At 40.8% G+C, this 288,358-nt stretch overlaps 5 protein-coding genes and 1 long non-coding RNA gene across 9 annotated transcripts; 3 read left to right on the top strand and 3 right to left on the bottom strand.

The window, feature by feature from the left end:
• Positions 1–2,897: 2,897 nt before the first annotated feature.
• On the top strand, positions 2,898–11,015 carry TMEM128 (transmembrane protein 128). Of its 2 annotated transcripts, none has more exons than XM_065837343.2 (5): positions 2,898–3,055; positions 4,287–4,428; positions 6,335–6,496; positions 7,648–7,756; positions 8,181–11,015. In XM_065837343.2, the coding sequence occupies exons 1-4, from the start codon at positions 2,935–2,937 to the stop codon at positions 7,745–7,747; spliced, it is 525 nt and encodes a 174-aa protein (XP_065693415.1). In that variant the 5' UTR covers positions 2,898–2,934; the 3' UTR covers positions 7,748–7,756; positions 8,181–11,015. The 2 variants fall into 2 exon arrangements, with proteins under 2 accessions (XP_065693415.1, XP_065693414.1); XM_065837342.2 differs by having other exon boundaries at positions 9,315–11,015.
• Positions 11,016–13,499: 2,484 nt separating this feature from the next.
• On the top strand, positions 13,500–28,915 carry OTOP1 (otopetrin 1). Its single transcript, XM_065837799.2, has 6 exons — positions 13,500–13,822; positions 20,146–20,282; positions 23,204–23,262; positions 24,379–24,509; positions 26,764–27,710; positions 28,099–28,915. The coding sequence occupies exons 1-6, from the start codon at positions 13,537–13,539 to the stop codon at positions 28,267–28,269; spliced, it is 1,731 nt and encodes a 576-aa protein (XP_065693871.1). The 5' UTR covers positions 13,500–13,536; the 3' UTR covers positions 28,270–28,915.
• Positions 28,916–36,293: 7,378 nt separating this feature from the next.
• Positions 36,294–182,879, bottom strand: SLC2A9 (solute carrier family 2 member 9). 3 transcript variants are annotated; one of them, XM_071808575.1, is made up of 14 exons: positions 182,807–182,879; positions 182,429–182,499; positions 177,684–177,769; positions 171,214–171,312; positions 165,778–165,938; positions 163,261–163,385; positions 161,795–161,940; positions 148,329–148,461; positions 139,155–139,342; positions 133,525–133,635; positions 122,120–122,221; positions 120,206–120,281; positions 102,352–102,479; positions 79,653–83,023 (listed from the first exon to the last, which is right to left on the bottom strand). In XM_071808575.1, the coding sequence occupies exons 3-14, from the start codon at positions 177,744–177,746 to the stop codon at positions 82,766–82,768; spliced, it is 1,590 nt and encodes a 529-aa protein (XP_071664676.1). In that variant the 5' UTR covers positions 177,747–177,769; positions 182,429–182,499; positions 182,807–182,879; the 3' UTR covers positions 79,653–82,765. The 3 variants fall into 3 exon arrangements, with proteins under 3 accessions (XP_071664677.1, XP_071664676.1, XP_065693865.1); XM_071808576.1 differs by lacking the exons at positions 79,653–83,023; positions 177,684–177,769; positions 182,429–182,499; positions 182,807–182,879 and adding exons at positions 36,294–36,580; positions 175,761–175,916; XM_065837793.2 differs by lacking the exons at positions 177,684–177,769; positions 182,429–182,499; positions 182,807–182,879 and adding an exon at positions 175,761–175,916.
• DRD5 (dopamine receptor D5) lies at positions 40,918–43,669 on the top strand. The gene has a single exon (XM_065837219.2). It carries the CDS (start codon positions 41,604–41,606, stop codon positions 43,059–43,061), a length of 1,458 nt encoding a protein of 485 aa, XP_065693291.1. The 5' UTR covers positions 40,918–41,603; the 3' UTR covers positions 43,062–43,669.
• A 42,779-nt stretch (positions 182,880–225,658) lies between the features above and the next one.
• LOC139827974 (uncharacterized) lies at positions 225,659–227,001 on the bottom strand. Its single transcript, XR_011739122.1, has 2 exons — positions 226,872–227,001; positions 225,659–225,838 (listed from the first exon to the last, which is right to left on the bottom strand). It is a non-coding gene; the product is annotated as an uncharacterized lncRNA (long non-coding RNA).
• A 13,174-nt stretch (positions 227,002–240,175) lies between these two features.
• On the bottom strand, positions 240,176–259,152 carry WDR1 (WD repeat domain 1). The gene is made up of 15 exons (XM_065837116.2): positions 258,855–259,152; positions 258,505–258,626; positions 254,504–254,594; positions 251,370–251,517; positions 249,760–249,940; positions 247,747–247,824; positions 246,930–247,010; positions 246,579–246,812; positions 245,653–245,742; positions 244,624–244,778; positions 243,871–243,958; positions 242,696–242,806; positions 242,052–242,225; positions 241,122–241,266; positions 240,176–240,825 (listed from the first exon to the last, which is right to left on the bottom strand). Exons 1-15 carry the CDS (start codon positions 258,868–258,870, stop codon positions 240,716–240,718), a joined length of 1,824 nt encoding a protein of 607 aa, XP_065693188.1. The 5' UTR covers positions 258,871–259,152; the 3' UTR covers positions 240,176–240,715.
• Positions 259,153–288,358: the final 29,206 nt, after the last annotated feature.

Genomic DNA, 288,358 nt, shown 5'->3' on the forward strand with positions numbered 1-288,358 from the left:
TTCACAGACTTAAATAAATTTATCAGATCAAGCACCACATTTTAAAATACTTCCTAACATTTCTGCAGGGATTCTTAAATTTTTACTTGCAAGAATTAATTATTCATAATGGACCTGTTGTTTAGATGCTTGTTAATCATGTTGTTCATTTTGTAACAGCCTCAGCTCAGGTCCTGATTGCTATCTACTCTTTAACAGATTAATAATTTCTGAATCAGAGAAGCTCTGTGAAAAGATCACAGAAAACATCTGAGCTCTACAAACACTGAACATCAGAGGTCCAGGTTAAGGTCAATAGTGAGTCAGGGAAGGGAGGCTCTTATTTCAGCTCTTTGCACAATACCTACTCTGTAGGTAAACAGGAGTCTTCAGTTTAACAACACTAAGAGATCTTAACCTTTTCAAGCATACATATTTATTTAATTGCTATGTTTAAATAAAAAATATGCCCTATGAATAGCTTTTGCAACGCAAGTACATGAAGATTTCATTTGTTTCTTATTTGAATCACTAGCATGACAGTGAAGGCTGAGGTAATTATTTCACTCAAAGGAAATAAAACAAAGAAACCTCTATTTCGTTGCTAAGAAAGCAGAGCTCAGAGGCTCCCACGAGCTGTTAACTTCAAAATATTCAACTGGACTAAATAAAAAATAGTCACTGCAGTCACTAAGGACTATGATGTGGTTTACCTTACGTGAGACATGTTGTAAGGCTTGAAAAACAATTTCTGCTCACCATGACACGGCTCACATGAAATTCAGATGTAAATGAAGGTCCAGGTTTCTGTGGGAAAATAAATGAATAATTAAAAAAATGTACCATCCTTTTTTTCTTTCAGGCTGAATTTACTCAAAACTCAACGCACAGTAACACAGAATAACCAGCACCCTTGCTTTCCTTGTCCCTAGAACCTCTCTCTTCTATACGCTATTTAGGAAAATATAGTAATTTTTTTCCTGATAAGTTACTGTTAGCAGCCCCTTTGCAGAAAAAATAACATCTCCAGGTAGACTATACAAGTCAGTGTACATATGCATCAGGTTACATGACAAATGAAAAGCCAGTGCTGTTTTTCTAACTGCAGAATGCAGAGGCTAAGTCAAATTCTCCATTACTTCAGCACCTGCAATTCAAACCAAATGTAAGAATAAGTTGTGATAGTGTGTTGAAAAAACGTAGTTCTTACATACTTGTAGGGTTCATCCCTACACTAACTAAACTGACGTAAGTCTACTGAGTTAAACCTGCTATAACACTGTATGAACACTGCATAACATGGCTGGCTATATATGCAGAAGATCTATTATTTTATTAATACTTACTCAAGTTTTTTTCCATCCAGTTCAAAGGGCATTTGATAAGGTCATTAGCTACCAAACAGGCTTAGAACTGCTTAAAAACAGTGCAGGTCAGAGGAACTTCAGCTTGCACCATGATTAGCTTCTACCAGTTACTTTCTACGTTTAGGACAGCCTGACATTTTTTAAGGTTCTCTGACAAAATATTTATCCACAGCCTATATTCCACTCTTTCGGCTTTTCTTGTTTTCTCAACATGAAAGTACAGAGGAAGTATCTTCAAGGCTTTTACATTTATAAATGCCACACAATATGCAAAGATTGCACATGGTAAGTGAAAATTTAACATATTACTCATAGTCACTGTTTTCATGCAAAGTATGCTATTTGCCTTCTAAAAATCAAATCAGGTAACTAAACATCTGTATTTTGAACTTCATATATAGCTAGGACTATAAATTCGACTTTGGTAAGTAAATCACAGAGACTGATTTATTTTTTCTTCAATCTACCTTATAATAATCAAAGCTTTTATTAAATATTTTTACATTTCATGACACTGTAAAGAAAAGCTATCCAGAACAGGTGCCATACCAGACCGGTAATTCCATTCTGCAGTCAGAGGGACTCCTGCCTTAGTTTGAACTTTATGCCACATGATTTTGTCTAAGAAAGCAGAGAGTTTGTATGTACCACATATGTAATCAAATTAGCCTAATAAATCATTATTGTTAGAAACAAATTTCAATTTTAAAAGCTACGTTATTTATTCAATGAACACATCCCAAAAGACATAATACGCCTATTTACAGCATTCTTATAAAACAGGAAAAATTACACCAGACCTGATCTAATCTGTCAATACAATTTATGTTTCAAGTTCGTCCATGGGAATAAGCAATAAAGCAACACTAATAAGCCTCAAGGTTTTGTTTGCAGAAACACTTTAGTGTGACTCCCCACCTAGTTATGCAGAATTCAGCTACAGCTGAAACAAAAGCAATGTATTTTACCATCTTAATAGTTTAACTTTCACCTAGTTTGTCTCCTAAATATGGTGATTATTTTCAATTGCTCTCACAGTGTTACAGTATTCCTACAGTTCTTGCAACCTTACAGAGCTTTGTATTTGACTTCTAGTTAAACCACTGCTCTGTGTCACAAGTGAAACGTACTTGAAAGCACCTGTTTTGCAAAATGTGATGAGGAAAATACTTACATGCACCTGTTTTTTTCGTATTTGTGAGGATTTTGAAAAAATAAAAAATTCTCAGTCTGGCACGTGGAGTTACAGCACAGAGTTTAGTGTTTTCAACAGGGACTAGTGCGATTTATGGTAGTTTATTTGTAACACATTCCTGGGCCACTAAGAGAGTCATCACTAGCTACAGCGGTGCTACCGAGCGGCCCGGCGCCCTCCGCGGGGATCAGCCCCTCACACTCGCGTTCTGACCGACCGTGGGCTCAGCCAGGCCATGACCACACAGCAGCCCTGACTGCAGCAGCTCTAACACCGTCGACTCTGACAGCGGCCGCCCCAACGGCCTCTGCCCTACACGGGGCCACCGCCCCTCACGCCAGCGGCCGCCGCACTCCCCGCCCCGCCCTGGCGTCACTGCCGGAGCGGCCCAAGATGGAGACGGGCGGCAGTGCCCGGGCGCCGCTCCCGAGGCTCAGGCGCCCTTTGCGGCGAGGGCCGGAGCTCCGTGACCCGCTGCTGCCGCAGCCGCCTTCGGGGGGCGGTGGCACGGCCGGTGGGTGGTGTCGGGGGCGCGGGCTGAGGCCGCGGAAACGCTGCAGGGCGGGGAGCCCCGGTCTGCTTGGTGGGCGGTGTGACAGGAGCGGTGCTGGGTGCCTGGCGGTGGCGGCTGCCTGGCGGTGGCTGCCGCAGCGCTGCCCCCGGCGGGACCGGGGGAAGGGACGGGCCCTGCCCGCGGCAGGAGGGAGGGGTTCGCGGTGACTGGACGCTGTCCCGCCGCTGGGCGCTACCTGCCGGCAGCCCCACGCTCCCCTCGGCCTGTGGTCCTAACAGCGAGTTGGGTGGGAAAAGGGAGATGTGGCTCGCGCAGAAGACTTGCAGCCGGGGATTTCTTCATGGGGACGAAGTGCTTAAATGCTCCAGATCCAAGGTTTAGTAGATGGGGAAGAACCTAGGAAACAAAAAATAAAAATGCCTTTAAATTCCAGCAGAACTGCTAGTACACTCAGCTGGTGATAATGCATGTGGAGGAGCCAGCACTGCTGGAGGCACACAGCCACCCATAACTTGTAGTGGTAACGTTCGAAGTACAAAACATCAAAGGCACCTGTGACACCTTTTTTGACAGTGTGTATAAGTATTGAGTGAGTTAGTTGGTCAGTGTCAAGAACAAAAAATATTCTTTCAAATCCTCTTGCTCTGTTGTCTTGCTTTCTCTAAAGCAATATATGGTGATGAGGGGGAAAAAAGAAAAACATACATTTCTGCATAACAATAGTTTTAGTCTACCTGCTGAAGGTATACAGTGTGAGTCAGGCCTGCTCTTGAAAGTGAAGTTGAAAATCTCTTGTGCAATAACTGAAGTTTTGTACAAGAAAATTATTTATGCCTGAGATTGGTTTGCAAATATTAAAATTAGCAAGGATACAAATTAATTAGTAATTGGAAATACCGACCTGTCTTTTTATATGCTGGATTAATAAAAATGCTTTCATAACACGGGGAGGTTTTTATTTAGTTAAATAACCCTTTCATAATCTAGTCAGCTGTTAATTTGTTACTGCTTTGTCTTTTTATCAAAGGGTACTTCGCTTAGTCTGTTTTATTTCAGGAAATGTGCAGAGCTTTTTAGAATACTTCCTCTATAATACAAAGTGTATTATACTGAGTATAATAATCTCCAAAGATAAATGAATTAAAAGGATAAAGCATCATGTTTTACGTAAGTATAACCATACTTAATTTAATAACTGGCTTTACTGCTGTAATTATGTTCTTATTTACAGAAGAGTCTACAGCCGTAGAGAAGAAAAGGAAACCTCTTACCAGACTGAACGCTCATTCTGCATTCTGGATATTGGCATCAATTGCTGTCACGTACTACTTTGATTTTTTTAAAACTATTAAAGAAACTATTCAAGCAGACAGGTAAGGCACCTTTTCTTACAAAGCAAATAGTGTTTTCATCTTACAATCATATTCAGTTTGTTAGATCTGAACACTGTGTTTTAAATCTTGGATCAAGAAGATCTATAACAGAAATAGCAGGAGCTGAGACTGTTCAGCCTGGAGAAGGCTCAGGGGGATCTCGTCAATGTATATAAATACCTGGTGGGAGGGTGTAAAGAATACAGAGCCAGGCTGTTTTCAGTGGTGCCCAGTGACAGGACCAGAGGCAGTGGGCACAGACTGAAACACGGGAGGTTCCCTCTGAACATCAGGAAACAGTTGTTCACTGTGAGGGTGACCAAGCACTGGCACAAGTTGCTTAAGGGGGTCGTGGAGTCTCCATCCTTGGAGGTACTCAAACCTGTCTGGACATGGTCCTAGGCACCCAGCTATAGCTGACCCTGCTGGAACAGAGGGATTGGGCCAGATGACCACTTAAGTCATTATTATTAAACTAATTTTTAAGTAAATACAATACTTAAAATTTTGCTATAATTATTTTTTCTTCAGGCTCTACTGAGCCATTTGTCTACATGCAAAATTTGTTCTAATAGCAAGTCATTTTAATACTGTAACTTCTAGCTTACACCTAAGTGCAAGCAATTGCTGCCTGTTTGTGGAAACTGTTGGTGTTTTATTGTAATCAGAAAAAGTTGAAATTAATCTTTAAATGTCAAAATGAAGTTATTTTCTCTAGAAGTTCTCTAGAATTTTTTGTGCAGACCAGTGCAAGTTTAGTGAAATAATTTCTATTAAATAATTTCTATTTCTTCTCTATTAAATTATTTTCAATGGGATTGATGGATGTTAAATATTTTTAGATAGTTTTAAAAGCACTTCTAGGTGAAGCTATCTCATTGTCGTATCAGCACATGGAAGCTGAACAGGGCCTTGCTCTGTGCTGTGAGGTTCTCCAGAGCTGCTGTTCCAGGTTGGTGTAGATACACCTACATCCACTTGGCTGTGGATCCAAATGAGTGACTCCAGGATGTGATCAAGGTTTTAGGTGGCCCCATCTGTGCCCTGCAGGAACTTGTCTTCCTGCATTACTTGTTTAGCTAGACTATGGCAACTGCTCTCTTAAAGCAGATTTCTTAATTGGTAATACTGAGGTACAAAATAGCATATGATATTTGCTGTACCGTACCAGAGCAAATGTTACCTGAGTAGTTGATTACTCTTTGTAATTTAGTAATCAAACTATGGTAATAAGAATTTCCTTTTTAATTTTTTTTTGCTAAATATACATTCAGATAAGATTTTACTGAAGTGTACCTGCCTCCCAAGTTGTCTCTTGTATCTTTTACTCCTGAAGTATGTCCTCAAAGAGACTCAAAAGTACATCTTCCTAAATAATCACATACCCTGTATTTTCTTGATTTTGAGTTTGAAATCCTGGATTTCCCCATGCTTTTTTTCAGCTGCAATAATAAATATCTTCATACTTGTTTTCTGTTAAATTTCAGAGTTAATAAACTTTAAACCTTATTAAAGCTTTCTGCAAGATTTCTGTTGCACAAAAATCAGTAGTCTAATTTATAGTGAGAAGCTAAAGTGCAGTGAAGCCTTTTACCTCATTACTGACAAGGTATTTTTTGTGTGGTGTTGTAGTAGATCTGACAAGGTCTGTTGCATTGCATTTTCAAAATATTTGAGGGAAAAGATAAATGACAGGAATGATGCATTGCAAAATTAAACTCAGTCATATATATTAGACAGCTTTGGAAGGGCAAAAATATTTTGTAAAAGTAACTGAAGAAAAAAACAACAGGACCTCTAGGCCCATCTGTATAATTATAATATTGTCTGTTCTGTCTCTAGACTAGAATGAAGATTAATGTGCTAACTGCAATTTGACTGTGCGTAACGTGCTTTCCCCCCCCAGCTGGTGGTTTGTATCTGGCAGCTGTTTATTAGCTGCATGTTTATCTGTTGCCTTTTACTGCATACTATATCTTGAGTGCTATCGTGGAATTCAGGACTATGATGCACAGTATCCAGCACTGGTACCTATCACAACAGCTACTTTTATTGCAGCAGCCATTTGGTAAGTAGGAACACTGTACAGACTTCTGCTAAACCTGTGCAAGTCTAACTGTTTTAAAGCGCCTATTTTATAAAAAGTATAGTTTCTCTAATTCTGTTAAGTGTGTTGGTGACAATATCAGTTCTATGTAGTGTAATTTCTTCCACTTTCAACATTCACCCACAAAGCAGGAGTTACAGCTGTCAAAACTGTATATTAAGTGTACTTGTAGACGTAGCCGATCTTTTCTATCTTGAAAATTTGTGGGGCAACTGAAGTCCTTAGCTTTGTTAGAATAAACTGCTCACCTCTGACAGCTGTTTATGAGGGTTACAAATGAAGACAAAGGTATATTCTCTAGCTGAGAAAAATATCAAACAATCTATAATAGCAAACATATATTGAAATTTATACTTCTGTTTAGGTTGTATGAGCTTTAAGGGTTTATATTTTGTCAGATAATGGTACTTTTAGTAAGGGCTACTTTATTTATGAGATTATAGAAGCCAGAACTGAGCAAATGTGCATGTGAATGAAAAAATTACATATGTGTGTGCAAGTATATTTATTTGCTCTCTCTGTGAAAGCTGGTTCTCCCTTAAGTTTAGATGTTCTATCTGAGTAATGTCAGTCAGTATTTGTTGCAATGCTGGGAAAAAAAGAAGACTGAATAAGATAAAGGTTCCCTATTGTTTAGAATTAGTCAAATCTATAATTCTTGTAAGTCAGTTGTAGAATAAATTGTTTGCCCCCTCTCTCTGCAGTTAATTCAATCTGCTTGGTTCGAAGTAAAAATTAAGCGTTTCCTCAGTTGCCATGTATGCCCGTGGAAAAATCCAGAGTAGTTAATTTTCAGGCACTTGATATACAGAGATCTTGAAAGGAAAAGGTATTTTTACCCTTGATGGGACTGAGTGTAAGTGCTCAGCGTAAAATCTGCAAGAGCTACAGAAGTTCTGGGATGAGTTGTCAGTAAATAAACGGTAAACTAAACTATCAATAAGTAGGTGTTGGGGTGTCTCTGTTTTCTCACAAGTTGTAAAGAAATAAGTATTTTTCCAGATTAAGTAATTTAAATCTCTTTTCCTCTTGTGCCATGTTTTCTTTGTGTGGCTGGTATTTCCATAATATGACAATTGAACTTACCAAAAACTTCCTGCTTTTATTCCCAGTTTCAACATTGCCTTGTGGCCTGTCTGGTCATTTATGACACCTTTGCTGCTTTTCATTCAGTTTATGGGTGTTGTGATGCTTGTGTCACTCTTGGGATAAGTCCTTCAGGTAAATAATCAAATTGTTTAAGTATGTGAAATTATTGATCTTGTTGCATGAACTGCTTTTTTGACATTTAAGGTTTGTAAGACCACTTAAGGATTCCCTCTCAATGCATTGTATATGCTTTTAGAACATTGACATTTTGTGACATATAGATTAACTGGAGAATGTGCAAGTGTCCTAAGGGGAAAAATATCCTTTTTCTTTTCTTTAAGATTCCGTTCTAGACAGTGAAAACAAGCAATTAGTGAGTGGATGGGTTTTGGGAGTGCAGGCCAAATACCTGCAGCTTTTGTACAAACTGGGAAAATTTTAGTGAAGTTGCTTGACATGACAGTAAAGGGGAGAAGCTATTAACATCCATATGCAACTGTCTTATCTATTTTTACTTTTTTAAAATTTGAATTATTTGTCTTATATTTGTCTTTAGGTATGCTGTTTTCATTTTCTGTGATGAACAGTCCAGATCAACCTCCTGGAAGGCTGCCTAATATTAGAAGTTCTTTGTTCTTCCTAAAAAACAACCTTTCACAGGCAAAACCAGATGTTTTGTTGACTTGAAAAATTTATTCTCAGTAACTGTCATGCTGAAAAGGAGTTCTTGCATCCTTTGTTAGGTTATACTATTCAAATGAATCCTGTGAAATTGAAAAAGCTTAAGGAAGACATCAAAGACTGCTCAGTAAATAGGGTTAGGGATGTCCCCTCCATCCCAAGTGTCTACATCATCCAGTGAAGTGTCTCCTTCAGCAGATCTTGCGCTGTACTTCTCAAGGGAATCTGGGGAAGCCTGTTTGGTTTTGCTGCCATCATAAATCCTTTCTGGTGAGGAAGTCCCCCAGCATTTTTATGAGTGTATCAAGAATAATGAGACAATACTGGATTTTGAGTGTAGCCTCTTGTAGTGCTGGAGTTGTAGGCAAAAAATACTTAATGGCTGGGAGAGTGAAACACAGCTTTTGTTTGCATCAACAAACTGAAACTGGTGTTGGATTTTTTCCCTATTTTCTAGATTTCTGATTTTTTTTAAGGAGGTAATTAAATTAGGTCATAATCTGACAACACCTATAGACTTCTGAAAAATACATTATTTACTTCATAACCTTTTAACTGTTTATAGGAGCTTTAGTCACAGTTGATAATGCAAAATTCTTCAAATCGTGTTTGTTCATTCTGTCCTTAGTTATGTTCTGCCTGAGCACTGGAAGAATGTGGGGAAAGCACATACTTCAGAGCTGATTGTATAGCAGATTAAACCAACAATTCTGCATTAATTTGTACTTAGAAAGTAAGAAGTACAAGTGAATTACAGATATCCTGAACAGCTGAACCTTATAAAAAAGTTCTGGTTTTCTATATGAACAGCCAGGTAAATTCTATTCTACAGAATTTATTAATTTTGCATTAGGCCAGATAATTATTGGCGTAATATTTAGGGCCAGATTATTATTTGGTGATGCAAAATCATTAACTGATCAATATCAAGTTAGTACAAGATACAACTTGTGCAATATACGCGACCTTACAGCATTTTTATTAAAGCTGGATTTGGTTTTTCTTTCAGCTTCGTGTGAAGGACTCTCAAGTAATTGTTATCCTGCAAAATGGATGTTACTTTTGTTACATTCCAGTGCTTCTGTTATTTCTAATGCTGCTTGTTTGCTCTGACACTGTAATTCTTAGAGTACCTGATTTATAAATCTCCTGGGCATAACCATAGGTCAGCCAGTGGCTGGGAAAAAGCAACTCAATAGTGAATAATTGAAAGATAGGTAGGTTTTACCTCTCTTAGTAACATAAAGCATTTCATCCCTGCTTTCTAAAGCTTTTATTTATTAATATATTTCAATATTAACCAGACAGGCAATAAGTCAGTTGCATAGTCCTAAATCCTATTTGAGGACTCCAGAGGTCACCTAGTCAAATTTCCTGCTCAAAGCAGGTTGATTGGTTTAGGATTAATTGGTACTTTGTAAGTGGTGTGGTAGAATACCTTTCTTAATACTATATTCATTCCATTTGAATTGACAGCTAAAGTACTGTTATCTGGAATCTGTGTTTGTACTTGTAAACTTACTCATAGATGACACAGGAGACATTTATTGATCTGCTAAATTTCTTATGTGTGTTATCATGTAGGAAATATTTTATTACCTAATCTCTTGACTTTGGATCTGCTAGTATTTGAAAAAAGATAGGGATCAGGGTAAGGGCCTATAAAGCTGGTTGACATGTACATCTTTGTTAATTTGATAGTACCATCAGTGAGATAAATAAATTCTACTTGTGCTGATATAGTTTGACCACAGCCAAAGATAGATGATCAAGCCATGAATAACAATGGTATGAACAATATTAACACTACACAAGCAATTATGAGCACAAAAAAAAGTCTTTTTTTTTCATTCTCAGCAGTGCCTGTTAATGAAGTTGCCATTTTTCTTCCTCAGAAGAGGCTGATATTAACTTCAATGCCATTAGTCATACACAGCTGGGCAAATAAAATAACTTTGTCTGCTCACTTTGGCTGAGATATCTAAGTATCTGGAAACCTGTGTGCCATTCAGCTGCTGGACCATTTCATATAGATCCTTGTGTTAAATACCTTGACACCCAGACCTTTTGGAAAATAGGAGAATGTAGAAACTAAGTATGGAAGCTTCTTAAAATTTACTCCTCGTGACTGTTGCTTGAAGTCTTGACTGCTAGAGGAGATGGTGTTCTTCATTCTGACTTTCAAACTCACACCATTGCTGAATACACAATCCATGAAATGTTTAGTGATGAAAAATACAGACATTGTCTTAAGCTGCTACAGTTTCAGTAAGGAAAAATGTTGTTGTCGGTATGCAACACAAAGGGTCAGTGAAACCAAAATAAAGTATGTTTAGCACTACCATTAAGTAGCTTGTAGAGTAAATTAACAGTTCAATTTGTTTAAATGTAATACTTAAGTTTTCCAAAACCAGTTGTATTTGACATCTTTAAAGGGCGAATTGCTTATCTTCAGATCTGCATCTAACAAATTTTAACAATTTTAAGTCTGCTTACAGAAGTACATTTGAGTAACTTTGTTTATTACGGTATTTAAATGCACTGTTGCTCAGGGATGGCAATTATCACTGTATTTTTATTTGTCAACTATATAAATGCTCTAGGTGTTTTCAGTTGCTTTGTACTCTTGACTTAAGATTACTATTTGCTACATGTTTTTTTCAGATTTATTTTTCTGGACATCTTAATAAACTTTGTACAAAATGATCAATTATTGTTCAGTACTTAATTGTTTAACCATCCAGTGCCACTGTTCTTGGTGACTGCCAGCCCATCATTTTGCCTTTAAAATAGATATTCATGTAGATTTTAAATACTGTACTTGACTTGGAGCATGTCTTTCATGACCTCTCAGCTGGGTTTATTGAAGGTGTAATACCATTCTGTTCACCTTTAGAGAACTAAAATCCCAGGCAGAGATGCACATTGTATGAAGTCCTGCACAGCCTTTCAGCACGTTATGAGTATGCAGTGCAATACTTAGCCACTTACTTGCTCAGAAGGCAGGAGTGGCCAATCTAGAAAGAATTTAAAACAATGTTTGCTGTAATTAGCAAATGTTGCTGCCGCTTCCAGTTCTGTGAACTCCTTGCCTTTGTTATTTTGCTTCCCACCAAATAAGCATTTAGGGCAAGAGATTAGAAAGAGGTCTCTTAATAGTTTCTTGAAAATAATTGTTAGATGGTCAAAATCCCTACCTCTACCAAAGCTGGAATACAATAGCTGGCTACAGGCCACTGTAGGTATTTTCTGTATCCATTTACATTAATTTCATTTGAGGGTAAGTATGTATGCCAGCACCAAAGAGCTTTTCTTCACAAGTGACAAGAGATGCTCTAGAATAATCTTAAAATAACATACAAATAGTCTAGACAGCGAAAGTTATTTGTCAGTTACCCATAGAAGCCCTGTAAAGGAAAAGCATCGTCCTTCGTTGTTCTTCAAAGGTTACATTATGTAAGGTGAAAGTAGGACTTGGCATTTTCATAAGCTTCACATAATGATGGATGTAGCTTTGAGCTAGATGTGCTTGAAGCCTTAAATTTCTCTAGTTACCCTTTTAATTTGTACTGCTGATATGGAGCAAACAGAAACACAGGGCTAGCTATCAAGTGCATTTAGGGGAAATTTGTAGGTGACTTAAAATACCTGTTTCTTGAGAAGAGGCCAAAATGAGTAAAGGACATCAGCTGCTACTCCTTGTGCTTACCTACATAGGGGACTGAGCAGAATTCACTCTTTCTACCCTTCTGCCATTTTGTTCTCCTTCCCTGTTCAGGAAGAATGTGAACCTCAAATTTACATACAAGTTCAGAAATGTCCTTTGTTAGTCAAAAAAACCCATCCTCCTTACTCATTTCTGGCTTCAGAAGAGAAAAAGCTTCAAACCTCTCTAAGTTTTGGCAGTGGAAGTGAAGTAGATGCTGTGTTTTAATTTCTGTCTCTTTTTTTTTTCTTTTTGGATGTAGCTGAATTAGTGGTTTAATTTCATGTGAGACACAGGTCACTCAATGTAAAAAACAATGCTTTGGATATTTGATATGCTACCAACAGATAGAGGGTAAAATGTAAGACTTGCCTGGCCAGAACAAGGACCGGTCCATCTTGGTATTTGGCCTCCAAGCTATGGCTAGGTACATAAATACCTAGAATTAAGAGAATTTGTATTGGATGCAAACAAAATGCCATTTAAAATATGTAATGTTTTACCCTGGGCTAAATTCCTGTCAGCCCCTATAGACAACTAACTGGTGCTCTGAATCTTGAGGTTTGAATGCATTAATATCTTATGAGCACAGGTCACAGCTACAACTAAGCAGTTTAAATGAGAAAAGGTCAATACTTAAAACGTGCATAAAAATCAGGAAAATTCATAAGTGAGAAGTGGACTAAATCCTGCAGAAGTCTTTGCTACTTTGAGCTCAGTTGTTGCTACTCCAGCTAGCAATCGTTACCATACTCTGTTGTCAGAACAGGACTTACTAAAAAACGAGATAAATTGCTAATTTTGAAAGGTATAGAAAATTCCTGAAGGGGAAGGTGTTTTATTACCAATGGAAGTGTCAATTGCCAAAAAAGACAGTGGACTGCAGGGCCGAGAGCATGGAAGCGTGGCAAGGTGATCCCGTTGCCACCCCCGTGTGAAGGAGCCGCATCACAGGGCAGGGTCTATGGGCCTGTCCTTGCTTTGCCTCAACACCTCCCGCACGCTGGCCATCCCTCGGCTTTTCAGCCAGCCATTAATGCTCAGGGGTGTTCTGTTCACCGCTTGCTATCTTTCCCATCTCCATATCTAGGGAACATGTTACACCGCACACGTCTCTGTCAACACTGACCTCAGCTCCGCGTCCCTGACCGCAACCAGCCGCCCAGGGCTCACCTGCTCCTCTGCAGGGGACATGAGACATGACCGCCCCCGGGCAACCTGCCGCTGAATAATCCCTCCCTTTCCCTCATCTCGACCCAAGCTGTTGGCTGGGCCTCAGGCATGACCCCCTGCCCCGCAAAACCTCGGCAGCCTTTCCCCCTGCCAGCCTACCCTGCCCCTGGCAGCGGGCACCGCAGCCCCCGCGGGTCCCCTCCCGGCGGGCAGGGCTGCGGGGGGGCACGGCGGGAGCGGCGGCCCCGCTCCGCCCCCCGCTGCCGATGGGGGACGGACCAGCCGACGGCCTCGGGTCTTCCCGGGGGACGCGGGGCCACCTGCTCGCAGCGCCTGGCTGGCGGCGTGGGAGATGGAGAAAGCCGCCGGTTCCCCCTCCGTGGGGGGCAGCTACCCGCAGAAAAACGCCGAGATCCTCAGCAGCCAGTACGGCATCAATCTCTTCCTGGCCGGGCTGCTGCTCACCTTCGCCTGGGCTGTGCACGCCGTGGGCATCAGCAAGAGCCACCTGCTCTCCTACCTCATCACGCTGATGCTAATCCAGCTGCTGTGGATGCTGTGGTACCTCTGCAGGAGCTGTACGCAGAGGAGGCTGATCAGGGACAAGGACACCCATGCTGGAGCCCGCTGGCTGAAGTGTAAGTACTGGCCGGTGGTGGTAGGTAGTTGAGGGTGGTACCGTGACATTGCCCACCTCTGCTACCAGTTCGTTACCCTCTCCATCCCTACCAGGAGCCATCCTGGTATTCATGAACTTAATGCACATGCGTAAAGTCAATATATGCATAAGCTGAACATACTAGGAGATTGTATGGAAAAGCTGTTTGCTAAACATCCTCACTTTGTAACCTACCGTTTACAGTGCTGAAAGCTCCGGCACTTTTTTTCCCTGACCAGGCTGGTTTGGCGACACTTGAAAAATAAAATATAGCTAATGGAAGAGGCAGTTTTGTTGATGTCACGCAGCTCTTCTGGAGGAATTATCACCTTTTCCAGACAATATAATACTTCATGCTAGTACCAGTCAGAAAGGTCCTCAAGTGCTCTCTATACCAATGTATATCAGAGATTCCCATTTATATGTGTACGATGATGCCTTAGAAACATGCGGATTTAGACAGAAGGCGGCAAAGTCCCTGGCCAGATCAGTTTGTCAATTAGTACATAAAAATCCAAGCGAGGAATCTAAACATAGCATTAGGTAGCAAGAGAAGTATACAAGTTTGCAAGGGTAGTGGTGGGATGTGATGGTCATTTTCTGAAGAGTCAGGTGCATACTGGAGTGAGGATATAGAATTACAGAATGTCCTGAGTTGGAAGGGACCCACAAGGATCATCAAGTCCAACTCCTGTCCCTGCACAGGACAACCCCACAGTTCACACCATGTGTCTGAGGACGTTGTCCAGTCTCTTCTTGAACACTGTCAGGCTTGGGGCTGTGATACCTCCCTGGGGAGCCTGTTCCAGTGCTCCAGCACCTTATGGGTGAAGAACCTTAAAGGTATATCAAGAGAAGGTAGCTAGGGAGAACATCACAGAGCCATAGTGACAGGAATGCTGTGTTTCAGGATCCCAAGAAAGAGCCTGTATCAACACTGTGTAGAGTAATAGGCAAGCCCAGTTATACTGACCTCTTTTCCAGTCTCAGCACTGAAAATGATAGGTTGGAAATGAAGCATTTTAAGTGAATTGCTGTAAGACAGCTTTTCCATAAATATTTCCTACCTACTAGCAATGAGGTAACAGTTAACTGAAAATCCCAAGAACACCTAAAACCTGATTATTTTGAAAAGTAAGATTGTTTTGGGGAAACTTAGTTTGTTCTCCGTCCCAGTGCTTATGTTCTTTTACTTTCTTTGCAACCGTTAACAATTGTGCTGTATGAATGGCTCAGGGACTTTTTTTTCTTTTACTACTTCTTCTTTTTTCTTTTTTTTTTTTTTTACATCTAACATACAGTCATAGACTCTTTCTTGAAATGTGTGCAGTTCATGTACCTACTGTTGAATTGTTCTCTTGATTATTCACTGCTCTCCAAACCAATATTCAGCTCTCAGACGTTTTTCATTTATTAGCTTATGTGGTTTACAACCTCCTGAAATTCATTAATGCAAGGCTTAATTTGATCCTGTTCTGGACCAAGCTATGCTTTTGTTACTCAGAGGGTAGCTTTCCCCTCCTAAGTATGAAATAAATACTGCTTAACATGGGTAAGCACAGGGGGACCCCCTGCCCTTTTTCTTTTGGCACACCATTCACAGCATTTCATTTGTCCTACAGGATATAAGGAGTCACAGAAACTTAGAAATAAGATACTGGATTGAACTACTAGGTTACCTTATCCATTTCATTTACCGGCACAGGATGGCTCTTTGTCCTGGCTTCTGAAGTGGTGTGGCTTCCACGGCTACTCTTGGATGTCTAGGCTGCAATTCAACACATTCGCCCTTAGGGAAAGACATGCACTTTCCTATTCTTAGGAGCTTCTTGTAGTTACAACAAGCCTGTACAACTCTTTTATCTCCTCTTAGTAAAAGAAAAGTTTGAGCTAAGGAAACATTCAGCTGGCAGTTCCTCTGCCAAGATCCCCCTTGCTCTCCTCTTTATCAAAGATTTTGTCATGGAAATTTATCTGAAAGACTAAAAGTTCAAAAATGAGGAGGAGGAGGGGACAAATTTTCATTATTTCTTTCCACAGAAAGTTCTCTGCGATGTTTTACTAACCCTATCAGCTGCTTTTGAAGAATATCTCCTCGCTCTTATTGTGAGAGCAAATGTCCTTGTATTAAGCAGTACAAAATTAGTATGTTTTCATGATTCCTTTCAAACCGTGAACATCATTTTAGTAGAAGTGATGGGAGCTTGCTACTTAGAGCATTTTGCTCTGACAAATGTTGAAAAACAATGATTTCACAAAAACCTCCTATAACTGCATCCTTGTACATGGTTAACACCACTGGAAGGACAAATGGTCATTTTACAATAAATGCTCACAGAAAGGTTTCTTTGGGCCTTTTTGTACCTAGATGTCAATGGTGTGAACCCTAGAGCACAGTTGTCTTCCTGCTTGCATGGTAGACCAAGAACCACTCCTGTGGTCTGAATGTGGGAAAAGTTTCAGGGAGAGCTTTGCCTTTAGTAAGATACAGTTATCCTGAAGCAAATAATCACTGGGAAGCTTACAAAGATCTTTCCTTGACTTATTCCAGATGTTATTACCCTGAGGACACTCTCCTGTTAGGAAAAGCTCTCTGAGGATTATTTGAAAGTTCAGCCAAGTGAGCCAGAGAACTCAAAATGATAATCAATTTGCTTCACAAATGGCTTTATTTTATCATGTTCTCCAGCAGCACAACCTCTGTTTAAAAGCATAGACAGCTGGTCAATTCACAAAGCTATTAGCAGATTTCAACTTGTACCTTTTTTACTACTTGCATTGAATTGTTTATTATTGGAACAATATTTTAAGTTTAGAGTGGTATTTTTACAACTGCATCATTGTGGCTTTTTTTCTTCATGATGGTTAATAGAAAGAATTAAGGCAGCACATAGCAATACCAAAAATCCTGTTCTTGATCCCCTAAAATATACAAGTTTCAACAAACAATTGAAAAAAAATCCCATTTTTAAAAGTAATACAGTGCTCAATAACAAGCCTTTCATGTTTCTTTAACTTTCAAATAGAAAAAGCAAAACAGTGGAATTATCTTTGTTATTTATAATTACTAATACTTATATCATATTTAGTATTATTACATAATACTGAAGTTTCCATCAGGAAAATTTAACATTGAAACCATCAGCATACCATATTTATGGCCATTATAATCGCTCTTTAATTTTTGACTAAGCAAATTGGTAAAATCATTCTCTTCTGAAGGCCCTTGAAAATGTATGTTGAACACTTTGCATATCTTACAGTGTGGCCACCTGAGTGATTGACAGAAACATCTAGATATCATTTGAATAAATGAAATAATCAAACACTAAAATAAATTAGTCATATAAAGTCTTCTAATCCCTGGAGGACAAGGCCAAAACTATTTATTTCAATGGTAACAGATTGAAGCCCATCCAATTTCTGATGGATGTAAAGGAAACATGAAGAGACATATGAAGGCATAAACCAAAATACTCAATGTGAAAGACATTTTGTGTTTGTTTGTCTGTTTTGTTGGGGTTTTTTGCCTGTTTTCTTCTGTTTTGTTTCCTCCCTTCCAATGGTCTGCTGGACATTGATGTAAAACTGTAAAACTATACAACTGATATAGTGACCTTGTGAAATGGACGCAAAACAGAGTGGAACCACAGTACAGGTCATCCTTGTAAAGACGAGATGGGTGTAGGGTGCAGAAGACAGATCACTAATCTAAGACATGTTTGCTCTTTATTTCTGTGAATTTCAGCCTGAGCCCCTTGCCCTGCCTTCCTTCTTCCAGTTTTTTCTAGTTAACAAGTCCCTTGTGATCCTGTTCTGCTGAGCCACTCTCATGAGTAATGGAAGCAAGGATGCAGAACTTTTACATTATAAACCACATTTTCCACCTGTTTTGCTCTAACATTGCAGCTTCACTCAAACGGTTCCTCAGGGCTTGATCCTGCACCATGAATTCACTGGGAAATTACCTTACTAGTGTCATGACTGGGGAATTGAATACCTTTCTAAAATACTCTGTTAAGCCAACATAGGCATAACAATTCACTGTGGAGCAATTGTGGAAGATTTTAATAATCTTTTTGCTTCAGAAGACATAATTTTTCTTCTTATTGAAACAGTTATAATACACATTAAGTGCCTCAGATTGATATCTTTCAGGCAAATAGTGACACAGGCTATTTCCTGCATACTTTCTAAATAAACCATGAATCACAGAATAAATTGTAGAATAATTTAGGTAGGAAGGGATATCTGAAGGTCATCTAGTCCAACACCTTGCTTAGAGCAGGTCCAATTACCTCAGGTAAAGTTATTTCATAAGAATTAACTGTTTTCCTTTATTTTAGAATTATTTAAATCTTTAAATAGGGAAGGAAACATATCATTTGATCTCAAGAGTAGCCTAGAATTTTGCATTTTGTTATGCCATTTATTTTTATAGATAGTGAATACAGCACATCTATTGAAATGTGGACTCCAGATGTGTTACATGTGTTAGAAATAATACAAATTAACTGATATAATAAGAATACATTTTAAAAGTAACAAAACTTTCTAACAAATATTTACATTCTAGAAAGAAAAGGAAAGGGAAGGGAAGGGAAGGGAAGGGAAGGGAAGGGAAGGGAAGGGAAGGGAAGGGAAGGGAAGGGAAGGGAAGGGAAGGGAAGGGAAGGGAAGGGCAAGGGAAATGGAAAGGGAAGGGCAAGGGAAAGGGAAGGGCAAGGGAAATGGAAAGGGCAGGGCAGGGCAGGGCAGGGCAAGGAAGGGCAAGGAAGGGCAAGGAAGGGCAAAGGAAGGGCAAAGGGAAGGGCAGGGAAGGGCAGGGGAAGGGCAGGGAAGGGCAGGGAAGGCAGGGGAAGGGCAGGGAAGGGCAGGGAAGGGAAGGGAAGGGAAGGGAAGGGAAGGGAAGGGAAGGGAAGGGAAGGGAAGGGAAGGGAAGGGAAGGGAAGGGAAGGGAAGGGAAGGGAAGGGAAGGGAAGGGGAGGGGAGGGGAGGGGAGGCGAGGGGAAGGCAAGGGGAAGGGAAGGGAAGGGAAGGGAAGGGAAGGGAAGGGAAGGGAAGGGAAGGGAAGGGAAGGGAAGGGAAGGGAAGGGAAGGGAAGGGAAGGGGAAAGGGAAGGGGGAAGGCAAGGGGAAGGCAAGGGGAAGGCAAGGGGAGGCAAGGGGAGGCAAGGGGAGGCAAGGCGAGGCAAGGGGAGGCAAGGGGAGGCAAGGCAAGGCAAGGAAAGGGAAGGGGAAAGGGAAGGGGAAAGGGGAGGGAAGGGAAGGGAAGGGAAGGGAAGGGAAGGGAAGGGAAGGGAAGGGGAGGGAAGGGGAGGGAAGGGCAGGGCAGGGCAGGGCAGGGCAGGGCAGGGCAGGGCAGGGAAGGGAAGGGAAGGGAAGGGAAGGGAAGGGAAGGGAAGGGAAGGGAAGGGAAGGGAAGGGAAGGGAAGGGAAGGGAAGGGAAAGGGAAGGGAAAGGGAAGGGAAAGGGAAGGGAAAGGGAAGGGAAAGGGAAGGGAAGGGGAAAGGGAAGGGGAGGGGAGGGAAGGGGAGGGAAGGGAAGGGAAGGGAAGGGAAGGGAAGGGAAGGGAAGGGAAGGGGAAGGGGAAAGGGAAGGGGAGGAAAGGAAAGGGGAGGGAAGGGAAGAGGAAAGGAAAGGAAAGGAAAGGAAAGGAAAGGAAAGGAAAGGAAAGGAAAGGAAAGGAAAGGAAAGGAAAGGAAAAAGGAAACTACAATAGGAAACATATTTTGAAAGTTCTTAAGGATACAAAACACATATTTAGAGAAACATATTAGGTGTGGGGGTTGGCTTGGGAGGAGGTGGGGGAGAAAGAATGGATACTGAAATGAAATGTTTGGTTCCTTTCTCAAAGAACAAACCATGCCAAGCGTAACCTCCCAAAGCAGGGGAAGGAACACCAGGTGATTGTGTTACTTCCACTGCTGAGCTTCTGGGTCAGGAGACTGTAACATGATTGTTCAGCTCCTGGGAACTGCATATGTGTGTGGCTGTATAGAGCATTAATGGATGTGCTGTATGGCTGCCTCAGCGTGGCGGTCACTGGAGAGGTGCTGGGCGGCTCCACGTCCTGGTCATTGCTGGACTGGTTCCTCTGCACTGGCCGTGTGAGGTGTGTACAGTGATGTGCTTTCGTCATATATTAGGCAGACATTTTCACAAGTTAGAGAGGCTTATTACATTGAGTCAATTATCTTCATGAACATCAATCTACTTTTATTTCCCTAAACAGATTTTAACATATTGTCTCTAGACACTGTAACTGTACATTGATATTTTCTAATATCCTTTTCATTTGCAGGTGGGATTACATTATTTGCAGTGATTACTTTAATTCTGGATTCTTTTAAAATTGGATATTATATTGATTTTTCAAACTGTTTATCACCAACTGAAGGCATTTTTCCTATTACACATGCCGTGCACACCATCTTACAGGTAAAAGTCTCTGGTTGCAACTTTGTATTCTATCTGAATTTCTTAGCAAAAAATTTTATCTTCTCATTATCAGTGGATTTTACAGTAATTTCTAAGCATATCGCAGAATACTTTTGAAAGCTAAGTTCTTGTGCATATGTATCCTTTCTATGTGTAAATGCAGGCTTTGCAACTTGAAATTGCTCAGCCATAAAATTCAAAAAAATGCTCTCCTATAGTTCCTATAGTTGAAGTTGCTTTTTTTTTTTGTTAAGTTACATTTATAACTTTCAGAATTTTCAGTCTGATATGAGCATCTTGGCTAAAGACAATTCACTTGTTTCTGTTTGTAGGACTTGCCACACAGGTTCAGTTCAATCTGTCAATCCTGATGTCCCATTGTGGTTAGGGGTGGAAGCCTGATAGTTCAAAACCCTTCCTAGGTGGTTATAAAATACTTGCACAGCTTTCCTATAACACATGAACATGGATTTTCCTTCTGGAAGCATTTTATTATGCTTATCAGTGACTGCACAGTAGCAACCGTAATCAGTGATTCCCGGTAAAATATTCCAGCTGCTTGTTTGTCGTAAGGCTTTGGGTCTATATTGGATGGTGACAGCCAACTGTTTATTACATTAATTCCTCTGAGCCTGTCAGCAGATTTGTGGGAAAGAAGGAAACAAAAAGCCACTCAACTAAGATGCTCTGTTATAGCCAGGTCATCTAAAGCACTTTACAAGATGATTAAGTCGTTCAGAAGGAAAAGAAAGATTTTCCTATCAGTTGTGGTTGCATGTAAATGAGCCTTTAACAACCTACAGTTTTCTGCTTTCTGTAACAAAAAAAAAGCATTGACATTTAAGCAATAACTGACCTTTTCTATCTTTTTTTACCTGAGGGTGTAATTCTGATTTGGTTGAAGTAATCTTAATTTCACATTCTTCTAATATCGACTCTTCATGTCTTGCAACTTCTTTGCTTTACCTCTGAAAAAGAAACCAAAGAAATTAAAGCTTTTTTGCCTGCTGATCTGCATACAACATTCTTCATTGCACCCAGTCACCTTGAGCTGACAAGGTTTCCAGCTACCATGAACTGATTTGTGGAAGAAATTGTGTATAACAATGCTGAACAAAGGGAACAAGAATTCTAATTTATATTTTACATCATGTAATGTTGCTGAATTTATAATCTACTTAGCTTAAAATAATGAAAGCTTGAATGTTAGCCTCAGCAATAAAAAAAACCAGTTAAAAGGTAATTTACCAGATACCTCTTACCTAAGGCAAATCTTCTCATGTCTTTGAAACACAGGATGAAATTACAGCAGAGAACATCTCTAATTATGTGTCATCTAAAAACCGAAGGATTTGTTTTCTACAGAATGTGTCAGATTCTGTTGTATTTTACTCTAGATGAGACATGCCCATGTGCCATTAAATTACTAAATATATACATACTGCATGTGTGCAAGCAATAAAGTGACATATACCTGCCCTTCCAAGACAGGCTGTGCAATATGTTCTTTCACAGACAAAAGTTTCTTTGAGGCAATGAGTATTTTGTGAGCAAAAATGAGGTTTTATGCTGTTTCCTTACTGACTTCTCATATTTCCCTCCACTTTCTTGACTCCAATGTCTGAAAAGGTCTTCAAAATGTAACTTTTTAAGTTTTGAAGAATGCTTTCACATCTGCTGTTAGATTTTACTCCATCTATCCCAGAATGGGAAATTTAACTTGGAATTAGATGAGACAAAAGTGCTAATTTCAATGTATTTGATTTCAGTTGAAATTTCTATGATATCTTGCAGTCTTCACATCTCTGATTTCACAATCGTCACACCTCTTTTTTGATAAACACTTAATTAGAAGAATAAATGAACATGTTATTCCTGGGTAGCATATGTAAGCCTCAGAGAAGTGCATTTTCCTAGCTTTTGAAAAATTGGGTATTGAATGTCTCAGACAAGACCAGCTGTGGAGGTACCCTACATTAATGGGCACAACGGTAAAATGGACTTCCAGTTACTGTAATTGTTGAAGAGGAACTCAAAGTTCTTTGCACTTTTCAGACCGTATCTGGAACACCAAACCAGGCAGGTTTCTAAGAGAAACCTTTTGGACTATTTCTCTCCTGATATTTCACCTCCTGTCAAGTTCAGTAGCCTAGGAGCTATTCTGAGTAAATGGAACTCCCAGTTTCACCCTAACATTCCTTAGGAATATTGGTATCATTCTTCTTGCACTTATCAGCACTTGGAACAAGTATGTTGTTGTATTAACAAAAATCTCCGTCCTCAGGTCTCCATTATGCTCGCAGAGAGATTCCCGATTTTATGCTTCTTTCTCCTTTACTTGCTAACTCTCACTCTTATTCTTCAGTTGAGCTTTCTGCACTACCCTTGAGTGCAACTGCCACATTACTAATGTGATTGTCTCTCAGACTAATAGTACAAACTTTTCTCCTGCTTCCTGGGTGTCCATTATTGGTTTTATTAATCAAGTCTGGCATCCTTTCACTTATCTCACTCTATCCATAGAATATAATATATTTAATAAATTATTCAAACTTAGACTCACCGTACCCTGCAGTAATCATAGTGCTGTCCACAGCTGGTAGCTTTATTTCCTTTGTCACTGAAATAAAAACCTCTCCAGATAGAGAAGCAAAACCTGTTCTCATGAGTCATACTGAGACCTTCTGCTGTTGAGCCTCTGACGTTGCATAAAAGAAGTCTCAGATTCTTCATGCCAGAGAGGTCCTGGGTGAACATCACAGGAAATTATGAGTGATTTGACATGTGGAGATAGAGCTACCTCAGTTTAAGTCATCAGAGGATTTAAACCTCAGTTTTTCTGTCTACAGGTGCACTTTCCTTTTTGAGTGTCACACATGCTCATTAGTGTAGTGACATTTCTCCATATTCTTTTCCTTTAGGTGTACTTTCTGTGGTGCCATGCAAAGGATATTATCCAGTCTTACAAAACGCTTGAGAGGTAAGTGGATCTGATCCTTATCTGGAATGCTAATAGCTGCAGGTCTGCACAGTGCTTTAATACTCAGGGTTTTACTGTATGTTGGACAGTGAAAATTTAGAGAGATTGATTCTCTTCTTGATTGTGTAAAGTAGAAAGAAATAGTTAAAAATTAGAAATAAATAGAATAGTTAAATAGAAAGCAACTCCGTTTACCCTTATTTAAACTGTGCTTATATTTTATAATATACAACAGTCACAGAATACATATATTTTTCTCATGAGACAGGGAAATGGGCAATGTATGATACCAGTGTCACTTGCGTTGTTTTGAAGGAAGAAAGCACCATGTATGTGTCTTAGGACTGTGCACTGTTCTATGTTTTATTTATTTGACTACTGAAAGGGGATCTGCATCAGCAAACCACAGCCAGTGCAATGTATCTGAGGTATTTTATATTGATTTTTATGGAAAGTACATTTTGAAGCTAGATCACAGAATCATAGAATGGTTTGCGTTTGAAGGGACCTTTAAAGGTTGTCTGGTCCACACCCCTGCAATGAGCAGGGACCTCTTCAACTAGATCAGGTTGCTCAGAGCCCCATCCAGCCTGGCCTTGAATGTTTTAAGCAGTGGGGCATCTATGCCCTCCCTGGGCCCTTTCCCAGCTTCAGCTCTCTCCAGGAGACAAAAATGCATGGACTAGAAGTTAGAGAAGGTGGTGGTACCTGGGAAAAAAGACCAGCCAGTGAGTATGAAGGAGCACTGCAGACAGCTGTGAAATACAGCCTGAAAAACAATTAACCCTGTTATTTCAGTCACTGTCACTAACATGAAATTTGTCCATGCAAAAGAATAAAATCCATCACATAAGAGAGCATAACAAATAATAACAGCATCTTATTAATGGTTTAATACATTAAACTATTGTGTTTCTGTAAAATTTTGAAAGTCTAACACTCATTGTGCTCCACTTAGGAACATCTTTAAAGAGATCAGTTCTGATATTCTTTTCCCCTGCACTCACAAATAAATAGTGCCATGAAGCTTGTCTACAGGAAGTTAATCCATTTTATTTAACATATAAGGACATCATACACTCTGCAGATTCCTTCAATAATTACCTTATTTTGTAGGTTTGGGGTTATCCATTCGGTGTTTACAAATTTACTTCTGTGGACAAATGGAGTACTAACAGAGTCAAAACATCAGCTGAATGAACATAAGGAAAGACTAATCACACTTGGTTTTGGGAACATAACAATAGGTAAGTGAAAGTCTTGGTACATTTTGGAATTCCTGCTCTTACACACTCTCATACAAAATACCGCATCACTGTAGTATGGAGCCGGGTCATTTATGACTATGTCAGTATAGTCATTCCTGGGCAAATGGTAGTGAGCTGATACACAGTTCAGGTCATAACTAAAATGTTATATGATCATTACCATATATGTGATCCAGGCTGCGGTTTTACTCTAAGTTCCAAACAAACAGATTTTTCAAAACATTTATTTTAAGGAATAACATACATGAAGAACCCTTTTATTATCAAATCATAGAAGTAAATTTCACATAGCAGTTTTAAAAACAGAGTTTACTATGTACTAAGTTACTTGTAGAAAAACAAGCATGGATAATCCCGCAAATTCTTCCCAGGAGAGTAGTTACATATGTTGTGTGGTCCTACAGAATTCAGTGGGATGGCTCAGAGGGATAGGAGTTGCCCATTAGTGCTGCTTTACAAAACAAGGATTTTGCTTTGGGTGGTTCTTGTTTCATGACGAATGATTTTCTCCATTGGTAAGAGGATGCAAGTTGTAGTCAACAAACATTGAGTATGACTGCTGGGGATGCCTTTCACTTTCAAACATCACTGATGATGGTGAAATTAGTAGCGCTTAACTTTAAAGAGGAAATAAACCTTCTCAGCAACTATAAGTAATTTTGTTCCCATGAAAATTTATCAGTACAGCTGATAAATTTTGATTGTGTTCACAAAGGAAAAGACAGCTTTTGAAGGGGAAAATGTATGCTTTCCCACCCAGTGAATTCAATAGTGCCTGTACCCTAAAAATCCTTCATTTTGCCTCCACAAAGCCAAATCCTGAACGAATTTATTTTTTTTTATTATTTATATAGTCTGTAGACATTGACAAATTTTAGGAATTTTAAAAAATTACTGCCAAAGTCCACACATAAGTGAAAACTTAATTTTAAAAGCTGGAAAACAGTATTTTCAGTATAACTGCATCTAAAATGATGCCCACAATTTTACATTTGCAATTGTTACCCTTTATGTGTATCTATGGAAACTATCCAGTTTCCGTTAATAATCAAATAGCTGAATTCATAGTTCAGAGATTTTGTAACCTTGGAGCATTAGTAGGGAGCAGGCGAATCACCAGTTAGTGGCTCTACTTGATATTTCTGCTTGTTAAATAGAAGCAGTTTCCTTATATTATTTCATATTATTCAGGGGCCAGAATTGTTATGCAATTATGAACAGTCAGACATAGCATCTGAAACAAGGGAGAGTGAAGTAGTGATTCACAGGACACGTTTGGTATTAACATACAATCTGCTATAAAAGTGATTTTTTTTTCATCTCTTAACGGTGTGTGCTTGAGACAAAACACCACCAGGTTTCTCCTCTCCTCTTATCTTCTAAAATTATAGAAAACAAAAGAAAAGCTTCTAGGCATGAATCTAAGAATACTGCCTAAAAATGTGCTCTGCAGCATGTATGTTTATATATTTATAAATAAATAGATTGTGAAAATAAGTAACTTTTTTCCTTGCTACTGTGAAAATTTCTGATTTATTGACATTATTTGATTAGGTTATAAATGCACATTAAATACATTTATTTTACAAATAGAAGCAATTGTTCGTTGAGATGTCTAAGTGGTTTACAGTGCAAGCAACTGCACAGCAGAGAGAGAATGATTTCATAGGTTCCTCTCAAAAGGAGGCAGATTTGTTTTTTAACCTTAAAACTATATTGGGACATTGAATGAAAGTATCTGTGATTTACTTCACCTCCTTCCTAGACATAAACAACTTTTTAATGAAGTGGGTTTGCTATTAGAAACCATGCTGTTGTAAATAGCTGATGAAAATGAGAGTAGAACTGAGGCCTTTCTTGTTAAGCTATTTTTCGATCAATTCAACAGATCCTTGGGCCTTCTAAGCTGAAGGACTGAGGACTCAAAGCCCTTGTGATCTGGATTTTCATCTTATGAAGTATTTTTACCAAGACCCTGCTGACGTTTGGTGCAGCATTTGTTCATGATGTGATTATTGCTCAGTGGGTGAGCAATAAAGTCAGAGATCATACTTCAGTGAACACACAAAAGCTTTGTTATGTTAATAACTTCAATGGAGAGACCTCTTCTTAGGTAGCTAACATGGTGGCATGATGTGTTGTTTATGTTTTTTTACTTTATTTGTGTTTTATTTATTCACTTTAAATGAGAAATCTTTATAATGCACATAACTAACATCTCCCTCTCCTTTAGTTTTAGATGATCATGCACCTCAATGCAATTGCACAACAACAACTATCTGTTCAATATTTTCTCAAGGAATATACTACCTATATCCCTTTAATATAGAGTACCACATCCTAGCATCCACGATGCTCTATGTCCTGTGGAAGAACATTGGCCGCAAAGTCGAGCACCACCAGCAACACAAAACTCCATTCAAATTCCATGGCATAACTGTTGGAATGATTTTTGGACTAATGGTGTTAACTAGCACAATAGCCATAGTTGTTGTATATTTAATTCAGATTGGAGGTTCAAAAATCAAAAGCGAATTAGCGCTCACTATGTTTTACTTGCATGCTATCTTTGTGTTGGCTCTCATGTGTACAGCTGGAATCGTCGCCCTTCTCATCTACAGACTGGAAGATAGATCGCTGGATAATTCAAAAAATCCTGCTCGAAAACTTGATGCAGAGCTGCTGGTGGGCACGGCTGCGGGGTCCTGGCTCCTCTCCTGGGGCTCGATCCTTGCCATTATCTGTGCCCAGGCCCATCCAAAATACACCTGGTATAACCTGCCCTACTCTGTCCTGGTTATTATTGAGAAATATATCCAGAACCTCTTTATCATTGAATCCATACATCGTGAGCAGGAAAAGGTGAATGACGATATTAAAACTCTTCGAATAGTGACTGTATCTCGGGGGAGCACTTTGTCACTTACCCCCTCGTACAAAGAGATTTACAACGGCAGAGCTGCTCATGACAGCAGAGAGGTTCCCTGCCTGCTTAAGGGCAGCATCTGCAGGAGAGAAAACGGTGGTGGTGCTGCTGCCAAAGAAGAAAAGAGTCAGGAAAATAGTTCGGTCATGCATTCAGCCTCAGATTTCTCCATTTACAGTAGCAACTCGTGTACTAACAACAAGAGGAGAATTCTGAAGAATATTGCTGCATTTTTATTCCTATGCAACCTTTCGGTAAGACATTTTGAACATAATTCACAAGTTAATACCCAATAGCTTCCCAACCTTTCAACCCTGATAAGTATATTAAAATTACATGGTTCTGTAGTTTGTAGCAAGTAAATTTTACTTCTTCTGGAAGACTAAGTGAATGTGCCTTTGGGGAACAAAGTTTATTTAAACATGGAATTGGGAAGCCTAGGCTTTTTTAGTCACAGTACAAAACCTGTAGCAGCAGCAGCAGAAGCTGAAACCCTGTTCCATCAGTGTGCCCAAGTAGCAACAGGGAGGGTTCCTTAGAGATTTCTGAGACCAAATTGCAGTTTGGTGGGGTCACAGTCATTAAGGGCTAGTGACTCGTATCACTGGTGATTAATATTGGCCTTGCGTTCTTTCCTTGCAGCTGTGGATACCACCGGCCTTCGGGTGCCGTCCGGAATATGACAATGGACTAGAAGAAATAGTTTTTGGCTTTGAACCCTGGATAATTGTTGTGAACCTTGCAATGCCTTTTTCTATTTTCTATCGGATGCATTCAGCTGCCTCACTCTTTGAGGTCAATTGTAAAACATAGATCATAGACGGTCCCTCAGTGAACAATTGATTGAATAATTAATTAAATAAATAACAGTTGAATGGGTGGATGAATGAATGAGTGAACATAGCAACAGCTGCTCAATAAATAGAAGATTCTTTTAAGAAGGGACCATAGCTAATAGCATATAATTTTTGGTTTTTTCTCCTACATATTTTGTTATATATGTGGCATTATTGTATAAGTAGACTTTTCAGAATCATGTTCGTTTTAATATAATTAACACTACATAGTAAAGTTATTTCAATCATTAATCTTTGTTTCAGTCATCTGGGATTTGTCCTCTGTGTAATTTGCATTGCTTTGTTTTCAGTCACTGGGGTCTATGAAAGGGGTTAAAAACAATATCTGTATGACTTAGAAGGGAAAAATCCCAGGGACAGCTAAACTGAGTGCTGCTCCTGAACCAATGAGACACTCTGAAAACTCCAACTCTTTCTTAATTCCTAGCTGTGTTTTTCCAGTCAAACCTGAAAACATTTCCTTTTTAGTTGGGATGTGGGAATTATATTAAACTTCCTGAATACTGATTAAAAAATCAATATATAATAATTATTTTCCTAACTACATAGCAAGAAATCCAAGAAAATAACATGTATGGTTAGATATCACACTGTATATAACTTCTCCTGATAAAATATATTTCTATTAATGCATGCCCCTTGACTTGTATTTACTGTATGACAGAACTGAGAAATAAAGTTGATCCTTTTACCTAATTATTTACTCACACATCCTTGAAATGTTTTAAGAGATAAAACTAATTTTATAGGTTTAAGTATATACGTTCCATTGCCAGAATGATATATATTTCCTGTACTCTTTTTTTTTTGTGAGTTCCTAATTTCTTTGTTCCTTTGTTCCAGTTCAGTCTCCTGGCTGAAAAATAATGATAAGTATTCATTCAGGGATGCTGTGAAGCATAGCTGATGCCTCTAGAAATCTGGAGGGCCCTTGGCTGAGGATTTTAGAAGTGTGGTTTACAAGCTTTTAGAAAATAATCTCACATCCCTAGGATATTTATTATAGTTGCCTGAATTCTCACAGAAAGCTCTGAAAAGTGGGGTGCCTGATTACTCTTGGAATCCGAACCTGTAAGATCGAAGGACTGGAGCACTGACCAGAATACTAGAAGGGAGCGACAGATGGGTTATTGGATAACCCTTGCTAACTCACTAAGCATCTAGTCCTAAATCTGGTGGGTCAGGGGCTGCAAACTCTCTGCTCCGTCTTCCTCAAAGGCCAGTTATACTTTTAACCATAGTTGTCACCTGCCTGGAAGCAGTCGTGTTTCTGCATGGGACAGGCCTGCTTCTGAGACACAACATTTCACCTGTCTTGCCTGCTCTCACACATCAGAACAAAAATTTTGGCTTTGTACCACTAGATGGCAAACATAGACCATTCGATAAATTACCTGATTCCTTCTGGGAGTTGCTTCACATCATAATTAATCTTCAGTTCTATTTTGCAGTACACACAGCCATTACCTACTTTACCTGTTGCAAAACCCAGATCAGGTAAAGCAACTTTCATCTGAAGTCTCGGGTGAAGTCTGAATTAGATGAACCATCAGCAAGGCTGAGCAAACAATTCCAGTTGTTTCATTTTGAGTGTTTTTTAATTTTCACCACCCAATCTCACAACTGTAATCTCTGCCTGTCTCTAAGGCTGTTTGTCATGCTCTTTTATCCCATCTTTATTAGTTCTTACATTCATTGTAGAGAGCAGCCTTTTCTACCTTTCCCCTTGAGCAGAGTAGCTACTTCCATGCAAATACCAGCTCTAACATCACTTGGGTGTCTCTGACTGGTTTCATTTTAAGAGAAGTGAATAGGGCCATCCAGATAATCAAATAAAACCTTAATCATCCTTCCAAATCAACTCTTAGGCCAAGTCTCCAGGTAATTCTGGAATCAGAAAAAATTCATTTCACCAGGCAAGCCCACAGATTCCACTTCATCTTTTAAGTGCTCATAAAGATGGCTGGAGGGTCCCATATCATTTTTCAGCTAGAACTGGTGCTCTTTAGCTGATTCCCAGCATTTGTGTTCAACCAAAGCAGAGCTAGCTAAGAAGGGGCCATATGCTCTATTACAAATAGCACATATTTGGAAGTTTAAAAAATAAATAGCATCCTTTTTTAGTTACATTCTATCTACAATTACTTAGCCCTTTCGGTTTCTTAATGTTATTACTGAAGTGATTTCATTTGTCTACAATATTAAATTGATTTTGAGTGCTGAAATTGAAGTTAATTCAGAGAAGTGAATTAAGGCAGCACTCTGGCAGTGAGCAAATGCTTTAAACATGCTAATGGGAAAATTCTATTCTGAGTTGCACTGATGAAACCCTGCTGAATTAAATTGTTCTGTTTCAGACCAGATTTTGGTCTGAGAGGCTGAAGAGGTTTTCACAACAGGACTTACCTCAAAAAATATTTTTTCATCCAAATGCAGAATATTTTATGGAAGTAGGTCTTAATTTAACTGCTCTTGAAGCAATGGTGAGTCATGACATTCTGAACATTTCAGAAATGTAGATTTTTGAGAAACATAAATTTTCGAGAAACACAGATTTTTGGACCAGGAACAATGATCAGATTGTTTAATGTAGTGACATCTAGCTCTTTGATCAAAGCTAAACCTGGACTTTCTCAAACAACTGCTTTCAACTTTATATTTTTTTTTTCACTAGCATATATCTACAATACTAATTTACCACAGAGTTTAAAATAAAAGAAATAGCACAAAGTTTCCCTGTTTCTGCCTACCTATCTGCTCAAGCATGCAACAAGAAGCAAGAGGGCTGGCTCACTCAGGAGAGAGGTCCAACAGCTGCTCATTGTTTTGTTCCTGAGATGCCTCCAGGGGACAGTTTGCCTACTTTGAGATCTCTAGGGAATGTCTTTGAGACTGATTTAACATTATTTTAAAAGAGGGTTTTTTTTTTTGTTTTTTGGTTTGGTTTGTTTTGTTTTAAGGGAATTTCTTTAGTCAATTCCAAAATGCCCTTGATATGTAAAGCATTCTGAAATTTTGTTGCACAGGTTAACAGTTGGACTTAAAGGTCTTCTCCAACCAAAATGATTCTATGATTCTATGTTCATTATATCCTTCTGTTAGACCCTTTCACTCCCTCCCTCCCTCTCTAGATAATTTTATTAATTCAATAATATATGCTTGGGTAGCATTTAAAGTCATATATGTAGAGGAATAAATGCTGCTTCGGTGCAAAAAGATCCCTACAATACTCAAGCATTTGTCTGAATAGTCAAACTTGAACAACCATAGATTTTTCTAAGTGTTTTTCAGCATCAGTAACAATAACTCTGAGATAAAAGAAGGTGGAGGAGTCATGGTTGAGTCTAAAATAACTGAATTCCCTTTACTAGTATGTCTCAATACTCTGAATTTCCTCTTTTAATCACACTTATTTTTTTTTTCCAGTGACCATTTCAATCATTTTGGAAATATTCCTGTGTTGTATGGCCCATTTGTGGTCCATAGACTTCGAGTGAACTATATCAGTGCAGAGCAGTAAATTGCTCCAGAGAACAGCAGAGAAGGAAATTATCCACGTAGTTTAAGTACACGCTTCTTTCAACTGGCCAGGGAATTCAAGGTCCTTATGCGGATAATTAGTTCATTAAAAAACAACAACAAAACAACAAACAAAATAAACAAACAAAACACCCCAAACCAAAACCGACCAAACAAAAAAAAACCACACACAAAAAACCAAAACTAAAAATCACCTGACTGTCTTTTCCATTGAGCAGCATGTAATAAATCCTTCAAGATCTAACCGGCTCTTTCCTAAGTTGGGGTACATAGTATACCCTGCTTGTGTTATTCTCCCTTTTTCTGCAACAGCTCTGAACAAAGCAGGATTTTATTAAATAGGAAATTAAAGATCTAGTAGTTTTGCTGTTTGCTGGAGTTGTTTCTAGCTGAAAATAAAGGGTACATTTCAATCATCATAATAATGCGACCAGGGTAACTTACTTGTAAACTTGATGACAATGTTTTGTGTAGCCAGTATGAATTTTAATTTAATTAAGAAATGCTTAGAAATCACATTTGAGAGAATAAAGAGAAAAAGATTTTTTAAAAGTGTAGTTCTTCAGAACTTTCTCTAAGGTCAGGTTTCTGGACACTTCTAGGCAGTGGATTTAGAGCTGATGCTTTCATTTTAACAGTTAACACCACTTCTTTACTTGTATCTGACTAGGCCTGTGATGGCCCTTTTGAAGTTTGAGCAAGGCAGATCAGAAAGCAGCCTGGCAAAACCAATGAGTGCTATGTGAATGTTATTTATTCTCTGTGTGACCTGACAGCACATACAACGCAAGGTGATTGGAAATAGGAGTATCTGCACATCGTGATATATAAATACCCTTAAATGAATCATTTCTGGATCCTGAAAAAAGACTATACGGATACCATTGACCATATCTTACATGAAGTATTATCAAAACCAAACATGCACTCTATAAATTGCACCTAAAATTGATGAAATAAAAAAGATCCCTGAACTTCAAGATTTTAATACAAACATCCATTTTTGAATCTTCCTACCTTGCTCTGTCAGATTAGAGATGATGTAGGTACGGCTGGTTCAGTGGATCACTTATTCCCCAGGACTCCTTGTCCCCAAGGATTTGGCCTCATTCTGTGCATGCATGAATAGAATTAGATCTGGATTTAAACAGAATTGAAGCAGCTGCAATTGTTAATAGGAACCTTAAAAAGCAGGGTTATCTCTATTAGCTTAAAAGCATTAATTTGATCTTGAAGTTGATGATAGTGTCAAATCTGACTTTAAGGTTAACAGTCAATAGTTAGAGTCCTTTTTTTTTTTCTCTTCATTAGGAGGTGTGTTATTCCCCATAATATTAATTTGGCTGAGATTTAAAGCAAAACTTGCAGTTTTCTATGGCATGTCTCCTGTCTTCTGCTGCTATATTTCGGCTAAGAAAGAACTGACTTTGATTTCTATAAATACATCTTTTGATAAAACCTGTACCAACACATTTTCAAATTCTTACAGAAACAAATGGACCACAATTCAGGTCTAAGAATGTGTTTCAAAGAAAGACAGATGTTAGAGGCAGAAATTGTGAAGGAACAGGGATGGCAGGAAAACCAGTTGCCATCTCCTTCACTTGCAACAAAATCGATTTATTATCTTTACACATCTTTTTCTATGAAACCTTGCACAAGCAGTGGGTGCTTCATGTTTATTTTCCAATAAAACTTTGCTTGAATATCACTGAAAAATACCTGAAAAAAGCCAGTTTGTGAAAAGTACACAGATCCATTAATTCCAGGGAACCGCATCAGCATTTTAATCAAAGCAGAGTGAGGAACAGCTCCTGTCCACACAGCCAGGATTATCAAGGATACCGTAACTTCTTTATTCTAGTTTATTCTGCAATCAAATATTTCCCAGGCTTAACTGAAGATTAGAATGCTTTTAAAAATGCATGGAAACAATTCATGACGTATCTAGGGCTAAATCTACACTTGGTGTTTGGTTCATACTTGAGTCCATCATCTTCTGAATTTAGTAATTTTGCCTCTAACAGGCAATGACCTTTGTAGGAAAGCAGCCTCTAACAGCTACAAGGTAGTAAGCAATAGCTTTGTAACGAGATCTTAATGGTAGCTGGCTACATGAACTCCCTTCCTTGTCGCTCCTGTTGCTCCGCTCCCAGGTACGAGGAGCACTTCTGCAGTGCTCCCCCGGTGGGATTTTCTACCACTGCCCACTTGAATCAAATAGCTCCATTACCAAGAAATATTTTAATAAGACAACACACCGGTCAAACATATTTTGAAAACATTTTTGAGTGCTTTTCCAGGCATCAGCATGACTTTCTTCTCTCCGGACCTTTAATTTTCTTTTCTTTGCCCACCATTTTGGAAAATCTTTCCAGTACAATATGAACAAAGAACACAAACTTCACTATATCAAGCAGAGATGACTGTGCCTGCATTCAACATCATCTCTGCACACAGGTGCAGCACCGACACTGAACCTGTGAGATGTGGCCACCATGTACAGGTGGGACTTGACACAGCCCAGCCAGGCCACACGCTGCAAGGTGGGGACCAGACACCGCAACAATAAAAATTAGTGGGGCATAATGAAAATGCTTAACAATCCGAGGAAGGAAACCACCTCATATTCCGTCAAAGTAGAAGTGAAAGTTAAACTTTTGTTCAACTATAACTCTCATTTTTATCTTTTATGTTCAGGTACAGCTAAAATAAAACAGCCTGTCCCACTGTGGGCCACAAATATTGGTCAACAGTACTAGAAAGAACTGCATTGGCTACTTATTTTTAACTAGAAAGGCCACGACAGCAAAAGTAAGTAGTTGCAAATTATTCTAAAATGGAAATCCAGATCTATAGCCAAGTATCATTATTACAGGCAATTAGTGCCATCAGTACAGCCTATGTGCAACAAACAATTCACAAATACCAGATAATTTGATCTGCAATATTTTCTCGGATGAAAGCCGCTAAACAATATTGCAGTTGATAGTTTCTGTCCTTGGTTTTGTTTTCTGATCTGACATTTGGGAACCCACTGCTCTCTACAACAACTCTTTTTGTTTTGGATCAATACACATTTTATGTTTATGAAGCCTGGCCTGTGTACAGGTACCTCTGCTGAATCCTCAAGGCAAAAATTGTCTTTTAACATACCTTGAAAGTTAGTATATATAAGAGTCTTCTGATCGACCAACCCTGGTAAAATAATATACAGAAAATCTTGCTGAGTTCAGTTTCAGGAGAAAACAATAGGATGGCAAACCTGGACACACCAAAGGATGAAATGCTGCTGCTCAGCATGCAGAAGGCTACTTACAGTTCGGAATAAATTGCTACTGGTCACTCATGGATGGACAGAACAACACACTTTAGTTTTTTCTTTGCCAGCCCCAGTACAACTTTTTTTTTACATTGGCTGACTGATGTCTTCATCAGCACTTCCTCTGTGTTCTGTAACAGAACTAATAGTCCTAAGGATTATTGCATTAAGTAGTTAATGAAGAACTTTCTCATCCCTGTCGCTGATATTCTGCTATGGAGATGAATGAGACCTGTTTATTCTAAAGGAGTATTTTTTTTTAGGTCTTACTTAAGGAAAAAGGCAGAACTAAGTAAAAGCAGTAATTCACTGCTGTTTGTCTCAAAGTGACAAAGTTGCTCATTCTTACCGCTAGTGCTTAAAAATTTGAAACTGGAATTCTTCCTCCAAATAAATCCTGAGCTACAAAATCTAGCCCTGGTCCTACATGACTCTTAAAAATATAGATCAAAATCCCTATCAGGTCTAACCACTGACAACGCTTGTAAAATTACCTTGCATTGTAGTTTTCTGTTTAGCACTTGCAAGAGGCTCTCCTGTGAGGATACAGCTGTCCCACAGCACCAGCGAAGCAGCTGAGGTTCGGGGGTCCTGCTTCCCAACCCCATTCCCATCCATCCAGCAGCCATTTGGGAGGAGGGATGCCCAGCAATGAGTTACTGTCCGACCTTATGAGACATCACCTGTTTTGCTTGAGAGGCTGAGGTGCATCTCCTGACTTCTGTCTTCTGAGTCCCCTTTTTCTATCAGAGTTAAAAGTTTTCAAAATAGAGTCTGTTTTCATTACGGAAATTACTGTTTGTTTGATTCCATAGGGATTTGCTTTTCCTACTCAGTCTGTGGAAGACAGTCTCACACTAAGCTAAAGGACAGGGTAAAATCCTAAGATAAAAGATGCTGCTTGCAAGTGTTCCAATAAAAATTATTAACTAAAAAAGTCTGTCATTTACACATTCAACATGAAATTCATAGGTTATGTTAATATACAGTGGGTTAGAGAAACAGAGAAACTGGAACACTGAAAAGAAATTTGTTTTTAAATTACTCCATAGGGCAAATTGTTTTACTATTTAAGCCAGAGACAAAATTACAGTGACTTCTTTGGGAATTAAGCCACCTGATTTTTATTTGAAGTTTGGTAATATAGTTGACAAAAGACAAAATAAAATCTTGAAATGTTCAGTATTAGAAAATTACAATCGCTTTTTTATCTTGGTAGTTTCCTCCGGATAGATGTTCACCTGGGATGTAGCCATGCATGACCAGAGAATATGAATAACATACCCAAATTGTATCACTGTATAAATCAGTTTCTTTTTTCTTTATCTTGCTTCAGATGTCACTGATCTTTGGTAGTTGCTCATCACATGAGCTTTTGCTGTATTAGCTGCACCTTCTGTAGCCCCTGAAAAATAATCACACTAATTTTTAGTATATAGTTATGAATATCCAAAAATACAAGATAATATTTTATAAGACGAAATGAACTAAGATGGTCCACCAGGAAATCATATTTACAGTCCTATTCCCTTTGCTTTCGATCTTGGCTGGCACACGCCTCATCTTTTACTATCGGTTTAAATGACGTCAGGCTCAGCATGAATAATAATAAAAAAAAAATTTGGAAATCTTCTGGTAGCTTCAATTACTTCATGATTTCACCCTGAGAGTGATGAACAGCTTATGCAGGAACCGTATCACACTCATTACAGAAAAAAAGCAGCAACAGAGATACTGGGAGGACAGTTCATTCTGTTATATATGGTTAATTAATACTATCCATCACAGTCCCAAGTCAACAAAACCTTAAACAGGTTTTAAGGCCAGCTGGGACAACTGCAACAGTCTAAAATGATTTTTCCCACAAAGCAAACTACAGAATGCAGTTGGGTACCATCTGAACCAAGACAGAGCTGGGGGGTGAGCTGAGGCACAGTCTCGAAGAATTGCATTCAGCCTTGGCTTTCAGACTGCAAATGACAGAAAATCCATTACAACCTGAAATCAACTGCATCAGCCATTAACCATCCTGTTAAAAATCTGCATCTTATCTGTACCCTGATTTCTCATAGATTCACTTTCTAGTCACTGCAGTCTTTATAATCTTACCTGAAAGACTGTCATCCATTATCAGAAAACTTTTCCCTCTGTAAGAAATCGCCAGCTGTTTCTAACCCTTCTGGTGCCCTCTGCTCGCTAAGGAAGTTTCCCAGACATAATTCCTGAAACACTTTTCTCATTCTTTTCCAGTTGCTCATATTTATTTTTATTTGAAAGACGAACAGCAGAACCTGACCTAGCCTGCAAGGAATTTTCTGTGCTGAATAAATTGATTGCACTAGTTCTCTCCCTTCTTTCCTCAATATATTCACATGGCTCTATATACAGCTGCACCTTTGTCCATCCCTGTGCAGTAAAGCATTTCAGCTTCAGCGACTAAAACCGATGCTCCTTAAGCATACATTCAACTGTGCTCCTAAATATAGCTCCACTTGAGCATACTTCTACAGTTAAGAACACATCCAGTTACTTCACTAAGTTGGCCTAATGTACAGTGACTTCCAGCCTTCTCCATCCCTACCACTACCTCTTCTTGGCTGGTTTAGAGCCTAACCGTAATGGGAGGTTTTTGCTGGGATGCTTTTATAGCCTAATCCTCAGCAGTACATCTGCACCTTTATATTTTTATTTCCTTTTGGCATTATTTTTTATCTCTTCGTGCTGACTACCTCTTACATGAGAGACTGTGTGCATTTTTGAGTGTTGTCTGTTTTTAAATAAATAACATTCAGCAGAACAGTGTATCTGTGTATTTTGAAATGGAAATAGAATATGTGGCAACGAAGGGAAAGAGCTAGTAAAACATATATTTCTAAAATCAGGAACTGCAAAGATTTTTTTTTTTCACTCAGAACCACTGCAATAGCAGTTAAATTCCATTACTACCGATCTGCCAGCTGTGAGAGAGAAGTGCAATTTTAACAGGTGAATAAAAAAGGAAAAATGAGAAAAAGCTCTGAAGGAGGAGCACAAAAGCCATTACAAAGATGATTTCAGGATGAAAAAAGCCACCCCAAACCTCTCAGCAAGTGACAGCTGTGGTTTTAATGGACTATTCTTAAAATGAGATTTATATGCAAACTGCCTACAGAAAGTTAAAAAAGGATGTTAATAACCTATAAATATTAAAGGTTTTTATCTCTGGCTCAAAAATATTGATGGCAATGGACGGAATATTATAACACACCATAAATGTCCCCATTTCACGATCACTGCTCTGGTCTATTGCTGCAATGAATGATCTGGTACAAGCGCTGCAGCAAGGCAGTTGTGCTGTTGCCTGCTCCTTCTCCACCTCTTCCCAACTCACTGGAGCCTATTAGTGGGGAGGGTGGTGGTGTTAGTCTCATGTGTCACCTTATCACAAACCAATATTATTTTCCACTACCATTGAAAATATTTCTGATCTCCCAGAGAATTCCTGTGACTTGAAAGTTTTGAGTATGCATGATGTGTTGGATCAACATTGAAGACTATCACTAAGTGCACCTACAGGTACAGGTGTGTCTTTGGCTGATGAAACTTCCCGCAGCTCAATAAGAGGTCTTTTTCCATAGGTGTTTGTGGTGAGCAACTTCAGTTCCCATCAGCTGAAATTCAAGAACATTTGCTAAAGACAAAATAGGTGAGAGAGGATATTTTATCCTCTACATTCTGAGCTACACAGGAGCAGGACAGACAAATGCAATCATAGAATCACAGAATGTCCTGTGTTGGAAGGAACCCACAAGGATCGAGTCCAATTCCTGTCCCTGCAGAGGATAACCCCAAAGTTCACACCTTGTGTCTGAGGACATTGTTCAATTGCTTCTTGAATACTGCCAGGTTTGGAGTTGTGATGAGACACTTTGGACACTCCTCTATACTTCTGGTCTGCCTATTGCAGACAGTACTGTAGAAAGCATAGTAAAATTTCATTCTTTAGATGTCTGACAAGTGAGCTCTGACAGTTTTTGTTTCAACGGGTTAAGGGGTCTCTCTCAGCTGCTTTCACCTCCTCTCTGCCTGACTCCACCACCCGCGGGAGATAACACACGCCCGCACCGCCGCTGCTCCCAGCCACAGCCCCAGCATCTTTGCTTCCAATGCTAGTGCTGAACTGGTGGTTCCAAGCCACCAGTGTGTGCATGTTGCTGCTGCGCTAGTTGTGGGCAGGCTATGTTGTTATTGGGCTCCTATTACTATTAAGTAGACAGATGATAGAATGTAAATGCATACACGCATATAGATACTGTATTATACATATAATTTGTGTTGCTGGATTTGCATGTTAACGCCCACACCTCTACAGTGGTGAAGCCATGAATAAAAGCTAAATAAGCAAATCAGAGCATTCGTTTTTTACAGAAAATATCCACATTTCTGGACTAGCAGTTTCAACAGGCACCTGCACAAGTACCTGTCCAAATCTGTCTTTATACAACTTGTATGAGGCATTGCTTAGGAAGGCAGAGTTTGTGCAAGCAACACATTGCCTCAGCATCACAGCTTTAGTCATGCTGTTTAGAATTCAGTGATGGCAAAAGCTAAATTCTCCCTCCAATATTAAATATAACTCTGCTTAAATGTGGAAAAGCAGTGCCAATTTCTTAAGTGAGAGCTAAAATGAAGCTCCAGTTTTTCTTGTGACGATTTTAGAAAATTGTTTAGAAGGTTGCAGAGTTTATTTCTTTATTTTTACTCTTTATTTAGTAACTAACACTTAATCTTCCTTCATGTCACTCTAGATCCAGCAAGGTATAGTGAGTTTTGTGGGCCTTGTCCTTCCCCATCTGCGTGCAGAAGCAGCTGGAAAGCTCTGAAGAGCGGCATTCTCAGCCCTTCTAGAGCCAAACCAGGCTGTTGATTCAGTAACGGGTTTGATCTCTATAAATGGTTTTTAAAAAAGGATTAGGTTTTGGAGAAACTAAATACGTAATATTTTGAATAAAAATCACTAAAGCATGTTCTCTGAAACACAAGTGTGACATGAGTGCATGGCAAGTCCAACTGCACAGCATTCACACCTGTACTGCTTAGGGTCATAGCTCTGTTCGTTCTCTCTTTGCACTGGAGCTTTACCGAGGGGGGAGACTGATCCCATTGAAGAGCTGAAAGGAGTGAGAATTGGATTTCGTTTGCCTGGTTTCTTACCTGTAATGCATCTCAGCCGTCCAGCAGAACCTTTTGAAACAATGACCGACCAGGCTACACTTCCCATCCCTATAGGAGAAAGTGAGACCCTCCCGCTCCGCTTGCCCCGTAACTTTCTGCCCCGCTCGCTCTCAGCGAAAGGCCAAGCGAGCTGTGGCTGTGGCCGCCCCCGACCGCGCCGCTTCCTCTGGGATACTGTCCAGGGGGTTTCTCACCATTTCCGAGGTGGGCACCGCACTCTTCCCTCCAGCTGCGGGAATTCACTGCACAAAGCCGGTGACGGCTGCAGAAAACCGCGAGGATGTTTCGGTTTCGGGAGGGAAGGAGGAAAGGAGCGCCCCATGACAGCCGCCTCCGCGGCGCCGTCCCGTTCTTCACAAGCGCCCCTACCCCCCGGCCCGGACGGCGCGTCCCTGGCGGCGGAGCATGCTCAGAGGGCGACGGGGGGGTGGAGGGAGGACCGGCTTGGGGAGCGGGGAGGTGGCAGCGGGGGCGTCGCTTCGCAGCTCTGGGAGCCCCGGCGGGCGCGGGGCGGGCGGAGCCGCCAGCCCGGACCGGAGCCACCGGGAGCCGTGGCGGCGCGGAGCGGCCCCCTCGAGGAGCGGGTACCCTGAGCACGGTGCACGCCGAGCCGCGGAGCGGTGAGCCCGCGGCGGAGAGGAGCGCGCTGAGCGGTGGAAACCCCAAGCGGGAGGACGCGCTGAGCCGCGGAGCGGGGAGCGCAAGCGGCGGGACGCGGCGCGGTACCTCAACCGGTGCCGCGGAACAGAGACCCCACGCAGGGGGACGCACTGAGCCGCCGAGCGGGCGCCTCAACCGGGAGCCGCGGGCCAGAGACTCCGCGCAGGGGAGCGCGCTAAACTGCGCAGCACGGACCCCAAGCGGGAGCCGCGGTGGCGGAACACAGACCCCACGCAGCCGAGCGGGCGCTCCAACCGAGAGCGGCGGGGCAGAGACCCCGAGCAGGGAGAAGTACTGAGCCGCGGGGCGGGGACCCCAAGCGGGAGCCGAGGGAGGCGGGACAGGAATCCCGAGCAGGGGGCGCGATGTGCGGCGGGACGCGGAGTCCGCAGCCCGATACGCGCTGAACGGCGGAGCGGGACCGGGTGCATCCGGCAGGGGTGGCGGGGGGGCAGCGGCCCCATGGGGCCGGGCGGCAGAGCGGCGCTGGCTGCTCGGCGCGTCCCGGCCGCCGCCGCCCCGCCGCCGGGAGCCGCCAGCGGGAACCGCCAGCCATGCTGCGGGGCGGCCGGAGCCCTCTGCCGCCGGCGACGGGACCCCTCGGCGGGGCGCAGGGACCGGCGGGCGCCCCCGGGGTGGCGCAGGTGGCGGCGGGCAGCCTGCTGGCTCTGCTCATCCTCTGGACGCTCTTTGGGAACGTGCTGGTGTGTGCGGCCATCGTCCGCTACCGGCACCTGAGGAGCAAGGTCACCAACATCTTCATCGTGTCCTTGGCTGTCTCGGACCTGCTGGTGGCTCTGCTAGTCATGCCCTGGAAAGCGGTGGCTGAGGTGGCTGGGTACTGGCCCTTTGGGGCTTTCTGCAACATCTGGGTGGCCTTTGATATCATGTGTTCCACGGCCTCCATCCTGAACCTATGTGTGATCAGCGTGGACAGGTACTGGGCTATTTCCAGCCCTTTCCGCTATGAGAGGAAGATGACCCAGCGGTTGGCTTTGGTGATGATCAGTGTGGCATGGGCTTTATCTGTGCTCATCTCCTTCATCCCTGTCCAGCTCAACTGGCACAAAGGTGGGGATGTTGTTGCTGCTGGTGATACTGGAGATGGATTTGGCACTGGCTGGGCAGCAGCAGGTGCTGTCACCACCTGGGCAGAAGATATGAGCACCACATGGGTGGCATTAGCAGCAATGAGACCCTCTGATGGGACCTCTGGCAGCAATGATACTCTCACTGGACCATCAGAGAGCTGTGACTCCAGCCTCAACAGGACGTATGCTATTTCATCCTCCTTGATCAGTTTTTATATCCCAGTAGCTATCATGATAGTTACCTACACTCGAATCTACCGTATTGCCCAGGTGCAGATTCGTCGTATCTCTTCCCTGGAGAGGGCAGCCGAGCATGCGCAGAGCTGCCGGAGCAGCCATGTTGACTGCCACCATCACACAAGCCTCAAGTCCTCTATCAGGAAAGAGACCAAGGTCTTGAAGACTCTGTCCGTCATCATGGGCGTCTTTGTCTGCTGCTGGTTGCCGTTCTTCATCTTGAACTGCATGGTTCCCTTCTGTGAGAGCCCACCCAGTGACCCCCACGCTGGCCTTCCCTGTGTTAGTGAGACCACCTTTAATATCTTTGTCTGGTTTGGTTGGGCCAACTCCTCTCTCAACCCCATCATCTATGCCTTCAATGCTGACTTCAGAAAGGTCTTCTCCAACCTCCTGGGATGCGGTCATTTTTGCTCTAGTACTCCAGTGGAGACTGTTAATATAAGCAACGAGCTAATCTCTTACAACCAGGACACCCTTTTTCATAAGGAGATAGTGACTGCTTATGTTAACATGATCCCAAATGTGGTTGACTGTGAGGAAAATCGCGAAGACCCTTTTGATAGAATGTCCCAGATCTCCCCTGACCACGAGATTGCCACTGACTCTGTCTGTGAGCTGGACTGTGAGGGAGAGATTTCACTAGGCAAAATAACTCCTTTCACTCCAAATGGTTTACACTAAATTGCATCCTGTCCTGGTCAGTTGTTCTTGGATTTTACAAAAAAAAAATATTAGCACTGAGTGGAAAAACCTGCTTGATTTTATGCTGTAGTTTGGTCAGTCACTTCATGCTAAACTCACTTCTATGTGTAGCACTTTGCAGGATGTAGACACTGTCATACAGGGAGCTGGCAGCACAAACTTAATTCAGCACTTCCTCAGGCTGGGAGAGGACCAGGCAGTCGCATTGATTAGCTGTGGTGAGGTGTTGTGGTATAATTACAGTCAGTTCATTTGTATAATGTGTTTGCAAATGAAAGGTGCCATTGTCAGTGCTAAGTATTACAACTTCTAAAATCAGGGACAGATGTGGCTGGCATAGACGTCAAATAGAAAAAAATTCTTGGCTGTTTGTTCAGATGCTATGTTTCTTTTTCTCTGTTGGTTTTTTGTTTTGCTTTTTTTTTTTTTCTTCCTGAGATAGAAATAGCAAGGTGGTGATTTGGATGATTATTTAAATGCGTGTTTCTGCCAAAACAGTTTATGTGAAATCCGTGTTCTTCTAGGCAGCAGTGTTGCCTATGATATCCTTGCCATGTTCCCAGATAAATAAATAAAAGTTACATTGATCAAGGGGTTATCATCTTTCATTTATCATCCTGAAAGGTTTACAAGTATTCCAACTTTTAACATTTCTGTTTGAATGGTTAGAATGACTAACAGATAAACCTTATTATTTTAAGAGCAAAATAGTCTGTATAGAAAATACAATTTTTGAATGAATGGAAGGCTAATAGGAATAATTGACTTAAATGAACTCTTTTATATGGCTCTACTAACAGCTACATTTATGCCTATTTTTCTTTAGTATTATAACCGATGCTATCCCTCTGCAGCTAAGAATATAAAGTCTACGTACCTACAACCTATTAAAACTTTCCACATAATTCTGTACTTGAACTTACTTTTTAAAGATACTGTTAAGGAGAAGAGTTTCATGATAGAATTAGGAACTGGATGTGCCTGAAAACAGTAATTATGTTTGAAAATGCTGTTTGTAATCAGCATTTCCTAGTGTAGACATTAGAGAACTCATTCAAACCAAGAGAAGAAAAAAATGGTGTTGATGTATTTCTTTAGTTATTTACTTATGAAATAGAATTTAAATATACTTCAAGTGCTTTGAGTCTACAAAACATTTTACAGCAGTCTTTAAAAATAATAAAAGAGTATTTTAAGCTATCAAAACATTTCTATCAATTGTTTTAGAAACGTTTGTAAGTGTTCAGCTCAGAAATAAGAAGTGATCTTATTTTCGAGACAAATGATCAAAAGCAGGAAAAACAAAACCAATAGTTGTTTCAAGTTTTAGCTCCCAAAATGAACAACACTGAAATTCATTTATCCTATAAAAATACCCATGCCCTGAGCTGAGCGGATTTAAATTAAATTGCAGGTGAGGACTCACTAGCACTCCTCCTCCTCATGGTCCTGACCAGCCTCACCTGGGGCCTCCCCATCATCCCAGACTGGGAACTGAAGGTCCCTATATGATGTGTGGGGAAAAGGTAGGATGTCAGCTAGTCAACGTGGCTCAGGGGAAGCCATTTAAGCAGATGCTGGGATTTGTGGCTGTTTTTCATTTAGGATTGGGCTTCTTTGGAAGTCAAGCCCCTAATACTGGTTAGAGGTTTGGTTTACATTACCTTTGGGATATGGGGTGGAAGAAGTGCAGAAGGTATGTGATCAAAATCCCTTTGTGGCTGCATCTGCTGCAATCTGGTTTTGTCTGCAAGCGACATTGTGTATCTTTGATATTAATTGTTGATATTGTCACTTTGGATTATCTTTTCAACTGCTTGTCACTGAAGACTGATATCTACCTGAGTGTTTTCTTTGCTGTTGATATGAAATCTCAGTGGAATGTTGCTTTACAGCTGTCCTCAGAAAAGGGTATTGTGACACTGGCTCAGGGAAGCTTGTAAAAAAAGAAGTCTCATGCCAGATGCAACCTACTAATGGCTTGACGTCAAAGGTGAGTACGTTATTGTTCCTGTACTAAATCAATCGTATGTTGCCGTGAATTAACCATAGTTTTACCAAGTTAGATAAACTTATGCAGAATAAAATAATTTCCCAAATAAAAATGTGGGAAACTGCTTCTGGTGGTGCGGTGATGAATTATCTCAACCAGAATTTAGATTTTTGCGTTTTCTAGTTACTACTCAAATTTTTAGGCTAGTACAGCATGTTGAACTTTCTGGATCTGTGCAAAAAGCCTATGATATCCAGATGCAAGAGGTGCAGCCACCTTGCGATGATTCCAGCTCACAGGGCAATATATTTTACCTAATTTTGTCCATATTAAATCAGAAACAGCCCAGGGAAGTGTGGAAGAGAGAACATGATCTCCTCCTGAGTATCTGCATGCCACCAGGCTGTGCAGCCTGATGCTGTGTGTTACACCTGCTCCAGCAGCAGTATGGAGCAGCGGAGCAGTTTCAGTAGTAACAGTGGGGAGGGCATCCCCTCACTTCCACAAGCAGCTTTTCCTCTTCAAAATAGTCCCTGTGCTGGTGGTGTGACAGTTCCCTTGGATCCAGTTACCTGCAGGTGTGGTGGAAGGGTAGATGTGTACAAGAAGATGCTGGTGCATCACCCTGATAGGTGCCTTTTTCCTTGTTGAGGCTTTACCTGCCTGGGTTTCTGGAATAAGTGAGTGGGCTACCACTGGGAGTGCAAGAAGATGACATCTCCATCAGTGGGTTTATACAGCAGCTTTGTGCAGAATATTAGAAACAGTCTTATTTCAGGTCTGAAGGAAGGCAAATTTTTAGCCTGCCCCCAGAACTTGGGAGCATGATTAGGATAATACAGAAAAACGGCCAAACTGCCACTTTCCATTACTAATTTATCTTATGACTTCAGCTGGTAAATGATTTCTGATGGTGGCTCTATGATGTAATTTCTCTCCTTGGACTATGTACCTGTCAGGGGCCTTCATCCTTCAGAGCCCAGGAGCATCAGAAAGGGAACATTTCTGCTTCAAAAGACAGAGAGAAGGTACTTTTTTGCTGGAAGCACAGATTGACCTTACGGATATGAAGGGAAACCTTTTTCTTGCGTTGTAATATAGGGACAATTTGTTGCTTTTTAATGTGTCTTAATTACTTATCACTGACAAAACTAGCGTAATCATAATTAGTAAGATAGATAAACATTTTAAAGAAATGTGTATTTTGCCTTGAACTATAAAAAGGGGCAGGCTGTTTTAATTAACACATTCCCCAAAAAAAGATTGTTTTAACTGGATTTTTTTTTTTTTAAGCTTGGATGAAAGTGCTGCCCTACTTTTTTAATGGTTTCCCTCTTAAGGACTAATGCATCTGCCTAGCCATAGACCAGAGTTCACTGGAGGTGCATGTAGGTTTTTATAATCCTCATATCCTTGTGGTGTCACTCCGGAACTCATGTGTGTCACTGGCTTTGTGCCTCCTGTCAACATGTTTTCTTCCGTGAAAGTTGCCTTTCTCCTGTTATGCGTTTTACTTCCTAATTAAGCCTGATCACTTATTGCTAGTGCAGTTTTTTGGGGTTCTTCTTTTTTTTTGTCCTTTGTACTTTAATGATCTGAATGTATGGTGCAGTTTGGCTTTGAGTCATCATTACTTAGTCTAGTCCTGAGTGATGGCTGACCTTCAAGATCCCTGATTATTTTCGGCTTCTATTTTGTGTTAATGTCTAATTATCTTACCTTGCAATATGTGTCACTGTTAAATTACCTGAGCCAGCCAAATCTTTGTTATGGCTCATTCTGTTAGTTCTGGATAACTCCATACCAAAAGAGGGCCAATATATTAGTCTCTTATGTTCTCTGTTTGGATTCAGTAGTGACAGAGGAGTTAATTTTAGTGAAAGAACAGAACAGGGAAAGGTATTTTAGTTCATTTTTAAGAATTTGGGACATGGAGAACATGAAAGTACACTGTTCTATACTACAGACACCGTGAAGACTCTTTCACTATTCAAATCTTCAAAGAGCTTTTAACAACACTGTCTTTAACAATGAGTGGTGGGTTGCATACTGTGCGTTTGTGTTTTTTTTTACCCACGCCCCCCGATCTAAAGACATGTAGATGACTTTCTCAGAGGTGAACACAAACAAAACACTTCTCAAAGGGAGAAAAATTACTGCAATAAATCTGGTGAGTTTGGTGTTTTATCCCTTTGCTTTCATTGTGTTTTTTACTTTTACCAGCCACATCTGATGTGCCTCTGCAGGGAGGCTCCCTACTGAGTACTCTGATGTTTTGTAACATATAGCAAAAAAAAAGGCTTCAAAATTAGGAGGGCTTCTTATAGAAATAACACTAAGCACAATCTTACACCATTTAGGAGTCAATAATGTATAAATTCAGCATTCAAGAGACTGACAAGACTGGAGGCAGTGTTCAGAGCGTGCATCAGACTGGAGGTCTGAGAGGTCACAAGTCCCTCAGCTGTTTGTATGTGCCAAAATTGCCACTCTTGACAAGAAGAGCATTTTTGTCACTGTCACACAGAAGGCAGGGTATACACCTATGCCAGCGTTAATGATTACGCACGGATTTTTCTTTCCTCTGAGGCCGTCTTTGTTACTGTTTAATTGGATTCATCAGATTGTTAAAATTATTCAGTGACTATTTAAATCAGTAGAAGACCTCAGTGATGGATGTGGGCTTGGGTCACAGAGCAATGAAATTATTTCTCCTGGTTTCTTATGAATATTACTACTGGTAGTTTCTGCTAGTGGATGACAATGTGTTAAACTCGGCGTGCTGAACAAAAACATTTCACCAGAAGATACGCAGAAGTAATTGTTTTATTCAGATTTACTTCCATGTTTTCAAACTTTGGAAGGCTTTTTGAACTTTGCAGGAGCTTCACAAAGTCCACACAGAGCATCTCCACTTTGATCGTATGATCATGACACTCACCCTTTATATATAAACATTAATAAGGTCACCCCTTAGTCTCTTCCAAACTAAAGAGACCCAGCTCCCTCAGCCTTTCCTCATAAGGGAGGTGCTCCACTCCCTTCATCATCTTTGTTGCCCTGCACTGGACTCTCTCCAGCAGTTCCCTGTCCTTCTGGAACTGAGGGGCCCAGAACTGGACACAATATTCCAGGTGTGGTCTCACCAGGGTGGAGTAGAGGGGAAGGAGAACCTCTCTCAACCTATTAACCACCCGCTTCTAATACACCCCAGGATGCCATTGGCCTTGGCCACAAGGGCACAGTGCTGGCTTATGGTCACCATTATTAATGGTGCACCGAAGAAGTGCCTGTTTCTTTAGCCTTTTGTTTATTGTAGCAGTGGTAAAATTGAAGTGAGCAATAATGGGATTAATGGTGTAAAGAGTGAAAATACAAGTAATATTATAATCTGAAGCAGGTGATGGATTGTTTCTTTCAGGAAGTCTGCTGGCTTGCCCAGGATGGTTTAGTTTAATAGAAATTTACAAGATGATTTTATCTTGTTACAGTCTAAATTCATTCTCATTTGTGACTGGAAATAATCTTCAGTAAGATTTATAGCAGACAGCTGTTTAAGGAGGCTAAACATTTTTATGGACTTACTTATATCACAGTCACATTTGTGAGGTTTGTGAAGTACAATGCAGTAATCATAAAAGAAAAAAAATTAAAACTCCAGTCCATGAAAAAGAGTTGTCCCATTAATTACTCCCCAGTTCTAACAACAAATATTTGTTTGTATCTTGTACTGCGCTCTCATTGCTACCAGAAGAAGCTGGAATGCTCTGAACCTGCTACTAATAATCTGCTGATCCACATTAGGAGGAAGGTCTGAAAAATAAGAGGAGAAACGGCAGCAATGTGTACAGATAAATGCAGTTTGCATGAAATCAGTCTAGCGCCAGCCAGCCCTTGCAGGGGACTGCATGGCACCAAGCCGTTCCTGGTGCACAAGCACCTCAGCCTTGGCCACAAACACCACCCCCCTGGACCGAGGCTGCATGGTAGACCCCTTACTCCCAAGGGGATGCTCAAAATCTGCATGTAGTGCTTAGGAAGCCTGAGGTTTTTAATGACTTACTGCATTAAAGTGAGACCACACTTTTCTCTGAAGTGGTCGCAAATGACATCTCGTTGGTGCAGACTCTCTGGTTTAGCTGCCGCCTGGCTAGCACTTGAACGGATGTGGCTATGACAGCTGCTTGGGGTTTAGATATCTGAACTGCGTGTATGTCATAGTTGAGGGGCCTAATGTTGAATGGAAGAAATCCTGAATTCATATAGTTTTTCCAGAGCCCCAGAGAAGCACTGCAAATCACAGTCTGGTGGTTGCAGAGCAGAGATGAACCTCGACCACAGCTTGGTTGCTTCCAAGGACATCGGAGAAATCCAGTCTAAACTTTACCTGCTGTAGTTTTGAAAATGTCCCATGAGTAAAATATGAACAGGGAAGCCGAGTGTGCCCCCTTTTACCCTTTGACCTAATTTTTCCAATCTGAAAGGTTTTTAGCAAAATTAAAAATCTACATTTCCAGCCTTTGGCCTTGACCTTTTGCTTTCTCTGTTAATTTCATATAATTAGTCTCATTTGGTGAACAGAAGCTCCTGGCATGGAGTTAACTGCTTGGGTACTTCATCGTCACCAAATACAGAACGACCTCAAGCTACACTTAAATTACATTAAGTCTCCAGCCAAAAGGGAATCTTTTACTTTTTTTTTTTCTTTCCCAAATGACAACATTTCTCTCCTCAACGCATGATTGTTCACCAGAGACATAATTTAGAGGACAAGTGTAAATAGACTTTTTTTAAAGCTCTTAGGGATTTTACTTGATTATACAAAATGAGAATGGATCAACATTAGGCACAGAGATAAACAGAGTTTTTTTCTACAAGAGGTTTAATTTTTAGCCTCTTATAGAAATAAAGGCTGGATGTTTTCATTGTGAAGAGTATATATGCATTTCATTTTAAACACATGCGTACAGGTGTTATTTTATATGCACACACTCAGATATATTTAATCATATTTACATGCATTTTTCTCTCTCACAAAATTTGCAAATTCATCCAGAAGGAAGTGATTCAGATCTTAAAGCTTTACTATTATTCTTTCATCACAACAATCAAATACAAGTACATAGTCTCCCCAGATGCTCAAAAGGTGTTTTGGATGTTTAGAGTTGAGAATCTTTGAAAATCCAAACTTAAATTATGCACTGAGAGGGAGCATACAAAATGTTTTCAACTATTTTATTTCAAAGAATTTTTATAATAATTTACTAATTGATGTTTTAGTTATTAGTACAAGCATTTTGAGACATATCAAAAGGAGGCAATGATTTACAAGTAGCTCTTGGATATCTCTCAACAACATATATTCAATAATGCTTCTGTCTACCCCATTTGGTGAAACGAAGGTGCAAACTTCTTGACAGTGTGCAAAGAGTTTCTTCTTCATCAGAAGATAAAAATGTATTGTATAACCTTTCAAAACATCTAATTTAGGTAACACAGTGTTCAAAATTTAAATGGCATCTTAGGTAGAAGCATTTTCTATATTAAACAACTACTTGGATGATTCAAATGATGCTCTTCTCTTAAAAATAATGCTTACAAAGGGTCAGGGTTTCATAGGTCAAATGGGTTCGAGAAGTGCAAATTTGAGGACCAGCTCAGCAGCACTGAACAAAGTAGGCAAGATTGAATGTCCTGGCAATAACAGCTGTGTCTGGGGACAGGGAAGAAAATACCTGGTTAGGAGGCAGGGAGAGAATTTTAGGGCAAGAATGAGATAAACCAGTAGAGGGTCCTACAAGCCAGAAATCTGGTGGCAGCTGATAGAAGGCAAGGGAAGAATGGATACGGTCCCAGGTAGCTGAGTCAGGGGTGATAACAGAGGTCAGTAGGTTTTGGAGCAAGTGGGTGAAGGGGTCTGGATAGTGTCTGGGCAGTGAGCATCCCTAGGGGCTCATGGGCCTCTGAAAGGCTATAGATGGATGAGATTTCTGTGAGCAAGCTGAGAGTGGACAACTCGCCCACCCCTTCTGCTCCCAGGATCCACAGACTGTCCTGCTTTGTGTAATCCTTGCCTACTGCTTCTGATTTACTTCGATATTGCCTCTTCGTTTTATCGTTGAACAGGTAAAACGCAACTGTCAATCTACTGAGCAGCAGATGATCCACTATCATATTTATGCCATTGTGTTAAATCTTGGAAAATAACTTCCACAGCAACACTCTGTATCATTCTGGAAGGTGTAATTAGTCAAGGAGTGGTGAGCAAAGAGGGCTTTGAGATCATCTTCCCACTGTGCTGGATACGGCTGTTTTTGCTGTGGGATGGTAGGGCATTTTAGAGGTTTGTCCTAGTTCTTCTGGATTGCCAGAAGTAAGTCTGTCTTGCAGAAACTTTCTGGAGGTGCCTAGTCCCACTTGAAATCTCTGGTAGAATGGCCCTCAGTTTCTCAGTACTGTGATTTCTTTAATCTGTGCAAATAAGGTATTGAACATAGTCAAAATTAGCTACTATATATTGAATGCATGTATTCATTGTGAAAATCTGATCTCCTGTGGTAACTTGTAACATGACGTTATGGAGTTGACTTTTAGTGACTCAAGCCCAAATCTGCCAGTATGCAAGTACGAAAGATGTGGGAGTGCTGCTTTCTGTTAGATACAGGTATTAACAATATGTTTTTCAAACACAAAAATACCAACTTCTACTATCGCTTTGCCTATTGAGTACAGATATTTGTACAGTGATCAGACAGTTGGAAATGAGCTTAAGAGGCAGAAGGTTTAACTTCATAAATAAATAGCTATTTATAATGGAAGATCTAATAGGAAATACTCAGTTCTATACAAGGCTTGTGCTGGTTTACACCTTTGCAGAATGCTTCTCTTTTTTCCCTGTTTCCTTTCACCTTTTAGTGGTTTCTGTCAGGATACCCAGGTGATGGTAACAGCCTGCAGAAATCTGCAGAGTAACTCCAAAATATAAATGTGTTCCTTATGTACTGTTTGGATGAAAAGTGACAATACATCTGCTTGAATGTATTCACCATGTTAGCACAAAGACCCGCATCAGGTAAAAGTGAACATCTCTTAACTGCGCTCCCTCTGGATCTGTGCACAGCACAGTCTTGGCCCCATTGTGCCCCAGGTTTGGGAAGGAGAGACAGTGCCCATGCTGCAGCTCAGCAGCTCTTCTTGAAGAAGCTTAATCTCTGTTTTCAGCAGGGTCACTAAATACCAGACTGTGATACATGTTGCAAATATTGTCCTTCCTGGCTGTGTTTGAGTCAAGCTAAATGGTAGGCTCTCAGTGTGCTTGGTAAATCAAGTGTCAACAAAGCAGTAATACCTAATGTCCAGGTGCCAACTCTCCATAGCTGGTGGGAAGGTGTCAGCAAAAATGAAGGCACATGGGGTGTATGTGATGGCACAGTTTTAGGCACTTGCAGAAAATACTGCCTTGTAAAGCAGCTGGCTGGGGAAGCAGGATTTTTTTTCAAGACTGTTGTCCTAAATTTAGGCACCTAAATTCCACTTAAATGTAAGCATTTTAATACCTTATAGGTTACAGATGTATTCACTCAAGTATGCCTGTACATGTTGCAAATGAATCTGGATCCCAGCTAGACGGGATTTGAAATGCCACATGAGAGTGTATAAACTGAATTACTTTGCAAGCACAGATTAAGCAGGATCGCCCCTTCTCACTTGTGAGCATCACCTGGTTCAGCATTCACTTTATATTCTTTCACTGTGAGCTGAAGCAAAGCAATGGCCCCCACATACTACTGCATCCATTCATGTACACAGACTATTACAACACCCTGGAGTGGGGTTTTGCAGCACTGGGGCCAATGGATGTAAAATGAGGACCATCCTACGTGATGTGCCCACCAGCTCGGTCTGGCCAGAGAATGGCTTCTGCTGTATCTGTGCCTCTTTGCATGTTCATGAAGCCTCAGAGAGGCTAAAAGATGCCCTTAATTTCACGTTGCTGGGCTGAGAGCTTTATTTGGTGACTCGGAGAGGCACACTTGACTTTCAGTTGCTTTTTAAAAAGATGGTATGCTTCAGTGCCCTGTGTGTGAAAACAAATGCAATGAATTCAGTGATGGCAGCAGTACAAACTTTATAACCTTAATATACTAGGACAGATCATTCAGTGGTGAAGATGATTTAAAAGAGATGACTTTGCCATTCTAAAATTGTCTTTTTTGTTGTCTCTGCTCTACTTCTTAATTTCCTAGCATATTAGCTGGACCACTAGGGAAAATTGTTTGGTACGAGAAGAAAAGTTGTTTTCTGTTTGGTTAGATATAATAAATAGTCCTAAAAGTGTCTCATAGTTTCCTTAGGGAGCTGCTAATCAATAGCTGGAGGAAACTTACTTTCCATATCTTTCTTGTAGCCAAGATCCCAGCTTTCTTCTTTCCAAGCTCCCTTCTTCCCAAGATGACTACTTCATTTCAGGAACCCTACTTTTCTGCACTGCCTCTGCTTTCCAGGACCCCAAGCACCACACAGTCCATGTGCAGAGGCACAATGCATAATCGAACACCTAACTGGTGACTGTCTCACACCTCTTTTTTACTGGAGGATGCAGGATGCACCACTTCAGTCCAGGTTTTATAAAAAATTACCTGTCTGTATTGGTTGTGGTAGCAGGCTTCTGCATGAGGGTTCAAAAGTTTGATTTCAGATACTGACCCCTGTTCCTCCATACCAGTTATCTGCAGCCTGTTAAACATTTACAATTTAAGTTCTTTCTTTCACTTACAATAGCTAGGAAGATTATATATATATGCTAGAAATTGTCCTCTACAACCTCTTTTCATTTTCCCATGAAAGAGCTCCAGATTCAGAAGAGACTCATTCCTGCATGTCTCATTCTGTGTTCAAGTTGGTGTCTTTCAGGTCACATGAAAGTACCTCTGTGTATTCTTCCTAGTTAGCAAGCTGTGATGGTCTGAGGCCAGACTGCAACTCAGCTTCTGGCTTATCTGCAACTGATCTCTGACTGAAGTGAGGATGGACCACTCAAGGTCCATCAGGGTGGTGGACTGACTGTAGTTTTATTCCAATTTTGCAGCCAGGCTACCTCCCTATAATAATGTATTATCCTTGGAGAAGAGAGATGTCCATTTTCCTATGGCCTTGGATTGCTCTTGGAGGTCTCATTTGTTCTTTGTGTCAGGTTTCTGCTACTCTTAACTATTCAGTTAAGCCTCTGACTCAGTTGAAGGTGATGGGATCTGCACCAGCCTCGGCTGCCAGCAGTTTGGGATGCCATAATAGCTATTGAGGCTTTAAACAGTGGGAATGTAGTCCTCTCATGCTCCTTCTGTTTGCCTTCTCTACAGGATGAGCTACATATTATGACCAGTCTCCATTTTGTGAGTTAGAATATCTATACTCAAGAAGATAATATAGGAAAGAGGGAGAAGGATGAAGTACAAGAAAAAGTGGATACCTACATTAAGATTTACAATTTATGGCCCCAGCATCCCATGCTATGCTAGCTGTTTATGAGCTGCCTACGCCTGTATATTTCCTTCCTCCGGTAAGGACAGACTTGGAGGCCCAGGCTCACATTGGCAGCATTTCTCAATCCAGTTCTCCTCTCCCAGTGGCAGAGCTCAGAAGGTCTGATCCTGGTGTAAATAATGGACCTTGAAAACTTAGCCCAGATATGGTTCCCATCTGTTTGAAAACCCAGTCCAGGTCAAAAGTCCTTGATAAAATTAATTGACTGGTATTCCCATCCCATAGCTTTCACTCATTTTGGACTGAGAGCTAACAGGAAGTCAGAAATGCTTTTCTACCCTCTTGGCTTTTATGCTGTGTATCCCTTGTTTTGCCACACCACTGGCTTGATTTGCTCCCCAGTGGTAAAACACTGAATTTGATCAGAAGGAAAGATAAGATGTCTGGGCTGACAAACCTACACTTTAAAAGTTATAGAAAAAAAAGCATAAAAATACCATCTAGGGTTAGCAAGAAGTAATTGGATTGCTTTCTGGCTTCATTTCAGTCTCAGTTTCTTCCTCCCACTTCCACCTCTTAGCAAATATTGAACACAGCAGCAGAAGGTACACAGAAGATGGATTATACAAAGTATCTCTGTATTTGGCCTCTGGTTGGAATCCAGACCTGGTTAGTAATTATAGGGTCTATGAAGTCCATTGAGCGACCTATGCAAGATAAACTGTCACTATTGAGCAACCTGTGCAAAATAAACTATCATTCTCCCACAGAATGAAGTTCTTCCCATAGGAAGAAGTGAAGGAAGAGTACCGAAAAGTGCCTTAAATGTCTCTTGTCAAACTTTTAATAAGCCCTACTGTGGGTATGGCAAAATGTTAGATCTAACTTCTTCCACACCTAAGAAAGTTTATGTCCTCTTTACCAGTCTGGCATTGAAGGTATTTGAAAATGAACCAATATAACTTTTCTGGAGTGGGAAGGGAGGTTGCTGAGGTCTTCAGGGAGACCTTGCACTGAAGTCCCAGAAGAAAGGACCTGTTGCACCTCTTAAGATGTGTGCACAGTTTGTCTAACCTTTTCAAACACTGCAGCTCAAAATGAAGACATTTCTGTAGCTGTTCCTTGTTATATTGTGCTTAAAATACTGGTGTCTGAGTCATGATGTTTTGTACTCTGTTGCTGATTTTTGTTGTCATTGACTATTATAAATCCCGAGAAAGTTATAATATCTTGTATTTAACTGATACAATAGGCAGTCAGACTTCTTGGAACAAGAGCCCTTCTTCAGATCTGAAGCCTCTATATCTGATGAAGCAAAGTGCGTGTGCTTGAAAGTCTCTTTGTCATAGAGGATAATAAAAGATGGTACTACTTGCTACAAATAGTACTGCCCTTGTAGCTTTGATGAGCCGTTATTCGTCTATGTTTTTAACTAACTTTAGATATTGCTGAAGATTGTGTAAATATTCAACTTGGTCTTAGAAATTCACTGTAGTTTCATTTTCAAATTGGAGAATGTCAAACAGTTTTTGAAAAATTGCTTCCTGTGATCAGCTTTTGATTTGCTGCTCCTCTGTTTCATCTAATGCCTCCTTATTTCTTGTGTCACATGGCAAAGGGAAGAAAAATTCCCAGTCTGGTTTATTTGTGAGTTTTTATACTTTTAAGATAAACAGTTCCAAACTTTTCAGTTTTACTTTACAGGGGAGTTGTTTATGACCCTTGTAGTTCTTATGCAAAACCCCTGCCCTAACACAGTTCTGCCTCCCTAGTTTATGTAAAGTATCTTGTAACCACTGTAGGCCTGATTCAGAACTGAATTATGGGACTTTTACACCATCTTAATGCATTGTCTCAGTAAGAGCATGGGTATAACTTTGCAATAGATTGGTAGGAGGTTTTTTTTTTGCAAAGCAGGGAGTGTGGTTCAGATGATGAGTTTGATTCACTGACATAACTCAAAGAGGCATTTGACAGCAAATAGTCTTTTTCTTTCCATATATTTTCAATCTTATGGAAAAGTTTTGAGAGTAACTGTCTTGCCTTATGCACACTTGGGAAAAGATTAAAATTATTTTTTTAAATTATACATCTAAAGAGTGTCAGACTTGATAAAAGAAAGTTATTCAAGTTTTATTTAACATTCCCATACATCATTAACCATTTGAGTCAGCACTGTGCAGATGACATGGCATTGAAAAAGATCTTCTTAGCCAGTGTTCCTTCCTTGCCTGGAGGATTATAGCTATTTTCATATGCAGGATTTAGTAGGAAAAAAAAAAAAAAAAGAAAAAAATTAGGCTGAGGAAGCAAATCAAAGATTTTAAGTGACAGAATGTGCTGTAGACAGTGTCATATGGGGGCTCCATTCCTGCATTTGTGGGTGTGTGAGTGGCAGCCACAGCAGGAGCCGTATGTGTATGGCAGGAGTGAAGGAGTGGGGTTGCATGCAATTTTCTTTCCCCAATTAAAATGTGGAAGCCTATTTCAGTGTTAAAATTTGGAGGTAACTACAACAACAGAAGAATAACTGCAGCATCCTGCACCAGTAGGAGTAGCTGAGTGGTTTTGTAACTGAGTGGATTTATCATTTTTATATCCTTCTTAGGACGAATCCCATTTTACAGCTGTTGACATATAACAATGTGTTGAACATCAACAGCTTTTGAGGTGCAGCTGACAGTGCAAGATCTTATGAGTCTAGCAGTTCACTCAGATTGATTCTCCCCCTTCCCTATGTAAAACACAATAACTCAGACTCCAAACACAAAATTGAAATGTGTGGATTCAAGTCAAAATATTTCACTCAGATGCATTTAAAGTAATTTGTATTTCCCCAACTGATTGCCAAATTGTTAGAAAATTCCATGAGCCATATTTTATTTGCCCTAGCTCTTTTCCTCCCCCACAAAAAAAAAGTAAGTTAAAGACAAGGCTGCTAGGTGCAATTTAAATGAAGTATCATTATGTTCTCTGTAGAAAGCACACAAACATCTGTATTAAAACACTGCAACTTGTGCTACATAAACAATTCTAACATCAAATTTAGTATTTTATTCATAAGATTTTCAGTGGCCAGATCACCCAACTACATTAAATCTGCCTTTGAAAATGCAGAGAGAATTTTGATAAATACAGCAGAAATATTATTAGCTCCTGGCTATTAAATCTGCCATGTTAATGTAGCTGTTTACAACCAGACGTGCACATTTCAGCTGAAAATCAGCTCTCTTGTACTGGCTCTGGCTGGGACAGAGTTAATTTTCATCATCGCAGCCCATATGGTGCTGTGTTGTAGGTTTGTGACCAGAATAATACTGGTAGCACACCAGTGCTTTAGCTTTTGCTGAAGAGTGTTGGCATAGCATCAAGGTCTTCTCTGCTTCTTACTCTGCCCGCCCCTGCAGTGAATAGGTTGGGAGGAGATGCGGCTATGCAGATGACCTGAACTAACCAAAGAGATACTCCATACCACGTAATGTTATGCTCAGAAGTAAAACATGGAGGAGTGCGGTTAGGTCAGTTAGTCATCTTTTGGCCAGGAGCATCAATCTACATTGAGGAAGTGGTGAATGATTTCTTTCGCACCACTTGTTTTGTTTTTTCTTCCTTCCATCCTTTGCTTATTAGACTATTTTAATCTTGACCTACAAGTTTTCTCAGAGTTACTCTTCCTTTTCTCTTTCCCCGTCCCACTGGGGGGCAGTTTTCTTTCTGCTTCTCCATCATTGTGTGATGTATTAGTGTAAAATGATCCCGGTGCCTCATCCACTTCAGTGTAAGTTCAACTAGAGCAACACCATGTTCACGGACCTTGTTATTTCACTGCACTGGCCAGCATAGCCTTTGTATTGTGGCTGCTTTTAAATACAAGGGAATAATTACCCCAGCAGAGGAAAATATTAAGTTATTGCTTTCAAAACTGAGAAAGTTATAATGAAAGCAACAGCACTAGAAGGCAGTTAGTTGGAGCATGCCTTTGTTGACAGACCATCTGTTATAAGTCAAAGAAGAAAGCTGAAAGAAAATCCATTGGGCCTGGATTAGAGCTGCAATGAGAGTCATAGAATCATTTTAGTTGGAAGAAACCCTCAGGATCATTGAGTCCAACCATAATCTAACCTAACTCTAGCACTAAACCATGTCCCTAAGAATCTTGTCTAAATTGCATCTGGGTGGGAAGATCTCAACCCCAGGGAGCTCTGTGAGATCTGTAGGGCTTGCAGGACCCCACATGGTCCCTGGGCGTTGGCAGTTGGAGCAGGGGCAGGCACAAGGGCTCTTACCACAAGCTGTTGGGACTTGTTCTCTGCTGGTTCTTTATGGGCAATAATGGCCCCCTGCCCCCTTCCTCCTCCCCACCTTCCTGCTTATACCACAGCACTGCTAACATTAGCCCAGGGGCCTGCCAAACCTGGAAACTTGCCTTAAAAAGAGAGGAAAAATGAGACGGTGAAGAGCTGATGGTAGGTGGAAGATAAAGGCAGACTGATTTGAAGAATTTGCTGTTTGCATAGATGATCTGATGAAATTCAATTTTTGAATATGTCTCAAATTTATGGGTGATTATTATGTCTCTAATGATGCAGACATTTTTCTGTTTGAGTATTACCTTCAATCATGCACTGAGAGATACTTATGGCAGTGGAATTATCATTACTGCTATACAAAGAAATTTCTTCTATTTTTCTTCCAACAATTTGACTCACTACTCCATTAAGATACATTTGTTCTTACTTGGAAGCTATTTTTCAGACAGCCATTTGCAATCCAAGCCAAAAGTTCTTTCCACAGTTTTCCTTTCAATTCAACCAAAAATGACAGAAGCTGACAAAAGCAGATAAATTTCCAGGTAATGTTTATCTTTCTCTTTTTACTGGTCCCCTGATGATACCTTTGTTGTTCCCTTCCTGTTGGTCACTCTGTAGCCATCACTGTGGGTGGGTTTACAGGACAAAAGATGAGGTAAAGCTCATGTGTTTTACTGTAGTGCCAGGGGCAGAGGTGACCTGGTGTGAGCAAGGTTGGCCACCCTGGGCAGTCATGCAGTGTCGCAGTGAAATGCAACAGGAGGTGGATTAGATACATTTTATGTGTATCTGGTAAATCCCACCCCAGTTCTCAATAAAGCACTGAGAAGCAGCAGCCAGGATAGAAAAACTCATTCTACAGAAAAAGAAAAAAAAGAAATGGTCTTGTTCCATGGTGGGAACTTCTGAAAAATGGAAATGATTGCAGGATGTTGCCCTAAAGTTGAGGTTTGCAAACACTCCTGAACATTGGTCAGTGCAATTCTTCTTCCCTAATGTATCTTCAAGGTAGATTAGTGATGTACCTGTAGACAGGGAGGGTTGGGAGCAGGAGGGAGAAGTGGGAGAGGGGCAGAGCATGGCCCTCAGCTGAAGGACTCACCGGTAGATTGGCACCGAGAGGGGGCTGAGCTGCAGGCAAGGAGGAGTATAGAGGAAGAAGGGGGGGTATCTGGAGAGGATGTTTACAAACTGGAGGCAAGAAACTAATCAAGTGAGCAATCCAAAATTAGTATTATTTTCTTTGGAAGAGAATAAAAGTGAGCTCTTCCTCTGTGCAACTGTCAAGGGAATATGTTAACAGTTATTGCAGCTATGTGGGAAAGGGAGGCGAAGTATTAATATTATAGAAAGCTACAAAGACTTGTGATGAAATTTGATTTTTTTTTTTTTTCCCCTCCCAGTTCCCCCTAGACCAAAAGGTGATTTCTCTGTCTCATGATTGTCAGGTTTGAGTCATGATCTGAACTGCAGAGCTGGCAACACACCAATTCCTAGTTAGGGCTAGAAAGACAGTTTTTCCTTTAATTTGAAGATGAAAAGATCACAAAGACACTGGGGAGATGTCCCCAGAAGCCTAAGCAACGTTGTAGAAAGGCTTAGCTCCTTTGGCTAAATCTGTTCTGGGAAGCTAGAGTTTGAACGTGCCACCCCAGACAGAAATAAAACAATAAATCCAGGTCTGTTGCTTGCTGTGCTTTAACCACCAGGCTACTCTATGTCAGGTGAGCAATAAAGAAAGGAACAAGCTCAAAGAAGCATTTTGAAACCTTCCCAGCAGATCTCAGTCTCTGGACCCAAGGGTTGAAAGCTCATCCAACTATTTCATAGCCCTGAGTTGTGGCCCAAGCTTCACTCCAAGACCTGGTGTTTGACACCAGCTCTAGACAGTTCTCCACAGTGTGCTGGGGATTTTTGTGTAACCCTTTTGAGGAGTCCTCACACAATATGAAAGTTGGACACCTGCCTGTGCTTTTGTACCCTAGGCTGGAGGCCAGGCTGTGCCTCCTCACCTGTGAGCACTGAGGTCCTTCAGTCTCCTTAGACCACAGCATCTCAGATGTGGCGCTCCTGCCTGGGTGCTCACTTCTAGCAAGCCTGGGTAGTTTATACTCAGGTGCTGGCCATTAAGACAATCTTTTCATTGAAGACATTTTTAGAGGGAATATTGGCTATACGATGTAAAGTTTTTGAGCTGTCTTTGGGATGTCTGATCCTCAGAATGAAGGAAACCACGGCTGAGAGGTGCGGGATATGCTGCTGAGGTGCAGTCCGGCATTGCTTGGAAAGGGCACAGAGGCTGAAAGAAGCCTCCTGCCTGTATGCTCCTGAGTGCCCTTGGTCAAATCTCCCATGTTGTCTTGCAGACCAGGATGGTCACTTGCTAGTGTCCCTGCAGTTGCAGGCTGCTTTACCAAGGCTGGGGAAAACATAGGTCCATGAATTACCTTACCAGCTCCATAACAGGCCATCAGCTGGAACCATGTGCTACATATACTCTGGGAGGATACTAGGCCTCCTTTTTCCACCCTGTTTTGCAGAAGACCACTTGGCTGTGTACAACTGCATGAACTCCCAGCTCAGGACTGTGATAGAAGCTAAAAGGAGGGCTGTCGAGGGTTAAGATTGCGGGGTGACAATCAAACCCTGGCAGATGTATTGTTAACCTCCTCTCCCCGCCACTTCCCCCTTTTGCCCCTCCCTCTCCTCCCTTCCCACTCAGGGCAGGCGATCGGGAGGGAAAGAAGGACAGAGAGAAGAGAGTTGGAAAAATTAAAGATGTTTTACTAATGCTACTAATAAGAATAGAGAAAATAATACAGAATATACAAAACCAATCTTGTAAGTCTCAGCAACTGCAGAGACAGCACCCAAAGTCCTGGATTGGACTCTGTAGCCAACCAGAGCTGGATTCAGTCTCTCACTAGGCCTCAGTTCACAGGGACAACCAGCAAGGTCCTCTCCTAATGTCAGCCATGAGGAAAAAAGGAAAAAGGGCAAAAAAGGGTGAGATTCTCGTGATCTCCCACTTTTATATGAAGTATTCACGTGAATGGAATGTTATACACCATTGGTCAGTTTCTTGGTCACCAGTTTCTCGTTGCCCCTCTCGCGAGATGTCCATCTGTGCTTATCAATAAGTTTGCATTCCATTGCTATGTTTACCAAAACATGTGTCTGGTTCTCCAGGAAAATGCAGCTGATATGAAGGCTTTAGCTGACAGGCAAAATTCACTAAAAGAGGAACTTGTTTTTTAACAAAACCAGGACAAGGGTTTGTGCATTCCTGTTGTTGCTGGTCTTCCCTATATCACAGAGGTTTGATGGTATCTGGGAAAAAATACATCTGTGTATCTTGTTGTCATTACGCCATTCATTCATTTGCTCTGAAGCTGTTTTCTTTAATGCAAAACCTTCATTAGCTTTAATGAAGCTATCTGCAGATTATCTGGCCATGGTCCCTTATTCACTGCCATGGCTTCAGCAGGAAGGGAAGTCCCTCAGGTTGACTTTGCTGGCCTGGACAGCCATCCTTAATCTACAGTAAGCCTTCCCGAGATGGTTCTAATTTAAAAGAAAAAAAAGTACACTAGTTCAAAATGCCTCCACCTTATCAGCATGAAGCATGAACTACTGCAATATCAGTACATTACTAATGACCTTTGGGGAAGAAATAATTTTTTGAGGCTACTCACTTTGAAAGACATGAAGGTTCTTTGAAAGCTGCAGATATATTTGAAATATTAGTAATGATCCTATTAGGAGATAGATTAGTAAGTGAAGATGAAAATGCCCAGAGAGCAAGTAAGCTATATTTGTTACATAATTCTAGTTACAGCTTTTTGCCTGCATGCTGTTAGCTCCTTTTAAGATATTACAGATACCTCTCTAAATTCTTCCACATCTTGTTCTGTGGTACAGACAGTGCACACCTGCTGTACGCAGCTAAGCTGAATGCTGCTGTGTTGCATTTCTGTTCTAAAGGTGAGGTTGCTTCTGCCCAAAATGTGGCTGTTTTTTTGGTCACTGCACCCCAATAGTATTGCAACCCCCTCCCCCACCTCAAACAGTTCAAACTGGCTGACCTTTCTAGAAAAGTTGCTTTTTCTTTACCAGGTCTTAGAATTAAATTGGCAAAAGTACTGAGAAGTGTGATGCGTCCACATCATGGCTTTCAGAAATAAATGAATGTAATAACTTGCTTAAGGGCTTGAGCATAAACTGGATCTTACAAACTGTGGTAAACCTTACTATCACAAGGCAGTATCTTTAGCTGGTGATAGGTTATGTAGAAATCTGCTTCCTCTCATCACCTTCTCTAGGGCTTTAATTGGTTACTCTGTGTTGTTCTCGTCAAGATGCATGCCTGTCTGAGAGGTGAATCATCTCTTTTGCTTTTAGGCTTTTGATTTATGCCCCGTTGGAGATTCTCTGGAGAATGGCAACAGCTTTATTCCTGCAATCTGAATTGTATACTTGCGAAACCCCCAGGGAACTTCTCTGATAATATTTAGTGTTTTGTGTTTCCATGTACAGGTTCTCCAAGAGTCTTCCAGGTTCCTCATGGGGATCTGCACACTTTTTTTTTTTTTTAAATAATTACACGCCCCTGTCTTTTATTATGGTTAAGAACAAAGTGCTCATCAGGCTTTTTAGATTTATGTCAGAATGGTTCCTCTCCTTTTCTTCTGGGAAGGCAAATGCCATGTCAGTATTCTCTGTTTCGCTCTCCACTGCGTATCTCAGTGCCCTGACCTGCGCTTTGCAGCTCCTGAGCTAAGCAGAGCTGCAGTTCAGAGTCTGGTGAAGAGCTCTTTCCACTCATGCTTGTCAAATTGAAAGTCATTTGTGGAGTGCTGAACTTGGAAACTCTGGCATTTTCTTTCTCTCTTGGATTTTTGCTAGTTCAAAATGAGTCACCTCCTGCCAGTGGTGATCACAAAGAATTAAGGCAGCCGTTTGCTTTTAAGGAGCTCTAGTACAGTATGAAAAACATGTTGAGCTGAAGGGTGACTCTCCTCACCCCAAAAGTGCATCAGTGTGCATGGACAAATGGCTGTGGCCTGTGGCTGATCCAAGGGGCATTAGCTGTTACTTCAGAAGGTACATGGAAGTGTCTAAGAAAAGTAGTTCTTTGTCAATAAGCTTTGCCTCATACAAGAATCTGTGTAGGTGGCAGAAATTGTTTAGGGGCCAGCAAAAAGAAAAAAATTGACATGTGTCAACCTGGAAACTTTTATTTCTGTTTCCTACTCCATATTTGAAAACAAACAAACAACAAACAAACAAACCACCCACCCCCCCAACAAAAAAACAAAACAACAAAAAAGCACAAACCAAAAAACCCAAAACATAACCAGAAGGTTTTGCATAACATTTTACTGAGAGATAGTGATGCTATGCACAAGCACTGTCTCCAAAACATAGGGAAAAATGGCTTATTACCACGATGCATGAACTCATGACAGTGCACTGTAGTAAGAATTAACAGAGAAATGAGAAATTGCTGATCAGGAATGGTCCTGGTCTTGTCCCAACTCCCAGACTCTGCCTGGGAAGTTTTGGGAGACTGCCAGTCAGCATGGGCCAAAACTGAATCAGGGACCTCTTTAGTGATTTAATGCTACAGACAACTGTAAGCTGAGAGTGCCCAGGCAAATTTCCTTCTGATTTACAGGCTCAGACTTAACCATCAGAGATCATAAGGAATATTATTAGGTTTCAGACCATGTGGTCTCACCAAGATGGGTGTTGTTTCTCTGTGAACCTCTGTTGCCCCCTCTGGCCCCTGACCTGTGTGTGATTTGCAGGGGGAGCATCTCTGCCAGTGGCCCATGGCTGTTGCCTCAGGATGTATGCTTGGGGCTTGTGCTGCCTGGAGGCTTCCCCACCATGGACCAGGAGCACAGGCAGAGAGAGCAGCTCTGGTCGCTCTCTTGGTCCCACCAACAGATATGCTGTGAAACCAGGTAGAGGAGCAGCCAGTTTTCTGTGATGTATGTCAGGAGATTTCCACTAGAGACCAGGCAGCTGGTGTGAATATCACCCATAGAATTTCAACTGAGACACAAATTCTGGCTCTTCGGTAAGGGTAAAAAAATAGACAGAGTGTCATACGGGACTTGCATGCAGTTCATGAATGAACATTTGGATCTTTGGATGAAAGCCTAATAAATACTGACTTGTTTAAGAATAAATTTAGTGGCTAAAGTCTTTACAAATGAGAGGGGCAAGGTGATGGTGTCCTTTAGAGTTTACATATAACCTGCTACTCTGCTGGAGTGCAAAGAGACATACACAGTAAGAGAGACATTTATCACCTTTGCTAGTACAACAGACTCATATCCTCTCCAGGGTGCTCTGAAAGGTAGTTTCCAATACACAATAAATTTTGCTTTGGTTTATTATGTAATAGTGGTCTTGGGTCAAACTGCAGCATTCATCATCATTTACACAGTTTTTGTTTTGAAGCGTGTGAGGAATGTAGTAACGTTGAGTTTAATCCCAAAGGACAGGAAAGTTATTCCAGAAATTACTTTTGCCACAGTATGTATAACAGGGTGTGCTTTGGGAGTTGAATTCAGGTCTTTGTAGGTATGAAATTGTGAAACTTAATGCACATTGATTAGATGCTATAAAATGTCTTATGAACTGATAGAAAAGTATGTTTTCCTCTGACAGCTGTAATATTACAATTAAATAAGTTCCAGATATCTGGCTGTTGTATCTGAAGTAGCTTGGCAGTGGAGGGATGTCAGTTTATTCCAAGTGGTCCAGAGACTTTGTGTACATTAAGCCAGTGCATACCTCAATTTTTAAAAAGGCTCTAGCCCTGAAATACTTGAATGACTGCTTTCCAGGAACATGGGACTAGCGTTCAGGAGCAGGGTCTCAGCATTTGATGTGGTGCTGTGGGAACATAAATAGGGGTGAGGACTTAGGCTGACTTATTTCCAGGAATGCCAATAAAATAAATAGCTTCTGTTGTTCCTTCTATTCTCAGATGAAATATTTACAAATAGTGCATCCCCTCCTTTGCAGCTGGAGCCCAAGACAATCGCTGAAAGCACTTGAAAATAAGAGTGTTCTGCAATGACTAAGTTAATCTTCTGCAACAAAGTGCCAACTTTTCTTCTGAGCTTATAATCTAAAAATAGATTAAAGATATTTGGTTTCTGTAACTTTTAAGAGATTATTAGAAAAAAATTACAAGTAATTTTCTGCAGAGATAGAAGAGGGAAGAAAAAGGAATTGAGCAAATGCAGGCTTACAGCGCCTGATCCCACAAATTTCAACTCTTAGCTAGACATGCCCACATATTCTAACCTACAACACTCCAATATTTTACTTGGTTTTTAGTGCTTACTGAAAAGTGCAGTGATAGTAGAAAATGGATTTTGCTAGTTGTGAAAACAATACTAATTATTCCTTATCCAAATTGTTTTAAAATCACATTTAGATAAATGTCATAAGTAGGAGTGATGATTTATTTTTTCTAAAATGCACAAAACCTGTGCACTGCATAGTCTGTTCATCTATGTTTGTAATGGAAATAATTAACAACACACTTTAGCACCTGCCTTTGATAGAATCATCAGAGATTGATTACGATTAAGAATCAACAGAAAGATCTGGGAAGGCAAAAAAAATGGAGTCTAGATGGAGTCTATTTTTATTTGCAGAAAACAGCACATGGAAACACTAATTTATATTTATACCATCTTTTCTGACTGAACAGGTCTGCAAACATTGTACAAATTAAGTGACTTTCAAAAAATGAGACATGCTATTTGTACATTACCGTCAGAAGAAACCATATATGTGGTTTTATTGTATGCTGTGAATAGCAGTAATAACATTTACATAGCATCTCCAGCCATAAAACAAGTACTAATCAAAGCAAATTGCAAAGAGGGAAAAATGCAGTAGTGGCCTTGTTTTCTTCATCGTAGCCTTTCACACTACTAGCTATGCTTGAAAATAAAACTTTGGCTAGCTGCCCTGAGTAGCATTAGGCAATGCGCTAAAGGGACAGTATCTTGACTCTTCATGTATGTAATATAAAACAATACAGAAATATTTATGCAAGGCATTTCTGGTAATCTGCACTGCAGACAGTTTGTGACAGCTAAAATCGTTTGCTGTGCCCTGTGCAGCGCTTGTGCCTCCACCTCCATCCCCTGCTCACACCTGCCTGGGGCTGGGCCAGTCAGCCCCTCTCTGTGTCTGCGCTGGACCTGGCAGATCACGGAGAAAGTGAGAAGGACATGGATTGGGATCGCACGGGAGCTCCTACAGGACCTGTTCAAGCATGGCAATCAATTGCTGCCGCTTATGCAAGATCTAGTATGCAATAATCGGTTGGTCTGCGTAGGTTTGATCTTTTGACACCAATATGCATTTCAATAGAAATCCCTGGAAAAGAACTCTGCGTTTTCAGTTGTGTGGCTGCCTATACTTAATACAAAATGAGTATCACCATCTTGGCTGCCCCTTAGTCAAAGGACACCGCAGGGCACACTTTGAGAATCAGACAGCAGGCAGGCAGCCCCAGGGCTAAGGACAGCCTCTGTGGATGTCCCTCAGTGCCTTGGTAAGCCTGTAAGTCTCCCACATTTACACAGTCCTAAAATTACATTTGGCCCTTTGAAATCAACTGCGAGTCTGATGTGGCCCCTGGTGAAATTGAGTTTGACACCCCTGCTGTGAGTCTTTCCTTCCTATAAGCATCCTCTATCATCAGGAGAGTTTCAATAGTTCACATCTCATCTTAGCATAAAGTTCACATTTCTTCTTGGGAGGGTAAAGGACTAGGATTTTATCACCATTATAGTGACATAAACCCAAGGCCGATGTATGCAAAGTTACATAGGCACAATAGCAGTCAGAGTCTCACCAGGATTTAGAGGATTATTTTTACTTTAGGAAAATACTATTTTTTTAGCTTATTGATCTAAAATTTAATTATTTGACTGTGGAAACAAAGCCCTGCATCCAGCCCTGATTCCAGCTGGGGCAATACTTTCAGTGGAAAGTAATGTAATGCTATCATTCACTTATCCCCATGCTATGCAGGTATTACTTATTTTTCTCAGTCTTCCTGCAAACTGCACACATTTTTCAGCTATGCAGCCTCATATTCCTGGCACAAAGTGATTAAAAGTGTGACTCCAGCAACCCTTCTGTTTCTGACAAAATAGGCAATGTCAAGATGGACAGAGAAAGAATAATTTAGATAATCTATAGGTTCATTTCTCCCTCTATCACTTCTTTCTATTTAAAACTAATTTGTGTAACCTGTAAAATAGGAAGGTGATCATTAAATTATTTAGAAGATGACAAGCAGAGGTGACAGTAGCTCCTTGGGAGTCCTGCTGCTCTGCTCCCAGAGGAGGACAAGCAGGGTCTGCAGATGGTCCTTGACTTCTCCACAGTGACAACTGAGATGCTGAAAGAGGTCAGGGGCCATAACTTGTCCCTGATATATGCATTATAACTATTACTGAGTTGATGTAAGCACGCTGTTGAAAGGTGATCTTTAAAACATACTTAACAGTGTGTGTCTCTTCCAAAAGATAGGTATTTAAGGTAAAGCTCTATGTAACTGGCAAAGCAGTGGATGTGGTCTATCTTGATTTCAGTAAAGCATTTGACGCAGTCTCCCACAGCATCCTTGCTGCTAAATTGAGAAAGTGTGGTCTGGATGATCATGTAGTGAGGTGGACTGTAAATTGGCTGAAGGAAAGAAGCCAGAGAGTTGCAGTAAATGGGGCAGAGTCCAGTTGGAGGCCTGTATCTAGTGGGGTGCCTCAAGGGCCAGTACTGGGGCCAGTATTTTTCAATATATTCAGCAATGATTTGGATGAGGGAATAGAGTGTTCTATCAGCAAGTTTGCTGATGACACCAAGCTGGGAGGAGTGGCTGACACGCCAGAAGGCTGTGCTGCCATCCAGCGAGACCTGGACAGGCTGGAGAGTTGGGTAGGGAAAAATTTAATGAAATATAACAAGGGTAAGTGTAGAGTCTTGCATCTGGGCAGGAACAACCCCAGGTACCAGTATAAATTGGGGAATGACCTGTTACAGAGCAGTGTAGGGGAAAGCGACCTGGGGGTCCTGGTGGACAGCAGGATGACCATGAGCCAGCACTGTGCCCTTGTGGCCAGGAAGGCCAATGGCATCCTGGGGTGGATTAGAAGGGGGGTGGTTAGTAGGTCGAGATTCTCCTTCTCCTCTACTCCGCCCTGGTGAGACCACACCTGGAATATTGTGTCCAGTTCTGGGCCCCTCAGTTCCAGAAGGACAGGGAACTGCTGGAGAGAGCCCAGCGCAGGGCAACAAAGATGATTAAGGGCGTGGAGCATCTCCCTTATGAGGAAAGGCTGAGGGACCTGGGTCTCTTTAGTTTGGAGAAGAGGAAGCTGAGGGGTGACCTTATTAATGTTTACAAATATATAAAGGGTGAGTGTCATGAGGATGGAGCCAGGCTCTTCTCGATGACAACCAATAGTAGGACAAAGGGTAATGGGTTCAAACTGGAACATAGGAGGTTCCACTTAAATTTGAGAAGAAACTTCTTCACAGTGAGGGTGACAGACACTGGAACAGGCTGCCCAGGGAGGTTGTGGAGGCTCCTTCTCTGGAGGCATTCAAAACCCGCCTGGACACATTCCTCTGTAACCTCATCTAGGTGTTTCTGCTCTGGCAGGGGGATTGGACTGAATGATCTTTTGAGGTCCCTTCCAATCCCCAATGTTCTGTGATTGTGTAACTACTGGAAGTAGATAGTCAGCTATTCCAAGCTGATTACTAATGAAAGGACTACTATTCTGCAACTGTGCAGAGTATGTTTATTGTGGAGTAGATGTTGGGATTTGGAATATATATTGAAGAGACTCCATTTTCTGTTTATTTTCAGCATGGTATTTGTTGCTTGAGTCTATATTACTGTGACTCATTTGGGAAGATTCAACTTGCAACTTCTGGATTCCTAGTGCACAGCAAGGTGCCTTGAAAGTTCTCGATGGTTGATGGTAAAGCTTACTCCTTCATTTAACCCCACTGCCTTAATGAAGAGTTCATTTACAGCGCTCACTCATCCCATTCAAATGACACAAATTGCTGTCTCCCACTGCAGAATATCAACACAACTCGCTGCTGTCACTAAAACTGAGCCAAGAGAATAAAATTAATTATTAATAATTATAACATTTTTTCTATATAATTTATAATAATTATAAAATTATTTAGCATATTTTTTTTTCCACATGGTTGTAAACCACAGTGTAGTTGAGTGTTGTGGCATTATTTTGTTGTAAGGTTCGGCTGTAATTATTAGAAACTTTCCAGGTCGATATGTTCAGCATTTTAAATTTTAGATGCTAATTAAAACGCTTTTCCTATTCCATTGATTTCCTTTTTTTTTTTTTTTAACTTTTTCCATCACAGCCAAGAGGAACGCTGTTAAACCCTGTCTCTGTGCATAATGTAGAGATGAGAGCAGCTGGTCGTGTTTGAAGCAGTGTTAGCTAGAAGTGATAGAATCAGTATGGCTATGGCTACCTTTTCCTTTGATGCACTGTAAAACAATTTCAGGGTAAAATAAGTTCTGAGCAAGTAAAAAATAATGATTCCTACAGCCTGCTCCCGCTGGAGACAGAAATATATAGATTAACAGAAGAGAGGCTTTTCTGGGTGAAGTCACTCAAAAATTCAACAATTATCTCTTGTGTCCCACCAGTTAAGAAAATGGAGCTGAAAGGCTTCAATTATGATATGGAAAAAAAGAGAAAAAGATGAAAGATTAAAGGAGCTGAACACATGTTATCCCATATGGAGTCAGAAACATCTGTGTCTGATCTGTGGCTTGAGCATTGCCCATTTGCAGCTCTCTCCTGGCCAGGGCCGTGGGGATTCTAGGGCGCTTCAAATAAATAAGAGAAATTGTTATTATGTTTCTGTTTACTATGCGGATTCTGGCTGTTCGTAGTCACATTGTGATACTATTGGCTTTATTCTGTGTTGTACCACGTTGTCGATGATTTACGCTAGAAGTTTGAACCTGAGAGCCCCAGAACAGTGTTGCGTGTAGCCGTGGGAGACCCATGGCAGCCATCTAGTGCCTTGTCGGAGAGGGATTAGTTGCATCTAAACCACTTTTGTACAATTTGTTCCATAGACTAACCCAGAGAGGAACCTTCCCCCAGCTCCCACAGCCATCTACTCTAGTGTCATGCTATCTTTACTGCTAGAAAAAATTTCAAATTGCCATCATACCCCCATGAGCTCTTGTTGCATCGAGCAAGAGCACAGCTAATGGCCTCCCTTTCTGCAGCAGCCTCATATATGTAATGGGTTTTCTCAGTGTGGTAGTTTTTTTAATGCTAAGCCCCAGTTCTTTCATTCTTTCCTCAGAGGCTGATGTCTATCAGCACCACAAAACCTTGTTTCTCAAAACCTTCATACTGGGTTTGTTCCATGTCAGCGCATTGTTTCGTGGTTCGCTGTGACAACTGAACTTACCTCCTTGTGAGCTCTGAGTAGTGGCTCAAACAAGTGTGATTGGCTTGAAGTGTGAGTGAAAAATGTGTAAATCACAATTATTTTTAAAAGCGTACAAGACCATGGTCCTGAAAAAACATTGTCTACTCCAATGTTGCACAGGCTGACAGCAGCAAACAATGTAATAGATGGGTAGTATGAGGAGAGAGCTGGAACTGTGTGAGGAGTGAAGATTTCATAGGAATCGTGCTTAAAATAAGATGCTGAAACTAAGGAAATGGATGGTCTCAAGGGGTTGGTGGTGTTTTGAAATGGAGTCAACAGGTAGGCTGAATAATGTGATTTCCCCTTCCAAATCCTCAGTGGTTCTCCTATAAACATCCATCAGAAGCAGGGATTTTGACCTGGTCAGGTGTAAACCTAGGCTTTAGCTGTCAAACCTCAAACACTCTGAAGCTATGTTATCACACACATTTTTTTTCTATAAACATTGTGCTAGAGTATATAAAAAGATGCAGGCATCAATTGATTAGTATGACTCCCCATTCTACTGCTAGTATAAACTAAGCAATACAGAAAGAACTTCACTATTTCAGTATTAACAAGATCATAAAAATACATGAGGCATTCAAAGTTGCTAGTTAAGCTGAGAATTTCTGAATATGCTTTATGTAGGACTAGGCTGAAAATAGCTCATGAAAACTTTTTTCAATGGCTTTTTTTTTTCAGCAGGAGTTATGATTTGCAACCTATTATTATTTGGCCCTGGATTTGCATAGACAGCTCACATGGAAGTACACTGATATTTATTACAAACTTTGCATCAGTAACTGGGAATGAATGTAGACAAATCCAAGCTCTCAGAGTACTGCAATCTCTCTTTCCTAGTAGTGCACAGTTGCATTTATATTTCAAGGACTAGAATTGTTCCAGTGATGATTTATAGAACTTCTTTCTAACTAAAGAAAGCAAATCACTAACCTCTTCACAGACTCATAAATATTGTAATTTAAAAAATTGGTGAACTGTTGTGGAGAAGTGCTTCAGTTTGTGCAATTTAATGAAGTCATATTTAATCCAACACATGCAAGGAGATACAGTTTACTGTATTTATGGATTACTGATATTAGAATATGGAAATTTATTTTTTTTAATCTTGTAAGGCACAAAAAGTCATACTTTACATCTTCATATATTTTAAAATAAACATATATACATAAAGAACTCTGGACATGAAAATACATAGATAATTATTCCGTTAGTGTGCATATGATTTCCATTATTCTGGGAATGGATCTGGTAACAGAATTCAATTATTGCAGTGACAAGCCATTTTTGTACATATACTCTGCTTTGAATAAAATCTCTCTGCACTTGTAATTTTGGAAATCAATCAAATAGCTGCACTACAATCCCAAGAGCAAGACCCCTCTTAGGTGCACATTTCCCTGTGTGCGACTATTACTTGAGCACATTGCAGAAGACACACCTGAAAAAAAGCAGTTATCTGAAAATGTCTATTAAAAAACCAAAAAACCCAAACCAAACCCTTTTCACTACCGACATAACAACAGAAGGCATTTAAAATTCATGAGCATTCTTGATAGTATCCTGAATGTTATAAGGAATAACTGACTAGTATCTTGCTGTCTAATGTATGTTTTGCCTTCTATTTTTCATTGGGATACATCTGATGCAGAGCCATTAGTCACTATGGTGACAGAACTGTATTTGATCCACCAAATAGAAGTGAAGTCTACCCAAACTGGTATATGATCGCAGTGTCATTGTCAGTGGACTGCCACACCTGAAGGTAAGCAAACTTTTGACCTTATCCTTTTTTTTTTTTTTCCAAATATTGATTCGTCCTTAAGCTGGACGTGTTTGTGGATGTGTATGATATGTGTTAAATCTAATGTGCTGAGGATGCACCTTAGGTCAGAGGGTCAGCTGGCAGAGCCTGGCTGGTCAGAGCTTGGCATTTAGCTGTGATTTCTGCTTCTCACATCCACTTCACAGATTGAGAAGCTGTTGGAAACATCAGCAAAGTGCAGTGAGGTAGAGCAGTGCTGCTGATCCGTGGTAGAAGCTTCGTGTCCCCTAAAGCTGTCCTGCAGGTGAGAGGGGAGCTGGCTCCTTCCAGGGCAGAGGCAGCTGGAGGAAAAGGGACTCTTCCAGCCTCAACACCTTCACAGACCTTTATAACAATTGTTCTTGTGCTGCTTCCTCCTTGTTCTTCTATAGCCCTCAGGTAAATCCAGCTGACAATAACATAGACTATGAAAGGAGTTGTGATGATGTTATTTGATGAGGGTATTAAACAAATAAAATTCAAGGTTATATTTTGGTTTTATAACAGAAGAGAATCTGATATCCCATGTGTCTGAAGCTTAGAGAGAGGCAAGGGCTGGAGTTCTTTTGCTATAAAAGACATAGGTACAAATGAAGAGACCATTAAAAATACAGTATGAATCAACTCTTGAAATTCATAAATATGAAGCACAAATGGTCATAGAGCAGATTATACCTTTTATGATGTGTCTTCTCAGTATGTTGTAAGGTTTTTGTCCTTTAAGTAACTTTCTTCTCAGTAAATAGCAAGGTTTTGTCCTGTAAGTAACCGTTAAAGGACTAAACCAAGCACTTCTGCCAGGCAGAGGGGCTGGATCTCAGATCTGCTGCCAGCAGTGACCATGCATAGGAACTTGGTCCAACCCAATCAGTTGTAAGGAGAGCAGATCGTGTATGTATGTAGGTCAGATGAAATATTACGTATAAAAGCCTAGGGCAAATCTGTTTATTGTATTAATTCCTATAGAGCAGTTTCTCAAAGTACAAAGCAAATTGTAGAGGTGGTTTTAATTTTACTCTTTTTAGGTAGTAGTAGTATTCTGGTCAGCTCCATAATAAATCTACAGGACCACAGAGTTAATATCTGCTGTTTGAGGAACAAGGACCCAGTCCTGCAAGTTTTTCACCTTCTGACTAGCCCTCATTTACCTTGGTAATCAATCACTTTCCCAGTGCTGCAAGCACTTATATGAATATTCAATGCAGTGTTAAAGTTTTGGGTTAAATCCTGACCTGAGGTGGAAGGGAAAAGTAAAATGTCAATTAGCTGCCTTCAGGATAATGCCCACCATTACCTACATCAGATTCCATCTACAATATTTAATGGTAGAACCTCTCCAGGAACTGTAGCCTGGAACTGCAGAGCTGTATGGCTTTTAGAATTGGCTATTTTGTCAGTTTTGTTTCGATCATGAAGTAGGTGCAACCTAAAAGACGTTTTCATCTGGGGCTGGAAAGAATTTTCTACCGTTGGCCTGGTGGGGCTGTTCATAGTATAATTGATCAAAAGTGGACATCAAATAGGCATCCATGATCTAATATTGTGTATTGAAGAAAGTATTGTCAACATCTTTTATTTAAAAGAAAATGTCTTTGCCTTCAAAATGATATTTTTGAAGTAGTCTTGAGTAGCTTAATGACATTGAAAGCATGTATGACATGTTACAATTTTCTGTCACTTCTAAATTTAAAAAATAAAATGTCTTAGAGCTGTGAATGATTTTGCATTCCAGAACGATCATCTCTTCAGCACCATCTACATCACGCGTGCCAACATCACCCACTCCATTTGAACTGCATTTCTTCAAACCATTTGTTTGGACCACGAGGCTGACCCCATTTAGCAATATAGTTTGAGAATATATAAAAACCCCTATTTATTAGGATTTTAAAATTTTAAATAATCCAAGCCAGGTGTCCTAGTTCATAGAAAATACAGAAGCTTGCCAGACATGCTTATTCTCCTCCTACTATTGCTGAATTGTTACCATTTTTTCCTGTCTTAATAAAACTCATTTCTAATGCTTGTTAGCCAAGGCTGTGAGCAATCAGAAAAGGCTGAAACTTGTACCATATAATAGCTTTGCAAAATGGAGTTAACAAAACATACATAGCAAAGCTCTTAAAAGAGCAAAGAAAGCTCAGCACATGATTTCCCAATGATTATCACGAGGTATAATGTTCCAATTTCCATCTGAAATGCTCCCTTGTATGGAGAAAACTTTTTTTCCCCACCAATTGTGAGACTTAGAGTCTGATTTATTTATTGATTGGGTAGTACTGGAATTTCCCCACTTCTGTTTTATTCTGGGTCAGCTCACAGTACTCACTGACACCTGTAAAAATTATGACAGTGTGTCTGAGCAATAATCCACATAGAGTGTCATCTTGTCTCCATAAATTACCTGTACATCTCAGAAGAAGGTGAAATAATGATCTAATGACCAGTTATAGGCTACTCAGCTCCTCAGAGAAATTTCTTATCTCCTATTGGCTGTAGCTTTTCCCTTTTTTATTTCTCTTGCCTAATTTAAATTTTAATATCATAAATTTAAATATCTTATCCTATAAAAAATTCATTAATTCTTATTTTTTGCCAACGAATTCTGCAGCTTTAGTTATGCATTTTAAAATTTTTCTATTAGTTTTAGATTTATTTTTAATTGCTCATTGACTAGGTCCTGAGTCATGTACTGTAAAAACAGGCACCCCTTTGTCTTGCATTCTGTTTTCCTCAGACATATTTCTTCTGAACATTTTTTAACTCTTATTTTCCATTGGAAAACTTCAAATAATTATCACCTGCATCCTTCTATGACCCTTTTAAGAGAGGGGGACTAGATTGTAATGTTACATTTTTATTGTAATGGCCTTAGCGATCCCTTTGGCCCTTAGCTTTCTTTGATTACAGTTGCAAAGCGAGTGGTGCTTTCATCATTATCTCAGAGTGATGCCTGAGAAACCTTCCTATATGTTTTATACTCATTAAATCAACCGCAGCAGTGTCTGAACCACTTGGATGATTTCTCAAACACAGATTTCATCTGTCGGTAGCTGCTCGGTCACAAACTCAGAGTCTCTTCTACCTTCCTTGAGGTTGCAGTGTTCATGCCCTCTCTAAATTCTACAAAAAGAAAAAAGTTTAATAGTGAATAATGTCTGTCTGCAAGAGGGCCGTAGGTTGCACAGTGTCATCCTTTCATCTGTCTTAGACCTGACCTCCCTTTCTGCCTTTTAATACCCTTCCACTTCTCAGTTGATGAAAATGTTGTTTCTAAGGACATGCTGGCAGGTCTCATCCTGGAGCCTGGGAGGCAAAGCACAGCCCGTGGTGGTGAAAAGTGGGGATCAAGGAGGGAAAGGAAGGGAGGGGGTGGCAATGAGGCCTCCCTACCAAAAAGCTGAGAGCTTCTGGTGTGCAAAATACATCTGAGTTTCACTAGAAACTGGGAGAGTATATTTGGCTTAGTCCTGATGAGATGTTGATGCATCTGCTTCTTGGGGGACTTCAATACAGATTGGTTCTCTAGTTGGATAAAGAGAGTTTTTATGTTTTCCTCTTATGCCTCAAAAGAAAACCCAAAAGTTACAATTAAGGATAATGTTTCTATTAATAAATTCTGCTTGAAGGCTATTTGACAAAAGAAAATTGGTTCTCTTACTACATGTTGGCAACTATTTTAGCATCAATGTCCAGAACTGGAGCTATCTCGAGAAGGATTTCCTTCAGCTTTGGGTCAAGGTGATTCCTGTGCTGTGTAACAAGCACGTGAAAAGCTCTTGTTGACTGTTAGTTATCCAGATCACCAGTCTATAACAGCTCAGGGAGTGAATCAATTAGGAAGATAAAGCTTCAGTCAGTCAGTCAGTGACAGAATATAAATTGTCTAACCGTGGTTTATTCCTGTGTTGTGTTAAAGCAGTATATAATTTCTTGTATTAGCTATTTACCTCACATTTGTTTAACAAAATATAGTTCCACAGAATTTAGAAAACCTGCATTCTTCTTCATTGAAGAAAGTAAATTATAGATATACTATCTATATTAAAAGTTATGTATTTTAATATATAATACATGCACACACATAAATATATATTTTATTTATATACAAACATATATTAACATAGTAGTCTCCACCTAGGAATTTAGAAAATCGGAAGAAGAAAAATCTAAGGCGGGCCAAAAGGAGACAGCCTTTCTAGACTGCTTTCCCAAGCCAAAGATCACACAAGCTTTAGCTAAGTTTGTTAATACAAGTATCTGAGCACCACCATAGTCTAGTTTACAACTTGGTGTAATGTCCAAATGGCCCAATTTCTTTTATGACCAACAATTAATGTAGCTGATCTTTTTCCATGGGATATCATAGAAGTCTCTCTATATATACACATGCATATATATATAGTCTGTAGAGTTTAATTCAAAGGGATGAAACCATTTGAAATTTGGATTTGATTGCCTCTTGAACTCATCTTTGACAATGTCAGCCTCTAGAGAAAATGGTATTTATCATTTTTATAAACTTTGGCATGTTTGTTTCTCTTAAGTAACTATTGTTTTCCTGTTTTCAAATCTGAACTGTAAAAATATTTATATAATTGGGTGGAATAAGTCAGAAACAAAAGGTGGAACAAATGTAAAGAGGTGAGCATTGCGTTTAGCTTGACTGATTTTTTTAACTGAGAGAAACAACAGAAAATGAAAGAAAAATCAATGTCTCTGCGTAGGCAGCCTACATAGCAGCAGACAAGTTATTTGCTACCCTTAGAAGATCATGCTCTTAATGTATTGTGTTTCAGGGGTCTGACAGATTTATAATTTGCTTTTTACCTTTTGGGAATTATATTAAGACAATCAGCAACTCCAGCAGTCTCATGCTTGGTACTCTGGCATATGAACCAGAATAACAGTGCTCCCACTTAAATTAAAAAACCCAACAGACCACCAACTGACCCACCTCTTGCCCCCAAACTCAGAAGGAAAGCATCAGGTCAGTGCTTCTGCAGCATCTGAATAATTATATTGTTTTCCCAGACTGAGAAATCAAGTAATTAGTTTAGTGCCTAAAGAAGATAAAAATATGCAGGGTTTCCTAAGCTCAGAACTCCTTTATACTTACCATGCCTTCCTTGGGTACCTTTGGATATTTGAAACCATTGGAGGAAACTTCTGTTGACTTCACTAATCACTGGATGAAAGTCTCCTGGAAGCTTTTCTTCTATGCTTTTTTAAAATCTAAACCCGAGGTTTAAAATAATATAACTGTAGTGCAGCTTTAGCAGGAACATCTCAAGAAGCAGCCTGATCACCCACTGCCTTTGTTTCTCCCAGGTCACAGCACAAGCGAGATTAATGCAGTTTAGTTTACAAGGAAAAGGGTGGTAGTGACTCGGGTTATCCATGATTGTTTACTGAGCCGTGATAACTTGATTAGGAACCCAAGCACCAAGTTTTTGCCATGAAATTCACCTTTTCGCAGGGCTCACTCACAAATAATATCACTCACAGAGAGAATTAAGTATGCACCCAAACCTGATGTTTTTCACAGATTGAATATTTGCATTAACAAACCTGCTTCATAATTTGAGTCTATATAGTTCAGGTTTTTAGACTGTATTTGAACTCTGTTTTCTGGAGTCCGGTTGAAAGGAAAAGACCGCAGGCATCTCCTAAGGATGCTTTACACACGTTTGTTCTTCATGCTGTTTGAGATGATGGGAGCTTTAATAGTTTATATCATGATTTCTGTATAGAAAAGCATATAAAAATAGTCAAAGGGAAAAAAGCAAATTTCAGAGACTGTTTTTCCCTTCATTTTACTCTGAAGGTGAAAATTGTCCCATATGGCTGAACTACTCATCTCTTCCCCCACTAGAAAGTGGATTTTTGTGGAATGAAAATTGGCTTCAGAACCTGAAGTATGAAATTCAATTTTTTAATACATATTTCAGATCTTGGGTTTTGCATATATTTGTAGCAGAAATAGTCATTTGACTGAATTTCTCATCAGAAAGTGGAGCTTTAGCAACTCAAGTCATCCATTACAAATGACAACTTTCTAAAAAAAAGCCTCACCAGATTCAATAATTCTTGTACACAGTGATTACTACTACTAGTTTGGCTGTCACCGATGTCTGTATTTTTAATTCTAAAGCCCAATATGAAACAATAAAGCCCAATATGAAACAATGAAGTTTGGAATCTGATTTGAGAAGCAAAATGTAAATAATGCTCAAAAAATATACAGTTTCAGGGATTATTTTTTTCCTCATAAATCTCAACCACCCAACTGTAGAGTCCAAAATGACTCAGATCATCCAGACATGGGACTGCACAATCTTGTACTGGGACATACAAAAACCCAGGGAATTGTACAATGAAACTTGCGCAGATGTAGAGATTCAGATTTACTCAGAACAAAACCTACATAATTTTAGTTTAATTCCAAAGGTTTATTTTGCCATCACTGTGCACAGACATAACTTATCACACACACACAACCCACTTGCAGTACTCGTACAAACACTGTCTAGCACTACCTCATCCCCGTGTCACAGACAGGTAAAGAGAATGTGGTACCACACAATACTCACTGACAAACACATGGGCTGCAGACAATTTGATATGTTCAACATGAAAAGAACCACAAATGATAAATTGCTGATATTTTCCATTTTGTCCTCTCATTGCTGGAGAAGCAATAGCAGCATAACAATGGAAAAAAAAATACAGGACAACTTCACAATAACGCAAAACTCTCATTGGGGTCAGAGATGAGAAAGCCAATGCAGTACCGGCACATGTGAAGTTTCCTCAGAAACTTCCACGACCCAAAGCAGAGGAGGCTGCAGCCACCTTCCCCGGCCAGCGAGCAGCGCACCTGCACACACATACACATCTGGAGACTGGAACTGCTTTTAACCTGAACCATGAGCAAACTGCTGGTGGGACGAGCAGCCGCTGTCCCATGGTGTACCCGCTCTGCAGCAGCATTTTGCAGCCGCACCGAGAGCGCGTATGTGGAGTGTGCCTGGCTCAGGTACGGCAAGGGATGGGCAAATGGGACTGTGGAAGAGAAAAACACAACCCCCTGCTGTTAAATCTGTACAAGCCCCTGAGCTGTGACAAGAAACTCTATTGAACCATCTCTGTACCAACACATGCAGAGCTGAGCTCCAAATGCAATTGTAAGTAACTAAGATGATTTCTATCTTGTTGCACAAGTCCAATACAACTGCTGTGTCTGGCCAACATAATGTTTTATTGAAGTTACCTAATGGCAACGTTATCAACTTGTAATGCCTGTAATGTACATTAATGAACAGCACTAAGTGCTAAATAATAGTAACAGTAATAATAATAATGGATTACAATCTTGTGACCTTGACTCAAATCAGATCATACCGTACCATGTTAGTAGCCCTAACTGCAAGGTAAAGTAATTCTCAGTCTGAACAAGGGAATCTGAACTTGCCAGTCTTGGCCTGCAGGCAGAATAGGAAGAATTTCTTCCTGAAACTGCCTGGAGGGGTGGCATTCAAGATAATTTTTTACATAGCCATTCACTTAACAAGCCTCATGTAACACATGGAATAGGCAACTAAGGCCACTGAAAGATGACATATTCATTTGCTATATATATAATTTTGTAAGCGCTTATTAGAAAACATTTTTCAGTTTGCTCTGTAGTATTTGATTGACTTCTATATACAATTATTAGTTGGTATAATCCTGATTCACTCTACTTCTTAACATTAGCACCAATATTGTAAATCTGATTGTGCATTCTTAACTTTCTTGTTCAAATTTATTTTCATTTTCTTACTTGCTGCTGTACCTCTATCCCAGTAAAATAGCATAAATTCTGGCATAAAGGCTCAGATTAAGATTTATTGTATTATCCAGTAGTGAAATTGCCCTGTTAGGTCAGCTTAAAATGTGTGCAGTAAATAGGCCACATATAAATAAATCACAGTATAAAACCATATACATCATTTAGTAGTACTATTTGAACATTAAGATTTTTTACTTCAATCTACAGTGTAAAACAAAACAATAAATAGCTTGTCACTTGGGGGAAGCTGAAAAAAAACCCCAAGTATTGGAAAGCAATTCTCCATTGTGTATATGGATGTACATATTCATATATATTTCGATATTTGGAACATATATATGAACACATATATATGTGTGTATATATATATATATAATTTTTTCCAAAATAGCCCCAAATTTTTGAACCTCTGGATTAGTAAATATAACTTGTGGAAGCAGCTGACTATAACTAAATGCTTCACTTGCTTCTTGTGCCTTACTCCTAACTGAGAGTAGCTCTAAGACTCAAGTGACTTTTCATGTAAAACAGCTGACAATTTAATTTAAAAGTGCTCATTAGCCCTCCAGCATCCAGGTAATTAGAAGAGTCAAGACGAGCTACTATCAAAATCACAAACTAGAAAGATGATATTTTTAAAAAAATCCCAAATGGAAGGGAATGGATCATCTAACCCCCGACAGCCTGCTGAGTCTTGCCATCACAAAAAGAAGTGGACTCTGAAGACAGTTCTACAAAGCATTAAATAGATTAGAAACTTACTAACGTGACCTAGGTCTGGAGCTTCAGAATCTAATGCCCAAATGAAAATTAGCGTTTAAATAAGAAGTAGGCACCCAAATTCCTTTGGAGAGAGCCGAGCATTAAGAAATGGCACTTACTGGCTCTCAAGGAAATTTTGACTCCTAAGACTTGTTTTCAAAGGAGCTTGAAAAGAAAAAACAAAACACTAAAACCAAGAAAACCCCTCCAAAATCCCAACCCTTGGGAAATTTGGTGCTTGATTATTTTTTTTAATGCTACATCCTGCACATACCATCAGAATTTTTTCACTTCACCATGATGTTTAGTTTCCTCTTCATATTAAAGCTTCTATAGCTATTAAAAAAAAAAAAAAATTATATCCACAAAAATGCACTGCCTGCAAACGCAGAAACTAGAGGCAACTCTATTACTAGTTGGTCAGGATTTCCAAGAAAGACCCATCAGGACCCAGAGCTCCCCATTTGTGGGAAGGTGGGAGACGTTCAGACAAAGGAACTGAAAGTCAAAATAGCAGGAAAAGGAATGGGAGGCCAGGGGAGTGTGACAAGTCTTCTTTCAAGTCCTCAGTTCTCACATGCAACTTGAATGACACACTGGGAAATGTAGAGTCATGAGCCAGTATCATTTCAGGTTCACCTACATCAATTCTTAGCAGACCAGGATCTCTTCCTTTTCCCTGCCACCACCTCTTCTTCTTCCTCTTCCTCACACCTATTTCACAGGTGCTGAAGAAAATTCCGGCTCTTATTAATTTAATCAGCTGCTGCTACTCATTTCCTCAACCATCACCCCAGCTGCTAACAAATTCACCTGTACTCACTTAAAACATATTTCAGGGGGAGGCAGTTCATGCAGTCACATAAAAACCACAACTTGCGCATTGCTACAAACATACCAAATGAAAAGAGCATGTGTTCCCCCGTCCCCCAGAAGAGCATCCTGCGTTTACACAACCCCTTTTTTGGTTTCCCCATTGTCCACTGAAGAAGTGAAGTTTGATTCTTGTTCTGCACTCGACTTCCTCTCTCCTGGGTAGTGGTTAATTTCTTGCATCTCTAAAGATACTTTATTCCTTTTGGCAAATGCCTGGCTGATCTCATTAAATGTCTTATTTTTTGTTTCAGGAAGGACAAAAAACAGGTAGGTAGCTCCTGCAAAGCAGATGGCAGCAAACACTAGGAAGCAGTAGGTCTGTAAACCACCCTGCAAATAGAAAACAAGGGAGAAGGTCATTATAAAAGGGACAAAAGTCAGAATGAAAGCAACATCAGGAATGATTTGAAAGAAAAAATGGTTTGAAAGAAATGGAACATTTTTTAACTAAGTACAGTAAGTACTGGCATACATTGCTTAGAAGTTCATAAAAATGCATGCATCTTTCGTTCTTTCAACACTGCCTGTGGTCCTCCGATGGAAAAGCAGGTTGCTGGCAGAGATGCGCAGATCTGCAATCCGGGCCACGCTGGGAGACACCAGACTGAGCCCAGGCACCGCGGGTGTGCGGGGCAGGCAGGAGCACATAGCAACGGGCACAGCTCAGCCGAGCCCTGCGCAGCCACGGTATTTCTGGAGATGAGGCAGATGTTTCTCTGGTTCATTCTGCACACTGCCTCCTAATTTCTTGGTACAAAACATGAGGCACGCTTTTGCAGTACTGTGCACGTGTACACAACACATGGGAAACCTGCCATAGCCAGGGGGATCTGCATCATGGTAGATGCAAGCCTTGAGATTTGCAAAGTAAACAAGGAAAAAAAAAAACCCAAATGGCAGACATATCATTTCTAAGGTTATGGGAGCTTACAGCAGGAAAAGAATCCATAAAATACACTGCTTACATGCTAGAGGCTAGTGTTGACTGAAAATGAAGTACAGGCCACATCTGAATGTTTTGGATTTTGCTTTACTGCAAAAATATAGACACTAATTGAAGCTAAATTAACCCAAAAGTGGCATCTCCATCTTCAAAAATAAGGCAATCTTGCTGTGGTGCCTTGTGTGAGGTGATGAGCAGCGAATACGAGGAGAACCAGACCTCTCGCATGTCATCCCAGGTGTTGCTATATGCAGAAGTTACCCCAGGGAAAATCACTCAGGACAAAAGCAGCAGATGTGGCTTCCTATATATACATATTATAATTGCCATTAAATTTATGTATCTGAAACAATTAAGACAGTACTAGACAATGGTGTAACCCTGACTTTCCACATTTTTCTAAGACCCTCCCATCGTTGTTAGTTATAACAGTCTGACACTGCAGGCTGCTAAGCTCCCTTCTTCGGGGTCGCAGGGTGTACAATATTCCTAGGAATATTTTTGTTTCACTTGCTCAGGATACATCATATATGTCACAGAAGAAGAACATAAACTCATGTGGAATAAGGAAAAAAAAAAAAAAAAAGGGAGAAAAAAAAAAACCTCTTTTTTTTTTTTTCTGCAGCTGTTTTTTAATACCATGTCTGATTGCCAGCCTCCCTAGTCACAATGTTTTCCGTGGATAATTCACTACCTAGTTCAGCCCTTCAACTCCTGTCTGTAACTCGAAAAGCCAGAAAGTGCATCCTCTGAAATATTGACTATGGACTCGAGATCATCAGTTCTTTTTTTCTTAAATAAATCCCAGAAACATGAACTCCTGAGCAACCTGACAATCACAACCAAAAAGCACAAGTGATGAGGGGGAAAAATATTCCGGCAGGGAAACAGATATGACTTTCAAGCTTAAACAGAGGCAGAAGCAAATGGATTTAGTAGAAGGGAAAAATAACTTCACGGTACTTCATAAATCATCCTGTCATGTTAAGAATTCAAATTTTGAATCTGGATCTTCTGCGTTTGGATTTTTTTTCAGCCGAATGGTAAAGCTCCAATCTCGAACAATTTTTTCCCTTTTCAAAATCTTCATTTAACTAGATCTTCTCTGAGATGAAAACAAGCCATTAATGCCTAGTAGGAATAAGCCTGGCAATCAGATGCCGCAAGGTACCTGTGTGTCATGGTGATGCAGCCACAAGTTTGTCCACCTTTCTCATTCCTGCTCATTTCTTTGTTGGCCATGACCTAAATTAGTGCTTATTATCTTCTTTGATTGTCTCCTTAAACCTTGTCTTATTAAATTGAACACTCTCATGAGTGCATATTTTATTTGCAATTATTTTACTTAATATATTTACATTTCTTGGTAATAAACTTGCTCTCCTTAATTTCTGCAGATCCCTTTAGAGGTGGCCCCCAAGGAACTCCAACTCAAGTTCCACAGAGAATGAGCTAAAAACTAAATTTTGTTATAAATCTTACAAATTAGGTCTGTGGGAAGAGATCAAGACTTCGCACTCCTTGTGTTCAGCAGGATTGGCACAACAGGGCCCTAATTCCCCGACAGCAACGCTGCAGGGCGATCACAAAATGCCCTTTCCTCAGCAGCTACTCTTCAGTCATAATATTTCCTTAAAGCTGGTTATTATTTTACACACACAGGAAAGACAAACACTCATATCCTTAAGTCTTTTGTAACTTATTCAGAGTCCATCTCATATCACCCAAACCTGGTTTTGGCATGAAAGAATGTCATGTGTGAATTGATTTACTTGCTACAAGCATGAAACCTTCTACCTCCACCACACATCAATAAAAGATTTAGGACAGTAGTACAGGATAAAGCAGAAGGAAAATGTTAAATCCCAAATCCTAACTCAATAGAAACCTTTAGTGGGACACGGGTGAGATACAGTTCAGCATAGATTTTTAATTCATTTTTATAACTTTATGATGTATTCTGAACTGCCTGGTGTCAGAAGGAAGATGTGAGGGGTGGAACAATTAATAGATTGACCGCAGCATATCTGATGAGCCCATCAAGGGATTCAGAAGGTAGGATAACATGTTGGGAAAAGGGTAAATGCTGACTTACAGAATGATAACTACTACAGAAAAGGTATTGACAGACAGTTTTGACAGGAAAATGGATCTGTTTCTTTGTTCCATGAAATTATTATACTTTATTTCATTTATACTAGATTATATATTATTTATATTATGCCTATGCATCCTGTTATCTCTCATTTACTCCTTGACATCTCCAAATTCATAGTCTCTCTGTTGTTTTACTCTTTTCAACTTGCTAGAGGCAAGACATCTATAGAGACTGTGCAGTTGCCACTCTAGAACTACAATTACCAGAGTTTTGCTTATCTTGGGGCTGTGGTGAGAGTAAAAAACTGAGGAGGAACTTAATTTAAAGTCTTTGTTGGCAAAACATAGAAAATCTGCAACTCTGTGTATTTGGTCCAATGGACATGGTCTCAAGATCCTTTACTTACATGTGCATCCTCAATGATATGAGAATAATGACAACATGCATGATAAAATTTGAAAAGGTAAACATTTTTCTATACTTTGTGACATTATTTCACTAAATACATGGGCTAGAAGCCTCAGCGTTCATAAACTGAATACTTGTATCCACCTGAAGAGTATTTTGACTCAATAAAAAATACCATAATCAAACAGCTGGAGGAGAGAGTTAAAAGAGGAAAGGAAAGGCGACGGAAGAAGAAAAAGAGAGCCAATTCTGAATTGAAATTCTAACTAAATACAGAATAAATGCAAGGAAAAGTATGCAGTTTCTGTTACTTCTCATCTTTCCCACGTAAGGACGGGTTACTTCCTCACACTCAGCTCATAGCAGCAGCAGCAACTCTGGCTATGCAGGAGGCACCGAGCCAGCCCCATCCATATACTCCTGCCACATCCATACTGCCCTGCCACACCCATATACCCCTGCCACATCCATACTGCCCTGCCACATCCATGCCCCCCTGCCACATCCATGCCCCCCTGCCACATTCACTCAGGCAAGTCTCTTCAGATTGTCTCCATGTATTGTTTGGGTTCATAACAAGCTGTCACCTTCACCAGGGTGCTGCTTCTCCTCTAACACTAGACAGGCTTGCCAGAGCTAGGAACACTTCAGCAATACTTGAAGCCAGGCTTTTACATACAAGGTTAGAAACCAAAAGGTTAGAATGAAGACAGAACAAAGCACTTCCCCTAACTTTTCTTCTGTGTGCCCTCCCGCCTGCACATCCAAGTTTCAAAGTTGCCCAAAGTTTCAGGTGGTTTCCTCTGTCTCTTAATAGGCTCATAAATATTAATTCAGAGTCTAGGTCAGATACACACTTTGATGCAATCTCCCAAGGAAAGCACCTTGGGTATTGTGTCCAGTTCTGGGCCCCTCAGTTCCAGAAGGACAGGGAACTGCTGGAGAGAGTCCAGTGCAGGGCAACAAAGATGATGAAGGGAGTGGAGCATCTCCCTTATGAGGAAAGGCTGAGGGACCTGGGGCTCTTTAGTTTGGAGAAGAGGAGACTGACGGGTGACCTTGTTGATGTTTATATAAAGGGTGAGTGTCACGAGGATGGAGCCAGGCTCTTCTCGGTGACAACCAATGGTAGGATAAGGGGTAATGGGTATAAACTGGAACACAAGAGGTTCCACTTAAATTTGAGAAGAAACTTCTTCATGGTAAGGGACACTGGACACTGGAACAGGCTGCCCAGGGGGGTTGTGGAGTCTCCTACTCTGGAGACATTCAAAACCCACCTGGACACACTCCTGTGTAACCACATCTGGGTGTTCCTGCTCCGGCAGGGGGACTGGACTGGATGATCTTTTGAGGTCCCTTCCAATCCCTAACATTCTGTGATTCTGTGATACCTAGAACCTTTTCCTAGTTAGTCAGCAGGCTAATAAAGCCTCTCCAAAGCAGGATTCACACTGGACTTTTCAAGGCTAGTAGGGGCTATTGCTGTACAAGACATTTAGAAGTATAAACTTTTGAACTCATCACCTTCTATTTTCATACCAGCTTTCTAAGGAGGCTATTTAAAACACAGCATTTCTGAAAATGTCCTGCCAACTGATTCTTGAATTACTCATTTTTATGTTCTCTTCATTTTTCCGCAGCTGATCAAGGCTCTTTATTTGTTAAAGAAAAAAGAGAACCAGGAAATGAATCACCTAAGCCACACACACAGTTATCAAAAAAAAAAAAAAAAAAAAAAATCAAAGTTGAAGGACTCAGCAGTTCCCCCAAATCAGATCCCAGGTGTGGCAAGCAATCAAACCTGACTTTGATGATGAGATGTAGCTGCATAAGTGAGGTGTATGAATAACTATGTGCAGCTCAGACATATTTTCTTCAGCAAAGAGGCTAACAAACACATTCCCAGCTTGTGCTGGGCTGCTGTAGTCATAAGAATGTACAAGCATTTCCTCCATCTACCTTTAAATAAAATGGTAAAGAATATTTAATTTTTACCGTTATGAACAGACTTAAATTTCCCAGAATTAATGAGCAAAATAGCTCATTTTTTCAGGCTAAAAGGTAAACTGAAACAAATGAAACCCCTGGAACTGAAATGATCAGATCTCTGGGTTTGATTAATAAAAAAATTAACAATTTGCCACTTTCAAAGTCTGCTAGCTGAGAACAGTCTTCCTGCTAATAGCTTACATGCTGTGAACACTGAAGTCTGGAAAAATATAAAAGTATTTGAGCAAAACATCATCATGTGCTGTTTCTCGATGGCTGCTTACTGACTTAACTCATTCTGTAGCAAGATTAAATTCTAAGAAGAACTGTGATACTGAAAACAGGAAAATAGACATTCTAGGGTAGATACAGCAAAAATAAATGAGCAAATGAACAAATTCTGAAACTGATTTAACAAGCTTAACAAATTAATATTTTTTAAAAAGAACTTTTATCTCTTCCCAGAAAATGACAAAATGTGACTGAATTCTCAATTTGCAATGTCACAGCCCTTTCGGCACTGGCAATGGGGCGCTTGGATTTGGAAGTTGCCATAAAGATTAGAGTTGTGAGATGGAGGTCAAACTGGATTTTGAAGTGACGAGGTCAAATGATAATGGTTAAATGTCTTACTAAAGGGATCGACAGCAAAACAGTTTTTCATGTAGACATCTGACTTTAGTTACTTTGCTTCAAATTAATATAACCCACTGAAACAAATGGATAAAAGAGTTTGTGTCCTTTACCCCTTGTCCTTCTTCAGTTTCAGACATAATTTAAGGTTCTACTGAATGTGCAGGACAATGAAGAAGGACAGAGCACTAAAATATAATGTATGAAACATATTTCTTAATTTAAAAATAGGGATATTTTCAGACATAAATTGCAATTTCAACCTCAACCCTCACACATTCACTACCTCCTCATAAAAAAGTTAACAGATCCTTGTATTCCATACTTCAAGTGTGTTGCTTCTAACTGAGAGCATTTTTTTCGTATCTAACCTTCTGACAGCCTACATTTCATTTTCTCATCTTTAAGGGGAACTTCAGCCTTTTCCCTTAATACAGGTACATTGTAGTTACCTTAAGTATCAGATGTGTTTGTAACAGCTTAAAATAGCTTGGCTGAGGGAATCTATGTATAGGCTTCTGTGCACACCTCTGCTATTGAAATTTTTGTACTACATAACAGAAAAAGTCAAGGGGCATTATTACACTGTAAGGAAAAAAAAAAAAAAGGAAAACCAAAAGACAATCTTGTTCAATAAATGAATCCTGATGCATGAGATGGAAAATCTCGAGTGTAAAAATAAGGAAGGAACAGGGCAGAAATGCAGGAGAACCTCCAGTAACAAGTATAATGGTTCAACATATTACTTCACAGGCAGAAATAAATTAGTTTCTGAAAGAGAGAAAATAAACACACATCTAGGTCTTGGCATCATACTAGTAAGCAACCTGAACTAAGACTACAGGCCTTGTAGCACCTGTATCCCATGTGATACTGAGCTCCATCTGGATCACAGATCCAAGCAGGTTATTTTTCAAGACATTTTACTCTAAAAATAAAAGAAAACCAAAGTTTACCCAATTTCTAGCTAGTAACAATTTGTACTTTACTTCTTTCAGATGCCTTCTGCCCTAATGTACGTAAAACACTTATATGAAGAAGACACATGAAAATTCAAAGAGTACCGTCTTTGAGTTCCTCACTTCAAAAGCCAGCTACTAAAAACACAATGTCCACCCAGCTACTTGTTCTCCTTTCCTGTCATCTCAGCATTTGCCTCTGTCTCTAAGCATCAGTGAGAATTAGACCTTCACCCACCAGCTCAGAAACTGGGCACAAGTTATGATGGGCTGCAATGAGCTGAACATCCACAGCTGTGTCCTCATTTTATTGCCCTTACGCAGAAAGGTTAGGCAAACATCAACACTCAACACCAAGGTTCTATTCACTGAAAAGGTGTTTCCCAGCCACAATTACAGAGGATGTAGGCAGCTCTTCATAATAAATATTTAGAAGTGATCTTTTATCATACATTTTTCTATTTATGATACAATCTCCTTCACAACCTGCTTTGTTCATGCTCTTGCACTGTTAATGGTTTAAATTTTTGAGAACAAAGATATTAAATGTATTTTTTAGTTATTAGAGGTTTTCCTAATGTCTGCTATGGCTTATAATAAACTCTCACACTGTTGGCTGAACCTTCCTGTGAAAACACACACTGTTATAGGAGGGACACTGACAGGGTGCGACAGCACAGCCCCAAAACCTTCCATCAATTTCTCAGATATTCCTGAAGCCTGCCCCAAATCTAGTGACTTGTTTGTTGATTGTGAAAACCACATAATTTTCCATTGCCAGAGCTCATTTCTGTGAGTCACCAGGTTCCCCAGCCTGAAGAGCCAGGTACCTATCAATAACTTACGTTTTTCATACAAGTCCTCACTAAGGTCTGAGTGTTCTTTTCTGGAACTTATAGCACAATATACATCTCTGTACCCCAATTTCCAATTACAGGGCAACAATGCAGAAAAAATAGATGATGGAGGAATAGATTTAAGTATTAAGACTTCATAAAATCAATCCTTTTTTTACAACTGGACAAAACATTCAGACTACATAGGGACATTTATTAGCCCTTGCAAAAATGAGATATTCCATGTTATTGCTCTGCCAGAGAGCTGCAAAACATCTTGCAGTTTATTACTATCTTTGCCTCAGTCTTGCTGCAAAAATGCTGTGAGAGAATGATGTCTTTGTATCCCATCTTGGGATAAGAAAAGTTTGTCCTGTGGCAGAAGTAAAAGATGGGAAATATCCCTGCAGCCCTCAGAGAATGTGTGTAGGACTGGCAAGATGAAAAAGAGGTTCCTCCCATTTCTAAATGAACCTCATTTAAGTCCCTTCTTTTTCCTAGCAAACCATAGCAGCAAGTCAGTCCTCTGTCATTTTGATAGGGAGCTACATAATTTTGTAGTACAGTCATGCAGAGAGCTCTGAAGACCTCCATCAATCATTTCCCCAACACTTCTAATTATTTCAAAACTTTCTCTTTCCCATGGTGCCAAAAGTCAAACCCCAGCTGAGAATAAATTGAGCTTTCCACTTAGTGGACCTGTAATCATAACTGGGTATTCTTTGCGATCCCTGGTTATTGGAAACATTTGTATTAGGAGGAGAGCCCAAACATGATTTGTTCTGGAAAATTACTGATGGGATAGAGAGGGAACCAGAGGAGCAGTAAAGATGCAGCTGGTCTCTGGAGAAGGAGGGTTCTGGGCAGTCAGTTTTGGTTGCTGAAATGGAGCAGCCAGGCAGAGGTCTCCCCTGCGAAAGCACCCTCACCAGACTGAAGGCCAGCTGGATGAGGATGGCACAGGAGGTAGCAGAGAAGGGCACCAACCAGAAGCAAACACAAGCTCAGCTGCCATCACCATAACCCAGAGAGAGAGGGGATGCACAAGGGGCAATGGGGTGAGCAGCAGGTAAAGGCAATGCAGGAGATGTTCACAGAACCACATATCAATCCTCGAGAATATTCATGACGGGAAAAAAATGACTAACTTCCTTATGTCCTTCCTGGCTTATATCTGCTTCCAGTTTGCTACTGGGAAGGGAAAGCAGATTATTCTACAATGTAGTTTAGTATATCCACGCCAAGATTCCAATTTCAATAAAATGCAGAGTAATTCAAGCATTTCTTTAATATGCACTGAATATACACTGTGACTTTGACACCAAAAAAATAGTCTGCAGTCTTCTAGAAAAAGAAATTATTGTGACAGAAAACTTCTGGAGAAGTTACATTGTCCGGCAGTATAATACTAATTTACTACATAGTCTGTAAGTCTCTTGTAACAACCTAGTGGAATAAAGTGAAATATGAAATAAGAATGTATCAGCATGTAATGAAAATAATGTCACAAAATTAACTGCTAGTTATTAATGCTTAGTAATTTTTTGTATTTAGAGAATGCATTACAAAAAATAAACAGTATATTTTTTCTAGATAACACATACTTTAACGTCCTGCTACACCATCAGATTACAGAAGCCTGTCCCTGCAAACTTGCTGTTACTGAAGAGTAACAGCTTAACACACCTCTGTTCTATTGCACCAAAGGTTTTCAAGCCTTTTAGATTGTGCTTTTCCTCTCCTCTAAGTTTGTCGTTCCCTCTGGTTGCTTCAGCTTGTTGCACATATTTCCACATATACATACACACTAATTTCTGATTTAGCAAGTGTCCCTGTTCTCCACCCTCCAGCGTACCAATTTCTACCAGCTATCACTCACTCTTTAAAACAGATTTTTGAACAGCAAGCTCCAGCAAAGTCAGGGGAGGCCTCAGATTTTGTTTCCAGCAACATGAAACAGAAAATCAAGGGAGGTGATGCCAAACAATATCAGCAAGTAACAATTTTGAGTCTGGCTAAATTAACAAGGGTGTGTCTGTATCCATTTGTGTATGTACACAGTTACAAGATTTGGGCTTTGCTCATCTAAGTACTTTGGAAATGGTTTCTGTTTATTCATGTGCCATTGAGAACGAGAAAGCAGAAGGCTTATGGACAAGCAAGTATATTTGTTTTATATGTTATTTAGCCATTCATTATTCTTCTGTTTAAGAAGTTCTTCATTAAATCAAGGACTGGAATAAATGGTCTGTGGGATAATGAACTCCTTATGGTTTGTGAGTGACTTCCAGAAACTCCACTGCTTGAAATACATTCACACGAACTCTTCAGCCAACAATTTAAAACATATCAACCCCCCCAGTCTGTTCTGTTCAGCAGAAGATGAAATAAATAAAAACTTGCAAGAAATAAAGTATCTGATGGCTGAAGGGTGAAGTTAAATTCAAAAGATGTGATTTAGAATTCATCACTGAATACCCTATTGAGAAGTATGAAATCCACTGAAAACTTTCAGTGGTAACTGAGAACTGTACATTGAGACACGTTCTATTCCAATTAGCAAACACTAAAGCAGAATTAAGTTATATTTGATGGCTTGTACCTTAAACTAGACAAAAATACATAGGTTCTTCTAGTCCTTTTTTTTTTTTTTTTTTTTGGTAATGAGTCACTACCGCCAAAGGGAAAATGATCTGCTTCCTCTTATTATCCATAAAAGAAGGAATATATGAAATAGTAATAAGCTTACAGAAGGATGACTAATATAACCTTGAAGGCCTTCAGGTTACAGATTCCTCAAATTTCCATGGATGCTTGATTCTTGCCCAAGTTGTTCTGAAATTCACAAGGTTTGCTCTGATGTGTCAGAGAAGTTTAACACTTTCTGATCCTTTTGAACAGAAGAAAACAAATGATCTTTTCTCCCTCCCCAGTTGTTCAGTTAGCCTTTCTTTTCTCTAATTTTTTCTCCAGATGGAACATTTTTAGGTTTGTCTTCTTTCACACCAAGTTCATTGCAATTTTTGACATTTCTTCTTAATTTTTCTGCATTTGTCAACAATATTTAGCCCAAAGCATCATTGCAGTATTCCTATTAAGCCATCATCACTTCCAAGGAGAGGAGTAATTGCAGTTGTCTTATAGTTTTAGTTTTTGAGTTTGGATTCTCCTGCCACCACAGCCTGCAGCAGCCCTTCTTGCAGTGGCACTGATGTATGGCAGTAACACCACATGCTGTGTGTACACTTCATGAGACACTCCCTGCTCTGAAGGCTTCAAAATGTCAATAAACTCATAGAAAACCAGGAACGCAGATGCCAGCCAGTCCATTCCCATTACTAAGGCAGTTTCAGTTCTTGACAAACATCGTCTGCCTGTCTTCTGTAGATCTCCAGTAATGGACAAGCTATGATTTCTCCACACATCATTACACAGTTAGACTACTCTCATGAGTAAAAGGTTTCCTAGTTTCCTTCTTGATGCCGTTATCTGAAAATATAACACACATTCTCTCTGCTTCGTCACCCTCATTGCTGGTGAAATCATTGAACAGGACAGGCCTGGACCAAAGATAAACACAGAATGGAGAAGCAAGTGCAAGTGGGTCTAGCGTGCCTGGGAACTGTCTAAACTAAGTTGCGTACCAAAGCACCTCCCTGCCAAAGCTGTTGGCTGAAATAACTCCTCTGCGATATTCAGTTAGTGCAGGAGATCTTGTACTGGATCTCATTAAATGCAATCAGTTAATTCCAATGGAATTTGATAAAAAGGTTTTATTATGCTTCCTAAGGGTTGCACAAGCCTGAAAAGCAAGGCTCTGCTCGTATCTGACAGGCAGCAAAGCTACCTGGGACAAAGTCACATGCAGCTGAGGCGCTGGAACCTCTGACTGCTACCACTATTCAGCCCGACCAAGCAGGCAGGCTGCTGGACATTGTGCAGAGAGCAAGAAAAGAGCATCCTCTTTTTAAAAAATACATATTACCATCTCTTAAGGGCTTTGCTCTTTCTGTATAACCACAACTAAAAGGCGTATCCCACCACTACTGCCATCACCTGAGTTTTTGAGTGTGGTGGTCTACTTTACCACTGAACAATTTGTGCTCCATCTTGCAGATTAAGGCATGACCTCGGCATCTGGCAGCTCTGCCCTTGTTTACATTAACAGGATTCCTAAGGACATGATACTGAACCAGTAAACACTACTACCTGTGAAGTTGGGTCCAAGTGCCCTGTTGGAAGTAAAACATGCTGTTTCCAGATGAGCAGGGATGCAAATCTAAGTGTCCCACATTTCAAGACCCTCTTCAGAGAAGAGGTTTAGGTGCAAATGCAACCCCAGTCTGGTTTGGAATGTGGATAAGTAGGGAGAGATAAAGCATAACTGCTGGAGATTGTACAGTGCAAATATAAAAAGGGAACAACAGGCACTAATATTGTCCCTAATGTACCCATATTTATTAATCAAGCAGCTCTGTGCATGAAAATAGCTCTGCATATTTTCCAGACAACACCCTTCCCACTGACAGTGATGAAGATGCTCCTACCTGACTTTGACCTTGAAGAATACTTATTCTCATGTCTACTATACAAACATTCACGCTTTCATACCGTGGAGTCACTTTCCAGGAAACAATGTTAAGATTTGATATGTGACAGGCTCTACCTGTTGGAGCAACAGTCAGCACACTTAAAACCACATAATCTATTACCTTGGGAAAAACAGAAGCCACATAACCACATCTTTAATTAGTCTAATTTTAAAAGGTCTCCAAGTGCAAGTCTAGATTAAAAACACACACTGCTAGGAAGAAAGCACATAGAACACAAAAAAGAGACCTTCAAAATTCTCCTTTATGCTGTCTACAAACAAGTATGCTTTTTCTGCCTGTGTAAAAAGCTCGCTTCCTTTTTTAAATCTCTTCATGAATTCTAGTCAAAGACTAATTGATGTCATGTATTAAGCTTCTTAGCAACATGGAGGGTTTATAAAATACCTACAATGTAATTACTGAAAAGAATGCTTCAGTTTAACCACACAGATAAATGTGTTACACTTATTAAAATACCTGGAATTACTCACTAAAACTTACACTCTTACCAAAACAACAAAAATTTAAAAATATATATGTTCTTCTTCCCTCTAGAAGTTCCATTGGCTAAAATAAATTATGAAACTAAGTACTAATTATTCTGCCAGTGCTACCAATTCTAGTCAGTGGATTTAACCTGAAAATCAGACATACTCAGGTTTGTTGTCCAGAGCTGTGATTTAGTTATTTATCACTGTTCATGACATTAGAACAGAGGCATTTAGAGAGGAAACCCCCAGGGATGAGAAGGATCTCCATATAAAGTACATTGTGGTGAAGGTGGGCTTCATGCCCATTTGGGGACAGTGCTAGTTTTACCCACAGCATGAAAAGACCTTCACAATGGCTTACTTCTATGGGATAGAACAGTAGCGTCATTGACACTCGTGTTCTTATAAAAAGAGCATTAGTATTTTTCTCAAGAAGAAACTAAAGAAACTGGTCGCTTCACATTGATTTCTGCAGACCAGGAATTTCACTGATCCATAAAGAGTAAGGTGAGAAATGTCCCACATACACCTGCAGATCTGTGTATCCTGAAAAGCCATTGGGTTACTGCTCGGTTGTACTGAAACGTGAGAGAGCTGGAAGGCAAACTTCTCTCCTTCACTGTCACAAATATTTTACACTCTATCTCACATGTGCACAAAGTTCACAAAATTCACATGATACAGGAACTGAAAATGGTCCTATTTTGAGTCTGTCTTTCTTCTAAAGACAAAAATCTATATCTCCCTTTTCTCTCAAGATGAACAGATACCCTCTGTCCCACAGACTCTTTCTGATTTTATAAATACAGTTTCACAAAGGGATAATAGGCACCTGTTAACATCCAGAAAGCATCAATTTATTAAGACAGGATGAAACATTTGTCATAATTTACCCTAAAAAGACATTGAGGAGCAGCAGGAAGTCTCAATGTCTGTTCCAGAATTTTTAGTGAGTTTTATTTCAACTCAGGATTGATAGTGAATAATATTCAATTTTTAAAACTGAGATTAAAATTATTCTCAGAAATGGCAAAACTCTGGCTGCATTTTAGCTACCAGCAGTTTTGATTCCTGAGTCTTCTGAATTTATAAGCTAGCTTACATGGAAGTACCAAATCTTGGTCATTTTTAAGACACAACTGGACAAGGTCCTAAGAAACTTGGTCTGATTTCAAAGCTGATTTTCTCTGAGAAAGAGCCTGGACCAGAGACCCCCTGGTGTCCCTTCCAGCCGGAATGACTCTATAATTACACCCACAATTGCTTCCACTCCAAAAACTTTGTTGGTTTGTTACGTCTGCTCATTTGAGACATAATATATCATGCCCATTCCCAGGGGATAATATGAATAAATGATGGAATTATTTGTTGTGGATAACCAGAGAAGCTCATTTTCAATACGCTTTCTGCACACACACAAAAAATAAAGCTAAGTACTCACAGGTTTGCATACTGAGCATAAACTCTTAAAGTATGATTAAATAGTTACAGTCTGTTTTATGACACTCAATTTGCTCCAGGTGTTACAGCTAGCCTAGAATTTACTCAGAAATAAACTATAAAGAGAATCTGTGTCTTATACTCTCATAAACTAAACCATTAGGAAACAGAAGCTACACCAGGAACACACAGAGAAGATGACTAATCCTCTGTGCTTGCCATGTGACATTCATACATTGAGATACTCTTCATATCACAAAGCAACCAGAAGCCCATTCCCATCAATGTATACTATTTTAAAATGAGTAAATGAATTTTCTCAATAGGGACAACACCTAGGATGTTTAGTCAAGAAGAAAGACAACGAATTGTCTATGAGGGAGTTTCAAACCAAATTCACGCTCCCACTGCAGAACTCAACTGTGACACAGCTGATGGCCCACATGAGGATTAAATGCTTGGGTGATCTGTACACAAGATGTCCATGATGGAAATGCTTATTTTGGATCTCTTAACTTGCATGATTTGGAGGTATCAGGAGAATTGCTAGCCTTTGGAACGCGTGGTTTCATCTCCTTTTCATTTTCTAAAACCATTTCATATATTTGAGAGTTATATTTTCAAAGACTGATTTGTTATGAGCACATCAAAAATGCAATATAGGGCTGAAGCAAGAATCAATATTATTTATTATGATTGCAAGACAAGCCCTGTTTCTGCCCTGGATTATCTATAGCAACTGAGTTATCAAAAAGAGCAAACAAGGGAGAACAATTTGGTGTTTGAGGGGGCTTAGCTGAGCCGGGTCTTCAACCAGCCAGCTATTGAATGCTTACTGTGAGATGCTGACCCCAGAACATTTCTGCTGAAATTTCAGCGATACAGCTGAAAATCAGACAGATTCAGTAATTTGGATTAAGAAGTTACAAGAATCTATCTTTAAGAATTTTGGCCAGAGAGTGTGCTGTCTAGTGCACCAATTTCATTTATGTGGAAGAACAGATGGCACAACTGCATATATTTTTTTTATTTTCTTCTTTTTCTTTCTTTTTAAAAAAAATCTTAGTAATTTACGTATTTTTTTTTTTTAATAAAAAAGATTTCTAAAACTTTTAGGAAAGTGAAAAAATTAGACATGCCTAAGGAAAAATGGTATTATTTTCAGCCCTACATATTGAACCAATGAAAAATATAACAAACACCAGAAAACAGACATTAATTGAATAATCAATACAGGATATTTTAGATTCAGATCTTTCAAAGGCATATGAATGCATATCAATAGTCCTGTGAATGCAAGCCACCTTTAAAGCAAATGCTGGAATTAAGTGTTTGCATAAGTCCCTAAGAACAAGGACACAACATACTTATTTAGATATGACAATATATTCAATAAGTTTTTCACCAGCTCACACAAATGTTGAACCTTTTTAAATGCCTATTTTGGGTAGCTCACAAAAAGTTGAGATTCAGATGCAATTACAACACATTAAAAGTCTAAAAGGATAGTATATAAGGTTAAAGGTAAAATGAAAAGCATTGAAAGTTGTAATTATTTCAGATAAAGCATTTTAATTCCTTCAGGCTTACACAAGCATTCTTACATAATAACTTCAAGTATTCTTCCCCAAGTGGCCAAATAACTTCTTTAATATTACAAATACTCACTGGAGGTAATTTTGCGAGAATGAAAATTCGGAGATTTGGCATCTAAATAACAGAGCCTTAGGACCCAGTTCTAGCACCTGCAGGAGCACTGAAATGCTTTGAAAAGAGGGGTCACCGTGTCTTTATGAACCATGTCATGTGTCTCTGGTCTACTGGCTGACCAAAGCTGCCTGTGCCTCTTCACAGTTCATTGTTCAGGAAAGCCTCATGCCTTTGTTCTCAAGTAACAGCAATGGGAAAGATTCTGCTGAGTGTCTATCAAGGTGACTTGTTTGATATTTCACAAGGTCAAGCTCTATGTTAAACACAAGTCTGAAATGCCTTCAGACCTAAAACCAGATCTTCTACAATTTCTCTATGTTCCAAGAACCCATGCAGTAATGCTTCTTCAATTGTTATATTTTGCAGTAAAAGATTTTAAAAAATGCACATTTTTGACACCTGTCATACACCTCCTAGTAATCACAAAATATCAAATGCACTTGTGAATTCAATATAGTATCAGTTGTCATTTTAACCTCAGTTCTGACCCTTCACACAAACGAATTTCTCAAACACACAGTGGAGAGGGCTGGAAGAGTAGCTACAGTTTAATTGTTTTTACATTTGTCAAAAACTGATTTGTGTATTAGCTTCTCAGCCTTGTCCATACATTTTAATGTATGACTCAAGCCAGTGTTTTATTCTATTATATGTATCTACAGATGGTTGAGGGGAGAAAATCTAGGCATTCGAACTAGTTAATTGGTGACATTTGGAGAACTAACTACTGGTTCATTTTTTGAGTAACTCTAAAGTTAACATATTTGTTTCCTGAACATTTGGATAATTTCGTAGAAGCGCACCCCAACAATCAAAAAAGTAACTGTTGTTTCTCAAAAAACCAGGTCGGTATTTAAATACGCAGAAGGGATTATGTATTTGTTGTGTGAAGGCATATTAAAGATTTTTTTTCCTGTTTTAGACTACAAAAATGAGCTAAGAAGAGGCTATTGCCTTTTGGTAAAGTGACTCACAAGCTGAATGTTGAGAATAAGGTTGACAGAAATAGGAAAGAAATGAAAGTCAGAGAATAAGGAGACACTATCGTTTGATCGTGTGAAAAACCTTTAAAAATCAAAGTCTGAGTAACACTGTTTTCATCTTTAGGTGCAAACTCTAAGCTTTTTTTCTCTATTACTTTTTAAAGAAAAGAAAACTGAAAACCCTGCAAGCTGGAAATATGATTTATCTCTGTTTAAACTGGTAATTTTGTAATCACACAATGGGAAATTTTTATGACATAAACCGACAAATTCCCCATAGCTACAGCAAACTTCATATGGATGCATACTAAATCACTCGAAAGGCTTTAGTATGCACAGGAAAAGTTAGAGCATGTAGTTTACCTTTTATGTGAATTTACTGAGGGCCTTTTTTAACAGTTCCCACCAGGTGATCTGTCAAGGTGGATTAGCAGGACACAGAGGGAGAGCCCTGAGTTGCATTAATTCAGATGTGACTGACAGCCAAAGCTCAGGTAACTCCTTGGTTTTATGCAGGAGGCAAAACTGCAATTTTGGAGAAACATGATTATTTCTGAAATGTCTCTGGATAGTTTAAAAACATCACAAATAAAAGTATTCTGATTATACGCCCCTAGATGCGAGACCTCTTTCCCTACCACCTGCCAGGCTGCCATGGAGGAGGTGACGAGGCCACCAGTGCGGGGCCAGCCGGGATGGAAGGCGATCCCCAGCACTGCTTAAGTTTAGTCAGTCCTTGTCTGCCTGCAGAAACCGCTGGTAAACCACACAGAAGCATAGAGTTGGCTGGATGAGCTGCCTACTGGATCACACTGACGCTGATGGCCAAGGTCGGGTTTTCAAAAACACAAGGGAATTGACTAATTCGTTCTCTGCTGTGTTTGGTAGATTTTCTAATGACCTCAGTGAGAAAATAATTATGTCTCCAGCTGCTTTTGAAAATCTCACCTTAAATGTCTAAGATGGCAAGTCTTATTCTGTGCTGTGAAACTGATGAAAAACACTCACTGATTTCAGCAAGCATTAAAACAAGCTCTTACGACTTACAGTTCTGAGCAGTCTAATTGAAGTCAATGTCAGTAGGAACTCAGCCTTTATACTCATGTTGACTTTTGAAGGTGATCCAGGTAATTGAAACACCTAGAGACTTTCTCTTTTAGAAAAATTTTAAATTGTGTCAAACTTGGATCAAGGGTCAGACTAAGACTTCTAAGTTCTCCCATAAACTCATACAGATAATCTTACACAGTACTACTTAGTAAAAGCAGTTTTACTTGTCAAATGAAAATGAATTATAGTCTTACAGTGTGAGATAATTTCACAGTATCTGCAAACACTGTTACACAGTACTGCATATGATAAAGTATTATATAATTTTCAGTTTTAAGAAGGTACAAACAGCAGTAACACCTCCTTGCCTGTTATTCAACTCTCTTACTAGAAGATGATTCAAAGGGTAATCCAAAATCTCTCTCTAAAATGTGCAGACCTGCAAGTAGCCTGGAGGGCTTGCTCCTCTCTGCACCATTCTCCTGCCCCTATTACTTTCCTCTCTGCATTTAAAAAAAACCAAACAACTAGGACTTGTTGTAAGCTTCACTCTTAAACTGTTATCTGTGGAGCAGGATGGCTCTTCAAAGAGTTTGGACACGGTTGGTCAGGGGACTGATCACCTGTTCTTCAGCTCCTGAGACAGAGAATCAGCTCCCTTGTGAGCTCCAGAGTCTGTGGATGGTCACTGGGAGAGGTTCATGATCAGGAAAATGCCCTCAGTGTAGTTTTGAATGAGAAGCTGCTTGAAGCCTCCTTTGCCAGACAACGACACATCAACAATGATGAAGTGTCCTTAGGAATCAGAGGGGAAAAATACCATTTTATGTCCAACCTTGAATTTTATTTTTTCATTTAAAAAAATTAGAAAGTAAAGTTATCCTGTTAGAATACCAACATCAGTTGTCAGATAGCTCTAGATGACTGGCCTCCGTCCTCTATGCGACTAGTCCAGCCAAAGAAATAAAGCAGTTAACTAAAAGTGAAGCTTATGCGAGCCTGGGGAAGCTGGGACAGGAACAAATTCATTCATGCAGCAACTAGGCTACAGCAAGAAGGAACCAGCTAATGAAGATAAAAGCCTGACAGAAGAGATTTAAAAATACCGAGAGCTTAAATGGAGAGGAGATTCCTTAATGAGACTAAAAAAGATTCTCAAAGCCTAGGGTAAACCAGAAGATGGGTGGCCTAAAAGCTGAAGAAAAAGACAGTGAAAATCACCATCAGTGACCATGAACTCTGACATAGCCATCAGACTGCTTTGATAGAGAACTTCTGTGGCAATCTCTCATAAAGGGTTGTCCACGGTTACAAAAATTTTTCCTTTGCAGGACAGTTTTCTCCACAACATTCAAACAAGGATGTGCAGGTAGCACAACTGAACTGTATCAGAAACATTGTGGCAATTTCATCCACTTCAATAAAAAGACATTTATTATTACCTGAAAATTACTATTCAAACATCATACGCTACACTACACCAGCTGTGTCATAGTATATCAAATATCAAGGCTGCTGAGTACCTGAATGAAAGGGAAGAGCAGTCCGACTGCGAAGTTGGAGAGCCAGTTGACTGTCCCAGCTATCATGAACGCGGCCGGCCTCTGCGACTGCTGGAAAAACTCTCCAGTGAGGACAAATGGAATCCCACCTGAAATGGAGTCCAACAAGTCAATGGTTTTAGTAAACTTCCTCTGCCAACAGCTGTTTCACTTACAGAGATGAACACGTTCCACGTCAGACTCCCCACTGACCAGCACTGCTCTACAGCTCCCTGCTCAGGTGTACACAGGGGCTGCTGAGCCAGTAAAATGGGATTTGTCAAAATCGCACTTCAGAGAATTGTGACACTTCCTTCTTTCACACCACTGCATCTCCTGTTTTACATTCTTCCCGTGATAGCAAGCAAGTAACAGAGCACTGAATCCACACATCATCTTCCTGAGTACTGTGTAACAAGCCGTTTACTAAACACAAGAATGATTGTTTCTACTAAAATGCTTGTAGACCTTAAAAGTTGGAAAGATGGCTCCAAAGAGATTAAGCAGTGGTTTTGGATAATTATTATCCACTTAATTTTAGCAATAACTAAGGCAAAACATTTGCGTCTCTACAAGCATACCGTTCTTTGATGCTTATTTAATACATTTCCTTACTACATATACTGTTGGCACTTTTGGCACTTCTGGCAAGGTCTATTTAATTCCACCAGTCAAGGACTCTGACCTCTGTAATAACAAGTTTAGTTGAATATCACATTTGTCACTCATGTTTCTTTCTACTTACACAGTGGACTATTTTGTACAGCACTGGCATATTGCTGGCCTGACAATACCCTTGGGGAAGAGCTGTCTAGTAGCTGAAAGTCTCAATTTATGATCTTCAGCTTCTTTCATTCCAATAGGATATTTCAATACAAGTATTTCTATTTTTATAGAATAGAACATAGATTGCATTTGCTGATGGGCTACATACTTCAGTTAAAGTTGCACATTAGACATGCATCTACTTGCAGAATTATTTCACTATAGCCTGGATAACAGTAAACCTAGTAATACCAGACAGGTTTTCAGTATTGTGGTACTACCCATTTCTACTTCTAGGTCCTCATGTCTTGCCAGTATTATCTGCCTCATCACTTAGCTTTGCAGGTTAGATGCATGTACACACATACTATGCAAGTTCTTCCTCTGTTTTAAGCATTTTAACAAGTTACTGTAGACAATCAAAAACACATTAATAGACACATTCCCTCTCAAAAACCTCTATAACAATCCCAACTTCCAATATATATATATATTAAGATTAAAAAAAAAAAAACACATCAAAAATTTATCCATCCACTGGATCTTCTCCTTGCATGTTTTTCCTTGATCTATGTGCTTATCTTTTGCACTATCCTTACTGTTGGACAATTGTGAAAAAATCTCCAAGTCCTTTATAGCAATGCATTGTCGTGTAGCACCTAGTACTCAATGGCACTGCACTTCAACACAAGTCCCAGAAGCTGTCCTGTGAGCAGTATGAGATAGGAACTTGTAAATGTCTAAAGGGACATGCAGATGATACATGGCATCTGATATTCCTTCACTCCAGAGCTTTCAGATGCAGAGATGATGAATATATGCAAAAAAGAAAGAAACATGATGCAGCAAAAGGCTACACACATTAGCAGACATCACCCTCTGTCAACAGCTGATGTGACTTTCTGGGAGAACCTATCTGCAATGGCAGCAAAGGCTTCAACTGAACTTTCTGTCCCACAGACTGCCAGTGTAAAATACACACACAAAAGCACAGAGCAAATACATTTATTTACTCCTACTTTATATATAGGAGACTGAGATAAGGAGACTTCAGGTCATCCAAGCCCTAGTTTAGTGTTAATCTACAACTCATATGTAGTATCTGAATTCTGTGACTAAAAAAAAGTGACCTCTCAAAAGGGCACTTTGAACATGTAGAATAAGCAGCTGAACTGGCATAATTTATTGAAATTGAAGCAACACGTGGTCTATCAATCCTTAGTGGATTAGTGGTTATCACACACTTGGGATTTGGGTTCAAATCCTAAGATGGCAGGCAAAACAACAACCACATCTGTTCTGTCGCCATATGTTTTAGGTCTCAAATGCCATGCAAGGCAGTGGTTTGGTAGGGCACTTGCCCCTTGGAGAGAGGAACTAAAGGACTGGAAACACAGAAACCATGTAAGATCATCTATTTATTATCATTTATTCTGTCATGCCTTTGCTGTAGGACAATCTACAGAGGTGTTGCTGTTCTTGTCAGTATAATAAAAAATGCTGTTCGAGACCCATTTGGGAAAATACACATTGTACAACAGAAGAAAAAAGCCAGAGGCAAAAAAGGACAAAAAAAATACAAAAGGACAGAAATGTATCAGAAAGCATAAATGTTACAGCAATAAAAATGCATCAGCACTATCTTGGAAAAAGGTTCCTTGAAATTCAAATGTACTTTCTACATACATATTAATCATCACTAAAACTTATGATTAGTCACACTTGCATAAAACTCTTCAATGTAATTTGAAAATTAATCGATTAATCTAGTGATGGTAAAAATAGCATTTTCCAAGGTCTGGAAAAAAATAAAAGAAATTAGCAGCTGCTCTGAGTTCTTTCAAATGTTCTTTAGAGGAATGGGAAAGGTGGCACAGACAGACCTCCAGACTTTCTTGAGGCATAGGCAACCATCTCCATAGCATGACGAAACAGAGAAAGTAATTTCTGTAGAGGGATGACTTAAGAGATATTATATGGAGGAACCACGGAGCCTGAAAATCAATAGGTGAGTTACATGAAAGGCCAGGTCTAGAAACATGAGAAACTGAATGAAGGTAGGTCATTGCTGTATATCACTATATGACTGCAAGAGCAGAGACTTATCTCACTAGGATGCAGAGCAGGGGATGCAAATGCCTGCCGAGCGCCACACCACTGTGAAGAACACACTCCCCAACTAAGTGAAGTCAAAAAGAGATTAGGGCAACCTGAAGGAAAAATGTGAAGCCTTAAGACATCAACAGTGAACATACCTGAGATCAGCTGAACTGAAAAGTCCAGGACTCTATCCCCAGCCATTTTAAAGTGTCAGAGGGGTGTTCAAGGACTCCTTTTCTCCTGGAACTTAGTTTATTTGAGAAAGAAATCTAGGTGCATGAGACTGAAGGAAGCAGTAGCGTGCTTTGAGTAGGCCAGTTTGGATCCAGGCTGCAGTGTGCCACTACCCAGTCTGTGCATGCAACCTTGCTCTCTTTACAAAATCCCAGGATTTTCCACTTTACTTTTTCGATAGTTGAGCCATAATGACAATACAGCATCTCACCAGCCATTCCTTACAGAGTCAGTCTCATTGCAAGGTTCTCTACATAATCACTGGGCTAGATGGGCCCATACTGGCCTGTGTTCAAATACAGACACTGGGAAACCACAGCCAGAGGCAATCCAACCAAGCCACTGTATTTTTTGAAACAGTCTTTTTGTCATGGGTTTTGCAACTTTAATATGTATTTGAACGTGGGTGAAATTTCACAAAAAAGCTAACTTATGTTCTTTCTTATGGAGGATGAACCTGGCATTAGCATTTCCCCTGGAAGGCTTTCCACACAATTTTCAGTGAAACAGCATTATTTTAGCTCTGATCATAAAACCAAAAATATATATTACGATTTCCTGTAGGAGTTTTTCAGCAAGGTAGCTTTTGAACATGAATTTAAAGAACTAATGCATTGACCACAATAATTATAGTTATTCATTTCTGATACATCATTCTTTTCAGCATTGCAGTGAAACTAATGGAAGAAACTCTTCACATATTGTAGTGAAGTTAAAGAAAGATTGTTAGACCTGTTAGCATGCTACATCTACTGGAAATTACAAATTTCCTATTGCAGGACTTGCATATCAACGAGCTGTTTAAAGAAACTAGATTAAGCTCACCTGACACAATTAGACATGCAACAATACTTCTACATCTGTGTATTTTATTCATTTCACAGGATCACAGAATATTAGCGATTGGAAGGGACCTTGAAAGATCATCCAGTCCAATCCTCCTGCCGGAACAGGAACACCCAGATGAGGTTACACAGGAAGGTGTCCAGGTGGGTTTTGAATGTCTCCAGAGAAGGAGACTCCACAACCTCCCTGGGCAGCCTGTTCCAGTGTCTGTCACCCTCACCGTGAAGAAGTTTCTTCTCAAATTGAAGTGGAACCTCCTATGTTCCAGTTTGCAGTCATTGCCCCTTGCCCTATCATTGTTTGTCACCAAGAAGAGCCTGGCTCCATCCTCGTGACACCCTTTTACATATTTATTAACATTAACGAGGTCACCCCTCAGTCTCCTCTCCTCCAAGCTAAAGAGACTCATCTCCTTCAGCCTTTCCTCATAAGGGAGATGCTCCACTCCCTTGATCGTCTTCGTTGCCCTGCACTGGACTCTCTCCAGCAGTTCCCTGTCCTTCTGGAACTGAGGGGCCCAGAACTGGACACAATATTCCAGATGCCTTCCTACATCCTCTGACAACAGCCTTATATTCTTCCAAGTGGCAAGCCCCCGCTTCCATGATCTGTAGACTCTCCTCTTCCATTTGAGTTTACCCAGCAGCTCCCTGCTTAACCAAGCAGGTCTCCTGGCTTCCCTCCTCAACTTCCTACATGTTGTGATGCTCTGATCTTGAGCCTGAAAGAAGCAGTTTCTGAATGCTAACCACTCATCTTGGGCCCTTTACCTTCAAGTATCCTGTCCCATGGGATTTCCCCTAGCAATTGCTTGAAAAGGCTGAAGTTGGCCTTACTGAAGTCCAAGGTTGTGATTCTGCTTGGTATTCTGTTCCTGTCACATGAGATCCTGAACTCAGTAATTTCCCTCAGTAATTAGTCCAGTTACACTTTGAATCAATGTCATTTGCTGATAAACATCCAGAATCAAAACCCAGTAGTCCTTTATGCATGCACAGAAACAATACTCTTTGTATACATTCTACGGATTTTCAAATATATATTTCAATTTGCACGACTATCAACATGTTTTCTTACGAAAAATTAAGTACACATACTTATTGTTCTGTTCAGTGAGCACTTACAAATAAACATTGCTTAGCAGATGTTACTCAATTCAGTGCAAAAATCTGAATACAGAAAACATGAAAGAGTAAGGAAAGTACTTAGACCCTCACTCTGTTTTTATCCAGTACCTAACTTGGAGTTGAAGTCATGGCTATATAAATGATTTATGAAATGTAACTGTTAAAAGAAGAAATGCCTAACACAAATCAGGGAGATTTATTACATATGGAAATCACCTCTAAAGGCAATGGAAACTTTGTGCCCTAAGAACCAGCAAAGAGAAAGGAACTCCCTGGGACAGCAGTTCATCTTTCAATGGACACTCAAGACAAAACTGTGCTCAGGCCATGGCTCCAGGGCCAGCTGTGGGGTTTCCAGCCCCACCAGGAGGACCACCCGTGGCCATGCAGCCTAGCGGCCTCCTGCTCAACTCAGCACTCCCAATTCTGCCCGTAGGGGAGGGAATCTGGAAATCCTGAGAGCCCGGATTAAGACAGGAGCTCCCAGACTTCCCAATCCCGCACACTGAGAGATGGAGTCTTCCAAGCGAGATGTTTTGAGAAAACTGGCAAGTACTCTGCAACAATGTTCCGTTTTGGAAAAACAGAAGCCTGAGTAATATCTTCAATTTTCACTAGCTTTTACTTTTTGCCCCAATTTGGTTTTTTTTTTTCGGTAATAAAAACCAGCAGTCCAGACACAGGCAATTCTGCCAACTTCTGTACAAATCCAACACATCTTTTTTGGTGGTTTGTGACACTTTCAATCTGGTGGGGTATTTTTTTTTCCGGTTATTGTTGCTTGATTATTACATGGTTGGGTTTTTTTTTTCTTTTGTAAACACTGAAACATCAAGATTCAATTTCTACTGTGGTACTTAGCAATATTTCTTTTCACTTCACCATTATAATTCTACATCTCTACTGAAGAATAAAATACAATTGAAAAATACATTTGACTTTTAAGTGCACATAGTGTTTTAACCATTTCTGCTGTATTTTCAGACTCACTTTATCATATCAGAATCATAATTATAGCCTGAATTTCTGTTCTCCTATTTGAATGTTAAAAAAAATTCTTCAGTGAGCTACGACTGAGTCTTTATGATATAATTAATTGTATAATTATTCTCAGCAACAATGATCACACACTGATTAACATCACTTCTCTTAATATTACGCAATTAAAAACAATAATCACAATGACAAGATCAATGATGAGAGAGTTTTTACTGTAATAAAAGCACACAAGTGTCCTTTACATTTTCATCCACTATACAGATGGCAGTATTGTGGAAATACCTGAATTAAAGGCTCACAAGCATCATCTGTCCTAGGTAAGTGAAATATTCATACAGTCACATCACTATGACAGGATGAAAACAGAAAAAAACCCAAGCACTATCTCATATAGGCTTATTGCTTCTACAATAAACTACTGAAAGAAATATAAAGTCATCAGACATGGTTTCCTTGTCAGGAATTCAGGTTGACAACCCATTATCACAAAATGCTGCTGGTTGTGAACCTGTGCAAGCTGAAAGAGTCTTGAAAACTCAGTGTGGCATGTCAGGCTTTCCTCATGAAATATTTTAACAAATTAATCACAGTAGCAGTGCACGGCCATGTCATTCTATAGCTGCATTTATCCTGAAGGACCCTAAGAGTACAAACAGTGGACTAAATTTTCAGAGAAGCTGGGACAGAAGAGCCTCTCCCTGTTCTCCTCCTGTTTAAGATGGGTAACAGACTATCTGTTTATGATTTCTGGAAACCGCTGAAATCTTTAAGACATGGGCCTCAAATGACAGTGATTGAAGGATTTGGCTGCAGCTCCAGGATGGTAGGCAGGGCGAAGAGAGCAGTAGCTGTAGGACTAATGAATGTAGGACAACAAAAATATTTTATTTTCCTTACTGTGGCCGATAACCAAAACAGATATAGGAAACAGCAATACCTGTTTGCTAGCAAACAGAAAAGAGAGCCAGAAGGTGCCCTTTGACTACAAGTAACGGCCTGAAGAAAGACAGTCTTGCTGTGATGAAAGATATAAACCTTCTTTCTGATGAAATTTAGAAAGAAGTTGCCAAAGGCATATAACTGAGCGTTCCCAAAAAAGTAAGGTTTCTGAAGTAGAGCAGCATCTGGAAATTCAAAGGAAACTGCTTACTTGGTCGAACTGACACCATGAGAATATCCATGTTCACACAATTGTCCTTCTGACCTATTTTTCCCCCGGAAGTCTCTTACTGCTGTTTATTTAGCTTTCTACATGGTAGGCTGGCTATCAAGAAACGCTGTCTAGACTCTAAAGCAACTTTCATTGAAACATAAAACTAGTAAACATTTGCATTTACATGCTAGCCATGGAGCTTAGCAAGAAATATATGAGATGAACTTAGAACTTCGCGGTGTATTGTGCCTGGAAACAAGGAAAATAAAGTACTTTTTTGTCTTACATTAATTAATTCTACATCTACTGTTCTATATATTTATTAGTTTGCACTTTTGTAAGTTTAAATATTTTACATTCATTCACAGAAGAAACAGTATTTTTTTAAACTAGGCTTTCTATAACCAGCTCACATTACCCTGAGTAATGCACTTACACAGGCTTTGAATAAATAAATTTTTCACAGTTACACGAAGCTCTAAAACACAGGGGTGCATTTTTCCAACAGTAAATTCCTTAAGTGTTGGAGTTGTGAGCCATCAGCAAGTCATTAAGGATCATTCAGGAAAACATGTTAGTTCAGGTGACAGGAGTGCTCTCAAGTGTCAAAGCATTCACATTCTGAAAGCTTCAATTAAAATAATTTTTAAATCTATTGTTAAAGGGATAAAGTTCATAACTTTTCCTGCTGCTAAGAACTCCATGTGTCATCTCTAGTAATGTCTTCATCCAACAGATAGTTACCTTTAAAACACTAGGGCTTCATTTTTCAGTAGAACCTCCACTAATTATAATGAATTGAAATCACTTCTGTAATAGAACTGTTAAAAGCTACACGTTTACTCTATGCTGTTCTTTAAACAGAGAAGTACTCAAACAAAACATTAACCAGGTATTAATCCCAAAATATATGTTGTATTCAATATATTCAGGGGGCATATTATCTTCCCTACCAAAAAAATCAACGAAGATGTGGCCCGATTGTAAGCAATTCCAGTTTTATTTCTTAACAGCCCCAAACCTCAGTTTGTCCACTGAAAAGTAACAAAAAGATAAATTCTCATGTGAAGCCCTTAAACTTCCCATACTGTCATCTCCTTGACTCAGTAGAAGTAGTTGAAAGTGCTCCTGTGGGCAGAAGGTTCTCCCACTGCCAGAGCAAAGCAGGCGAGGAAGGGTGTCATAAATCATATTTCCTGCTGCTGTGCTTCACGGCCCACAGAAATTAAAGCAACGGCACTACCATGGCAGGTGGTGATGGGTGGCAGCTGGAGGCTGCAATGCCAACCCTAAGGCTCCTCCTGTTGGATGGATGGGTGGCAGTGGCGTCTGCAGCAATGCAGTGGCACGAAGGGGCAGGGGATGGGGCCAGAGATCTCCCAGCAAATCTTCAACTGAGACTGGTACCTATCGCACAATAACAATATATCTCCACGCTATTACAAGTTCCTGAACTGAACTGTAACTCATGTCTGCAATATGCAACTGCTTTTAGTGAAGCACGTTTTAAATCTACTGTTGTGCCCACAAAAGCCTTACAACTATCAACAAACCAAATATTTTCTTATATTTCTGCACAAATACCCTTCTTAGCTGATGTGGGAACTATTTGACATTATCAAAAGATGCTTATGTGCTAGAAAGACTGTAAAAGCTTTTAGTTTACGGAATAAAAGACATTTTGAAAATTAACCTAAACGTTCAAATCCACCACTTTTTAATTAAATGTATAGCAACTTGGGTTTATTCGTGTCTTTTTAACATGGTACACTTTTCTAGTACAAAGAGAAGGGTTTTTTCCCACTCAAGCAAGCTCCAAACTCTTTCTTGAAGTGAACTAAAAAGAAAGTGTACGAAAAGAATACCTCTGTGGGAGGCCACAAGCATTAGACATTCTTACATCCCACTCTAAGGGGGGAAGCTAACACATCACACAAAGCTTCTGTAAATGCCTATTTCATGCAATAATACTGATGTTGCCTTTCATTTCAGTACTTTAATGTCTACGTGTGCGCTATCACACCTTTCTTTGTGTTTCACATCCAAGACAGATTTTTCTTCTTCCCTGATGACATTTCAGATTGAACAAGCCTCATGACTTTCAAAGTGACCCTTTTATCACAACTGCTCCGCTGTCAATACAGCTGCACATTGGCATTCAGAGTAACAGCATAGGCTGATGTAAGCTTTAAATATCAAAATATCTTTGATACACCTCAGGGCACAGCAATGATTTCCTTTGAGTTTTCTTTTGTTTACTTCATAATGTCAATTCAACACATGCTAAATATACCATTATCATGTTTCTATTGTTTGTATTCAGCTGTACTATGAAAGACTTCACTCACACTCTATAAACCATGACAAGTATTATAAAACTCAATTATAAGACAAAACTCTCAAAAAGGAGACAAAAAGTGAAACGTTTTTCTGAAATTATCTGGTTTGCTAAGATTTCTTAGCTGTGTCTGAAAATGCAATCGCTATAAAAAGCAACATTCAAAAAATGAAGATCTCACTACCATAAAATAACTATTTTTTCAAATTCCATTATAGTGAGTTTTATCGACTTCATTTTTCTGTGATGAGAGTTTGACTGGAAACATACCACTGATCTGATTTTGTCATCCCTACTCATACTGAATAGGAACTTATTCTGAAAGTAGGAATTGAAGCAAAATCACACTGATTCACATTTGATCCTATTCACAATAAATGCAACCTTATGCAAACTCTACTGAAGTCAGCAGGACTTCTGAAGGGAAGCGCCACTCATCCATAGAAATACCTATAGCATTTAGGACCAGAGCAACTACTTCTAAGAGGTTACACAGCACAGAACAGTAGAGTCACATTCCCTGTTGACACTGTCTAAGGATTAACCAGAGATTCCTGATTTTTTCTCACTGAAGCGCCACTGATTTAAAAATAGCAGCTATTGATGTACACTAAAGTCATGGGCTACATGCTCTGTGTAATGACCAGTTAGAAAATCCTCTCTGTGAACACGCTCATCTTCACAGACACACGGGCTTTCTGACAAATAGAAGAAAAAAAAAGAAAGACTTTATATCGAGGATCAAATACCTCACTTAGAGATAAAGGAAGAACAAAGGATTTGGAGATAAAGGAATCCAGGATCAGATTGGATCATCTGGTTCAATTCCAATCCTCAGCTGTTTCAGGAAGTATTTCATACAGGTTTTTTTTAGAAATTTAAAACACTCATGTTTAGTTTCTCCCTTTGCTGTTGTTTCCATTGAGAAGTTGATAGAGAACTCTGCTCCTGCAGTGGCTATGAATTTTCTTCCAATTTCTATTCTAAATTTATTCACGGCTAAGTAGCACCTAGGTTTGGGTTTTTGTTGTGATTTTCTGCAGCAACATTTACCTTGAGCTTATTCTCTCTTCTCAGTGTTATTCTCCCTTCTGTCCATGTATGTGGAAACAGAAATTCTATTTGCAGTATTTTGTTAGGTACTACAAAGTTATTCTGTATCTTTTAATATGAAGATATTCTTCTTTACCTTCACAATAGCCCTTCTTTGCCACTTTCCTGGCAAACTGCTACATGAACAGTTTTGTGCTCCAAGTCTTCATCTCAAAAATGATGACATGACACATGACAACACAATGAGCATTTTTCACATTACAATGCAGAGAGACAATGCACGACAGTATGATGCATTAGGTCTCGAAGAAAATATGTAAAAGAATATGCATATAGACTGTCAATGTAAAACAAACTTTCAAATGACTTGCATAAAACATAAACATCTATGGGGAAGTTTTCCACGTGACACTGAGAGATATCATCCTTATATTCTCCCTTAGGTAACTGGCATATTCAGACATGCTTAAATCTTCTATTAGTAGAAATGGGTAAACTGTGAAAGATGAAGTGAGATTTCAAATGAATCACTAATCTCAAATTGGAAGTAATATGAATTTCCGGCAGAAAGATGGCTTGATTTATGTTAATCAAGCAATGGATATAAAAGCAACTCCTCACATTTCTGGAACTTCCCCTGGTATTACTGCTTGTTGTAATAAAAGCTGATTTTTTTTCCTTCCAGAGGACTCCAAGGAACTCCTGGGGAATGTTCCCTGGAGGAGAGAACGTTACCGCACGCCTGCCTGGGCACGCGTGTGACTGACCCAGCTCTCTCCCAGCTACAGTGGCCCAAGGAAGGGCAACACAAACACCTTTTTCAGGTCTTACTGCAAAAATAGGGTCTTGAGTTATTTTCCCAATGGTAAAATCAGTCCAGTACTCCAGTTCACTGCGTTTCCAGAGCCACCCAATATGCAAAAGTTTGATTCAAAACAGACTTTTTCAGTTTCTGAAAGAAGGTGATGAAGGAAGGATTACTTCAAAGCATGTATATTATTAAAACAGTCTACCTCCTCCCACCCTTTCATTTAGTTAAAAGACAGGCATCATACCTAACCTCGCCCACCACAGTTTCCTTTCCCATCTCTGCAGCATTGCCTCCTCCATTTATCAACACTGGATAGAAGGACGTTAAACACAGTATTCTTCTAAGGAAGACACATTATTAAATCTCTTCATACAAAGAGAATGCATGGAAATGCTTTATGCCAAGTTTCCAAAGTTCTCAGGGTCTCAACTGTGTCTTTGTCATGCTTACTTCCATTGGGAAGCCCATCCCAACATTGCTGTAATCCTCAGTTAAATCAGTTGCTTGATTTTTTTCCCCCATATATTCTACCATCTGGGGTGAATCTCTTGACACACGGCAGAAGAGACATTCTCTGGTTCAGAGAATGTACATCTAGTTGTTATATACAAATTGGAACAGCATAAAACCCAAACACTGAAAGACCCTCATCCCAGAATACATGACAGCCTCCCTGGCAGGTGGGGTCACAATCCTGGCAGGCAAATAAGGAAACTGTCCCCAGATTTCCCTGGGTCAGCTGGTTTTATTGTTGTTGGTGGTTTCTTGTTTGTGTTTGTGGTTTGGGGTTTTTTTGCCTTTTTGTTTTGTTTTGTTTTGAACTATTTGGTGGTAGATAAAAGGGGTCAATCTCCATCAACTTCATAAAACTAACTCCAATCAGTCAATGTACACACATGCCTACAGATATTTTTCAATTCACCCAGCAAAATCACAAATCACTTGCATGGTGACTATTGCAACGGCACAATGGGTGAAATGGGAATTCAAGTGAACAGATAAAGCAGAACCTACACACTTTCTGTTTAAGTCAGATTTTTAGTGAGGTTTTCCTGAAAGAGACATAGATTCTGCAAGCACAGTCAAACCTACTCCGGTGTCCATAAAGATGCAGCCACACAAGTTTAACTGAGAAAGTAGGGATAACTGCTTTTAGCTTTTCCTTTTTCCATAAATAGTACCTAAGACAAGCTAAAAGAAGGAAGACATTTCACATGTACCTAAGGCCATCTATCACTACCCAAATTTCCAAGGAGCTGCAAATTGTTTACCCACTCACTAAAGGCATTCCAGTTCAACACATTTGCTCACGACACCTAACCCGAACAGCACAAATGCTTTGTGGAGATACTGAAAATGTTCCTGTGATTTGTTTTCTCCATTGATTTTTTTTTTCTTGTTCTCTCCTTAGGACCCAGAACTAATCCCCTTAGTCTGTTCTATGCACTCTTTGCCGGATGACAATTCTTCATTTGAAACACACCATATATTTATTTCAGATCAAGTGTGTGAACAAGAAAAATATTTCCATGAAACTCCTGCCTTTTCCTTGAAGGCAAACTGTAAAATTATTTACTAATGTGTTCCCATAATCAAAAGTAATATTGGAAAATGTTTGTTTGCAACCAACTACCTTCACTCATGTATAATTAACCAAATGGGGAGAGGGAAGCAACTGTCCGGAGCAGTGTAGCTCCTTAATCTCTAAAACAACAAGCAATTTGTGAAGGGTATTTTTCTTTCAGATCATAGATTGACTATCTTTAACATAAAGGTCCCTTTAATTTTTAATAAATGCATGAAAGCTTTCCACTGTTTGTCTTTTGGTAAGAATGAAGTACCAAATCACGTGCATGCCTGAACGCACTTGTTGGCACTACTGTTTCAGTCCCTAGAAATATGCCTGAAAAACATCTGCAAGCTGAAAAGCCAAGTTCGGAAAAATGAAACAAGTGAAAAAACCCCACAATTTATAGTAGCAGCTGATCCTAGCTGTAAAGGAGCATATGGGACTCATCCATATGCTATCAGAGAGTGGGAGACCACACAACATCTAAGCTATCAAGAAAGTATCAGATGTTCTAACAAGAGAGAAAATACTGTGTTTTTAAAGGCAATTTCATGCTCTAGGAGGTTATGGCAGTATTTTTATATCCTCAATTCCTCATGTTATTTACTGTTTTCAGATGGGATAATTTTTTCCAAGTACCAATAGCTCAGTGCATGTAAACTGAATTTATCCTAAATGAGTATCTGTATCGCCAGAATCATTACAAACTATGTAGGAATCACTTTGAAGAACGCTGAAATGCTCTAAATAGCTAAAGAAGGAATTAAATAAGATAGTAAGTGTTAGTAATACCATAACAATAATACCTTTTTAACCAATACAAACAAATGATACTCAGCCTTCTACAAAAGGCTACAAACATTAACAATCTGCAACTTAATAAAAATAACGAGCATACATTCATTTTCTTGGGGAAAACCTTTAACTGACCAGAAAGGTGGGAAAGCTATTCCTAAACTTCAACCTTGTCTTGTTAAACTACCAGACTGCTGCAAAAGAATACTAGATATTGAAGTGTGAAATTTTACTGCTAAAGGCTGTAATAAAATATCACTGAGAAGAAAGCAATAAGAAATAGGCATTCAGTCTGAAGAAATCTGAGGTGATAAGGTAAAAGTCTACAAGGACACAAGAAACTTGAAGAGGGAAAAAGGGGATCAATTGTTCTTCTTCCAATGCAAGACATAAAGGGCATCACACCAAGCAAAACAAAGGATGTCTTCATGCACATGAAAGGTGGTACACTTGTAGATTTCTTTGCTAAAAGAAGCTAAAATTTCACACAGTTTCAGACAGGGAATGAACAAATTAATGGAAGACTACAAAAATCCTGGAAACGCTGTCTCACTAAGACCCTAAGCTGAAAAATATGTATGAGATATATATATGGATAGACTGTATTAGTCACATATCTTAGTATACTAACTGTCACAGTGTAGTTTTCAACAAAACCCAGCCAATTTTAAATCAGTTGGTAACTGCTAGTGAGTAACACTTCCCCTATCTAGGAAGATTCAGAAACACAGATTTCCCAATGGACTACAGAGTTTTGAAATAAAAAAGCAGAAGTACACACCATTCAGTTTTGGTCTTTGTGTAGTAATTAAGGACTCAAAATCCTTGGTAACCTGCTCAACTCTCTGTAAGCTAAAACCTTTTCCTTACAGTAACAGTTCATCTTGCTTCAACTTACGCCTTCTGTCTCTGAAGCGTTCCCAGGACACAAGAGGAGCCTGGCTCTGGCATCACAACACCCTCCTCAGAGGTACAGGGGCTGCTCTTTGGTGCCCCCAAAGCCACCTCCTCTCCAGGCTGAACAGGTCCAGCTTACCCAGCCCCTTCTCATCGGGCTCCCGTCCCTGACTTGGTGACTCCCCAGCAAACTTGCTGCAGTTTATTGATGTCTCTTCTGGACTGGGAGGTAAGGGCAAAACTTGTCACAGCAACTGCACTCAAATATTGAAGTTATGCCTTGTGATACAAAAAGCAGTGGATATCTCACTTTTTGGCAATATGTTATTTGTTCAGAAAAAAATATATATGCTCTCTTCTCACTTATCCATCTTAAAACATGGCTAATAATGGAAGTTACTTTCATATTCTGAAATATAACTGTCCCCACCTAAGACATAACCAAGTAATTTAGATCTTCTAAGCCCCACTAAACAGAACAGAAAAGTTTCACTGAAGATAAATCTGGTCCCATTCAAGTCAGCTAAAATATTGCTATTGTTTTACAGAGGAACCAGAGTATGTTTCTTTCCAACTTCTTCTCAACAGCTTAAGTGTGAATTAACAAAATTTTTATAAAAAACAAAGCACTGTTCACAGCTACCAAGATATTCACACTATTATCAAGTATTACAAGTATCCGAACATACACAGGAAACATGGAGAGGCCAACTAGGTAGTTACTGGTACGGTATTAATGTTCTTTGGCGTGAAAAGCAATGAGCACAACAAAAAAGACCCACAGAAGATATAATTTTAAAGAATTTCTGTAGAAAGCAAGTAATATCAAACAAAAGCTGTTTGTCTTGCATATATCTGCAGACCCTGCTTCAAAGACAGTGCAAAGCACAACAGAAAATCCTGACCAGCATTGGTAAGAGGAAAGAAGCCAAGTTAAGAAAATCCGAATCCATTCTGAAGACTGGTGAAGTGAAAGAGAATTGTAGAGGGTTACTCTTAATACACTAAAAATACAACATGTAAGAACATATTGATCTGCAAGTCATAAAAATCAGTGAAATATGTCTGTAAAATGGAAAAAAATAACAATTTGTTTCAATGGATTTTTAGAAAAAACATTGGTAGATGTTGCAAGCTGCTGCACTTAAATTGTTTGAGCTACTTAAAACAGTGGAAAGGAAGTTTTCAAGAAGTTTTGAGTCAACATTCCATTTTACTTAGGTATCCAAATGCAAAAGCAGTTCTATTCCAACAAATTCTTCTTTTAAAAAACTGTCTCAGTCTAAGAAATATATGTCCGCAATACTAGGGACTTAGCTGAACCTGAGATTCGTTCTAAGAGAAGGACAAAGGGATTGCAAGATCATTTGCACTATTTGTCTTGTAAGAAGAGCTAGAGGTGAAGAACAGTCTTCATAGGCCACTTACAGTCCAACATCGGTTGTGTTAGTGACCCTACTCAAGCCTGTTTGACTCCCACCCTCCAGTCAGTTCCCACATGTAAAGGAATAAGCACAGAGATGAGTGGCAGACTATTTTCCCAGAAGCAAGGGGAAAAGGAATATTGTGATCTCCCAATTTTCCTCAGCTTTTCCAAAAGAGGATCCACAGCATTACAGCCACGTTCCATTAGAATCACACAAAACATCAGCAACTCTTTCCTTCCCCAAATGAACCACAATCAATTAATTAGATCACTTCAGTGGTGAAGATGTATAAACAGCTGATTAATGTTTAATGTCAAGATCTTCATAAAGAAAATGAGGCAATAAATGGTGCAGGAAAAAAACTGAGAACTCAGTGGAACAGAAGTCTTGCTTTCAGGTTCACAGCAGAACGTCTGTGAAAAACTCCTAAAAAGCAGCTAATTTTTCCCATTTTTGTGCAGAACAGTTTGTAAAAGAATCTCTGAAAATTTAAGCACTGTTTTGACATCTTATTCTGTACATGTATTGAATTTAGATTAAATTCCTCTTTATCTGTCTGCAGCTAATTTTTGTTAACATTTCATTATTTGATAACTGCAGGATCTAATTCTGATCTAGTATCCGAAGGCTAGAACAACACTGCTTAGAGAAATACTACACTGAATTAAGTATTTGTGTATTATGCCTACCTATTAAAATGCATTTTCCAAAGACATGATGCAATTAGAATCACAGGATAAATTAGGTTTGAAGGGTCTTCTGGAGTTCAGCCTCTGGTCAAAGCAGGGCTGGTTGTTCATGAACTTGTCCAGCTGAGCTTTGAATAGCTCCAAGGGCAGACACTTCACGGCCTCTATGAGCCATGTCTTCCAGTGCTTCACCACTCTCGGTGTAAAACGTTTTCTGTTATATCCAGTCACAATTGCCCTTGCTGACACTTGACTGTTGCTCTTGTCCTTTCGTTCTACACTTCTGATAAAGGTCTGGCTTTATTACATTTTTATCTTTAAACATGTTATTTGTCAAAGGAAACAAAAATGTAAAAAATTACAGGTGTATTTTCTATGAAGTTATATCCAACTCTAAGGATTCAAAACTGGGCTTGGGAAACAGATCTGATAAACTCATTACAAACCTACAAAAACAGTTACCCTGAGGGCATCAGATTTGAAATGTGTACAGTCAGTAGAGAACTGCCAGACAAGAAGCAGCTCCACCGTCAGGACATCCACCTTTTCCATCATCTTCCTAAAGAAAGCATGTGGAAACCCCCCTGCACAGCATTTCTCTGTCTTTGGAAAGGAAGAAAAGAACCACACACAACTGTCCCCCCCACTTCCTCCACCAGTGTCCAATTTGCATCCTAACAGCACTGAAATGCTAAGACAAGCATTGATAAATAAAACACTCAGCTTCCAGTTTGAGTTTTTTTATAGAGTTACAAAATCATAGTAACCCCACAGTAACAGCCAACATTTTAATTTGGCACTGATTGCAATTTAGGCACTAGTTCTCAATTATGCTGACAGCTAAGTGGGAATTCTTGCATACATGCGGTTTTATTGAGAATATTGCTATCACTTTGGGTTGCTATCACTTTTCACTGTCTTAGATCCCTTTTGATAAAGTGAAGTTCCCAACAAACAATTTGTTAACATAATGCCAGTGCAAAAATATCTGTGCTTTGATGTACAAAAAAACAGGAAAAAAGATAGGTATACCTGGTCCAATGCAGAATGATGCAATGATTGCAAGGATGCAAAATATGCTGAGGTAAGGAAGCCACTGCACGGTTTTCTGGATAGATAAAAGACATTCATGGTAAGTGTGTTGTATGTACCAATATTAAAAAAAAATCACAAATAGAGAAAGAATTGTGGAAATATTCTCTATTTCAGAATTTAGTCTAGAATTATTTTAGAAAATCATAGTATTTCTGTAGGACTTTATTAGATGATCTGTACTAAAGGTCCTGGTCTCTGCAGAATCCCTGCAGAGAAACATTAGACAAGTTCTTGCACCACAGAAGTCACAATTCTAAGAGTTTACAACTTCTTGTGCTGAAGTTCAAGCCATCCTGGAAAAAACTTTTACTTTCCATTGAACAGACTCAGCACCTCCATCCTCCTCAGGTATTTCAGCCATGTTTAAAAAGAGCAACTATGGTGGCCCAACAGAGCTCCAAAGTTTCCCATTTAAAGGCTGGGCTGAAGTCTGGATGCGACAGGGTTCCTTTCAGTAAGACAGCTGTACCTGAACCTTAGCAAAGCACGTGAAAGCCACAGTCCAGGGATTTTAGCCATAATCTGATTTTGCAGACAGGAGGGCCATGTGTGTGTGTCACGGTTTAAGGTACATGGAAAAGAGAGCAAACTATAAATAGTTCTTTAATGGAATTGTAAATAGAGTAATTTTGGAGTTCTCATGTGAGCTCAGATCCAAGGTCTCTAAGGGCACTGAAAGAGAGAAGGTGCAAAACCAGAGTAGGTACAAATTGCCCTGACATCAAGCCTATTTATTTGTTCCCCAGGTCCTTTGTTCAAAGCAATACCTAATCTCTCATACTTAACAGATTGAAACACTTCTGAAAGGAACTAAAACTGGAAGGCACTCCAGCTTCAGATATTTACAACAGTCGAAGGTCCTCACAGATCAGACTAGGTCTCAAAAGATTTTGAAGAGAATTTTTTTTTTGTTTACTTCCAATAACATCTCTCTTCTGGAGAACTATAGTTGTCATGATGGGTATGTGAAGTAAAGTTTTATTGTGCTGTAAATACAGGAATAAAACTTTGCAATGGTGTGGCACACATTTGCTAGTCAAACTGTCTTACTGACTCTCTTCAACCAAGAAACAAGTTTTGAAAGTCAAAACAATGGCAAGACACAGGAATCAAAACCAGGGGAAAAACAACTTGATGAAAGACCACCCAAACCCATGCCATTGGAGACTGTCAGTCTTACTTCCCAAAAGCTCTGAGAAACAGAAAGAAATGGCATAATTATGAAAATGGAAGCCAAGCAAGGAAAAATGACTCAGGGTCAGTATCTAAATTTGTCTAATAGTCTTCCTCTGACTGTTTGAAATTTTTGGGGAACTGACTGCTAATAACATCTGAGAACTTAAGTGCAGATGTTCTGTAAAGGCTGAATCTTTACATTTTCAATAAAAATATCAGAAATGAAACTTGAAAGAAGCAGCAAATATGGAAATTGTCCACTACTGGAAAAAAAAACCAAACATCCAAGCCTAAGAATAAGAATGACATACAAAGTAGGAAAGAAATCTAAAAAAGACTGCATTACAAATAAAGATAAAAACACGTAATATAGGTGAACTATTTACCCAACTATGCGTTAAATTGTCTTCATAGTAGTTCATGAATGCATGAATCCTTGAGTTAAGGAGACTGAATGTGACAAAGCCCATATGGCTTTTTAATGCAAAAGCTGCTATGGCTAACCATAGTACACTGAAACCAACAGATTCACAAAGAAACATAAAAGACCTTCAAATCCTTATGCCAAACTAATTAAAAGGACTGGCTTATAAAGGAATGCCAAGGTAAACAGGTATTGAGCACCTGGTTTTTAAAACAGGCGAGAGTAAAAATATGTAGTGGCTGTAGTATTACCTGTAAAGTCAGAGAGACAGTGAGCACCGCGAAGAAGACAATCATCAACCCAAACCCCCCGATGAGCAGAGGTCTGCGTCCAAGCCGCTCAATAACTAAGCCCTGGAAAACAAAAAGTGGCATTTGACTTTCTTGATAAAGCACTGAAGAACTCAGATAATGAACTACATTCTCCTTGCAAATATGAACACCAAAAACAAAACCATGAGATCTGATTTTATACTATTTATCAGCTATGATATGTTCATAACTGTGTTAACAATTGTGTTTACATAATTCGATCTCTTTGAAAAAACAAGTCAGCATAGCATCCTTATTTAAAACCCCTGAAAAAAATGGGAAACCGTCAAAAACAGTACTTGATAGTAGTCTTATGCCTGGATTTCCCCCTACGGAACAAATGTGACCATCTGTGATAAGAAGAATGTGCAACTGGTAAATTCAACTTTAATACTGTTAGCATGGTATGTTTCAAAGCTACTTCTACATTAAACTTCTTCCATAACAGTTTAATAGTAAAACAAGGACTGTACATCAGCTATATTAAACTAATCAATATGATGATAACTACAAGAGGTTTGTTTTTTTTTTTTTTGGTTGTTGTTGTTATTTATTGGTTTGTGGGGTTTTTTTAGGGAAGAAATAACTCTACACTGGTTGAACTGCTTATAAATTTGCACCAAATCAGTATAAAGGTGTTTTTGAAATATGTAATTTTTAAATGTCAGAAGTTTGAACATTTTCCACATTTCTTAATTTCAAGATCTTCCTGAATTTAAGCTTAAAAGGCTTAAAATTTAAGCTTAAAAACTTTTTAGCATAGATTAAATAATTTTTTATTAATCTGAAATTTATTTTAAATTTCTTTTTTGTCCAAACACAGAAAAAACCCCATGTACTCATGATATAGGATGCTTAATGTAACTGGAATAGTAAGATAAAACAAATCCACCTGTCAGAAAACTTTGCTCAGACAGGGGTTTGTAACACTGATAATTGTGCACTCACGCACATTTTGCATCTATATGTAATACCTGAAGATAAATCAACTTCCTTAAAAGTAATCACAAAATCTGAATACTTACCTGCTAGAAAAACACAATTAAAAGATTTTTAAAAACTGTAACATGGAACTGTCTTGTCTTTGCTCGTGTGACTCACTAAAATGGGTTCATACATACATACATCAGGTCATAATATTTAGTAGTACTATTCCTGTTGATAACTACTGGAACTGCTAATTACATTTGGCTTGCTTATGAGAAAGATAAAACAATTTCATGAAGCCTGAAATGTATCACTTCAAATAACCTGAAATCAGAATCACACAATTGTTTGCCACATCATTATTTACATGAGACTGAAGTCCCACTTTCACATCTCCCTTGAGGAAAAGACAAAATTAGTAACTAAGATTAAATCCTGAGCAACACCCTTAATTCTGGGAGAGGATGCACACTGTTCCACTGTAAGCATCTAGAAGAGACGTGTTAAAGGAAAGTACAAAGTCACCCACAGAAGAAACACCTGGTGTGGCAAGAGCTTCTCCTACAGCATCAGGTTCACTGGCAGATTTTAGGACAGGCTGCAAAACCCACCGACCCCGCACTCCGCTGAGCTGGACTTCCACGCTAGAGATATGCACCGTGTCACTGCAGAACTCAGAAAGCAGCTCTGGAGCAAGCTTTAGCGTTATTTCTTTAAATGAGGAAATATACTCATTTTGACAGTTTCCACAGCTTCCATAATAGAATTGATTTCAGAGCCATGTTTAAAATAGACTCGCACTGATGTTATTAACATTTCACATTGTGCTCACAGGGTCCAAATGTTCCAAAACTACACATGCTACACTGCCAAATCTCTACAAGATGCCAAGTATTTTCCAGGATGATTAATGAATCCATCTTGCAAATACATGCGGTCACACATACACTTAACCAAGAGACATTTTTTATGGCTATGAGTGATGAAAAGTTATCTGCAGTAGCTGCTGCACATGTAATTTGACATACCAGGTAATTTCCCTTAGTTTTTTCAATTCTGGATTGGTGGCCATGATTAAACAATCTTGATGTTACACCAGCTGGCAGGTTTTGTATTAAAACAGGGTAAGGGATGCATGTTTCTTGTATGAGACGGTTCTCATACAAAGCAAAACATGGGGGGGAAAAGTGCTAGAGGAGTGTATGCACTTGTGCTTACATGCATTGAGAATAAGTAGTCTGGACATATTCGGGCAAAACTGTGGGCTGGTAAAGAACTCCCAGTTTTAACTGAGAGCAGATAAGTACAGATACAGTCACAGTAGATCTGTGGGTTCCATATTCTTTTTACAGAAAAGAATAATAATTTCTAATACATTTAAATTCTTTTTTATTCAGAGAAAATTTGGGACAAAATAAAGCAAATCCATGTGCAGTCATTCTTTTCCCTGAGCTGATGCCAGATTTCCCAAGCATTCATCATTGCTATTTATTTAATACAGTAGCAATGAGGAACTCAAATGCTTCAGCTTCTGGGCATTCCCTGCAGTTTCTGCCACAAAGAATTTACAATTACAATCACAATTCTTGTGATTTATGGAATGGACCAACTTTGTTCACTGGAAAAAAATAAGCAGCAAATTTGTCCTTATTCACAGGGATACTATGATGCACCAGAATTGCTGAGAATTGTATAATCATTTTCAAATTTGATACGAAGTTAAGTACACTGACAACACTAACAAATCTAGGAAATACAGACTCGGAAGGTTTCTCAATTAGACATGATTAACTTGTACAGTTATGGGGAGAGACATGCCTACTTCCATTTTAAAGCTAAGGACACCTCTAATTTGTTCAAATGTGTGACCTTCCTCTTGGCCCACCAGTCCCTGCTGAAACAGTATACTATGCAGAATCAAGCTCAGGAAAAGCCAGGTGCAAGAGTCAAAACCATGGTCCCTGCCTGATAATAAATTACAAAGCTGTGGTCTCATGAAAGGCAGCATGTGTGTTTGGAAAGACGTGGGTCTGTGGCTTTGCTGGGCAGGAGGCAATGAAGAAACATCCCAGCATCCATTAGCAGATCCCACAATAGAAAAGCCTCTCAGGAAGCACCATCTTTCATCAAAGCCAAAAAGGTTTTTTGAATCATTTAAGTCTACAGTTTTTCTAACTAAAAATGATTTTATTTTTGAGGATTTCTTAAGAAAACTTATGATAATACATCAGTACCTCAAACTTCTCTGAATTGTTCGTTCTTTTCTTGATGGGAAAAAAAGCTCAGAAAAACTCTGAAGTTTCAGTAAATACTTGAAAAGAAAGGTCTAACATGTCTTATGTAACAGCAAGTTTCCCTGGTAAAAAAAAATGCTGGTTTTGAGGTTATAAACAGACAACAACTGCATTTTTAGTTATGATTATAAAGATCCAAAACTTGTTAACTTGCGAAATCACTAAGACGCTTATGACTCATAAGAAGTGGAAGATGATTCACCAGTTTTCAGGTATTTATAGTTCTGAATGCTTCACTGCTATGCACTGGTAACTGTTACCTATTGAAGACCTAAAGTCAAAACACACTATATGGTAGAGTAAATGAAATAACAAGAAATCAGTATATGCACAAGTAGAGTAAAAAAAATAATCTTACAACTGTTTTCTGTGATAACACACTGAGTTATTTGCCAAATTGTGTAGGCTAATACTTGTTTATGTGTGATCATAAACATACATTCATAGAAGACTATACTCAGTCATGGTAATTAACACAGCTAAAATTACTGAAGATACGTAAAAAACTATTGCAACCAAAATTCAACACAAACGTTTGGTGATAATAAGGCAACTGATACACAAACTCAGTTAACAGTTAACACAGCTTATTTTTTGTCTGGCAGGAAACACTTGTGAATAAAGTTAAAAAGGCAAATGTCAACCTTTTCACTTGAGTCAGCTGCAGTTACCGGGGCTGACATAATGAAAGCAGAGCGCATTGAAAAAGATCAGGCCAGCTTCTCTGGATAAAATGAATTTGTGAGTTCTACAGCGCAGATGGGAGGTCACTGAATACTATTCCCTGCTTATTTGCTGGCCCTAAATTATGCTAAGAAAACCTTATCAGATCTTTTTGACGTCTCAGATCTGTGAAAAAGCTTGATCTGCATGCTAACGTCAAGACCAACCACACTTTTTTTCTCATGTATTTTGGATATAGGTCTGAGTAACACCATACATCTAGATTCAGGTTTAATGTAACAAGCTTACTCTACATTATTTCGATTTTAAATATGAGGATTAAAATGGATAATCACATGTATATCACTGTCATATGACACAATGTGTAGTATCTTGCATCCAGGAAGAGAAGAGGAAAGGAACACTGAGGGTTATAGATAAGTTTTTTGATTCATATTGTTAAATATATCCATTTGTCTACTGTATGAATTATACTGTTGTAAAACAAACAAAGAAGTTATTTTATTTAAGTACCTAAACTGGAATTTAGAGGCTTAGCGCCAAGTTTGACCACATAAGCATAATCCTAAATAAATCTCTGGCTACCTTGACTTTCACATCAGTCTGCCCATATCTGTGTTAATGTCAGGACAGTGTGAGATCCTACAAATTTTCTGTAAGTACCAGGCTAGAGATTACTATCAGCAAAGGTTGATTGTTAAATTTCTAAGCTCAATCTCAACTATTTTGCAGTAAAGCATCCTTAATCAGCTTCCCTTGGCAGTGAAATTTTCCATTCATGAAATAAGGGTCTCCACACTCAGTGCCTGCCAGACCAGCATGACGAAGACGCAGCCCAGTTTCCAGAAGGATCGGTGCCATGATCTTGCTAGGCATGGAGGTGAGACTGACTGGCCCATAGTTCCCCAGGTCTTCCTTTTTTAAAAACGGAGGTTATATTTCCCCTTTTCCAGTCAGTGTGAACTTCACTGGACTGCCACAACTTCTCAAATATGATGGATAGTGGCTTGACAACTTCATCCACTCTCAGGACCCACGGATGCATCACATTAGGTCCCATGGACTTGTGCACCTTCAGGTACCTTAGATTGTCTCAAACCTGATCTTCTCTTACAGTGGATGGTTCTCCATACTCCCAGTCCCTGCCTTTGCCTTCTACAACTTGGGCAGAGTGGCGAGAGCACTTGCTGGCGAAGAATGAGGCAAAAAAAGTAACTGAGTACCTCAGCCCTCTCCATATCCTGAGTAACTAGGTCTCCCATTTCCTCCTGGAGAGGGCCAACATTTTCCCTAGTCTTCCTTTTATCACCAGCATACCTCTAGCAGCTTTTCTTGTTGCCATTGATGTCCCTGGCCAGGTTTGATTTTATCAGGGCTTCAGCTTTCCTAACCTGATCCCTGGCTGCTCACACAATATCTCTGTATTCCTCCCACGCTACCTGTCCTTGCTTTCACCCTCTGTAGGCTTCCTTTTTCTCTTTGAGTTTGTCCAGGACCTTCTTGTTCACTCATGCAGGCCTCCTGGCCTTTTTGCCTGACCTCCTTCTTGTTGGAATGCATCACTCCTGAGCTTGGATGAGGTGATCCCTGAATATTAACCAGTTCTCTTGGGCCCCTCTTCCCCCCATGGGCTTTATCCCATGTTACTCTACAGAGCAGATCCCTGAAGTGGTCAAAGTCTGCTCTCTTGAAATCCAGATGCTTGCTGTGCACCCTCCTCCCTGCTATAAGGATCTTGAACTCCACCATTTCATGGTCACTGCAGCCAAAGCTGCCCTTGAGCTCTACATTGCCCACCAGCCCCTCCTTGGTAGTGAGAACAAGGACCAGCATAGCACCTCTCCTCATTGGTTCCTCTATCACTTGGAGAAAGAAGTTTTCATCAACATATCCCAGGAACCTCTTGGATTGCTTCTGCCTTTAATACCACCGCCTGGGAAGCTGCTTGGTCAATATTACTTCTTTGTACTGCTGACTCTTTCTGTTCACATTTTGCCCAGTACAGTGACATAAATCTGAGTACTTTTCCACTCACAAATTTGCTCCACAAAGATCGCACACACATTTGAGATATGAAATGAGTACGAATTTGGGACTAGGGAGTAATTAGTGACATTCTGCATCTAAAAGAATTCAGTATCTTATATTCCAAATGAATCACCAAGTATTTTTTTAATTCCAATTATGAGACACACTTCGCAGTGCTTTAGTAGTATTGAGCAAAGTATACATAAATCATCTAAAAATTCACACGCAAGTGAAAATTTTGTATCAGCAAAACAAATCAGTGTGGCAGGCAATTTTGGAAGCCAACTGTTTGCTCATATAGGCAACTATTTATGGCCTCTTAAAATTAAAACTTATGAACTGCATAAATACTTCTCTTAGATAAAATTAATGGTCTTCGGTGCCAGGTAACGTTTTCCCCAAAATCAATACGCAGTAGCATATTCACTAAGGACTGTTTTTTCATCTTGCAATTTATTAGTTAAAACGAGACTTTCATTTAATGAAAATCCCATAAATCTTGTGAGTAGATGGCAATGTCTGAGAGTACTGGATCTGGGTAGATGGAGAATTTGCCTTCTGTTATGCAGGGAGAAGGAAAACAGGGTCTGGATTTCATTCACCCCAAAATACTAGGACAAATTATTAACTGATCAAACAGTCTGACAGCAGCTAGAGGAGACTAAGGTGATGAGAACAGTCAAAACAGATTTGCTCCATGCAGACTGGTGCAACTTCTTTCACTGTCAGGGAGGAAGCTGAGTTGATAGAAAGAAAATTAAAAACAAGATTGATTTTTACTTCATTAAGCCTTTTGTCACAGTTCCACATGACATTTGTGCATATGGTTTTTTTTCTTCCCAAAGTGCAGTACTGGGTACCTTTCCTTACTGAATTTCATCTTACTGATTTCAGACCACCTCTCCAATTTCTTCTGATCTTCAATAGCTCTTGCAAATATTTTTGAATTTCTCCCTTTGGAGAGTTCAGATGATATAGTTGATTATGAAAGGCTCTTTGTTACCTCTCCCATATTATTAATGGATATTTTTATGATTAATTGACCCACGGCAAACCATCACAGAATCTGACTTGATATTTCTTTGTATAACAGTGAAGGATTGATTGCTACTTTCCAATAATAGTTTTACAGTTAGCTGAGCATCTACACTGTTAGCATTTCATCCAGCCCACACCTACTGTATCTTTTTCATATAATATGTAGTTAAACTGTGAAATTCACTGCTTTAGGATGCTGTACATTCTAAAAACATATAGGAGTTTAAAAGTAACTAGACAAATTCAAAGAAAATATCATAGATACCGAAAAACAAGATGTTAGTTTCTAATTCAGGTATTCCTTCATCAACAGCTTGTCAGGATGAGGGGAGCAAAAGGGGAAAATGCCATGCTTGCTCCCCTCTTGCACACTCCTCTACTTACAGCCGAATGTGGATTATGGGTAGGTGTAGGCTGATTCTGACCTAATGTGAACAATGTTACATGGGACTGTACTAAAAGTCTTACTAAAAATCAGATTATAGCAAAACCTCTTATGAACCCTCAAGATTAAAGTATTCGTCACCCCATTTTTTCCATGTGCTATGATTGGCTGTCACTGGAATGTATTTCTTCTTATTCTGATCCCAGTGTAGCCTCAGAGTTTCATCGAAGATAACTTGGATTATTGCTTTGGGTACCATGGAGGAAATGTGTTAGGGATGAGAACACCTGTTGAAATGTCTGGAGTCCCCTTAAGATGTGCCATGCCCTAAGCAAGGAATCCCTTCTTGTATGTTAAGATCTATTAACTAACATTAAAAGAAACACAGAACAAGTCTCAGAGCCCTTTCTCATGACATCCCAAACCAGAATCATCTCACCTAAGAAAGTTGGCTTCCTTGACTTCTGTGTGATACTGCAAAAGATTTTCTACAGTCTTTTGTGGTCTACTACTGAATTATGTTTTAACTCATTGTCACAGGCTTTGGAAGGCACATTAGTAACAACTTGATGCATCACCTTCTGGGAAATGCTTAAAACATAATCTTCTCAATATAGTCATAGCTAGTCTCCTTCTGTGAACATTATATAAAGACCAAATGTGGTGTCACAGATGGTAAAATTGGATGTGGGATGTTTAATTTGAATAACATTCCATTTTATTCTATGCTGGTTTCATTGGGGCGGGGCGGGGGGTGGGGTGGGAATCTTTTCACACATTTACTTTTGCCTCCCTTTCCATTCAGCCTGTTGCCTTGTCAAAGAAATGCACTGGCAAATTGTTCTTTCTGTCCACTAAGAGTAACACAACAATTAAATTAACCTCAATTACTACAAATTACAAAAAAGCCATAGTAACCAGTCTTACTAAAGAAAAACTAAGTTTGTGGAGTCCTCTTACTGTAAAATTTAAAGAAAAAACTTCTAATAAACATATATTTGCTAGGGAATTATTTAGGTATATTCCATCCTTATTCAAAGCACAGCATCAGGTTAGATGACTTACTGCTGCGACATGCCTGTGAGTAGGAAATCTATGCAGTATTTCATTCCAGAATATACCAAACTTCTTCAAAAGCAAACTGAAATTGATGCTTCTTTCATTAAAAAGCAACTTGTCTAGCCAGTCCTCTGAATGGAACCTCTGTTCAGTACAGTGGGTGGAGAAGTCTACAAGTGACCCAAAACCATAGAGAACATGTATATTGTCACCCCAGGAAGAAGCCAGGGCACCAAGTATGCAATGCTACAACATGAAGTAAACTAGGAAGTGATGGTGTAAGCAGAAGTTGCAGCCAAATTATACAGATGACAGGAAAACAATGATGCACATTTCATTTTTCAATGTCTTGTTTACGCAGCTTTCGCTCAAGAGGATGAGGGATGGAGCTGTAGGCAAAGCAGGCTACTAGCGGGCATATCAAGTGATCTGAGAAAATGCACAGCTATAAAAGGGACAGGATGTTGTTTGCCTTTCCTCAAGGACCACATCAACATTATTACTGTTATGCTGCTACTCCCAAAAGACGTGTTAAAGGGACACTTTCAATTTTTTTCACAGTTTGAATGGTATTTTATCTCCTAAATACTATTTTCCTTCTCTGTGAACTGTATCTATTTCAATCGTTTCCTTTAGCATTCATATGGGGCTCATCAATGGATGAATCCCCAAGTATTCACACTGAGGCACAAAGTTTCATGATCACCTAACACATGCGTAATGATCGGAGATGGTACATGATTTTATTGTGGACTCTCCAATAGCTGTTTCATTTATTATACAAGAAAAAAAACCCTCTACTTCTATTACTGATTGGAGTATCTACTAAAATCCTGGCATTTATTGCTAGTAAAATCTGGTTTCTGCTAGCAAGTACAATATATTAAAAAGTACCAGGAAATTTAAGCTCTCCTCTCACTTTCTCCTGCTTCTTCCATTCTTCCCTCTAAGTAGTAGGTAAGAAATGTGCCCTTGACTTAATATTTAATGTTGTCAAATACATTTAAAAAAGGGGGCAAAAAGAGCAGCTGAGAGGCTGAGAGTGGGAGGAACTCCCCCTCCTTAGTTCTAGACATGAAAAAAATTCAGAGGAATTTACTTGTAAAAATGAGAACTCGCAAAACTTCAATTGAAAAAAACAAATTCATATTGTTGTTCTTTCGAACAGCAGCAACGAAGATCACTGAAATAAAATTAAGGCTACAAAGCAGCATTTCTCTTGAATGGAAAGAGCAAGTCTGAAGGGAGCAAAGATATCAATACATCAGCGTTACCAGAGGAACAGCAAGTAGCTTAAAGAGAAAAAGTATTAAAAACACTCCTCTTGGGCATAAAAAAGTTACCACACATACCAGGAACCAAAGCAGACACATGCACCTCATTATGTATGAACACTGTGCTCTGAATAAGCCCCACAATCTGATAGCAGAGAAGGAACTGAAAAGATGACAGACCCTATTTAGAGAATGGCTTTAATATTATAGAATCATCTCCATGTAATTTTCATCTTTTTCCACAAAAAAAGAGGTGTATTCTTCACCTAAATAACTTGCAGAATTATCATCATTATTTTTACATATATCTTGAACAAAGAAGCATTTCTGCAGTATCACAAAGAAGAAATTGTAAAAGGTAGAGATTTCCATACTTTACTGTTTCCACCTATTAAAAGAATGTCCCTTCAATTAAAGAACAAAAATAAGATGGTTTACCCAAAAATAGATTTGTGGAAATTTACAAAGATCAGAAGAAGAACTTAATGACCTATGAGAGTCCTTATGTCCTAGACTATAAGAAAATATACTTGATAACTGGATTTAGTTTAACATTTCATAGGTCACAAGCAGTTGCTCTGCCACTAGAAAGGATTTTTTTGCCAAAACCATTCTTCTGACATTTAAAAATGCTTGTCTGGTGTGTCCAGTATTGTGCAAATACAGTTGGTACAGAATATTATGAAGATAAGGAAAAATTCTAACAAAGAAAGAAGAGAGTATTTGCTTATTTGCAACCTTCCATTGCAAAGACCTCTCTCATTGTTTCTTACTTATTGCAGTGCAAAAAAAAAAAAAGTATTTCCTTTAGCAATTCATGGTATATTAACCTAATAAAACTCTCAGGTTTAGTTTGCTTATTTAGGGTATATATTTTACTAGTCAGCTTTTCCATTTTGAAATAGGAAAGAAAAAAAATGTGGATGGATCATTTTTTCTATTAACATCTTCCTCTACATTTAGAGTACATTTAGTACACAGCAAAGGTACACGACCTACTCAGGAGCTTTCGTGTTATGAAAGGATGCCTGTGTGCCCTCAGTGAACGAGACAGCAGAATTTAACACAACATGGGACAATCTTGTTCTAGCGAGCTGGCTTACTTCTCCAGCAAGCTGGGTTTCATTTACTCCCATATTTTTAAATGGCTGAAGAACTTTCTGTTTATAAGCTGCTATAGAAAATGTGTTATTAGACCATACCAGTAAGACATATGGCTATTTCTGTGACCCACACTGAACACAGCCAGCTGTGTGATGTCTGAGCCTTCTCCAGCAACACTGACTGCTGAGATGTGAATAAACTGCTGCCAGGTAAAGTCACTCTACCAGGTGAAATCATTTATGAGTTATCGGTCAGTATACCTTGGGCCTTGCTGTTCCTGCCTTCTTCCTCTTCACTCATACAAAGCACCTCGGGATATATCAACTTTTTATGCTCCTTTCATGCAACTAAAACTAGACAGCATCTTAGAAAAAAAAAAAACAAGCTACAAAACTGTTTTAGGATTAAGTGTAGAAATGTTTGCAATTGCTTTAGCAATCATTACACTTAATCATCAATATATTATTCTGTTGATATTTTAATCTGTATAAGGAAATAAAATCAGTAATTAATACACCAACTATGTTAATGAATTTTTATAACCATACTTACAGAAAAAACAGCAGCCAGAGTCTCAACGGCACCAGTACTTAGAGTAACATAGGGGATTGTTTCTTGATTGATCCCAGCTTCACTGAAAATGTTGTTCGTATAGTACCAGATCTGTATCAGAGAGAAGAAAACAAGTTATTAATCATTACGGCTTGAACTACAATATATCAGTATTCAGTTCAAACATCTGATCTGCCAGAGACCAGACTTGTTAAATCACTGAGCACTCCCAAATGACCGAGGGCTAGGCAGGACAACAAATGAAGGAAAGGTGCGAATTTCAGATGGATTAGTTACACAGCCCCGCTGTACTTCTGCTTGCAGACCCAGGCAGAATTACAAGCAGCTTTAACTCAATTTAGCTTAATTCACTTTAGGAGTAAATTAAAGAAACTCACGTTAAGCTTGAACAAGAGGATACAAATAGGTTTCATGTGGTTGAGCCACACTGCTAGAAAAGCAGGTTTGGGTGGCTTTACGGCATACTTCAGCAGCATGTGACAACAGGAGAGAACAGGAAAGAGATGCTGAAAGGCACTGCAGAAACCGGTCCTCTGGGGACAGAAGCTGTGAGACTTATCTCACTTGAACTGCACTGCAGTGTTGACATCTGCAGTCAAGCCATCACCCTCATCTCTCTACAATCAACAGAAAGAAAAGATGCTTTTAGAGTGAGAGTTGCCTGGTGAAAAGTAAAAAGCTGCTTTTAGGGTGAAATTAATTATAGGTTGGAAGGAGCTGTCACTAATGGACAGAAAGCCAAGGTGCACAGGGTTACTAGCTTAGAAAAAGTCATTCATATTTGGTCAGCAAAACCATATCCAGTGGTGACAACATCCAGACAGAGAATATGTAGCAGTAATACTCTAAAATAGCAAGTCTGGTAAGAATCAGAGCACCATGCACATCACAAATGAAGTTTGAAAATCACATAATATTTATGTTGGACTCAGGTGACAGCAAAGAACTAGCCAAGTATTTTGGCTGCCAAAAGCATACAAGGAGAGACTACCTTGGAAAGAGAAAAGATAACTGATTTACTAGAGAAGGGAAAAAGAACAGAACCAACTGGTTATCAGAAGACAAAAAAGAGTTCTGAATGATAACTGGTCACCTGTGATGACAAAACTGAAAGCCAGAAATAATGATGGCACCAAACAAAAAAGCAGCAATGATATTTTTTCCCATATGCTGTCCATGTCACAAGCCCTAACAGGGCAAGCACTGCTAAAGAAAAGGCTTGTCTGATGAATGGGAGTGTTTGACAGCATGAGGGAAGCCCTGCTGCCTGTCAGCATATTGTGCACATGTTGCATCTGTTCATCCAGCTACTAACCCACGAGCTTTGTAAAAACAAAAAAGTAATTCTAAATTCCCAACTAGCCCTTCAGCAAAGCTGCTTGTCGCAGACCAAAGAAGAAAATTCAACTAATTTCAAATAAAGTACCTAGGACTAAAACGTCACCTATATCACCTTACAGATAAATAGAAGCTGACTGAAGGCTTTTATGCCTACTGCTGGCACATCAGCTCTCACCAGAATAGATGCAGTGACAATAAGTGATAGCAACAAACTTCTCTATATGAAGCCATCTGCCTTGATGTAGCGTGCACTGGTGTTAACTGTGCATTTCATTGGCCTCCTGATAAAGAGCACACACTGAAACAAAACCAAGGATCAGCTCCCAGTTCCCTTTGAAATGTCTGTGCCCACTGATAAATATTTTGGGGCCCAGTACCCTGATAACCTATTCACCTCCCATACCCCGGCACAGTATATAAGGAAAACAAGGTAGCACAAAACTGACAAAAGTAATTTTTTTCTCCATACTACAGGTTACAAGATTGAAAAATTCAATGTGATAATGCTGGTATGCAGACCTATAAAGAGAAGAAAGAGGCCAAAGATTCACTTAAGCGGGCAACTGCTGAATGCAACGTGCCAAAATGTAACAACTAGAACACAAGATGTTTCAAAAGTGATTTTACAGAAGTGCATGACTGACCATTGATGGTCAGAGTGGTAGTAACACGGCTAGATTAAAAACTGGTAGAGCAAAGACAGGATGAGGTTCACTGACTTATTAGTCTCTGTAGCAGCACAAATATACATTAGGGTAAAAATTAACATGATATGCACATTTCAAAACAATAAAAGTGCATATTTTCCAGCCTGTGTATCATTAAACAAAGAAATACATTGCTCTAGGATATTACTAGGACAAACTTACTAGGCTAATGATGACTACTTTCACTTAAGTTATTTTTATAACATGGGTTTTGTTAGCTAGTGATTTCTTTAGCTAACAAAATTAGCTGATGATTGGGCTAAGGGTTTTGGAATGTGAGAGCTGTGGAAAACAGGTCAGAAGGTCCAAAACCCCAAAAACAACTGCTGTCAAGTCCAAATCAACACATGGACATCCAACTTCCAACATCCATGGCGGCTTGCTGTTGCTTCACAGGTTGAAGTAAAACGTCCCCACTTTGGTCCGTTTGTTTAACTGTATCTCTGCAGTCTGATTTCTTCGAGTTTGGAGGCAACATTTTAGCATTTTTGTCTGTAGATTACAGCTCATGAAAGTTGTTTACTTTGCTTATCATAAGTGTTTACTCCTACAAGGTCTTGGCTTAAAGCGGCATTCAGTGTATGTTATCACTGGTGTTCCCAAACCTACTCATGCCATTGACCCTTCTAGCACTGGCTCAGTTTTCCAGTTCTTTTATTTCTCAGCCAGCTCCCTACGTGCATATCTTCCCAAGAAATTTAGCTCTTCAATAGGAAAAGAAAACAACAAAAAAAAGATGGGCAACAAAGCAGATATATTGTGTCTTGCACATAGTGTACTCATTCACCCCTTCCTACACTGCCTGATGCCAGGTCTTCTCCATAACAAGTGTGAAAAGCAAAGTATGGCTTTTTGCACACTGAAAACATACATTGCTGCACGGACTCCCCACCCCCAGCATGATCCCTTGGCATTTTTTTGCCATTTGAAATACGGCCTTCTGCCTTAAGGACAGACCCAAAGAAGCCAAGGGATCCCACTTTGGGAATGACCTTCTTAAAGCAGCATGCAGTACAGTATATTTCCTGACATAAAAAAGCATAAAGTTCACCAATGAGAACTTCACTGTAGTGTCATGTCTTCTTTAGAACTGAGATACAATGGTGGCAGGTGAAGAAATTTATTATGGATGATATGTATCATGGATAAATTTTATCAGATGAAAAGATACTAACATATTTTCATTTATGTTTTTCTGTGAAGCAAGAGCCTTAAAAGGAAGCAAGTGTTCTTAGATACCAGCAGAATGATTGCAGAAGTCTGCCAGTTGGTAATTTCCCCAGAGAGCGACCTGAGACTCTCACCTGAAAGAAGTCCAGCTTTCCCATATGCCCTGCCCAGATGGTAATTGTGGAAAAGACCAGACCAACTAATAGGGCACTGCAGACAAAGCAAATGACGGGAGCTGTGAGTGAAAAGGAAGCGTCTGCAGCCAGTCAACCCTTGCTGATGCAGGCCCACATCCAGCAGGTTGGACCAGATACAGCCAGGCAAAACAAGACCTGTGTTCAGCAGTATCTGTCACACCTGTACCCACCTTCTAATCTCTGGGTTTCAGGTGACTTGGGGCAAGATCAGCCAGGAAAGCCACACAAGAGACAAGGAATTGAAACCTGGTCTCTTAATCAAGTGGTCCAGCTGTTTCCCTTGACCTCTCTTACACTTTGTTTGTTTTTACTATTAACTATTGATATTAACTATTTAAGTAATCAACTTCAGAATGGAAATTTTGTGGGAATAATTTTTTTTCATGTTTAGTGGCCTTGCACTGGAGGAGAAACAAAGTAATAGTAAAAAAAAGCTAAGGCCGGAAACAGCCAACTTGACACACAGGTTTCCGACAAAGACAGGAAAGTGCCCCCCCAGTGGCACTTTAAAACATCTCTAGCATCCATTTTGGACTGGAAATCTCTCACTTTCCCCAGTGCCCCCACTCAAGCTATGTGTGGTTTTGCTCTCCCAGAGAATACTAGACAATTTCTGTCATTTTAATAAATATCCTCAAAGCCACAATACTCTCCTCTTTCCCTTGAAAATTTAGCTGTGACCTTTTTTTTTTCTTCAGGTGTTGTGCTTCATTATTTGAGTGGTCTGTTTCTTACTAGAAGTGTCATGTTATTTCACTTAAGACATTGATAAATCTTAGAAAGACAGGATGACAAGATAATTCCATTTCTTTTCTTAAAAAAGTATCCACAGCGAGGAACAAAATAGCCTGTCATTAGCACTGAAATCCTACAATTAGAAGAAAATATCACCTATACAAACGTTTTTATAGTTTACCCCACAGTACGAAAAATATTCCAGCTCCCTCCTAGTAGTTTTTTAAAAAACTTTACAATATCAGAGTTATAATCACATTCATCTTTTGAGTGGTTTGGGGCAAATTACTTCGTATTAGGAGTTTTAAAGCTATAGAGATACCTGGAATAAGTCTGAACTAGTTAGCTGTCACTGATTAGACCTGTGGGGAAAAAAATAGCTGAAATATTCTGTAATGCAAAAGGCCCCAGTGAGAAGCTGCATTTGTTGAGCTCCTTTCAGCAGTGACAATATTGCCTTTCATATATATAAGCAATTAACATCTTTGAACTACAATGAAAACCCCTTTCACTTTGAGGCACTTCATGAAACATTTGTGTTGTCAACATAAAGCATCTAACCCAGATGTCATAAGCTGCAGCAAGGAAAGTTCTGGATGCATATACAGAAAACACTTTTCACAGTGTACGTAGTGAGAACACCTGGCACAGGCTTCTCAGGGAGGACGCAGATTCTTCAGCCTTGGAGATACTTAAAACTCAAGTGCATAAAGCTCTGAATAGCCTGAGTCATCCCTGAAGTCAGTCGTGCTCTGGGCACGGGGTTGGACCAGGTGACCTCCAAAGATCCCTTCCAATCTAAATTGACCTGTGACCTTCTCCTTGCTGATGCAATAGGCTCAGACAGATGGAAAATAAAAGGATACTTCAATATCCATTAGCCTCAGATACATTAATGGTCAACAGGACTCCTCGCTATTGACTGTTCAGTGTCCTTTTTCCTATTTTGCTCTACTTTCCAAGAAAGGTACATTGAAGCACAGTTTATTCTTCAAATTGTATGAAACAATAACAAAAAGTCAAACATCCAGTGCAACCTCTTAAAATCACTTACAGGAACTTTTGCTGACTTGAATTAACCCAAGCAGAAATGTCGACTGAAGAGACCAAGTTTACCCAACATGAACAAATATGGGGCACATCAGATCAGATCTTAACTGACCAGAAACAGAGAATGAGTATCAGCAGCTGCACACTCTTTCTTTGCTGATCTGTGCTACCATTTCATGTATTCCTTCACACATAACAAGGCTTCCCTCTCTTTTCTGTTTAAAAAAACCCAACAGATACAGCTCTTCATGGACCTCGCCACATGCTCGCATAACTAAATCATTACTAATAAGAAACAGTCAAAAATAGAAAGTCACAGAGGTTGCTGAAGGGTATAGTAGAAGCCTTGTGTTACAAAGAAAGAAAGGAGGAGACCAGGAGATGCCATGGCCTGAAGAAGGACACTTACAGCATTCAGCCCACAGAGCTGGTAGCACCCCATGGTGACAACCACGGTAATGACCTGCCATCGCAAAGCGCGGGTTCTCAGGAGCTGAAGTATCGACACTAACTTGGTGTTTCTTTGGACTCGGGACTCTGCCAAAACTTCCTCTACTTCATGAGACACATCATCTTTTCCAAGGAAGGTCTGAAATGCTATAAAGAGAGGACATGTACTTTAGGTCAGACACTTGGCACTAAGTGCATTTATAACAGACTTCTTTGATAGCAATGGAAATGTGTGATACAAACAGGGGACACACATGGGCTACAACTTCAATTATTCTTCTGCCAACAATATCATCCTGCTCTGGGTATGATTTGGCTCATCCCTGCAACTGGTCTCAGAAACTGCAACAAGAATATAAATTATCTGGAACCCTACCAGATCTCTCCTTGTATTATTTCACATATACTACAGCCTAAGGTCCAATACAGAGTCAAAACCCTGTGCAATCTGAAAAAAAAAGTTTAATACCAAAGTAGCTCTGAACATTATTTGACCTGGCTACTTTTGCAGCCTAACAATATAGTAGACTTCACTGCTGGAGATAAACTGGATAAGAGAAGTAATAACATTTAAGAATGTACATAAGTCTCGTAAAGCACGAAAAGGCAGACATTTAAAAGGAATAGCTATTACTCTTTCTATCACCTCTTTTTTTTACTAGCAAATAGACAAGAATTCACTTTGTCAAGATTATTAATATTAGCAAGAATTACCCAGAGCAGCTCAAGACTTTCTATTTGTCATTGCTGGAGACGTGGGAGTAAATTTACCTGGCAAATATAAACAAACAACCTTGTGGCCCTAGAAAAACATACGATTTAGTATTATATTATTGGACATGAATGACTGTCATATCCTTCCATTGTGAATAATAAAAGCTTTCCATCTCACACCTTCTCCAAGAGGTACTACAAACAAATATCTCCTAATGGAGGTGGTGTATCTCCACCAACGCTGTTCTACAGATAATGTATATGCTGATGATACTTCATCACAATTCCATGAACATACCCCAGGGGCTGGCTTTTTAAGAGGTGTTTAAAATGCTCATAATCTTGGAATGACTGCAGAGGAACAATTACATTACACATACCCATGCATCAAGGCTTTGCATCTCAGTAGGATGCTAACTCTAAAAACAAACCTTCGCACAGTAGGTCACTTAAAATTGCTATTTTTACTAAGTGAGTAAGTTGATTTAGTTCTCCTACGAGCCAAATCCATTTTTCTTTTATCCACAGCTTTGCACAGTACTGCCTATAAATAAATGACCTTCACATTTTTCAGTAAGTATACGTTCTTTTGCATCATGGAAAGTACTTGAATAGTTAAGAAAGCCAGAGACACTGACTAGTCATGACTAGAACACCTGGATTGCATTTAGGTTTTGAAGTTATAAAATTCAATTTTACCCAGGCGGTGAAAAGGCTGAGTAGCACTATTTCAGTGTTGTGAGGGGCAGGTCACACCAATGAACCAGAGGCCTCCCAGGGACATCCTTGTCCATCCCTTTGGTGAGTGCACAACACCGTGCACTGTCTGGCTCCCAGTCTGGTGAACTGCGAACTAACTTGAGCTCTGGGCCAGGATTTTCAGATGCAGTTAGCACTTCTACTGCATTTTAATGGGCTCTACGTGACTCTACTTAACATGAAGGATGATTTTTTAAGGGATGAACACTGACCACCTCTGGGTGTTGAGTCAATTTGTAACATTAATTTATTCTGATATCTGGTTTCCCCCGTGAGAGAAGAGAGGTCAGAATTTTTAAAGCCTTCAGAAACAGCATGAGATTTATCTTTTCACACAGGCCTTACAATCAGAAATGAGTTAACAAATTTGGACCTCAAAACCCATAATTTAGGCTGCTGAGTTCTGCCCTTGTGCCACTGCCCTCTTGTTATTAAATGACATGCTAAATGCTTGCTAAAATGAGTGTGTTGTATTTAAAGGTTACGATAGGAAACAAAATTAGAACAACGTGTGCCTATGGCACGTCACAGTCAATGTCTCATGTTTAAGTTATACTTTCCCCTGTATTATTAGAGCACTGATAAAGAAAAATTCAGATAAAGATGAGAATAACCAGATAAATATTACTGTACTCTTCCTTGAAGAGATTCTCTCAGATTTTTAAGCATCTGGTTTATCAGTGTGAATTAGGTCAGTGCACAATTTTATTTATTTTTCCTGTCCTTAGAATCCTCAGCATTCCTGTAGGGCACACAAGTCAAAAATACAGGTGCAGCCAAGTAAAAAGAAAGCAATCTGTCTTTTCTGCATAAGGGAGCTTGCTATATTTCTAGAGGCACCAGGAAGTGAAAAACTGCAATTACCAAAATTACCAAGTACAAGGCAAGAAAAATATATAGACACCTGCCTTCTCTTTCTTCCTCCTTGGTATTAGGACCAGAGATTTAGATGCCACTAGAAAACTTTGACAGATACTTAAAATTACCAAGTCAGGAAATGCTAGGAAAATGCTATGCTACATATGCATAGTTTGGAGTAGACAACACTTGGTCTTCTTGTAAAAACACATTTTCCTGCTACTCAATACATCTTCAATTTTCTTCCATTAACAGTTTTTCTGTACTGTAAGAACCACAATTTTATACATAATTAATGTGGAAATAAATTCTGCATTAGCAGGGAGATGGGAAAACTCAAAGGTCTTTCAACATGTGATGCTCAATGCTATCCATTTTATATTTTAAACCCCTGCATTACTGGCACTGAGAAGCACAGCAGTCGTTCCTCTCCCTGCTGCAATGACTCATTTCCCTCCGTGACTGGCTGCTTCTCTCTATAGGGAAGTTTTATTTCCATGTCACGCTTAAAACCACCTAAGGAGTTACAATTCCAGCAACTTTTAGATTTTTCTTTTTAATTCCCTTGGATCTGAAGGTCCTAGAGGCTCAGCTTTCAAAAGGTGGTGCACTGCCCTTATAAAAGGCAAAAGAAGTGGATGGTTCCATTCAAGGGGCACAGAGATAGGAAACCCTTCCATTTATACCAGCAGCTTTTATTCTTCTCAGCTAAGTGAAGGTGAAATATTTAAAAGTGGTTCGAATGTCTCAAAGAAATCAGGTCGGTACTGTCTTTAAAGCCAATTAGGCCTTTAAAGTAACTGAAGATGGGGACTCAAGAATCCAACTACATAGGGAATTATTAATTCTTCTTCCACTGTAGTACTTCCACAACTGTGCAAAGAAATCAGCTCTTATTGTAAAGACTGAATTAGCGTATAAATTTTGTGAAGACTTTTAAAAGGATCAAAATGTTATTGTGTGGTTTATAGAACGGAACCAGCCCTGGGCAAGAGCAGGCAGGAAAAGAGACAAGTGGTCACATGTAGTAGTTTGGACAATAGGACTTATGCCTTCAAAAAAGAAAAAAATTAAGATGTGTGAGTATTATTGTCATCTGTTTCCCACAGAAACATTCACTTTCATTTCACTGATGTTAAAGTATATTAAACTCAGTGTCTTTAACACAAAGCTTTGTGTAAGCTCTGCTTCAACAGCATCTCCTTTGGCCACTGTGGGAGGCAGAAAACTGGGCTGTACAGACGCAGTCAAGCATCTCCTGTTAATGCTGGCTGCTGTTCCGGATGGCAGCAGACATACAAGGTGCTTCACTGTTTGCAAAAAGTTCACTCAACTTCAATGCTTTTGAATGGGATCTGCAGTAATTTCCCTGTAGTAACTTCACACCAATAAAAAAATATTTTGCAAAATGAAAAAAGTTATTTTTATATACCACTAATTCTATTAGAGTGCTGAATAGCCCAAAGAATAATTTAAATGTACCTTGCTATTAATAGAAGATATTTAAATAGCTTTTTAAATCTAGCAAAATGTTAATTAACTACTAGCATGTAGCATAGCAGAGTTTAAGAATAAATCTCAAATTTGCAATTCCAATTCAGTAAATATAATGGCAAGCAAAAGGCTTTAGGCTTTTCTCATGTGTCACCTCATTCTTCTAAGTAAAGGAACATGCAGATCTTCTGTGAGTTATCATCTTCTATGAGTTTGGGATTACATCTTTACCAGTTCTTATGTCTGGTTTCACAGATATTAAATACAAAATAGGCCTGTTCAGGTTCATTTGAAGCTAATCAAGAGACAGAGACAAAACAAAATATCCACATGCCACCCTAAAATAACACAAAAATTGGTAAACCGAGTTGTATCAAAAGTTCTGTGAACCAAGTATCCTTTGTAAAAGACAAGAGGTTTAGGAAAAGCTCAAAAATACAAGACGACACATTACAATCACTCCAGCTTTTGGCAGTCAGCAACTATCTGAGATGGAGTCTCTACCATAAGCTGGAAGAACAGTAGTCGTGGTTGTCTCTTTCTTTCCCATAAGCATAGCTTATAATGCTTAGAGACATAAAAGCAGAGATAAACAAAAATAAATAATGTATGTATGTTCTTGTTGTCAGTCATAAAAACTTCATTTAAATCACTAGATTTGCAGCAATTTGTTCCTGCTATGACTTCGGCTTTAATCTCTCTCTTTTTCATGTGGACTCCAGAAGGGGCTTCATAAAAAATTAGCTACCTGCTTTTTTAAAATCAGGAACAGCCTCGCTCTTTTACCACATCAAAAGGTATCCACTTGGATCCATCTTCCTAAGTATTTAAATCTACCCTTCTTGTCATACCTGGCGCAGTGCTTATTTCATAACCATGGGAGTTTTAACGTATGACTGAACATACTAGATGAGCAGATTTTGTTAGTCACACCAACAGATGTTACTGTGACATTATATCTAAGTTATTTGACCTTTAAGAGATAACAATATTCTTGTTCTCTGGCAAGCTGGGATGCCAGCTGAATTCCAGTATTGATTTAATTGACAAGCTACTGCAGCTGCATTGAAAATTCAGGTTTCCTCCTTGTAACAGCATTCATCAAGAGAGAGCCCTCAACTCTCCAACTGAGAGTGTTTATACCCCATGTAGTTAGTCATAAAAATGGTCTGTTTTATTACACTACTACTGTTTTTATATATATTGCATCATGGCCATAGGCATGGGTCAGTGGTCCACTTAGCATGCAACTAATTGAAAACTAATGTCAAGTTCCTGTCTTATCATTCTAGAACTTGGATGGTAAATCACCTGATGTACTTGCAGCAGCAAGTTTTTCTTCCTGTTTCTATCCCTGTTACTCTTCACTCCCACTGCTCTCTAGTAACTGAATAACAATCTCCTTCCAAAGTTCTTTTCCTCAGCCACTTGAATACCCATTTCTCCTCTACTGTCTGGTGAGCATTATGAAGAAGGATTATACCTGTTAAATGCCAGGCATTTTTCTCCCTTCTTTTCTTACCAAAAGAGAATAATGTTAGTTACAGGACCTGTGAGGGGAGCTGGGATGGTTCCTCCCTCTCCCCATTGCCAAACTTTTAGCATCTGAGCAGAGCAGGTTTACAGACTGTGCTGCTGGTCCAGTCCATCGTTTTCCCCTCACAACACATAAATCAGTTCTCCCATATTCAGCAGCAAGACAGGAATATGTGAGATAGTTTAGCTCCTGTTGGTCTCAGGAAGTCAGACACAGGATTGTGACCTCCAGGAGGACAAACAGACCTCGGCTGCTAGACTTGCTTTTGGCAGCAGACAACGGCACATCAGCCATGGTGTCCCAATGGCTAATCAGCCACACATCAGTGCACCAGTGCGCACCATTTGTACTGTGAGAAAGGGGAAAGCAGGGGACCGGGTAGAACCCCGTTAATGGAGCTCAGGAGATATCGCTCATCTGAGGCCTCACTACTCCTGTGCTCATGGAGTAGCTGGTCTTGTGGTGGTGGTGTGGTTTACGTTTGCACATGAGGCCTGCCTGCTCTAACATCATAGCTTCTCTTTTCTTCATCACTTACACAACACATTTGGGTCCTTCTCCCTCTTTCAGTCTCTTATTTGCCATTTAAAGGCATTATGCTCTTTTACACCTCTGCCAAAAAGAGAATGAGGCCGCTAGTATTTCAGTAGTTAGAGTCTGGTTTTCTCCTGAGGACAGAAGAAAAGGAAGGGATGAAAGCAGAAGCAGAACTTTGTGGAAACTCAATGACCTACATTATCCCGCCAGATTTTTATTGCTCTAAAACAATTAAGAAGATTAATGTTGTCATCTCCATTTTAGAAGCTTTGACATGCATGTACATTTTAGAGTATTTTATAAAGACTAATGTAGTCATCTGCTTTAAATACAGCAGACCTTTTACAAATAACAGTTTTATATTTCTCCAACAAGATATAATCCACCGTGAAATGTATATTTGCATGAATAGCCTTGATCCGTTGGGGGAAAGAAAAAGGATTTAGTCAGAAGACAGACTTCGACATTTCTGATATTAATATGCAGATTTAACCTAGGAGGCAAATAATTCAAAAGCATTATCATTAAAATGGAGAATACCACTTCATCATTATATGGCTCACAAGCAGTAGGTTTTTTTAATAACCCACAAACTCCTCTGGTCTCGCAGAGATGGTCTCTCAGACTTTCCCTCCTCCATTTTTGTAGATAATGCTAACATCCAGATGATTTTTCTTGATTATTGATTCACAGTTATTCACCCTCTTATTTTGTGAATTCCCCTCTACTCGCATTCATTATTCCACTGTATTACTCCAGATATCTGACGCTTGGATTTCTCCAAGTGCTCTGGAGTGGGGAAAAGGGTTCCAAACCCCCTGCACTGGGCTAACATCACCGGTGTCCTCTGCCCAGTCCTTGCATGGATCAGCCAAACTCCTTCCCCACCTGCACCCATGCTGAACAGAGATCCAAAGATACTAACACTTGCAAATCTACATTAGGAGAGGGGGGATTACAAAGCATGTGCAATGGTAAGAAAATTGCTTGTGTTCCTAACGTGCTTTGTAATAAGGCATGTAGATACTGTACAGCACAGAAGTAAGGCAGCATATCACATCATCTTGTACAGGTAGATTTTATGGATCATTAACTTCAAAATTATGTTTAAAAACCATCCTTACCTATTTTGCAGCTGATATCCTACAGACTACTTTGTTTGTGCAACAGGGTGGCCAATTCTGGAAGCAGGGGTGCTTGACAGGCAAGGACTGAGAGGGAAATTCAGGGGATATTTACACCTCACTGCCCTACAGTCATTTGCAAATCTCAGTCTAGAAACAGCAGTACCTGTTTTGAAAGCTCTGTTGACTACACTCCAAATAAGTTTCCCTCTGTAATACAATGTATATCGGTATTAATTTTTTATTTTAGAATTGATAAAGTCCAAAAGCTTCTATTGACAAGCAGTTACTTTGAGAAGTTTTTTATTTTGGCCTCTTCTTTTTTTTCTCAGAGTGTCTAAATTAATAGTTTTTAGGGTGGTTCCTGAAAGCTACTTTCTTGTAATCAGCAAGCCAGTTGCTACAGCTCGTTTCCATTCAATTACCAAATAAGGTGTAACTTTGTTCTCCTGATGTCTTCTACTGCAAAATCCAACTCTAATGCTTCTAGATCAGCTTTCATATCATTTTAGAACATGTACACTAAAGCATCCCAGACTGCAGCTGGCCCATAACCAGCAACAGTAAATGGTGTGAATTTCAAGGCAGGTGGTGTTATTTTACAGCCAATTTTTTACAATTTTTAAAATCTACCTATGTGAGGCCCAGATTAACTGTCAGTGGGGAAGTTTCCAGGTTCTGTGGCAGTATTTCCAAGAGATCCCTACAACAAGTGTGACATTACACAACAGCATTGCAGATACAGTCCTTTTTGCCAGCCATAGCTCCGGAAATACATTTACAATTTTCTCAGGTAGAAATGAGCCAGTTTAAACCTGGCACCCAAAGGTGTTTCTTCCCAGCCCAGCTGTGTTGCTGCAGAAGTTCCTACCCAAGGGCCAGCCCCAAGGTGCTCAGACCACAGCTGGCAAGCAAGCCCCTTCCTTTGCCATCCCTGGAAAAGCTGTTCTCTACCTCACCAAATCTCTGGTGATTCTGTAAAGCTAAAGTACTCTCCCCAAAGCCTGTTTCTGTTTGCTATCTTTTTTTTTTTGTTTTAAACACTCTACTGGAGCTTTAAACACTTGACTCCAACATTAAACTGAGACAACATGAGAGTCTCTTCATTAGTGCGCCATTTCTATTTCAGGGTACTGATCAGAATAAAAAAGGACAGTTTTTCATTTCACAGTAGAAGAAACACGATAGACTAAGTTGCATTAATTTAATGCTAAAAGATTATTAAATTTAAGTTTCAGGGACTGATTCACAATTTGCAAGTAATTTTGTAAGCAACTAGTTAGTGACTAAAAACATTAAGGGTTATATTCAAATAAAGTTTTCAGGAATAATTTTTAAAGCAGTTATGTTCTGCAAACATTTTGGTATTATAGTCAGATTCTTTCCATCTTTGTACACCTCTATTTTTAGCATGTCCCTATAATAAGTAAAAGCAAATTTTCAACATTCTCTCAGCCTTAACATTATGATATATTGGAACTTACAACTGACCATAGCAATATTACTGGGGCAGAGTATACAGCAGCTATCATCACACAAGCAAATTATTTTATACATACAACCTAAAGTAAGAACAAATTATTCTGGTCTGTGTCTGTGAAACTGCAGCAAGCAATATGGAAGCACTGAAAAATTTCAGTTAAATAAGTGTATGGTGCTTTTATTGGATATACAAAGCTTATTGAGTTACAGAAACATATGGTCAAACGCAGTGACTACTGAACAAAACCCAGCAACAGAATTAGTGTTTTTGCTAACCAAACTGCAAAGACTGTAGATAAGGGAGAGTCATGAAGATTGAAACCACGTTTCCCTCTCAAATGAACCCTGCGGATAGTGACTGATGTACAACAGCAGAATGATTTGGTCAGGTTTGTACTACCATGCATAATGCTATATAGGTTAGTCAGTTGGAGAATTTAATTTATTAAAAAAAAAAATCTAAGCAAGAGTTACATTTATACACACACAGACAAAAAATATGAAAGAAAAATAATTGCGAAGAGAATCTTTCCTACTGGAATATTCTGATTTTACTGATACCACAATTACTTCCAGCCTGCATCCCTACAATACACATCCTTTGTTGCAAGAAAGTAACACACCATACCTTTTTCTGCCTTACTCTTGTTATGTTTCTCAAGTAGGAGGTAACGAGGACTTTCAGGGAGAAAAGGCAGAATCACAACTTGTATCAATGAAGGAACAATGATCGCTCCAAACAAGTAAGGCCATCGAGACTCCTGCAAAGCAATGCAAACATAAGTCAGTAATATTCTCTCATAGATACTTGGAAGAAAAATAGCTGTGTGATGGGAATTGCTGTAACTTTTCATTGTTCAATGTGTTGTGTCAGTGAGCAGAGTGATGTCTTCTGCCTGACCTTAGTACGCAGTCTGAACACTTCCCTCTCCGATCACCTTACTCAAGGGCCCAAGAAGACAACACAAGCCATCAGCTGACTGAGCATGGAAAGAGAGAGGCAGGGAAGCTGGAAAACAGCAATATATAACATGTTTTTCCCTTCCTTCTCTGTCAACAACTATACATGTAAAAATGTTATATATACTCAAATATATATTCTACAAGTCATCCCTACTCACAGTAGTATCACTCGTTACTTTTAAACAACAGTACAACACTATTTTCATATAGTTACCTATACCAGCATGTTGTCTCTTAGTCTAATCTAACTGATCTCAAAAAAACAACAACAAAGAACCCCATTTGGTTCAATCCTCTAATTGTCATAGTATGGGTAAAATCCTGATAACTCTTCAGCTAATCTAGAGTTCAGCACAGTTTTGTGGTTCTTGGTGAAATGCAGGCAGTGACCATTTCACAGCTGCTGGGAATGAATCAGCTCGGGCTGAGTTCTCACCAAAAGCCTCTTCTACTTGGAAAAACACAGTATTTGCCTTACAGGTACAAGTAACACACAGTCATGCAGTTTTCATTTCCATCAAGAACAGAGGACATGTACAGTTCAACACAATTTAAGACAGTGATATAATTTAACAACATACAAGATACTTGGCTAACCAGAGGGAGGTTATCTTTATGAACATTTTCTCTTGCAACCATTGATTTCACCACTTAATCTGGTTTCCACGCTAATTTAAGTATAAAAAAGGTGTTTCACCTGTCCTCCTGCCCAAAATTATAGAAAATCTCAAATCAGAAGAGACCCATAAGGATCATCAAGTCCAACTCCCTGCTCCTCATAGGACTACCTGAAACTAAACCGTATGAGTAAGAGCATTGTCCAGATGCTCCTTGAGCTCTGACAGGCTTGGTGCTGTGACAACTGGGGAAACTGTTCCAGTGATCAACCACACTATCAGTGAATCACAGGACCTTAAAGACATCCTTTGGTTCTATGGTAGTGTAACTAAGAATTATACATTACACTGTTTCCCACTCTGAATTAGCTAACCACGCTCAGATGTTCAAATGAAACACTGATCATTTTGTTCCCAAGTCCGTAAAACAGGAAGTACTTTTTCTATTGCATTGCAAGTAACCTGCTAGAAGTCTCCAGCAAGCACCTGAAACACAAGAGCCATCTGCAGGATTTCCACCAATGCAAAGCACAGATGACTCCTCTCTGGTAAGTCCCCTATACAGAAGCCAGGCAGTTTTTACCTGCCAGAGCCCAATTGTGGCGTAGGTGAAGAGCACAAGGTGCTGCACTATCCAACACAATTTACAGGAATCTCTTCAACCACTAGCAGATTTCAACTTGACTTTGACAAGATACAACTTGACTTTGATAATTTTCTTTAAAATCAACTGAAACTAAGTTGTCAACATCCTCATTCATTATTTAAAACCAGCTACAGAGGGAGACCTGAGCAAAGGTCTTTCAGGAAGAGGCTTGGAAAGGCAGTATGGAGAGTTCTTCTTGCTCTCTGGGCTTACTCTCTATACAGGACACTTTCAAGTAGCTGAGGGAGAAAGGTGTCAGCAGTATTATTTTCTCCTGCAAAATGGCCCTCACTCTGTTCCTGTTCTTAAGATGCCTTCTGTTCCAATTGAATGGCAAGATGAAATTTTTTAGTAGTTTTCTCCAAGTTCAGCATTCATCTATTTAATTCAATGTTTTCTAATTTGAGACTTGGTTCTTAATTGAAAAGCCTGCTAAGGCTTCAGTGGGCCTGCTGTTCAGGCATCACGTCTAGCACATTTTCAAAAGCTTGGCTAGATCAAAGACAGCTTGTGCTGCATCTGGCTGACTGGGCTCCAAGAGAAACTGGGGGGTTGGATCCTGTCCCTCCATCAGAATGAATCCACCCATTCAGAGCTCACATTTCCCTAAAGGGAACTGGAGAAATTTCATTTCAACATCATTTTACACAGTAAAATCAAAAGTCAAAAGCACCCAAACTACTTCCTGCTGATAGTTTGTATATCACATTCTCTCACTTCAGCAATGCAACTGCCAAAGTACAATGTACTGCACGGTATATGATAGTAATCCAAGCCCAGAACTCCAACTGGAGTCTGAGATAACTTAATAACTCTCAGGCATGTGCCCTTTAAGTGACAGGGTTTTTTGTTTGTTGACTGTTGTTGTTTGTGTTTTATTTGGTTGGTTTTGTTTGTTTGTTATTTTCTAAATCTCCTGGCATGGGAAAACAACTTGAAAAAGGGGTTTTTCAACCAATTCAAAACTCAAGGTTATGATTCTTACTAAGAGCCTCAATTACCATGAGGGCTTCTAGATCCTATTTCTTAATTTCAATTTTTTTTTTAATGCAGCAGAGTGGAGAACTTTACGTAACATAGGAGAATTGAGAGCAGTTAACAATCTGCAGAAAAATGAGCTTCAGTCTTATTTTAAAAATTAGAAAATTAAACATAGATTAAGACTTTTAGAAAAATTAATAAATCGCATGAACAAAATAGGTACCTGCTTTTAAAGAATAACTTAAGAAAACAGGTGGTATAGCTGATCGGTCTTATTCTATTGGAGCAGACATTTCTTTCACACAAAGTCATTAAAAAATTCATTGTCTTATTTAATCTCTATCATTATATCCCATAATATAAATACATTTGCTGTGTACCATATAAAAAAGTTTATAGGATGTTAGAACTTTTTACAACACTTCTAGATGAAAATCTTATATTCTTGATCAGCACATTGTATTTCTTGTAGGTATTTTCCACAATGCCAAAGACACCTTCTCAAGAAAAAAAAGCCACTTCTCTATATTGTTGTTATTAACATTCTGCCAATCCATGGAGAAATACTTGGAATAAGTTTTCACCCCTTTTAAAGCCTCCCATAGCATATCGTTTTTCAGTCGGTCACATTTCTCTCAAATAACTCTTCCGAAAGTGTTATTTTGAAACAGCTATGAACCAGACTGAACTTCTGAACTTCATCTTCACGTTAAAAAACACACCTTGACAATATAATAAAAAGCCCTCTATTTTCACTGCATAAGACACTGAGCTTCCTCTATGAAAAATTTCTGGTTTACTTTTTATTACACTAACTTTTAAAACTTCAAGGTAAAAAAATACTAAATATGCTCCAACTTGCCACTCCTGGAAAGAGTGGATCAGTAAGTCATCGAAATCAATGGCAACATCTCCATTCATTTCAAAAGGATTCAGATGATGTCTATTCAATGCTATACAACAAGTGTTCTATTTGCTTTTCTCTTCATTTACATTATTCATGTTCAAATTCTTCATCCCACTACCGAAAAGAAACAGGAGGACTAAAATTAGTTTAAAAGGTCCATTAAAAAAAAAAAAGCTACATTTGTTGGTCTGAAAGTATAAAATACAAATTGCTGAAAATCAAGTTGAATTAGACCCTACGAAGAGAAGGAAAGGATAAAGAGAAAAGAGCGATTCCTCAACTTCTTTAGGAGGGCATAGGACAGGATACAAACTTGGACAATGCTCAGAAGCCATAACAAGGTAAAGGCAGAAGACAGCGTAGGCTTCACTTAGAAGACACATCAGCATTTCACCTCAGCTGTCATCAGTAAGGAGAAGCACACAGGCGCTACTGAGAGAAATGAAAGCAGCCACATCCCATTTTATCTCAGGAAAAACTTAAAAGAGCATTAAATATTTTAATTACAGGGGACCTGACTCAACACCTGCTCAGAATCACTACAAATAACATGTCAAGACAGTAAGATTTTAATTTTGAACTGTCACATTATGGATATTTGCTTAGGCTGGAGCGTGAAAAACCCAACCTTGATCTATTTACAAAAGACAGTTAAATAGTAGAGTGATTTTGACAGCTACAGACTCATTCAAAGGTTGATGTAATAAAGTGCAAAACTGCAAAAATACAAGGCAGGGGGTGCAAGAAATGTACAAAGCATGACATGAATTTACCAACTCTAAATTAGACAAGATCAAGTACTGCTGGAATACAGTAAAGCAAAGGTTACCATGTCAGTGAATAATCAGCTAAAATGCAGAAAATGGAACTTACTTTAACAATTAAAAGGTGGAAAGAAACTGGCATGGGGAAATGTCAACAGGCACTGCTGAGAGCTGAACTACTGGTCCGTATTAAGTTCAAAGACTTCTTTAAGCAGGGTTACATGTAATATTTTCACTAATTAGGAACATTTTGATAAAATTTGAAAACTCTTTCCACATAGAAAAGGCTAAGAATATGCATATATATATATATAAAAAATTTAAAAGGGAGAACTGAATCGTTGACAGGGTCATACAGAGAGGTAGGAAGAAGTGCTGTACTGCCCTGTACATAGGCACTCCTTTTTGGAGAGATCTACTGAGGCCAATTAACTATTCCAGTATGAGATGAATAACATGATCAAAAAGACAGAGTAAGGCTGCCATGGGCTCTGCTCTCTCTCTAAATTTTATTTATTTACAAAGCATAATCTGGAGATGCATCCCAGTGTCCCATTCCCAACTGAGTATCAACCAGTACACCACAGTCAGGCTCCTTGTTTGCTCTCTGCCCTGAGTTTGCTTTTCTCTGCTGTGGAGACCCCCACATTCCGTTGAGCATCCCTGACCCCAGGTGCCCCAGGGCATGTTTCCCACATCTCTGCCTCCTGCCTCTTCCAGAGCCACAGGGGAAATTCCTGCACCCAGACACCTCCTGGGAAGCCACCTGCACACAGGGTGACATGGGGCACTGCCCAGAGGATCAAAATACTCTCCCTTTTTCTCATTCAGTGTACAGGATGAACTGTGATCTCTCAGCGACTGGGTTTTTTTACCTGTCACTATCCCAAACTCCTTTAAATATTAGTTCTGGAATTAATTCCTTAGGGGTGTGGAGTTATGATATGTTTACTACAGCACTGAATGCCTTACAAACAGTAATTATTTTTTTTGTATAGAGCCCTTCTCATGTAAAGCACCATATTTTACCCCTTTTACATGTGGAGAACAGAGAGACAAAGGCCTATTGCACCCAATGCAAGACACTAAAGAAGTCCAGGAACTAGTGATTTGTCAGTCTCTTCTTTTTCAAGTTCCTAGAAAGAAGCAAGAACACATTTAAAACTTTAGTCTGGCAAAATATAATCACAAGCATACAGCCAAAAAGAGTTACACCTAGTATAATTGCTAAATGTCCTGAAGTATCTTGCCTTGCCTCCAGCTGCAGGCCCAGGAGTATATGGGTCCCTGGGGCTTTCTGTGTCTCATCTGTCAGTCCCACAGAGATAACCAAGGTACCCTAGAGCATCAAAATTATACTATATACTTCTGTTCAAGTAATTGTATCTTATCCTCTTTAGTAGAGATTTGACACAAAAACTTCATATCAGAAATATTCCATTTGCCCCACAAAATAATCAAATCCTTGCTCAAAACAGACTGAGTAGACTCACTTGGGTGTGCAAAGACGAGGAGACTGCAGAAGTCAAGCATTTTTCTCTTAATCTATTACTGTGTCACAGAAAACACTCCTAAATGTAAAGAACAACCTCACAGGCTTGGGGCCAAGGACAGAAAAAGCATTAAGATAGAACTGATTTATTTGCATTATTGCATTATCTTTTTCTTCTTTGAGGCAAGGGTAGGGCACAGTGGAAATGACCATGAGGTAGCTGAGAAATTAGTATTTCTTCTGTATCTCAGGCTTCAGACCAGCTACTCACCTGAGGTGCAGACAGCTACCTTCCTCCTACCTTCCTCATGCCCCGTCAAACCCTGCTCTGCCACCTCCTCTGCTGCAGATCAGGACACTAACCTCCCCGTCTAACAGCTGCATCTCTTTTGGATACGATCTTCTCATTACATGACCATTCCTGCAACCCACTTTTGTCAAAATATATTTTAATAACAGAGTTATGAATTGCTTGCCTTCTCATTTAAAACAAAGGCAACCCAGATAGTACATATATTTCAACTCTGTTCTGCACCCACATGGGTATTTATTTGTATAGGTCACTACTGCAGACACAGCTCTGACAAGAAGATTACTTAAGTCTCAGTGTCTTCCCAGGTATTAAACAGTACCTCAAGTTACCAGACTTAAGGCTGTACAATCCCAATCTAAAATTCACAGAAGTGACTGGAAGATTTTTGTTACTGAGTAAACCACCTTTAGATCAGGACTTAAAACAGCCTTGAAAGTGGTTGGTGTCCAAATTCCATAGCGTTCTGCGCATTGAATTGCACATTAGACCATGTTGTACATATTGAGAGGGAGAATTAAAGTGTCTTTTAGAAGTTCCCAAGATGCTCTTTGGTCCAACATCTTATTGGAGTAGTAACTAGCTTTTTACTGAATACCTGAATGGCATCATTTGTCTTCATTGCTTATTCACTTCTGAGAAATGTAAACATTTCTGCGAAAATCAATGTGAAATGGTGAGCTTTCAAATGGGATTATTATTAGCAGCCAGCATATATACTTGAGCTTCTTTAGAAAGAAATATTAGAGGTATACTGGAGCTATGCAAAATTTCTGACAAAACTTCCTTTCAGCTATGCATGTAGACTCAGGTTAATTTCCACAAATGATAAAATATCAAACAGTGCACTAAAATAATTGAAGTGGATAAGATTCAGTTCCTCAAACATAAGCATATAATATCATTCTGATGTCCTAGGGTACCTCAGATGTCCCTGTGGGACTGGTGGATGTGACACACACACAACTCCAGAGACCCGCGTCCTCCTGGGGCTGCAGTGGGAGGTGAAGCAAAATGTTTTGAATCATCACAAACAGGACACTACGAGAACTTGAGTGATTCTGGAACATGCTAAACTAGTGGATGCTTTTGTCCTACTCTAACAGAAGCTGCAAACACCTTTTTGTATTCTGTAAAGAGCACGCACCCACGAGGCACAAGCTGCTTTCATTTCCAAGATGCTTCATGTGGTGACAAGAGTTCACTCGTGTTAAGTCATCCTGTCTCTTATTGCCACAAGAGCTCTTGGTTCTATATTCTGAAATATATTCTCACTTGTATCTTGAAAGATGAATATATTTAACTATAGTCACTATCATGGCTCAAGGGGAAGATAAACATACAGAACAAAAGAGCTCTCAGAAAAATATGAGGAAACAGGTTGATTCACACTTTGTGTTACCATGCCGATGTGTAAGATTAAAGAGCATCTCCAACGGATCATTTTGTCTTTGGTGTCCACCTGCAGGCTGCAGGTCCCCAGAGCAATTCTGAATTGATTTATTTTCTCATCTATAATTTACTGACAGCTTTTAAGGAATCCTTGAATCTCAGTCAAGAGTCTTAGGAAGAAGGATCAGTAAAAAAAAAAAAAAAAAAAAAGAGAGAAACAAGGGAAAAAAAGACAATAAAAAATGAAGATTTGACAAGTAAAATCAAAGCTTAGTTTTCCGAACAGCCTTCAGCTGCACAAGCTGTACAACTACCTGTTCCATCACTGTCTGTTCCAGTGCAAGTGAGAGAGTTCTTTTAAAAAGAAGTTGGTAAAGTAAAACGAAAAATTCCTATATAAACTTTCCTAAATGCACAGCTATCTATCACTTCAAGTATATGATTTTAAGAGGTCTTGCAAAAAAAAAAAATTAGAATTTGATGTTGCATCTACAGAAGTTCTTAGTTTGATTTAAATTAAAATTTAAAAAAAAAATCACAACTATTCCTTGGCAAGGTTCACTTGGATAAAGAAGAGTTAACTTGAAAGGGACTCATCACAGAGATTTTGTACCTTACTGGAGATATAGTATAGCGTCTATGAAGTTCATTAGTCCTTTCCCAAATTTAGTTCATTTTGCTGTAGAAGCTGATATTTATATCAATAGTAGAATATCTTTGCTAAAATAATCAGTTGTAGGGGAAGGACAGCTTGGCCAGTATCACCATGTGTCACAGACTTTTTTTGCAGCTAACTAGTTTTTTCGAAACAGGTAATATCCAGCCAGATATACATTAAAACTTCTCAAATTCCTCAAAAAAGTGGAATGTAAAAGTGTAATTCATGTTGCTTCAATGACAAAGACAACACCCAATAAATAAAGTTTGTAACCATAACCAAAAAAGGAAATCTAGACAAAGCATATCATTTAAAGACAAATTCTGAGTCCTCTCTCATGTACTTTGTTTTGTATTAGTTCAAGTATTAACCCAGCACAGGGTTATCCATAAGAGCTGCTGAGCCTTAACTCAGACTTTTCTCTTCAAGAAGCCACTTCCTAACTCTGATCATTGCTGCTTCCTCCTGTATCCTGTATTCTCAATTACACTCTTTTTAAAGCAGGATGACCAAAACCACCTGCAACCCTCAAGAGATGGACATATCAGGAATTTTACAGTTTTTCTGTTTCCTCTACTGTTGTTTGTTTTTTGGTTTGGTTTGGTTTGGTTTTTTTGGGGGGGAGGTGTTTGTTTTGTTTGCTCGTTTCTTGTTTGTTTGGTTTTTCTTGTTTGTTTGTTTTGTTTGTTTTCTAAAAACACCTACAGCAGCAATAGGGATTATTCAGAAAGTGTTGCACTAAGAAGTCTTAGGACACAAGTAAAGCAAAGTTTTTAGGATGACATACTATCCACTATGAAATAGTGCAACATAGTTAGATAAGCTTGTAGGCAACACGACATAGAAACACTTGAAATGGATAAAACACAGTTCTTGAAGTAAACAAAATCTATTTCTCCACTGGTCTACCTATGGTAAACAGCTGTTCTGGTCAGAGAAGCAGTTGGAGCAGCTACTGGGGCCAACTCTGAGTACACCAACTACAGCTTGACAAAACCTGACACACCATGGGAAAAGGGGCTCCAAGCACAAGTCTGACGAAAAAATGGCAAAAAGCACCAATTCCAGTTTTAGGTGTGCTGAATACACATGCAAAGATTTTTTTTTTAGGTGTGCTGAATACACATGCAAAGATTTTTTTCTCCCCTTTCTCATATCTATACACTTACAAGACGTTACTACCCTAAGTAGTAACAGAGGACAGGACATTACAAAGTAGTACCTAAAGTAGTAAACCAAAGTAGTAACATGGAGCAGGACACTACATGCAGGAGGAACCGGATGAGTCAGTTACAGAGAGATACCTCAGATACATGGAATATGCCAGAATCAGGCCAGATAATACTCCCCCAATACAGTAAGTGTAAATTTGAACTTTCACAACTGAAGTTGACAATGAACTGGCCTTTGCTTTGCAGGGTGCAATCTGCCAGGAAAACGGGCTGGGTAATTAAATTGCAGAATCACAGAAACAGAGAGAACGGAAACACCTGAAGGGCTCTGTCTGAAGAAGTAACAGGTCTGAAACAGTTCTTCCTTATCTTAATATCGAGATTTTTCCTTCAGTCAGATGTATGGAAAGCTGCACATGCTATACAATCAAAACCACCCTAAATTAAATAATCTTACAGGCAGTAGCAATGACTCAGTGCCCACATTACAGCAGACAACATGACTGCACTCCTGTGGGCCAGCACTAAGTTGTCATCTATAGTTGCCATGGCTTCCCGAAGGATTCAGGGCTCTGGCTTATAGAAGTCTAAAACAAGACATCAGTACGTGGAAACAAGCACAAATCTCTCAGCAGTCAGGGTGGTGGAGAGGAGGACACCAGCACATAAAGTGGTCTTCATAAATAAAAGATTGCTGAAAAATCACTTTGGGGCTGCTTAACCTCCTTGACACAATAACCTACAGCGTACAATAATCATCTGCCCCCTCTCCTAACTCCTATTCTGAATCCTAGTCACTAACCTCCTCATCCTAACATGAGTGGGGAGCCAACCCGTACAACACCCGTTCATCATTATCGGCCAACTAGCCTCCCTCACCTACTTCATCATCCTCCTCATCCTCTTCCCTGCTATCGGAGCCCTAGAAAACAAACTACTCAACTACTAAACTCTAATAGTTTATAAAAACATCGGTCTTGTAAACCGAAGAATGAAGGCCATCCCTCTTCTTAAGAGTTTCTCATCCTAATCAGAAAAGAGGGAATTAAACCCTCACCTCCAGCTCCCAAAGCTGATATTCTGCATTAAACTATCTTCTGATACCCGTACCTCCCTACCCCCTACACCGTCTGAATCGCATCCCGAGACAGCCCTCAACCAACCTGTAACACCATAAACAATGTAAGCAGGACTTTCTGAATTGCCTCAAGTAACACTCAGTGCTTCAGAGGTATTTTTATCACACATCCACATTTAAAGGAACGCTGTTGTGTTCCATAACAGAGGGAACTATCAATTAGGTTGTTAATAAAGGCTTGTAATGCTATGTCCCACAGCCTACAGAAATACCTTGCTTTCCTGTGGAAAGACACAGTTTGGTCAGTTCCTCTCCATTCCCTCTATTTACTTGGCCACACGAGCAATGGTGCTGTCATCTCCTCTTACAAGACAGACCCTTGGCTGTGCCTGCAGCCCTCCCCATGTCCACTCCTGTTCTAGTCTCTCTTCCAGTGAGATGTCCACCTCAATCTTTGTCCCTCCTTTCTTCAAAACCATAACTGCTTAGATACTATGGTTAATAACCTCCTTGATATTCGCTCAATTTAAAAGTTACAGAAACATGACAGAGCTCTGGGGGAAATTGTTATGAAACCATAACAGAAGTATTTGTAACTACTATTATTTACAACCAATTCTGATAGAAACAAGCAACCAACCACAGAGCAACAAAAAAAAATACTCCCATGAGGTTTTAAGGCACAATCATTAAAAAGCTGGACATAGTTAGACAGACCCCACAAAGGTGTTTCCCCATATGCCGTTGCAAGCAGTTGCACAGAACAATGATTGCTGGCGATAAGCTCCTACTGATCAAAACCTTGCTGTCTATTTGCTTTAAACAATTTATGAATTTTACAAAGGTAGAATTATACTACAAATTGGCATATTACAGAATGGCTTAAGTGTAACACAAATGGCCTCAGTCTTCTGAGGAAAGCAAGGGTTTGCTTTCCAGTTACAGATGAAATCAATGAGACACCACGAATGCACAGCTGTCTCCAAAATAGGGTGGCTGTGGATCTGGAATACTGGCCTCACTTCAATGCAAAGCAGCTTTCTCCAACAGAATAAAAGGGACAAAAAAAATAATATGGGAATGATTTGATAAGAAGCTCCTACATCATTAATGAATATGACATAAATCAGACAGAAGCCCACAACTAGAAAATAGACTGCAAATGTCTTGAACCTATGTTTGAACTTGATCAAACAAAGTGAGATAAATTTCAGTAAGGTGTTTGCTGGGGAGAGGAGAGAGGAAAGTGTTGCAAGGATTGAAGAACTCAGGATAAGGACACCATGTTTGCTGCCTCCCAGCTTCAACAGGAGTGATCTCATCACACGTACCCACTGCAGGAACGTCCTCTGGCAGCGACTGCTGTTCTCTGCTCCCACTGATCTCAATGGGAACCACAGGAAGCTAGGGAAGAAAACCCTGGCTTGACTGAAGCCAACAAAAAATTCTGATAAAGCCGTCGAAGAAAGATAAGGCTGCACTAGGGAATCATATTTCAAACAGCCTGAGGTTTCCCCTCAGTGCTAAATTTTATTAATATATTAAACAGAAAATACACCCATGTACTCGATTGGAAAAGCGGGCTCCAATATCTCTACTAGAAATATGCTAATTCACACCAGCCAAAACGTTGCTACTTCTACATGCTGATGTTACCCATCTTGAAAATAACTAATGCTACAGATAAAGTATATTTCTACTTACATAAATTAATGGCTATCTTTAATGGTGTAATATTAATTAACTACATACTAAAGCAGGTTGTAAAAGCAGAAATGCAACCTCTGTAATTTGGGAGTGACAACACTTGAGAAGGAGGGAAGAGAAGAAGAAAAAAAGGAGCAAGAGTATGTTGAAACCGAGGAAAAAGTATTTCCTATTCAAAATACCTGAAAGACTTAACAGGGAAATAATAATTTTCAAGACACCTCACCTTTTAAACATTCATGTTTCAAAAAAACCACACAGCGCTACTACATAACAGCTGACATATATTCTAAGCAGTTGAACGAGCCTCTTCACATTTAATACACTCGTTTCTAACAGACCAGCTTTCAAAGCAAGAGAAGAGACATCTGTAGAAGCCACAATGACAGTCAGTGAAAGCCATTTTAAGCTTTTGCCTAAAATCTGTTGCTTGTGGGGGCAGGGATAGTATTCTGTCCTTCAATAAAGGACAAGTTTAATCAAACCATTGCCTTTGGGAGAGCTGGACACGGTAAGTGAGCCCAAGGATAAAAGGACAGAATAGGAGAGACGGTCAGACAAAAATAAAAAGTGTCAGGGAGGATGGTACCATGTATTTACAAAGTACTTGAATTTGGATAGACACAGGAGGACAAGCTCTCCTCACTTATCAACTGTTTACTACTTTTGCTTGGCTGTCAGAAGGGATTCTTAGTTCAGGTTTCACTGTGAGAGGATTGCCGCAGATGATTCCTCCACACTGCTTTGAAGATTCATCTCCAGATGAAAAGTATTTCCAAGTGCCAGCCTGAATAAACCTAGAATTCATTTATTCAGAGTAATGCCGACATCCAGTGGCCACCAAGTTAATCTCAGCCTACGACAGCAAGATAACCTTTTTTATGGGAACAAATAATCTCTTTCCATAAAGGTATAAATTAACTCTGTTATTTCACCTCCTAGTCTAAAAGTAGGATTGCATTACAAGTAGCATGACAAATACTGGGCAACATCCTTTGTATTCAGGTTCTCATACAAACTCTAACTAAGCCTTTCTCACTTCTATCTCACTTTGAAAAATTATAAATTAAATATGCATAAACTCTTAAGCACTTCCATGATACTCAAGGAAACTGGAAACCAGTAAAAGTAAATGTACATTAAGAAAGGAGGGGAGTGGGAAAACCTGCATATGCACACACACAAACTGCTCAAACTGCTAAAGCTGCTTGCCACGTCTACCAAACTGAGTCACACATACACGCTTTTAAAAGATATGGAAGAAACCACGTTTCAAAGTGCTTCAAAACAAAAAAAATGAATGTTTATCTTTTCCACTTTTGTAAGGAACTCAGTCAAAACATGAAAACATAGCAATTTTTAAGCATGCTTGTGTTCTTTCACAGAAAACATCTGTTAAATACTTACTTGCCCAAATATTTCTGGCAGCCCCAAAACTTGACCAGTAAAAACACCAATACAGATGAAAATTGCTGTGACCTGACCCAATGACCCACGGATTTCCTTAGGAGATATTTCACTTAAATACATGGGAAGGGCACTCAGAGAAATGCCTATGAAGGAAGGAAAACATCAAAGGTTAAGTCAGATCGCCTTTTCATTATACCAGGTATGAAACAAATATTTATTGAAAGAAGTCTGAGTGCTAATCTGCTCACAAGATCAGCATAAAAACAAGCAAAGAACAGATCTGTATCTATCCACAGATAACATGAGTTATGTTCTCTGTATGTCTAATTGCTCTTGCACCATTTAATAACCATGGGATTGATTATCCATTACAGATCTACAGTGATGTGTGTAGGCTGCTATTTGACGGAAGCACAAAGGTTACTCAGAGATGAGAATCATCAGGAAGATGGATTTTATGATCCATATTTGCACATCCCAAAGCAAGCAAAATGTTAGCATTGGGCCAGGTAAGGAAAAATAAAATAACCATGTGTCAGGCAGAGAAAGCAGAAACTGTCAGATGAAATATTTTTACTGTAAATGGTATTAGCAGATGCTCCTCTCAATGCAGGCTTACAGTTGCAAAGAACACTTAAAAGCAGGCATAAAATAAGGGTGAGAATGCTGCTCAAAGCCAGGAGAAAACAAATGCTTGACCTTGCTTAGTATACTGACAATATTTACACAGCTCAAGAAGTTGGGTCATTGGGTAGTAACCTGAGACCAAAATTGGCAGTCAGCACCAAAACTATCCATGAACTTTACATTGCAAGTGACAGACACATCCACTGTCAAACAACCAAAGTTTATGCTTACTAACAACACCACCAAAGCTTGCCAGAAAGGGAGCTTGGTGATGGAAAAGTTGGAGCACTTCCCATTGTTTAGTGACATAATTACACTCAGAGTGTAAACCCATCTTAATTCCTCAAGTCTGTCTCCACAATAGGTAAGTATTTATCACCATCTAGTGACCTGTGAAGCTGTTTAGAGCCTCACTGCTAGCTGCAAGACTATTGCTAGGAGTAAATGGTGATGTACCAAAGCTTCCACTTCATCCTACAGGTATTAACATGGGATCCAACAACTTCTAAACACACAGCAGCAAGCTGCTGAAATAAATAGACTACACCCTCCTAGCCAAAGGATTTTCATGGCACAAAGACAGATATATTCTATCAGAGCTGGAGTAGGGAAGGAGGAAGAACAACCAGGGTGGACAGCAGCGGCTAGCGTCCATTCCAGTGTCTTTTCCAAACAGCACATCTCCCAGTGCTTATTCTGCCATTTTGTCCCAGCGAAATCAGTGTGGCTAGTCCCTGAAATGCCTCTTTAATGTAAAGAGCGATGTAATTGGGGCAGAGGAGAAAGATGATGCATGGCACAAGCATTTCAGATAGGTACGGCATGATAAAGCTTACCTGCATCAACACCCATTATCACACGGCCCAGTATGAGCATTTCAAATGATCCCGCCAGCAAGGAGAGGGACATCAACAAGGCAGCTGTCACTGCAAACACGTTATTGAGCAGCAACGTACATTTCCTAAAAGGAAAAGATATTTTTTTGTACATAACAGCAACACAACAGTTAAATCTAGTCATTTTCAAAGCACACTAGGTTATTATGCTTAAATATCCATAAATAAAACCAAAAAGTGCCTAGCAAACACTGCCTCTTATGTGTCGTGCAGAGTTCCAAAATACAATACTATACCCAAATGGACACAGTTCCAAACCTATACCACAGCTTTAAAATAAAACATGTCACAGTTAACTAAAGAGGTGTACTTCAAAGGCCCAGCATTTAGCCTTCCTAAACATCCTAAGAACCCAAGTGCCCTCCCAGAGACTCTGTATATGAATATAAACAAGCATACCCTGGGTAAATGTATGTATGTAGGAACCAGAGGATATATTTCAAATAGCAATAAGCTGATATATCTATGGGCATTTTTATGCTACATGCAGTTTTTGCCATTTTGAGAACTTCCCAGCACTGACATATTTATGTCATTGTAATTCATCCTTAAACCCATGATATTAAAAACATGCATTGAGGAAAATTATGTACTACTTGTAGAGTTAGAAAAAACACTTCAGCTCACTGGCATGGTAAAATTCTACCCTTTTCCAAAAATTATTAAAATTAATCAAAATACAGATTTACATTTTTCTCCAATTTTTAAATTATTTCATTCTATAGCAGTCAAATAAAACGTGAAAAAAATACTTCTTTCAAAGAAAATAAATATTATTTATGGAAAATTATTACTTCATTAAATAAATATAAATAAAATCACAAAAATGTATTTTAAAATTTTCAAAAATCTCAGTTTCTCATTAGCACTATAATAACAGCTGCACTTCTTATAGTCTTCATCTTTCAGAACCTTCTGCTCACGTTTGAGGGACTCATTTATTCAAAAGTGAGTTGTAAGTCTCATAACTTCTACAGAAGGAAACACTTTACAAAAGAAATTATACATAGGATTTCACGGGCCTTTGACAGTCAGATTCAAACACTGACATACAAGGTCTCATTTCCTGAACACACGGAAGAAGAGTGTTTAAAGATATAAGATCAATAGTTCTCCTGCAATGGTTCCTGTTGAAAGATGAAGGTCTTGTCCCCCTCCTGCAAATGCCCCCCTGGCAGTGGCCTAAGCAATCCCCTGAGCATAACTCTCTGGGTGTTCCAGTTACTCAATAGCACCGGCTCTTTGGTAGAAGAAGAGAATTTAAATTATGAAGTGTCAAAGCCACATCTGAACATGGGATTTGTGTGGATGAAGGTTCTCTTTGAAAAAATAATATCTCTCAAAGTAAGTAGGGTCTAGGACTCTAGGAATTTGCAAGTTATATTATTAACCTTACAGCAACATAATTCAAGACTGCTCTTTTTAAAGTCATACATTATTTCTGCCTAATGCTTTTGATCCCCCTTCGTTCATTACTCTGTATCACTGTAAATGGAGCTCTACTTCATCATGCATACATCCCTTCAACCTACCCTTGAACAATTTAACAGCACAATATTTTACTGTTCTGCTCCTCAATTACAGTACTGATATATCAGTCTGGCAGCCCAGACAAGTAAGAACAGTTGAGTTGGATGGTTACATACTTAAGCGTCTGTTATTACCTTCTCCAGTGACTCAATTGAGCAAAAAATATCAAATTATATAGAATTTATAATTAAGGAAAAGCCAAATGAGCAGTTAAGATGAATTTCATAATGACTTTTTTTTCATGCCTTTCTAAGCAGAGGTAAATTACAAATCACTTTTAAAATTCTCTTTGGAAGACTGTATGAAACAAAAGTTTGGCAGAAATATCTAGTTAGTACCTGCAGCAAAAATGCAAATACACAGTAACACAAACATTCCTAAAATACCCACATTCCCTACGGTGAAGACTTGGTCAGATACTGCATTGCATAGAGCAGGGAAGGCACCCCCAAGCTTGGGGAAGACCAAACACAAACTTCACCCTAGTTTAGTTCTTCAAACTGTATTTTAAGTTGACACACACAAGGAATGTATGCCAACGAATGTTGTTGAGAAGCAAATGAGATGTGGATAGCTTTATTTGTAAAATACTCATCATCAAAGTCTTGAAACAAGAGTCTGCTAATCCTTTGTGAAATCTTTCTTTTTATATGGTATTTTCCTGTTGCATTCTTGACTATTCAGCTTCTTTGACATCTCAACCCATTGCCCATTCAGAACAAATGGCTTCTGTGACTCAAATGATGCACATTAAGGCCAGAGAGAAAGGTACTAATTTTACTCTTGGAAATTCGGAACTCTTAGAATTGAGCTTTCATAATTTGAAGATGTTTAAATTTGCATTCTGGTGAAGAGGTGGTGGTGTTTCTTTTTCTAGAGAGACTAAGTGAGAAACTGCTTTAGAAACTAGTTTTCCAATACACTTACCGTCCAAAGAACTTCACAATTGGGGTAACAATAATGGCACCCACAAGCCCACCGATGGCAAAAATAGAAACAGTTATAGACCAGAGAAGAGTCAGCGTGCTTTCATCCACTGAGAAGCCATATCTTCTTTCCCAAGTTTCATTGTAAAACTTCTTGATAAACTGAAATGATAATAATAATAATAATAATAATAATAATAATAATAATAATAATAATAATAATGTATTAAAATTACTCTTTAAGAACACATCTGACAGAATAATAATTAAAAAAACACCACCAAAACAAAACAGTAGCTCATTTGCAGGAATCACCCTTGCTCTTCTATCTTCCTCCTCCAAAAAATGAGGTCTCACTCACTCACTTCTAGATGAAACTACAATACAGACTAACCGAACCAGTCAAAGCACACATACATTTAACTACATGCCAGCCAAAAACAGGTGGCGAAAAAAAAACCAGGTAGACACGGGTGTAGAAGAGGCTTATAAAAGAGAAACTCCTACAAAGCACGGATGTTATCATTTTGGTTATCAATACAACATTAACAACCATTTGCATTAGCCTTACTGTGTACACATATGTAACATTTCAGCCCAAAGTGGTTTTAAGGGCCCAGACACAGAATCACAGAATGGTTGAGGTTGGAAGGGACCTCTGAAGGCCAATCTTGTCGAACCCCACTGCTCAAGCAGGGTCACATACTGTCGAGTGCCCAGGACCATGCCCAGAGTTTTTTAATACCTCTAAAGAGGAAGACTCCACAAATCACACCACCTGAGCTTGGAAAGTTACTGCACATCAGCTGAGTTCTGCTCACTGCTAACATACATATACCTTCAATGTGCCAGAATTTATTTTTCTGCTTTCCTCACATGAGCCCAACTGCAAGTTTTTGAAGAATGCCTTCTAACAACTTCCCTTACCTGATGTCTGATTACACCAAAGTTTCTTCACCTTTCTAAAAGGTAAAGTTGTTGTAGCTCCAGTATGACATTTTTTTAAGTCTCTGTATCGCCTGCAGAGACATCACCTATTTACTTTCTCTTTCATCAGGGATCCTCATTTTTATGCTTTTCCCACTTTGAACTCAAGCAAAGCTCTGATGGTGTCTGATGCTCTGGCCAGGATACAGTACAGGTCACTCCTGCAGAAGGGCACAGCACACTTGTGTAACGCTCTCATGTGTTCTGTGTCACTGCTGCCTGACAAGCTCTACTGTATCACAACGCTTCATCTTGGCAGTTTTCCCCAGTTTCTTCTCAGATTTCCTCCAGCATGTCATGGGTACTAAATTATCCTGGGGAAGGACTCAGCAGGATAAACCTAACACCACACTTTCCCTGCTCAAACTAGGAATTTCAGACTTTGGGTATTCCAGCCTTTGATACATGGACTATTCAATTTGAGGACTTCACTCAGTTTGAAACTCTACCTCTCCACCTGCAAAGTACCTAAATAGGTGGAGGTAGTATGTAAGGAAGACAGGGATATTTATCCTTCCTGTCTTACATGTTACTGTATAAACAGACAGAAGAAAAAAAAAAAAAAGAAGAAAAAGAAAAAAAAGTAAATTTGGTGCTCGGTCCATTTAGAAGAATCTCATAGTAAACTTCCAAATGAATCTGCCATTAAATCAAGCAATACATCTTATCTCTTTAACACCAATACTCAGATTATATTTAGAATCAGGTATCTTCTTGTTTATTTGAAGTTCATTTCTGACAGTAATGAATACTGAAATAAAACATTTTTGGAACACTATTAGCATTTCTTGCTAATGATACTGGCTAAAAATAGTATGCAAATTATCCCCCCTTGTATTATGACTGATTTTCTCAGCATAGCTTTGTTATTACCAAGGAGATATCAACTGCAAATATTCAAGAACAGAAAGTACAAACTACAACACTCAAAAGTAACAGACAAATGGGCTGGTATGTACATCACCTGTGTCTGGATTCCTGTTGTCAGTAAATGGGATGCTAATAACATGTACAGGTTTTGAGGAGTTGCACATGAAAATGAAAACTCAAAGAACAAAGCAAATCTGATCCAACAAATCCACTGGATTTGAATCCACTGAATTCTGTGGAAACGCTCCTTTGGGATTTTAAACAGTTGTCTCAACAACGCTAATGGCGTAAACCTGCATACAAAAGTTTTAGCCCCTACCCAAAGCCTACAAGGAATGGCAGCTGACTGATATCAGTATCTCACATTCTGCTGCCTTAATTCATTAAGGCAATAGTTCTAGGATGGGAAATATCAGGGAAATACAAGTGATATATATTTTTTTGTATTTATAAATACAAGGAATATATTTTACATTTAAGGGAAATATTTACCTTCTCTCCAGCTGTAAGAAACTTTTATCAAAGGAACAGATGAGCTGATCTTTAGAGAAGAAAAATGACCTTACCCATCGTTACAAGGGTCACTCACACCCAGTGACAACTATTGAACTGGCTGACACAGCACACTACGCATTTTTGCAATAGTCTCACTTTTCCTATATCAGGTCCAGAAGGAATGCAGGGCTGCAGCCGCCCGCGGGAAGGGGGCAAGAGCTGCATGGCAGTGCGCAGAGACTCTGCTTCCCGCACAGAGCACAAAGCACATCACTGTTCTACAGATCGTGCCCACAACCAATGCACAGAAAGAATTGTAGAAATTCAGCTAACAAACAGACAGCTTCGACTTGCATTCAATTAAAGTATTTGTCTCCTGATTGGCAAATGCTTCCATACATTTTTAATAAATTCTGGTAACTCTTTGAACAAGCCCCTGGAGACTTCTATTAATAATTCTGGGTTTCTTGTGTTGTCAAGCGCTACATGCAGGGGGAAGAGACCTGCAATGGGCCACTGCTCTTCCCCACAGAAAGGTGAGGGACTGAGTGGGAAGCAACCTCTGCTCTGAGCAGAGCTGGTGCTATTACCCCCTTGCAACAAAAATGAAGTTGGACTGACACTACCTTACAAGATGACCCATAGTAAAGTTCACTGGTGAGAAGTGCAGGGCTATTTCCCTGAGTTTTGATAAGCTGGTACAACTTTCAGCATTGAAAGGACCTGTATACAAGAAAGTATGAACAGTTCAATACTTAAATGAACCTTCCCCCCAGCTCAGTCATTGTACTGATGTGTTCAGTTTCAGGATTCTAGAAACATCCCATGTTTTAGTCAACAGTCATAATCAAACATTTTTTCATACAGTCCCTTTCTAAAGTTGGAGGACTTTAGGCATTAAAAGGAATTGTACTGAACTCAACAGAGGCAGAAGATATCCAACATCCCACAGAGAGATGCTCACACAATGCAGACTGTAAGCTGCACATCACCAGAACAATTTATTTGTCCTACCAAGTTTGTAAATGAAACTTGGCTTACAACATTTAGGAACTACTGCACTCCCAATACAACATTTTACAAGACTGCTGTTTATCTACAGCTAAAAGCTGTTCCCCTTCCGTTTTCCTCAGTCACCTCACAGATGTATTCCAAAGGGTCACCTTGGAGCAGACTGGTTTGGTGACACACAGGGGAAAAACAGATGTGGCAAAGGTTCCTTTTCTTGTGAAGAACCACAGGTTTGGTGCGGCTCTTTCCTCCCTACAAGCAGAGTCCAGACTCTTCCCTTCAACCTGGTCACTGCAGCTCCAGGGACAAGAGGGTGGCCTGTCCTAGGTAAACGGACAACACATTGATCCTCGGGCTAGACAGAACCAGAGGCCACACTGGTATTTTATTCTTGAACTACACCATTATGCATTCCCTGTCCATAGGACTACTCCTTAGTAGTATGGCTTAACATGAATAAGAAAGACACAAAGTTATCAATCAAACACTGAAACACAATGCCAGAAAAAGGGAAACTTCATGCATACCTATCAAAAAGATGACCAAAGCCAACAGTCAGGCATCCAGTTTCAGTCCAAAAGCAACCATACATATTTCAAACAAAAATGGACAAACCTGCAAGTGCTACTAACCATAACATCTGGAATTTGGCATTCGTCACAGTACAGCTGCACCTTCAGCCTCCCCACTCGCACTCTGGTCACCACTATAATCTAACACCTCATTCAAACCTAAGTGTCTGAGTGTTGCCACAGAGCACATCCCGTCATCCTTTCTTTCCTTTACACCCGCACAAAGCGACAGAAGAGCTCTGACTACCACGACAGCCCATTTTTTAAATGGTGCTTAAAAGTTCAGAAATCAGATCACTCTCACTGCTCTGCTGACAGTACCAAGGCAACACAGGATGTCTACCGTCAGGAAAATCAATACCATCGCTCACAGAATTTCAGCTTCCTGCTGATTTCTTCCAAGCCATGTTTATCTTCTGATGACTGCAAGGTGAAGTGATGCCTAGACATGTCATCCTAGAACAAACATCCAATCTGTCTCACCCTGTGTTACTGGTTCAAAAAGTACCAGGAACTTGAAGAAAATTCCCAGAAGTTACAAAGGTAGCAATTAAAACTTCCTATAGGATGAGTCTCTTCCTAGTCCTTTGGGTTGTCAGTTTACCAAATAAAATACACATATGAAACATAAATTTTAAAAAATATTCTACCATTATTTGCATAAATGCTGTATTCATCTTTAATGTGACCAGACTGTTTAGGCGGAAAGCTAGCCACACATTGTAATTTGTATAGAAGAAGGAGCTTAGCTTTGGAAAGGAACTATTTTGAAATGGAATTTCCACAGTTCCCAAAGTTTACTAACTACTTTTTCAAAATGGTGTTGCTTCCAACTCCACTAAGTTGCTTACTGCTGTGCTTGACTGAATTAGGAGGATCTCTAGACAGCCAGCATAAAAACAAAATGTTCAGATTTTCATTTGTGATAACTGATATTTTAATGAAATCCCCCCCCAAATATTGTACACTGATTCCACAGTACTCTATTCATCAAATCTATTCCATATGTTGCAGCAAACAGATGGTCAACACAGCAGTTTTGAGTTCAGAAACAAACACAGCATCGCCATGAAATGCAGAAGAGGCCCATTATTTAGGAGGGAGCCAGAGGCATTATTTATAATATCAGTACCATGGGAATGAAATGTTGTGCAACCCTCCAAAACTGACAGATATGAAGAGAAGCTGTTGAACATGTGCATACAGCTACCAAATACTCAGACTGTTAAAAATACCTTATCATGCAAAAGTGAGCAAGAAGATTTAGTGTTACTCTGGGCTTGGGGAGAATGAGAAACAAACCACGTGCACCCACTCACCTCAAAAGCGATGTTTAGTTTCCTGACAGCTACTGAATTTATACAAAAACCACACGGACAGCAGAAAGAAACTTTAATCTACTACCTCAGGAGGAGTAAAAAAGCAGGATGTTGGGCAGCACACACCAAATGGACAAGGCTGCCCTCTACTGATATTCAGTTCCAGTTTTGTCAGTCACTTACCACGGCAGGAGCGTTCACCACTGAGAGATTGTAACCATAAAGAAAAGACGACCCAAAAGCACCAGTTAAAGAGGCTACAATTAGACTCCCAGACCAGTTCTGAAAAACAAAGAAAAGATGCGGCCATTGTTAGTATACCTTAAATTAACGCATCTCATGTTTTAAACTCTCCTTACACTATCTTGCATAACTTCTGCAGGCGGATCTCTCTGCTGTAGAAAAATGGCCTGAAACACTTTCCCTTGCTGCAATTTGAGGCACAGTAAATTTGAAGCGGTAGTATCTCAGTTAGCATTTACCCAAGCACATGTGACCATCTGAACTTCTTCCAACCTCACAGATTTTTTTTGCTGTACGCATCCCATCAGCAACCCCACCAAAAAGTAAAACGATGGAGGAGGACATTCTCAGCAAAGGAAACTGTTGGCAACATATGATTAATGCAACAACGCAAGGAGTAGTGTGTATTTGATGATCCATGCGCTGACCCAACCCAGGTGAAAGTCTGTGAGATCGTGTGCACCCCATTCCCATGTGTATAAGGATTAGTGAAACTGTGACCAAACAAATAAAAATGATGCTTACAAACTAGGTTTTGTAATCCACATGCAAGTCTCCAACAGTAATCTGATGGCACACACTCCAGTGGAGACACCATTTGCCCTTTTTCCCCAGTGACACACCTGTACCTCTCCCTTTTCAGCTCTCTTCCTTCCCTCCTTCCCTCTCAGCCTGTTTTTAGCCCACCTCTACTAACAATTTCTTCTTCCACATCAGCTGTTGAATAAAAGGTAGGACTGCTTAGATACTGGCGTTTCAGCCGGTTGATTTGAGAGATTCTGCATTTTAGGGTCCTTTCCACCTTCCCCAGTATTACGCTCTGCTACTCAATTCTGCTGCATTACAGAGAGTGGCAGAAGTGACCATTGCCGTTCCCAAGAGATGTTACAGTTAGTGTTTTGGTGGCTGGTTGGTTGTGAACACTGTTTTGTAGATCATGGAAGACAACTCACCTTTCCTGACCTCCGAGTACGTTAGAGCGGGCAGCTTTTTAACGTGTCTTGAATTAAAAACAAAACTACAAACAAACAAAACCAAACAAACCCCAAATAAACAAAAAAAAACCCCACCAAGACAAAAAAAAACCCAACCCTCTGCTAAGAATCCAGAATTTCAGGCACAGCTCACTATCATTTTATGTCCAACCTCATCATTCATTGAAGCCTCAATCCTTTCAAAGGGAAAAAGATGTGCTTAAGGCAGCTTAATAAACTGAGCTTCAGTTATATCCCTTACAGCAAACAGAACAGGTTAATGAGTCAACACATTCTGTTAACTGCACAAAGCTGTATGTTTGCCTTGGAAAATGAAGATTTGGAGCACGAACTAGGTTTGTGCAGCTAGCACATGGCATAGCCACAGCAGCGATGCAGCAGAGCGAGCTCCAGCAGCCTCAGGTCAAGCACAGCAGGGCAAGTAAACGCACCGTGGCTGTTAATGCGTGTCAGAGCCCACGTTTCCACACTATCATTGCGGACTCGCTATGATCCACGAAGAAGGGATGAGACACTCAGGTGCCAGAGCAGTGGACTGCAGCGCACAGCCCAGCGTGCGTGGGGTCTGCCATGCTCCGCAGTGCCACTCCTGAGGGCTCAAAATGCCCTGTGGGACAGCTGAGTGTTTCTGACTTCTTCCATACAATGTGGGAACTTCTAAGAGATTGCACAGTTCATTAACCACCCTGTTTTCAATCAGGTCAGAAGGAAGAGTACGGGGGAAAAAAGCCTCGTGTAACAAATATACCTCATTGAGTTAATTACATAAGCCAAATACAATTTCTTATTATTAGCCAGCTTCTTAAAATGAACCTGCCACAGACATAAACAAGCTTTGCACCATTACCTCAGTAGTGAAAAGTAGAAATTCACATAATTTCTTTCACAGGATGGTTGGGGTTGGAAGGGACCACTGAAGATCATCTAGTTCAACCCACCTGCTAAAGCAGGTACACCTAGATTAGATTGCACAGGAATGTGTTCAGGCGGGTCTTGAATATCTCCAGAGAAGGAGACTCCAAAACCTCTCTGGGCAGCCTGTTCCAGGGCTCTGGCACCCTCAAAGCAACGTTTATCCTCATATTCAGATGGAACCTGCCATGCTTCAGTCTGTGCCCATTGCTCCTCATCCTATCGTTGAGCACCACTGAAAGGAGTCTGGTCCATCCTCTTGACACCCATCCTCGAGATACTTATAAACATCAATGAGTTCCCCTCTCAGCCTTCTCTTCTTCAGGCTGAACAGACCCAGTTCCCTCAGTCTCTCCTCATAAGAAAGGTGCTCTAGGCCCCTAATCATCTTCATAGCCCACTGCTGGATTCCCTCCAGTAATTCCTTATCTTTCTTAAACCAGGGAGCCCAGAACTGGACACAGTACTCCAAATGCAGCATCACCAGGGCAGAGTAGAGGGGGAGAAGAACCTCCCTTGACTTGCTGGTCACACTCAATGCACCCAGGATACTGTTGTCTTCTTGGCCACAAAGGCACATTGTTGACTGATGGTCAACCATTTCTCTACTACACACAAGTGTTCCTACAATTAGGAGGAATTGCTACTGCTCTCAACTGAAGACGCCAAGGAGAATATTCCTGGACGTCTATCAGATTGTTCCCAATGGGCTCACAAATTACAAATGCAAGTTCACAAGTGCTATGCGGTAATCTTGATGCAATATTGCTAAAGGGCTCTGCTCCAACAATGTTAGACCAATCAGAAAAATCCTGCAAACAAAATTATTTGTATCATATAGCCTAGTGCTGTTAAGAACTCCAGTAAAAGCTTAAACCTTTCAGCACAGGCAAATTATATGCACATGAGGCTAAGTGGAAGATAATGCAGGACAGCTCACAGAAGTGCTGCCAAATTAGAAAACCCTACATCCACTTCATTTTCAAGTGTTGCAAATAGGTGGGTTTAAAGCCCACTTCAATATCAAGAATTTTTCAAGTATACAGCCTGCTGCAGAGAGCCTCAGACTTACTCAATTCAGAGTTTTACAGTTCTTGGAACATGAACGTCAACTTCTCTATAACCTGCCTCCTCACACGCTATTATAAATATTTGCTCAGGCTTCAGCCATGCCAGATAAAAGACGGTAGCACAATGAAGCAAGAACATACATATATATATACATATATATACACATATATATATACATATATATATATATATAAAACAACCTATTGCTCAGAAAAAATATTAACCCTGTGGCAACACTAAGAGAGGGAAAGGAAAAAAAAAAAAGTGTGTTTTACAGTGAACAGGAAACAAGGAGGCAACTACACCTCTCTCACAGGTGTTCCTTTACCTCACTGCCAACCGTCTGCTCATGCGTTGCTGCCACCAGTACAAGGGCAGGAAGGTGTGACCATCACCACAGCAATCAGCGCTCAGTCAGGGAAGTTGCGTGTCAGCTCACAGCAAAGTCCTCCAGGTACCTGAGTACTGTTTACTTGTGAAAGTCCACATTTCTAGTCTTACCACAGATCCCAGGGCATCATGCTCTGAAAGTTGCTTTGGCCAACTCCCATCCTTGTTCAGTATCACATTTGTGTCAGCTACGAGCCCTAAATTACCTTTTTTTAAATGCATGCCAGTTTGCATTTCAGTTTTCAAAACACACCTTAGAATACTGTATTTTGGCCAGTTATAATCCCCTTTGCAGATTAAAAGACACTTGTTAGTGTCTTTACATAACGAAGTTTAAATAAACAGATACTGCTAAGACTTTTTATTGATATTGGGAACCCGATACCCTGAGCGAGATCCAGTTTTAGTAGAGCACCAAGCACCCAAGCACCCTGGAGCTCAGAGCAGGGCCGTTCCCGTTGGGCTCCACCGCAGGCCGGGCGCTGCCGGCAGGTGCGCCCGCTCACGCCGCGGTCCGCAGGTCGCTCACGGAGGGAAACCTCCAGCCCTCTCCCCCCGGACTTTCCCTTGCCCTGAGGACTTCCCGGCACGGGCGGTGTCAGGAAGAAGCGGTAAAGCACCGTGCGCCCTCTCCTTGTTCTGCTCCCACTGCTAGCGGCTTCACCCGCGGGGGCGGCTGCTCTCCCCGTGCGGGCGCTCGGCGGCTGCCGGCGCTGCCCTCCGCCCGTCCTCTGGTCCCGGCTCGGCTGCCGCGGTATTTTTAGCTCTGCCCGCCGCCGGCCTCTCTTGCACCGGCACCAACAACTTTCCGAGCGGGGAAGGACTCGGCGCCGCCGCTGTGCAGCCCGAGCTCCGCCTCACTCCGGGGGAGCAGCGGGGAGTTACTCCGGCTCCCACAGCCACCGTGAACCAGTCTCGCTTTTCCTCCCTCCCCACCACGCCGGGAAAGGACCGAAATCCACCCCTCCTCTCCGGTTAATCGCCCCTGAGGAGCGGGCAGCGCAGGCCGGGCTCCCCGCCCGCGCCGCCGGGCTCGCTCCCGCCCCGCCGATTACCCACAGCGATCGCCACTTGCAAAACCACCCTCGGGCAGACACCGCGCCGCTGCGCGCTACTTACGCTCCTGCCCGCGCGGCGGCGGCCGCTCCCCTCTCCCCGCGCCACCAGCGTGGCCGCCTCGGGCCCCGCCGCACGGTCCATGCCGCTGCCGCACGGGCGCAGCGGCCGCACATCTCCGCCGGGCAGCGCGGGGCGCCGCGGGGGCGCGGCCGCGGGAGGTGGTGGCGGCCGCGCAGGGGGGGGCGCGTCTGGCGCTCGGGGGTGCCCGGGCGGGCGGCAGCGGAGGACGCGGCTCCCGGGAGCGGGGACAGTGGGTTCCTGGCGCAGGGCGGGCTCAGGGGATGGAACAGCCCCGGGTCTTTTATCTGCGTGCTTGGACAGAACTGAAGCAAACGTGCGTTCCCGGTGCCTTGCGTGTGGGTTCCCAGCAAGCCTGTGTCCTCTGCGGGGATTTACCCAGCCATGCAGCGAAATGTCGCGACGGGGTGTTCATCACGGCACCCCGCCGAGTGGCGGAGGTGCTGGGGGACCGCGGGTGCCGCCTGGAAGCCCGGGCTGCCCTTCTGTGAGGCAGAGGCTAGAGGAGGGAGGGGGAGACTTTTCCCGTGTTGCCGAATCTGGAAAGTGAAAACACCACAAGACCTGTAGCCAATTAAGATGTTAACCACAGGGCCTGTGGATATTTCCACTGCTTTAGAAGGTTTAGATCAGATATCCAGCAATACTGCTGTGTAGCAGATGGTGATTAGACATGCAACCTGAGAAGAAAAAAAGCTTTCAGCTATTATTTTTGAGGGTACCTATTTGCAAACACAGGGATTTTTGAACTGCTTAGAGTTAACTACCCCTTCTAGTTGGCGATGGATGAGTATTAAGTGTGTCTGAGAACTATTCCCAGATGACTGCAGTTCATATTGGTCTAAATCTGTGCTGTTCTGACATGATACATACCTCACAACTAGCATACAGCTCTCCAAGACACAGTAATAATGCCATGAAGCATGGCAGATTTGAAAGTAGTTTATGACACAGCAACTTTGAAGTGTCTTTGGCTCACATCAAGCTAAGCAGTGTTTGAATAGAAAGCCAGATGCTACTCATTAACATGTAAAATTATCATACATATTGAGAAACACCAGCATAGACAGATCATCCAGACATTTATAATCTCTTTGAATGTCCATAAGCAGTAAAAATATCAAGATTGGAGAATCAAGCCTCTAAAATACATGGAGTGTATTTGAGATTTATCAGACAACCGTGTTTTATTTACTTTCAAATTGCATAGTGCAAGTAGTTCTGTTCATACTCAGATACTAATAATACAGCTGCATGTGATTAATGTGTACATAATTTCTCACCTTAACACATTTTTTACCTTTTACAATCACCGTTAGTAAGTTACAGAAACTAAACACAACTCTCTATACCCCTCAAACCTCTCTATACCCTGGCAGCTTCCTCTTAATCAAATCTCTGTGTTACCCCAGAAAGAAGCATCATTTTGTGCTTCTCCTACATGTCAGAGAAGAAGTAGAAAAAGGGTAAGAATACACAGCTTTGTGGGATCTTGTATAAGAAAGGCGTAGAGACAAAATGAAAACTCCCCAATTTTATTTCAAAGGCACATAAACTCTGAAATGTTACCACTGTCCTCAATGACACAGTCCTTCCCATGAAAGACAGATTTTAATCTTGCCTAAAGTCAAGTAATGCCAGAATGGTTTGCCTAAACAGTTTTTTGGCTTGTTCAAAACCAGCATATGTATACAGAGAAACACAGGAAAAAATGAGAGGCCCCTGATGCAGTCTCCCAGTAAGCCCGATTGCAGTCCAGGTACCAAAGGCAGAAAGGAAATACCAACATTCCTGTGTTTAGGACACTGAGCCTGTATTCCTGTAGGTTCCAATTAGTTATTTTCTGCCTCCAGTCTCCAAATAGCAAACAAATGTGTTAACAGAAGATTTGGGGAATTCACTCACCACTTTTTTCTTCACCACCTTGCTTTCTTTCATCTCACCGTTGCTTTGCTGTTTGTTCTCCATTCTGTTACCTTGTTAGGTAATAGCTGAGGAAGAAAAGAAGGAGAGTTGTGGTACCATTCAGCTGAGGCAAGGTTTTCTTCTTTGTTTGTCTGGTTGTTTTTTGTTTGTAGTATGGGGTTTGTGGGTTTTTTTGTTGTTGTTTTATGTGTGTTTGTTTTAATGAAATCATAAATCTGATCCAGGAAGGACTTGAAAAACCCTATCAGAAGTCTAACTACTCCTTTCAAAAGTCGGATCCTCATTCAGGAAGGCATAGGAGCACCAAACTGAATGCAGTTAAAAGCAACCAAAATATACCTGCTAACCGTGTTTAAGTGGTCTACTCAGAAGGTGGCATGTTCCTTGGAGAAGGCATAGTAGTTCTTAGTACAACTAAAGTGTGAAGGGGAAAACACTACAGCATCGGGCCCTTCAGCAGATGCTCCGTCTCTACTAGAATAGGAACATCAGACCCACTGCAACTACGAAAGCAGCTTAGACAGGTGGAACTGCACTACTATGGCTGGGTTGTAGCCAGGACATTTGGATTAATTGGTGGTCTGATTCTAATGATTATTAGACCTTATATTAGCTGGAGCATTGCCTGAATGCATTTGCAAAGGAGGCATCAATTTATTTACCTCTCTGTCAAGAAAGCTCTTGCCTGAACATCACCATATGTGCTTTAATAATGTTAAAGGGCACTTTAGTCATAATTTATTAAGAAACTAAGCTGATTTCTGGCATTTCAGAGTAGATGGATTATCTGTTATTTACACTGTGCTTCATTGCATGATCTTGAGCAGTCAGTCTTTTCAGTTAATTTAGAATATGGATTACTGAGCCTTTCCACCTCAACATCTTCAGATGACAGCACATTTCAAGATCTTTGATTACCTGGTCATTATGGTAATGATAGATCTAGTCTTGAATGCAAGTTGTCTTGTAGACAGGAATCTACAAGATAATGAACTATGATACATAGGGAGTAACAGTCATTTTAGTGAAACAGCACATCGGAGCGGAAATTATGTTGAGGCTATCACACATACAAGAGGTTTTCTAAGAAAAAGTCCTGTGTGACAGAAGTACTGCCATTGGCAGTGCTGATGCCATTATATCAAATGATTCCAAGAAATCAGGCTGAGCTTTTCAGCAAGAGAAGCTAGAGAGATGACAGCATCCTACAAGCTCTAGACCCAGAAAAATTACTTTCTTCCCTCTACCTCCCAGTGCAGTCAACACCAAAAACCTGCAAACAATTCTTTTCTGTATGCTGCAATGGGCCTTGTTCAACTCCTGCTAAATTACTCCTCCAAAAGGGCTTTCAAGGCAAAGGTAGTTCACTTGATAAGAGATGCTCAGTCTCAAACAGCTCACCTGTCCATGCTGCATTTAACAAGCATACCAAAAATAATGTCAGCCTTGCTCACTGCAGCACCCACATGCTATACAGTATTTCATATTTAAATTAATGAATGTTCTGACAAAGCACAAACAAAGCATCATTAAGCTGGAATTTAAGAGCTTACAATACAAAAAGTATATGGAGCATAGGACTGAAATAGGGATAGTCAGAAACTGTCTGCTGAGCATCTAAATAGACATAACCTTGCAGCTAAACCACTAGCAAGGGTAACTTGTGTCTATCTTTCCTCACCACATTTTTTTATATATGGCTGAATACTCTTTTTCTTTGAGCAGTCTTTAAATGCTTTTATGATATGTCTGTTGTGTCTGGAAAGTGTAATTGCTAGCGACGCACCATCTGCAGGAGTGTTAGAACTGAACTGTGCCTCCTATTTTTCAGGTAACCCTGGTCTCACAACTTTTTAAGCATATCCACTTGACTGTGGAAAAAGAAACAATACCATACCCAGGACAGATATCCAGTGTGATACAAAAGAAAAAAAAAAAGAAATCTGGACTGGGGAAGGAGCAGAAATCACTGAAACCCTGCATGGATTTCTCAGCATTACTTTTGCAGTCTTATTGACTTGTGTGCAGACAGAGAAATGATTACAACAAGCAGAAACCAAATCTTCAAATTGCAGTATTTGACAAAATCTAAAGAAGTGACATTCCACTCAGGAGACTGAAAGTCTGAGATTTGCACTGCTGCTATTGCTGGCCATTCACTGAAAAGTTTTAACAGGCAAGGTGGGAAAGCGCATTCCTTCCCCCTGAAGTTTGTGTTGGTAGTACTAGGTAAGTACATAAGTTGTGGATTCAGAAATATTCACTCATTATTCATTCTTTATCATGGAAGATTAGATTTGTCTGCTCCCTAGCTTGTACAGTTTGTCAGGAGGTGACCCACAAATCAGGAAAGACCCATTTATGTTAGGCCAGGGTCCACCTTCCATTTCAGTGTTGCAATCAGAGCTACAGTTTGCTTACCTACTTATCCAGCAGTTTATTTAGCAATGTATAGGTTGAGTTCATTAGACAGACATGCCATCCAACTGACTCCTACACATTGTTAGCCTTGGCAAGGGTGTCTCAGCAATTCACAGAACAGGAGCATTATGACTGGCCCAGCAAACTGACTTGAGAGGTATCAATAAACCTGCTGTAATCTAGTTTTGGGTTTGAACTTCTATTGAACACTCAAGCATTCATTAACTGATTGCAAGTTAGGAAAAACAAAAGCTATCAGAAAGCTGTTGTGTTCACAAAAACAAAACAAAACAAAAAAGCAAAAGGACCAGTTCCAGATAAACTCAGATTTTAAGTAGCTGTGTTTGTTACGCTAAGTGACAAAAATCACCAAGGAGATGACCACATCAGAAAAGCTGAGTTATAAGACAGTTATTAAGAAAAACACCCAAACTAAAGTGTAAGACCTGGAAGAGATCAATTGTTGTTGTCCAATTGGTGTTGTTTGGGCCTGTTTGCCATGTTGTTCAGATGGGCCTCAAATTGCACCACACCACTTGTCACTTCACCCAAGGTACAATACAAGAAAACTTTATAAAGTTTATTTGCTGTATAAAAGGTTCCACTGACACAAATTCCTCCTGATGGGCGTACACGGCTTCTATGTCTGTTTCCAAAGTGCAAAATATGTTACCTCTATAGAAAGATTGTGTCAACAGTGCACTACTATGGACAGGGAAAATGTGAAAGTCAGAAAAGCAGCCTCCAGCTGACAAAATTCACTTTAATTACAAACCTGCACAGCCTCTTAGGGATGAGAAGGGACTGTTTTGGACTCTTCAGAATAAATGTCTTTCAGGTGTAGCACAGAACGGTTTGCTTTCTTTTAAAAATAGGAAGAAAGAAGCAATAAGAGAGAGAACACTGCAGCAGGGTGTGAATCACAAAGCTTTGGAAAACATGTTGTTGTAAAAATAACCTAAACAAACTCATTAAGTCTTGTTGGGCCATGGTAGACTGACACCTAATAATTTTTGCCTTTGGGAAGGCAGAATTGTCTAACTCGAGTACTTCGGTTTGCTGTGCATTGTGCTGGTAATAGGTAGGTGCTTCAGAAGATTTTTTTTTTTTATTCAACACCAGAACTTCAGTAAAAGAGGATGGATAAGTCTTACATCTCACTCCTATCCTGTAGCTTGTATGCTGCTACCTTTTTTTCCATTCAGCTATGGCTGAAATTCTCTATGGCTGAGCACTTGTGCCTCCCAAAAAAAGGAGCCATCCTTGCAGTGGAACAGACTTAAGCTGAGGACATCCCTGTGCTTCAAGCTACATGCATCTGTCACTATTTCATGGTGTGCACTTCAAAGAATGTGCTCCTATCCCTGGGACTGTATATCACATCTATACACTCACACAAAAGAAATCCACTATCAATTAATGAAAAGATTGATTCATTAGAGCATCCAATATGAAAAACACGTTTCAGGTTTCTATGTCCCCCAAATCAGGAACAATTTATGTATTAGATCCTGATAAGTGACATAATGACCTGGTTAAAATAGGTTTTCTAGAGCTCCATTAAAAACTGAAGGGATTATTATCTTCTTAGGTAGGCTTTTTTTTTTTTTTCTTTTTAAGCTAAGTCTACTCTGGTGCAAGTGAGACTGTACAAGTCAATGCTTCTTACACTGTTAATGGAAAATGTCGAACAGTCCCAATACTAAAATAACATTGCTGGAGTCAGGTGTGGCATTACTTTAATTTGGCACAGAGCATTCCTATGGTACTGAACCATTTGGCAAGAGTTAATCTCAAATACTGTAGACATCCCCAGCTTCCAGAAATATCTGTTCTCTTAAGTAATCAGTTGACAGTGTTAAAACTGTCTATCTGTCTTTGTACCTGTATCTGTAGTACCACTCCTAAAGTGTCTTTACAAGATAACAAATTATTGTATCTGGATTTCAATATTTCATTCATACAAGTCACAATCTGATCTTTTATATTGAGAAGGTGGAAATAATTTCTATTACAAAATTATTTTCTTTTTAAAATATAAATTGTGGTGAAAATTAAAGCTGTTTTTCATAGAAGTCTGTTAACCAGGAGAGGAAGACAGATTTCAGAGTTAATGACTGCTTATGTAGAAGCTGAGCACTTGACTAATACTGGGAATTATTTGTTTACAAACTTCACAAAATTGGTTTATATGAAGATAAATCTGTTCCTCCCTCCTGGAGTCAAACCCTTGAGAACAATGCCAAATATGAGAAGATGAGAAGCTGCTCCAAAGTAAAGTCCATCCTCTAGGTACTACTCACCACTTATCCAAAGTGTTCTTCACTTCCAGTGACTTCTGAGGTTCAGTGCAGTTCAGAATCAGTCCTGTTCTCTGAAACAGGGACAGTTAAAACACTGAATTAAATTCAGAGCCAGCTTTAACTCTTTTATACCTTTTCAGAAGTTATAAATATGTAACAGTAAAACCAAAGAACAGTGTGACGCTTCAGCTGGAATTCATGCAATAAATCTTTGCTGCCCAATAGAAAGCCAACTGCCTTGTATGACTCCAATACCATACAAGAGTTCTTTGTTTCAGCTGCCACACAACATGAAAAAGATTTGCTTGCAACATTTAAACCAAAAGACATTTGAAATGCAAGTGCCTAAGGCTAGGACTCACATTCATATACTCTTACCTGATTACAAGTGACCAGGTGAAGGAACACCCACAGCATTCCATGTGCTGTAAATGGCTTTTCACAGTGATGTGCTGGGCCGGTACTCGCATGTGAGACTGTGTGGCATTTGTCAGAAGTCACCCCTTTACAAGGTTTTAAAAGGCTGGGACAAACATACTGTACAGTCACAGAAACCACAGTAGTTTGTAAAAATATTTACCTTGTCTGCCATTCTGGCTCTGTGCCATGGAGAGGAACTCCATACCAGTGTTAGTTTACATGCTAAACAAAGCACAGTTAAGACAAGGGTGTAGCAGTTCTGACTTTGCTTTTTCTATCAGTTCCTTATATCCCAAAGTCAAGCAGAGATAAGAATACTCTTTAGTGTGAAAACATGCTCTCTGTTTTGGCTTTTCCCTGCTGATACATATACTGCTTTCTCTGAAAATCCATTGTATGTTAGATTAGGCTCATCAGCATTTCCTCAAATACTTCAATAGTTAATTTAGCTGGATTATCTGTAAACTTGCAGATGCTAAGGTATCCAAGGTGTGTTATGTAGGGAGGCAGCTGTACAGAGTTGGCTGAAACGGTAAATCCTGGCCAGCACTTAAGTAGCCTTGTTCTTTTAAGGAAGGTGGGATTATTGAGCATGTGGTGCTTGGTTTGTGTTTCAGGCTATGATTGTTCTGGCAGCTCCTACAGATCACTTTTGACCCAGTTACATAAACCTCAGTGAAGTTCTCAAAATAAATTACCATCAAATTTGCTTCTGCTAAACATAGGCCTCTTTCTATGGCTACAAGATGCTAATCAATGAAAACAGCACTTTAGGGGACAGGAAAGAAGTTCTCCATAAGATTCCCTAGCATATTTCATCTAAAACTGTCTTAAACTTGGCACATAATATCTTAAAATTAACAGGAAAAATGTCTTGTACTTTAGTCCTTTGTAATACAGGTGTTAGAGTGGTGATAAGGAAATAGGAGATTCTCTCCTCACTCTCTGGGGTACAAACATCCTAGATGCAAGTGACAGATGATACCTTCCAGACCTATATACATTTAATTTACATTTTACATAATCTACATTTTAACTGAATCTTCAAAATTCTTAAATTAATCCAAAGTGATTAGGTTTGTGACATCTAAAAGCAAGATGTACTACTTTTTAGTAGCCTCCATTTGTGGAAAGGATTCATTGCTCAGCATGTCCCATGATTAGCACAAGGACAGGAAAATAAGCCAAGAAAAGGCTGTAAAGCTAGCACTGTTACATTATAAAACCAGTTATATGTTATTAGGTAAGCTTTGGGAAGACAACCCTGTTCAAAAAGCATGAATTCAATTATTATTGAAGAGCAGCGCACCCTGTGCTAGAACTAATCCTTTCAGACTAAACAAAGCTACCTCTTTGATCCAAGTTTTCAGTTCAAGTTTATAAATTTGGCTGGTATCAACTTGACCAAGAATACAAAGAAACCAACTCAAGGGCAACTTACACAGTCATGACCAAGAAAAAGGACTGACAAGAATTGCTTTGTTAGATACCACACAAGAAAGAAAAGATTTTTTAAAAATTTTTATTTTTTAATTTAAACACAAACATAATGGGCAGGAGGGGGAAGAGAATCTTTACAAGCGAGCCTAAGTTGAAAGCTCACGAACGGAATATTCAGACACAAGTCTGAAATTTTAATTTCTGGTTCAAGATGAATTTTGTCAGTGTCAGGAAGTTAGAAACAGAAATGCAGGAGTACATGTGATAATTAGAGAGTACACAGTGTTCACACACAAAGAGGTATCTGGTTTCTATGAAGGTTTTCCTTCGGAAGTTCAGTTTCAAATTGATAAGCCAAACTGATCCTTCCACTTTAGTTCTAACTGCCGTGAAATGGCTAAGCTTCTTACTTGGTCAACCCCCCCAAACTGGAATTTGGTGTCTTTCATGGCTGCATGTCCTTGACAGAAATGTATTGTGTTCCTGCACTGCAAAAACCGTGGTTTTGAGAGAAAATCTGGAACACTGGCCACTTTTTTAGTAGTCTTTTCAGCTTAGAAACAAAGTTCCCAATACGTAGGCGTCAGTACAAGCAGATGTAACAAATTGGGAACAAAACCAGAACAATAATATTGAATACTTGAGAATATTTTTGGCTGATTACTACATAACAGTGCCTTGGATCAGCTACAGCAGAGTATTTCCCAGTTCTTTGGAAGAAAAAGTGGTTAATAATTACCCCTTTGTTTTGTTGGCCATTAGTGTTGTTTTAACCACTTTCTCTCATCTACACATGCAAGTCAGGTATGCCATCATTTAGGAAAAATCTTACGAGCTATGACTTCAATGTTGTCATTATGTTAGGGTTATTTCCAACATTACCTTCCATGTAGATTAAAGCTCATTAAATCTTTGCCAAGCTATTTCCAGGGAAGCCAGCCTAGCATCCACCTGCTATTTAGTAAATGTTCAATTAAATATTGACAAGTAAAAGCTTTTATGTCGTAGGGTCATGCCCTGAGTTAAGACCAGATCTGCTCCTGGGTACAGGTTCATTCCAGGTGGGAAGGAAACATGCTCAGAATAACTGTTGTTATAAAGAAGGATTATGACCCGAAATGAAGGCCTTCTAGGGTGGGAATTATGGGCTCAATCCTGAAGAAGGCAGAGTACCCAGCATCTAAAGGGTTTTTGGTTGAACATTAGTTAAAACTTTCAAAATGCCTGAGACCGATATGTTTGAGCAGCTTCTGTTGCCTTTATTAATGCTGTGAGCAAGGAAACTTCTTCTCACCAGGGTACTAAAAGCTAGACCCTTCCTCCTCTCTTCGTGTTTCAGAAAAAACTGCTTCAAGAAGGTAGATATACCCTGACAGGTGAATTCTTTACACCTTTCCCTAAAATCACACTATAGACATCAAGAACAGACAGGCAATTTCTACGGAAACAGTTTTTCCAAGCAGCAGTCCTGTTACACTTAGGAATTGTTTACTACTCCTCGTGAAATCTTCAGAGTAGAACCTGTGATCTTTCTGAAAGATCACTTAAACCTCTAACACGTCAGGCTCTAACATAAGGTCCCCCCAAGAGGAAGCTCCATGTTCTGACTCACAGTGTCATCCTTGACCATATAATTACTCCTCCTAGCCCTAGACATAATTCTTGACCTCTGTGGAGGGGGAAAATTATACAAAATGCCTTTGCATGCATAACACTCTCAGCCAGCCTCCAGCTTACTCAAAAGTTGAGTTTCAGGCCTTGAGCTCCAGCCTGCTGGGAGCAGCAAGTGCTGCTTGAGCCTGGAGTCCACACATTCCTCACAATGCTGAATGTGCCTAAAAAGGAGGCAGAGCAAGCTTGGAGTAGATATATATACTCATGTTGCTTCCTTGTGAAAGTTGGTCCTGGAAAACAAGCTAGGAAAATAAACTTTGCCAAACTTTGCCCTATCCAGCCCGCCCAGTTATTTTAAGTAGCCCAAATCTCAGCTTCACTTCAAGCTGCCAGACCCTTTTAGCTTGTCTAACTGTAGTTTTAGGTCTGATATCTCATTCTTCTTGATCTAGAGACTAAAAATAATGCAGAGATATTTGCGTAACAAATTATTCTTTCCACAGATTCATGAAACAAGCAAACAGCAGCTCACCATTTATTCTCTTGAAGGCTAAGAAAAGTTACCAAAATATTACCCTCTAAAAGTAGGGAAAGATAATGTAATATAAGAATTGGCTTTAAAGTGTCACTATATTCATTTGTGTAAGTAAAGCTTCCTATGTAAATATGGTAAAATTCAGTGTGTTGCCAACATAGGCATTTTTTTCACGCTTTGAGGAACTGGAGAATGGAAAACAACCTAGTGAGATAGATACTCCCCTGTCTCCCAACTTTAGCTGTGATTTCCAGGGGCATTTAAATGTCTTTTGTTTTAGCTTTGAAAACATTACAGAAATGTTTCGTCACACTCAGTAGGTTTCAATTACACAAACGTAAAGACGCAAAACTCCCTTACGTTTCCACAGGTTAGGAAATACTGGAAAGGCTGATAGCTGTAGTGCCTGCTTTGCATTTCAAAAGCTGTTGAGGTCAAAGTCTGTTAGTTATTACCGTTTCCAGCAGTTCTTGGTGTCAGGGCCCTGAGCACATAGCCCATCCTGGGCTCAGGGCCAGCTTAGAGGATGAGAGAAGGCACCCGGCCATGAGGAGAGCCTCTAACAGCAGGGACTCCCCTCCACCTTTGCTCAGGAGAGCATGGTAAAGGGATGTTCTGAGCCATTGTCCTCAGCCCAGGTTAAGCTGATCCAGACCTTTACCCTGACCAGAAAGCCTGTCTTTGCAGCTCGAACTCAGACCTGCATCATCACCATGGATGTGCCTGTCAACCAAACAAGGCTGTGCCCCATCCTGGATGCTGGGGTCATGGGTTTAGTGTAGTATCTTTATTTGTCAAAAGCTGAACTCTTTTGGCTGGTTAACACTATTAACAGCAAGCGGAATTGTCCATGAAAGAAAGATTGTATTTCCTTCAGTTGCAGTCAAATTGTAAAACAATTTTTCTGCAATAAACTTAATTGTCAGTCTTGGCTCATGGTGGTAATACTTCTTAACCACCTAATTATTTGTAATAGGTGGTCTAATAATTTAATTAGAAATTATTACATAAGCAGAACAGCATATTCCAGGAAGACATTAGAAATGAAATTAATTTCACCAGTCCCAAGTGAATAAGGTATCTTTGTTTATGGACTAAAAGGGCATTGACAGAAATCCGTTATTTTGCATCCAAACTTTTCCTTTGGAGAAAAGAAATAACTTGATACAGGTGAACTTATAGTGCTCCTCTTCACACAAGGTTTACTATGTTTAAAGCTCATTTCTACAAAGAGCTGAGCATGTCTCCTGCAGTGTGACTGAAGGTTGAAAATGACATTTTCAGGAATAACTGCTCAAAATTCTACATCATCTTATAAAGTAGCTCTATGGAACTTATTTCTTATGCTCTCCCTGTGGTGCTGATTGTAATGTAATGGGCAGAACACAACTTTGTGATAAATGGCAGGGGGTAAGAGTGGCCAACCCAAGGACCATTGAAGTGTTTCCCACCGCACAGTTGCAGGCACTGATTACTGATGTTGAAGAACATACCCTGAGCCTTCACAGAAGTCTAAAGCTCACAGGAAGGTACTGTGTATTTGGTGAAGGGCTCATAGTGAGACAGCTCTTCCAGAGAGAAGGAGGCCTACCCCGGAACGGCACAAGCTTCCAGACAGAAGTCTGCACAGCCTCTCAGGTAACATAAGAGCACCAAGTCATAAATCTGTATAACACCTTCTGATCGCCCCATATCCTCTGTTTGGATTGCTACTGTATAAGGCTTCTTTCCACCTTTTCCATTTCACTCATACTCAAGCATTTCCTATTGTAGCAGCCTTTAGGTCTGTTGAGTCTTAAGTATGGACTTAAGTTCAGCCCAAGCTGACCTCTGCCCTCTCTTGCTGCTCAAGGTTTGCAAGTTGAGCAAGCTACTGTAATTTAATGGTCGAAGCTAGCACATGAAAGAAACACTGATATAAGGCAAGTCATTAACAGTAAGATTGTCACTAGATTATCAGAAGTACTTAGGACATTGCACGAGACTTAAGTTTTATTGCCAATTATGCCAACAGGACGTGATACTTACTGAATTATATGCAAGTGCATGACTCATGCCACATATTTTGAAAAATCCTGGAACACCACAATGTTACTGCATTCCACTTTGCTTTTGGTTCAAGGTACATTACTTTCATGTAAAGACTTATGTTGTTAATTAATGAAACATTAACCTGAGAACATAAACAGGAATTTATAGGTAGTACACACTAAGACATCAGGAAGAATACACGAATTCACGAGCTTATCCCCCAAGTAAATATTGAAATAATTGGCAATTGCATAGCAGTCGTTTGGGTCTAGATCACTTTACCTCCCATTTATGGTTGTAATAAGTCTTTTTTTTATTTTAATGGTTTTATGTACTTCGCATAACTTGATCTGTGAAAGGTAATTCATTACTCCAGACCAGCATAGGACGCAAGAACATGCTATCTAAGCACACAAGCAAGTTATGGAAGCTTTAAAACACCATGCTAAACTGGATACTGGTCATAATGTTGAATTTAACTACTTCTGCATAAAATTAATTCAATTAAATTTTAGAGTAGTGTACAATTTGAGTATTATCTGGGGATCGTATTACTCAACCTGTCATGGAATTGTTTTGAAAAGGAGGCCAGATGTGAGAATGTTTCTGCAACACTGTACTGGGAACAGTCAAATCTAAAGCTGATTGCCAACTGTTGTAGAAAGTAACTCTGTGTTTTAAGTGTCAGATAAAACTAATCACTCATACACACATATCAATCAATGTAGCAAAAGCCTTAATACACATAAGGTAATGGACTCACAGGTAACTATTTTAATTCGGGGAGATCTTGAAACCACTGTGGAGAGTCCTATGAAGCTGTCAGTTCAGTTCACTGAGGAAGACAGAAGAAAAGTATTAAAGTCTTAATAAAAGAGTCCTTATGTTGCTACCAATCCAAACCTCAGCTAGCAGTGCATTTTGTGAGAGGAACGGTTCGTAACAGAAGACACAGAGAGGAACAGATATGATGAATGCTGCTGTATGAGACTAAGTATATTAAGGACTCCTTAGCTTAGGAAGGAGATGTGCCCTTCCCCTTGAATTGTCCTTTCCTTGTAGAACCTTTGCAAATTACAGATAGCTACACAGTTTCGCTTTAATAAAACTAGCCACTGCTCTATTTGGTCTTATAATGGCTAGTAGTAGATATTCAAGGATGCAATAAGAAACAAAGCAAGTATAGGAAAAGCCTTCCCCAATTCACCTATGCAGCTTCTGGTTATTGGTTTCTTAGGGAACTTCCTAACATTGAGTGTTTGAATCCACTTTCCATGTTCCTGTTTCATGATTCCAATTTATATATTTTCTTCTAACATCCTATGGCAATGAGTACCACAGGATCAATACATGAGGTTGTAAATTTTAGCTTATTCTCTGATGACTTTTTTGGAAGCTCTTTAATTCTTGTGAGGCTCATCAGCTATACCCTTCTTAAGCTAAGTCATGCTGGTTAATATGCACATTTGTGCATCAACTGTTTGGTTCTCTGGGCACGCTCCTGTTGTGCCACATTAAGTAATTATGTCTCACAGACTGTATCTAAATTAGTCACTAAAACAGTTTTTGTTTTCCTAAACTTTGCAAGACATCCAGTTCACACGGTCCAAGACTTCTCTGCCTCACAAGCCAGAACATGTCTTGATTTATCGCGACTGAAACAAAAACACTGTGGTTGCACCATAACCTGCCCAATGTGCCCTAGGAATCTCCACTCATCTAAAGCTGTAACAAGCAGCCTCAGCCTTAGGTTTCTCCTCTACCAATGGTGGTTTGGTGTGTTTATTTTAAAGAGGAATTGCTCTACGCAGAGAATGTGTGATTTGGTAAACTTCTTCACTTTTCCTGAGGTGCTGCAGTACTGACAGGAACTGGTGCAAGACATCACTCCGCAAAACCAAGCTGGAGCCAGACTCTCCAGGCCAAAGAGAAGCCGGGCACCACAGCCATCACTGCTTGCTGGGGAAGCCAGGAGAGGGGAGTTCTCAACAAAACGAGGCAGTACAGCCTACAGAAGCAGCCTGTTGCTAGTATAGTCCTACTGTTTAAATACCCTTTGTTAGATCAAGAGGCTGACAGTGGGAAGCAAAGAGCAGAGAAGTCAATCCTATCCTGAGGAAGACTAAACTACCATCAGACTATTCCAAGTTGTTAGTTTGGCTTCAGGGCAGTAGTTAATTCATGTATTTTTTCCTTCATTTTCTCCATACTCTCAAACTTCCTACAATAAATTTCCCTGTTCAGTTGTTTACTTCCATTTCAGAATATGTTTTAAGTTCTCTCCTCTTCACTCCCATGTTATTTGATCATTGCTAGCACTGTTTCTACCTCAGTTGTGGGACAGCAGATTTTGTGTCTCTGGGGAAAAGGAGTCTGACAGCTCCTGACCCTCTACACCTAAAGATCTAGAACAAGAAATATTGTTATTACGTAAATATCTAGAGATTCTTGTGCTTGCCTTTTTCTTGTGGCTAGGAATACAACCCATCAGAATGCTAAATATCAAAGTGTCTGTCATACCTGCTCCCCTTTCCTCCCCAGCCCAACCCCTCTGCAAGAGGCCTGCGTGCACATCAGGCTGTCAGAGTGTTTTTTGTTCATGGACATTGCACAACAGAAGGTCGTGCACATCAGATGTGTAGGGTGTGCTCCTGAACCCCAGAAACTGCTGCAATCCCATTACTCTCAAGTCTCACTATGGAGAGATGCAGGGAAAACACGCCTATTAGCAAACTCATTAACTTTTTTCCTTTCATTTATTTCATAAAATAGAGTGAATTCTCTATTAGTGAGACTAGGTCTGGTCTACAAATAAGGGCTCGGCCAGGCAGGTAACTGTAGCAGCAGAAACAGATGTCTTATAGGAAATTCTGAGGGCTTTTAGCAATATATACTGTAAAATACTTCTATGCACATTGTCTCTTCTACTGATAATTGTCTCTTCTCTCCCTGATAATTAAATTCTGAACGTAAAACTCAGAAGTCTGATATACAAGATTAAGAGGTCTGCTCAACAGATGGTTAAGTCTGAAACTGCTCATTGATTTTCCATAACATATCATGTGTCAATTATTAAGATGAAAACAGCTTAGTAATCCTGTACCTGAAAGAATCTTTTGTGTGATGTTTAAGCTTCAGAGTAATTGGTGTGAAAAGCATCACATGGCCTTCTGAAGAGCCACTGAGAACAAGTATCCACCCTGCAGTTTAATAACTAATTGTCAACAAATAGTATATTAATAGAACCAAATACTCTTTATCAGCTGCACCAGAACAAGCTGATAATCTGCAAACAAACATGATAATAATGCCACTGCAGTTATTTCAACTTTGTACTCAAGATCTTAACTGACGTAGAGAGAAGATCCATCAAGATGTTAATTGATGCAGAGAGAAGAGACATTAAGATCCTGACATAGAGAAAAGAGATATCACAGAGGAGGGGAACACCATTAATTTGTCTAAACTGAAATTCATGATGTTTCACTGGTTAGTACAGACTTTGCTGTCCCCCCTTCTTCCCTAACAGGGAACAGATTCATTAGGGTGCAAAAGCATAACCCAAGGAAAGAGGAACAGTAAAAAACTAACTTGTGTAATTACTGCTGCAAAAGGGGCATGTACCTTCTACCCAGCATGTAAAAACCAGCTATCTAATGCGCCAGAAAAAAAGAAACTTTTAATGTGGCCACTGTTACTTCTGTATGAATTCTTACTGTCTCAGAGGAAGCAGAATGATGACATACTCTACAGAGATTACCTCTCTCTACAGCACCTGCCATCATAACTGCATTGGGTGGGCACATAAGCCCACAATATAGACATGTGCTGTTTTCCTGGAATACTCTGAATATGTAACTCCTTGAAACAGTTCTATGCTGGTGCCAACTCTAGTTTGATACCCTCTCAACAATCCTCAAGGCAGCAAGGTAGCATAAATGCTATATTCTGCAGACCTGAAAGAATTTGTATTTCTCTCAAAACAGAAATTTGGAAAATTTCCTCCATTCTGTCTCCTGTGGCTTTTTTTTTTTTTTTTTCAAAAAAAAAAAAAAAAAAAACAAACAAACCCACACCAAACAAACAAAACCAGCCACAACCCTATGATTTCCCATTCTGCTTCTCACAGAATTTGCTCAAGGCACAAAACTCATTCCTGAAGCTCCTTAAGCTGCTGTCCCAGTCTTGCTTTTCCTCGTATTTCTGCAAGACCAGACCATGGTGTTATCCAAGGCTGAGTTCTGCCCCATGGCCCAAACATCCTCATGGCTTGGTTTTTCACTTAATCGTTTTGATTAATATTTCTTTCCCTCTAGGTGCAAAGCACTACCACAGCATCCTGCTGTCTGCAATTATCCCAGCCTCAATTTTGCCTGAAACCCTAGCTTTAACTCTTCATATCCTTTTTCTGTGTTTAAGTAATCTAGACCTAATTCCAGTTGGAATGAATACATTATGTGCTGCTCCTTATCTGTTTCTAGGGACGTTGCTTTATGCTGATATTTTACCCCCAAGTCCACAAGAGTAGATATCAATGCCAAAGATTGTTTACCACACCAGACCCTATGCCATTCATACCTCATTAAGCGACCTCTGCCCTGACCTACATCTATTGATTAAAGCCTGTTATCCTTCGTGGGATAGGATATACCAAGGACAAGATAATCTCTCAAATCAGAGGTTAGGTTGCAGCATATTTACATGCACATCTTTGCTGTGACTCATGCCCATACACATAGTTCCACCGAAGCCACAGCCCTCTCTGGCCAAATCAAGACTTGTTAGTGTTATGCAAGTCTCTGACTGACCGCAGATTTGAGACAGCAGATTATATATGAAGTTTTTCCTCAGATTTATGCTTCTCTGTTGTGGTGGGCTGTATGTGAAAACAAATACGGAGAAGAGTCCAACTGCATTTGGACACTGACCATATGAACCTGTCCTAATTCAGCCCCCTCTAACCTGAAGTGATCTTATCTACTGAAATGAATTGTTGTTCTCTCCAGGTTGCTTGGAGATCAAAGCAAGGGGACTTGCAGATATGAGTAGGGAAAGGGATAATGTGACAGCTTCAAATAATTGCAGAGATTGAGAACAAGAACTCACGACTTTTGATCATGTTCTGGTTAACTTTTTTCCAAACCCCAGGGTGGGAGGAATCTGGCTGTGACTTTCTTTTAAGCTGCCCTCTTCTCTACAACATGTTCTTTCATGTTTGCAGGAGCTGCCTTGAAATACTGACAGCTCGGCAGACAAAACATCTTTTTTTTAACTATAGTTGCTCCTCCACAAAGTTACTGTTAGATGTTTTTGCATGAAATGGAACTACTCCGTTGCTGTAGCAGTGTAGGACGAATCCAAACCCTTTGCTCAAGTGTGAGAGTTAATACCACTCTCTTCAAAGCGTTCTGGCAATACACATTCTGTGTTATGATCTCATTCTATCTGCTTCACTTGCTCAAGAGCTTCAATAGTTATTTTTTAATCCTTTTGCAAAACAGTTTGGAATCTAAAAAATTTGTACTGAAATAGCTTCCTATTATAGAAACTGAGGGGTTTTTTTCAGCTGGAAATCCAGATATCTTTCAATATTACCTATTTCAAATTTAAATTAAAAATCTATAGTTACTGTATGACCACAAAACCCCTTGCCAATTTGTTCTATCAGTTTATTACTGCTTCTTGGTTTACGATAATAAACATTTCTTTCCCAAACTTTGTGGCGCAACTCAAAATCCTTCTGCAATTATAGCATGCTGATTTGACAACTCCCTAGTTAAACAAGCCTATACTATTTTTCCTCCAACTGTCTGATGTTTGTTCGTAAAATTTCTTCCTGGTAAGTGTCTAAGATGAGTCAAAAGCTTAATTACCCACTTCGTATAACACCTGGGTTAGGAATGAGGAACAACTTCTGGCTGCTAAGACAAAGTTATCCTTGATAAGACTCTTCTGCTTCAGTGCGCTGGGGAAGAAAAAGAAAACCCCTTGCTCCATTACTTGTCCATTTTCTTCTTTCTTACTCATGGACTGGTTTTGTCTGACTTGAAAGGCAGAAGTAGAGGTAAACTCTTTTCAAGCACTTTGGGTTATAGCCTAGCACCAGAAATAAGGAGTTCATTTCTATTTCTTATCTGCTGCTGTTTTGACTACAGAGGAGGAATGAAGATTAATCTTCAGCGATTTGCCGTACATTTTTAGAACCTATAATTTCACGTTTTGTACTGTAACATGAGACCACTCCATACTTCAGCACAGTGCTAATTGAAAGGTTTTGTTTCTGAAAAACACCAAAACAAACAAACAAACAAAAAGCACCAAAAACCAAAACCCACAGAGGTTACCAGAACTGAGAAGTGGATTTTTTCTATCCTTTGATTTTCTCCCTATAGCCACCTTCTTCCTCCTCTTCTCCCCTTGCCCTCTCATGAGCTGTGGCTGAACAACATTTTCAGGCTGAGGACCAAAAGTGTTCCACAGTGTGAGGAGGAAAGGAAGCGGTAGAATGGTGAACATTAAGTTGACAAGATGAGAACAGGAGCTCATAGGGAGAGAGCCAATGTTGTCTGGACCAGGAGCCTGGCAGGTGTTAGGTCCTGTTCCTTAAGGAGCAAACAGGGCTGCCTGCAGACACGAACATCAGCTGCCTCTCCTGCTCCCTGCCAGTGGTACCGAGCGAGTCAGGTCAGCCATTGCAGACATCTGAGACTAATGGAATCATTTAGATTTTATACACATTGTGACTCATCCTCTTATATTACACTTAATACATTCACTATGATTGTCTACCAATACAAGAGAGAAGTGCTTACTGCCAAACTACAGCTCTCAGCCAGACCAACTTCCAGCTTTGCTGCCTTACAGCTTTGAAATCTATCACTTAGTGCAAGTGGACTTTTTTCGCTCTTCCAAATAAATTATTTTGGAGATTGAGCAGTTATGTGGCACTCCAAAACATGGGCATCAACTGATGAGATGATTTCTGAACAAATACATAGAAATAAGGTTCAAAATAAGCCAGTAAGCAAGCCTGCAGACTCCTCTGGATTTGTCAGTTATTGCCTCCTGCCTCTGAGGACAGATGCCCCGAAAAGCACCTGCAGGAGGAAGGTATTTTATAGGCCTTGGATATTGTTCCTCTTAAAAATCTTGAAGTGAAAGTTAACTCCAAAGCAATTAACACCGAAGGTTATTAAAAAGAGATGGGTTTGTTTTTCTGACATACTTGACAGACTACAAGCAGCCTGGTCTTTTCTTGCCTTTCACACTGTGTGTGTTTAAGCAAAGGGAACTTTCTGTGGTTTGCTTTCTTCTTTCTTAGGACTCAAAAAGATAATGGAGAAAGAGATACAAGATCAGAACCTCAACTTAAACCTACAGTACTTTACAGGATTTTTTGGGAGAACAGCTTAAATCTTTCCTTCATGAATTGCTTCACCATAAATAACATATGTAAAACAGAATCAGGACCGTTGACTAAGCAATGTCTTTAGTAAGAAGGAAATGGTGCAAGGATTTCCCCACCCCATTTTCCTGCTTCCCACTTAAGAAAATATCCTTCACAGTTATAAAAATGTATTTAGACATAAACCAGATGCCATAAGATCAAATGGAGAAATTCCCATTAACTTACATAAATATTTGATCAGCCCTCTTCAATACAAACAAGCAAGGATACAAGAGCCTCTATCTATCTGTTGCAAGTTTCTACATACATTACTACACTTTAAGAAAGCAGCATATTTCCCCCCCTTTTTCTCCCCTGCAATATTACTGTTGTAAGATAATTTCCTCATGTATTGGTTAGAACACTTATGCTAGACCCCAAGTTTACAACTCAGAATTTGTGTCAAGGAGCTGAAGCTTCCCATTTTTATTTTTAAATAAGCATTTTACTGTGCTTGAAGACAGAAGCAATTTGCAATAAAGCCACTTGCCAAGTTAGCATATGATCAATCTGTACTTACATCAATTAAAGAAAGCATTAGAGAATTTGTTGCCTCCTAGGAACACCATGGTTACAGAGTAGTGCCTTCAGAAGATAAAAGCTGTTGCATTACATGCACAGACTCCTCTCAGAATCAGAAGCTTTCCCTTAAAAAACACACCTTTTGTGAATCAGTGAACAGATGAGTGACTGCTGGGGATCCTTGGCTGTGCTGGCACTCCAGAGAAATTGGAAACTGAAGAGCCTCTTCCTTCCCTCCCAGCCAGCAGAAAGGGCTCCAGACAGCATTAGGAAAGACAACCAAGCCCTGTGTTTTCAGGCAATGCAGGGCTGGTGGAGGGGGAGGTGTGCCTGCCCTCCCAACCAGACAGAAACTGCTGTGGTCTCACTCTGTCCCTCTTCAGTACACTAACCAAATACATTCTAAAATCTACCTCTGCCGAGAAAACTCGCATGTCCTGAACATTCATTGCCTGCATTGGGATGAGAGGTACTTAGCCTTAGGTTTCTCAGGAGGGAAGAAGCTGAATGGTGTGTAAGGAACAAAGTCAGCTGGCAGGTGAAGAAATGCACAGCAACTAAGCTTATCTGTTGACTTAATATTAAGCAATTAAGTGCAATAGAATAAAGACAAAAGAGCAAAGATCAGTGTAACAGGTCTTTGGACAAGGCATGCATTTATTTTCTTTATTTTGTTAGTTTTCTTGTCAGTCAATCTGTTTTACTGCAACAAAAGCCTTTAAAGGACAATAACACCTATCTTAGGTCTTTGGGCTGAGAAAAAAGAAAAGGTTCCCTATGTTAGGCATTAAAACACAAATACAGAATTAGTATTAATGGAAATATCCAGGTCTCTGCTTGCTGTTTTTTGTCTGATCTTACCTTACAGGGAGTTCTGAGGAACACACAAGCCGAGTATTTAAAGAATAGGCACACCTCAGAAACCCTGCATTTCATAACTTCAGTCACATGGATGCTAATAAATTAACTGAATTTGAAGTTGGCTCTGGAATCTAGTTGGTTCTTCCAGAATTATTTTCAAATCAGTATCTTTCCCTTCCTGAACTTTACTGGAACTCAGCCTTGGGCTCACAACTATCACAGAGATTAGCAACTTCCACAGACTCAGCACTATTCAGCCAAAGTGACCACATGCTGCTTGAATAGGCACTGACAGAGAACAAACTGTTGTATTTATGTTAGTCCCTCACTTAAGGGTCTAACTGTCCCTCCTCTAACATCTGCCAGATCTTCTGGCTTGGATCCAGGAGACTGTATTAGCCATGCCAGTAACACTTATTGGTGATAAACCCTTTATCCCAAAGAGCCATTATCACTGATATTAAATATTTACACAGTAGTGACTAGAAGACCCTGGGTTAACCTTCTGCTTCACTATGCAGTAGAAAGTTTCTCGGGAATTAACAGCACTTTGGATTAAGAAAATAAGATGAAAACAACAAACAAAAGAAAGGACAAGTTAGTCATGCAAGACACTTGCATCTCATCCTGCTGGAAACTCCTGACCACCACAGAACAGGATTATTCTGAAACTTTGGTGAGGTTTTTCAGGAAGTACTGAACAGTTTCCAAGACTAAGGCTGAGCCATGAAGAGTTTGCTGAGTTTGTGTCTCAGGACTGTGCAAAGACTTTAAAAAAACCCCACATATGCTGTGGACAGCAAGTCAGAGTGTGCTGCTGAGTTTGTCTCTTATAATCATAGAATGAATGGTTGGGGTGGGAAGGGACCCCTGGAGATCATCTAGTCCAGCCCACCTGCTAAAGCAGGTACACCAGAGCAGATCACACAGGAATGTGTCCAGGCGGGGTCTGGAATGTCTCCAGAGAAGGAGACTCCACAACCCCTCTGGGCAGCCTGTTCCAGTGCTCTGGCACCCTCAAGGTAAAGAAGTTTCTCCTCATATTCAGGTGGAACCTCTTATGCTTCATTCTGTGCCTGTTGCCCCTCATCCTGTAATTGGGCACCACTGAAAGGAGTCTGGTCCCATCCTCTTGACATCCACCCTCGAGATACTTATAAACATCAATGAGTTCCCCTCTCAGCTTCTCTTTCCCAGGCTGAACAGACCCAACTCTCTCAGTCTCTCCTCATAAGAAAGGTGCTCTAGGCCCCTAATCATCTTCGTAGCCAGAAACCTGCTGTGAGAACAATGCCAGCAGCCATTCTTTGTGAGAACACCCACTCTGTTTTTCTCTTGAAAACCCAGGGCACTTATGATTCCAGTAATGCCACTACCACCACCCATAACAGCCTAGGAAGTGGGAAACTTGGCTGTAGTCTCCTCCACAGCATAACAAAATTTGTCCCTGTTCCTCTAGCTCCTGCATAGGCTCAGACTATTAGAGACTTGGAAAGGTGATGCTCCAACCCATCCTGATGAAGAGGCACACAGTGTGTGGCAAGGAAGATGAGGTTCACTAAGGGGAAAAAAACATAGCCAAGGGAAAACTCGAGACTGGAGCATAAGTGTGTATGGCACTCCAGTACAGAGCCAGGTTCACAACCCAGGAGACACTCTTACCAAACAGGCACAAGTAGTACTGTCGTTGGTATGATATTTTGCAGTTACGCAGTCCTAATCCCTTCAGCTGCTCAGGAACAGCCAACAGCCTGTGACTTGGGTGAGCAAGCCTTTGAAAGTCACTGGAATGAAGAGGGAATCAAAGCTGCTCCTCCAACTATATGTTTATGGATGCCTCTTTCTGTCAGGTCTGGTGCTAGCTGCTGCATCAGGGCATGCAGTAAGTGCCCCTGCTCGGAGAGCTTCTCAGCATGCTCAGAGGAGGCTCCTGGTTGAGACCATTTATCTCACTTTAGCCCAAACTGAGCACTAGGGCTACTGCAGAAGCAGCAGATGCCTAAATAGAGTTACCTACTCTGCTTAGGGCTATCAGCTTCACACAACTGTGTTTAAAAAGAAAGTTGGCTGGGCTTTTGTAAGGTCAGATTTGAATGTTCCAACTCCATCTAAATCCTGTGTTGAACTAAACCTAATAGGCCAAATAAACCCCCATATAATCCTGTTAATCTGCAGTCACTAACTGATCATCATTCAAGCCTGGAGCTCGATTTACAGGAGATTAGAATGGAGATGATCCAAGATGGCTTAGAGACAAGAACCAGTGTGAGGCACAGCAGCCCGGAGCAGCCCGGAGCTGCACACTGGGAAGGGAACAGCACAGAACCAGAACTCAAGACATGCTGGGCTGAGGGGTTGTACCAGCTCCCCATGCCACTGTGGGAGTCTCAGCACTGCACTCCTATAGTCACTGTAGAAGGAGCTTCGGATGGGGAAAAACAGACTCTGTACAGACCAGAATAAAACCGGTCTTCAGGAGTTTTCCTGTGAGCTCAGATACAGTAACAAGACAAGATGCTGAAAATGTTGAACTATCAAAAGCTGTTAACCCCACATCGGTCAAGTTAAACTGAGCTTAGGTACATCGTGGAAGGACACGGGCCATAGCTGAAAACAATATACAAGTAGTCAACTCAGTGATTAATCTCTGATCTCAACAGACAGCATGATAGCGTCTCGTGTACCAGAATGGCTTCTCTGAGGAGCTGCATGAGAATTCAATCCAGAGACAAAAACTTTGACAAAATAATGGAAAAAACCTGTTCAAATAATGGAAGAAATTTCATGCATTTCAGTATTCCCTCAAGTTCAGCCATATTTCCTTGTTTTCCACAGAGAATCTTTTTCTATATGCATCTAACCTTATGCTGAACCAGAACAAGCCATGTTTAATCTTGGAGCACAGAACAAGCAGTACAATTTACAGAACTACATGGATCAATTCATATAAGGCTTTGTGTGAGCACAGTACCAGGAAAACAAACACAATACACAAAAACTCCCAAATCCTGTCTATATTTAGAAAGTAATTCTTCACACATACAAATACATAGAAATCCTAAAAGTAAAAACTCAGACTTGGTTTCAGTGTATAATATTTGTGTTTTAAACTATTGAATACCTGGCCTTTACAATTAACTCTTTTAGTAAGTTAACTATGCAGAAATATTTTCTTGAATTTATAAAAAACACAAGCTATGTTTATTATTTCATAGCACAACGTTTATGTAGCAGGTATTTCTGCTCCATTCTACTAACATTTGCATTGATTGTCACTTAATTCTACTTCTTAGAAAGATTATATGCATCTAAAAAAAAGAGTTTAGTCTTGCATGAGAACTTACTGTTCTAACACCCCTCTCTGATCCTACGAAGTACATGTGAGAGGTGGCATTACTAGACTAGATTATGCTAATAAATATGCTCCATTATGAATAATGTGATGAACTAAGACTTTGGTGGAATAAAAGTATGCTTTTGGGATTTTCTGATAAATGCTAAGTTTTATTAAAGAATAAATTGTGGTTAATTGTGTGCCTCAAAGGATGGGACTTCTGGGGTTCTTATTGCTAATGCAAACAACCACAGTTTCAGTTATTTAGTAGCAACTAGAAAGTTATTCAAAGAAAAAGACCTTTCGTGGAAGTTATGTAAATGCTGTAGGCAGGTCGGGAATGTAAATAGTTCATAGTTTTAAGATCTGTTATAAATTAATTTTTTTTATAAAGTTACTTAGAAATGTTTCATTTTTGACCTAGAATCCATATCCCATGTAACTGAAACAGAATAACAGATACGAGATCTACAAATGGAAGAAAAAAATGGAATCTGATGTGTGCCAAGACAATTGTAGTAGATATGTTTAAAAAATATGTGCACATTCTGTAAATTAAACCCTTGCCTGATGTACAAGACAAAAAAATATGTGGAAATATAAATTATCATAAGAAGACAGTATCAGTCAGCACGTAAGGAGTCTGGTTATATATGCTTTAAACAGAACAGAACCTATACCACCATGCTATACTTATATACAGTTGAAATGGGCACAAAATAAACCCACATCTCGCCCTCCACATACACACTCTTCTCTTAACATGCCAGCTCAGCATGCCCCAATCCAACATCCCTGCTTGTAAGGAACTACATAAATATATGGGGAAAAAACCCACCCATTTTACTAGATATAGTCTTTTACTTACTATGTCCTTAATTCAGACTGAAATTCATTCTCTCACACATTCTTCCAACAAGCCTTCAGTTTTTCCTCTTCAGCACTGCCAACCCTTTTTATACTGCTTGTCGTGGGAGTGTGAGTCCATCCTTCATTCAGATAAACTAACTAATTAGGCAAAGCAGTTCATCTGCATTCCCTTTGCTCAGGTGTTCCTGGAAGGGGAGGAACTCTTAACTCCACTTTGAGAGGAAGTTTCATATGTAGTAACTGTTGAAAAAAACGGACCAATTTCCTTGAGCATTTTTCTATGGAGATTACTCTTGAAAGAAAAAAATTAAAATATAACATGAATTATATTCTATTTAAAGCAAGATCAACAGATAAATTTGCTGTTCAGTCAGTATTTTCAAAAGTTATCTGATTTCAAGCAAAGCAAATTAGGCAAAAGTAAACATTAAAAAAATGGTTGATGATTTCTGTAGAAACAGGATAAATTAATCTTGAATTCTTTCATAATTTTTACTTCTTATATTTAATCATTAGTCTCTGGTGGGGATTCAACTACCCTGAGATACAAATACACATCTTTAAACTGACACAACCTAGAGAAATTCATAAAGTAGGTTCTCAAAGAGAAATAATAGCTCTGAGATATTTTCAGTAATTTGTTAGTTTAATTCTTTAATATTCTAAGATATATCTATATGAGTAAGCAATGGTCTTAAAATGTGATTACAGCGGGAAGACTAATGGCACCCTAGGCTGTAAGTCAAGAAAAGTGATAATGGATGATGACTTGGCATTTGCGATGCTGCCTCTGCAATACCCTGTCCAGCCCTGGGTCCCCGAGGACAGGAGAGACGTGCGGATGGGTGGGAGATCAGCTGAGGGCTACAAAGCTGCTCAGGGATTTGGAGCATCCAGCACAGAAGCAGAGGCTGAGTGAGCTCCAGGCTCGTTCAGTCTGGAGAACAGGAGGCTTAGGGGTGAATTTAATTGCTGTTTTCCACAACCTGAGGCAGGGGGAGCTGAGGGAGGACATAGCCAAACTATTCTCAGAGGCAATGATCACCAGGTGCAGAAAGGGAAATTTTGGTTGTATATACAAAAAGATGATGTTCACAATTGTTGATGAAGCACTGGAAGAGGTACCCAGAGAACTGCTGCCTTCTGAGCAGCCTGATTTAGCGTTGAAGGTAGCCCCACACCGCTAGTTCAGGATGCTGGCCTAGGTGAAGTCCAGAGGTCCCTTCCAACCTAATTATTTCATGACTGTATGACAAAAGGAAAAATAATAGACATAGCTTTTTGACAACATGAATTATACAAATTCCCTTAAGGAAACAAGTTATATTCCACTAAACTTTAAACTACTGGACTTTTAACTAATACCAAAAAAAAAAAAAAAGCTCATTGTAATAAGTATTTCTCATGTTTACAGGAAATGGTTAATTTGTTGTCTGTCCCCAGATTTCATTCTTCCCCAAAATATTCCCCCATTATACTTTGGTTTTTTGTTTCTGTTATACATGACATGCCTAAAATAAGTGGTCTGCCAGTCATGTTTTCTTTACACCTTGAAGTTTGCCAAGGGCAAGTGAAAATTTGAGAACTCTTTTTAGCAGCTCCATAACCATGGGCAAGTTAGTAGTCTGAGACGTTAGTTCCAGGAAATTCACAAAATCATTCTAGAATAAATTGCTAGGTTTAAAATAGAAATCTCTTTAAAACATGGGAGCTGAAGAATCAGAATCTATATCCCCAGTTAGTACTTATATTACTTTGTACATCTTTTACTTATTTAAAAGACAGAAATATCTGTTCATCAGGCAAACCTCAAAAATGTAGTTCCCTGTCAATAGACTTCGCCTCAATTAGGTTTCGGCAAAAGAGGGTTGAAGAGTAAACAGCTCATATAGATTTTACTGTGCTTGAGGTCTCTGTGCCAAATTATAAATGCGACATGGATTCCATGACCTTAAGTAATGTTTTGTTTCTACTTTGTTCTGTAGCCTGGCTGCACTGCAGATAAAGACAGTTATTGGTACAGTCTGTAAACATGGCCTGTAATAAGGGTTTAGAAATGATCTGAATGTTGGAGTTGGACAATGATTATGAATTGCTTTCATCTCAGAGGTTATTTTGGCTACATAGCTAATGAGCTGGAGCAGTTCACAGAAAGTAAGTCAAGATCTGTTCCCACCCTAACATTAACCTATTTCTGTTTTACCAGCTTGTGATTATATAGCTTACTCCATTAGATAATTATTTGTCATTATCTCTTCTTTCTTGCTATTTGTGGTTTTAGTCTTCTCTCTTTGTAGTGTACATTTAACACTACTTTCATATCCTCTTCTCCACCTTTTCCTGGAGCTGGGCACCAACATATTACACATGAGCAGGAAGAGCCCTTGTCCACTCAAGCTGTGACCTTTCTCACACAATGTCGCCCAGCTGTTCCTGGCCCTGTTGATCTTGAGGCTCTTGTCCAATCTAAATGATACTATGATAGGCAAGAAGCTGGGATGATGGCCTCTTGGCCACCCAATGAGAGACTTCTGGCTCCCTAATCTTTCCTACCTGGTTCTTAATTACCCATCTCCTCTTTCCTTCTCTTTTTGGCCCTCTGGGAGTTTTGTTCTGTCCATTGGCAGCTTGCTGGCCTTCAGAGATTCAGTCCCTTCTATTGCCATCCCTGATCTGTGCTGGCAGGCAAATGCTCATTTCTACCCTACACTGAACAGGAAGCGTTTACATTCCAGCATTATGCTTTTCAGCCAGCAGTTTGCCAGCAGGAATATTTTGATTTTGTGTATAACAATGTAGAATTGAGGGGAGACTTCACCCTCAGATAGAAATGAACCAATGGTGAATCTTCAAGTACCTTTTAAATTCAAGAAATCTTCAGGTTGAGAGATTATACATGTATTAGATGCTTGATTTACACATCGTTTAAGTACATGAATAACTTAACCTTTATCATCAACCCTTGTTTAGAGAGGAGGAAATGGAGGTACAGAAATAGTAGAGTCCACAATTCTGATATTCACTGTCATGCCATACTACATAAAGACCTGACTAGAGGTCTTAAGGCTGTGACCTCTCCCACCTGACAAGCTTAAAGTGTCTCTTGTGGGCACAGAGAGAAAACAGATTTAAGTCCAAACTCAAAATCAGGATGTCTCAAATTAAAAAATCTAAAACATAATATGGGGAAAGAAAAGCAAAATGGAAACGAAGTGTGGAAATATGACCCTCAGATGAAGAAATAGCTTATTGCTTAATTTGGAAGCTTAGGCCAGAATAAACCCCTACTATTTATTGAAGACCACCTCAACACCTCCCTCATGGGAAGACAGTCACCTGGCACTGCAACAGCACAGCACAAGCTCTTAAAATGTCACTGAATAAACAACAGAGATTCTGAGTCCACATCTGGGGTCCTTTCAAATCCTGCTCCTCTGGTTTGTGTATATTGGATTTCTCCTGGCTCATCTGAAAATGATAGCTTGGGAGGTTCACTTGAAGGCTTGAAGCCTTGGTGTCTGCACAAACCAGGGCTTCTAGAGAAATCCTTGGCATTCTTTCTCAGGCTCTTGTGAACATACCTTGTTTTGCTGTAGTGCTGTCAATGCCCATATGCCAATTTCTTCCTTTATTTTCCTCTCCAAATGGGATGTCTGTTACTCATGAAGGACTGTTTTCTGCACCGGGGAGAGATTTCCCAGGATAGTGTCCCTTCTCACAAAGTGTGCAGAGTAACCCAGCATATCTGTTTTTTCCCTTAAGGATAGAGGAGGAGTAGAAAAACTGTGGAAGGTGATCTCAGGAAACATCTGCTGGACTACAGCAATGCCTTCGCTTCTGTTTTCAGGCTATGCAGGCGGCTTCCATCTGAGCAAATCATAGTCATCCTTCCATTTATTTCAGCTTCCTGCTTGTGTATGGAGTTTGTTCATTCTTTAACTGTACTTCTCATCCATACCATCCACGTGGTCTATCTTTTTTACTTAACAGCCCTGACTGAGAAGTGATTATTTCCTCTGCTTTATCTGTAAACGTGACTCATTGGGAATTAGGGCACTTCCAAGCACATCGTTCATGATATCCACTTCCCACTGGCACTTGAACTGGTTAGTCACACTTGGCATTTGTAAAGACATAAGGAAACATTTACTAGAAATGTAACTGTTCTTAATTGTCAGTGATTGTATTGTGGATAATTGCACATCATTCTCAGATTTGGCTGGGCAAATGTTAGCACAAGGTAATGTGGTTATCAGGCTGGGAACACCTGCGGTTCAGTAAAACCAATATGCTATTGCTATGGGCTGACTGGGCTACTTGCTTGACTGAACTCGGAGCTGGCAGTATTAGTGGTGTACTCACTGGCTTTAGTGTTCAAAAAACACGGAAGGACAAGGACCCAATGACCCCTCTGTCTCTTTTCCCTTCACTATAAGGTAAATGTGAGGATTTGGAAGAAATTGCCCATTATGAAGAGCCTTTGTTGTGCAAGAGTAAGGAATGACCATCCCCTCCCTCACCTCACCTGTACCTTATGGTTGCAAGGTGAAATACCCAGCTACTCAGACTCGGGAGTTAGTGCTGAATGTTCCACTTACATTCTTGAGGGTGTATTTTTGTATACGTACTATTTTATCGCCTCTAACTATAAAATGATATACTCTTTTACAATTCTACACCACAGAGACTCAGCCTTCGCACCAGTCTTGACCTACTATTAGTGGTCTTAATATGTCTTAATTCATAGTGCCTTATCAATCCCTATTCTTTTTAACATGCTACATTTAATGAATGACAAATTTGAAAATAATAGCTGTAGACATATATCATTCTGTCCTACTGCCCGGGAACTTCCAAACATATCTAAAAGTGAAATTTGTGAACACTAGGAGATTTATTTTTTAAAGGTCATTTTTGGGAATCATAGAACATCCCAGGTTAGAAGGGACCTCAGAGGACCATCTGGTCCAACTTTTCACGAGAAGGGAACCCAGATGAGATTATCTAGCATCCTGTCCAGTTGCACCTTGAAAACCGCCAGTGATGGGGACTCTGCCACATCCCTGCCGAGATTGTTCCAGTGACTGATTGTTCTTGCTGTGAAGAATGTCCTTAATATTAAAATGAAACCTCCTTGGTGCAACTGGTACCCATCGCCCCTTGTCTTCTCTATGTGGCTCCTTGTGAAGAGAGAGTTCCTGCTCTCTTTGCAGTTGCACTTTAAATACTGGAATACTGTGGTAAGGTCCCCCCTGAGTCTTTTCTAAGGAGAAAAGAATAAACTCCTTCAGTCTTTCTCTGTAGGGTTGTATCTCCAGATACTCTCAAATGTATCACTTCAGAATTACAGCCACCATGCAAAAGAAACACAACCCATTTTGACCCAATGCTGTCTTTGCATAATAAGAAATAGACATAGCCATTTTGTATAAAGCTGGACTCTTTTTCTATCCATTGTTTTTCTAGCACACTGGTAACAGCTTTCCAAACACAGCTATTGTGTATAGATGGAAGATCTAGATTACAGGTTAAGATACGAGGTGTATGGTAAATTGTTGCGTGTTGTGGGATCAACAGATATTGCCAAAGACTTTGCCATAACATAAAAATACTTTATGTTGGCTATTGCCTGATAAAACATTCATGTAACAAAGCTCACAGAGAGAAAAGAAAAAGGACAACATTTATACAATTGAAACACATGCAAAAAGAGGTTTTTTTAATAGCTAGGCCACAGTTTATAGGCAATAAACACATAAACTTTGCTCTCATTGTCATGACTTTCTTTTAAGTGCACTTTTTCCCTTTGACATCAACAACCACACACTCAAATTACACACGAGCTTCTACTTCATAAAAAGTGGTTACTCATTTGTACTTAACCATGAGCGTAACAGATGTAGATTGTAGCTGACCTCCATCTCTTATTTCTAGGCTAAAAAATAAGTATTTCCCTTCAGCTTTAGTGAAATATATGAGGACTTCTGCTGAGAGTGTTTTGGGACTGGAAGTTCACGGAGGATGCAAAGATGATCTGCCTGTAAGGACAGAAACTCCAAGGACTCAGGTCTTTGGCTTGTCCTGTATGAAGTGTCACAGTGTCCCTGTTTTCACATTACAATGATGCAATCTGAGCAGTTTCCAGCCCTACTCTGGCTGGTTTTAGGCCGCAGTTATCATCAAGCTCATGTTAAATAGTGGATAGTAGACTTTCCATCTAGGTTCTTGAAAATATGGATTAATAAATTATTAGTTCTCATTGAGTTCTTCTCAATTAAGGTCTGAAAAGATTACCTTGTGGAATAGCCTGTAGTATATGGAAGCTGGGTACAGCATTTAGCATGTCAGTTTTTAGCCTCCTAATTTCCTATGGCTTACTACATAATTACATTTTGTACATGACAATAAATTATATCCATTATATACTTTAATATATAATTGCAACCATATATTGGAAGTCCAACTGATATTGAAGTATATCAGTCACCTCTATATTACATTACATAATGCATGTTATATATTGCATTATATAAATCTTACCATTTATTCCAGGAATTTTAACTTCTGTTTTCATCTGCAGAACTCAAACTATTGGTTGAGTCCTACAATTTCCTGCCTGTCACCTCAAGTCCATTCTGTTCCAAGAAGATCAAGACAGAAATGAAAAGGATTTAGCAACAAAGTTAACTATACTTTTCAGCATTTCTCTGACTCATCATAAACAATACAAGGAGATTAGTGCTGTATTGGATCTCCAGGTTACCATTTCAATTTTCTGGATGAGCTCCCCTGCTGAATACTCCTCAAGAAGATACTTCCACCAACTCCTCTTCTTCATCAGGCTGCTGTAGGCCACGCTTAGTTCCTCTGCTGAACTTTTGTCTGGCTGAGGACCAAGCCCTCTTTGTTATTTTTTTCTCTCTCTTGCCAAAGACTTCCTGTGCAAGATGTACTCCTTTCTCTCTAACATTTAGTGTCTTTGTTCAGATCCTGATAATGTTGTATTGCTTCAAGACCCCTTCTGAGGGGAAAAATAGTTTATTTTGTGATTAATGCCAACTCCTGACAGTTCAGATACTTTGCTGATACTTTGCTGGTCACAGTGCAATTGTTAATAAATCTTTCTTTTTCTTTTCCTGCATGAGGAGCACTGCCCCACCATGACTGAGGTAGCATCCCCAAATGGGGCTGTTATAGGGTTTGTGACTGAAGGAGAACCTGAGGAGCAGGGGAAAAATAAAAATGTAAACAGATATTACTGTAAATCAAATGGCAAAAGTAGACTGCTTTAAGGACCAATACAACAGTAACGTGTGGGATTCTTGCCTGTCTCTATATTCTGGCTTCTGTTTAGGAATTTCCTTCCTGAGAGCTCCTGTTCTTTTTCCCCAACTCCAGCTTCTGGGCAAACGAAAGGAAAAATGCTTTGCTGGTACAGTCAGTTCTCAGCTAGTGGAAAGGGCCATGGGAGTAATCAAGGACTAGCAAGAACTGGAGTAGCCATTTCTATCTCTTTTTACTGGATTCAGATCCCTGGATTCTTGGATAAGAGCTGTCATCCACTCAGATCACAGACTTTTAAAAGCAGATTTAGAAATTCGATACTTCAACACTGTGCAAAGAATATAATTTGCCATAGACTCTCACAGTCCACCATAAAAAATATATATGTGTAAAATTAAAGACTTCTTAGTTGTAGAACAACCCCTTGTAAATGACAGGACTTGGCCACAGTTTCTAGGGCAAAAGCTACACTATAAATGGTGAGGAAACCACTCACATTGCTACTTGTTGAGCTTTTAATAGGTTTTAATGTTCAAATGAGAACAGTATATTCCTGAAGATATGTAGCAATAAACTATCAAATTAATGACTGAGAAAGAAAGAACACTTCCTTTTGCTCTCTGTCTGCGTTTAAAACGCAGTTTCAGAAACACTGCAGTCAGCAAAAGGCCCATGCATACCTGACAGAGAACAGAATATGATCAAGGCATGAAAGTCTGTGTACAGAAATAACAAAATTCTTCACCCTCTATTTCAGCTTTTGAGTCTATTGCTTAAAATAGTAATGTCAAGAATGCTTTACTGCAACATTTATGGAAGAAAGCCCAGGTTAAGATATTAGAGCATTGTATAAGCCTTAGCCATAGGATTTCTCCCTGAAATGAAATTCTCTCCATTAATATGCCTTCTTATCTCCTGCTTTTCTTATACTAACAAGAAACCACTTAAGTGGTTTCCCACATCCTGGAGAGCGCCCCAGTCACCGTGCCACAGTCTGTCTTCTGGAAACAAGGAAAAGAGAGTTACCATCATCATTCTCTCCTGATTCTCAACAAAAGTTTAGTCCAAATGAACATACTTTCTGAAATATTCAGTTGAAAGACAAAGTATCAGGGTGTTCCTAATGAATCCTGCTAAGCAGATGAAATAATCTGGAAAGTTAAACATGTCACATTTTAAGATAAATATGACATTTTGGTGCTAATAGGAGAGACCTATGGTGAGAAAGCAGAGCATGACTCATGTCTTTACCCATGTCTGCTACTTTCCTAAGGGCTTTTCCACCACAGTACATCTTGAATTTCCTTCCTCTTACACAGAGTAAATGACACAAAGAGCAAACACAAACATCAAAGAAACAAAAAGTAACCACTCCTTTTTTCCCAGGATTAATCTAAAGACTGCTTATTAGTTGCAGGAAACAACTGCCTGGGGAAAAGTTTTCTACCTTGTACAACCCTGAACCTCCTGCAACCATAGATCAATGACGCCAAAACCCTCTGACTGGCTTTGACCTATGAATCCTAATCCTATCAGCAAGCAGATCACATTTTGTTTCTCTTCCTTTTCTTCCAGGATATTGTTAATTAGTTAATAGTTCCTGAATTGTTAGTAATATATATTTATCCCTGTTTGTAGACATTTGCTTCAAAAGATAAATTGTGATGCAGGAAATGCAAAGTCCCCCTGGGAGAAGAAATGGGGAGAAGAATAAGCAAGGGATGAGAACAAGAAACAGGAGAGTTTATACAGAACGCATTAAGTAGAGATGGTTTGAAACAGCTTCTCTCCTGGTTCATTTTAACTGTCTCTTTTTGAACACCAAAGTAGTTGTTGCTTTAGTGACATCTTTCCATACATGGACCTAAGTTGTTGCAGATGAGATGGGTATCAATTGCATTTAACTGGTGTAACAGTGTGAGGTCTTTTAAATTCGGTAAAAGGTGCTCTAACATGTTTTCTTTATCATTAGCTCCTGAATGTGATAGCAGATGTGAAAACGACCTGCTGAAACCAGGAATGATTAAGTTGTGAATCTTTTTGTTAATTATTAAATTTTTAGCTTGAAGATCTCAGCGTCTTTTTCCTTCTGGGACAGACCTAAGTGTGAATGAACAACCATACTTGAAGAACTCCTTCATAACTCACTCAGAAGTATCAGAAGACACTGCAAGGAACTTTTCTTTCCAGAAGCAGAAAAAACAAAGAAAATGTTCAAAAGTTTTCTGTAAAAGCCAGAGGCAATGAACAAACAGAGTCTGTAAGCAATCAGATCAGTGGTCGCCTCTATATTGATTCATGTCTGAAGTGATTGATCTCTCTGATATATAAAAAGGATTTCGGCAATGGGAAGGAGAAATTTGCTGATGCCAAATGGCTGTGACAGTCAAGTGTAGGTTTCACAGCTTTCCAGAGGCAGAGGCGGAAAGTGACTTCCTGCCCAATATATTTTTGTCTGTTTGCTGGCTCAGATATATGAGACACACACAGGCTTCTTAGAGATCTGACACATCTCCTGCCAACCTAAAGAAATTTGCATCGTCTTAAACTTTCAGTATGGACTCCCTTCCTTTTTAACACCAGAATACTGCAAAAATTCAAGAAAATGCAGGAGAACATTGGAAACAAAACAAATTAGTGACATGCACTTAATTCAGTCTGAGTCAGGTGGGTTTTTGTCAGCTAATTTGCATATATCAAAGTTAAAATCCACTGCAAGCTCTTGTGTAAGGATAAACATTTTGAATGAGAGAGAACACAGAATTAAAATAAAAAGACAAGAAGAACGCATAAAATGAGTTTCTTCTGTGAACATGAAGTACAAATCTTCTGCAGTGCTCAAATGGTGCGGCTTAACAAGGAAAAATTTCCATGAGTTCACTTTTAGTTGAAGCTTGCATGTTTCACTAGGTTCTCATCTGTATTAAATGAAAATTGTACTTTAACTATTAAAAGCCATATTAAAATAGGACAAACATTAACATATTAACATGCTAGTATAGGGCTGTCCATATTCCGTGTCAGATGCAGAATATTTTCTCTCTAACTGTACCAGATTGCTGTTGTGACCAGCAACACATGGAAGAGGCTGAGCAATAACACAAGTAGGCAATTTCCACAGTATCAGTAGGTCAAATTCAATCACAAGACTTCAAAATGGAGTGCTGTTGGCCAGGAAGCGTGGATAGTGAAGCTGGGAATATGTTAATTCAATGTATTATATATGTACAGTCTTTTAGTGAAACCCCTCTTGACTCATTAGTGAAGATTAAATTACCCTTACATCAAATACTGCATGACAGCACTTCCTTTATGCACTAAGGCTCAGCTCTGCCACAGCTTTCAGAACTTCAAAGGCTGAGTTTGGCCTTATATCTATTGTCATTAATTTGAACAGTTGTCTAGAAAATGAAGGCCTTTGTCTTGTTTTAAATTTCAAATTTGCCTTTTAGAACAGGCCTTCTGTGCAGTATCATGATGCAAGTTCCCTTCTATGAGAGAGAACATGGCCGGACAAGTTGGTTGCACACCCTGTGGCACTGATGTCCCCTGGGGACAAGGTGCAGGTGGCCTGTCCACTTGCTTCTCCAACTCAGGGGAGCCAACATGGCCCTTCTCCCTGTACCTGGGGCAGCTTGGTCCTCTCTATTTGGCGCTGCAGCGCTCTGGGCAGATCCACAGTAAGACTTGTGGAATACAGCACTTTTCTTCTATTGCACACAAATGCCAAAATAATTTGAACCAGACCCCAGTTTTTACCTCAAATGCACTTGTGGAGCTTGTTAAATACAATGTGAGCTCCCTAACAGCCAAGAACTTACCTGGGTGTAAACACGGGCCCGGCTGTCTCTGACAGCTCCAAGTCACGCGACATGGAGTTCTCTTCTAAGGAGATTCATATCTTACACATAATTATGAAGTGCACTTGTGGAGAATGAAGGACAGAAAGTTAAGAGATCTTTTGCATTTGTACAACTTCTAAAGCAATGGGACCTTGGGTTTATGATTCCATGATTTGCAATGGAAAATGAAATACAAATGAATGAAAATCAGATTACTTCATGTGAAACCTGAACCCGTTGAAATCAGCGGACATTTTGTTCCTGGCATCAATACGTAAAGACTTCTGCATCTTTTCTTACATTTCAGATAAAATGCAGTCTTTCAGTTCAAATAGAAAACTAACGGGAAAGAAACACAATAAACTGTAAGTTTGGAGTTTTCTGTATCTGCTTCTTTGTTAAACTCAGTTAATTGGAACCTTTAAAATTCAGGATGAAAATGTAATAAAATCATGAGCCCATTTGAGCTTAACAATTAGTTTGATACAAATTATTGAGTTTTACGTCTGCCTAGCTATCATAAAAGCATATACATTTAAGCATTTCTTAATGCTGCAGAATACAGGTTTATTTCTGCAGACACCTGGCTTTCTCCATAAGCTTCCAGAAACACCTCCTCTCCCTCCCTGAAGAGTTCACCAGCTCAGATAGAAAGGGAGAAGGTAGGTTTCAGAATTATTCCACCACCACCTATTTTTCATTTATTAAAAAAAACAAAACAAAACAACAACCAACCACTATTCAAAGAAAATCCATCTTTAGCCAACAAAAAGCTTGCATATATGTCTTCCAAGAAGGTGTGCAACTTCTTTATGGGTTCGTGAGTCCAGAGTGAAAAAACATGCCAAATCTTCTTACTGTGTTCAGGACTCCAGGTCCCATTCATATACTGGTTCATAATCTCAGCTGGAGTCACCTTCTCCCTAAATCAGAGCTGCCACTTGACACAGTTACAGGCCATGGGTGTGCTGCTAAATAACAGGGAGAGGCAGCAACCTAAACTATGTCGTGACTGTCAGTATGTGACATAGTTTTGGTCTGTCCCAGTTAGCCCACTATGAGACGATAACCGGGTCCAGTCTGGGAGACAGTAGACTCCAAAGACCATTCCAAACAAGCATTACGGACAGAACTGTGCCAGGTTTGGTTCCTCCACCCCACACAAATCCTTCTATATTTTCCCAGCAGACTTTGTACCCTCAGGTGGCTCCTGCTGGCATGCAACACACCCAGGTCATGTCATGTTATTAAACTGTGCCCCTGATGGGTTGCAACAGAGCATTTCTATTATTTCAGACACGTTCAAATAAAAAACATGTCTTAGGAGCCCAGAAACTGTAGTGCTCAGGAGAGGTGCAAATCCAAGCGCTACGTGGTGTGGAAATGAATAATCTATTATATTTTGACCCTGCTTTCTCTTGCAGTTTGTAGCTGGCTCTGCTTTATCCTGCAGCACGTATGCAGCCATGGTGTCTCTGACCTCCAGACTTCTTGTGCCTGGTGAGAGCAAGAACTCCTATTTCTGCTGGGGGTAGAAGGAGAGGACAATCTACTTAAGCACCAGACAACAGTGTAGACTTATCACTGGAAAACTTAATATGTAACAATTTAGACATTCCTGAGTGAAATTTAGGTGCCTTTGATACGCATCAGGCCAGATTCGATGACCTAATAGTTCCTTCTGACCTTAGCTTTGCTGAGATATGCCATGCAGGGAGCTGCCTCACCGGGGGGCACTGGGAAGCAAACTACAGCCCACACAAGAATGGCCTGAATTGTTTCCTTCAGCAATTTTTTTAGCATGACACGTTACCATCATCTCAGGTAATAAATGACAGGGGAACTCTTTTCTTACCTAAGAAAAGAAATGAGACAATTTATCAGGAAAAAAAAAAGTATTAAGACATACTCTGTTAAATAAGGTAACAGCAACGTAACATCAAGTACAATTCTCCCGTAAAAGCTACTGGTGTGTAGCAATGTTTGTCATGTGGGTGTTATCTTAGGTGTATCATAATGGTACAGTTCGTAAAAGAGATGTGGAAACTGTGTGATCATGATGAGTAGCGAACAGGAAACTGTTCCACTTAAAGCACGCAAAGAAAAAACTCTTATCTACGGTCAAATAAACCTGTTTAACTCATCAGAATATAATAAATTTCTCTTGACAAATGGCCACTTATACTGTTCAGAACACAATTTTGGCAAAGAGTTGTGCTGGCAGCGGACCAATCCTGCCACGCTCATGAGACAGGCACGTGTGACTCAGCAGGGACAGACACGGTGCTGGGCGACTCCAGGCTCCTCTTCTACCAAAACCACGCGAAGTGAGCCCTTCCATGCTGCGAATGGAGACAGGCACGCTGCCAGCACATCTCCAAAGGGCAGTGCCTCCCCAAATACTCGTGACGTGGTTGCTGGAGGACATTTGGGCTCTTTCTGTATTCAAAGGGTGAGTACTAAAAACAAACAAGACAGACGACAGAGCAAAACAGTGAGTTAGATAGATAGTGCAAACCAGTTCAGCATTATTTCAATAATATGTGCTGCACTAGCATCCTGCTGCTGGGCATGGAAACACATCACCTATGTATTTGATACGTCATGCATTAGCCAATAACGGACAAACCCACATAAAACCAAGATTTTTAGATATAAAATTTCCATTTTAAAGAAGTCCTCTTGCAGTACACATACCAATAAGTATGTTGTTGTTACAGGGCTTGCCTAGGTCATGGTAAAGGGGAAGGATTTTACAGCTGAAGAATCTTAAGCTATTGACTTGCAAGCCAAAAAAAAAAAAGGAAAAAAAAGCCAAAATGCAACTTGGTTTGTCTCTTTAAGAGACTATTTCTTTAAGATCCTAGTTTCTATGGAGAAATCAAACCATTGTGAGTTGAATGAGGACAATTATGATTTATCTATTAGTCTCTCTTAGAAGTTTAGCATTTTTTATGCTGTCATCATAACCCAATAATCTGAAGTTTAATGGTTTTTTTTGTGAACTTCAGAACCAAATGCCAAAACAAACAGACATACTTATATTAAAAAATAGCATCTCTCTTATTTATCAGAATCTGGCACCATGTAGAAAAACACTCCTAGGAGATATTATCTTTTACACTAAGGTTCCCATTATCCAAACTTGTTTTTCTTCTTCTTGAAAACATAAAGTTAAAAATACTTGCCAGACCTTAATTTTGGTGATTGGCACATTATATCCTAAAACCCAGTATGGCAGAATTGCTGTTTAATCTGTAATGCAAGTGTCCCAGAGGTTAATACTTCCATGAGTTTAAAGCCAAGGTGATACAGTGGCTTCAAAACAACGATACCAGGGAAAGCAAACTCACTGCTCTGTAAATGATCACTCAAAGCCAGTCCTACATTTCTGCATATCAGGCAGAAGGAAAAGATGTCAAATAAAGGATTAGCCCATAAATGTGATATCTGTAAACTGTCCAGCAGTGCCGGGAGGGTGCTGCACTCTACTAAACTCTCCTTGCATCTTGGATTTACTGTCGTAGTTAGGAAACATCAGACCTGCTTCTGTGTGCCTCCTTCAGGTTCCTGCAGATGTTCTCACTAAAAAAAAGACTGACATTTCTAAAAATAGTATGTTTTTCCTGATGATGTCTCCTGACCTAGTAAAATATATTGCCTTCCCCCGCACCCCATGCCTTGTTTATAGCAATAACTTGGCTCATCCACAGTTGTAACTCTACTACTTTAACAAGGTTAAATTCCGCAGCACTTACACGTGGCTGCGCCGCAGCTGGGCAGGCATCGCAACTCTGGAAGCTCTGCATCCTTCAGAAATTGTTCTCAAATAACCCTGCACAAAGAGCTTCCGAAACTGGACAGAATGTGATGGTGGCACAAGGACCACAGATGCCAGGTATATGGCCAGCGCTCTTGTTTCAGCAATTGCTGTGTAAGTTTGTGAATACTGAGTGTGCGTTGCCACGAGCCTGTAACCAACCTCTTGACCTGATCCTAACCTGCCTTTTTTCTTCAGCTTTCCACAGGGCTGTCAGCTAATTAGACTGAGGTAATATAGCATTTTTCTCTCAGTGGCACCAAACAATTGGGCTTACCTGTGTAATTATAGGGATATCCCCTCACAGGCTCTCAGGAAAGTTGACATCACGTCAGGGGTTTTGTTTGGTTTTTTTACCTTTTTTGTTAGTTAGCTTGTTTGTTTTTTAAATTGTTTCTCTGTATAGCTAACCTATGGTGATTATAAAGTATTAATAAATCTACCCTGCTTCTTCTTCATAGGAGATGACAATTTAGCTTCACAAGTGATTTAATCTGCTATAAAAAAAGTTCAACCACCTTCTGTACAGCAAAGCATAAAAGTATGGATGTTTTTGAATCTAAATCATCCAAATAACAATTATAAACACATGAGCAGTAGATTCCTTCAAATATTCACTGTGAAGTTAGTTCCTGGCATTATCATTACAGTATTATCTAACTATTTTACAGGAGAAATATAAGGCACAGGTAATTTTGCCATCAATGCATAGTGCAATGCTCAAACAATACATGTGTGGCAAGTTCAGGTGGAAGGCCCACATAACAGAATACTGGGCTGCCTCTGCAGAGCCAAAATAAAAGTCCTTTTCAAACAATCCAATTTCTAAAAAGCTACCAATAAAGCAGAAAAAAAGAGGAGTGAATGTGTATAATGATACAATTAGATGGCTCTTCGGTTTCATGTGCACTTTTCCTAAAACAAAGTGTTCAATGGAGCAGAAATTCTAGATAGCAAACAGGTTATACAGTGTGTGGTTCTTGTTTAAGTGCAACATTAGATTCATCTGCTGTGGCAGTGGATGTCAGGCCTTAATACACACAATACATTGGGAAGGAATTAATCAGAGTGAAACACTCAAGGATAAGGACATGGCAGATTTGATTTAATCTTTATTAAAAAGTATACATGGCTGCTGCCTTTTTTTGCAGTTTAACTAGGACAAGCTCAAATAATTAATTCTATTAATGCAATAAGAATCAAGGGGGTGGAAGCTTTATTTCGATAATGTGAAATACAGTCTAAAACATAATGTGGGAAAGAGACAAAGTGGCACATTTAACCCAGTCTTCCTGGCCAGAGGAGAATTCGCCATCCCTGCATGAGACATCATCGCCCACCTTGTTTACTGCAAGGATTTACATATTTTTAGGTTAGCAATTGCCAACAGGATTCATACTTACAAGTGGTAATGACTATAATTGCCCACTTTGGGACTTCTTTATATACATCCATATATCAAATAAGTCCCACCTTTTCTAAACTCATTTAGTGACTGCAACATAACATATGACAATTGCTAATACAATAAACTTCTTAATCCACATCTGTAAATCAGGAATCCAGGACATCAATCATGTCCAAACTTCTCAAAATCCACATGGGATATTGTTTTTCTATACCTCATGTAAGCCTGCAGTTATGCTTTCAAATCTCCTCTAATTCAACCATGATTTTTTTAGATTGATCAACATTCAAATGAAGCGTTTTCCTAAAAGTGGTCCCAAAATATACAAATAGGAAGAGGTATTCCTAATACAGGAACCCCTTTAATTGAATTTTCTGAGAAGAGTATGCATACCCAGCAATTGGTCTTGCTAGCTATCTGCACTGTCTTCTGGATTATCATAAAAGGTACATTTTGGGTCCATGGATTTTCCTGATTCAACAGTCTGCGAACTTACTATACCATGTAAGAGGCAAATACTTATGTTAACTGTAATGCATGTTTAAACAGATATCTACAGAGCAAACAGGCTATTATTAATGCTACAATCAATACTAATAAACCTCAATACAATCAAATTCTGTATCATTCTGTTTCAGTCCAAGTGCAGTCCATTAAATATTCTTGAATGTTAAAGGAGTGATCACTTCTGATTTCTACCCAGTCTCTATACTTTTCTGTATTCTATTGCACTGAATCCAGACATTGAGGTTTCACAGCTGTGTTAGTTACTAACAATACCACACAGAGTCCCTTCCATCGCTCTTTCAAAGGTTTGTCCTTCCAAGTCCAAAGATAGACTTGATCTGCAGGTCAGAAGGGAGGTACAGGCACATCCAATGATACAGGTGCTTTCTGCTGGATAGAACTATGTAATAATGCAAAAGTTTTTCCCCAAAACAATGTGTATTCAGTGAGCATTTGGTTTCCTGAAATATACATTTTAACAGCTTTTCCTATCTGTATTACTTCTGCTATAAAATGTGGGTCTCTATCTGATGAGATCCTGCCTGGAACCCCAAACCCTGGTATGATTTAATTCAATAATTTCTTTGCTACTTCCCTAGCTTTGATTAGTCCAACATGGGAAAGCTTCAGGCCATCCAGAAAAGGTATCTACTAGTATAAAAAGATATCTATAATTATTACACTTTGGTAATTCAGAAAAATCAATTTGACAATATTATCCTGGAAAATTCCCTCTTTTTACATCTCTGGGTGGAGGCTTTAACACTATTTTAGGACTATTTTTACAATATATCACACATGGTTTCACTATTTGATTAGCACAACTTTGCATTTTAAGTCCAATTGCGTATCTTTTAACATCTGCTGTCATAGCATGTGCTCTCATATGGGTTTTGTGGAATCAGGGCACCCGTTATCACTCCACTGGCCACTTTCTTTGTGTTTTTTTTGTCAGCTTTACAATTACCTCATATAATCACAGAATCACAATTTCAGACTGTCCAAATTTGTGAGCCTTACAGTGCCTTACTGACACCTCTTCAGGTTTTACAACACCTTCTAATAGCTTCAATTTTTCAGGGTGCCCCCCCCAACTTATTGGGGGCCCCTCTTGACCCACCAGTGCACTCCCCTTCACTGTCCTCTTCCTACTTTTCAGGGTATGCCCCCCCTCATTCTGACTTTTTTGGTGTGCTTCCCCTGCTATACTCTTTTCACTGTTTCAGGGTGCTCCCCCCAGCCATCCTCTTACTTTTCTGGGGTGTCTCTTGACCCACTGTTGTGCTCCACTCCACCATCATCTTTCTTTCTCAGGGCTCTCCATCCTGCCATCCTCTTCCTACTTTTTCAGGGTACTCCCACTGTCCTCTTGTTGCTTTTTCAGGGCACTTCCCACACTGTCCCCCCTTTTTCAGGGCACTTCCCACACTGTCCTCCCTTTTTCAGGGCACCTCCTGACCTGCTGGTGCGCTCCCCCCGCCATCCCCTTCCTACATTTTCAGTGTACCTCTTGACATGCCAGTGCACTCCCCCCACCATCCTCTTCTCACTTTTTTGAGACTCCTCTTGACCCACTAGTGTGTTCCCCACCCCCATCTGCTCCCTACATCTCCAGGGCACTCGCCCCAGCCTTCCTCTTCTCACATTTTCAGAGTGCCTCTTGACCCACTGGTACACTCATCCCCACTGTCCTATTTGTGCTTTTCCAGTGCGCCCTCCTCCCCCTCAACTTTTTGGTATATTCCCCCCTGCTGTTGTCTTCTCACTTTTCCAGGATGACTCTTGACATGCTGGCGTGCTCCCCAGCACCATCAGCTTTTTTTGGAGCTCTCCCCTCTACCACACTCTTCCTACTTTTTCAAGGTAGTCCCCCCCACAATCCTCCTCTTGCCTTTCTGGGGCACCTCTTGACCCACCAGTGTGCTCCCTACTGCTGTTCTCTTCCTATCTTTTTGGGGTATCCCCCCCACTGTCCTCATCTATGTTCTGGGGTACCTCTTGACCTACCAGTGTGCTCCCTCCCACTGTCATCTTCATTCTTCTTTGGGGTGCACCCCCATGCTGTTCTCCTTTGACATTTTCAGAGCACTCCCCCTCACTGTCCTATTTTTCCAGGGTGCCTCTAGACCTGCTGGCACACTCCCCTCCATTGTTATCTCTTTTTTGGGGCTCTCCCTGCCACTGTCTTCCACTTTTTCAGAGTGACTCTTGACTCGGTGTGCTCCCCCTCATCTCCTCTTCCAACTTTTTCGGGGTGTCCCCCCCTGCCATTCTTTTGACTTTTTTTGTGGCTGTCCCCCACTGTCCTCTTCCTACTTTTTTGAGTCACTTCCCACAGCATCCTCTTCTCCCTTTTTTGGGGTGACTCCTGACCCACTGTTGTGCTTCCCCCAGCTGTCCTCTTCCTACACTTTTGGGGTGCTCCCCCCATCCTCTTCTTTCACTTCTGGGGTGCTTGGCCCTATGTCCTCCTGTTACTTTTCCCAGATGCTTCCCCACACTGTCCTCACCTTGTTGGGGGGGCCTCTTGATCTGCCAATGTGCTCCCCACCCCCTTCCTCTTCCTACTTTTTCAGGGTGCCCTATCCCCGCTGTCCTCTTTTCACTTTCTTAGAGTGGTCCCCACCACTGCCCTCTTCTTACTTTATGAAGGGGTCTCTTCACCTGCCAGTGCGCTCCCTCTGCCATCCTCATCCACATTTTCTAGGTCCTCTCCCCCTGCTGCCCTCTTCCTGCTTGTCGAGGGTTAAGATTGCGGGGTGACAATCAAACCCTGGCAGATGTATTGTTAACCTCCTCTCCCCGCCACTTCCCCCTTTTGCCCCTCCCTCTCCCCCCTTCCCACTCAGGACAGGCAATTGGGAAGGAAAGAAGGACAGAGAGAAGAGAGTTGGAAAAATTAAAGATGTTTTACTAATGCTACTAATAAGAATAGAGAAAATAATACAAAATATGCAAAACCAATCTTGTAAGTCTCAGCAACTGCAGAGCCAGCACCCAAAGTCCTGGATTAGACTCTGTAGCCAACCAGAGCTGGATTCAGTCTCTCACTAGGTCTCCGTTCACAGGGACGACCAGCAAGGTCCTCTCCTAATGTCAGCCATGAGGAAAAGAAGGAAAAAGGGTCGAGATCCTCCTGATCTCCCACTTTTATATGAAGTATTCACGTGAATGGAATGTTATACACCATTGGTCAGTCTCTCGGTCATCAGTTTTCTCATTGCCCCTCTTGCGAGATGTCCATCCGTGCTTATCAATAAGTTTGCATTCCATTGCTAGGTTTAACCAAAACATGTGTCGGGTTCTCCAGGAAAATGCAGCTAATATGAAGGCTTTAGCTGACAGGCAAAAATTCACTAAAAGAGAAACTTGTTTTTTAACAAAACCAGGACACTGCTTTTTCAGGGTGCTCCCCCGACTCTCCTCTTCATGCTTTTCTGGGAAGCTCCCCCCTATTGTCCTCTCTTTTTCAAGGTACTCCACACCATCGTCCTCTTCTTTTTTGGGGCGCCTCTAGATCCACTGGTGTACTCCCACCCACAGTTCTCTTCTTGCTTTTTCTGGTTGCTCCTGCTGGTCATCCTCTTCACGCTTTTGCAGGGCACTCCCCGCACTGTCCTCTGCTCATATTTTTGGTGTGCTCCCCCAACACCATCCTCTTCTTACTTTTTCAGGGCATACCTCTTGAGCTGCTGTTGTGCTCCCTCCTGCCATCCTCTTTTCACTTTTTTAGGGTGCTCCTCAGCGCCATCCTCCATTTTTTGGGGCAGTCCCCCCCACTATCTTTTTTTTTTTTTTTTTTCAGGATGCTCTCCCCCTTGCTGACCTCTTTGTGCTTTTTTGGGATGCTCCCCCCTGCCATCCTCTTCTTTTTTGGGTCACTCCTCCCCATAGTCCTGTTCTCCCTTTTTCAAGGTGCCTCATGAACTGCCAGTTCACTCCCCACCACCATCCTCTTCTCACATTTTCTGGGTGTTCTCCCCACTCTCCTCTTTGTGGTTTTCTGGGTCGCTCCCCCTCACAGTTGTAGTCTTATTTTTTTAGGGCACTCCCCCCCACCGTCCTGTTTTCCCTTATTGCAGGTGCTACCCACCACCCACCCTCTTCTTTTTTTGGAGTGCCTTTTGACCTTGTGTGCTCCCCCAAACATCCTTCCTTTCTTCAGGTGCACCCCCTGCCATCATCTCCCTTTTTCAGGGTGCTCTCCCCTGCTGTCCTCTTAACACATTTTCAAGGCACTCCCTGTCCCCCATCCTATTCTCCCTTTTCCGCTGTGCTCCCCTCAACATCTTCTCATTTCTTTGGGGTGCTACTCCCCATCCTCCTTTCTTTTTCAGGCCATCCCCCCATCATGGCCCTCTTCTCCCTTTTTAGGGGTGCATCTTGACCTGTCAGTGTGCTCCCCCTGCCATTCTCATATTTTCTGGGGTGCTCCCCACTGCCATCCTTTTCTCACTTTTTAAAGGTGCTCGCCCCACCACAGTTCTCTTCTTTTTTCAGGGTTCTTCTTGATCTGCCACTGCACTCCCCCCTGCCATCCTCTTATTACTTGTTGTTCCTACCTGCTGTCCTTTTTTTGGGGTGCTCCCCACACTGTCCTCTTCTCTGTTTTGGGGTGCTGCCTCCCCACCATGGTTTTCTCCCTTCTTGGGGGATGCCTCTTGATCCAGCAGTGCGCTCCCCATGTCGTCCTCTTCTTGCTTTTTCTGGGTGCTCCCCCTGCTGTCCTCTTCTTACTTTCTTGGTGTGCTCCCCACTGCCATCCTCTTCTCACTTTTTTGAGGTGCTGCCCCCTGTGGTCCTCTTCTTACTTTTATCAGGGTGCCTCTTGATCTGCTGCTGCACTCACCCCTGCCATCCTCTTCCTACTTGTTCATGTCATTCCTTCCTGCTGTCCTTTTCCAGTGCATTTCTCCCCACTGTCCTCTTCTTACTTTTTTTGGAGTGCCTCTTGATCTACTGGTGCGCCTTACCCCACCAACCTCTTCTTGCTTTTTCTGGGTGCTTCCCTCCACCATACCGTTCTCATATTTTCAGGGCAGTCCCCCTTCCATTCTCTTCTCACATTTTCAGGGCACTTCCCCCCTGCCAACCTCTTCTTACTTTTTCAGAGTGCCTCTTGACCTGCCAGGGCTCTCCTCTCTGCCATCCTATTCTTCTGGGGGCATCTCTTGGACCACCACATCACTCTCTTTATCTTTTTTCAGGTGCTTATTGACTTGCCTGGGCTTCCATACCCTCCTCTCCACAGTCTTGATTTGTGTTTTCCCAGCAGCTCCACTGCCATCCTTTTTAATTCTTCTTCACTTGCATGCCCTCCATCATATTCCTTCTTGATTAGTCTTGGCTCACCACTTTACATTTTTTTTTTTGCTTTCTGATTTGCAAGCTGCTCAATCCCAACCAAGACACATAAGGATAAAACTACTCCAGTCCCAGGTCTATACAGTCACATGGGTCCAGCCACTGACACATCCCCACACCCCACAGCAAGGCTACCTTGCCTTGGTCCCTGCACAAGCCTTTCCCCCAGGCAGCCCCCTCACAGTAGCAGAGCTTCCCTGCATGCCCCCCACAAAGACTTTGTTTGCCAGTCACCCTGACACTTAGAGTGACACACCACATGATCATCAAGATCCCTGTGGGACCAGCACTGGCCAGGCTCTCACCCACATGGGATCCTCTTTCCCCATCTTTAGCTGCCCCTTTCCAAGGGCTAGGAGAGATGGACAACTCCCAAAAGACGACCACCCCCTCCCTCAACCACTCTGGAGCCCAAAATCCCACCCTCCCTACCTCCCAAAATCCCAGCCAACAGCCCAATCCCAACTTGACAGCAGCTGATGCTGAAGTCCCAACTTGGGCTGTCACACTCAGTGTTGCCCATCTTTCTCCTCACTCTTGACTCACAGGTCCATCACCTTCCTTCTCTTCTGTCTTGATCCCTCTTGACTCGCAGGTGCACTCCAATCCTCTTTCTTGATCCCTCTAACTTGTAGGTTCACCACCTTCCTCTTCTTTCTTGCTTTCTCCTTTGCAAGCTGCTCCACCCCAAGAGAGACCCACGACGCACTGAGCTACAACAACCTGAGGCCCATAGTCATACAGGGGCTCAGTCCAGCAGCTGACACCTCCCCACACCCCACAGCAAGGCCACCTTGCTTTGGCCCTTGCCTCCCACACAGGCCTTCCCAAAAACCCAGCCCATTCACAGCAGCAGAGCTTCCCTGCATGTCCCCCACAAAGACTTTGTTTACCAGTCACCCCTGGCACTTGCTGAAACACACCACATCAAGACTCCTGTGAGGCCAGCATTAGCCAGGCACTCAGGCAGGATCTTCTTTCCCTTCATCCTTTCATGTGCCCAGGGTGACATTCTTCTCCTCCCCAGCTTGGGATGCCTGTCTTCCTCCTCACTCTTGACTCGCAGGCCCATTACTTCCCTCTTCTTTCTTGTTTTCTCCTTTGTGAGATATTCCACTGCAAGAGACACACAGAGGACTGAGCTACACCAACCCCAGGACCCTACATTCAGATGGGGGCTGAGCCTGGGGGCTGAGACTTGCCTACACCAAGGGCACCTTGCCTTGGCTCTGCCCCTCTGCTGGAGTAGTTTCCCCACCTGCCATTCTCAGGCTGAAGCCCAATTTAATGTCATAGATGTCATAACTGAATACAAATTTCCATGGTCCTTAACTGTTTGTTTTTTACAGAGGTTCAAGCTTGCCCTGCCTCACTGCACTAGGCATGCATGGTCCTCCCAGCCCTGCCAGGAAGTGAAAAATGTCTAGAGCTGCTAGATGGATCTTCAGGTTTTGGGGTCACTTGCAGAAGCCCATTTCTCATCAGCTTTCCACACTCATCCAATTGCACCACCCAGGCAAGGCCAACTTCACCTTCTACCCTACACTTAACCTGTAAACCTCCAACTCTTAAACTGACAACCACCCACAACCTACCTACAAACTGCCCAAATCTCCAGTCCTTCCTCTCTAAACTGCATCTCATAGACAAACCTCACAAATCCACTCATCCTGCAATAATACTTCAACACCAAAAACCTCCATGAAATCTTCCACAATAACACATCACCATCAACGACTTCTAGAATGGAAAACTACACTTTCTCCTTAAGATTCCACCCTGTATTAACTGTTGACAAACACGCGCTGTCCTCACCAAAGCCAAACACACACTGCAACAGCCAGTGCAAGTCAAAGTTGTGTGTGCAGCACAATATTGCAAGGGTGAGCTAACACAGAACTGGGCTTGAAAGCTGCAGAGTGTACACCCTGTGGTTTGATCTGGCATTTTACTGGCAATCTGTGTTTCCCCTGGGAGAAGTGTATAGGCAGAGGCTGCTTAACGGCAGGACTGAAATGGTTCTCCAGGTCTCTGAAGCTGAGAGTAATCAATATTATCTGTGTTGTGGCACAGGAACTTCTTGTCCACTTGCTTCTCCATTCAATCAGGTGCTGCAAGAGAGAGAGAAATAAATATTCAGGACAGCATTAAGAACCTGAACACCTCTGTCCCCAAGCCTGAAGAAATTCTAGGAGGTCTGATCTAAGTTTTGCCATTCTCCCCCACCTTACTGAGATGCATCACTGCAGAAATTTCTGTCGTAAACACATTCCTGACCCATCTGAAGCACTTCAAGGTTCTGACCCCAGCATCCCTTTCCCAGGGTAACTTGGCACTTCCCTTTGGAGCCACACCTCATGGCCATCACTCCTGAAGTACCTCAGCATTTACCATTGAAACCTTTCTTGATGACACCCTCTCCTTGAGGTTCCTCAGTGTGTCCTGAGGAAGCCTCCACCGATGTCATCCCTACCGTGAGGTACCTCAGCCCTTCCCGCCTAAGTCCATTCGGCGCCATCCCCGCCCGAAGCACTGCGGTATTTCCGGCCAAACCTCCTTCGGCACCGCACCCTCCCCGCGGTACCTCAGCCTTTCCTGGCCAAGGGCCCCCGTCCGGCTCCGTTCCTTCCCCTGAGGTAACTCAGCCCCTCCCACCGAAGCTCCTTCAGCACCACAACCCCCACGATACCTCAGCGTTTCCTGCTGAACTCCCACTCGGTGCAGTCCCCTCCCTCCCTGAGGAACCGCAGCCCCTCCCCTCGACCTCTTAACGCCCCACTGCGCCGCTCCAGCACTCCCCTTCCCGACTCGGCGCCGTCCCCACAGACCCGCTTCCCTCCCTCTGCCTTGGAGTCACTGCGGGCTTCACCCTCAGCAGCGGCGCCCGCACCTGAGCCCCGCTCAGCGCTCAGCCCGGGGCTCTCGTCCCTCAGAGCCACGCGCGTGTTTCCCGCCCCGCGCCGCTCTCTCCCCCGCCCGGAGTCTCGACATCTCCCTGTGCCGCCCGGGGGGCTGGCTGCACCTCACCCTCCTCCTTCCCAAACCACCTCGTCCCCCGCCCTCCTTCCCAAATCACCTCGTCCGTCTCCCTCCAGCCTCCCCCCGCAACAGCCGGTGTCAGGGCGGCCCCACCAGGGCGCTCACCGTTTGCCGCTCCGCGCTTCACACCCGCAGCTGCGACGTGACGCTGCCGCCTCACCCGAGAGCACGCGCCGCCAAACGCGCGCAGCGCGCACCGGAGGCGTTTATGCGCCCGCCCATCCCGCGTACGAGCCAGTCCCGTCCGAGCCCGGCAGCAGGCCCCGCCTCCCCCCTCCCGCCACGGAACGGCTGCAGGGCGGACCAATCCCGATCGGAGCGCGTCCGGGCTGACCCCGGTGGGACAGTGACCCGTCTGGACAGCGACACGGCTGGACAGTGACCCCGCGGGACAGTGACCCGGCTGGACAGCGACACGGCTGGACAGTGACCCCGCGGGACAGTGACTCGGCTGGACAGCGACACGGCTGGACAGTGACCCCGCGGGACAGTGACTCGGCTGGACAGCGACACGGCTGGACAGTGACCCCGCGGGACAGTGACCCGGCTGGACAGCGACACGGCTGGGCACCGACACGCGGTCCGGACCTCCTCGGGTTGGCGCCTGCCCGGGAACAGCCTGAGCTTGGAGGCTCCACCGTCAGCATCACTGTGGGAGGGAAGGGGTCGCGGGACAACACGAGACAGCAGATTTTGTGTCATTTCCACTTCCCAAGTTACAGGGCTGCATCCTTTCTTTTAGTGTAGCTCAAGTATCTTTCGACTCCTAATTGCGTAGCAGTTTAACACTTGCAAAAAATCCCTTCTGATGAGCTTTCCGCGTCAATCCAATTGCACCCCACAAAGTCAGCTTTCACCTCTCTGATGTCCCTAATAGGTACCTACAAACTGTTACAGACTAAGTCTCTGCACTGAGCAGGACTGGAAGTTCAGCTCTGAATGTTCTCACTTCCCTATCCAGTCCATCAAGATAAATCAATCTGAGGAGGAGGAGAAGGTGAAGGAGAGAAGTGCATCTTAGAAAAGGGCAGACTGAAATTGAGCTTGTTAGGAGACACTTGTTACTGTGTTGTAGAACTTAACAATAAGTCTCCATAAGCATTTGTAAGTGTATAAATACATACTTCCTAACACACTGGAAAGCTCTCTTGTATTCATGTACCTGTGCAGTGGCCCTCAGTGAGTATTTCACTGGCTCGCTGAGTAGCATGTGCAACTCCGGATGAGCAGAAAAAAGCAGGTGTAGGAGAACCTTACAAGGCCCTTTACAAGACAATGGTCATTTTGCCTCTTTTCAATAACTAAATATTCTCGATCTGCTAGTCTTACTTTGATTATGAATAACCTTTACTATTGCTCTGCAGGGTGTTGTTTTCTTAAACCTCCATTGCAATACATGCAGATGTGCACGTGTGTGGGTGCATATTCACCCACACATCTGCTACAGAATTTTCTGTTGGGTTCCACATCAGCTATAAAGCATTAAATCCCACACTTCCAGTCACCATTCCCTGTCTAAACTTGAGGGCCTGCAGGCATCTTTCCCCTTGGCATTACCCAGGATGTTCAGCATGGTGGTCTCAGCTTGCTGAAGAAAACGGGGTCTAGGATGGGACCCCCCCCATGCCCCGTGGCTCCAACTGGCTACTCAGGATCTTAAGCACTTCTGCGCAAATGACTCTTCAGCAACCACACAGCTCTTATAGCCTCAGTTCCAGTAGTGTCAGCCCAGCCTTGGTGAACCCTGATGTGACACAATGGCAGTGAAAGAACAACCAAAAGCTGGCTAATAGCTCTGAGACAGCATCTCTGCAGCGAGCATGTACTCTTAGGAGCTGTCTGAGCCAAACTTGTACTGGTAGGAAAAGGAAAGTCCATCTTTGAATCACCATGGGTGGGAATGAACACCCAGGTGGGCATGACACCTGAAAAAGCACAAGTACTCTAGGGGACTATCTTGAAACCAAAAGGTGCTTTCTCCTGTGCAATGCAACTGGCTCTGTGGTGACAACCAACCAGCAGTTCACTCCCAGAGGTGCCCCATGCGTAGAGAGTCGAGCAGCTTCCTTCAAGGTGCTCAAAGAGCAGCTTCCCATAAGCTGAGCTGCTGTCTGTGCCCTTGGCAGGGTGTTTGATTACAGGCTGCTCCTTTGACCCAGGTTTTGCACAGCCAGCAGAGAGGACACACATAACCTGTGTTCTGTGGCATATCACAAGTGAACACCTGCCAGCATCACTGCAAAGATAAAGCAGGACTCAGAGATCAAAGATTTATTCTCCAGCCCAGCTATCTGCCAGATGCAGATGGGTCCCTGCATAATACCCCTGAGAATACAGCGGGTTGCAGGCTCATGTTGAACAAGTGTGATGAGAGGAAAGAATGCTGAGCTCTCTTCATTGGTTTGCTCTTGAGAGGGCATAAGCTGACTTTTAAATGCCTGTTTGGAAGGCCTGTTCCCTTGAACCCTTCACTCTGGCCACTGACTATTCAGATAGATTGCTTGCTGCTTTCCTTCAGTATCTCTGTGCACAAAGTGAAGAACCAGCCGGCACATGGTGTGTTATACAATTAAAGAAAGTAATTACACCATAAAGGCCTTTCCAGTAATCAGGAATCCCTAGCCTCTGCATAGCCCATTGCCTTATAGGACTCACAGGTTACTTGAAGTGAAAAGAAAATAAAAGCAGGCACACAGGTGAAGAAACTGGCTGAACCTTTATTGGAGGCAAAGAGCTGAGGAAGGAAGAACTCCACACCCCCAGCCTACCAAGTTCCTGACAGACGCAGCCCACGTTTCTACAGCTCAGCCCCAACAGGGAGACGTTCACATCCAAGACTTCAATACATTGTCTGTTTAGTCCCAAAAAGGTCTTCCCTAATAGCACTCACTATGCTTCTATGATAAGGTAGCATAAGGAGTAGCTTAAATCTACAGAAGCAGGAAAAGCTGGTTGAAGAGGAGAAGAGGAGACTGAGGGGTGACCTTATTAATGTTTACAAATATATAAAGGGTGAGTGTCATGAGGATAGAGCCAGACTCTTCTTGGTGACAACCAACGGTAGGACAAGGGGTAATGGGTTCAAACTGGAGGTTCCACTTAAATTTGAGAAGAAACTCCTTCTCAGTGAGGGTGACAGACACTGGAACAGGCTGCCCAGGGGGGTTGTGGAGTCTCCTACTCTGGAGACATTCAAAACCCACCTGGACATGTTTCTGTGTAGCCTCATCTAAGTGTTTCTGCTCTGGTGGGGGGATTGGACCAGATGATCTTTTGAGGTCCCTTCCAATCCCTAACATTCTGTGATTCTGTGAGAAGCTTACAAGACAGTACAGACCTAAACTGGTGAAAGCTGCACTACAGTGTAGGCCAATGCACAGGAAATATAACAGGAAGCATCACAAGTGAGAGAAGAGATGGGACTTCCCATCAGCTTTGTTACCAGAAGCAAGTACGATAGAAAACATCACTATGTCCACCTTCCTGATGGAGTACCATAATGCGTATAATGGGAGACTAGTAAAAGAAGGTGTCTGTTGGGAGATTGTTTCCCTCTTACTGAACTTGTGTTCCTGCTGGTGTTCCCACCTTCAGAGGCACCAGCACTTTTTAAAGCATTTAGTCTTTGAAGCATCAGCAAGGTCTATGCTCTTTTCAGTTCGTTCACACTAAATCCTGCAACAAAATATTGTGTGTTTTCTTTAGTTATTACTTGTACTTCACTGCTTTTCATCTACTCACTGATTACAGGTTTATGAGTTTAGTAAAGCTCTGAAACTCACTGTTGTGACCACTTAGTTCTGCTGGGCAGCTCCTGGGTATTTTATAGCATGTGGCTCTTGGCTACAAACGGGCACAAACTGGGTCCCATTTGGGAGAGCTCAGTGGGAGCATCACTGACTTTTTCTGACTTTCTGGATGTATCCCATAAGGATGGTGTTCAAATCTCTCAGCAATCTGTGTCCAGCCTAGCTCAGACACTTGCCCTCCTGACTGGGGTGCAATTCAGCAGCTGAGATCTGTAGGGTGCTTTGAGGGCTGCAGTCCTTGCAGTCCTATACATCCAGTTTTTGCTGGACTTGGGCAACCCTGCATGTGTCAAGGGACCAGATCTGTCTCTCAACTTTTCCTCTTCGGGGGGTAAACAGCCAAAATGTAGAATTCTCTATGAACACGTGAACTGTGGCCGTGCGGCAGTGCAGGACCACGCTGAACAGGAAAGCGGCAGCGTGACAGGCAGGAGGAGGGCAGAGCACCAGCGGAGCCCGCGCCAGACGGCAGCGAGTCCTCCCCTCTCCCACCCCCGCTCCCCTGCCGGTCACCGCCGGGGGAGCCGGTGGCCCCGCAGGGAAGGCGGGTGGGCTCGCACCTTCCCGGGCTCTCTGCCCCGGCTCCTCCGAGGTGCCCCCGGCCCGGCCACCGGGCGGCAGCAGCGCTCCGTCCTCCATCCTCTCCGTCCTCCATCCTCCCGCCGCCCGGCAGAGGCTCCCCAGCCCCGCACCGCGGAGAACTGGCTGGGGACAGTGCCTACAGGAGAGTCCACCTGCGCTGCCGTGTGCTCGTCACCCCGGCTGGGTAACGCCGTTTTCCCAACGACACCACCTCTTCGGATGATCCACAGGAGTAGAGGTGGCCCAGACCTCCGATGCCCATGCAGCAAAACCCGTATGTGAGGACAAGCCACTACTGCTGTCCCCAAGGGTCCCCCTGTAACATGGCTTTGGGGCTGCTGCCTTTTCCACAAGGGTCACCCTGGTACCAGGCAGGTGCAGAGAGAGATGGGTGACAGCAAACCATCTCATCTGCTGACTTCCCCAGACATCTGCCCATGTCAGGCCAGAGGGCACCAGGAGGGGGGAACAGGCTGGATCACTGTCCCAGCAGGCTCAGCACAATTTGTGAGTCAGAGTTAGGCCTGATATAAAGCTCATTTACTGCAATATAACCCCTTTACCTCTTGTTCAGTGCAGATAGGAAGCAGATTATTGCCTCCTTCTAGCCTGTCCTTGCCTCCCTTTGTTTCTCCTGTGGCCACCACCCACCATTTCTTTCAGGCTGAGCACACACCTTGCATTCCTTCCTCTTTTCCTCACTCCCTTCTGCATTGTCCCAAAATTTGCTCCCTCTCTGAGGGCACAGTTCTGACTGCTGCCCACATTTCTCCACCTGGTGCCTTCCTGGTGCCGAGGTGACATCACATAGTGACATCTGCTGCTTCTGCTGCCACAGCCCAGGTTTTGTCAGCTTATTTAGCAAACCTCTGGCACTGCTAACTTGGGTTCAGCTGTAGCTGCACAGGGACTCCTGGGCCAAGCAGCACAGGAAGACTACCTGGGCACTTGCTGCCTTGTCCCCTTTGTGCTGCCTGCATGGCCTCCTCCATTGGCTCCTGCTGCCTGGGACCACATCCTCCAGCAGCCACAAGCACCGGGAATCCTGGTCCCACCAGCACTCACCTCTCACACCAGACTGGTGTTGTCCTCTGCCAAACTCAAATACTGGATGCTTGGTCACCCTGGTTAAATAAAGACAACATGGACAGAGCCAGCACAGCCCCAGCTAAACCCATCCTGTCACTAGCAGGACAGATGGCATTGGAACAAGCTGCCCAGGAAAGTGGTTGAATTATCATCCCTAGAGGTGTTTAAAAGACAGGTAGATGAGGTTCTTAGGGACATCGTTTAGTGACAGTGTTATGTTTAGGGACATCGTTTAGTGACAGTGTTATGTTAACAGGTGGACTCGATGATCTTGAGGGTTTCTTCCAACTAAAATGATTCTATGATTCAGCAGCTGTTGTGCTTTTGATTTTTTCAGGCATACCTGCATAATGAAGAAACATGGAGACAACTGTGCTACTGAGAGAGACATAAGTCAGTTCAAGTGCTGTCTCCTGGGTTAGGTGCTATCCCTGTGTCTCTCAGCAATCTGCTGATGGCACAACCCTTGCTGCCCTGGAGGCCCTGCCCATATTGCCACCGCAGGACTGGCTCTGCAGCGTGACCAAACCAGTCAGCAAAACCGAATAGCACTCATCTGACAAGAGCTGTAATCTAACCACCTTGAAAGACCTTTCCTTCATATCAGTCCTTTGTTGGCTCAGCTGGTCGTTGACTCTTGCACAGTCCAGCTGTGATGTTCTCTGCACATTCATGGTTATCACGGTAGGGTCAGCAACTCTCTCCAGTTCCAGCTCTTTGTACAATTTATTTTGCTGCCTTGTTATACACTGCAGGTTTTACTTCTGCTCTCACTGACTCTGTTAACCTAAATATTTATAAATCAAGTTATGTTGACCATAATAAAGGAGAATTGGTTTAACTTGTTTTGTTGGTTAAGTCATATATGATCTGGTCCTCTGAATAAATAAAGGCTCATTTGTTCATATTGTGTGTTAGTATCAAAGGCACTGTACAAACCTCAACTGTTTTCAGCTTTAGTATTTCTTAACTGATAAGCCCCTCATTGATTCTCTTAGCACTTTTCAACCCCTTCAATGATCACAGGTGCCAAAGCTCCAGTGCACTCATCTTCTCCCATCAGCTCCTCTCTCCTGCCTTGCAAACTGAAGACTCATCATCTTGTTTTTGATTCAAGTTTCACAAGGCATCACTTTCTCTGCTCTTATAAGAAAAGCTTTTTACACACTTGCCATTAAACACAGGCATATAAATATAGTAAAAATTTATGAGTGCATATTTCTGACTCTGTCTACCTTTTAATATCTTTTTTAATACCCTGCAGCGCTGGGTAAATGAACAGCAACAGAAGAGCTGGGTAGCACATATGGACCTAACTGAGACATGAGCTGTGTTTCACCCAGGCTTTAAACTATGGTTGTGACTGCATGTGCTGCAGGTTGCAATCAGACATGGGAACAGGGACATTATTTCCGAAACAGAAATAATTTCGAAGTGTCAGCGTGGATGGAACAATCAGCTGAGAATAGTGGGAAGAGCAGAGGTGGGAGACGCAATGGGCAGTGCTGCTCTGCCACCTGGTGCTGGAGCCCCAGCCTGGCAGGTCACCATGGCCACCAGCAATCCCAGTGTGTCCCGGCACTGAGTGCCTCTCATCCAGCAATCTAAGATTACTACATGTAACTATAAAAACGTTCTTTAACCCTTTGTCACTTCTGATACTAATAAATATAATTCTCTTTTGTACAGAGCAATGCTGGTGACTAAATCTTGTCCTAGAACGTGGTGACTACTGGTTGCAAAGGTGCAACTACTAGTTAGCCATTTTTTGCCATTTATAGGTATTATTTTCATCCTTACTGTCAAAGCCTAGGAAGTGTCAAATATGTACATGTATGATATGTTTAGGTGTGTTCTTAACCCCCTCCTTACCTTGATGTTTCTATTTATATTTTTATATGTTGCAGGTGTTTCTGTAGTTGTAAACTGAGGCACAATTTAGTCTGCAGCATGCACTCAAGATTTGGTTTTTTTAACTGTTTGGCAGTGTATTCTCTATGAACATTATAAAAAATACTCAGCACAAGGGACCCTTTTACACCTCCAAATAGATACTGTTGAGAAATCCGTAGAAAGACTGTGTCTAAGCACCTTATGCTTTAACTTATTAAGTTGCAGCTGCTTAACTGCACAATTTCCCCATCCCGAAACCACCACCCCTGCCTTGTGGGGTCGTACCTGCGTGCAGTCGTCACCTCTGAAGTCTCTACAATAGTGATGCTGAGATCCCAGCGGAGCAGCACCAAGCCACTGCTGCCCTCTGTGGGTCAGTGGACATAAAATGGACATAAAATATACACAGCAACCCACTAAATTGCAGTATGGACCATGCACAGGTTGCGTTCTGAGTATAGACAACACAGTACATGAAACAAAGATTAACTATGCCAACCCAGAAATCTGGCCTGTCTTCAGGGCATGTGAATCACAGCATAGACACCTGCTAATATTTTTTTAGCCTAAATATTCACACCTGGCTACCCTGAGGAGACTCACCCCTTCCCATTTTAATGCCACCCAAGCTTTACAGAGTAAAGCGAATCAACAGGTGAGAACCGAGAGCTGGCTGACACATGAAGCAACCCTCAGGTAGTCTGATCCTCTGACAACCCAGCCTGAATAATGTAGATAAGCCATGTTTTCAGGGGTTGCTAAATATGGATGACTCATTTGTTCGTGTGGAATAGATTTGCTGCAATCATGCAGACCAGGCAATCGGGAATGACAAGCATTTCTGGGTAACCAAGAAGAAATCCCTTTTGGTGTCGGAGATATACTGCACTTCAAACTTTTATCTTTCTCCAAGGGGAATTGGAACCAACCCGTCTAACTCGCAGACAAATAAGGGCTGACTGCCCACAGCACAGGCTGGCTGGTCTGACCAACAGTAAATAACCCCACTGCAGATGCTGACAGCTCCATATGCAGAATACTTAGCTCCCAGCGAACCTATAGAACAGGAAAAGAAAACAGCTGAGCCTGGCTTGTGCTTTGTGTGCATGTCTCTCAGTTTGGCTTATAGAGAGCTAGTGTGAACCATGAACTGTAGAACTTCATGAAGCTACAGCCATCTGCAAATCTCCTCTCATTGGGATGTAAATGCTATTACAGCTACATGGTTGAATATTTCAGAAATAAAGACCATCATTTCAGAACATGTTTGAAAGTGAGCAATATTCTTTAAACTCAATATACTCCCTGTAAGTCCCAGACAACTAGGCCATAAAAAGAAACTTTCTTCTACTGTCCTTGATTTAGGAGAGAAACACGGCAGTGGTTCAGATACTTAGTGCACACTACAGCTGTACCTCATCATTTTTTAAATGAAAAATTGGGGCCTGTTGTTAAATGGGGGAAATAACCTGGCACCAGACAACAGAAAAACTCAAGTACTCAACACTTTTGACCTAGCTCTTCAGAGACGGGCTCGCTCCCAGAGTTCTGTGTGTGTCAGTGTGCTGTGGAGGCGGGCACTTGTCAGGAGGAAGCAATTTTAGGGACTACCTAAATACTGGATGCATTCAAGTCCATAGGGCTGTCTGTGATGGGACCCACCCAGAGCTGGTGAAATAGTTGGCCAGTGTGATTATGAGATAGTTATCTATCAATCATCCATGAAAAAATCACATCTAACATCAGAGGGCCATGCTGGCTGGAAAAAGGCTGATGTACCCTACTCATTGCTGCAACTTTGAATAAAAGGAAGACCCAGGCATGGGGGCCAGTTCACTTCCACTGCAGTCCCTGCAGGGATGAAGGAGCACTTCCCATTGGAATTCAAACCTAAATACTTGCAGGACAAAGGAACAGCCAACACAGACTTGTCACATGCCAGTCACACCTGACCACTTGATAGCTATGCATTTCACACTGATAGCAATGCAGATGAGAGGAAGGACAGACAGAATGCAGCACTTCAGACACCTCCTCCCACAGCAGTCTCCATTAGAAGCTGAGGTATGTGGGCTGGAGGAATGGACCACCGCTGAGAGAGCAGCAATCAACAACTCAGCATCCAACTGGTGGCCAGCAGGTAGTAACAGAAAAGTTATTCCAGGGGGATACCAAGGCCATAGTGTTCAACCTCCTCCTGCTAGGAGCAGAAAAGTCAACAAGTGACAGTGGCCACACAATACAGCTTGGGAGTCTCAGGTTGAACGTTAGGAAAAACTTGACTGGAACAGATTACTCAAGGGGCTGCCTCCTTTTAAGATTTCTAAGCCTTGGCTAGAAAATTAACCACAGCAGACCTGGTGTAGTATTGCGCATAGCCCTATTTCATACACGAGATTGGACTAGATGGAGGGATGAAGGAGATCTTCAGGGTCCTGTCCACCAACATGTCCGTGAATTGGTGTAACTGATTTCATTCCTGCCAGTAAAAGTATTGGTATCTCAAAGGAACTTCCTGTAGCATGCTAAAGACATCCATTTATTCCTTCAGTGATTAGCTTCATTCCCAAGCCTCTCCAGCGAGCTTGGCCCTCTTAGCACAAGCATCCGTTGTATATATGAGAACTTGTGACTTGTTCTCAGCCCAGCCAGTTGACTGCATCATTCTGCTCCCGGGCACAAGGAAGGCAGCTTCTTCTCCTCAGTATACTTTCATCACAGAGAGAGTCATGGCTAAATTTTTTGTAGGGAAAAGGACTGATCAGCAAATCCTTCCTTGTGCTGCAACCATTAAACAATATCTGCAGTGACATACTAACACATGTAGTAGGAGAGGTTCTTGGATTCTCTGCTTAGAAATGTAGCTTTAAAAAATGTAATGCCTGCTTGAAGGATTCCACAGCTTTGGCAGTTCACTTCAGAAAAATATTCATGTAAATAAGATCTGCAAGCAGTTATCCTCACTCTGAGAAGCTCTAATGGTCAAGAGCAAAAGTATTTAGCAGAGGAACAGAGGTGCCAGAACATCTGTTGTGGGTCTATCCATAATTCTATTAGGTGTCCAACTTTCCACAAAACAAACAACTTCCATCTCCAAATGGATTTCTGATGTCCCTCACCTTCCCCTTTAAAGATCTCATTTAGGATTTGCTGATGATATTCCACAGAACAGCTGCTGTTAAGTTTCTGGCTGACAGTGTAGACCAGCTTCTTGGAAGGCCAATGTTCTCTACAAGCATGGCAGAAATGAAGCAGGCGACCAGGATTAAATCACACGGTTAAATGGGGAGAGAAGCCCTGCAACACAGCCTTGTGAGGAATTACCGGTCACATTAGTTCTCCAAATCTATCCCTGACCTAATTAAGCTGCATTTTCACTGCAAAGCAGGCAAGCTGCCAAGTCATGGTGAAGTGAAACCTGCTTTCCAGTAACTGCCAGCTAGAGGCAAAAGCACATTCATGCTTGAAACAGAAATCTTTAAGAGTAAGTTGACTTGAGTAGCCATGTTTAGGCAGGGCTTGAACTGTCATTAAAATGGTCACAACTATTAAAATAGAGCCTCAATTTCATATTCATGTTAAGTATCTCACATATTTCCTTTTGAGGTCACTACAATGAATACACTACTGCTGAAGAACATACCTTGGATACCATGGAAGTGAGGACCTCCCAACAGCCCATCACCCAGTCTCTTCCTGCTGTTCCTCTGTTACACCGCAGGTCAAGGGGTTGATAACTTGCCACAGGAGCAGCTGCCCCCAGCTGCTCTCCACACCGTCTCTCAGCACAGGCAGAAGAACATGGCTCACAGAGACTAGGAAACAAAATTGACAGCTGAAATAGTTTGCCTAACAGAAAGAACAGCTTCCATTCCTTCACATACATTTTATAGTCACCCTGCCAGTGGATGGCTGTCCCCATTGTTTTACAGAGGCTGACAATCTACTGTTTTCACACCAAACAGGGTTGTTGAGGAAAAAGCTTAAACTCAGCAATGCCCTGCTTCCACGTAGCTACCTCCAGAAAGGTCTGCATCCTTTTGCCTTATACAGCCAAAGCCAGAGTTTGGTATTTTTTTCCCCTTTAGAAAAAAAAATAAAACAATTAAAACATGATTATACCTGGCATTTTAAGTTATCACTGGATGGTTCAGTGAAAGAAAAGCCCATTTTGGCATTGTTTGTGCAACCAAGATTAGAAAGCAAGAGTCACGCTGTAGGTAGGGGCTCCTGCCACATCACTATTTCTTAACTTCTGAGTCTACTGCAAGACTTTAAGTCTGGTACAAACACCAGTAATTCAGAACTGTAAAACTGGCTCCTTCGACTCTGTTATCTGCCTATGCTGGATCAGCAAGCAGCCTGAATTATGACATCTGGTCCAACAGAAGATTATATATTCAATTTTGTAGTCAGGTTTTGCTATCCAACTACAAGGACCATATTAGCCCTTAAGGAATTAGAGCTCAGGCCACATGCCAATAAACAAATCCAATGGAAGCTGAAGCACGAGCAACCACCCCACAGGCAGGCATCCAAGCACAGGTCTTAATACAGGGTTTCTAGCTAGCAGGCATTCCACACGAGCACTATTACAGTCTTCCAGGAATCAAAAAATACTTTATCCTACACATCACTTTTCAAACATGGTGCACAGGCTCTGACATGCAGGAAAGAATCCACTTGTTGAGGTAGGAGGCTCCAGGAAATACAGCCTTTCCCTCAAAAAACACATTTCATTAGCAGGCCCATCTCTTATAAAAAGCAGGACATGCCAGTGAATTCTTCACCCACAGATATCTGCATAACTTTTCTCCTCCCACCCCCTTATCATTCTCTTATTTTGACAGGGATTCAACTACAACAGGAACCCACTGGGCAGATTCAATAGCAACTCTTGCAGATCAGTCTAGGGAAACAATGGCTGAATTGCACAGGAGCTAGCACAACAATAGCAGAATAAGCTTTAGGGGCTGGACACTGGGAAGTCTTGTTCATCTGGATCTAACGCCTAATTTCAAACATGCCCTTTTCCAAAACTTCTCTTGTCCTTGCATTGTTAATAAGCAAACATGCAAAATCGCTAAGGGAGAGATGCAGTAATCATAAAAAACCACGATGTAAAATATTCTGCTTCTTGGATACAACCTATGCTAACTGTTCTAATGTATATGTTGGTTTACATGCCAGAAGACAACCGAGCACCACTTCCAAAAAGGAATCAACATTTTCCCTTTTAAAAAGGCATTTCACCAAATCATTTTTTGACAGGCAAATTTTTTTTTCAGCAACTGAGCAATGGTCCACAGTATGAGAAGCAGCAAAAGCATTTTATTTGCTGTATAATTAGTGTCAATAGAAATATGATTGGTAAAAAAAACAACACACAAGTCCACACAGAAAGGAAAGCTTAATAAAAACCAAGGAGCACTGGAGGAGTAGTGGTAGACTGAGCAGAGTGGGGTTTTTTAATAGTCTTCCAAAGTTCTGGACAGCAACAACTTCTTTTGGCCACTAGAGATGGTAATGAACCTTCCTACTACTTTGCATCAGAATGTCCTCCTCCTCCACCCTTGCTGGCCCACTCACTTCAAAGCACTTAAAGGTGTTGTGGAGTGTGAGAAGGGAACTAAACACAAGATCATGATCTGTTCGCATTAGGTAACAGCTTCCATGCAACTGTTCTGCACATGCAAAGGCATAAAACTTACTCAGCAAACACTATCTTCTCAAAAAATCACTTCAAGTCATAACAATGCTTCACTGTTTAATTCCTGTATTTTCAGAGGTGATAGAGTACTGATTTTTTTTTTAAACAATAACATGCTTCTCCTCCTTCAAACAGAAAATATCTTTAATCCTTGAAACAGAACCATTTTTTTCTGACATTGAAATGACCAGACATTCTTAATTCATGAAAGTAACAAATGTGTTTCTGAAGCAAGAAATTGCCACAATGATTATTTGTAAACATTATACCCACAACAGTAAGTACATCAAAACCCCACACTTCCACCTTAAAATAAACCACAAAGCTTTGACATGAAATACATAAAAAGTTTATTATGTATGTACCCCATTTTGTTATCTGGAGGAGAAAATCTGAGGCAACAGTTTGGTGCAGTACAGAGAAGCAAAGCAATATACAGTAGCTGCACACAGCTGGATTGATTTCAGATCACAACTAAATACTCTTACTATGACCGTTAGTACAGAAATGTTCTGTAATTAGAAAAAATGAGAAGTATTACTCTCATGCTGTACAGTCTCATGTTTCTTGGTTAGAAAAGAACAAGTGATTGGGTTTGAATCTTTCACATCAACTTGCTTGGCTGTTGCCTCTGGAATGTTCAGCACAAAGATTAAGCTCCAGACATAATTTAAGTGCTTTTCATGTGCAAACTGTTACTGGCTAAAGCTTTCGAAGTACATTTAATTACAGATATGAACACCCTGTAAAGATATGAGGATATGATAGCAGACCCAGAGGCCAATACAGATTCTTTAAGAGAAATGCTATGTTCCACTGCAGTAGTTCTAGTCCCTGATTAGGTCCTTCCAAAGAGAGGGCTTTTTTCAGTTGTAGGAGATAGACCACTCTTTGACAGAAGCATCATGGGATGTTGTTACCAGAGTATGTTCATCCAGCCATGCCAAGCCGCTTACATGATGTAGCCTGTGAGCATCTGTGAGGCAGTGCAAAATAACAAAAAAATTAGAAGGGCTATGCTGACAAAATAACTTCAGCACATATTCCAAATCTGATTTTCAGCTGCATTAAATACAAGTAGCATATTTTAAAAGTGACTACAAAAAAATAACGTAACAGAAGAGTTCCTGCCATTGTAGCAAGACAGAGATTAACAGAGGCTAAATTAGTCTGGGAACATTCAGAGCCTGCTTACCACTAGAAAACAGATACAGTGCTGGATTTCAAGAACTACTTGCAATTTTCAAAAGCAAGATTTTGAAGGAAATGTACCTGGTATCTTGACTCTGGTCTCTGGATCACTTACAGTCCAAACATATACCATCATGTCCATGCCTCCAGAAGCAAAGTGTTCATTGTCTGGTGACCAGGCAATACAAACAACTTTTGCATGGTGTCCATAAAAGACGTTATGTTCCTATTTGAAAGTTAGAGATATGGTGGTGTTAGTTTAGGTTACTTTAGGAAATCATGACTTTTAACGTGTAGTATCACAACAAGCTACCGCAAGACTCCACATAACGTACATCTCAGGTGCACATGGATGCCCTAAACCAAGTGGTGACTTCATTTTATGCCATTTAAACAGTCATCAGGCCAATTAATCCCAAATCGTTTGTAAAAAACATTAAGACTTTTTCTATGAAAGCTGGACCTGTGAAGTGCATATTCAACAACTCCCTTCTTGCTTAGAGGCTTTTAAAATAACCCCGCAGATGCTTCTACAAGTAAAAAGCTTTCATTTAGAAAATGAGACGTTTTTGTGGAATACCATCCTGTGTTTTTACTTCAGTGTAGTTTCAGTCAAAGCTTAGTGACTTTACAGGCTGATACAGCTGAAGAGGGGAAATTGCCCATTTTTTGGTTCTTGGTTAAAACACACTAGACTGAAGGATAAAGCAAGATTCCCTGCTCTAATGTATCCCTTTCTTTGCTCACTTCTTACCATGGAACTGCATGCCACAGCCCACAGAATTTTACTGTCAAGTCTGCTTTATTTACTTTGTTAGATTTTATTGTACTGCGTGATTCTTATGAAGTTGTTGTCCACTTTACAAAAACGCACACAAATTCTCTAAGAGATGCATCAATGATTTAACAATTAATTCTCAGAAGCCACACTATATTTCACTGCAACATATTTATTCATGAGATGCCAATTTGTTTTTAAACAAATGAAACTCCTGTTACAACAGTTCTTACCGCATAGCCATCAGTGACACTGAAGACAGTGACAACTTTGTTTGCATCACAGACTGCAAGAAAGGCACCATCGTGAGAATACGCCAGGTCAGTAACAGGACCTTTAGCTTCCAAAGACTTCTCATCATTTTTCAAAGAGGTTCCTTGGATTGAATACAAACGGACATTCCCATCCTGCAAATTAATAATGAAGAAGGGGGGAAGGTACAAAAATCACTTTAGAGTAGAAAGAGGAAGGCTTACTCAATTTCTGGAACTTTTTGTATCAATTCTATTTGGTAGTGCTTATATTAAGAATTGGTTAAAGAACCTACCATTTATGCTGGCTACAATCCACCAAGTCTATAATATAGACCCAGTTTCTAGAATTTGCATACTTTGAAGCATACACTGGGTAAAAACAATGACAATTTGAAAAGAGCAAATGCAAGATTAAAAAAATGAAATGAACTTTCGGTAACAATGGTGGGAGAACCTGGGGGATGAAAGTCCAGGGACTCCAATTGCACACAGTTTGCTTATTACAATTCTGTTGTTACCAACTGCCCCCTACTACCTCTCAATACAACACACCTATTATTAAATGCTTCTGTTACTAGTTCCAGTGTTAAAAGTAGTGCAAGTTTTAGGACGTGCAACCTTACCGTTCCTCCCACTGCTGCTGTACCTCCTCCAGGGTGAATAGCTACAGCTTCTGGCTCATAGCCAAGGTCATCAATTGCAAAACATTTTTTCTTATCTTTCATCAAGACAATCTGTAAATGGAAAACCAGAAACTAAGAATCCTTCTTCAAAGTGCCTAATACAAAACTATGACTAAGTCACACTGCTTAATCATAAATACAAATGCATTCTGATTGCTTAGAAGTTAACTATACTCTGATCTTAAGGGAATGCGTGGTGACTAACTAATCTGCTGTACTGGAGTAAAATCATAGAACAGTTCGGGTTGGAAGGGACCTTCAAAGGTCATCTAGTCCAACCCCCTGCAATGAGCAGGGACATCTTCAACTCACACTGCTGATGTGCTCTAAATTAGGTAGTACAAGGCATGCTCAACTGCCTTCAGCTTCATCTCATTTGGTTTGAACATGGAAGAAACTTGGACAAAACAGCATTTTTAGCAATGCTTACTCCCTTCCTGTTAAACAGAGGCAGAACTAAATTAGTAGCAAGTTAATACCGCAATGTTAAATTTTAAGAGCTATTTCCTATGCAGTCCCAGACTATGGACATCTGGAACTATAACTCACATGGAAAACAGGTTTGGATAACACTATTGAAAATCCCAGGTGTAAAACTAGCATCCATACAGAAAGCATAAATCATTAGAAGTTAAGCCTGCTTTGATACAAGGTAGCCTTGATTCAATCTCTCTGATTTTGCATGACCTGAATACTACTGGCAAGAATGCTAGAGCTACCTATGCTGTATAACAGCATTAGTTAATTGGATTAGTTGCCAAAAAAACCCAAAGAAAAATGCAGAAGCAAGACATTCTTTCCTACAAATCATGTCACTGAACAGATCAGGCAAGAGCATGATTCAGAGTGGCGTAGCCTTCCAGTACAGAGCTGTATCGACAACAAATTTAGATGTATCCACACGAGAGTGGATAGATAAGACTACCAAATTGATACAGGATGCAAAAAGGCCTATCAAGTATCCTGCTCAATTATGTTCCCCCTAGGTCTTACTAGGAAATTCTGCAGACATGCAAGGTGATCCCACTTAACAGGTTTGTCAGAAGCCATCATGTCACCATGCATGGCATTATTAACAGAACAATTGAGTAGATAATCTGCATGTTTATACTTACTTGTCCAATGCATAGAACTACAGTATAACCACCAGGACCCACAGCTAAACATTTTGGTTGAACATCCATTTTCACAGCATCCTGGCCACTGGAGGAAGATGTGCCGAGGTAAAGGAGCAGGAAGGACAAAGCACAAAAATTATTCCACGCCCACCATTATTTAAAACTGTCTATTCAAATAACCACCCACTAATGATCAAGAACATGCATAGTATGTTTTTGTGTTTTAAATAATCTGCAAAGTTTCCTTCTGTTTACTGTTTATAGCACTAGTATCTTGATCAGGCAGTATACCTTCAAAGTGAAAGTCAATGTTACTACACTAGAGCCTAAATTTTTAAACTAAGTAGGTAATCTTAATATGATTCCTTGAAGTATTTTGCTTTAACTAGTTTCCATGAAGAAACAGCTGTGTCCCACCCCTCCTACCCAGTAATATTGGTAATAAATGTGGTTATTTATGAATATATAACAAATGCCCTTCCCACAGCCCCCAAACTAAGCCACCCAATGGAAGTCAGATCTCTATCTAACCTGTGGAAGGGATGAGACAAACTGAAAAGTCTGGGATGCATTTCTTGTTGTCACAGAAAAAAGCAAGGTTGGTACAGCAATCATTTCTACAGTTTCCATGGTAACTTAAAACCTGAATAAATTGCAGCATAAAATCCTTTACCATGTAAATCAAGAAAACTCTTGCTGCAGAACAATTAGGGCTGCAATACTACAATAAGAGGCAACATTTTAACTAACCTGTAGTCCCTCTTGCTAAGGTTGGTATAGCGCACAGTATCATCCATGCTGCAGGTGACCAGCTGATCCATTTCATCCACTGCCATTCTAGAAACCTGGTTTGTATGGCCTTTCCCAGAAAAGCCATCATTCTCTCCGGTTTCAGAATCCCAATAATGTGCATAACAGAATTAAGGAACATCTGAAGATACTGGTGCAGTCAGATACAGCATCATAAAAACTTAAATAATTGACAGACTAGCTAAGGTTAGAAGGGACCTCTTGAGATTGCTTGGTCCAACCCACTGTTCAAATCAGTGTCAGCTACAACAGGCTGCCCACTCCATTGGGTTTTGAGTATCTCTAGGGATGAGGACTCTACAAGCTCTGTGGGCAACCTGTTTCAGGGTTCAACCAACCTCACAATCTCAAAATACTAATTAAAAACAAACCTCTGATATTCTGTAATGAGCTAAATGACCTATCCCAGCAGATAGTGGAACAATTAGCATTAGGTCCAAGAATGGGAAATACTTCTAAAAGAATTAAAGTTAGAAGTCCTGCAACATTTGCTTTCCCTGATGTTTTAGGTTAACATCAATTTGAACTATTAACGCTATACTACATGTTTGTAAAGAAACGAGTCCTATATTTATAATGGTTTATGCCAAAGTGACACCATTTCAACGCACCACAGCAAGCAGGATGAAGGACTGCAGTTTAATTTCTAAGCCTCAGAACACTGAAGAAAAGCCAACAATCTTCTAGCTGAACACACCCCAGCCTCAGCCCTTAACATGCCCTTTGAGAATCAGGCAGCATTCCCAGTGTTTTGCTCCAGAAACCAACAGGACTAAAATAGAGTCTCAAAAGTGTAAGTTTTTTTTCAGTAGTGAGACAGCCCAGTAACATTTGGGATACCAAATAAAGGAAACAATCCATGTGTCACACAACTACAAAAACACATCTCAGTACAAGCGGGAAAAACACAACTGTAAAGAGAGGTGCATGTTAATGGGTCAGAAAAGATATCACTATTATTCAAAGGATATTAATATGACCATCATTACTTCCAGAGTAAATATAGGACTTTCCACCATTTTTATGCACTGTAAGACACTGAATTGATTTACTATGACCCTGTGAATGAGACAAGTAATAGTTACAGATAGGCGATTTCTCATCTTATCACATACATAAATCAGCTTATATGAGAAGAACTATAGGTTATTCAGAAAATAATATTATTTTATTCACAAGCATTAAAAATCATGCAGAATACACCACTAATTAATGGTGCAGTCACTTAACTGTTGCAGGATTACTATTTCCATATACTACTCCTTGAAGAGAAGGAATAGGCACTGAGAATATCCTTATTAGACCGGGCCAAAATACTTTCATGGCCTTTTCATTTAAAAAGTTTGCTTTTCATACACTTTATGATTCAGGGAAGAGGACTAAATATGGTCATGTACTCACACCAACTGTCAGTATTATGGCATCAATAGCAAGAATCTGGGACGCCTTTTCTAGTTCATGTAAAAATGTAAAGTCCCATGAGAGTGCTTGTGTCAGGGAACTCTTTAATTCCTAAAGTTAAAGCTCAACTGCACAGTACCCCTAGTCACCTTGTTCACAATACACTAGTTCTGGTAGAATGAGGCATCACTGGTAGCTTTTTATCTATGCTACATTTCTTTTCTCATTTTAAGAATGCTTAAAAGCTACAATGAACCTGACTGATAACCTTAATTGAAACCAAAACCAGTCTGTATACTTGCACAAAGCACAGTATCGTGGATGTAACATTTTAACATCTTGATTCATGTGACTTACAAGAGTCAGTCACACATAGCTTGTCTGGCAATGCTAATTTAACAAAACCATTTTTCAAGTTATTATTTCATCTGAACAACTTCAACCACTGAGTCATTTATTGCAGAAACCAGTGCAACAACAGAAGTTTAACCTACCTTTATGACACGTAAAGGCTTATTTGGATTGTTCTTGTCCAAATAATTGATGTAGCCAGACAGGGAGAGAGTCAGTAAGCGGTCCTTCTGCCACAAACAACCCAGCTGCTGATCCAATACATTTGATCCCATGTTAAAAGTACTGACAACAGAATTAGCACCAACATCCCAGATTTTAGCAGTTTTATCTCCAGAAGCAGAAAGCAACTGACTACTGTCAGGGCTCCAACTAATCTGTAAAACAAATGTCACCACAAGACAGCAAATGCATTTATTATTGCAAGACTTCACGGTCCATGAACTTGGTAATGAAATACTACGGATCATTTGTACAAATGAAGCGATACTTACAGCATAAATACCTCCATCATGAGCTTTGCCTCCACCAAGAGCACACACTTTCTCTCCAGTCTTCCCATCATAGACAAAAATCTTAAGAGAGCACACAGACATGTAACTTAAAGAGAAAAGCAGTAACAGAAAAAATATAAGAACTGAAATACTGGTACTTGCACTGCAGAGATCATTCTTTTGTTATATGTTATGTATGTTTATTAAACACTAGCTTTCTGAACAAGAGGCACAAGTATTCTTGCATTTAATATTTAAGACTAAACAAATGAGATGACAATTGTAAATAATCACAGAAAGCCACTCTGTACATTGGATCCTGACATTTGAAATTGTGGATGATGTTACATTTTTGACTCCTGCTGTGATGGCAGCTGCTTAGCACTGCAGTCACGGGAGTCTGCCTTCTTCAATGGAGGAGCTACCTACAGCAACAGGTCATTATCAAGCCTGCCCTTATCAGTGGGGAGCCTACATGGAGCTGGATTGCTATCTGTGAGTTCAGTATTTTCAGCTGGACTTCAGTATTATAACAGGGACATACATATTCCAAAAATCTAGTATGTTCCTACCAAAAGAACATGTAAGAGAAGCAATATGCTAGGGAGATGGAGCAGGGCGAAAAGCAGAGTGAGAATACTCTGGTGGATGTCAGTTGCTACAGCTTTATAGGAATACACTTCAAAGTTTAAGCCAGTTATTTCTTGGCATGAAAAAAGAAGCAGCATGGATTGTACAATACTAATCCTATTTCCAAAATGCAGAAGAAAATCTTCTCATGCTAAAATCACTACAAAAAGAGTCCTTTGTTTTTTACCTGGCCATCTGCACTAGCTGTAGCAAGCCTGTTCCCATCAGGAGAAAACCTCACACAGTTCACAAATCGTGTATGGTCCTGTATGGAAAAAAAAAAAGTAACAATCAGCACACAAAATAAGAACAGACCTTTTTACATAAAAGATAATCCAGTAACAATCAAGTTCTCTTACATGTGAGCCACAAATTAGCTGTGTAGGAGATGCCTGCTGTAGAGAACTGCTAGAGAAGAAGTCTAGCCTTTTGTCTAAAGAGGATCATGGGGATCAAGAACAGTCCATGGAACAAATTGTAACATCAATACTGGTGTATCTCAGACAACTTAGGAGGCCACCAGGTGAGCGAGTACCCAGTTTCAGGGACAGGTAGGAAAAAAACCCTCAGCTGCAGCCTAGATGCAAACATGGGATTCTTGCCCACTGGTCACTAAGTTCTTCTGCAACATTCTACAGATTTTGACTCTTGCTTCATTGCACAAGTAAGTTTCATGCATAGAAGAGTACTTTATCCTTCTTATTGTAAAAAGCACAGGCATGAAGAATAAATTATTATTTTACTGGATTTCCATTTCTGGGAGACTCCATTAGTGGTGAAGTAATCAGGCAAGACTGATACATGCTCCCCAAATAGACCATTTACAAGTAGGAGACTATTCAAACCATGCTAACTAGAAAACACACGTTAAATAGGGAAGCGCCACAACGAGGCCAAAGCTCCCATGCAAAGAGATTTGGGAGGCTATTTTTAGTATTACGAAAGGCAGGTTCTAACCTACTTTCTTTTAACTACAGATTTATTTTTTCCTGATGATACCTCAAGCTCTAATCTAAACCATATATCAGCCTGTAGCAGAATCCTATGTATCAACTCAAATATCACTTTAAAAGGAAGACTGTATCACATACTAGTCTAAGGAGCACTGGTAAGTAATTAAGACTTCAGAATTCCAAGAGAACCAGCTTAGCAAAATGCAAGTATCAACTTAAGTTCAGAAATACATTGGGCAACCACATCATTTCATTGGATTGCAAAGCTCAAAACAATTCCTCTTCCTGAACTGGAATGGAATCCTTACTAAAGTCAGTGCACAAAGACTACTCAAGGCACACACTTAAAAAAACCAAAAGGCCTACTACTGTGTTTTTAAAAAGAAAATACAAATTAAGCATTTTCAATTTCCTACTGTAATAACATCCAGTATCTCTGCAATAGGTTTGTGGGGGTTTTTGTGTGGTTTTTTTTTTTTTTCTGTGCGTGCTTTTTTGTTGCTGTGGGGTAGTTGTTTTTTGTTTGTTTTTTTTAGGCAATAGACATGTGTTCTGCCATCAGAAACAGCTGCAGAAGCTTTTGGGTTTTTATTTTCTTTGGTCTCAAGTAACAATGAATGTCTTCAACATGGTCATTCCAGGCTTTGTTTCATTTACATTAGAGATTTTAACTAGTAGAATAATAAGTAGGAAGTGAAAAAGTGAAAAGGAACATAGAAACAGAAAATTGACCACACAAGTTACATACTCATTCCTTGTAGAAATCAGTTACGTTTTCAAACATCTACACTCAGCCCTTCTAAGCTGCCCTGGGATTTCAGATTTGAGCACTCTTTAGCAGATTGGAAAACTCCATTCACATCACCACATTTCTTGAATCAAGTACCTTAGAACCTTGGAGAATATTAAGAACTTCTACATGTCTGCACTGGAAAGCAGAGCTCAGAAAGCACCAACAGGGCCAATGAAACACCCTACTTCTTAAGTTATCAAAGAGGATGAATTGCCAAAAAAACAAGAGATCTGAAGAAGTACTTGAGGTTTTGTTTTTAAACAATCATTTATTTCAGGTTTCTTGGCCTGACACAAGCCTCCAGTTGTATAGGTTTAGGAAAGCTACTTGACACCAGTTATCCCTCAAAAGTTTGTTCTAACAGCTACTTGTGACAAAAACTGCAACCTGGTTGGAAAGCTTTTGGTCAACTTGTCGCATGGTTCAACAGAGCCACATCTAAACTTAAACTCACACTCATGGTAAACTTGAACTTGAATGGTGGTCCCTCAAAGAAAGCAGCACAGTTGTCATCACTGCCAGTTGCCAGACGATATGGTCTTGTTTGTTTAATGTCCACACTGTTGATCACTTTGTTGTGCCCAGTAATCTCGCCAACAGAAGAACCACTGTCCCACAAGAATACTGCTCCGAATCTAGTTAGAAAAGCACATAATAACTACAATTCATAAAAATTATGTGTAGGTTAACTCCTTAAGAATCTGCTAACAGTAGATTTGAGTGCACTTAAAGAAAAGAAATTAGGTCATCTTGTTAATCTCATGCAAGCGCATCATAGTTCCCTGAAGGCTATTTGAGATCGTGCCACAGAGAGAATCTAATCTTCAATAGGAGAGATTTGCTGAAGTGGACAGACAAGCAAATTTGACGTATAAAGCTTCTAAAATTCCAAGATCCTAAAGATATTCTCCAGTAAGTCTGCTGGTTTATAAAAGAAAGCAGTAAGTTATTCCATCTGCCTAGCCACTACACAGAATGCAGAAAGCTAGGCTAACAATGACATCTGATTATTTAGCCTAGATTGAGTACCATCACTCTTACAACTATTACTACTTAAAGGCTTAAGGAAGAATAGTTATAACAGCATTTGTCAGTTCTTACTTAAAATCAACTTAAAAAAAACCAAAACAAAACCACAACAGTATAATCAGTAAAGTGGTAATAAACTGTCAGAGCATTGCTATTAAAATTCTGCAGAATCACATCAGCAAAATTCTAGACTGAAAGTGCATCCACCTAACAGGAAACTACCAGAGTTTTTGAAGTAGCAGAGCAAATTTACATAGCATTTACCCAGGGGCACACAGGGGTGGAGAGGGCAATGGAGGACAAAGAATTTCTCTCAAAATTCCAAACACAGTACACGATGGGAATTAAAAAAATGGTGCAGGGGATCGGGGAATAGGACCACAGTATGTTTTTCAGGCCTTTCAGCGTAAGACTACCTGGTCTGGACTCTCTCTGTCAGCCTTTAAACATAGAAGAAAGGACACAAACCTGATTGTAATGGGAATCTCTGTCAGGTAAGGACCACCAATTGTGATTTTCTCTTAACTACCATAACAAGGCCTAAAAATATGGGTGTGCTCCTGAGGGAAAAAAGTCAGAGATCCTTTTTTTCTTGAATTTTTTTCACTCTTATTCAATCATGTCCTCTCAATTTGGGAGGGGTGAAATAAGAGGTAGAATTGTCTTGTGGTTCTCCCTTCCTAGTCTACCAGAATTAGACAAAAAAAAAAAAAAATAAATAAATCCATTAAAAGGCACACTGAAGATTTACCACTGAATGTAATACCCACCTCTAAAAGGCAAACAAGACCCACAAAACTTCTAAATTGAGCAGGTTCCAACAAAACTGTATTTTCCAAGTAGTTTTACAGCTGTCAAGTACTGCACAAAGAATTCTGCCACAGAACAGCACAACTTGAAGTCTAAACAGGGAACAAGCCATGACTTTCCTCCCTCGAAGAATTAAAAGCTTTGTGCAAAGAACCTGCTTTGTTACAATACAGAGGTTTACAGTATACGTATATACATATACACACACAGAAAAGAATTACTCACTTTTCCCTTCCTTCTCCAACCACAGCAATTCTCTTGCTGTCTTCAGTCCAGGCAAGGTCCTTTATTTTTCCAGCAAACGGCTGATACTCATACTTCAGTAGGTGCTCCTTCTGTGTAGTATCCCAGATTCTCAGCTTTCCAGAGACATCTGCCATAATAAAATAGAATATAACTATTGTTTCTACAGCATAGCTCAGTCACATGATTCAGCAATCTGTCAGGATACAGATTTTCAGCTACACTGAACACTTGTACTAGGGACCTATTCTCTTACCCTACCACAATTACTACAAATCACTTGATCTAGGAATGCTGAAAACTACAGCTGTTTCACCAGACTATGTTTTTAACCAGATACTGACATTCAAGACATGCAGCGATAAATACAACAGAGACACAACTTCTGCAAACAGACATGAAAAAATTGCAGAGTAAGAGGGTAGGAACTCTAATTTAGTTTTCAGCTAATATGTGCTAAGTATAAAAAACAAACCACCCCCTACACCCCAACAGCTACAGGATCACTTACTCACACTTCACTGCGAAGCCACCCTGTGTCTACAATAAGAGAGTAATCCGGTGGACAGTGGCTAATGCACTAAAATTCATACCTCAGCTTTTCTGTACCTTCAAAGCAAACCCATTTTGCATACAAATACTAGATATATGTAAACATAAAGAGATTTCTGCCCATAGAACGCGATTCATGCACACTCATCAGCATACATGCTTTTGTACAGAAGCATGCACACACTTAATGTTGTGTGTGGATACTGGCACTACCTAGATTACTACAAAGGAATCCAACAGACTATTCAAAAATGGTAACATCACAAGCAGCAGATATAATACAGGTCATAACAATTTAAGACTTAACATAATGAAAGCTTTCTTGGACACTGTTTCCTTTCAGTATAACTAAGACCTAGAGCTTGCTTCTATTCAGAGCAATTACTGTGGTGCAGTACCACAACCAGAGAAATTGTTCTGTACACAGACAGGTTTATGCATCTCTAATGAATACCACACAGCAAATTCTGTGTGTATTGGACCCTTCATAGAAGCCATTGTTTTAGAATAAACCACATGCTAAAATATATACCCTTCACCTCAGCAGAACATTTTTGAGTTTAGTTTGCTAATTACTGGTGCATCTTTACAGTTCAATTTAAACATACAGCAACCCTGTATCTTTGGGACCTGATCTTGAACTCATCTTCTCCACTCCTCCTGAAAGGACAGATGCAGAATCCTCCATTTTACAGAGGGAATTTGTTGTTGAAGCAGATTTTAATGTGGACTTCAAAATCTATCTATTAATAGATGGAGCAAACACTTAGGACACACATAGCTTTAACTTTGTGGTGGTATCTCCCATTACTACATCTGTTATGACTGCAGTAAGAGAAATTACCATAAAAGCCCTGAAGCATATTGCCAAAGGTCTGTCTCATCAAGCACATGAAGTATTAATGCAGGCTGCATGGCTAATGCAGATTTATAGATAGAGAAATTAATCATACGCGTTATACTTAGGAACAGCCTAAACGGCCTGATACTATCTTCAGACCCCATGCTCAGCAGTATCACAAAACTATTTTTAAATGACAGAGAGGAGACACTTTTTAAGGGAAATAATGCTGCCTAAATTCATTTAGTCAGGTATGACAGACAACTTCTGAAAAAAGTCAGCTGAATACAGCCCTAGGAGCAAGGAGCTTCCTTAAGCTGATCATTAATGAAAAGCTTCTTCACAGATCAGGCTACTTGTATATTATATATTTTAGAGAGGACTGAAAATCTACACGGCTAAAAGAACAAAACAGACTGTTATTCTGAGAGTTAAGTACAGCACAAACCTAGAGCACCATGTCTGTAGAATAAAGAATGCAAACTGGATTTTAAGAAGGTACTAAATTTGACATATGGTCCACACACAAGACTGAGCCAAAAAAATCCTGGCTCTCATTCCTTTCAGACAGGGAAGGGTGAAAAAAAAAATTTAAACAACAACAACAAAAAAAACCCACTCCAAAACAGTTGTGCCAGTATTCTTAAAGGTTCCCCAGTGCTCAAAAGGTACACATTGTAGTACAGCTTTCTGATATACAGGAAGCTAAGGAGGACAGAATATTTCACATTTAAAAAAATACTGTTCCCTTAAAATTGCTATGAAACTGCCACTCTAAGACCTGTGCATGAGTCTGGACTCAATTTCTAAGCAGCTCATAATCACAATGTTTTATTTTCAGATACATTACTTAGAAAGTATTTCTGTATTTGGGCACACTACTTATTAAGCATTTCTAATTGACAATGGCAAGCAGATTTTAAAAAATTCTATAGATTAACTGCAAACATCGTTAAGAAATGGAAGCTATAGTATCGTATCTATTACTATTCCATTGTATACCAGTTCTCCTGAAAAAGATCAATTATTTGAAGCAAGCTTCTATTAAAAAGGGTTTAATTCTTTGTAAGTCATTAAAAACTGCAGCCATTTCCACTAACAATCCAGGAAATTCATACTGTAGAAATCCATGTTACCCATTCTCAGACTATTGATTCATATGCATTACACGGAAACTGAGAATCAGCCTCTTCCCCTGCCAACTTACCAAAGAAAGCTTTTTTAGTTCAGGTTACAAATGTTAAGGAAAGTCATGCCAAGTCTTGCCAAGTTAAGTCAGGAAGAAAGGAGGAGGAAAAAGAAAGCAGTATGAACTCTTCTAGAATACCCGCCCTGCTCCCAAAGTATCAAAGTTTATTAGGAAACAGAAACAATGGTCCTGTATTTCAGAAATAATCTTCATTCTGCTGCACAAGTCTTCATTACACTAAGATTTGTTCTCTTTAACACTTTTCACTGAGTATTTAAAGTTCATTTCTGGATTCTGATTTAAATAATAAATTTTAAAAGGACCAAGCGTGTCACTAAACCCACTGCTTCAGAAAGAGATTAGAGGAACAAATACAGAAATCATTCCTCCCTCGGGCATGTATACATAATCCCATTGAAGCATGTCACATTGACCATGTATATTCTACACATAAATGTGAAGCGTTACTACTCCATCAAGCACTTTAACAGCTCTGTCCACATATCTCACACAGCATGCGCACCAATACTTTACCTCCAGATGCTATGTAGAATCCACTGGGAGCGTACTTGGCAACTACAACCTGATGGGCATGCTCAGTGTAGATGTCAGCTATTGCAGGATTCTAGTTTAAAGGAAAAAAAAAAGTTACCAAGTTGTATTTCCTGGTTTTCAAAGGAATAAAACCAGATATTCAAAAATAAAATTCGGAATTTCTCCTTGCACGCCTGCTTTCTCACTCTTCCTTCCAGCTTAAATTGAGCCATTGTCTAAAACTGAGCAGTGCACTGCACATTGTTGAACACTGCTCTCCAGTACCACTAAAACACACTAATTTCTAACAACTGACACAATATATTTCCTCTAATAGCCAGAATTGCTGCGACCCTTTCCTCTTCAAAACCTGCTGAAAGGTAGAAAAACACTCTCCAAAGTAACAGGCCAAGCATCAGGCTTCCTTTTTATGGGGCAGGCCCAGGTAAGGTAGTTACCCAAACAGAACATTAAACATGAGCTGTGCTTTGCACCACACATCCAAAAGTTCTATTATAGTTGAGTATGAAAATTAAGCATACCATTAACAAGATTGCATGGCCATTAAACATCACCATGTACTCAAGATGACCAGTGAGGTGCACGAGGCTTGCTCTTCCTTGCCGATTGCCATCTGGTTAAAAAGCTAGTACACTAGCACCAGAAAGTATGTTTTGCCTCCTATCAAGAAATGTACTGGAGTTCAGGAAGAAATTCACTGCCACTCCATCATAATTTTCTCTCTTCAGTCTTAAAATGTTTTCAGATGCTTCAGGTTGGACAAAACTGACTCTGTCTCAGCAGATCAGTAATGTTACACTACAAAGGTACTATACAAAACAAAAGGATGAAACCAAGGCAAAAATCTGCTCTCAAGTGAATTGTGTAAAAAAGATGTTCTACATGTTTTCCAAATATACTGCACGTATGCTACAACAGTAATACACTATACCTTAAAAGAATTTTTCTACTGGTTAACAGATATCTCCCAGCACCAGAAATTTGACTCATATGGTCAAAACAGAAGTCCATTTTAACTGCTATAATTAATACAGATTTATTCAACCACACCAGAAAACGACTTGATGTTATGGTATGACTCAGACATCCAATCAGGAAAAACTAAAACACCCGCTCTGTGTTAGAAAGCAGACAGTCTCCTGCTTGCAAGAGATCTTGCTGTTGCACTACTGCTGCATCTCAGGAGACAGAATACAGCTTACTCATGCAAGAAGCAGCTCTTTTTCATTCCTGCTTTTTATACATTGCTTGAGTGCATTATAGCCCTACTTAAGTCACAATCATCTGCATTTACAGCATGCAAGTCACTCTCCATTTTGTGTGCAACTCAATTTTATCTATGCAAGACAAGACAACGTTTTCCCCATTCTGTAACTGCATCATCTACAAGTTCAGTGAGCTTAAAAACTGCCACACTTTGTTAGCAGTGGTGTTCATTAGCAGCTGCTATTTTACAGCAAGGATCTCAAAGAGGCCAGAAAGCTAAGGTGATGAGAGACTGGACTTAACAGACTGACTTAAGGGGTTAAACGCAAGATAGATTCCCAAATTTAATATACTGTAAACACATTCAGGAAACCAGGTAATAAGTCAAAGCTCCCAATTTAAATGCTGTTTATTTGATAACATCATTTCTGCTTGTAAAGTCAGTTTTTTAACTTGTCTTTCAGATCAAAACCCAAAAAAGGGTCACTTCTAAAGAGATTTTAGGATAAGATTATATTGTTAGTTGGGACAAACACATTACCTAATACTACACTCAACAAGCGTGAGCTTATGTGGCTTATTTCAAACACTGAAACCAGAGCCATATATGAAAGTGAGCAGATGAAGTCCCAAGCTTCAGAGTAGATTCAGACACATGAAGACAATAAAATATTAACAAGGTATGAAACCTTACAAATATCACTAGTCCTTCTGAGTCACAGTGCTTTTCCAGCACTGTGACAGGACTTTTTATTCTTAAAAGAAGTCTCTAGCTCATGCTCAAAGATCAAGCATTAACCCTGAGCACCATATTCATCACCACTGATTAGCTAACACTAGATAGCTTCAGACTTGAGAGAAAGGTGATCACTGCATTTTAATGTTATTCAATTAGAGTACAACCACCCCACTGGAGAACTGTTCATGGAGGAATTACACACAGATCTCCTAGTATTTCATTTGGATGTTGCAAACTATTACAGGCTTCCGTATTTTTCAGAGAAGACACAGCTCTCAGCTAAGAGAGGACACACTTCCACACTGGTTTGTGAAGAAACTACAGCATGCTCCAACACACAAGCCATAGCACAGGCTTGGGTCAATCTCTGTGTCACTGCTACAGTATGTTCCATAGTTGTCTGCAGAGTGTCACCTGTCAATTATTAACAGCAGCAGACTATCCTTAACAGCCAGGTAAGTTTGTGTATCAGCACAAATTACACCATAAAACTGAAGGATTTATGCCTTCCATTCTCAGCTTCCCTTGAGAGTTTAAACAGCCTAAATTTGAATTCCCACAATCCCACCTCGCCTGTACTCAGACCTTGCCACATGCACTACATTCTGGCTCAAGCTGGGACCAACATTTGCACTGGGCAAATCTTCAATCAGCTAGTTCAGGAAGATAAAAGCAATTTGTTTTCTTCCAATTTAACCCCCAAAATAGGGTCGTATGAGCATTAATGACAGTACGAGGGAGGAAGTCACAATCCATAACTTGGGCAAAAAGTGTAATGTAAGCAGAGCGGCTTTTCTCTCTTCTCTCATCACACTGTGTGCCATTGCAGTGTTTAACTGGGGATTCTGGTTTCAGAAAATTGAACTTTTCTTAACACCAAGAGTGAAACACTATGACAACATTATACTGAGACACTGAAACCAGAGTACAAGCTCATTTTTAAGTGGATGAATTTAAACTGATACCAAACATGAAACTTGCAAAGAATTAAGTTATTAGCAGCACTTCTGTATTACAGCATGACAATGAAAAAATGTCTGAATATAGCAGGGGTCATGAGATAAATCAGGAAAAAAAGTAATTAAAAAAAATCAGTTTACAAGGGTGATTTACAGAAGCAGCCATAAACAAATCCGTTGTTGTGGAGACCTAAAAATTCCAGAGAGGTATGACCTGCCCCCCCGCAGGCCACATCTGCAGTAACAGGGGAACTAAATCTAGGGGAGGATTTGGTTTTCTAAAGAACAAACATTTACTGTGAAGAAAAGTATTTTTCGACAACCAGTAGCAAGACAATAGCCTAGACATGTAACGCTTCCTTCCTACTTCTCAAAGGGATGCCATCTTTGAACAGAAATCATTTAAATGACTCACTTAACATTCCTCTAGTTACCAGCAGAGAAGTTAAAAAAACCAAAACAAAACAACAAGCCCCAAACCTCCACAGCACTGAAAACATTAACTGGGGCATTCTAATATTCAATCAATGAGAAAAGTTCCCTGTAACCAGGGCTGAGAACTCAACACATAAACAGTTTGCCAGAGAGTCAAGCAACTGACAAATGTTTTGAATCCCCGAGGGTAGGAAGGGAAAAAAATAAGCTATGGACTACTGCATTTAAAGATAGGTGTTTGAAACCATTTGCTTCTCTTAGAAGCTAAAGCCTCAGCACAGCAAATAGGGAAGTTCATTTATTAGGCAAACACAACATTCAACCTCACAACAGCAATACTTCAGAAGATAAACAGGGCCAACAAGAATATACCAGTCTTGTCTACAAATTCTATGCAAAGAGAGGGAGAGAACTGCACATTTTACTGAGATTTAATACAGGTTTTAGGAGTCATTGCCAATGGTTTTATGCCTGAGTCATGCACCCTACTTATTCCCCTGCTGATAATCACAGATTTGTGACCTCAATTGAAATTACTAACTGTGAATGAAGGAAGCACAGGCTATTAAAGGAGAAGGGCTGGGAAACAAAACTTATCTAAAGCTTTATACTACGGAACAAAATAAATCAGGATACATTACATCAATGTTTCTGATGACGACACATTTTCCGTTGGTATAAAGAAAATTGTTGCCCTTAGGATCACCTCCGATAATTTTGGAAACGCCTCGTTCAACCTGCGGGAGGCTGGCGAACACTTTTTCTACAGGAAAAGGAGAAAGCAGGGAGGAAAAATACAATAAAAACGAGGTGTTAATTTCCCGCCGCTCCCGGACGTCAGCCCAGCAGCCAGACCCCCGCCGGCAGCCACGGTCACTTGTTGCTGTCAGGAGGAACCGCCCGCCTCCGGACCCCGGCCGGCGAGTCCCCACCGCCGCCACCCCGCGTCCCTCCGCAGCCCGCGCCCCGCCGCTCCAGCCCCGGTGCTTACTGATCTCGTACGGCATCCTCGCCCACTTGTTACTGCGCGGGCGCCGGCACTAGCAAGGGCGGTCTGGGGAGGGCGGTGGGCACAGCCCCGCAGGCGGACCGGCCTCTGGCGGCCTCCGGTTGGGTTGGGTCCGGACCGGCCTGTGGCGCTCGTGGTGGTGGTGCCGCCGCCCCAGCCCCGCGCGCCCAGCGGCACGAACCAGGAAGCGCCCGCGCGGCCCGCCGCTCTCCCCTGCCTTTGACCATATATAGTCAACTCTGCTCGCGCCGCGCCGCTCCCCGCCAGCCCGCGCCCCGCTCCCTCCCCCGGAAATGCCGTCGGCTCGGACGGGCCCGGCGGGGGCTGCGCTGGGGCGGCCGCAGGAGGCGGCCCCGCCCCGACAGGAGCTGCGCGCAGGCCGCGGCCGGGGAGAGGGGGAGAGGGAGAGAGAGAGGGAAAGGGCGGGCGAGCGGGCGCCACACGGCGGCTCTACCCGGCCTCGCGGTGGGCGCGCTGCGCATGCACGGGACACCACCCCTGCTGTGTATTTCCCCGGCGCACGCGCGTGGCTGGCGCTTGCGCGGAAGCGGTGGTGAAGCCGCGCTGGCAGCGGGCGGTGGGGCTGGCGGGGGGGGGCCGGCCGGGGTGGTGGGGCTGTGAGGGGAGAGCATCCACGCTGGTCCCAAGGGAAGGGGAATGTGGGGAGAGAGGGAAAACCACGGGAGCTGCGGGTGTGCGGAGAAACCGGCTGGGGGGAGTCGCCCTGCTTGGGTTGTCACCTCTTCCCTGCCATCCCGCCGTGTGCTGGTGGCTGCGGGGCAGATCCCGTGGCTACGAGGCGGCAGCTTCTGCCCGCCACGGCGTCACCGAACTGGCTGCTGTGCCAACACGGGGGACACACCTTTAGTTTTGCTTGGGAACCAACATACCTGTTGTAAGGAGGTTTTGAAGGAGGAGTGTTGTTTTTACACCTGGTCTGGTACCTGAGCCCAGCGGGGGTTGAAGGACTGAGAGACGTGAGACTATGAATCCTTAATGTAAAACAAAGTCTCTTCCAACTAATCCCAGAATGCATACTGTTTCCTGCATTTAAAAAAGTTAATCTAGGGGGAAGAGTCCAGGAATCTGTATTTTGAATGATAAGGGGAAGGGCTGTTAGATGAATGAGATATGTAAACTGAGGCAGGCGTCGGGTAGTCTGTAAACCCTGCAGTGCCCAAACAATGGGGAACAGGGAGGGGAAATGTGCCGCTGGGATTAGGGTGATATAACAGGGGCTTTTTGCCCTATTCTGTGTGCCTATCATTAGGTAGAACACGTGGTCTAGCAAAATCATCAATGTGTTTTGCTGAGAGATCTTGCCTGGGCCTATTATATCGGCAAGATGATAATTTCTTACAAATTTGGGGGCTCTCCCGGGAGTTGAAGTAGTCACCTTGGGGGTCCTATTGCCGAAGGATGGGAAGGCACGCCCTGTTGATTTCAATGGTCCTGTGGATCGTTGGTGGGGACTCCAGGTTAGCAGGGCTTGCATCTGCTATAGCAATCTCTTGAAGAGGCTATGCAAGTTTCTGGTCCTGTATTTCCTCCTTTTACAGAGCTGTTGGGAAGGCCCTTTGTGTCTGCAGTCAGTATTTCTCTGAAGATCAGTCTTAACCTCATCCCTTAAACATTTATGATTATGGTATAATTATTAATGTCTGGGGCATATTTTCATAGTTTTATGCCATTCAACTCCAGATATTGCTGAGGTGCTTTACAAACTGCAAGTTTATCTCAGAATTGTCCCCCTGAGGGCAAGTTAGATGTCTGCTTAAATTAACATGGCCAGCAAGCTGTAAGGAGAACCACATACTATCCTTCATGTCTCCTATATAACTGGATAAAGTGTATTTTTTTCTCCTTCTAATGCTACTAATATAAATCATGAGTATACCGTCAGTTCTGCATGATACAGCAAGGCAAATAATTCATATCGAATTGGCAGAAACTCCTAAATGGGTGCTGGTTTGTCCCTTTAACTTGTCTGTTATTTTTTTTTTTTTTTCGTATTAAAGGGGAAAAAAAGGCATCAGGATAGATGGGTATGACAGGAATGCCTTGCACAGCATGTGAATAATAGTATATAATAATACCAATGCTCTTGGCAGGTTCTTGGCCAGTTGACCTGGAAAACGGGTGTGGGGAAGCCCTGTAGGATTATCCTTCAGGGGCTGGGTGAATGGGTTGGGTGGGTGGGAAGAGAAATAAAGCTTTAGATTCTCAAATGCAAAAGGAATCAGCATTGCAGCGCAGGGCTATAGAGACTTTCATGCAGGCAGGTATGGGCATTTCAGGATGAAAGGATGCCAAAACTTCCCCAAGAACTGTGTTGAGTTGGCTTGTATATATAACTATATATATATATATACATATATAAAATCTGATTCTGAAGTATTTAAGTAGCCTTCAGACACCTTCCTTTTCCATGCTTCCCTGAGCCTGATTTTTAAGTAGAGTCTGCCAAGATGACCCCACTGAAAGGGGAATCAGAGCTTCTTAACTGAGAAGCTCCTTAAGTGAGATTAGATTAATTCCATTTTTAACTGATTTCTTAAAAGACTATACTCAGGGATTCAGTGTGTTAAATGTCAGGAAACATTTCCTGTTGAATAGGAAGTAGTTCTAATGTAGTACTAATCCAAAACCCAGTCTATTCAGTAAGAGTCTTTCAAATAACTTCAGGCCTATAAAGTTCAAAGCTCTACAAATTTAATAGTTGCTAGACAGAACAGAAAGAAAACATTTTTTTTCTGTTTCAAAGGGCTTTAATGTACATGCAAAGAATGCAATGCTAAGTGGCAGAACAAAAATTAAATACAGCAGTGAAGTTTCATGTGGACTTCTTAGGCCCTCAGCCTACTACCCACTAATAATTTTTCAGGTAGGCAATGATGAAACTGAAAAGGGAAAACTAAAGATGATCAAGAGCGACTTCAAGGCCTTGGGATGACTGGTCAAGGGATGAGGAGCACAAGCAGCGTTCTCCTCTATCCCCACAGTTGCAGGGTATCACGAGGGAAGATACAGGAAGAACTAGCAGATCAATACCTGGCTGTGAGACTGGTGTCACTGTCAGAATTTTGGTTTTTTTTGATCATGGGTAGGCTTACATGGCACCTGGTCTGCTACGGACAAATGGGATGTACCTGTCTCAAAAGGGGAAAAAGATCCTGGTGGCAGAGGCACACCCAAGGGTGACATGCTGGCATCTGAGAGTAGTGCTAATGAGACCCTTCAGTCTGCTGACCCAGTGGAATCAATGTCTCAGCTGAAGTGCATCTATATGAATGCACACAGCATGGGCAACAAACGGGAGGAGGTGGAAGCCCTTGTGAGGCAGAGAAACTATGATTTAATTGCCATCTTAGAAACATGGTGGGATGACTTTTATAACTGGAGCGCTGCAATGGATGACTATAAACTCCTCGGAAGGGATAGGTGAGGAAGGAGAGGAGGTGGGGTTGCCATGTGTGTTAGAGAGGGTTTTGATTATCTGGAACTTGAGGAGGGTGATGATAGGGTTGAGTGTCTCTAGGTGAGAATCAATGGGAAGGGCAACAAGGTGGACATCCTGGTGGGGGTCTGTTACAGACCACCCAGCCAGGATGAAGAGGCAGACGAAATATTTTTCAGGCAGATGAGATAAGTCTCCCAATCGCTAGCCCTTGTTCTTATGGGGAACTTCAATCTACCACATGTCTGCTGGAAGTATAACACAGCATAGAGGAAGCAGTCTAGGAGGCTCCTGCAGTGCATGGAGGAAAACTTCCTGACACAGCTAGTTAGTGAGCCTACCAGGGAAGAAGCCCCACTGGATCTGTTGTTTGTAAACAGAGAAGGGCTCGTGGGCAACGTGTTGGTTGGAGGTTGCCTTGGGTATAGTGATCACAAAATGATTGAGTTTACTATCCTTGGAGAAGTTAGAAGGATGGTCAGCAGAACTGCTACGTTGGACTTCCGAAGGGCAGATTTTGATCTGTTCAGAAGGCTGGTTGGCAGAGACGCTTGCGAGACCGCCCTGAAGGAAAAAGGAGTCCAGGAAGGCTGGTCTCTCTGCAAGAAGGTAATCTCAGAGGCACAGGAGCAGGCTGTCCCTGTGTGCCAGAAGGCCAGCCAGCAGGGAAGAAGGCCAGCCTGGCTGAAGAGAGAGCTGCAGCTGGGACTTAGGAATAAAAAGAGAATTTATAGCCTTTGAAAGAAGGGTCAGGCCACTCAAGAGGAATACAAGAATTCTCTGACATTATGCAGGGAGAAAATTAGAAGGGCCAAAGCCCAACTAGAGCTGAGCCTGGCCACTGCTGTGAAAGGCAACAAGAAATGTTTCTATAAATATATTAGCAACAAGAGGAGGGCTAAGGAGAATCTCCATCCCCTGATGGAGACAGAGGGAAATACAGTGACAGAAGATGAGGGAAAGGCCAAGGTACTAAGTGCCTTCTGCGCCTCAGTCTTTAATAGTCAGAACAGTTGTGGTCCAGGTACCCAGCCCCCTGAGCCAGAAGACGGGTGGGGAGCAAAATGAAGCCCCAATAAAACAAGGAGAAATGGTTAGCAACCTGCTACACCACTTGGACACCCACAAGTCTATGGGGCCGGAAGGGATACACCCAAGTGTGCTGGCAGAAGTGATTGCTGAGCCACTTTCCATTATCTACCAGCAATCTTCGCTAACTGGGGAGGTCCTAGTTGACTAGAAGTTGGCTAATGTGACACCCATCTACAAGAAGCACCAGAAAGATGATCCGGGGAACTACAGACCTGTCAGTCTAACCTTGGTGCTGGGCAATGTCATGGGGCAGATGATCTTGAATAACATCACATGGCACATGCAGGAGAACCATATGATCAGGCCCAGTCAACATGGGTTTATGAAAGGCAGGTCCTGTGTGACCAACCTGACCCCGTTCTACGACAAGGTAATCCACCTAACAGATGAGGGAAAAGTTGTGGATGTTGTGTACTTAGACTTTAGTAAGGCCTTTGACACCATATCCCACAGCATTCTCCTGGAGAAACTGGCAGCTCATGGCCTGGATGTGTGTACTCTGCGATGGATAAAGAACTGGCTGGAGGGCCGGGCCCAAAGAGTAGTGGTGAACGGAGCCAAATCCAGTTGGCGGCTGGTCAGGAGTGGTGTTCCCCAGGGCTCAATACTAGAACCAGTTTTGTTTAATCTCTTTATCAATGATCTGAATGAGGGGAATGAGCACACCCTCAGTAAGTCTGCAGATGACACCAAATTGGATGGGGAGTGTTGATCTGCTGCAGGGTAGGAAGGCTACACAGGGGGATCTGGAGCGGCTGGATCGTTGGGCTAAGGCCAATTGTATGAGATTTAACAAGGCCAAGTGCCAGGTCGTGCACGTGGGTCACAATAACCCCAAGCAGCGCTACAGGCTTGGGGAAGAGTGGCTGGAAAGTGCCTGGCAGAGGGGGATCTGGAGGTGTTGATCGACAAGCGGCTGAACATGAGCCAGCAGTGTGCCCAGGTGGCCAAAAAGGCCAACAGCATCCTGGCTTGTATCAGGAATAGCGTGGCCAGCAGGACTAGAGAAGTGATTGTGCCACAGTACTTGACACTGGAGAGGCCCCACCTTGAATCCTGTGTTCATTTTTGGGACCCTCATCATAAGAAGGACACTGAGGTACTAGAGAGAGTGCAGAGGAGGTGACAAAGCTGGTGAGGGGCCTGGAGCACAAGTGTGATGAGGAGCGGCTGAGGGAGCTGGGGCTGTTTGTCCTGGAGAAAAGGAGGCTAAGGGGAGACCTTATTGCTGTCTGCAACTACCTGAAAGGAGGTTGTAGCATGGCGGGGGGGGTTATTCTCTTCTCCCAAGTAGCAAGTGATAGGACAAGAGGAAATGGCTGCAAGTTGTGCTAGGGGAGGTTTTGATTGGATATTGGGAAAAAATTCTTCACGGAAAGGGTTGTCGGGCACTGGAACAGGCTGCCCAGGGGCATCACCACGCCTGGTGATGTTTAAAAGGCATTTAGAGGAGGTTCTCAGGGACATGGTTTAGTGCTGGAGTTAGGTTATGGTTGTACTCTGTGATCCTGAGCATCTCTTCCAACCAAAATGATTCTATGATGACTGCACTGTTCTTTAAATGCCCTTCAGTATTACACATTATAGTCTTCTCTATAATTTTTCCAGGAACTGAGGTTTGGCCAGTAGTTTCCTGGGTCCTCCCTCATGTCCTTCTTGTAGATGGGAATAGCACGGGCTGGTTTCCAGGCAGCATGGACCTCCCTAGACTCCATAGACTTGAAAAGTTTCCAAGACCTGCTCATCTCAGCAGTAGGGTATTCCCAGCTGATGTCTGGGAATCCCATAAGGACAAGGGCTACCGATCCAGAAATTTCTCCTAATTGCCTATAGAAGAACTGACCAGCGCTTCCGTTCTGGCTGGGAGATCATAGTAGTAAACACCCACTACAATGTCTCCTTTGTTTTCCATTCCTCACCCAGAGGCTCTCAACCACATCATCGCTAACTGTAAGGGCTCTACAGTCAAACCTCTCCCTTGCATAGAGCGTTGACACCTCCACCTCGCCTGCCCTGCCTGTCTCTCCTGAACAGCCTGTAGCCCTCCAGCCCAGCACTCCAGCCGCAGGGCTCAATTCAACAAGTTGGAGCACCCTCAGAGTCAGGACCTGCTTTCTTGTGTTCAGATGTAACTTCACGTCTTCTTATCTGTGCCCATTGGTTCCTGTTCTGTTAGTGGTCACTCCTGAGAAAGGTCTGACTCCTTTGCCCTCATTCCCTCCCATCAGGTATACATGCAGAGAGGCATCTTCTCCTTCAAGTGGAAGCAGAGCATCAAACTGGAAAAGGACAGCAAAAGGGGACAGGAGAACCATTCTGTTTCGGTCCTGCTTATCTCAAGATGCTGCTCCGCTTCCTCTGCATCTGAGCAGGCAGCAACCTGCAACCTGCCCACATTCCCCAACAAAGTGTTGCACAGACACTCACAGCCAGAGAGTTCATTCAAACAAGCTAATTGCCATCTTTATGTCACCTAGAAGTCCCAGAGGGGATCAGCTCTTTCTGACAGGATGGGTGGTCCCATCCTGTTACAGGTGGTAACAGGAGCCTCAGTTGCAGTGGCATCTTCAGCTGAACTGGAGTAGATTCCGCAAGCTCTGGTGATGCTGAGCTCCTCTTGAGTGGTGTCACCTCCATGCCTAATTTGCTCAGATCTGCAGCACAGTCTCCCTAGGTAGTCTCTGGGATGAGCAAATTCTCTGTCCCAGTGTCCAAAATTGTCACCAGGGCCCAAGCAGTGTGAAAGGAAAGCAGATCCTCTGGGTCACAGGCATGGGTGGATAAGCCTGTGGTCACCGGAATGCTGGTGCAGAAGTGCAGACCTCTGAGGTGGAAATTGTCCCACTTAGACGTGCCTCGTGGTGTGTCTGACAAGCAGCATCTCGACAGCAGCGCAGGTCTCCGGCCACAGTGCGCTGCTGGAGAAGCTGGCCTCTGCCTACTCAAGGCTCAGGTAGGTGATAGAGCTGCCTTGCTGCACTGCGAAAGTCATCTCAGTGTAGATGCGCATCTGGGAGGTGCTTGTCAGCTGGAACCTGCAGGACTGGTGGGAGGGCAGCACCGTTAGCTGGCAGTGGTGCGACTGAGGCAAAAACAGCCAGGCTGTTTTCACCAGCTCTTGGACCCAGCAGGCTAATTTCTCCACATCTAAGCAAGAGCTCGTGCAGAGGGTATGTAGGAGGTATGAGCTCTGATCCCTCGGCAGGTTGTCGTTGGGGTGGCTGAAGAAGCACAAACTGTCCTCCAGCAGCTGCTCGCTTGAGCACACACAGTCCAGTGTCACACGGATGCTGGAGTGCCTTGGTGGCAGCTGCCCCATGGTGTCCAACTCCAGGCTGAAAGAGTGTCCGGGTGGTGGCCGCAGGAACACGAGCAGGCAATAGGAGATGTTGTTCTTGTGGGCTCCCCAGGATTCATAGACACCGTCCATCCCAATGGCTGGGTGCATCTGTGGCATGGAAGTCTTCTTGGAAAGCATTCGGCAGACACCAAGCAGGTCACCCACCAGCTGCTGCAGCGCTTTGCACGTGTCAGGCGGGACCTTCATTAGCAATGGGGTGGACACAGCCAAAGACCTGACACCATCGTGTGCGCCGTTGAGGTCTTTCACCTCCTCGTTGTCTTTCTCCTTGCGGCTGGAGCTGTCCTGCTCACTCCGGTTCTCAAAGGCAAGCTTCCTTCTCCTGATCAGCCAAGAGGCCACAGCAAGCAGGACCAGGACTAGTGCAATGCCCAGAAACAGACAGTGCTGCATCGCAGAGAGGAGCGCGGTCTCTTCTGCGCTCCTGCGCCACTCCATCTCCCGCAGCAGCTGATCCATCTCCTGACGCAGATACTCCTCACGCTGCCGCATCCGCTCAGCCGTAGCCACATCTATCTGTGGCTCGGGCTTCAGGATGTGCTCGACAGCCAGCACAGCCAGGGCGAAGGCGATTGCCGAAGCCATGGCCTGGAGGAGATGGGAGAAAAGGGGCTGAGCAGGGCTGGGTGGGAGGGAGCACGAGGCTGGGGGAGAGGGGCAGGAGGTGCCTGGAGCTGGGGGCCGGTAGGAGCGGGGGTGAGGGAGGTGGAAGGGAGCAAGAGCGGGGTCTGTGAGACTGCACGGATGGGAGCCACGGGCTGCCCCAGGAAAGCGTTTGGGCACTGGTGTCGACAGGCTTGAATGGGCTGCGGGCCCTGGCTGGGCTGTGCCCCGTGAAAGGACATGGGACACCTGAGTAGAGGCTCCCAAGGCCCCATCCCTGCCACACAACCATGTCCCATGGAACCAGGAGCAGCTGGTACATCTCCAGAGCCTCCCTGGGCAGCTGCCACCACTGGGAGCCCCGCGCACATCTGTCCCCAGCCCCAAGGATGGTCCCGTGCCCTGCCCTGTGAGGCTTGGCTGTCGCTTTGTGTTAGAGACCCCCGGCAATCTGCCCTGTCCTGCATCCAGCCCAGCCTTCCCCCTGCATGCTGCACTCACCAGTGGCACAAGCCAAACTGCAGTGGGGCTGCCTGGTGATAGCCCTGGGGACAGCTCCCATTGTGACCTGTCCTTTGTGCTGTCACAGCCACCAGAGCTGCACCACCCAGCCAGCACCCCCAGCTTTCGTCCCCACCACCCGGCTCAGCAGCTCCTGGGCATCACACTGAGTACAAACCTGCCTGGCAGGAGCGAGCACCCAGGGGCTCTCTTGACAAAGCGGGCAGACACCCACCAAAAACATAACTGAGATGAAAATGGGGAGTGTAGGTGGCTGTCCCTGACTTGAGTTGAGAGGTGCAATGTTTTCTGGGCCAGGTGGTCTGACTCCAAGTTGTCTAGAAAAGAAGAGCTATGGGCCCTTGGGCAGAGGCACATCTCCTTCTCCTCTTGTTCTCTTGGATTTGTTCTGCTGGGGCAGGCCTTAGCCCTGCAAACCCTGAAAGTATATAATAAAGGGAAGGTACTAGTGTGTTCCTCTATTAATAAAGTTGATGACTGCATCTGAGTTATAAAGACCTGTTTATTAATACCTATGTCTTTTTGCATCCAGCCTATGTTTTAATACAACTTTAACCTGAACAGTCAAAGCCTAGTTCTGGTGAGCTCACTTAAAAGAAGGAAGGTCAGAGGGCACTTACTTCAGAGCCTTGTGAGACAGGATCACACCACAGGCATTTAAGGAACTTAGTTCAAATTTACTGTTGTTGTTTGAATATCAACACTAACTTGTTCAAAAGATAGACTTTCTTCTGTCTTTGCATCAACATCTGGTTTTGCTGGGAAACATCCATTGTTGCATCATTATACTGTACATTCTCTCCACTTCTCTTCAATCCAAGTCACACAGATGGCAGATTCAAATTTAATGTAACATACATAATGTAGGGCAGCCAGTATTGATTTTAAACAGCTTTTTAAATCACACAGTTTATGAGTCCCAATATACCAAGTAAATTCTGTGCTAAAAGCTTTGACTTTTATTTTTTTTTATTTTTTTTTTGGCTCTTGCTATTTTAGGATCACTGAGGTTTTCTGGTCTAGAAACATTTCTGGCAGATGGAATTGTTAAATCATTCAGATGCTGGTTCTCTTGATGTACGACAGTGAGTTTACAGTTATGATATATTCTCAGCCATGAACCTGGGTGCCTAAAAGCCATTATATAACACACTGGGCTTTGCAGGACTAAGCACTGAGAAGACAGTGACCACTCTGACACAGCCAAGGACACTGCGGTGTTGAGTATGTAGAGAATCAGGTACCTTCACAGGGGAGCAGAAGTGTGCTTAATAGAGGGGGCTTTCCTAGTCATTGTTTTTACACATGTTCTGTGAACTTCTAGAGTCACAATAACCAATATTTTTGAATCATAATTTGCAAAGAGTGAAGCTGTAGAACATACAGCTTTTGAGCAAACAGTTGCATGAGCCTCCATATGTCCCCTTCAGGACATTTAGCTCATTAATTTCTCATGAATATTTTCACAGCATTTCACTAGCCAGTAGACTTCCTGTCCTCTTTCTCATACTTATTATTTACCTGAACAATACGGACCAAAATAACCACATCAGGTGAGGAGTACCAAGACTCCTCTACAGTTAGTGGCTGTACAGTTCTAGTGGCATGAATGAACTGTGCCGAGGAAAGTTTGCTGGTGATCATGTGCCTTCCAGAGAGAGGCTGTGCTAAAACTGGCATAGCATCATTTGAGCTGTTGAGAAATTTATTGACAGATCACCAAATATTGATACTTTAATGTCTAGAGGTGGATTTAGAGTTAAGTCAACAGAAGATGATCACTCCTCTGCAACAAGGAAGTCTGTGTCCTCGAGGTGTAGTCTAATAACTGTGTCTGGCACTGACAAATGCCTGCCAGATGTCTTTGTCATTTGAGTGAATCATTCTGAAATCAGAAAATAGGACTTTGGGCACCATTTTTTTGCCTGCTTTTCTTCTAAGGTGTCTGATCCAGCTGCTAGTGAGTCTTCTCCATGGATTTACGGAAAAATTGACCCTAGGAGTCTTTTTCTGCCCCATTTCTTCATCCTGAATAAGAATATAGGACTAGAAATGACACTACGTGTATCAGTTATCGTCCTTTACTATTATAGACAAGGTATAGTTAACGACTTTCAAACAACAACAACAAAACACGAAGACCCAACAAAAAAAAAAAAAAAAAACAACAAAAAAACCCCAAAAAACCCATCTGGGATGTAACTCTTTTTTTGTTCGGGCACTGAGGGCACCAAGAGGCCGGATAGTCCCTTTCCAGCCCCCCTGACCCTGCCTGTGGCCCAGGACCCCATTTCAGCCCCTACCTGGGGCCTTCAGTCCCTGCCCCTGTGATGCTGTAGGATGCTGATCTCCAGCTCTGTTGCCCTGCCAAGGACCCCTGAGCTGGTGCCCTGGCCTGGCTGGCCTGACCCATGGGCTGGTGCCCTGGCCTGGCCTGGGGCTGTCCCCATCCCCAGGGAGATGCCTGATGTCGGGGGCTGCCCTGCTACCCCCACCAAGGCCCTGCCCGGACGGCTCCTGTGGGGATCTCTCACTGTACCTTGGCATCTTTCTTACATCCTCCACTGCAGCTGAAAGGCTGTTTTCAGAAGCTCTGTTTACTTTTTATTCAGAGTTTTTTTCTAATTTTCTACTCTAAAGATATTTATTATGAGCCTAAAATTATTAGTGACAAATTGTTCTCTCACTTAAGACATAATTTTCCTTTTCTAACTGTCACGGAGAGCATCCCAAGATTAGTTTAAGGGACAACAGGGTCCAAAACAACTTTTATTAAACCGGTGAGAAACAGGGTTTTAGCACTCCAAAAGTGACTTAAATATAGGTTCGGATATCAGTTGAGGAAAATTATTAAGGGGCAGCCACTAATACAACAGGTGGTCCACAGAGTGCATGCACGTGGCTTCACCCAAAACAATGCCGGAACCGTCTCTGAGTCCGGGAAGAGTACACACTTGCCTGAACATGGTGTGGGATTATTCTTAAAGAGACACAGGTACTCATAGTGAGTACGGAAAGTGTACGCTCGCGATTCCGCGAGGGTAAATTTATAATACACTCGCAATCCTGCGAGGGTTAATTTACTTACATGTGCAAATGTGCACGGAATACTACACGTGCTTATATGGAAGCACGGGAGGAAAATACACTCGCGATTGTGCGAGGAAATAATTTAAAGTACGCGTGCAAATGTGCACGGAAAGTTACTCGTGCAAATGTGCACGGAAAGTATGCGTGCAAATGTGCACAGAAAGTTACTCGTACTTGTATTAAGCACGGAAAGTTACACGTGCTTATGTGGAAGCACGGGAGGAAAATACACTCGCGATTGTGCGAGGAAATAATTTTATACGTGCTTGTATTAAGCATGGGAAGTTACATGTGTATATGTGCACGGAAAGTATAAATATACTCGCAATCTTGCGAGAAGTTTTACTCACACACATGGCAGCAAGGCAAGAGGAGTCTCCATCCCGGGGAGGGGGCTCTCAGCGGCAGCATGTCGCTCGTGCTCTGAGAGACCTGCGACAATGGGCAGAGTCTCAACGAGAGTCCCGTTTTTTATAGGCTGATCAGACCTGACTGCAGGCATTCCAGAAGCTTCTCTACACCCCCACACCGGCTGTGGGGTGCCTCTGAAGCCTCCAAACATCCCCCACACTGACCGCAGGTGCCCAGCGGCTCACTGGCACCTTGGCACTCCCTTCTCCTAATGGCCCTGGCCAGGGTGCTCTGGGGCCAAACAAAAGAAGCTGTTAGCCTCAAGTAGCAGAGAGAGAGGGAGATGTGCCTACTCCTTCCATACTGAAGGGGGGGGGTTTGCATTCTGCCACACTAACCATGCAATGATGTATTTGTAATCAATGATCACATCAGTTCTCAGTGCTCCTTTGCTGCATTAATTAAGCCAAGCCACCCTTATGTGATAGAGTCTCAAAATTCAGGGTCACCCTGGTCATCTTTCAGTTTGTGTTCCTCTTGAGCGTGAACGATTGGAATGATATGCGTTACCCCAGAGAAGACAGTAAAAATGATTCAAACAATAACATCGATATTTTCCTGTCTCTGCTTGAAATACTGTAATTAATACATCCAAGGATTGCCTTTGCCTTTTTCAGAGTTGCCCTTCATTGGCAGTCTGAAGTATCTTGTTAGTTGGTACGTCCAGATTCTCTTGCCTCCAAAACATGAGATTCCAGCTTATAACAGCAGTTTGTGTTATAAGTGCTCTAGGACACAATGATCCATTGTGTACCTGTGGTCTCTTTATTCTCTTACACTGACAAGAAATGGTAGAATGAAGAACGTGAAGAGTATAGACAGCACATTCCAAAAGAGTGACGAGTTCAGGAAAATGACACAACACCCCAGGGAAAGCTAAGCTATAATTTCAAGCTGTGCATTGTAAAAAATATCAACATAAAGATAATACTTTCTGATCTCAGGGGAAGACTGTGTCTGGAGACCACCTGTGGGTTTCTAGTGCTGCAGGCTGTGGAGAGACATTCGGTTCTCTACAAGTGACATCTCACATTAGTCAGTGCATGAATAAGCACTGACTAATAAGCCCATCTTCCTGAGCATTGCAAGTCTCCTTGTTTTCCTTTTTTTTTTTTTTGCATAATTATTGTTTCAGAACCGACATCTTAGTAATTTCAAAGAGCATCCTAATGGTTCTTAGCTGAACCCTGGTTATGAGATTGTTGCTGTTCATTTACACCAATGCAGAAGCAGTAACTTGTAAGTAATCATGAACCAGCACACAATTTTTATTTTAGTACAGGATGCTTTTTGTGCACACATAAGAAACACCTGAGATAAACTCAAGTTACGATTTTTTTATGTGTACCAAAGACCTTTGAAATTTTGGTTAACATTTGTTTGCCAGAAGTTCTACTGCAACACACCTGTGCATGTTAGTAACTTCATTAAGAGAGTCAGTATTTGAAGACTACAAGCAATGAAGCAAGGCACACTTTAGGCAAGCTTGTTCATCCAAAGTGCTTTTTTCTGCTTTTACATGAGACTTCCCAGCTCAGACAGCACAAGTACAGAGCCCTTTTTGCATATTGAAGTGAAAATTCAGACGTTAGAATTTTCCTCAAACGGCAAGATTGAGGTCGTACTCTCTTCAGGTAAAAGAGGAGATACATTCTACATTAAAGTCTCAGAAGAACAACTTATTACATTAATGTTGGAACCGATAATGTCTGATTTCTAAGGCTTTGTGTACTGTTTCTACACTCCTCTCACTATATGATACCAGGATTCTCCTGTTGTGTCCACTGTGACATTATTTGCACCCATAATGCCACTAGTAACCCTCACTTAACAGCTAACCTTCATTTTCAGACAAAGTCTCTCTTATACATCACCTAAGTACAGCTGTGTGCAGTGTGGAGCTGTGTTGATGCTGCTTTGAGTCTTGGCAGAGCAAACAGAAGACTCTTGAGTTTATACTGGGGTCTTTTCTTGAGGGACACTAATTTAGGTTACTTTCCTCTCCCTCAAAGACAATGATGCTCCTACAGATTTCATGAAAACAGGTGAAACTTGTAGGAACCTAATTATCTTTGAGACTACAATTCTCTGTCAAACCTGATTGATATTTAGACAACAGCTCACAAGTTATGAGTAATTTAAAACAAGTGTCTGCACCAATGTATTATTAATAAAAATAAATTGTGAAGCAGTATTGATAATTTTAGCATAAACAGAGATATTCAAATGTAACTCCTTTTGACATTTAGTGGGAACAGATACTACAGTTTTTCTGGTTTTGGGAAAAGAATTGTGCACAAACACTTGGTGTGTGAAAATTACCAGTGTTGTGGTTTGCCAGTGGAGAAAGATCCTGGGAAAAGAGGCAGAGTCTTGAAGAGAAAGGGGAAAGAAAGGCAGGTTTCCTGTGGGTTCTTTGTGTGAGTGCTGTGTATCTGTGATCTGTATGTCTGGGCATGCATATATGCAATATGTACCTGCTCTGTGTGCATGTTTCCTATTAGGAATACATCTTCAGCCTCACTACTGGTTGGACTTGGCGACATGGAGCTGCTGCAGCCTCGCCTCTCCTGGGCTGTTAGATCCAGCATGATAAATTGTCTTCTGACAGTGATATTTAGACTACAGATGCTAATACTTTCAAGTGACAGAGCTGGTCTGTACCCAGTGAAATATACTGAAGACTAGATATGCTGCAGCACCCTGGAAGACTTCTAAGCATAGGCAAGCTCTGTTTACATAGATGTTTAATTTCCAAAGTGAAGGAAAACAGTAGGGTGTTATGTTTTCCCAAAGAAAGACTAGCCATTGTTAAAGGGACATTTATGAAAGGTATATTCTGACTGTGAAGGCATTATTTTTTAGGAAGAATTATTGAAAAGGACCAAACCATAACACCTCTACATTCCATGTAACTGCATTATTTGGTCTTTGATGGAGACAGACACCATCTGATTTGCCTCCCACGTTCCAGAAGGCCCGACTTCTCCAGGCGAGTGGGCAGAGGTGATGCTGATAGGCAAGCAAGTGCCAGGGGCTTCGGCTTGGGCTTGGGCTTCCTCCCAGGGCCTTTCAGCCAGAGAGATGGGATTTTAAAAATTTTTAGAGCTGTTTTCTTTACAGATCTGTGAGATTAATGGCAAGTGTCAGTCAATGTGGAAATGAGTCCAGGATCATCTGAAACTGTGTCATAGTCTAAAAATAAAAGAAGGTTTTGTTGTTTTTTTTTGTTTTTCTTCAGAAAGCAGTCATGCAATGTTAATTTCAGCCCAGCAGGACTGTCTGTATGAGAGTGAGGGGACAGAGAAATGCAGACGATGCAAGAACAAGTGTGTCTGACCCACGCAGGTGCTAAGAACTCAGAAGTGAGTGAGCGTGCGTGGGCTACAGCAGCTCTGACATGAGACCAGCGTGAATCTGAGGGAACCGGATTCCACCCTGTGTATTGGGCTGGGGCCTTTCTGCAGGAACCGTGGCTTCTGTAGACACTCCTGAGTAAGCACATAACTATCCTGTTAGTGTGCTTCTGGCTGCAAAGCACAGTAAGTGGAACACACAGGATTTCTTTCCTGTGTTAGTCAGGTCAGTCATGTTCCCCACAGCCACACAGCAGCATTGCGTGGGCTGGTGTGTGACACTCAGGAACCGCACAAGAAAACGCAGCCTTTTGGATCTGTCCTGGAGGCACCCCAAAACGGCTTCAAGAAAACGTGAGCTTAAACCAACTTTAATTCGGAAGCACAACCAAATGACAGAAACCAATCCAAGCCTCAGGGAGTGGGGCGTATGTGGTGTAATCCAAAAATCGGCACTCTGGCAACATTTAATAAACTGCAGGTTCGATGTACCAGCTGGGGATATTACTGCCATACAACCACAGAAGAATAATGATCCGTGATGTGCACACACTCGCTCACACAAGCCTCTCACCAAAGGGTACCCAGAAGAAATAATTGCTTGCTGTGGGAGACAAGGGCTCCGCAAGGAGAAGGGGAGGGCTCTTAACCCCGGGAAGTCTCGTTAGACAGCCACCCTGATCTAAGGGGAGGGGTCTGTTCACCACTCCAAGGAAGTCATTGGCAGGGACCCCAGTTTGTAGGCTGGTCGGATCTGGCTGCGGTCATTTATGGACAAGGTCCAGAAGCTTCTCTGGACCTGGGCACCTCCTTGGCTGAGGACCCTGTCTGTTGACCGGGAGTCCCGCCCCTCCCACTTCCCCAGCCGCAGGGAGGTGAGCTGGCTGGAGTCCCCCTGCACAGGAGGTGCTGAAGGGCCATCAGCTGCTCTTTGAAAGCTCTGGGCCTCATGGTGTGCAACTGCCCCAGGATGGCATTGGGGGTTGCAGATGTGTGCAGGAGAAAGCTCCCCAGTGACCCCACTGGTTCTTGTTTAGGGATGAGAGAAGCATGAGTGTTTAACTCCATTACTACGACATTTTCTTCTGGCAAACCAGAATCTCTACAGGAAGTTAAACAGAGTTTAACGAAACAAATGTTGTTGTTCAGCTAATTAATTTCTGAAAAGAAAGGCAGCCCCATGATGACTGTTTTGCATTTTTCTAGAAACAAGGTGCAGGCTGCATGGCTGGACTGGAGATGTTTACTAAATCCCTTTCCTTAGCTGCAGAAGTGAGTGAAGATGACTGCCAGTACTTCAGATCTGGCAGAGATAATGTACTGCATCCCTAAATGGACCAACATCAAGCCACGTAGCATCACAGAACCAAAAGGAAAAAAAATCCTTTTTAGGAATCATTTAATGTTGCACAAAAATGTACACTATGGCACAAGGATTATTTTAAGAATAAAAATAAACATCGTGAAACTAAATATACAGTTTGAAGTGCTGCCAAAATGCTGTTCTGCTAGTGCTGTCTGTAGATCGATGAACATTAATAAATTACTGAAAGAGTCCTTCTGAAAAATTAACGAGAGCATAATGGGGTTGTCACAGTTTTAAGAAAAGCTTTCCAAAGGTGAAATTAAGAAATCCACTGTTAAAGAATGACTGCTTTATGTCTCGAAACACTTTATTTGAAAATGGAGATGTCTGATAGACTATGCCTGTTATACAGATGATAAATAACTTTGAGTTTTTCTTACAAGTGGTGCAGCAGTCTCTGGGAACAACAGCTTCTAGTGACATCTGATTTATGAAAATCCTAATCCTTGAAAACATGACTAAAAACTGCAGATGGCAGCCCTCAACCTCTGAAAACACTTCTGGGGATTTAACTGAGCACTCCAATGATTTTGGCTATCTATCTGTGTCATCATTATGATGAGAAACCCTAACTGAGATCAGCTGCTTCAGATACCGCCCACATTGATTGTGGAAATGCAAAGAATTGGAGCTCATATAGACAAAGGTGAAAAAAAGGAGTCGTGTTATTCCTGTTTCACAGAGGGATGAAAGCACGGGTGAAGTAAGGAGCTCTGGCACTGTTTCTGTGCTAGCAGCAGGGAACGTGCTCCCTGTGCTGTGCCAGGCCATCCCCACGCCAAGGAAGCTGCACTAACATGGAGCTGAATCTCAGCCCAGCTTGTGAATTTGAAAGCTGCTATCAGGCCCCTGGCTTGAAGCTGTTTCTTCTTCAGGCTGAACAAGCCCAGCTCCCTCAGCCTTTCCTCTTAGGGCAGGGGCTCCAGCCCCACACCTCCTTGGTTACCTTCCTTCGGGATGCCTCATCTATTTTTCTGGTAGTAGGTAGCCCAAAACTGAACACAATAAAATGTCTTTCAGATTCTTTGGATTCAGAAATGCACCGCTTTCAGTTAAAGAAATTCCTTCGACTGAGAACTGCAGTATGAAACGGTGGGTTTCAATGATCTGCAGGGTACAAAAGTCTAGTTAATCAAAGCTTAGAATTACTTGTTTTTAAGAATCATTAAATGCCTCAAGAGAGTTTTATGATTTGTTAGACCAGAGTTTTGAAGTAGATAAATTATCTGTATTGGAACAAACTCCAGCCTCTAATTCTTGAGAATTTAATGGAAATACGTCCTGGAGATCAGTATTTCTCTAACCATCAAGAACACGATTTTTTCTACCTTCTTGGGAAAATTTTGTTAGTGACCAGATACTGGATGCTGCACTAATTTAATGTGGCATTTTTTCCTCTCCTAAACACAATGCTCCTCCTCCCATCTGTGTAGGATGTTTTCCTATTCTTAATTCAGCAGCGTTTTTCATGGTGCAACCTTAATACACCATTTCCAACCCCCTCCCCCTGCCTCCGGCTATATCTGGGTCAATGTGAGAGAGAACAGGGGAATCTTCTTTGTACCAGGCTGAAGGACGATAAATCTTTAACTCTGCATGTAAACAAAGCAGGGACCAATGAAATGCTGATATGACGAAAGAAGGTCCTTCATCACTCTCACAGAAAAATGCACAGCGTGCTGAGTGTGGAGGAGACGCTGCCCCATGGCTCCCCACCAACAGCAATGGGAAACTGGAACAGCGGGGGGCCCGGCCAGCCCTCCTGCCAGCAACATGCACAGAGGTATCAGTTGACGACTGTGTTAATATAGACAGATATAGCGCTGGGGCAGAGTTGTAGGCATGTGACATCCCTGCTGGGTCTTGGGGACTTTCCCAAGGACTTGAGGCTTCTCCACAGCCTGACTGATCCTCTCTCTTCAGGCCTCAGTCAGCGTCTGAAACGGTAGTAATAAGAACAGGCTGAAGAAAAGGGCAAGTGAATTTACAGCAACGAGAACAAAAGGTTTATATTCCTAAATCTTGCAAATGCTGGCAAGGCCCTGCAGCAGGAGCCAGCTGTCGCCCAGAAACGCGGTGGTGACGACATCTAGTGTTGAGAGCTCAGATAGGAGATTTCAAACCAGGATCTGCTCCCATGGGTCTTTCTGCATGAAACCTATTTTATTTAGTCCCGTTTTCTTTCCAGTACCACACTTCCCCCCTGCTCCGCTCCCTGTAATCTTTATAAAATTCATCCTTCAAACAGGTACTGGATTTGAGGTTGTAGCCTCCACAGTGTGTGGCAAGAGTCCTAACTTGTGATGCAGTTAATTGCGCTAGCAGCCTGCACGGGTGTGCTTGGTAGGTAGATGGGACACACAGTGCATCCCAACAGAAGTTACAATGAAAATAATTAGCCAGGTTCAGGAGCCATTTTGTCAATCACACATTTTCACTTGGTTATCGAAATTACAACCAGCTGCTGGTCTTGCTGGGCTCTGCCAGCTAGTTTGTTGGTGGTGGTCTTAAGTGCTTTTATACTTTTAAACTGTGACAAGCTAGGGAGGCAAAACTTAAAATGTTCCTCGATCAAGATTGTTCCTCATGTTTCCAAACATTTAATGTGTCAGGGTTGACTGCATCCAAGGAGGGAGAGCTTTGTCTTTAGAAGTAGAGAGGGATTTTCCAGTGGCAGAACTACCACACAAGGTAAGAGTGTGCTGGGAAGCTATAACCTCTGTAATCTGATGTATCTACCTCATAATGTCTAAACAATAAAGTCTTTTCACTGTGTGCTCAGCAGAATCTTAATGTTTTCTATGCAATTCTATGAACTATTTCCTTTGCACGCTAGGGAAGGAAACATTCCTGGCACTAGATTTTCTGCTTGCAATATCATACCTGCTGTCTGGAGATGGGCAGACAGTCCAGACAGATTGACTTGATCCAGTGACGTAAAAGTATGTGGATTTCCTGGCAGTTTTATGTTTTGGGGATTATGCCCCAAAAAAGAGTAAAAATGAAAATGTTAATTTAAAAAGTGAAAACAGCAGTTAGACAACTGAGGTTATTACACTCCTGCCAGATCTACTTGCCACAAATTTAAAGGAAATAGCTTAGATGTGTAAACAGCAGTGGCAGAGACATACAGTTCTGCAGCATGCATGGATTTTTCTTTATGTATAATCGAAGTGACTATTGCCTTATTATAAAAATTCCTGCTCAAAAATACAACTTTTTTTTCAATGTTATGTCAATGTGAAAAAACGTGAAAAATATCAGCCAGTTATGGTCTAGAGTCTTCTTTGTAAGAAAATGTGACACAACAAAGCTGTGTGTTCAGTGAACTGGGAAGGGCACATAAATTCAGTGTAAAATGTTCTCGAAGTCTGAAGGACTGTGTGGCTCAGATTTCAGAGAATGGTGTCATTAATCAGTGCCTGTCTGCGGGGACAGTCCTTGTTCAGAATGACAAGATTCAGAATTTCCTCTTCCCCACTGCAATCACTCTTAAATGTAGAGCCAATTACATATAAAATATTTATAGCCTCTGTCTGCATGCCTTTTTACTGAGACATGGAGATACTGCAGTAGGTTTGATATTTTTGAACCGGTGCTCATTCACTGGCCAGTCTCATCCCTGCTTATATTGTCTCCTGGATCTTAGGCTGAATTTTATGAGTTTTTGCCCTTCTTACCAGGCAAAAATGGTGAGTTCATATGTTTTGTGACACTGTTCCCAGTGCTATTCCTGGTATCCCCGGGAGCATAGACCTGCCTTCCTAGAAGCTAGAAGTAGCAGAGATTTCCTCTCTGAAACAAGTGCTCAGTAACTCCTGTTAATTGTTATTCCTTACAGACCATACCAACAATACAGGCAATTTTTGCCCTGTCTCTAAGTAGTTACCCTTCTCTACTAAGCTGACTCCATCTTTTCACTTCTGTTATCAGAATGGCACTATATTCTGTTATTGGTCAGTGGGCTTTCTGCAGCCTTTGTGGAAATGGCAGCTTCAGGTTTGCTTGAAGGGCTTATTGTTGCAGCTGCTAATCTAAATGCAAAGTGTGAGGCTGCCTGCTCCCTCTTGGGTAGGGGACGCTGCCTGGTAGTTGGTATTCCACTCCTTCTAATAAGGCAGAAAAGATACGGGTATTTTCTGACTCTGTTGTCCTTGTCTGACATTATCCTCACTTTCAACCCATCTCTCTTCCTGGTACAGAAATAAAAATGGGCTATACTTTTATGTAAGTTGCCAACATAAACTTTTTTTATTCCTATTGCAATCAGAATATGATGAGAACCGTTGTGTTGAGCTTTCTCCCCTGAACTGTGCTACAGCTTTCAGCTGTAAATTTCTGGGTGGTTGATATTTGGATAATTGAAAGAGAGAAGTGTCTGTTTAGCCTTGGTCCATAGTGAAGAGATTAATGACAGCTTTGTCACATGTATTCCCCTATGTAATATTCCTTGTTAATTCTAAATTAATTCAGGTTTCCAAGTTGTCCTGAAAAGAATGGGGCAGTGGTATCTTTTAAGTTTTTATTGTAGGGACAAATGTCAGGATTACATTCACTAATGCCTAGTTATATGCTGCATGTTTTAAAAGCACCCCTCCAGAAAGCAGATTAAGACATGGAAATATTACTAATCATATTTCACTGAATGAGAAACAAGTTTTCTTAATTCTCTTTCTGAGTATTTGCTTCTATTCTTTTATTATTTTTTTACAAATTATTTTTATCTTAAAAATTAGGCAGCAATAGTTATGAGCTAATGAAACCTGCCTTATAGGAATATGCTAAAATACAGTTTCTTACTATATATACATGCATTCATTTTTCTTTAATATGTTCATGAATTTTCTTGTAAATGACACTTTCTTATTATTTCATATATAAGATGTGGTACAAGCAACTGTTGAGGGTCTGATCCATTTTCAATTATAAGGCAAAATAAAAATACTCATGTTAGGAAACAAAACCAATCTTCCTTATATCAGACAACCTAATTGAAAATAAACCAGAAAAACACTGGAGTTGGATCACAGCAGAATTATTAACATTATTATTGGTATATTTTTTTTGAAGAGAAGTTTTAATGTTTTTTAGACTGAAATTCTAGGAATACAAAAACTCAGGTCCATAAAGTAAAGGCTTAAAGTGAAAAGAGTCCTGCTAATCTTGCAAAATAAACAAATGTAAGAGAAGAAACTGGTAGATACTGAAGCTCTAAGAAGTGACAAGGCTTTGAAGACTCTAGAAGCTGAGGTACAGGAGTTTAACGTTAAGCAAGCACCATCTTCCTGGTCAGTAGTGGAGACCTTGCAGACATGTACAGGCTTTAAATATAAACCGCAGACACTGTTTGACCCTGTAGAAAAGGATGCTTGCCAGAGGCAATGGAAACTGAGGGTACCCAGGAAGGATGCAGGCAGCTCATGGGGCCGGTACACGCTCGGGCCAAAGAGAGCAAACGTTCTGGAGGAAAGAGGGGAGTTTGCGCTGTGGTGCTCCGCACACTGATTTATGTGCTAACCCTGAACAACCTCTTGAACTATTTCATTTATTAGTTTTTCACTGGTGAATCATGAATCCACAGCTGTCCTTGCATCGTGGGCCCTGTGCTGTGCTGCTGACCGCCCCCGGCGTGGCAGCACGTGACTCCCTGGCAGCTCAGGCTTCACGCTGGTGACACCGAGCTTCTTATTTCCTGTCCTTAATCCTCTCGCTGCTGCCTTTCTCTGTTGCTGCTGACAACAGCTCCATCCTGTCACTCAGGCTCACAACACAAAGTAAGAATTCCTCCCTTCTCTACATTCCGACTTGGCTGTGAACATCGTTCTGCTCCTTCCCTCCACTCAATTAAATACAGGTTAACCATACCTTCAGGTATCTTTCCCCCCTTGCTATAACTTCTTCCTTTGCAGCCTCGCTAGGAACTCTCTCTCTCCACTCCCCATCACTCAAAACACAACACTCCGCTACACCTGCCACTGCTTCTCCTTTTTACTCATTTCCACTGGCTGGTTTAAATGTCTCATCTTTGTCTTGAAGGCTCTCATGGCTCCATCCCGTTTAGCAGTCTGATCTTCTCTCATACCTTCCTCCCCTTGCTCCAGTCATGGCTTCAGTCTTTTCTCTGGTTTGTTTTCTTCCTTTATTCCTCTCTGCAGGACTTCTTCCACATTGTATTTTTAGAGCTAGACTTGCCATCAAAGATTCAAAGCTTTCATAAAGAGTATTACACTTCCATCTAGTATTTCTGGGAAGCTGACAAGCACTGTATAGAACTTCACACACTACCAGTTCTTTAACAAGGTGCTAGTATAAAGGCTTGAATCTCTGATTGGCATCCCCATGTCTTAACCTGTGTCCATCTGTAGGACTGGAAGCTTTTCAGACAAGGGTTGCTCTGACTCTTGTCTCTTTTATGTGCCTAACTGCCATGCCTTGCAAGTAACTGTGTAAGAAATCTGGTAACATAGATTTTAAGATACAATCTGTATTTTTTATTATATCTCATGTATGAGCAACCTTTTTTGTAATATTGGGTGACATATCATGCTGTGTTGAGCTGGCAAATGGGTATTAAGGTGCAGACATAGGGAACAAGTTTCAGAATAAATGTCTTACTGCCCAGTTATGGCTTTGGCAATATCTTTTAATCCTAAGGCTTTTTTTCTGTACATGTTCCAGAAAAGGAGTTGAATGATCTCTCTCGCCCCTGTATTTAAAATACCTTTAAATTTGGGTGAAATCCTCTGATATTTCTTCCCCACTGATTTCATTGTACACGGGTATATTAGCCGATGATACCTGCTCATAAAGGAAGATGATGCTGCTCATTTGCAGCATGGGCGCTGTAATTTTAACTTATTAAAATATTACCTTTCATGACTTTGCCTATCAGCTGAATGTGTGATGACACGTGCATGGCAGAGCCTGGTGGCAATTGAAGCACAATATCCAGTTGTGTTCTGCAGTCTAGGGAAGCATTAATGTTTTCCCATCTGTTCTCACTTCTATTGTAGTGTTTTGCCTGCCACCTAATATTGAAATGCTGACAACCTCAAGCAAAATGTGGACTGAATGTTTGTTCCTATTCTTATCATGCTCAAACAGACTTGCATGTGGTTCTTATTTCACCATCACAAATTGAAATAGTACATGCTGATTAAGCTGCAACATTCCCATGTTACTATGCTTGTACCTGTAATGTACTTACTAACCCAGCATTTAATGAAAATTAAACTGGATGAGAAGGATTTTATTTATGTTTTATTTAGAAACAAATAAGGATTTTAGCAATAGCAATTAAAGGCAACTTTGTACACAGCTATGAATGGAGACTAATCTGAATCCAGTTTGTGCATACATATAATGTCAATCATATAAATAGAGAGGTTTCTAATATATTTCTAGTATTATGAATATTAAAACATTAAATACTCAAATATTTTCTTTACTAGCTGCTGTAATTTAATTACAAAATCCTGGCTTTCCCAGCCTGGTGATTGCATTCCCAGAGCAGTACGTGGTGTTTGCTAGAGGCCAGTCAGTAATTGTGACAACAGGTCTGTCCTTTCCCGTGTGTGAAATACGTAGCTCGCTCTCAGTTAGGAGCAGGTAGTTTCAATTTGAAACACTTTTGTGGATCTGGATGTATTTCATGTCTTCACTTTTCTCTACTTTTGGAGTTGTTCTTTTAAACTTTGTATTTCTTAACATAAAAATGCAGAAAGCATGAGGTACTACTTGGTGTATGTTGTTACTGCTGTGAAAAATCAATCCGGAAACATAGAGTTAAACTCTGTGAGAATATACATGTGTTATGCTTATCATACCAGCCCTGTGTGTCATTATGTTGGCCTGATCAGACAGACAGTCTTACATGTGGGATTATAGTCCTGGCTTGTGAGTAAATGTGGGACAGAAGGACAGAGTCGTATAATCAGTACGAACTCATTTATTATACAAACAAGCATCTCTGCTTGGTCCAGATGGATTTTCTTTATGGACAGGTGGCAGCGTGGCCTTCGTTTTGTGCAGATGGGGTGATCGGGCTGATCCGGTTTTACAAAAGATGAGAACTGGGTTTGTAATCACGTCCTTTTGGCTGGGTCTGGCTCTCTGTTCTTATGGGAGTGCGCATGTTGGGGAGTGATGAGCCCCAGCAGCCACACAGGGTCTGTGTCCACTGTTGGGAAGCAAAGAGACAGGTCTGGGCATGGTTAAAGGGGCAAAGATACTCAAATGCCCACCTTACTGCCTGCTAACACTCTTAGCCTCACAGTGGAACTTCTTGTTTCCTTTTTTTTAATGTCACATTCAATATTGCTTTCCCTCAGAACTGGTGGGCGGTGTGCACTGACCATGATGAACGTGAATCAAAAGAAATTCTTTCAATCCTAATCAGTTTTATTCTTTAATTCACCTGAAGTGTGCTAAAACACACACACGCAAATGTAGCTGATACTTTTTGTTTATCTTCTCTGTTTGTGTTGAGGGGATTTTTCTTGAAACACTTTAAAGGCTCCAAATTTAGAAAACCATCCTCACTTTGAAGCCTGACAAAACATGTGAATTAGGGCAATTACAGCAATGAGAGTAGTGCATGAATTTTGAAGCACATAGAGCATGTAAATTTTTGTACAGATTTTAAAGAATAATTAGACATTAAGCTATCTGGAAAGTAGGGTAAAATGCAATATAGATATACCAGGATAGGTGACATCAGGCTGTCTTCATAGCTCTTGCTAGTTTTCTAGAGAAAGGAAATTATATGGATCTCGTGTGGCTTTCCGTAAACACTGTGTTATCGACTTATTTCTTTTGTGAAATGTGCTTGACATTTCTGTTCAGGTTGTTAAATTTTAGATGGATGGATGCTGTCAGGGTTTATTAATCAAGAACTCTCCCAGTAGCCTATATAACCCTACATATAACCCATCCATAGCTCAAAGGCACTATATGGGAAACTACTAAGATATAGAAGATGGGAATTAGTATGAGAATGAATAGGGAACAGTGAGCTGTGCTGCAAAGGAACATATCAGGTCACAGAGCAGTGATAAAGACAGCTCCTTGAGCATCAGTCCTAGGATTGCTCTTGTTTGAAGTCTTCTCTGATGACTGCGACTTATCAAGTGCTTAAAAATGAATATTTCTGATTGCATTGGACTTGGGTGTTTTGTCAAAACAGAAGAGGCCCAGAATTTTATAAAAGAAGAAATAAACGAACTTTGCTACTGTTGAGTTAAAGCTGGCATGAAATTCAGAGCAAAAAACGAAAGTGCAAGTTCTTGTACTCAAGTTCTGATAGATACAAGTGCTCCTAGAAGCTGAGTGTTCCGTTAGAAACACCTGGGAAGAAGTTGGAGCTGGATACATGAGCTGATCACAGGATAGCTATCGCTCACTCGTTTTGTGTTGCCATGAAAAGGGCAAATGTAATTCCAGAATGTACCAGGAAAAGCATTTCCAGCAGCGCAGGTACAAATGCCAGTGTGAAAGGGAAGACTCTACTGGCAGGATCACTGCTCCTCCAAAAGGACTGGAAAACAGGGAGGCTGCTGAGATAGCTAGGGAAGGGAAGGCTTAAAGGAGATGTGTTTTCTGCCTATGAATTCATGTTGTAGAAACTTCACAGGTGAAGGGAGGAGCTATTTAAGGTAAGAATAAAGTTGGCACAAAAGTAGAGTTATATACCCTTGTCCCGAAGATGCTCAAGAATGAGTCTCTTCAGCTTCTGTGCTGGGTCCCTCTCTGCCTTGCCTGCAAGGAGACCCCAAGGGAGCAGGTTCTCAGCTGTTAGACAGGATGCTTTGGCCAAAGGAGTCTACCCAGAGCAAACAGTGGCTTCTGAAGGAATTCCTCTATCACCCTGGCATTAACCAGTTAGGCTGGATAAGAAGATTTAACCATTAGGCTTTTGAAATGTCTTAAAATAATTCTTGTTTTTGAAAATGCTATCAATTACAGAAGGATGGCCAGATGAAAAAGAAAAAAAACCAACTCTTTGTATTGAATGTAGATTCCCAGTCACTGGACACACAGCTGTAATTATTTATCTCCTTAAAGTAATATAAAGCATTAAAAGAATAGGGTTTGGCTAGTTATACAAGAAATGAAATGCCTGAACACCTTCAAACATTCCATCATTCTTGCAGCAGATGATTATCTTTTTCTGCCAGTGCAATTACAAGTTCTCTGAATCATGCATACTGTCACTGGCTATTCGGAAGACGAAAAATTATGTATTTTGTGAAAAAAGACAGACAAATGGTCTCCCAGTGGAAAACCTTCTCAGAACTAAGCGAGGAAGAAAGATGTGGCCTTCCCTTCCTCACCCTTCCTGAGCATTTTTCTTTATTGACATTGAAGATTTGCCAGACTATATAAACTGGTACATTTTTGAAATCAAAACCAGTCTGTCTTTGTGACTTTGAAACTATCATTTGTATCTTGCTTATGGGTGGCGACAAATAGTGGAGAGGTGGAAAAAACCTGTCCACAAAATTGTCAGGTAATAGACCTTTCCTCAAATATAATTGCATGCCCTAGTTCATTAGTCACAATATTTGCTGATGGGCTTATATTGAGACAACAGCACTCTGCAGTCACTTGATAGAAATATTTCTGGCAAAGATGTCTTTGCTGTGTAGGCAAATCAGGCCTGCTTTCTGTTATACAGCAATCGGTTTTTGAAGCCCTGGATTATTTGGAAAAAAAAAGATCCACCTTTGAATTCCAGTCACTAGAACTTCTTATACCCTCTACTATAAGCTTTCTTGATAAAGCTATTTAGCCTAAGAAACATTTTTTCACTTAATTTTTCCTATGTCATATTCTTAGTTTTGTATCAGAGTTGTCTAAGAACACTGATTTCTTAACAATTTTATGTATTTTAAACAGTGACCATTTTGGCATGGTGTCTTATTTAAATACATGTATAGGCATACATACATACATCTCTCCATATATCAATATATCTGCATATCTGTATCTATACCTTTCTATATTATACCTGTTGAAGGTTTTGATCTTTTTATGCAGTTGATTCAATATTTTCCCCATTTGCTTGTTTATTTATGTTTCTTAGACTATAGTGTTTAAATATCCTTGTCAGAAATGTTACTCTTGCCTGCTTGAACAGGAACAGTAGGTAACTGCAAGACTGGTTCCGTTGCCAGTGGAATCAAGTAACTGTAATTACTTTCTAAGCATATATTTACTGTTTCTTTCCACGAGCCACATCCTTGATCATGAGAAAATTTGTTATTGAATTTCATGTAGATTGGGAAGATCTTAATCCATCTCTGTACTTCCATATGTATTGGGGTGTGATGAGTAATTACAAAACGCCATGCGTGCTTAATTTTTGAATGATACCCTAAATAAATTTGGAGGAGTTCAAAGTATGTTTCTGTCATGCAGAGAATAGAAATAGTACAAGAGAAATTTTGCTACAGAGCATTTTCTTTGTTTTAATGGGATTTTGTCTACTGTATTGTTTTTGTTTGTCAAATATCCACCATATGCAGAATAATTATTACCCCTGTGAGTTGTTTTTGAAACTTTCAACTTAAGGTTCAGGGATAAGTATCAATGCACAGGATTATCTGGCTCTTTGGGGAGCTGAGGAACTCTAACAAGGTACATTTGTCATTTCTAGAAGTATATACGATTTCTCATTGAAGTGTCTTCTGCATTAAGATACCTGTAACCTTCTTACACACTGCTCCCTCTTCTGTCAGTACCTGACTTAGTATTTCAGGCCTTCTTGTGGGTGACATAGGACAAACAATGAGGTGATTTGCTCAAGTTAACCAACAAGTCCAGAAGAGCGAAAAACGGGCCCTGGGATTCCTGTGCGTGGAATCCCAATGACTAGCTTGCAAAGTCTGCTTTGTATTTCTATGTATTAGTATTAGAGAGTGTTTTAAACACTGAATCAAGCCAAATTCTTTTTTCAGAAATAATCAGCACTGATTTTAGCATAGATTTTGAGGTAGCTTCCGTAGATCCAGCATTATGTGTTTACAGAATACTTGAGTTCCTGTGAGTTAAGGGATTTTTTTGTAAAATTAACAACTCAGACACTCAAGACTCCAAGGTAATTCACTGTATAACTGAAGTAGTTGACAGTGTAATGGCAAAGAACAACTCCTGAATGTTGAATTTTTTAAAAACACACTAAAATGGAGGCTCACAGCTGTCTACATTAAATGTTGCTGTATTTCTTCT

This window comes from Patagioenas fasciata, chromosome 4 (assembly GCF_037038585.1).
Source record: "Patagioenas fasciata isolate bPatFas1 chromosome 4, bPatFas1.hap1, whole genome shotgun sequence".
In the NCBI taxonomy this organism is placed as follows: Eukaryota; Metazoa; Chordata; class Aves; order Columbiformes; family Columbidae; genus Patagioenas; species Patagioenas fasciata.

Excerpts from the sequence above, each read along its gene's own strand:
- DRD5 (XM_065837219.2), top strand. The coding sequence starts at position 41,604 with ATGCTGCGGGGCGGCCGGAGCCCTCTGCCGCCGGCGACGGGACCCCTC.
- WDR1 (XM_065837116.2), bottom strand. Across the intron at positions 247,825-249,759 it reads AGTTCAAGTTTACCATGAGT|GACCATACACGATTTGTGAA; the intron begins GTGAGTTTAAGT and ends TTTTCCATACAG. Across the intron at positions 240,826-241,121 it reads GACCAGAGTCAAGATACCAG|ATGCTCACAGGCTACATCAT; the intron begins GTACATTTCCTT and ends ACTGCCTCACAG.
- OTOP1 (XM_065837799.2), top strand. The coding sequence starts at position 13,537 with ATGGAGAAAGCCGCCGGTTCCCCCTCCGTGGGGGGCAGCTACCCGCAG. Across the intron at positions 20,283-23,203 it reads CCGTGCACACCATCTTACAG|GTGTACTTTCTGTGGTGCCA; the intron begins GTAAAAGTCTCT and ends CTTTTCCTTTAG. Across the intron at positions 27,711-28,098 it reads TATTCCTATGCAACCTTTCG|CTGTGGATACCACCGGCCTT; the intron begins GTAAGACATTTT and ends CTTTCCTTGCAG.
- SLC2A9 (XM_065837793.2), bottom strand. The coding sequence starts at position 175,841 with ATGGACCGTGCGGCGGGGCCCGAGGCGGCCACGCTGGTGGCGCGGGGA. Across the intron at positions 165,939-171,213 it reads TGGTGAACGCTCCTGCCGTG|TTTATCAAGAAGTTTTACAA; the intron begins GTAAGTGACTGA and ends TTATCATTTCAG. Across the intron at positions 83,024-102,351 it reads TGCTCTTCCCTTTCATTCAG|GGTGGTTTACAGACCTACTG; the intron begins GTACTCAGCAGC and ends TTCTATTTGCAG.
- TMEM128 (XM_065837343.2), top strand. The coding sequence starts at position 2,935 with ATGGAGACGGGCGGCAGTGCCCGGGCGCCGCTCCCGAGGCTCAGGCGC. Across the intron at positions 3,056-4,286 it reads GGGGGGCGGTGGCACGGCCG|AAGAGTCTACAGCCGTAGAG; the intron begins GTGGGTGGTGTC and ends TCTTATTTACAG. Across the intron at positions 6,497-7,647 it reads TTTATTGCAGCAGCCATTTG|TTTCAACATTGCCTTGTGGC; the intron begins GTAAGTAGGAAC and ends TTTTATTCCCAG.